Raw genomic sequence first — 261,065 nt, 5'->3', positions numbered from 1 at the left:
CTGCTAGAACCACCCTTAGCAGGAACATTGTGCCAGCTGTTTTCAGGGTGACCAGATCTATGGTGAGAAAGCATTTGTCCTCTGCTGCCGGGGGGACTGTTCATTTCACCTCAGATATCTGGAGCTCCCAACATGTGTTCGAGGAGTATCTTTCCCTGACTGCGCATTGGTGGCAACCCAGTGAGGTGCAGGGTGGGGGTGGCAGAAGTGACAGGTAGGGTCAGGGCCGCCAGGCCAGCTATCGCTGGGCCTTGCTGCACGCCGAAGCAGTCGACGCGCCGCACACGGCGGACACTCTCAAAGCCATCCTCTCACTGCAGTTAGAGGGCTGGGTAGGCAGCGGGGACGTCGCCAAGGGCTTCGTGGTGACTGATGGTGGCTCCAACATCAAGGCGGCTGTCCAGCGTCAGGGCCTCAAATGCCTTCCTTGTGTGGCCCACCTTCTCCACCTCGTGGTTAAGGACGCATTGGGCCAGACAAAAAGCCAGGATCGTCGGTATCTAGCCGCGGCCCATGAGTACCGACTTCTGCTCCAGAAGTATCGGCACATCACGGGTCACTTCTCACGCAGCAATACGGACTCGTATCTGCTGCGTGAGAAACAGACACTGACAGGCGTGCCAGGGCACCGCCTGATCGGTGACATCAGCACACGCTGGAACTCCACCTGTGCCATGCTGGAGCGCATGGTGGAGCAGAGAGCAGCCCTGGATGCCTTTGTCTCTGAGATGAGGGACTTTCGGGATGAGAACCGTCTTACCCAAGAGGATTGGGTGGTAATTTCTCAGACTGTGGAGGTTCTTGGGCCCTTCAAGACCCACACAGAAATGCTCTTGTCTGACACGGTGAGCATCGCACTGGTCGTCCCTATGGTCCACATGGCTCATGAGGACCTGGCCTCATTTCTAGTGCCAGCTCAAGGCCATGCAGACGTTCTTCCAGTGGTGCGCACCCTGGTTGTTAGGCTGCAGGAAGGGCTTGAGGCCCACTCTCAGACTTTCACCCAGGATAAGGTCTACATGATGGCGACCATGTTAGACCCGCGCCTTAAGGGCACAGTCGCCGAGCGGGCCAACAAGCTCGATCGCTGGCGAGATGAGCTCTCACAGAAGGTCGAGTGTTGCAAAGTCAGGGAGGGCCCAGTGCCAGTAAATGAGGAGGAGGGGGGTGGAAGCAGTTCATCTGCCACTTCCACTGCTGTTCATCCCCAACCTCCCCGGTTAGGCAGTGTTTCCTGCCAGACTCATGCCACGAAGAGTCCTGAGATGACACACATCGGGTGGCCCGTTGGCCCCTCTAGGAGCGGCAGTAGGCCCCTGAGAGCAGAGACGGGTGCTGCAATGGTGAGGGACTATCTTTCGGAGCCCATCAAGTCGCAGGAAACGTCTCCTTTGGACTACTGGGTCGCTAAGGAGGGGGTCTGGCCAGCCCTCTCCTCTGTAGCCAAGGCGTTCCTCTCATGCCCACCAACGAGCGTGCAGAGCAAGCACGTCTTTTTGCATATGGGCGACATTGTCTGCCCACATCGCTATCGCCTGCAACCCTGGACAGTTGAGCAGTTGGTCTTCCTGAAGGTCAACTTGCCTCTGTTCAACTCCCCGAATGTAGACTTTGAGAGTGAATGAAGTGAGCACCTACTTGTGCCTGCATCCTCTCTTGGTCCGTGCTTGGAAGCTGGTTGTAAAACGCTCCTCCACTAAAAATAGACTAGAGTCCAAAGACAGCCCAAAAACTTAACTCACAAATTGATTGGCAGTGCATCCCCCCCCTCCCCCCGCTCATCCATCTCCAAACCAAAAGTGAATGCTGGTTTAAGAACTGCAAAGCGATCCAAATTTCCCCAGTCCCCATCCACACATGCCTAATAATACTGAAAGGGCCATTGCAGCCCCCAACTGTAACCGACAGCACCCACAGGCCCAGCCCGGATAATCCAGGGTTTTTTTCAGGGGCAGGAGGAAGAAAGAGGGAGGTGCCAGTGATGATGACAGGCAGCTAGCAGCCATGCCAATACTGAGGTCCCTCTAATGGGACAGTGATGCTGGTGTGTTACTGCTGAGCCGAGAGAGAAGGAATGGTTGCCTTCCTCTCACACAATCTGAGGCCCTCCCAGTGATCTTCCTCATTTGGGGTGCAATTCTGGCTCGCCTCCTCGTGGTGCACCCTGGGTAATGCAAAAGAGCCTGGACCAGCCAACCATCTGTCACTCAAGGTAAGTCTAAATGCTTCTTGCTTTGTGTCAGATACAGAATGATGTGGAGCTAGGTGTGGCCCACCACAACTCTTGTGTTGTTTGGGGCAGGACTGGAGAGCTGGCATCTGTAGATTGTGTGTTCTGTGGCAGGGAAGCTGGCACCTGGGTGAGAGACACAGAACCAGCAGGTTTCTTGTGCTTGTCCAGCTCTCCCCGTGTTGTTTGGGGAAGGGCTGGAGAGCTGGCATCTGTAGATTGTGTGTTCTGTGGCAGGGAAGCTGGCACCTGGGTGAGAGACCCAGAACCAGCAGGCTTCTTGAGCTTGGCCAGCTCTTCCCGTGTTGTTTGGGGTAGGGCTGGAGAGCTGGCATCTGGGTTTGCTGCAGCCAGGTCTGCAGAGCAGACCTTGAGCAGATTGTGTTTTGTGTGGCAGTGATGTTGGCAACTGGGTTTGTATTGGTTCCAGGCCTGCAGGGTTCATCATAGAGTAGATAGAGGGATGTAGTGCATTTGGTTCCTATAGGGCGTTTTCGCACTCACCTTCAGCCGGCGCGACCCCCCTCTTCACCGCGCAGGATCTGCGCAGATTTCGCACTAAATGCCGCAGAGCAGCCGGAAGAGCCGGAAACTCCCGGCGCAAAAGCCGCTCAAATGGAAACCGCCAAAAAGCAGTTTCCATTTGAGCGGCTTTTGCGCCGAGAGTTTCCGGCTCTTCCGGCTGCTCCGCGGCGTTTAGTGCGAAATCCGCGCAGATCCTGCGCGGTGAAGAGGGGGGTCGCGCCGGCTGAAGGTGAGTGTGAAAACGCCCATAGAGATTCTCTGGTGTGAAGTTAGGTTTGGCTTTGGGTGCCCCAGGAATTGTACCCCCTGGTCCAATTTTTTTTTGGCCTTGTGGGTTTTGTGTGGGACAGTGCCCTGAAGCTTCACAGCAGTTTGGGGGGCTCTCCTCAAAACCTCCTGCTCCCCAGAGCCACTTTTCCCATGACAATTACAGGGAGGAAGTGGCTCTAATTGGTTTTTTCTCACCATTGAGAGCAGTGTTCCTTTTGGGGTGCCCACTGATGGGTGCAGTATTTTTGGGCCAGGGGGGTTTCATGCTGGGGAGTCCCCTGAAGCTGCCCTGCAGTTTTGGGGCCTCTCCCTCAAACCCCCCTCTGGCCAGAGCCACTTTCCCCACAGCAGTTATAGTGGAGGAAGAGGCTAATTGGGCTTTCACCATCATTGGTGGCAATGGGCCTTTTGGGGAGCCCAAAGACAGGGATCCCCTGGCCCAATCTTTTTGGGACTTGGGGTTTTATAGGGGAGAGTTCCCTGCGGGTTCCCTGCAGTTTTTTGGGCTCTCCCTCAAACCCCCTGCTCCCCAGTAGCCTCTAATTATGCCCTATGTCGCCATTGATTTCAATGGCTCTTAGGGTATAGTGGTGGGATAGGGACACCCTCTTTGGGTGCCCCTGGAATGGGACCCCCTGGCCCAATCTTTTTGGGACTTGGAGGGTTTGTAGGGGAGAGTCCCTTGAAAGTCCCCTGCAAATTTGGGGGTTTCCTCCAGGCGGCTTCCTCCAGGCGGTTTCCTCCAGGCAGCTTCCAATATACCCTATTTTGCCATTGATTTCAATGGCCATAGGGTATAATGGGGCCATATATTCGGAAATAGCCGCGCATCTACCATATATGAGGCTATTCCGAGTAAGGTAATAGGAAATACATGGTATTCCGTATCTTTTGGCCCCCTGTATTTCCGAATCCGTGTAATTCTGTTTTTTGGTGGGGGGTTTTGCACACCCCTACTAACAGGCTCCTACAGGGTTAGCAGTCAGGCTGAGGCCTGTGTGTGAGAGAAAGATTGCCTTTAAGCCTTCAGCCCACTCTACTCCCTAGCCTTAGGCCTAGGATAATAAAATGACTTGTGCTTTTTTTAAAAGAAGGGAATCGCCCAAAGTTCAGCCGGCTTTTTAAGGAGCAGATGATTGGATGTACATCTGAATACATGCAGTGGGTTTTTTTCTCCAGGTATTGCAGTATTTATACAGCACTGTGCTACCCATGATTCTCAAATAAATAAACCACAGTGGGCAGAGAATCCTGAGAGTCATATCAGCACATAACCAGAGAGTATGTTTAATGTGTATCAGGTGTGAAAGGGAAACTACTGCTAAAAATGGAGAGAAAATTGATAACCCTGGTTTGTCTAGAACAAGGGTAGCCAAACTGTGGCTCAGGAGTCACATGTGGCTCTTTTATACATATTGTGTGGCTCTCGAAGCCCTCACTGCCCCATTGGTCAGCTCGGAGAAGGCATTTGTCTCTTTAAATCACTTCACCAAGCCAGCTGGCTGCTTCAAGAAGGCATTTAAAGTTGCTTTCTTTCCACCTCCACCTCCCTCCCCTATGTATTTCCTTTCTTTCTACCTTTCCTTCCTTCCTGTCTTGTGGCTCTCAAGCACCTGTCATTCATGTCTTGTGGCTCTCAAACATCTGACATTCTGTGTGGCTCTTATGTTAAGCAAGTTTGACTACCCCTGGTCTAGAATCTCCTTTGCAAGGGTGATTTCACATAAAATTGCATCAGCAACAAAACCACCATGGGAAATCACACTTGTATAGAAGCAACCAGATGAGAACTTTTTGATTCATCACAGAAGATGCACCTGTTGCATATTGAAAAAAGTAAGGAAGCAGTAATATAAACAAAGTATGAAAAAGGGGTTTTTCCACCAATAGCTAGTAACAAATGTCCCCTATGGCTCCCACCCCTTTCTTCTTCTGGACTCTGGACTCATATTCTAAGGCAAAGGGAGAGACAGCTACTTCAGTGCTCAATAACTTATTGTATCTAATGATGTTTCTCACTGATTCCTACAATCAGGCAGAGTTTCTTACAATAATGGGACATGTCAGGGGAAGGAAAAATGGCTCTGGAAACTGCACCATGAGGAGCAAGGCATGGCAAGGCTGGATGCATCCTGCTCTGCACAGGTTGAAGTATAGCCAGGCCAGGCACATCCTGTATCACAAGGGGCAATGTAGGGTATGGCACAGCCTGCTTCACAGGACAAAATAAAACAGGTTAGTGGCAGCAATGGATTGAACCCACCCTGTTCAGGGCAAAGGCCCCCCATTGTTTGGACCAGGTGGCTCCTATGAGAGTTACAATGGAAGGTTGCCTCCCATGATCTTTCCCCAGTGGCTTTAATGGCCAATCTCCCCTGGGTGGAGTGAAGCCTGTATGTTTGACTGTAACGAACAAGGAAGAAGACTGATATTTCTAATTCACATTCATTACCCAGGATTGGGTAATGTGATAACTAGATTCAAGTTCAGTAGCACCTTAGAGACCCACAAGATTTGTGGGGTATAGATTTTCAAGAGTTAAAGATATCCCAAAGGGGGCTTTGACTCTTGAGAGCTTACACCTCCCAAATCTTGTTGGTCTCTGAAGTGCTACTAGACTTCTACTTCAGATCAACACAGCTACCCACTGAAATGATCACCTGATAACTGTGATTCAGGACAATTGAATGGCATGATATTCAAACTACCATATTCCGCACAGCAGTAAGTATTACAGTTTATACACTATCAAGGGATATGTATGATTGCATTCTCCCAAGGTCTAGCTATTGCCATAAGAGGCAGGGGAGAAATGGATATAGAACAATCAAGAGTTCACCCAGATCCCATCCAACAACTGAACTGCATGGGATTATTGTGCTAACAACATTACCTAACAAGATCATGAATTTCTAGATCTAATCTTTAGATCTAATAAGCTTCAGTACACATGATCAGAAATTGTAGTACATGTTGGTGCATACTAAAGCTTGAAAATACATGTGTTCACACAAAATGTCGATAGTGTATGTGAGGAAAATCACACATAGTTCTCTCTCTTGGTACATGGGACAGTAGTGCTCAGAAAATGACTGAGAAAGGCTATAGGGACCGACTTTGATGCTACTATGTGTGGGAGGGGAAAGAAGCCCAACTCACTCAAGCTTCCTGTTCTCCTAATGTTTTTATAATAGCCTAAGTATACAGCCTCTTATAGCAGGGACAGCTTGTTTTTTCTGATTGTGGAGAAGATAACAAAGTTGGATTCCAGTCCATTATGAAGATGTATGCAGATATGAAAGTGTGACCAGCTTGTGTTCTCAATTTCTTCTTCAATGAGTCAATTACAGGATCCACTTTTTGACAAAATAGTCAAGTTGGTCCAAATTGATGCATGCAGGGTTTTCTCCCTAGAAAACAAAGTATTTAGTTTGACTTTTAAAATAATAGGATGTAGCTATTCTCTCAAGCTTTCACATAAAGAGCAATGTACTGCCCGTGGATCAGGCTAGCTGTGTTAAATCAGAATTGTCAATGACAGTTACCAACAATTTATCTTGTGTCAATTTAGAGTTAGTATGACCAGACAGATTCCACATTATCTTTTTAAAACATAACTTTAAAATGTGTGGTATCACAAAAACACTTCAATGGTATTTTATTGCCAAAGAGAAGAAAAACTCACAGCTGAATTTGTGTGGTAGGCTGTTCTTTCAAGTGACACAAAAATGTGGAGTACCCAGGAAACTAGCTCTGTCACATCTAGTAGAACCTCATGATGCTACAAATCTCTGTAGTTCCTGGGGGATGGGGGGGGGGGATAAGCTACAAAGTGTGCACAACAGTATTTCTTTAGGGGTTTTTTTATACAAGAAGACAAAACTGGGAAAAGATCCAGGCTAATTTCCATGCACGATCTTGATCCACCATTTCATCAGAAAGGATTAGTGTTGAGTAAAAAGGTAAAAGTAGTTCTCTGTGCAAGCACCAGTCATTTCCGACTCTGGGGTGACATCACATCATGACATTTTCATGGCAGACTTTTTTACAGGGCGGTTTGCCATTGCCTTCCCCAGTCATCTACACTTTACCCCCAGCAAGCTGGGTACTCATTTTATCGACTTCGGAAGGATGGAAGGCTGAGTCAACCTTGAGCTGGATATTTGAATCCAGCTTCCGCTAACATCGAACTCACAATATTCTCTTCCCTGGAAATATGTACAAGCTTTTAACTCCACATTCACTTTTGCTACTTAGTGTTGAGTACATAGTGGCAAAATTGAATGTGGAGTTAAAAGCTTGTACATATTTCCAGGGAAGGCAGGGGAAGGGAGTGGAGAAAGCAAGTTGAAGGATGCAGATGCTAGCAGGACCATTGCTAGGCTTCATGCATGGTATTACTAGAACTTGGTAGAGCAATTTTGCCTCCCTTCAGAATTTTCTATATTCAACAGAAACATTGTTATGGCTGTGAGCACAAAAATGTATTTATTGACAGTATGATATCCAACTGAATTGTTCAGATATTTACCACAATTTCAGGCCAATAATGTTTGCTTTTTTTAACCTAAACAGTTTATCAGGACTATCAGTGAATGAAGAATGTACATGCAGCTTACGGTGACTGTGCTATAGGTAAACATTTAGATAATTAGATAGGAAAAATGCTCTTGTCAGCATTCTGAGTTTTACATGGATTCAGCTCATTGTTGCCACCTTTAACATAGCCAATCTCATGTTGGTTTATTTTATGTGTGACACATTACACTGCATTATGCTGAGTCTGACCATTACAGTGCAATCCTGTGCAAACTATCTACTTTCAAATATTAAATATGGAAATTAGACTCTAGAGCATAGATACCACAGGAAAGTGGGCAATATTCGCAAAAGAAGTCTGAACTCAATGAAAGCAATATAAAGTACTGTTGAAAGGGCTTTCTTGCAACACTCTTGGTCATTTCTGCACCAGACCAAAATATATCTCCATGTCAGAATGCCTTTTAAGTGCACTTTTTGATATGTTGCCTCTAAGCATACACAATTGTCCTTTATGGTAGGGCGCTCAGCAGGTTGAGCACTTTGTCCTGACCTCTCCAATTACAATTATATATAAGAAATATATGCTTTCCAACATTTATACAGATGAGCAGAAAAGTAGATCAACTGCAGAAAAACTGAAAGTTGAAAAAAGAAGCTAAAAGCTGGAAGATATCTAGCAAAGGAATTTAGAGCTTTGAATTTGAGAGAAGGGTCCCAAACTGGTAGTCTGCTTGATCCTAAATAACAGGTCTTGAGGCACCTTTTTTCCTTTTTCTTTTTTTTTTGGGGGGGGGGGGCGGGGCATCAAGACACAGTGACCCTGTGAGGCTTTCAAGGCAAGAGATGTTCAGAGGTGTTTTGCCATTGCCTGACTCCACATCAGGGTGGGTGTCTAAATACAACCTGGTAAACTACCCTGGTATTCCTTGGTGGTCTGACTAGGGTCAACTCCACTTAGCTTCCAAGATCTGATGAGATCAGGCTAACATGAGATATCCTTTAAGAATCTGAGATATTGTAATGATCCAGATGTGAGTTATGCATGTTGATAATTGCTTGATTTTTTGTTTTTGAGCTGATAAAGCTGGGGTGCTTTAAGAGTCATTTATACGATTATGTGTGTACTCTATTTTCATTTTAATTTAACATTGTCAGTTCACAGTACTTTGCATTATGTTATAGTCTTTTAACACAATGTATTAGCTTGCACATAATATCTATAATACTAATTTTAAATGAATTCAAAGTGAAATGCACTTAAAACATTGCTTGAGCAAGGAAAACACAAAGTGAAGGAGACCTTCATATGCTTAAGTTGCATATTATGTAACTAGGAAGGACTGACATCCAGGGTTGGTTCTAAAATGAGGTGAGATGAGGTGGTGACATCTTGCCTTCATTGCACCCCTTACCCTGCCTGTGCACATACCATCAAAGATTAGAGCTGCCAATGATTCTCCCTTCTTCTTTCCCTGAGTGTCTAAATACAACCTGGTAAGCTACACATGCCCAACAGGACTTTGAGGGGTCCTATTTGGGTGTTTCAAGATGCTGGGGGAAGGAACATGTGCTTAGGAATAAGGTCCAGGCTGGGGAAGGGGGGCAGCGATAGGCAGGGGTAGCAGCCTCAGGTGATAACCCACATAAAGCTACCATTGGCAGCATCTTTTAATTTAATTCATACCTGAGGATACTTTATTCCGTTATTTTAATTGCTTTTAGAGCCAATTTGTTGTAGTGGTTAAGAGCAGTGGACTCTAATCTGGACAATAGTGTTTGATTCCTCAGTTCCTCACTTGCAACTAGCTCGGTGACCTTAGGCAAGTCACAGCACTCTCAACCTAAAACAAAGCACAGCTCACCACTTAAGTGGTGCTAAAAAAGAGCTACAGCTTTGGCAGCCAAACTGTCCTCCCAGGGATTTCCTGGCTATTCCACACACAATGCCATATGATAATTTCAATTAATAGCACAATATGTCAAGAATACATCATTTAGATAACACCATTCCTATATACTTCATTAAAGGTAGATTTTATAGTTGAGCTTTCCATATCTTTGTTTTTTTCAGCAGCACCCCTCAGTGTCTTTACTTGAAGTCTATTGTACTTTCTCTTTAGGATTACTACTGTGCCTCTTTATAGGCCTCAAACATCAATTCATAATTATCCCAATAACTTTGACTCTACTACAAACCAAGTTTTTCATACTTTCCTGATTGATTGATTGATTGATTGATTGATTGATTGATTAGTGAAATTGCAGAAAGCCTCATTCTATTCTAGTTATTTTAATTTTTCCATGCTGAGTGGAGTTATAAACTCAGTCCCCTCCCATTAAACCCACACATACACTCTCACCTCTCTCTATATAGAAGACCAATTTAAAACATAAATAAATGTTTGTACTAAAAGTGTCTCTAACTGACCACAACAAAGCAGATGTCATTGTGAGATCCTCACACCTGCCTTTATTTTTATTCTTCTGGAATTTTTCAATCACAGCAAAATGTATTATGAAGCAGAACAGGAACCCAAATTGCTATTGTAGCTGGAAAAAGAGGGCTAGTAATAAACAGTGATCATATAAAGATGTGCTTCCTTCTCCTTGCTTCCCACAGGCACTTGTGCTGCCCTACACTCAGTTAATGGGAGAAAGAAGAAATAGAAGCCTTTCTCCTCAAATAACATGGCCTCCTGTTCTGATGAGGAAAAGCCTTTTGATAGTCTAAATACTACCAAGGTCACCCGCAAACTTTTTTCATTGACAGTGTTTCAGTTGCTGAAGGTGCAAAATTTCTGGAATCTGCAGCAAACTTAGCTCTCACATAGGTGATTATCTTAAGAACTTTTGTCATGATCAAAAAAAGAAAATTAGTAATATCTTTTAGCATTAATACAATTCTTTTACAACACAGTTACATAATACAAGAACTCTTCATAGTGAATTATTAAGGCATCATCAATCAGTGTATCTAATTTTCAGCATGGCCAAATGTATGGACACTTAGATTCAGGGATAGGAGACATGAAAAGACAAGACCTGAAAACTGCCCTGGGCTTGCAGAAAAATCTGGAATAAAAAAATACATTTGGGAAGTCTGACCTCAAAGGAAGAGGTGCCATGGTCAGACCACTTGGTATTGAAGGCCCGGCTGGACATTCATACTCCCCCCCTCCTGCCATCTAGGTGGCGAGCTGATTTTTGCTGGCCTGCGGAGACTAATGGACCCTATCGGGTTCAAGAATGCTCTGCAGGATCCACAGCCCTCCTGCATCTCTCTATATGAGCTGATAGGAGACTGGAATTCCCGTCTCACTGAAGTCATTGAGGAGATTGCACTCCGACGTCATCTCTGTTCCCATGGGAAATCATCCCCTTGGTATACAGAAGAACTCAGGGGGATGAAACAGGAACTCAGATGACTAGAGCAAGTTTGGTGGCATACTCGTGATGAGGCAACATGAACATCTCATAGGACGCTTGTGAAAGCCTATGAGATGGCGGTGAAGGCTGCGAAGAGGGAATTCTACTCAGCCTCCATCGCATCCACAGACTCACGCCAAGCTCAGTTGTTTAGGGTAATTCAGTCATCCCTCACACTAAGAGGTTCAAATAGTGGTAGAAATTCAGTTCATGATTCAGAGGTGTTTATGAGGTTTTTCGTGGATAAAGTCCTGTCGCTCTGTTACAATTTGCTTGCCAATCTTGTTAAAGTAAGTGAACTAGAGGCCCCTGAGCCGTCTTTGGGTTCAGTTTTTGATTCTTTCAATCTGCTTTCCTCTTCCGATGTTGATAGAGTTCTGAGTGCTGTTAGGCCCACCACTTGCCTACTTGACCCGTGTCCCTCATGGCTGGTTAAGGCTGGTGATGAGAGGATCCGGGGCCCTATGAAGGAAATCATCAACCTGTCCCTAGAGACAGGGGTGTTTCCAGAGGGCCTCAAGGAAGCAGTGGTCTTACCACTCTTAAAAAAGCCATCAATGGATCCTTTAGATCCAACCAATTACCTCCCAGTTTCAAACTTGCCGTTTCTGGGCAAGGTAATTGAGAAAGCAGTGGCCGAGAAGCTTCAGGGCTTTCTGGAGGACACATCGGCACTACACCCATTCCAGTCTGGTTTCTGCCCTGGCCATGGGACTGAAACTGTCCTGGTTGCTTTAACGGATGCCCTCCGTAAGCAGCTGGATCGAGGTGGGTCAGCGCTGTTATTATTGTTAGACTTTACAGCAGCGCTCAACACAGTTGACTATGCATTGTTGACTCACCGCCTCACTGAAGTGGGAATACGTGGGGTGGCCTTGCAATGACTTTCCTCCTTTCTGCACAGTCGGGGACAGAGGGTGGTGCAAGGTGAGGATGTGTCCACTAGATATCCCCTTTTGTGTGGGGTTCCACAAATGGGCACTCCTCTCCCCAATGTTATTCAATGTCTATATGCGCCCCCTTGTCCAGCTGCTACAGAGCTTTGGACTGGGATGTCATCAGTATTCAGGTGACACCCAGCTATATTTTCTGTTCGACAACTGGTCAGCTACAGTCCCACGAACTCTGGCTGAAGGTTTGGAGGCGGTGGTGAGCTGGCTAAGGAAGAGCAGGTTGAAGCTGAACCCATCAAAGACTTGAGGTTCTGTGGTTGGGAGGAGCGGGGTTGGAGCTGGAGTGTAGACTGCTGACTCTTGATGGGGCGCTACTAATATCAGCGCCTACCGTCAAGAGCTTATGAGTGACACTGAATACCAAACTTTCAGTGGAGGTCCAGATTCTCAAGGTAGCATTTTTTCATCTTCGTCAAGCCCGGCAGCTAGCTCCCCTCCTATCTTGCTCAGACCTAGCCACAATAATCCATGCAACGGTTACCTTCAGACTAGACTACTGTAACTCGCTCTATGCTGGCCTACCCTTGAGTCTGATCCAGAAGCTCCAACGGGTTCAGAATGCAGCAGCACAAGTCCTGACAAGAACACATATTCTTTTTGTGCTGCACCAGCTACACTGGTTGCCGGATGAGTACCAGGTTAGATTCAAGGTTTTGGTTATGACCTTTAAGGCTTTGAGTGGTCTGGGACTGATGTATCTATTGGACCACCTCCTCCACTATGTCCCTGGAAGGGCATTGCGCTCTAGTAGTCAAAATCTGCTGGTGCTCCCTGGCCCAAAAGAGGTCCGGATGTCCTCAACAAGGGCCAGGGCTTTTTCAGCCCTGGCCCCAACTTGGTGGAACACTCTGCCAGAAGACATCAGGGCCCTGTGGGATCTATTACAGTTTCACAGGGCCTGTAAGGCAGAGTTGTTCCGCCAAGCCTTTGTATAAGGACAGCAATGGTTGCCATGCTGGCACCTTCTTCTCTCCACCCCCTCTTGGAGGGATCCCCCCACCCCTGATGTGATGTAATAACTAAGGGCACTTTAAAGACGCCATCAGGGTCTGTAAATTTTAATGTAATTGATTTTATATATGTGTGTTTTTACTGTTGTACATCACCCTGAGCCTGGCACTAGCTGGAATAGGGTGATTAATCAAATGCAACAAATAATAATTTAAAAATCCAAAATAAATGAAACAGCCCCTGTAGTGCCATGAAAAAAATGTGTAAATGTTTCTAATAAAACTGTTTCTAATATTTTGCTTTTGAAAATAATATTTTCTGTGGTTGCTAGCATCCTGCTTTAGGTAATCATGGGTATGTTGCGATTACTTTTCTAAAGTTGATGAAGATTTTCAAATGTGGTTTCAAACATACATCATCAAGGTTATGCTTTCAGCAATTGACCAAAAATTGCAGTAATAAGTTGGCAAAGGAAGCAAAACAGGAAACAAAACAAAACAGGAAATGTTATCTTCAAAAGCAGCTGAGATTGGAAGCAGCTGTGTAGGTAGCCTTCAATTAAAAGAAGAGTACATCAATAACATCAAAACCACATGTATAGATCTAAGAAAGCAGAACCATGTATTGGTTGTGTGTGCCCTTAATCAGATATACTTCTCTCTGTCTTGATAATGGGTTGTTGAATAAAAGCACATACCGATTGAAATGTGACTTTATGAATCTCCCTTGTGATATTCCTTGAAAAATGCACTTCCTGCATGTATGCTAGTAAAGTTTTCCCCCCTTTTCTTTTCTGGAAAATTGCTTCATGTATATATGTCACCCTGTGATTATCCTTCAGCCTACCTGCAATCTGTTGATTTTTATCTAATTCTTTTCTGTTGCATATTTATATCTTTGGATGTTTCTTTTATTATTTTAACCAGATAATATATTGTTCCCAAGCACATATTTTATTAGTGAGGCTCTAATGTCAAAGCTATTAGAACAAAATTGTCAAAAGACTGTAGGCTGAGCTGCAGAAGATGTCAGGGTGGTTAGTGAACTCACAATAAACTGGCATAGCCCATTTGAAATATACTGATGGTACTATGATGTATGTCTGTAACAGGCAACATGACATCCAGGGTCTTTGCTTGGAGTATAATTAAGCTGATAGGCAATAGATTTAGGGCAAACAAAAAGGAGTGCTGGGTAATTAAATGAGTAATTAAATCATAGCATTCACTGCCAGTGATGGCCACTAGCATCAATTTATTATAAAATAGTGATTGATAGATTTATGGAGGATAGTTCCATCAGCAGCTACCAGCCATGATAACCTAAAGGGAACTCCCACATTCAGAGGCAGTAAACATCTGGATACCAGCACTATAAGATAATACCGAAAGAAGCCTTTCTCTCTATGATCTGCTTGATGTCCTTCCAGGATAGCTGGCTGGCCACTATGTGAAACAGGATACCAGACCACATGGATCTGATCAAGCAGAGCCTCTCATATTTGTTAATCAGGATGCTTAACTGCAAAGTATTTATATTTTAACTACATTTGTAGAGTCTCTTCATAGAGATTAAATATATGTTCTTCATCAGCATAAACTCCTATGTTCAGGATGTGCCCCATAGCTGGGGTTATCTCTGTTTAAAGCACAGGCAACCTGGATGGGAAAATGGCCCAAAAGAAGAAGGGAGAGGCTTGTTTGCCCCACTCTGGATCTGCCCTGCCCACCCAATGGAGGAAGAGGCAGCCTGCATTCCTAGTAGGCCACACATAAGCCTCCCCGCTACCTGGGCTGGGCCAGTCCAATGAGAAAAGAGACAACGTATGGTCTTGCAATGTGCCATCACAGCACGAGGCTTGGGCAGACCATGAATGCCCTCTCCCTATGAATGCCCTCTCCCTTGTCACACAAGGCTCAAGCTGGCTGTGCATCACCGTTACTGCCTTGGGCAGGCTAGGCTCAGGTGGGAGGAAAAGACCAGTGGGCCACCAAGAATGTGGCCACAATGGGTAGTTTGTTCCTGGCTTAAATGTGTTTTGCTTTTCTCCCATCACTTGGTTTTCCTGTAGCAATGAGAAGGCATCAGTAATTTCCTTAATATCTGAGCTTACCTCACGGCAAGCAGCAGTGTTTGCTTTAGCACTTGATAGCTGCCAATTTCCTGGGAGTAAGTTCCATTGTATAGAATTGGACTTACTTCTGAGTAGACCTGCTATGATTATTCATACTATTTTTATTTCAATGCAACAGTCAAACTCTTCCTATAGCCCCTCTGACATGTATTATCCCTGCCTTAAACCTAACCTAAGCAGGAGTCAAGTAGCACCTTTAAGACCAACCAGTTTTTATTCAGAACATAAGCTTGCATGTGTCTCTAAGCACACTTCATCAGACAAGGGGATCAGGTATTGTGCGCTGAAATACAAGCAGTTTGTTGATTAAGAGAGCAAACTATCTGATCACATGGTCACATAAAGCAGTGTAGCTTGGCCATTTGGTCTGGATAGCCATAAAAGGTAATAAAATTCCCTGCCAAATGGTGTTTCTGCAAATTTAGATGAATCTTAGTTGTAGTCCAACCTAACCTCATATAGGTGCTTATTTCTTTCAACCTGTTGGTAAACTGAAATAAAAACAAAAATCCCAAAACAGGAATACAGAAAACAAGAAGGGACCCACAAGACACACGAGTAATATACCAATCAATCCCCCTCCCCTCCCTACCCCGTTCTCTCTTGCCAGCAGTCAGTCTTTCTCTTTCTTCCTCGCCCCACCTTTTCTCTCTTGCTAAAATAGGCAATCTCTCTCACACAGAGAAACACTCTCACACAGAGAGAGAGTCAGTCACTTTCTCTCTCTTTCTCCCTTGCCAGCACAGTCTCTCTGTCTCTCACACTATGTATCATGTCCCACTGCAGTCTGCTTTGGGGATGCTGCCACTGCACAGCATTAGTTACCAGGGTTGCTAGGCAACCCCATTATGTCACAGGAGCTTTTTAAATAGTTGTATCCCCTCCCACATTTCTTTTTCATTTTCAGATTTTTCTGCAGATCTGGGAGTACCCCCAAATTTGTACAAAGATCTGTTTTCTGTCTCTATGACCTCAGCCTGTAGATTTAAGTATCCACAGACATAAAAGGATCACTTCATTTCCTATTTTATTCCCTTCCACACAAAAGATCTGAGCCTTCTTCAGCAGGGAGAGCGGGATATAAATCAAATCAAATCAAATCAATCAATCAATAAATCTTTCTTCCTTGAAGCCCCCAAATCCCCCTCTTTCCATGCTTCTATCACTCCTTCATGCTCACCAACCAATTTACTTCATTTATATCCCCCATTTCTACCCAAAGAGAACCCAGTACAGTTTATGTTGTGACAGACCCTGTTCCCTTCCCTCCCTCAGAGGCAAAATTTTCCCTCCATTTTTCTGTTCCCTTCTGAGACTGAAACACCCACATAATATGTCTTCTTCTTTAGCTAAGAAGTCTGGCTGTCCCACCCTTTGACAGTTCAGTATTTTGGCTTTTTGGCACAGCCCAGGAACTAGAGGGAAGGATCAGGAGCCCTCTTAACTTAACTACTAATTATGGCACGTGGATATTTTTAATTTTTTTTAAAAAAAAAACATAAAGGGGAAAGGCCAGGTTAATTCAGGGGTTGAAATTTCTGAGGTAAAACCAGTTTTTGCACAGACTTTAGTTCTTAATGAGAGTTTCTTAATGAGAGGTTAATTAAAGTTTCTTAAGCTTGTATGCAGTTTCTTGAATAGTTTCTTGAAATCTTATATTGAAAGGCATTTGTTTCAGTATTTTGCCTTAACACTCCAGAATACTTTCTTTAGTATCATTCAAACTTTTTTTTGTTTCCATTTTCAGTACTCAAACCCCCTTCTCTAGAAACACCAGTTTTTGACTGATTCTTTAGTTCTCTATAGGCAGTGTTTATTCATACCAGACCAGATATCTCTATATTCTCCAGAGCTATTTTCCCTGTTCAACTGAGTTGCGAATTTTCTCTCCCTAAAAGATCTTTCCCTTTTTCTTGGCTGGAATGGGAGTCTGAATTTACTTCCCAAACCTCCTAGCCACTTTCCCCCAGTTCTCCTGTCTATTTATCTGCTCTCAGCTAAGGCTGAAATTAGACCCTCTCAGTCAAGACAGAATTTGGACTTTCTCCAGTCAAGACACAAATCTGACTAACTCTCCTCAGCATCCAGCTCTCTGAAGACTGTGTCTGCTCACCTGATGCTGTTTAATCAGATTGCTCAGAGCAACCTGTCACTCAAGGAACTCTGGCTCTGTGAAGAATTAACACTTCACATACCTTTACTCTGTTTGTACAGTACTTGGAGGCTTCTAAAAAGGTGTAGTTTGTCACATCATTCTTTCCATTATTACATCAACCCTATAAGATACATTAGGTTGAGAATGATTGGCCCAAGCAAGCTTCCTTAGCAAAATAGGAATCACTGTACCACACTGGCTCTCAGTTTTCCCTCCCTTCCTCTGACAGCCTGTCCCTGGAAAAAGTAGTGCCAGCTGGCAAAAGTCATGTGGCAGCAAGTCTGTGGGTGAGTTGTGTGATGGCCACTGCCAAATCTGGCCAAGCTGCAGAAGTGGAGTGGAGGTTGCCACTAGGAAAAGTAGAGTTTTTCCGGAAGCTCCTAGAGCAGCTGGTGCATGACATCACTGGTGCAATGACATCACTTGCTAGTGACACCATTATGCCAGTGACGTCGGGAGGAGATTCCCCCAGCTGCCCGATGTGGGCCGGTGGGTTGGGGATCTCCCAAACGGGAGAACCCCCACCTGGCCTGGGAGCTTGGCATCCCTAGTTCTGCCCTCCTGGAGTCAGTCTGCATCCAGGACTGGGCTTGCAGGCAACACATGTGTGTTATTGTTGTGCAAAAGGCTCAGAGGGCAAGGCAGAAAGGAGGAATAGTGTCCAAATGGTTGGGTCTTCTCTCAAGTTAGAAAATTGGTGGAGATTTGTACCTGTTGTTTCAGAAAGGGGCTAATGGATGTGGTTATTCCTCTCAGTAAGTCCACTCTGCTGCTCCTGTCTGTTCCTTCCAACATTCCCTGAGCAATTTTCTTCTCCTTGGGGAACCTTTCCAGAATCCTGTTGGGAGAGGGGAAGCCTCTGACCTCAGCCACCCAGCTCTGCAGGGAAGTTTCTAGAGCAGAAATGTCAAGCTTATTTGTTATGAGAGCCAAATCTGACCTAAATGAGACCTTGTCAGGCTGGGCCAGGCCATGTTTTCTTATTTAAATTAGGTAGCAGAGATATAAATTTTTAAAGGACACAGATAAACACGACTAAAGATTTTTTTTTAACTTAAAATAAAGCATGCTTGAAACATTAGCACTTGTTGGTCTTAAAGTACTTTCTTTGTATTTCTTCCAGAGCATCCAGGGATCTAGGAAGGTCTGACTCTTTCCCTCCCTCCCCAGGGGATCGGGAGGGGGAGGAGCCTCAGCCAATGGAGAAAATTGAGGTTTTGCTCTGTCATTCCTGCATGATTGAGCAAGCCTAGCAAAGCAAACTGAGACGCAGAGGGAAGCAAGAGAGAGGGAGAAAGAAGCAGACAAGAGCCAGTCGCTCAGGGTCCTCATAGGAGTCCTCCAGGGGCCTGATTCAGCCCCTGGACCGCATGTTTGGCATTCCTGCTCTAGAGCTCCTGATGATGATGAGTTTTCAACCAGTTTGCAAAATTCCTGAAAATTTAACAATCGACTCTTGCAAGCTGGCATGAGCTAGCTCCAGCACACCGCTGAAGCCCTGATCCTAATGAGAAAGATTAGGATGTTAATGTGGCCTCTGTCATCTCATTTCCCTGTCTCATTGCCATTATACACTTAATTCAGAGCCCTGCAAACACTATCTCCCTGTACTTGGTCAGTGTCAATATGTGAGTTTCTTGGATGCACACAATATCCTCTGGTGACTCTTCTAAGTATTACCTTAATGCTTATGGGGAGCTCTCAGGTAACATAGAAAGACAGGCTGTGCCATTACCATATAAGAAACATCCCTCACCCTTTTCACATAAACCATTATAGTGGGTTGATCATGTATCTCATTCCAAATTTGGCTTCAGACCATGAATTTTAAAACATCACAAAATGGGCCATGTGTGGATAGAAGAAATATCTGCAAACATGGGGAAGAAAATCTGAAACGTTTTTTTTAAGCCACAATACCAGTGTTAAAAAGAAAAAAAGAATGCATTCTATGCTTGGCTTTCTGTTATGCCATAATTCATAAGGAGTTTTTTATGTGACTTTAGCTGGCAATCTGTTTTGCAAGTAAATTGCAGTCATTGCAGTTTCTCTCCAGTGCCTGTAGGGACGGCATGAGTCAATTAGCATTCACCTGACTATGTCCATCATAGACCAATTCTTGCACTCAGCACCCTTATTCTGTTCTGGTGGGGTAGGTACAATAAGTCTGTGCTAGATTCCATGTGCCCTTCATAATGCCTTCACCAACCTAGTGTGTACTTACCACCAGTGTTCCCTCTAAATTGAGTTAGTGTGAGCTAGCTCACAGTTTTTTAGCTTCTGGCTCACATACCTTTGTCTGAGCTCAGGAAAAATGGCCCTAGAGCACAATAATTTATGCAATAGCTCACAACTTTAAAGCCATAAGCTTACAAAGTAGAATTTTTGCTCACAAGACTCTGCAACTTTGAGGGAACATTGCTTACCACCATGTTCAGACTGGATGGCTTAGGGTTTCCTGTTGGACTTGTTAGAAACCATGGCATGTTTGTTAGAAACCCAGGGATGGTGGCTCAGTGGTAGAACATCTGCTTGGGAAGCAGAAGGTCCCAGGTTCAATCCCCGGCATCTCCAAAAAAGGGTCCAGGCAAATAGGTGTGAAAGACCTCAGCTTGAGACCCTGGAGAGCCGCTGCCAGTCTGAGAAGACAATACTGACTTTGATGGACCAAGTGTCTGATTCAGTATAAGGCAGCTTCATATGTTCATATGGCAATGTAGTCTCTCAGTTTTTGCTTAGTTTGTGACTTTTCCTTCAGCAAAAAAAGACAATATATCTTGAAAAATAATCAAAAGATAACAGATAAATGTTATTTCCAGTTGATGCTATTCTGATAGGTCCATGTAAGTCAGTGTGAATTAGCTAAAATGGTTGCTTAGAGTACCTCTGACTTCATTTGTGAATAGAAGGCCAAGTTGCTTTTCCATTCATACAACTTACACAGAATTTATTATCATTGACACACTCACTTATATTGATACCAGTGTTCCCTCTAAGATAAGTTAGTATGAGCTGACTCACAATTTTTAAGCCTCTGGCTCACACATTTTTGTCTTAGCGCAAGAAAAATGGCCCAAGAGCAAACTGTTTTATGCAGTCACGCACAACTTCCATGCTAGTAGCTCACAAAATAGAATTTTTGGCTCATAAAACTCTGCATCTTAGAGGGAACTTTGATTGATGCCCGTTGCCAAGTCCTTTGTTCGCTGTTTCAAGATGTCTTCTGGGTCACAATGAACAAATCTCCTGAGCCAAAGCTCCAGGGACTTCTGGTCAGCAGTTGTCTTGACTGCACAGGCCTTTGGTTACTGGCAATCTAGCTCAAAGATTCCATTTCTGAGAGCACCTGTGGAGTATAGCTCACCTTGATGCAAGTCAGTACATATGTTATTCTCAAACTGTATGGCAAATCCTTTTTCTGAGAGTGTTAGTACACTTAGCACATTTGCCTTTAAATCAGGAATGTATAAAACATCATCTGCAGTTATTTGTTCCACCATTACCTATTTGGCAATTTATTTTATTTAGTGGGTTTTTAGTGTAACTTTCCATTTACCTTATATGTCTACTTCATCTCCATTGGCTAAGCACACTTTTCCTGAAGCATTTGTGTCCAGTTCATGAATTGATATGTGATGTCATATATATGGAAGAATCACTATCAATTAGCCAAGACCTGTGATTTTCATTCATTTATGCTAAATGAGATATGCAATAATTAAATTGTTTTCTTTGAGAGAAATCCTTCTGGCTCTGAGTCTGAATGTGAGGTTGCCTGCTGGTGCTGGCATTTACACTTCTACTGATCAAGTACTCCCTCTGGAAATGACCTGGATTGTTACAGTTGAAGCAGAGAAAGAGTTGGATTTCTGTGGTCAGTTGGTTTAGTTCTTGCCCCCCTTGATGCAGCCTTTTGAACCATGTAATTTGTTTTTGTGCTGCTCATGATAGCCTTTTGTTTATAGTACTCAGCTCTTATCAGCCCCAGAACTTCATCCAACTTAGAATCTTTCCCAATAAATGTTGAAAAGAATGCAGAATAAATTTCAGATAGGGAACTTAGAAACAGTCCAAATTGTAAATCCCCATCTAGCACTTTACTAGCAATTGCAAGCTTTTTTTTCCAGTAAGATGCCCAGGTTCAGCAGCACCCAAGCTATGGACTTGCTCCTTTATGGGGGAGTGCAACTCCATCCAGGATAGGCAATATTTCAGTTCTTGGATCCATCCCTTGTCCCACCAATAGCACCTCTGTTTTGCAGAGATTAGCACTATAGTTTGTTTTGTTCATTTTTAAAACCTGGTTTGCTGCATTTCAGCATTTTCTGCACTGCTTCATTTTATAGACCATTTTTAATAGACCTGATATCGTTTGTTTCTGGGCCCCATTCAAGGTGCTGATATGAATCTTTAAAGCCCTAGATGGCATAGGAGCCGCATACCTTAAGGGGACCACTTACTGTTATATGCATTTGCTACGGTTATCTTTGGAGGCTTTGTTTTACGGGTCCCCACCATCTGAGGCTGGATGAGTGGCACCCCAGAGAAAGGGCGTTATTGGTTGTTGCACCAAAATTATTGAATTCCCTCCCCAGGAAAATTTATCCTCTTCTATAACTGTCTTCCACCAGCAGGTGAAAACTTTTTTTTGTTTGGCGTTGTATTGCTAATTCTCATGGACTGTTCTTCCTATGCACATGTTTATTGGTTTATGTGCTCTGTTTTCATTTTTATATGTGTTTTTATTCTTTTCGTATTTTCTTTGTGCTCTTGTTTACCCTAAAATGGGTGGAATGGTGGAACAAAACCGTTTTACATAAATGCTTATTCCAGATTAAACAACAGCATGGATCCATCTTTCTTTGGCCTACTGGTAAAATCAACTCCCCCCACCCCAATTTAAGAAGGTTTTTATTTTTTCAATAAATCAGACCACCTCATAGCATAGAGTGCAATGATTATATTAGCCGGTCTTTCTAAGGTGCTGGAAACAGGCATGAAAATGGGGAAGGGGGGGGGGAATAACCCGTGGAGGAAGTCAATTTCAGCGAGACCCTTCAGAAATTCAGGGCAACGTCTGTCATCGGGTGCTGAGCAGTTCGATTGCACATCTTTGCTGTGAAGATGCGCTCATCCCTAGGAGCAAAGTGCAAGGGAGGGGGGAGAAGAGAGAGAAAAACTAATGCACGCTCCCCAGCGGGCTGACCATTTTCGTTGGGGAAAGCAGGTGGAAAAGGAGAAAAGAGGCTTCGGCACCCCCAAGCATCCGAGCGTGGGAGTTTCTGGAGACCAGTAAGGTCGACCTGCCGGTGGGTTCGCGTTCGCTGCGCCCTCCCTGACTGGCTGGCCCCTTCGGAAGAACCAAGAGCAGACCGTGGGCTGGGGACACGCTTCCGGCAGTTCGGCGAAAACTTCTCTCCCGGAGGCGAGCGAGACGAATCCGAAGGAGCGGCTTGCGCAGGGCAGACCCGAGCTGCTGGGCGCTGTCTGGCGGCGGCGGCGACCTCCCAATTCAACAAGCCTCGCGTCGCGTGGCTCCCTGGTCGCCAGAGAGCGGCGCCGCCAATAAGTGGTTCCCTGGCTCTTGGCTCGACTCGTGTGTGCTGCTTTCGCTCGGCCGGCGCCTCTCTTCCACGGAGCCTGGGGAAGTTCCCCAGCCCGCCCATTGTCTCGCCGCGAGACAAACTTTCTCCTTGCGCGCTTTAACCTGCCTCGATCCTCGGCGGGTGAGTGTAACTTGAGGGGGAGGGGGCGGGACCGCTGTCCGGGGAAGGTTTAAGGTCATGTGTGATTCTGCCTCCCTGCCTTTGCGGAAACATCCCGGGGAGCGTTGCAGGAACGCAGCTCGACGGACAGGCACGGGTGGGCTGTATGTAGGGAGAAACAGCCCGGGGAAGGGAGCTCATCCCAAGCCCGCCCTTTGGCCTCAAGGTGACCCGAAGTGCCTGTCTAGCCCGCCCGGAGCAGGAGGAGCCTGACGGGGGAGGCCTGGCTGGCAGCCGGGGGAGAGATCAGAACAGGGGCGGGGTGGCCCGTGCAGGGGTCCCATCCCTCGCTGGGAGAGTCGAGGCGGGCTGGGCAGCCTTGTCTCTTTTTGCAGCGCCCGCTCCTCCTCTGGGGCGAAGGTCGCCTTGGCGTGGACGGCAGAGAACTCTCGCTCCTTCATGACTCTTCCTTGTGGTCTTAACAGCCGATCTGCCCCGGCTGATAGGAGTTTCGGAGAACCAACCAAGCCGGGATCTCTGAAGAGTTCCAGAAACACGGAAGGTGGGTTGGGTACAGCTAGCATGAACCTGAGCTCTGCTGAGAGGACGCAGTCTTGTCCTAAAGCGGTAAGCCCCGGTGGGTTTGTTCAGCAGACTGTCTTCTGCTGCGGAGGACTTTTGACAATACATGAACATCTCTTGAGTTAACTGGAAGGTGAATGTGCTGCAGCCCAGCAAGAGGGTGGAGTTGGATTTGGCAACCCTAGAGGTCCCCATCCAAGTATTCAAATCTATGGAATGTTGCTACCTTATCATCACATCCAGGTGTTGATCCAAGCTTGCTTAATTGCAGTTAGGTATTTATTTATTTTATCCCACTTTCCTCCCTAGTGGGAACCTCAAGCAATTTATCATGATTCTTCTCCCCTCCTACACCCTAGCCTCACACCAACCCTGTGAGCTTGATTTTCACCCAGCAAATTTACAGGGCACACCAGGCTTGTCTCAGGTCATGGGTTGACATTCTGACAATTATGCCATGCTGGCTCTTTCATACTGTATCATGAGCCTTCTGGCCATGTTCTGGGACATTACAAGCTTGTGGATTAACTAAACATTGAGATTTCAGGTGATATGCTTAGAATACCTCACAACAACACTGAGTTTTTGTTTTGTTTGCTACAGACAAACATAGGGATGCTTAAGAATTTTATTCCCATAACCTGTCACAAAATTATCCATTTGCCACAGAATTGCTGAGAACTTTAGAAACCTTACCCCCATTTCTTTGGATAGTGTATGCTGAGTGATACAAGCCTTAGTTATATGGCAGGCAATTTATGTTCTATAAAGTTGTTGATGAACCCTTATTCTAGTATGGTCATTGGAAGGCAGCTGTGCAAATATTTCTGTAATGGGCACTATGAATTGCAATTTAGCTTGGTATTGTCCTGCCCATTTTTAGTAAGCTGTTGCTCAAATCATTTTGTTTGAGATGTGATGATGAATAGCATTCTGTGCTCATAATATATTCAAATAGCTTGTTCATCAGAGACACACTCTAGAATCAAGGCTAATGTCAAACTGAACAAATGCCCCAGTTTTGCAAGAAATAACCTGGAGAAAGAGGATGACCATGAGAAATATTCCCTTCCTAGTCTGTGAGATCAAGCTTAAGAAATGCATTGGAGTGGACAAATAGGTGTGGAAAAATTAGATGTTTTCTGTATATACTGATTTATCACCAGACATATACCATAAGTTCTTAGATTTATTACTAATTTATAACCGCTGGCGGGTTGAAATTCTAAATCTGAACTTAAGATTTCTGTCACAGTCTAAAACCAACTTGCTTAAAAATAACAGGAAGAAGAGAAGATGATTCTGAATTGGTTGATATGTTTATTCCATGCAAAATTTTAACTTTGCAATGATAATTCAACACAGAGGAAATCATGATAATTACTTGTGAATAAGCATAATTACCCTGTGCATTTCTAAGTTAACCAAAAGCTAATTGTGTTTGTTCAGAAAATAATCAGCAACAGAAACATGTCATTGGCTGTTTCCCCAAAGAAAATGTCAGACTTGGGTCTGGACTCTGCTGGGGGAAAGCAGCTATGGGTAAGGATGAAGATTGATAGATAAAAGTAGCACTGCCACCCCTTCCACAGCATTGCCTCAGATAAAGTAGTAGCTGGGAATTTCCCAGATGTATGATAGCTGCAATATATGTTGCAGACTCTTAAAAAGCCCTTTTGTATATGCAGGTTTAATGACTTCTTAAGTCCCAGTACACATATAGAAGTTTCCACTATGGTAACCTTTTAAGTTGTCAGGATAGCTAAAGAAGATACAACCACTTATATTATACACTGGCAGGAACAGTGTATATTTTATAACAGATGAAGTTTTCCAAAAAACTTTAAACGAAACCTTAATTAGCATTATTTAGATAATATCTATGGGTTTTGTTTCCATTATGTCCTTTCTTCATGGATCCTTTTACAATGGAAGTTCACAGTGAGGCAATGACTAGCAAAATGCCCATCTTGTCCATCAAAGCGGAAAAAGAACACCTTCCTGTGAGGCCGGTGTGAACTGATCATGCAATATCAGAGATAGAGCAAATTTAGCCCTGACTGTAAGTGACTCAAGTGAAGCCTTTTACTTTCCTAATGTTAAAGAAAATGAGTTGTAACCATTCACTTTTATGGATGTACTTGGAGACATCATTGGGTTGGATACTAAATTGGCTCAATAAATGATGCAGCTACTGAGAGTCAATATTGTGCTTATCACCATAGCCCCACCCAAACCTTTATCTATATAGCTTCATTTTATATTCTGTTTCTTAGTCAATCTAGAATGTGATCAAGTGCTAGGGACTGGCTTTTAAATATGATGCAGAGATAATTAGTATTGATAAAACATATTATTCTCAGTTTAGAGGTGTAACACTGCAACATAATCACCTGACTGACTATCAAGAAGACTATAGCAGATGTGGGATTTCAGCTCAGATCTTTGGGGTTTTACTAGAATACTCAGTGCACTGTGCAACATTCACTCCTGAGCTTTCTTCAAGCATTTCAACAACAGAATATAAAAGTGTGTGTGTGTGTATACATGCACACACACACACACACATATATATAATTTGCTCCAAATTCAGCTTGGAAGATAGTTAAAATGTGAAGCAGATGTGCTAAATACTTCTAGGGCTTTATTCAAGTTAGATCCAAATCACTCTCCAAAACAAACACATTTGTACTTTCTCTTAGCTGTACTTTTTCTTTCAACTTTGGTCAGTTATTCTCTTGGTAGCCATTTAGTCCTCCTGTGACTAGCCTCAGCAATGAATTTATGTGGATGGTTTCATCTACAGTGTGTTTATCCTTTAGACAATGAATAATTATGCTGAAGAAGAATCATATGCTAACAAACTGAAACTTATGTACTGTGGACAATCCAATCGACAGCTCTGTAGTAATTGTATAATACTTTTTTTCAGTAAAAGCTCTCTGTCTTTCAAAACTTTACAGGAAGAAAGAAACTACAACACCAGTTCATATCAGCTTTCATTTATGCAGAAGCTATATTGGTACTGCAAAAGCCAATAACTACATCCAGACCAATGGGTAAAGGATTCTTTCAATTGATTTTAGGCAGGGCAGGGATATATAATATCAGAGCTGCCCAAGACTGGACGTGGGTTTGGTATGTTACAGACAGGAAGCAATTTTGGTACATCTCTTGTAGGTTATGGCTGAAATATAATGTCGCTTTCCTGTACAAAAACTGGTGCTAAATGTTAAAGAAAGATCACTTTGGCTCTATGCAGAAGTGTATACTCTTGTAATCTAGATGACAGATACCTGGGGTGCCCAAATTTATTGAGCCTGTGGATGCTTTTGGAATTACAAGAAAGTATAGTTAGTGCCACCACAGAATGGCTACCATATGGGGCAATCATAAAAGGTCAGAGGGATGGTTGTCTGAGAATGGAATGATGTGTGGGGGCAGCAGAATTTCCAAAGAGGTACTCCCTGCAAAGCTAATGTCAATTGGGACATTCTGATGCACCTCCTTCTTCAGTAAGGTGAAGGAAAGCCAGGACTGGCTCTTTGCTTTCAAGAATAAACAAGTGGGCACCAAGAAACAAATCAGCAGGCACCATGGTACCCATGAGTGCTATGCTGGGGATTAGTTATATACTTTTGCATGTAGAGAATCCAGTTTGAGTCTGCAATATTGTCAAAACCTCATACATTTCAGAGAGCTCTGGGATAGAGCAGAGAAGTGCTACAAGGGTGAGGTTTGTGGCTCAGCAGCTGGGGAAGTTGCTGAAAACTTCTGAGTTTGTGTGAAGGGCTGAAGGTGAAGGTGATTGTTGCTGATTGATTGGAAGTGGCTGTGTTCCCCACCCTCTTTGCATTATTAAGCTGTGCCTTGCCAGAGGCGCGAGCCATTGGCGCAAGCTGAAGGGCGAGAGCTAAAGGGCTCTTGGCCTGTGGCTCTTAGCTTGGGGGCTGTGTAAGGACCAAGAACCCAGATTCCTTGTGTTCCCAATAAGGTAAGTAGACTCTTCAGACGGGGAGCTACATAAACAAACAGGGTTTAAAAGGGGACTGTATATTTTTTAAAAAGCTATCATGAAGGTAGAATGCCAGCAGGGAGGTGGCTTTCCAGTGTTTTGCACTGAGTGTCACATGTATGACTAACCACAGGACAGAAGTCTTGGGTGTGTGCTCAATGCAAAGAGCTCCTGGTCCTCAGGGAATGAGTTCGTACCCTTGAGGCCGAGGTGATTGACCTGGAGAAGCAGAAACAGTCAGTTAGGCACTCAGAGAAGACTCTCGGGGACGTGCTAGATGAGCCCCGCTCTGAACGTGGCAGTCCCGCTGCTGCCAGGGAGCATGAGGGTCAAGAAGGAACAGGGCACCGGGCTGAGGATAAGGGGAATGCACCCTCAGAAGGGACCTCTTCTTCAGCTGATGAGCAGGAATCCTCTCACGCCAAGGAACCATCCCTGGGCAGGGAGAGAGGGGGGGTCTTGGTAGCTGGTGATTTGATCCTTAGGCAAGTAGACAGCTGGGTGGCAAAACCGCGTACTGACCGTATGGTGACTTGCCTGCCTGGTGCGAAGGTAGCGGACATTACGCATTAGTAGATAGACTGATAGACAGTGCTGGGGAGGAGCCAGTGGTCGTGGTGCATGTTGGCACCAATGATGTGGGGAAATGCAGTCGTGAGGTCCTGGAGGAAAAATTTAGGCTGCTAGGTGGGAGACTTAAGGCTAGGACCTTCAAGGTAGCCTTCTCAGAAGTGCTACCTGTTCCACGTGCAGGGTAGGAGAGACAGGCACAAATTAGAAGTCTCAATGTGTGGATGAGACGATGGTGTAAGGAGGAAGGGTTTAAGTTTGTTAGGCACTGGAATGCTTTCTGGAATAAGCGGGAGCTGTACATAAGAGACAGTCTCCACTTGTCCCCAGATGGAACCAGGCTGCTGGCGCTTAAAATCAAAAAGGTAGCAGAGCAGTTTTTAAACTAAATCTTGGGGGAAAGCCGACAGGAGATGAAATGTCTCTGGTACAGGAGGACTCATCTCAAAGAGATGAAGGGTTAGCTGTTACTTTTCTCCCGGGTAATGGATCAGTGTTGTCCACTGAGATGGTGACAAACAGTATGGACTGCCTGCAGAGTCTCGAGGCGGCAGGAGGAAGGTGGCAGGCCTAGCTTGCCTGGGAAATTATAGATGTTTGTACACAAATGCTAGAAGTATTCAAAGAAAAACTGGTGAGTTGGAATGCTTATTGTTGGGAGAAAACATAGACATTGTGGGAATTTCAAAAACTTGGTGGAATGAGGAGAATCAGTGGGACACGGTGATTCCTGGATATAAGTTATATCGGAAGGATAGGGAGGGAAGGGTTGGAGGTGGGGTGGCTCTATGTCAGAGAGGGCATACGGTCCAGTAAGACTGAGGTCAGACGAATTAAAAACTAATAAGTCACCAGGTCCGGATGGCATACATCTAAGAGTTCTGAAAGAACTCAAAGTTGGACTTGTGGATCTTCTGACAAAAATATGTAATCTTTCATTGAAATCTGCCTCCGTTCCTGAGGACTGGAAGGTAGCAAATGTCACCCCCATCTTTAAAAAGGGTTCCAGAGGAGATCTGGGAAACTACAGGCCAGTCAGTTTGACTTCAATACTGGGAAAGTTGGTAGAAACAGTTATCAAGGACAGAATGAGTGGGCATATTGATGAACACAAGTTATTGAGGGGGTGAACAAACATGTGGACAAAGGAGACCCGATAGATATTGTTTACCTTGACTTCCAGAAAGCTTTTGATAAAGTTCCTCATCAAAGGCTCCTTAGTAGGCTCGAGAGTTATGGAGTAAAAGGATCAAAACTGGCTGATTAATAGGAAGCAGAGTATAAATGGGCAGTCTTCGCAGTGGAGGACGGTAAGCAATGGAGTGCCGCAGGGCTCAGTACTGGGTCCCATGCTCTTTAACTTGTTCATTAATGATTTGGAGTTGAGAGTAAGCAGTGAAGTGGCCAAGTTTGCAGATGATGCTAAATTGTTCAGGATGGTGAGAACTAGAGAGGATTGTGAGGCACTCCAAAGGGATCTGTTGAGGCTGGGTGAGTGGGCGTCAACGTGGCAGATGAGGTTCAGTGTGGCCAAGTGCAAAGTAATGCACATTGGGGCCAAGAATCCCAGCTACAAATACAAGTTGATGGGGTGTGAACTGGCAGAGACTGACCAAGAGAGAGATTTTGGGGTTGTGGTCGATAACTCACTGAAAATGTCAAGACTAGGGTGACCATAATGTCTGAAGGCCAGCCAGGGACACTGGGGGTGGGGGGGTGCGCGCGTGCGAAGCGCGCGCGCGCCGCCGGAAACAGGAAGTGACGTCACTTCCGGTGACGTCACTTCCGGTGATGTCATGCCACCACCGGAAACAGGAAGTGGCATCACTTCCTGTGACATCATTTCCCCCGCGTCACCTGCCGGAAACAGGAAGTGATTTCACAGCACTTCCTGTGACGTCCCCAAAAATCCCCCAAATATCACCGCCGGAAACAATTTTGTTCTCAAATCCTGTATATACTTCATCAGTATATGGGATAAGGCACTTTCTCAACTGTGCTGCATAATGCAGCCTATTTATTTTGTCCTGTTGGCTCTGTTGGCTCTATCTGCGCCACCTTCATCACTTTCGGGGTGTGGATCCCCCAGTGGGGTGGTCTCCCGACTCCCTCCGCCGACTGTTTCTGATAGCCCTGCGCCCCCTCTTTCATTTGATATGTGTCCCGTGCGGGTGCCACCCTCCCGCCGGGAGATGCCGCAAAATGAGCCCCCTTGAGGCTTATGGCGGCAGGGCTCGGGGGAAGCGAGCTAGACTGCTGTTCTTTTGAGGGGTTATAGAGTGTTTCGAGCCCGTCCCTGTGGCATCGGTCCCATCGTTGTGGGACCAAGGGGGCCGGCGCAGCGGCACGCCGAAGCAGCCTGTCACTAATAACACCGGTCAAGATGCAGGACAGGAACCTGGAAGTGACCGACAGGCTGCTTCAGCGTGCCGCTGCGCCGGCCCCCTGGGCCCCACAATGATGGGACCGATGCCACAGGGACGGGCTCGAAACACTCTATAACCCCTCAAAAGAACAGCAGTCTAGCTCGCTTCCCCCGAGCCCTGCCGCCATAAGCCTCAAGGGGGCTCATTTTGCGGCATCTCCCGGCGGGAGGGTGGCACCCGCACGGGACACATATCAAATGAAAGAGGGGGCGCAGGGCTATCAGAAACAGCCGGCGGAGGGAGTCGGGAGACCACTCCACTGGGGGATCCACACCCCGAAAGTGATGAAGGTGGCGCAGATAGAGCCAACAGAGCCAACAGGACAAAATAAATAGGCTGCATTATGCAGCACAGTTGAGAAAGTGCCTTATCCCATATACTGATGAAGTAAATACAGGATCTGAGAACAAAATTGCACTAGAAGACACGAACGCAAAGCTCCCTTACACTGAATCAGTGCTTGGGTCCACCAAAGTCAGTATTGTCACATAAGAGAAGCCCTGTTGGATCAGGCCAGTGGCCCCTCCAGTCCAACACTCTGCGTCACATAATAACATAAGAGAAGCCCTGTTGGATCAGGCCAGTGGCCCATCCAGTCCAACACTCTGCATCACATAACAACATAAGAGAAGCCCTGTTGGATCAGGCCAGTGGCCCATCCAGTCCAACACTCTGCATCACATAACAACATAAGAGAAGCCCTGTTGGATCAGGCCAGTGGCCCATCCAGTCCAACACTCTGCGTCACATAACAACATAAGAGAAGCCCTGTTGGATCAGGCCAGTGGCCCATCCAGTCCAACACTCTGCATCACATAACAACATAAGAGAAGCCCTGTTGGATCAGGCCAGTGGCCCATCCAGTCCAACACTCTGCGTCACATAAGAACATAAGAGAAGCCCTGTTGGATCAGGCCAGTGGCCCATCCAGTCCAACACTCTGCGTCACATAAGAACATAAGAGAAGCCCTGTTGGATCAGGCCAGTGGCCCATCCAGTCCAACACTCTGCGTCACATAAGAACATAAGAGAAGCCCTGTTGGATCAGGCCAGTGGCCCATCCAGTCCAACACTCTGCATCACATAACAACATAAGGAGGGAGGGAGGGAAGGAAGGAAGGAAGGGAGAAAGGGAGGAAGGGAAGAAAGGAAGAAGGGAGGGAGGGAAGGAAGGAAGGGAGGAAGGAAGGAAGGAAGGGAGGGAAGGAAGGAAGGAAGGAAGGAAGGAAGGAAGGAAGGAAGGAAGGAAGGAAGGAAGGAAGGAAGGAAGGAAGGAAGGAAGGAAGGAAGGAAGGAAGGAAGGAAGGAGGGAAGGAAGGAAGGGGGAGGGAGGGAGGGAAGGAAGGAAGGGGGAGGGAGGGAAGGAAGGAAGGGGGGAGGGAGGGAAGGAAGGAAGGAAGAAAGGAAGGGAGGAGGGAGGGAAGGAAGGAAGGCAAGGGAGGGAGGGAAGGAAGGAAGAAAGGAAGGGAGGGAGGAGGGAGGGAAGGAAGGAAGGGAAGGGAGTGAGGGAAGGAAGGAAGAAAGGAAGAAAGGGAGGAGGGAGGGAGGGAAGGAAGGAAGGAAGGGAAGGGAGTGAGGGAAGGAAGGAAGAAAGGAAGGAAGGAAGGGAGGAGGGAGGGAGGGAAGAAAGGAAGGCCGCCCCCCGCCCCCCCCGCTTTCGGCCCCCTTACCTTAATCCAGGGCGGCGGATCCAGCGGCGGCGGCGGCGGGGAGTCCTCCGGCGGCGGCCTCGCGGCGAGGGAGGGAGGGAGCTGCCGGGGCTGGCCTCTGGAGGCCTCCAGGGACCAGCGCCGGGCCTCTCCGATACCGGCGCTGGCCTCTGGAGGCCTCCAGGGACCAGCGCCGGCTGCTCCGCGGCTTCCCCGCGGCCTCCGCTGGTCCCTGGAGGCCCTCCAGAGACTCTGGAGGGCCTCCAGGGACCAGCGGAGGCCGCGGGGAAGCCTTCGCTGGCCGGCGCTGGTCCCGGAAGGCCTTCCAGAGGCTCTGGAAGGCCTTCCGGGACCAGCGCCGGGTGCCCCGCGGCTTCCCCGCGGCCTCCGCTGGTCCCTGGAGGCCCTCCAGAGACTCTGGAGGGCCTCCAGGGACCAGCGGAGGCCGCGGGGAAGCCTTCGCTGGCCGGCGCTGGTCCCCGAAGGCCTTCCAGAGCCTCTGGAAGGCCTTCCGGGACCAGCGCCGGGTGCCCCGCGGCCTCCCCGCGGCCTCCGCTGGTCCCTGGAGGCCCTCCAGAGACTCTGGAGGGCCTCCAGGGACCAGCGGAGGCCGCGGGGAAGCCTTCGCTGGCCGGCGCTGGTCCCGGAAGGCCTTCCAGAGGCTCTGGAAGGCCTTCCGGGACCAGCGCCGGGTGCCCCGCGGCTTCCCCGCGGCCTCCGCTGGTCCCTGGAGGCCCTCCAGAGACTCTGGAGGGCCTCCAGGGACCAGCGGAGGCCGCGGGGAAGCCTTCGCTGGCCGGCGCTGGTCCCCGAAGGCCTTCCAGAGGCTCTGGAAGGCCTTCCGGGACCAGCGCCGGGTGCCCCGCGGCCTCCCCGCGGCCTCCGCTGGTCCCTGGAGGCCCTCCAGAGACTCTGGAGGGCCTCCAGGGACCAGCGGAGGCCGCGGGGAAGCCTTCGCTGGCCGGCGCTGGTCCCCGAAGGCCTTCCAGAGGCTCTGGAAGGCCTTCCGGGACCAGCGCCTGGTGCCCCGCGGCTTCCCCGCGGCCTCCGCTGGTCCCTGGAGGCCCTCCAGAGACTCTGGAGGGCCTCCAGGGACCAGCGGAGGCCGCGGGGAAGCCTTCGCTGGCCGGCGCTGGTCCCCGAAGGCCTTCCAGAGCCTCTGGAAGGCCTTCCGGGACCAGCGCCGGGTGCCCCGCGGCCTCCGCTGGTCCCTGGAGGCCCTCCAGAGACTCTGGAGGGCCTCCAGGGACCAGCGGAGGCCGCGGGGAAGCCTTCGCTGGCCGGCGCTGGTCCCCGAAGGCCTTCCAGAGGCTCTGGAAGGCCTTCCGGGACCAGCGCCGGGTGCCCCGCGGCTTCCCCGCGGCCTCCGCTGGTCCCTGGAGGCCCTCCAGAGACTCTGGAGGGCCTCCAGGGACCAGCGGAGGCCGCGGGGAAGCCTTCGCTGGCCGGCGCTGGTCCCCGAAGGCCTTCCAGAGGCTCTGGAAGGCCTTCCGGGACCAGCGCCGGGTGCCCCGCGGCCTCTCCGCGGCCTCCGCTGGTCGCTGGAGGCCCTCCAGAGTCGCTGGAGGGCTTCCAGCGACCAGCGGAGGCCACGGAGAGGCCTCCACCACTGCCGCCGGGCCCCGCGCGCGGGCGGGGAAGGCGGGGAGTGAGGGTGGGAGCGTCCCTGCGCGTGCGCAGGGGCCCTGCGCAGGCACAGGGACGCTCCCTCCCTCACTCCCCGCCTTCCCCGCCCGCGCCCGCGGCCCACCGGCTCCTGGGCTGCCTAAACCGGGACCTTTAATGGTCCCGGTATAGGCAGCCCGGGATCCGGGATTGGGTGGCCAGATCCGGGAATGTCCCGGGAGACCGGGACGGTCTGGCCACCCTAGTCAAGACAGTGTGCGATTGCAATAAAAAAGGCCAACGCCATGCTGGGAATTATTAGGAAGGGAATTGAAAACCAATCAGCCAGTATCATAATGCCCCTGTATAAATCGATGGTGCGGTCTCATTTGGAATACTGTGTGCAATTCTGGCCACCGCACCTCAAAAAGTATATTATAGCATTGGAAAAAGTGCAAAAAAGGGCAACTAGAATGATTAAAGGGTTGGAACACTTTCCCTATGAAGAAAGGTTAACACGCTTGGGGCTCTTTAGCTTGGAGAAACATCGACTGCGGGGTGACATGATAGAGGTTTACAAGATTATGCATGGGATGGAGAAGGTAGAGAAAGAAGTACTTTTCTCCCTTTCTCACAGTACAAGAACTCATGGGCATTTGATGAAATTGCTGAGCAGTCAGGTTAGAATGGATAAAAGGAAATACTTCTTCACCCAAAGGGTGATTAACATGTGGAATTCACTGCCACAGGAGGTGGTAGCAGCTACAAGGATAGCCAGCTTCAAGAGGGGGTTAGATAAAAATATGGAGCAGAGGTCCATCAGTGGCTATTAGCCACAGTGTGTGTGTGTGTGTGTATAAAAAAAAATTGACCACTGTGTGATTCAGAGTGTTGGACTGGATGGGCCATTGGCCTGATCCAACATGGCTTCTCTTATGTTCTTATAGTGTCTTCTTTGACAGATTTGAGGCAATATGTCTTTGAAAGAAGGCTTGTCCTCAGATTCTGCAATTCAGTGTTGTACATTTCTAATGAAAACTTATAATAATAACATAGAATTGCTATTCTCACTTCAGGAACAATAATTGCTAAAGCACTAAATGGTTGTGTGCACCCCACCCCCCTGGTCATTTAACTCAAAGATAAAGCCTGTTATGTTCATTTATTGACATAAACTACTATAGTTTCATTATTTAAATCATATCTCTTGTATCAGTACTAGAGGGATAGAATATTTTTCCTATTAAAAATGTCATTGAATTTAGCAATTAAAATATTGATTTGACTGTTGATAGTACATTCCAAAATGCACAATACAATAAAGGAGTTAAGTCTTGCAACTCCTCTCTCTGCACCAGTGTTTCCCTGTGGGGTTTGAACTAACAGTTCATTGGAAGAAGGCACACACAAACACATCTGTAGATGAAAGTGGTGGAAACAATGATGGAAAGCATAAGAAGATAGCATTGGCCAAGGCTATCCAGATGGAAAATGAAAATAACTTTATCCTTATCTACCAAGGCAGCTTAAGAATGGCTGCATGATAGCAGCGGCAAACTTTTAAAATCCCTTATATGTAGCTGTTTTTTTCCATTAGCTGTTAAATCTTACAATTAACTGTTAGCTGTTAAATCTTACAATATTACAACTATTCAACATTTGGTTGATATAACTGGAACTAAGCATGTTAGATCTTGGAGATTCTCTGAGGATCCTTTGTCACTGCAGAGGGGCTGCTGTAGCTATGCTAGACATATGCTAGTCCAATTACATGCAAAGGCTTCCACCCACATGTTTTATCATAATAATTACATATGATGCAAAGAGTGTACCTCGAAAGGAAACATGTGTTATTTGTATGGAATAGAAGCATGATGTCAGGACTACCATATGGACAAAAGCCACTTACTCATATTCAAACTGGTTGAGCATTTGTGCAAAGCAGACTGCCAAACTGTCTGTGTCTTCTTAGGCAATGCTTTGTTATATTTTTAGAAGTGTCTACTTGATGTGTTAAGAAAGGCCACCATTTTAGCATGGTGCTCAGCTCTAAACAGATTGTTCAGAATCTACATTACAGATAGTGTTTTGGAGAAGTGAAACCAGATTAGAGTATTGTGATCATTCAAAATTCTAAGTTTCCCCCCTAAATAAAATCTGTGTTTTCCAAATTTTAATGTGGAAGGTTTTTTTATTTTGTTAGGTGTGGTTTGTGTAACTGGTTCTGATATTTCCAGGAAACAAAACTCAGGGCTGTTGCATGTGACTCACACACACCCATTGCGGCTTTCAATTTTTTTTGCAAGTTTTTCAGTCACATATAGATTTATCAGTAATGGGGAACAAAGAAAACAATTACCATAATTTGGAATGTCTTAGTCAGATCTTAAGAAGGCATATGGCAACTGAAAATTGTCCCTAGCTCATAAGAAGAGAAGCATCTGAAAGGCGGAAAAAATCTGACAGATGCATTTGTGCATTCTCTTTTCTTCTGTTTCAGTGAGCATTAGTTGTGGAAGTGGGCAGAAGTAGACAGGTGTAGAATACCATTAGAATGTTATGGAGCTATCAGAAAAAAATGGTAATCCATTATCCTACTCATTATGGGTATTTCCAGGGTTTGGGGGGTTTTTTTGTAGAAAAAGCCCAGCAGAAACTCATCACCATATTAGGCCACACTCCCTGACATCACCAGAAGTGCAGTCATCCAGCCATGCCCACCTCATAGAGTTTCCAGTGATTGATGCTGGAAGTTATAGAGGGAGTAAAGACACTATAGTTACTGCCGCAGACAAACACCACTTGTACCTTAGCTTTAAAGCAGTTTCCAACACAGTTACCAGAGGTTCCCATGTTGCTAACAGAGGAAACAGAACACTTTGAAACTCAGGACTGTGCGTGTTTAAATGTCTGAACATGAGCTGAGGAATAAATGAAGCTGACAGATACAAAACCATAGAAGCATTTTTATATGCCTTCAAAAGGTGGGAAATTAATTATAAAGCAAAAGTACAAAAGGGAAAAACATGTTTCATTTAAAAACATAGGGCCTCCCCCCCATACTCCAGAAAACCTGGCTCTTTGGCTCAGTGATAAGGATCCTAAGAACATTCTAGCAATTATGGAATTTATCTCAGTCCTTTTAGCACTTGCATTAAAAAATGAAATGTGTTGTCTGCTGCTCAAGATTCCGGAATCAATAGCTTCTAAAGGTACAAAAGGAAAAGGAAAAGAAATCGTAGGGCACTGGTGGAAAACAGAAATGTATATTAAAAAATGAAACCTGAGGGAAGAAATTAATATTTCTAAAACACTTCTTTGACTATTTGAAACTGTTTTCAAAGGCTGAATACCAATAGGAAACTAACTCAGTAAATAAAGAGGTACCTAAAAGAGATATCTAAATTTAAAGAGAGAGAACATTCACAAGCAGACTACAAACCATCCAAATAGTTGTTCCACTCCCCCCTCCTCAAAGCAAAAGGAAGAAATGTAGAGTAATGACTGTAACAAAGGTGGAAATAACCATATTCAATTCAAATGAAGTCACCCAAGTATTAAGAACCATTTAAACCAGAGTGTAGATGACTGGGGAAGGCAATGGCAAACCACCCCGTAAAAAGTCTGCCGGGAAAACATGAAAGCAACGTCACCCCAGAGTCGCAAAAAACTGGTGCTTGCACAGGGGACTACCTTTTTTTAAAGCAGAGTGTCATGTTCTCAGGGTGCAGGCAGGCAGGAGTCCAAAGCCAGTCCAAGATCAAAGTCCAGAATGTCAAGCAGGAGCCAAGTCACCAATGCAGAATCACAAACTGGAATCAGAAGTCAATGTTCAAAAGCCAAAAGGTTAGGGTGCCAAGGAAATCAAGCAGGTCAGGATCAGGAAGGAGCGTGGATGCAAGCCAGAGAATAGACTTGTTGCTTCCACAAGGTTACCAGGTCCTGGGTGGGAACTATATGGGAGTCTCAATCAGCCTGCTCCCTGGGTGGCAGTGACTCTGCTAGAACTCAGGGCTGAGAGATCTGAAGCATCGGTGTGCCTCATGTCTTCACTCTGAAAGTTCTTTCTGGAGCCTGCTTTGAACATTTGAGATGGGAGGAGGAGAGCTTGGAGAAGATTGATCATCAACAGCTAACACTGGTGCCTGGAGAGTGATTGATGGGCCAACTGCGGTTTGTTCAGCTGAGGAACTGGCTGGCAACTCTTCCAGGTCTGTTAACCCTTCCAGCTCCTCCTTATCAGGGCTCATGACTCAGAGTGACTCAAAGGTCTGTGGAAAGAACTCTGAATAATATAAAAAAGAAATAATATAGAAGAAACTTCTGAGGATAGCTCAAGGAATTAAGACACACACACAGAGAGCAGCCCAAATAAACAAGCTGCACACACTTTTGTGATCTCACTGGGGCAATTTTCTCAGGAGAGTTGTTGAATGTAACCAAGTTTCAACCAAGTTCTTCAGACTAACACAGGGAAATGAAAGGTCCTAGCTTACTCTTTACTATCTATTTTACTGTGCAAAGAACTTCTAAAATGAATGCAAAACAAACAGAGGCTCTCTTGCTTTCTTACAGCTTCACTATTTTAGTGTGCAAATGACTTCTAAAATGAATGCAAAACAGAGACTTTCTCACAGCTTCACCACCTATTATACTGTGCAAAGGACTTCTAAATTGAATGCAAAACAACGGAGGCTCTCTTAATTTTCACAGCTTCACAGACTCTGCAGGAAGACCCACATGGCTCTGCTGACTCATCCTTCCCTCAATCAGGCTCCTACAGAAACGTAAAGGCACACACATTCCAAAAAGCAAGCCATTCCCAAGCTTCTTCTAGCCTTCCAAGGTGGAAAGGCACATGGTGGCTGTTGGGGCTGGGGCTTCCCCCCTCCGTCAGCTGGCTGGCAGAAAGGAGGAGCCTGCAAAACTGGGATCTGGGGACTGGCAAGCCTAGGAGGCAGGCACTAAGCAGTATTTCTAAGTGTCTGCTTTCTCCAACCCACACAGCTGAAGAAAGCAGGCTTGGAGAGGGGAGGCACTTCAAGAGACTGTCCCCCAAGTGCCTGCCTTCTCTCCAAACCAGCCAGAATGACGTTCCTGTGTGTCCCGGCTCAAAAAAAGTCCTGGGTATTTCCCAGTACAACCATCAGGGATTGTTTTGTATAAAAATAGGTGGTGGAGCTCGTTAGCATAACTCCTTAGCATATGCCGCCCCCCCCACCAGCCAAAAGCAACCCAACACAAGAAAGGAGAGCCCTGGGTGAGCAAGGTCTGCTTGGACTGACTAGAGATCCAGCCAGCTCAAGCAGGCCTCACTCACCTGGGGCTCTCCTTGGCCACCCCCCCCCCCACAGTCAAAAGGCCAGCAAGCCACCCACCACCGAAAATCACATAAGAAGTGGAGAAAGGGTGATGCGGGCTTCTTCAGGGGTTAATGAGGACTCCTGGGGGTGTGGCAAAGCTTCTGGTGGGTGGCTGGCTGGCTGCTCTCCTAATCCAGAGATTGTTATGCAGCTGCTCCTACTACTCAATGGACAAGGTAGATGGGGAGGGGGGGTATCAGAAAGATTCAGGAGCTGTGCTCCTGTGAGCTCCTGCTGAATTCAAGGCCTGACCACCACTGCAACAAAAACACAGCACAATTTAAAAATGTATACTTATATTTACTAATGTTTCAATCTCAAGCCTGAAAAAGACCAAGTGAAGTTCAAAATATATCAAAACTGGAAATGTTTTTATTTTCTTAACACACCCAGAAAGACGCATCTACAACCTATGCATCTTATGAAATGTTGGAAACCTTGCATGATTTTACTTTTAATTTTTGTTGTCTGCATAAGATACGTAGTTAACCTATCGCAATCTTTGTCAGAACCTATGGATTTACTTTTTAAGGATGTTACTTTTTATGGATTTCCTCAGAATTAGGTGGAAAAGCAAAGTACATCTGGGTGTCAACTGCACGTTGATGATACTGCAGCCCATACCTCCTGATGATCTCTCCCAATAGCTTCATACAAATACTAAATAGCATGGAAGATAAGATGGAGTCCTGCAGAACCTTACAGGCCAATAGCCATAGGGCAGAGCAGGATTCCCCCAGCACTACTGTTACGCAAATCACTCATACACATACAGCCTCTATAAATAGCAAAAGTGTCCTTCTGCCAACAAAGAGGAAACACGTATATTGTGAGGTATTAATTGACACAATTGTAACCTTGGTATATGGAGATACAGACCAACATTCAAAAGGAATGAAGGGGGATAAATTCTTAAACAAGAACATAAATGTATTAAATAACAAGGTCATGTTAAAGATCCTACAAACTAGGCTTCAGCAGTATGTAGATCAGGAACTACCAGAAGTTCAAGCTGGGTCTCAGAGAGGTAGAGGAACTAGAGATCAAATTGCCAACATTCGATGGATTATGGAGAAAGCACGGGAGTATCAGAAAAATGTCTATTTCTGCTTCATTGACTATGCTAAAGCCTTTGTTTGTGTGGATCACAACAAACTGTGGCAAGTCCTTAAAGAGATGGGAGTACCAGACCACCTCACATGTCTCCTGAGAAACCTCTATTAGGGTCAAGAAGCAACTGTCAGAACGGGATATGGAACAACTGATTAGTATAGAATAGGAAAAGGAGTTCGACAAGGATGTATATTGTCACCCTGCTTATTTAATTTATATGCAGAGTACATCATGCAGAATGCTGGCCTGGATGAAGCACAAGCCAGAATTAAGATTGCCGGGAAAAACATCAACAACCTCAGATGTGCAGATGACACTACTCTAATGGCAGAAACTGAGGAGGACCTAAAGAACCTCTTGTTGAGGGTGAAAGAGGAGAGCACAAAAGTAGTAGGCTTGAAACTCAACATCAAAAAAACTAAGATCATGGCATCCGGCCCCATCACACCTTGGCAAATAGAAGGGGAAGACATGGAAGTAGTGACAGACTTCACATTTCTGGGATCCAAGATCACTGCAGATGGTGACTGTAGCCATGAAATTAAAAGACGTTTGCTCCTTGGGAGGACAGCTATGGCGAACCTGGGCAGTATAATAAAAAGTAGAGACATCACTCGCCAACAAAAGTCCGTATAGTTAAAGCGATGGTATTCCCAGTAGTAATGTATGACTGTGAGAGCTAGACCATAAGGAAGGCTGAGCGCAGAAGAATAGATTCTTTTGAGATGTGATGCTGGAGAAGACTCTTGAGAGTCCCTTGGACTGCAAGAAGATCCAATCAGTCCTAAGGAAAATCAACCCTGACTGTTCCCTGGAAGGTCAGATGCCGAAGTTGAAGCTCAAATACTTTGACCACCAAATGAGAAGGGAGCACTCCCTCGGGAAGATCCTGATGCTAGGAAAGACAGAAGGCAAAAGAAGGGGACAGCAAAAGATGAGATGGCTGGACAGTGTTACTGATGTAACAAACATGAATTTGAGCAGACTTCGGAGGTTGGTGGAAGACAAGAGGGCCTGGTGTGACTTTGTCCATGGGGTCGCAAAGAGTCGGACTTGACGGTGTGACTGAACAACAACAACACTAAGGGAGAAAATAATAGGGGAGAATGAAAGACATATGAGTCTGCTTCCTGAAGACAGCTGGGCAGCTGTGGAGAAATGCAGCAGAACAGGGAGAGAAAACAGAGAAACTGACCATATAGCTGGGGTAACAGAGTGGGATTCCAAACCTGCTATGAATTGGATGGACTGAGGGATAATTTTTTTACACATTTTTGCTAAGATTGAAGAGGGCAAAGGTGTTGGCATTGGAATGTGGGAGGGATGAAAAGTCCATCTCTTCAGACATGAGCTAATTTGAAAAGGGGTTTTGTGTGAGTGTGTAAGATAGTTTTTCTTATTTTGCATTACAGGTAAAAGTATCAAGGGGAAGTGTTCTTTTAGGGAGATTGAGAGTTTAGAGAGGTATGTAGATGGATGAGTACTTCACTTGATAGAGAAGGAAGAGAAAACTTCTTCTAGCACTTAAGGAGGAAATGACTGGGGCTGGCCCATTGCTCATTGTCTTTAGTATTTGGGTCATTATTAAGGCCAGATTACCAGGAAGGGAACCCCTTAGGTCCTTGGGGCCTTTGGTTGACTCCCACCAGATATGGCTTTTAACTGGTTAATCGAGGAGTTGCTTCACATTACATTCCTTGCATGCCCACAGCATGACAGGCACCAATTTCGCACTCAGCACTTGCCTCACTTTAGCTGCATGGTTGCTTGCCATGGTTGATCTTGCCGGATTTCACATTCGAAAATTTGCTGTGCCAGTTCTCATGCTGATGGATTCACATTTATTCTGTCCCACTTCTAACTCCCCAGCATTCCATTGCTGTGGGCATATTTTCCCCCTGCTCTTTCCTCTGTCCCTTTCATCTTTTTTTTAAGGCATGTGTAGTCAGGTTACAATGCGAGCATGAACAAAAAAAATTTTGAGAACACCCTGCTCTATTCCTCCCTTCCATTGCTTCTTCTCCCCACTGCCCCTTTCACTTTTTTTTCCTAGGCATTTTCAGTCACATTACAATACACTCACACACAAAAAGAGAGAACTCTTCTCTCTCAGTCCACCAGCACACATAGTGTCATATGGCAACCTTCTGTTTCCTGATTGGGCAGTTCTTTCCCTTCCCCGTGAAATTCAAAACAAGCTGTAATTCTCACGGTGTTTGATCCGCCCACTAAATGCATGTTGTTGTGAGAATCCAACCCCACACCTACCCCTAACCCTGGCAGGCACCATTACATGTAACCCCTGAATTCCAGTCACAGAATGGAGGAGGCTTAGACCAATGTGCAAGTAGCAGGGACAGCAATAACAGCAGTGAAAAAAATCACAACTGTCCCCAGTGTAGTGGAGTGCAAACAAGAGTCAGCAGTGCAAAGCACAACACTGGCTGATCAAAATAAAAAGTGATGTTGCTAAGAATTTGGAACTGGGGGGAGAGGAATCTTTTTGTGGGAGGGGGATCTGCTGCATGGGAACACCTCATGTTATGCTTTTAAAATAATGGACATAGAGGGAGGCATAAAAAGGCATGACAGGTTAATATTGAGCTGACTTGTATTTGCATTGTTATGAGATCAGGAAATGCGTTTTTTAAAAATGGCCAGAAAAGAGATGAAGATTGGGAGCATTGGTGGCTGTTCAATTGACATGATCAGCTAGGAAGTGGGGTAATTCAGCATTGGATGAGGTGAAATTAGGAGGCAGGAGAGTGGGCATAGGTAAAGGCAAGCACAGGTGGGGACTGTAATCTGTAATCTGAATTTCACAACAAGAGATTTGAGTCCAACGACGCAAAGGGAAACTTCTGGTGAAATGAGGATTTACAAGATGAAAAGTTAAAATGAGCAAGCCACAGGTCAACCAGCCAGCCTGCAGGAACAGGTGGAAAAATTAACAAAAGGGCAAGAACAAGTAAAGCACTGGGCGCAGAACAAATGCTTGTGCGAGATCGGTCTCACTGTCATTTGAGCCAGACTCCATTTTTCATTGCTAGGCCCATGCTAAGGTGTGCAGGTATACAGGGATCCAAAATGGAAATTCCCTTTGAGGGGAGAGTCCCATGGCATCACTACTTCTGACCCCCTAGATAGGATTCTAACCTTGAGACTAGTTGTTGGAAAATTAAATACTTTTTACTAATGCTACAACCCATTTAAAACCCTGAATTTGAAGGGCACAGGCTAAGTGTATTCCATGATGATGGCAGTAAAGAAAGAATACTTTTCTGCACCATCGTGTCTGCAGAGTGTGGTCCAGTGGAGCTGGGAGGTCAAAGAACCATAAGGAGTAGACTGGTCAGTGGGCTGCTGTGACTGTTTTGTTCAACACTGCAGATAAAATCTCTTGTATCCATACCAACTTGAACTCTACACCAGTAGTGAAAGGTTGCCTGGATGCTGATTAATCCAGTTGAGTGGTATACCTTTCAGTTTATTCAGTCTGAGGATGTGGACAGGATTCTTGGAGGTTTGAGGTCTAGCACCTGCTTGTATGTCCCTTATGTTTCCTGGCTACGTAAATCTACTCAGGCAGGGTGGCTGCCTGGGTCTGAGAGATTGTTAACACCTTCTTGAGAGGTGGCTGTATTGACATACTCAAACAGGGATATTGGCTGTTTATCCCATTACACATACTGAACCCATCTCCCACTAATTTTAATGTATTTTTCTCCTGTGGCAAACTATATGTATGTTACATGTTAAAAGGTAAATTAGTTGGATGGGAAATCTTCTGAGATATAAATACCTTCCTTTTGACCCAGGCTTAATACAATATAGTCATTAACAGACACTCTCACATTATGACATATTACTGTTTTATTGCTTTTGCATGCTCATGCTACTCATAGAATCACAGAATCATAGAGTTGGGACCTCTAGGATCATCTAGTCCAACCCCCTGCACAATGCAAGAAACTCACAAACACCTCCCCCTAAATTCACAGGATCTTCATTGCTGTCAGATGACCATCTGACCTCTGTTTAAAAACTTCCAAGGAAGGAGAGCCCATCACCTCCCAAGAAAGCCTGTTCCACTGAGGAATTGCTCTAACAGTCAGGAAGTTCTTCCTAATGTTGAGCCGGAAACTCTTTTGATTTAATTTTAACCCATTGGTTCTGGTCCTACCTTTCAGGGCCACAGAAAACAATTCCACACCATCCTCTATATGACAACCCTTCAAGTACTTGAAGATGGAACTTCCAGGGGAGGAAAATGCTGAGCTGAGCTGCTCTTCACATCGGGAGCAGGCTGAAACTTCTGTTCGGGGTAGTGGAAGGCAAATTAATGCCTACTGCCTACTTTTCTCAGAGATTAGTCCAAGATATGCACAGAAAACGTTGAGGAGATTTTCCTTGGCTAAAAGGGAGTCCCGGGGGATGGGTGCTCCTTTGAGGCTTTGAGGGATCTCCGGAGAAGAGTTGCATTTTCATCATCTGCAGAAGTTCTCAGAGTCATTTATTTGACATAAGCTCGACAGAATCCTAACCTTCTTGGACATTGCTAAACATCTAAAGCTACACAAAACCGGTGTGAATCTGGATAATTGGCAGAAAAGGTACAGATTACTATCTTTCATTCTATTTACAGTTAAACTGTAAATAGACTATTTACTGTAAAACAGAATAAATTGAGAAGGTAGGAAATGGAAATCTAGAAAGCTTGGAAGAAGAAGGGAGGAAGGGATGAAATTTGGACTTTATAAATTTAAAGGACAGTGCTAAAAAGTGCAAAGGAATTTATTGTTTAGTCTACTTGCGGTTTTGAAAAAAGAGCACCATCGTCACAGACCTGCAGCCTATACAATCAACACAGGAAGTACGTCAAGTATCGTGAGATCTCTTTACCAGCGAAAACGGGATTTGGTGGCAAGTAAAGCAGGAAGTAGTGGATGAAAAGCCTACTCTAGGACTATAATACCATAGAGAAACATTGGCGGCCATTGCAAGGAGGTCAAAATTAAAATAACATTTTTAAAGTGTTCGGGACATTAAAAATAGTTGGAAATAATTGAGGTGATGATAACTTAAATACTATTGGACATGTTGTTTATATTGGACTTTAGAAGCCTTTAAAAGGAAAAAGGATTTTTTTTTAGTGAGAAGCAAAAAATTGCGACCACCATTTTGAAGGATTTAAAAAGTTTTAAAAATTAATATCTCAGTCTGGGAAGCTCTGAGGACGGCGAAATTAGGCTTGTTGTAAAAAGCAAGCTCTAATCTTTTGATCTTGATCGTTAAATTTGAATTTGGTGAGATCAAAATTTTCTGTGTTTTTAAATGTCAGAACACAAGCAAACCCGTACAAACCCGTACAAGGGCTACTTCATTGGAGAAAATGCAGGACCAATTAGGGACATTCTCGGAGGGGCCATCCTGACATGATGTCACACAAAGTGACATCATAATGTTGGGGATGCAGCACCCCATGCGCAAGTCTCCTGCTTTTTTCAACCTATTTAAAGGGTTGTTCCCTTTCAAACCCTTTAAAGAATTGGGGGTGGGGGTGGGCTGCCTGCTTGTGCCCTGCAAGCAACAAATTCACCACTTGCAGAGCAGGCATGCACAGCACCCACTTGAAAAGAGAAGGCACCCTGAGCATCTGCCCTGCAAGCCGTGAATTCGTTGCTTGCAGAGCAAGAGCAGGTGCCCGCACTTGAAATGAGCAGGCACCCCATGATTTTGTTGCTTGCAGGGCATGAGCGGGAGGCCCTCACTTGAAAAGAATGGGTGCCACATGCGCCTGCCCTCCAAGCTAAAAAAATTGTGGCTTCTGGGGCAGGTACACATGGTGCCCACTTTTTTCAAGTGGGGCCATGGACAACAGTCAGTTGTGGGCTTCCCCCCACCAGCCAGGTGGCCGGCATTTTGGAGGAGGCTGAAAAATCAGGGGATTCCCCACCCTCACCCGGGGACTGGCATCCCTAATTTCAGAGTAAGAGATGCAATTAATAAACCTCTCAAGATCCTGTATGGGAATTGGTGCTATTTAACACTAATAAATGATACATGGAGTCAAGAGTAAGAAATGAAGTAGTCAGGTCTGCAGATCACACCAGTTTGTTCACGGTAGTGAAAACCTAAACAGACTATTAAGTTTATGAAGATTATCCACAGATGGAAACAGAAAGTAGGACTACTGAAGGGCCACGGTCTGATCTAGTAAGACATTTCTTACATTTGTAGATCAAGGAATGACAGTATTTCCTGTCTGAGTATCCTATCAGCTCTTTCTCTGGCAAGAGAGGGAGGAGAGGACTGCTTTTAAGTACAGAAAATGCTCTGTTGGAAATTGTGGGACACATATAGGCTTGCCAGCCCCCAGGTCCCAGCAGGGAATCCCCAAACAGTCATGATACGCCTTTCCATTTTGGTAGGTTTAGAAACTTGCAGACTTCTTTTGTTTTGAAAGGGGGTGTGTGCCCTTAAATTTCAGAAAGACTAAGGCTGCGGGGAAGGGGGGTGAGCAGGCAGAACCATGTGGTTCTTCCCAGTGAGTGTGAACATAAGAGAAGCCATGTTGGATCAGGCCATTGGCCCATCCAGTCCAACACTCTGTATCACACAGTGGCAAAAAAAAAATTATACACACACACACACTGTGGCTATGTCATGGGTGCTGGGGACCCTGCAGAAGAAGCCGAGCCTGCAGAGCCTGCAGAAGGAACTGTGCCCCTGCCACCTGCACCAGTGCCCCTGCCTCCTGCTGAAGAAGATCCAAGCCCCCCTGCCTCGCCCTCTTGGGTGGCTCGTGTGCGTGACCGCCTTCGTCGGGACCTCAGGGATCGGAGGAGGGCGGCACGCTCACAAGCAAGACGCTCCCTGAGCCCTGAGTGTTGAAAGGATTCTGGCCCTTCTAAGTGTGAGGATGCTTAAGTTTCGGCAGGATCCTGGCTGCTGCTCTGAGACAGCAATTAGCCCAAATGAGCAACAGGCAGCAGAGGGCTATATAGCTGTGGGCTTTGGGAGGAGGCTTTGTGGAAGCAACTAGTCACATACCTGACATCCTAGCATCCACTCCGGCTCTTGACTTTGGCTTGGACCTCTGGACCCCCTGACTTCGGCTTCGGAACGTCTGACCTGTGATACCTGGATTACGATTCTGTTTTGGCGCCTTGGACCCACCTTGCTCACCAGTTGCAGGCCCTGGACCGCCCCTGGACTTTGCCTGACTCAGCCCCAGCTCGTGACAGGCTAATAGCCACTAATGGACTTCTGCTGCATATTTTTATCTAACCCCCCTTGAAGATGGCTATGCTTGTTGCTGCCACCACCTCCTGTGGCAGTGAATTCCACATGTTAATCACCCTTTGGGTGAAGAAGTACCTCCTTTTATCCGTTCTAACCCGACTGCTCAGCAATTTCATTGAATGCCCACGAGGTTTTGTACCATGAGAAAGGGAGAAAAGTACTTCTTTCTCTACTTTCTCCATCCCATGCATAATCTTGTAAACCTCTATCATGTCACCCCGCGGTCGACATTTCTCCAAGCTAAAGAGCCTCAAGCGTTTTAACCTTTCTTCATAGGGAAAGTGTTCCAAACTTTTAATCCTTCTCGTTGCCCTTTTCTGCACTTTTTCCAATGCTATAATATCCTTAGACCCAAAATCAGGAGAATATGAGAATTCAGAAAAATATCTCAATTGTGCCGCCTCCCCCCCCCCCCCTTTGATACCATGGGGCATATATATAAACACAAGATGGGGAGAGTAATGAGATATCTCTGCCTGGTGGGGGTTCAGATTTTACACTTCTTATTTCTACAATTAAAACTAAATTTGGCTATGTACCTTTTCTGGTTATGGATCTGATTCATAAAAAGACAGGTCTCTTTCTGTAAAGACACCTGGTTGCTTGTGCCTTCAAGAGGAGAGACCTGAGGTGAAAATTTTCTTTCCTTCTTAATATCTCAGGGCACTGCATTCTAAAAATTATTATTCCTTTTACCCTTTTCTGGTTCTGTTGAAGATTTCAGATTGAGAAAAGAGAAGAGGATTAACATTCCTTCCCAATGAGGGGAGGACAGGAAGGGAAAAGTCCCCTATGCAAGCACCAGCCGTTTCCGACTCTGGGGTGACATTGCTTTCACAACGTTTTTCACGGCGGACATTTTATGGGGTGGTTTGCCATTGCCTTCCCTAGTCATCTACACTTTCCCCCCACCAAGCTGGGTACTCATTTTACCGACCTTGGAAGGAAGAGAGAGGAAGAGAGAGAGCCCAGTTCCTCTGTTTTGCATTCCTTTTTGAAGTCATTTGCATAGTAAAAGGGATAGTAAAGAGTCAGCTAGAACCTGATAATGGGGTGGAGTTTTCTCCTAGACTGCATTGCTCTGTACTTTCATTTTCCTGTGTTAGTCTGAAGTAGTTGGTTGAAATACAGCAGAATGCTACATCCAGCAACTCCTGTGAGTAAATTACCCAAGAGAGATCACAAAGTGTGGACTTGCAAACTGTTTATTTTGGCTGCTTTGTGAGTGTGTGTGTGTTCACTTAGTGGAAGTGCAACTGCTGGGGAACCCTCTGAAAGCAAAAAAGAGAGGAGGAAATGAAGACTGTATTCACGGGAACAGCACTGCTGTATTTTTATTATTTATTTGGAATGGGAAATTTTCCTGACTCCACCCCCAGAATTCCCAGATATTTCCTGAATTGGACCTGGCAATCCTAGACATAAATGGATAAAAGTCATGAAGAGGCTGGTAGGATACAACACATCATTTTAATGGTGAACTCTACTATTAACAAAATGAATATTAACTTACGTTTCAGCATAGCTTTTTAGCAATTGTAGGCCTTTTCCATCCCCGCCACCCCCCAATTTCTTCACTCTTTGTTTATGGAAATAGTTACTTTTCAGTACTTTACTTGGAGATTTTACAGTTTATGCATGTCAGTGAATCAAGATAAGTCTAAGCACATTTTCCATGTGAAGATTGAAGAGGTTTCCACTTAAATAGCTTTATAATAAAAATGGAAAACCCATTTTACATTGGTTATTGAGGCTCAAAGATGATTTAAACTTAATTGTGAAAGTGCCTTAGCTGTGCTTGGCCTTCACTCATTGAAATGCATTACTTGTACAATTCTCCAATAAGACACTCTCAAGAAGCTCTCACTACATGTAAAGTATGCAGAACTGATTGAAACCACCTCTGACTGGGAAAGACAGCAGACCCACAAACTAACTATTGTAATATCCATTATAGAGTTTAATCATGGCAATGAGGCTAGGAAAAAATAAGCAAGGTCAGGTTGCCCTTCCAAAAAGACTGGTTGTTAGTAAAGCAGAGAAAGCTTTTTAGCAAGTAAGGGTTTGTTGCTCCTATGAACTTATCATGAATGCAAGTAAGGTTTTGATGCTTTAGTTGTATTGCTCATTCAGAGGAAAACAGTTCTCATGCAGTACTTTCCTGGTGAGCATCTCTCTGTGAGGACTTGATAGTTAAATGGTTTGAAAATGGATCAAATTTCTATCCTTGTAGAAGAGAACTATTTGAAAAGTTAAGGATATTATGAATAGATTGGAAAAGACATTGGAAACCATATGGGAATTCCATGCACTGCCCACATAAATTTATCTTGCTCCAAGATCTAAATAAATGAGGATTTCTGTTTGTAGATTCAACTAAAAATGGCATGGGTAAGTAATATTGTGGATGTGATAATGAGATATAAATCCTGTTCCATTTTGCTATACAATTTTGTTACTGATTGGATTCTGGTGGCTGAGACCGTAGGAGTAAATCACTGTGCTTTGAAGTAGCATTTTATATTTAGCAAGAACAGAACATTATTCTGTTATATTTATTACTTGTTACCTACATGAAATCAAATGAGTTAAATAAGCATTACACAAAATACATTTAATGTTCTAATTGCTAATTAATTATTTAGAATAATTAGTTAGAAAGAAATTATTGACAGATTTAATTAGATGCCAGCATTTATCATTATTCTGAACCAAGGAATGAATGTAAGTGGATCCTGCAGGAGTAGATAAATGCTGACATGGTCTCAACATCCCAAACCTAATATTTTGCTCTGTTGGTTTCCATTAATTATTTTTAAATACTTAAATGATACATAAATTAATTAAACTGAAAAAACAGACACAGTGGACTAGTAGATCACATGGCTCTTGGAAATCTTGTGTCATAGCTTCATCCCAAAGAATCTGATGGGGAATGTTTACAAGATCTATATTAAGTACTGTAACATGGACATGGACTTGATCAGACAAATTACTTGCATGTTTTCTAATTGTCTTTTGTGGTAGAGTTAGAGTAAATAAGAACAAAAGAACATAAGAAAAGCCATGTTGGTTCAGGTCAATGGCCCATCCAGTCCATTACTCTGTGTCACACAGTGGCCAAAAAACCCAAGTACCATCAAGAGGTCCACCAGTGGGGCTAGAAGCCCTTCCACTGTGCCCTTCCCCAAGCACAAGAATACAGAGCGTCAATGCCCCAGACAGAGAGTTCCAACGATAAGCTGTGGCTAATAGCCACTGATGGACCTCTGCTCCATATGCTTATCCATTCCCCTCTTGAAGCTGTCTATGCTTGTAGCCACCACCACCTCCTGTGGCAGTGAATTCCACAGGTTAATCACCCTTTGGGTGAAGAAGTACTTCCTTTTATCAGTTCTTACCCAACTGCTCAACATTTTCATTGATTGCCCATGAATTCTTGTATTGTGAGAAAGGGAGAAAAGTACTTCTTTCTCTACCATCTCTATCCCATGCATAATCTTGTAAACCTCTATCATGTCACCCTGCAGTCGACGTTTCTCCAAGCTAAAGAGCCCCAAGCATTTTAGTTGCCCTTTTCTGCACTTTTTCCAATGCTGTAATATCTTTTTTGAGGTGCAATGACCAGAATTGTGCACAGTACTCCAAATGAAGCCATACCATCGATTTATACAGGGGCATTACGGGGGCAATTTCTTTGCCAAACTAATTGGTTGAATACTATTTATCTGTTTCTGTAACTATAGCAGGTTCCCTCAATTTTCTAATGGTTGACGTTCTTAATTTAGTTGGATGGCTTATGAATGACCAAAGCTATGTCCTTTCTGACATATGTACAAGTATTTTAATAACTTGCACCAAGTTTAGAAGGGTTCCTGATAATCTTGCTTGTCTTTCAAGTGGTAATGCTAGACCCATTTCAGACAGTGTCCTGGTCAATGTATTTTCCATGGAATGTATAATTGTAGTAGGGTCATTGGAGTCCGTGGCATTACATCTCCCATAGATGCTGTTGTGAACATGTTTCCCAGGCATGAGGAGATATGGAAAATATTGTTCCCATGGATCCTACTAGGTTATCATAATTCATGGAGCAGTATCTCCTGTGGATCCTTGCACTTGGGATTCTGCTGTTTAATAAATACCCTGCAGGGCCAGCCCTGCCACTAGGCAAACTAGGCAATTGCTTAGGGCAGCAGCCTTCTGGGAACGCCAGATTGGGCGCCCCCCCACAATGTGACTCAGTGACATTATCAGTGCGGGGGGTACCAGACAGTCTAGGGCCAGCCCTGATACCTCACGGTGAAGTTTCCCTACCGCAGTTGCTTTGTGGGTCTGGATGGGAACAGAAGATGGACTCAAGAATAGTTGGCACTACTCAAAGCTGACTCAAGAATAGTTGGCACTACTCATTCTGAACCAGGCCTGAACATTGTTGAGGAATTGGGGAATCAGCTTTGGGTTCATTTCCAAATCTCTCCATTCTGAATTTCACTACTATCAAGTGTTGACATTTGAACTAGCCCTGTTCCTGTTTGTGTGCTTTGCTCATAGCTACATCAACAATTGGTGAACAGAAGAGTTATTTTTTAGAGTAACTTCTCCATATTTATAAAGCCTAATATGTTACATAAATAAAATCACACCAATTTCTATTTCCCCCCTCAAGTCATTGTTCTGAGCAGGGCTTTTTTTGAGCAGGAATGCAGAGGATTGCAGTTCCAGCTGGCTTGGCATCATGAGGTGTGGCCTGATATGCAAATGAGTTCCTGCTGGGCTTTTTCTACAAAAAAGCTCTGTATGAAACCATGGTGATGTCAGGGGATGTGGCCTAATATTCAAATGAGTTTCTTCTGAGCTTCCTCTACAAGAAAAGGCCCTCATTCTGAGTGATTAAGTTAGATCCCACAAAAAAGCTTACAAAAGGAATTGACAGAGTGGATTAGTCCTAGCCATTAGGGTTCCTGGAGATTTGGGAGTAGAGCCTGGGGATGGTGAAGTTTGGGGAGGGGAGGGACCTTACTGGGGTATAATGCCATAGAGTTCACCCTCCAAAACTGCCATTTTCTCCAGGATAACTGATCTTTGTGTCTGGAGCCAGTTTGTTATAGTGGTTGTGTGCCGACTCTTATCTGGGAAAACCGGGTTCGATTCCCCACTCTTCCACTTGCAGCTGCTGGAATGGCCTTGGGTCAGCCATAGCTATTGCAGGAGTTGTCCTTGAAAGTGCAGCTGCTGTCAAACCCTCTCAGCCCCACCCACCTCACAGGGTGTATGTTGTGGGGGGGGAGAAGATATAGGAGATTGTAAGCCGCTCTTAGTCTCTGATTCAGAGAGAAGGGCGGGGTGTATATCTGCAGTCTTCTTCTTCTTGGAATTCTAAGAGATCAAAAGGCCCCACTTGGAAGATGGCAACCCTACCAGTCATCTACTGTTTTTTTTCAAACTAAATGTCTTTCCTTGCCTTCCCTTGGCCTCAGACAGAGAGGGGCAGGGATCAAGCACCACCTTCTCTTCTGTAGCTCTGTTGTCTTCTGAGCAGAGAGCCAGAGCTGGTCTGTCCTCACTGACTTGCTCCTTCAAGACTTTTAAAGGTCACGGTGCCATGGCTAAACCCATGAGGAACCAATAGAGACTTCTGAGCAATTTCTGCCTTTCTCCACCCAGAGTAACTTGTAAGACACATAGCTGTTAAAGGGCCTACATGTTAGTGTCTACTTGACTTGTAACAGGCCACCTGTCATTGATCAGCTGGCTGGTGTGAGGATCTTTGCAAGATGCATCTGTGACCCCACTTGACCTGGTAGCTACTTCCCCTCCAAGACAGCATGTTGGAAAAATTATACTTGTATTTTTCTTCTGTTCTTATCCAACACAATTAAATGAACATCCCAAGAACAAGCAGGGTTTCTGAATGTCCACCAAGGAAGTGTTTTCCAGTTTCCTCTTGAGGACTTCTCATGTGGGTCACAATATATTTTTAAGAACTTGCATTTTTAGCTTTTGATCTTGTTCATAATTCATTCATAATTCAAGATACTTATAAATTGAAAAGTCATTATTTAGAACATGGCTGTGGCTGAAGATAATGTTTCAAAATTCACAGATCAAATATGAATTTGAAATCTGATTGAACCACACTTAAAATAAAACTCCCCCCAAAGAAATAAATTACCAGATGTGACTTTAATGCAGTTCATTTTTACATTTTCCCTTTTTAAAACTATAGAAACTGGTTTGTGCATGATATCACTGTACCTGCTGAAATCTGGTTTTTAGATTCGTACTTGTACCTCCATTTTCTTTCTTCTCTTTTTTTCTTCCTGATCAAATAGCCTTCCTTGCTGGTTGGTATGTTAGAGTATATCAGGCTTGATAAACTGATTGACCTGTTAAGTGTCCTGACTGAGAAAGTTCAAAGCAATCTGCAAGCATCAACCATTTCAGACACTTCTAAATTGTATCTCTTTTTTCATATAGGAAGAAAGCACTGAGTGTGAATAACAGAGATGTATTTGGTCAGAGTACTCAAAATATAATATCAGCAGTGAATTAGCAATCACTCTTGTTGCCCATATAAGCGGATTTGCGCTACAGAAGCATTCATCTTTTTTCTTGAAATATTCTTCTGTATGTATTTTAAACTCAGCTATACTTACCATATAATTTGCATCTTTTGTATTTATTTCTAAGATTTCAGTATAAATATTATCCTGAGTGGACCAACTCACTTTTCTGTACTGTGTACTGCTAAGCATGCAGTTTACTAAATGTAGGAGCATTATTATTCAACAGTTGATTATAGATAAATAATTTTGTTTTACAACCTTGCTCAGTTGCAAACAAACATCCTTGTATGAATACTTCCATGTTGACGTATCAGGAGAGTACTTACTAATGCTTTTTCTGGGTATTTTTCCAGTTCCAAGATCTACAAAAGATTACAATGTTCTGTAACAAAACAGCTAAACATCATATGAAAACACAATAAATCAGAAGGTTTTCATAAATTAATCTTCATCTCTGTTGTCATGCTTTTGTCAAGTTGTTGCACAACCTTGTGAAGACAAATATTGTCAGGATATACGTAACTGAAACATTGTATGTATTTGTGTTTCAATGAAACCTTGAGTTGTAGAGGATGGTTCAATTTTGTAATGTCCACAATTCCAATGCCTATGTTGCCTGTGATATTTGTCCATTCCTGTACTTGATATGGGTTTGCGTGGCTGAATTTATGTGATGCATGCCTTTTTCAGTCTCTGATAAAAACCAAGGTAAACAGACTCCATGTGATAGAATAGTTGCCCTCCAAGTCGGAATAAAGAGACGGACACAATTAGATTGGTGAAACTATGGGCCACTTTATTAAATAACACAGCAACGGCAAGGGCAACCGAACTGCGGCCAGGTCAGGGCCAGGGGTCTCCTCAGACCGCTCCCCTGCCTTTTTCAGCGGGCAAGAGACCCGGCCCCCCAGCCAGAGCTGTGTACCACAGTTCCCTCCAGGCAGACCCAGCAGGGAGGCTTGCACTGGAGGGCCCAAACACCAGACGCGAGTCTCAGCGAAAGGCACCCATCCAACCGAGTCTCCAGGACAGTCTGCATTCACACACCCCTGGCCACACCCAAAGGTTGATCCTGCCAAACCCCCAACTCCACAAAAGGGGGAGGCTAACCGGTCCTCCCCAGGCCGCATGGTGCCATAAACCCCGTAAAACCTGCCCTAAAAAGTGACCAATCTAACAAAGGCACCAACCTGAAGCCAATTCCTCAATCCACTGGTATGCTATGCGGGGTAGGCAAAAAACACCCCCCAGTCACCAGCCAAACAGCTGGGGAGTAAAAAATTCCTACCCGGCCCCTCAACAAAAGAAGCGACCAGCAGTTGGCCACATAACAAACAGGGCAGGTGGGAGGGCCAAGCTCGATGAGAGGACTGAGGAGACGGGGCGCGGAGACTTCAAAACAGCCGCAAAAGCCCCGCCTCCTCCAGACGCGCTTGGAAGTGCGCCGAAACGTCTGCTCTCCTCCGGGGGGGGGGCAATATTCCCCCTGCAGCCAAGCCGCGACGCAGCAGGCTGCAGGAGGCCCGGTTGTGCCATATGATGGTAATGTATGACTGAATGAGTGCAAGTTAAAGAGCGTGCTGACCATCTTCCTATAATGTCAACCCAATATGAACTTTGTTTATTTTCTGATTTCTTCACCTCAACACTGAGAACAGTTTTTTAAAATCTGAACATTAGGATTGGAAAATACCTGAAGATTTGGGGGGTGGATCCTGGGGAAGGTGGGGTTTGGGGAGGGGAAGGACCTCAGCAGGGTATAATGCCATAGAGTCTATCCTCCAAAGCAGGGGAAGTGATGTTGATCTTCCAGAGATCAATTGTAATAGCAGGAGATCTCCAGATCCCACCTGGAAGTTGGCAACCCTACAGCAGAAGATTGTATGACAGTAACAGCTCTGAGAGAACTGTGATTGACCCAAGTGGAGGAGTGGGGAATCAAACCCAGTTCTCCAGATTAGAGTCTGCCACTCTTAACCACTACACCAAACTAGCTCTCTAATATATCCAATAAGCCCTAGTATATCCCCAAAGCATAAAATTCATATTTTGTCAGCCATTTTTATTCTTTTAAGACAAAGTAGAAATTTTGTAATTTTGGGAGCCAATATGTTTCGATGCAGCACATCCAAATTGTGTAAACACTGTTCCCTGTCTTTTACTCCAAAATGCCCCTGACAACTTACCTTTTCTAGAAATGTGAGTAGTTTCACACATTGTCAGTGAGATCCTAAGTAAAGTTACACCTTTCTAAACCCAGTGGCTTCAATAGATTTAGAGTGTGTAACTCTGTTTAGGACTGCATTAATGGAGTTATGTATTACTGTAGAAGGATGATCTTCCATGGAAGGAACCATTCTATTAAAAACATAACTATTTTTAAGTCTATGTTTTGCCAGCATTGTCATATTGATTGGTAAACATACCAGACTACCTACCTTCGATGCAGCTGCTGTGGTTTCTTCAAAGTGTGACTCCATCACTGCCATCACTTAATCTGTGTAATACTGCTGGTGTAATACTCACTCTTTCACCTTCTACCCTTTATCTGTAGTTGTCCAAATGAGAAAGCTCTAAATGAAAACATCATAGTGAATCAATATTCTCACCTGCCAGTCAGTCACAGCAGTTGCATTTTGGTGTTAATTCACAAACCAGCTTTCACACCAACTGTTTTTCCTGCTGATATTTTAGGAATGAGTCATTCCATTTCTACTAACAGCAAAAAGTAATATAGGCTGTGATTTTATGGCACTTGTTTTCATTATGGGGAAGTTTTCTTGGTTACTCTCAAAATCTGGGATTATAAACTAGGGATTATGAATTGTGACTAGGGATTATGAACTAGGAAGTATGAACTGTGATAAAATCACTAGGGGGTGGCTGGAACACCCAATTTAGGCAACCAGAATGGTTCATTGTACACCATTTATGTATTGACTAAAAGAAAGCATTTGGCTATTTCACCTTTTATAATATAGTGGGTTCTTAGGCATTGCAGAGGTGAGGTGGTAATGATAACAAGCTCTTTATTCATTGGGCCTTTGGTGTCCAAGGGCAAACACTGCTAGAAATATTCTTTTTGTTAATGGGAATAGTAAAAAAAGTTTTTTCAAAGTTTTAAAATTTGTGCTTTGGATAGTAACATCTTTTTTTGTTTTATTGTATTTTCAAAAATCTACATACTATTACTGTATTCTGTATTCATAAACACCAGAGCTCACCTGTCTTTACATTTCTTAATGAAAGAAGGACAAGTGTGTGTGTGTGTGGGGGGGTGCTCATTCCACATCAACTGCCAACATTCAGGTGAGCCGAGATAAAAACTATTTATTCTAAAAGCTCCCATTTAGAAAACACAATCAGTAACAAATTCTCATTGATGGGTAAATTCATTTGTCTATAGAAGTAGCTCCTAGTCCAACCTGGACACAGATTAACAAAATCATAATTCAATGGGTTTTTTTAAAGCAGTATAACATCTTTTGTAACAATAACATTGCCCTTGTTTTGCCCTTGTTTTCCCTCACCCAGAGAAAACTAAAAGGAAATATTTTCTCATTTAGGTGGTTTCTCTGGCTCATTACTTTCTCATTTCTAACACTTTGGCAGTGCAAGACTAAGAATATTTCACTTGTTGAGATCAAACTTGAAAAAAAACCCTTCTATGTAGTCTATACCAGTATGATTCAACAACTGATATCTGTGTAGGGTTGTCTGTTCTGATCTTGCCAAATTATAGCAAATAATTTATTACCATCTCCTGAATACTTGGCTGTCTTTTGAGTCAGACCACTCTGTTTCCAAAAATATTATGAAAACAATCAGCATTTCAAATAATCACCTGAAGTCACACAGCTGTGTGAGTTATTAATTTGTAAATTATATCCCATGCTTTTGACACCATTTTTGGATCAATGAAAGTGCTTCTATATGTATTTTTGCAACAGAAATTAGAAGAATGATAACATTTTCATGTTCGGTCTAAATAACAAATAAACTATATAATAATAATAAGGGTGCTGCACCATTGTTTTTCTCAGTAATGACAACAGTTTCTTGTGAGTCAATAATGGAAATTCTAGGTTATCAGGAATAGCAAGAAAGGCAACATAAATTTAGAACATTTAATATTCTTGAATTGCTTGAATATTTAGAACTCTTGAGGTGCTGTTAGTTCTGCTACTATTCTGGTGATTGAAATGTTTAAGTGTAATTATGAGACTGAGAACTCCTCTTCACACAGTTGTCTTGTCCTTTTTTTCCTCTCTACAAATGAGAGAATGTAGAAAGGCTTCAAGCAATTCTTGAATTAAAATGGAATATTTTAAAAAAACCATATTTGACTTCCTTTGAATTACCCAAACAGTCAAGGATCAGAGTTGTCAACTTTGCAGCTTTGGTTTAAATAAAAAGCTGCTGTTTCAATTGCTTTGCTTGCTTTAAAGTTCCACTGTGATTTGTTATGAGAAAAGGCAAACATCTCAGGATGGAGCACTCAGTCAGAACATTACACTTGCAAATATTGCCATGGCTTAAAGCATTGCTTGGCAGCTAGTTTTTAGTCCCCTGAGAGCTTTTCGGAAGAAGCACATGATTGGAAGAAAAGGATTTTTTTCTGGTGAGTGCAGCAAGGAACTCCATTTCTCTTTTCTTATCCCAATCATAATATCACTCATTGCTTGCCTTTTAATAAGACTCAAAATTAATTTGTCAGAGGTTTTATTTAAAAGTCAACCTATAGTCAGCTGAAGTCTGTTTTTAAAGATTTCTGGGGATTTTTTCCTCTAGTTTAACATTTTCTGTGTTTTTATGTGTTGACACTGGGGCAGTTAGATAATTCTGCACTCTAAACTGGGTGGTTTTGTGGGGCCTTTAAGATGATAATGTATCTTTCACATACAAGACTACTGTTTGCTTGGTGTGGCATTATTGTGAGGCATTATTGCATGTTATGAAGACATTATTACTCATTCATGATTTTACTGATCCATGCTACTTTTAGCAGTTTGTATAGGTGCTATATGGGCTGTATGTTGTTATACTGTACAGTCTCTCACTATGTACTTGCCTTCTCAGGTTGTGTACATAAAATGTATAATCTAAGATCATAGGGTATCAGAGCACAGTGGATCAAGTAGAGAAAAATCTATCAGATAAGATAAATATGCATGGTGCTTTGTTAACCACTTCAGTGGCAACACTTGAAGGGGGGTGGACTTCCTGGAGCTTTTGATTATAGTCTGGGTTATTTCCTTAACAATTTTTGAGCACAGTTCAAGGTATTCATTTTGCTGGACAAAACCATAATCATCTCAGGTCAACTGCACTGGCACGAAGGTGGATTGCACAGAATAAGTGAATACAATCAACAGTGGCATGTCCAATAGACAATTGTATCTATGGGCCCTGATTGCCACCCAGAGGCCTCCTGCAACTTGGTCAGAAGCAAACACAACTGAGCCAGAAGTGACATGCCACCATCAATGGGAGGGGGAATCAGGTCAGCTCACCAGGGCATGGAGATTGGCAGGGGAGGAGAGTAGGTGCCTGGGAAGGCAGGCATGGCAGATGGGGAGGAAAGAACTGTGGCTGAGGAAGAAAGTACAGCAGCTGCAGAGGCCAGTGTGGTTGTGGGGCAAGTCTGGAAAGACCAGAGGAAGCCAAGATGACAGGTGAACCAAGGACCCACCTAAAGATGCATCAAGATGGCTGAAACACTGGCAAGATATACAGCAAGCACAAGCAACCCAGAGGCCAGGATCCTCACAGATTGTTGATACTACAAGGTAGCAGCACTAGGACCAATGGGAACCACAGGCAGAGAGATGGCTTCAGAGGGATTGGCAAGCCTGAACCCAGGGAACCAAAGGGAGGGCTTACTAGCTGGGACTGAGGACCCACAGTCAAAGGACCATGATACACTGGAGATGGATCCAGGTGATCCAGGGATTGGTGACAGACTTGGGACTAGTAGTGAGTGCAACAAAATAGACTACACACAGTGGGAAGGCATGGAGTTCTAAGGGTCAACCTGAGAGTTTGATACAATTTTCAGTTCATCAGCCATAAAAGTGTAATAGGTACAAGGGAGGTCAGTACCTGCTGGCGAATACAGCACATCCCTGCTCTAAGTCCATAGTAAGGGGTGGCAATAATGCATTATGATTTGACTTGCAGAAATCTGGAAACTAGCCAAAGGTGAAGCACAGCATAAGTATTAACATGACATTTTAAATGAAAGCAAAGATTACACAGTAGGAACCTATTTACAGCAAAAGATAGTTCAAACTATGCGCTTGTTTATGTTTAATTCCATTTATACCCCGCCTTCCCCACCAAGGCAGGCTCAGGGCAGCTTACATCAGTCATAGCATGCTATGATCACAGTCATAAAAACAATAAAACCATTTAAATATATAAGTTAAAACATAGATTAAAACAATATACAACTTGGTGTTAACACATTAGGCAGTAGTGCAGTCCCTAATCCTTTACCCCAAGTTACATAATGTTATAGTGCAGTCCTGTTTTCTATGCAGGAAGACTTCTTGAATAATTCTGACTGATTTCCCACTAGCTTTACGCCGCTCTCACACTCCTCTTCTCTGCGGGGGTTCTGTCGGATTTCACACTATCTGCCCCAGGACTGCAACTCGTTCAGCCTCTTTCGCACAGCAAACAAGATCCTCTAAAAACTCGTTTCTGTTTGCCGTGTGAAAAAGGTGAAGCTAGTTGCAGCCTCAGGAACCCCCACAGAGAAGAGGAGCGTGAGAGAGGCTTAAGGCTAGTGGGAAGTCTGTGTCAGTTTTGCACAGAATAAGGTCAGAGTCCAGAGGCACCTTTAAGATCAAAAAAGTTTTATGCAAGGTATGAGCTTTTGTGCCAAGCACACTTCTTCAGATAAAATGCAATGGAAGAAAACCATTCAGACTTATAGACAGGGTTGAAAAGCAAATTAGCATATGACATGATGTAGATATTTGATACAAAACAGGAACAACAAGCCAAGTGTACAGGGTAGGATTGCCAGGTTCAACTCATGAAAAATCTGGGGACTTTGGGAGTGGATCCAGGAGCAAGGTTGTGAGAAGCACAATTGAACTCTGAAGAGAGTTCTGGTCATCACATTTTAAGGGGCCACATTCCTTTTAAATACCTTCCTTCCACTGGAAATAATGGGGATGGGAGCACCTTCTTTGAGGGCTCAGAGAATTGGACCCTCTAGTCCAATTGTTTTGTAACTTGGGTGTTGTTGGGGTTTTTTTTAGGAGAGGCACTAGATGCTATGCTGAAAATTTGGTGCCTCTACCTTAACCCTCCCCCCCCCGAGAGCCCCAGATACCCACAGATTAATTCTTCATTATACCCTATGGGGACCAGTCTCCATGATGATGATATTGGATTTATATCCCGCCCTCCACTCCGAAGAGTCTCAGAGCGGCTCACAATCTCCTTTACCTTCCTCCCCCACAACAGACACCCTGTGAGGTAGGTGGGGCTGGAGAGGGCTCTCACAGCAGCTGCCCTTTCAAGGACAACCTCTGCCAGAGCTATGGCTGACCCAAGGCCATTCCAGCAGGTGCAAGTGGAGGAGTGGGGAATCAAACCCGGTTCTCCCAGATAAGAGTCCTCACACTTAACCACTACACCAAACTGGCTCTCCCATAAGGTATAATGGAGTGCCCAGTGGACATTCAACCCTACCCCCCCCCCAGCTTTCTGATAACCCTGAAGTGGAGGGGGGGCCTCCAAATTAGGGAATTCCTTACCCCCAACTGGGGATTGGCAACCCTAGTATAGGGTCAACAACTGTATGGATCCACTTAAGGGGGGACAACTTTTGAAGCAATAAATATGTCCAGGGCTTTTTTTTTCTGCAGGAGCAGAGCTCTGCCTGGGCTGACCAGGGCTCTGGCTGGCCCAACGCACCATGCGGCAGCCACATGCTCCCAAGCCAGGCCGTGTGGCCTAATATGCAAATAAGCCCCTGCTGGGCTTTTCTTTTTACAAAAAAAGCACGAAATACGTCAAAATTGAAGATACGTGTGAAGATACGTGTGGGAAGTTAACTGAGATACCTTTACAATCCCCTATTAATCTTCGTTTATGTGAAGGTAACAAACGTTTTTTTTCCCTTTTATTTAGGGTGGGATGAAATATATTTAAAGTTCCATTGCATTACGCAGCAATCACTATATATAATACCAATATATTGTTCTTTAGAGGTGTGTGTCAGAAAAAACCTATTCCTATATATTGCATTGCATTACAAACAGTATTCCATTATATTATTCAAAAGAGGGGGGAAATGCATAAAAATGCAGAGGATGTATAGTCCTTCTTTGTGAGAATGAGTTTAAAATGTTTACAAAAATACAATTTCAGTTCTAAAATAAAAACTTTGAAAATAAGGGCTGATCAAGATAGACCTCCTGATGATACCTGGGGGGTTTTTGGCCACTGTGTGACACAGAGTTTTGGACTGGATGGGCCACTGGCCTGATTCAACATGACTTCTGTAATGTACCAGTACTGGAGACGTAGGTCGGGCAACATACTTTATTGCAGGTACATTACACACGAGAGGGAGAACACGCGGGCCGGGTCCCGCTTATATTCATCGCCCGGAACATCCCGCCAAGACTGGCCAGCCCAATCCTGGCCAGTCAACTTCCCGCCACTGATGGTGATTGGCAGGTGCTCAGCGCGCTCCGCGGAGTCGCCTGGGTGTCCCCAGTCGCCTCCGCTGGCTGCGCGGACTTACGCTATTGCGTTATAACGAAATGGTTGCGTTATAACGAAATGGTTGCGTTATAACAAAATGGTTGCCGCAATACACTACACTCCCCCCCCTTAGTTGATGTACATAATCCTGGAGGTAGGCGGGAGGCCATCGCTCCCGTGTTGACCTCCTCGGGGCTGCTTGGGGTGTAGGGGCGGCTTCTGCGGCTGGGGTCTCTCCGGGGGGTGATGCGTCGGCTTGTTGCTGGTCTGGCTCTGCTGATCGACCGGGCTCCGCCGGTGTGGGCCGGGGCGGTGCTGGCGCGTGACCTCGGGTAGATCCCTAGCTGGCTCTTCCTCGGGCATTGCTTCTCCCGCTTCGGCGGGCCCCTCCGGTAGAGTGCGGCGGTGCATTTGGTCGATGTGCCACCTTAGGATCTGGCCCCCCTCTGTGGACACCTCATAGTGGCGGGACCCTACTGCTCACAGCACCCGCCCTGCTAGCCACCCCGGCCCCCCGGCGTAGTTGCGGGCAAACACCGAGTCCCCGGCGAAGAACCCCCTAGCCGCGTCCCTGATCTCCGGGGACCCGCGCACGTCAGGGGCTCGGTCGGGGTGCAACCTGTCTAATCTCGTGGTGAGTTTGCGCCCCATGAGGAGCTCCGCCGGGCTAACCCCCGTGACCGGGTTGGGGGTTACCCTGTTGTCAAACAAGAAGGCTGCAAGTCTGTGGTCCCAGTCGCCCTGTACTATCCGGCCCAGGGCTTCCTTGGTAGTTCGGACCATGCGCTCTGCCTGTCCGTTCGTGGCCGGGTGGAACGGGGCTGACCTTATGTGCCTGATCAGGTACCTCTGCAGGAACACCTGAAATTCCCCGGAGGTGAAAGCCGCCCCATTATCCGAGACAATGGTGTCTGGGATACTGTGGGTGCTAAGGGCCCTGCGCAATGCCCGGATGGCGGCTGCTGATGAAGTGGACGCTACTGGAATGACCTCCAGCCATTTAGTGTAGGCATCCACCATGATCAGGAAGATCTGCCCCTGGAAGGGCCCCGCGAAATCTAGGTGGAGCCTGGACCAGGGTTTCCTGGTGGTTTCCCATCATGTAACCGGGGCACTGGGTGGCTCTGGCCGCGACTCCTGACACACGCTGCACCTCCGAACCCAGTTCTCGATCTCTTCATCCATCCCCGGCCACCAGACGTAGCTCCTGGCTAACGCCTTCATCCAGACTATGTCGGGGTGGGTCTCGTGAAGCGACTCTAGAACTCACTTCTGTAGCGTGGGGGGGACCACCACCCGGCTTCCCCACAAGATGCACCCTTTGTGGACGGCTAGCTCCTCTCTCCTCGTTTTGTAGGGCCTAAATTCTTCCCCCATGTTCCCTTCTGGCCACCCCCTCACCACCCAGTCGAGAACCCTAGCCAGTGTTTTGTTCTTTCCGGTGGCCTTCGCCACCTCCGCAGCGTGGAGGGGCTGTTCAGGAAGGGACTCGACCAGCATGACCAGGTGTGCAGGGTCAGGTTCTGTGTCGGGCAATGGCAAACGGCTAAGTGCGTCCGCATGGCCCATAGCTTTGCCGGCCCGGTGGACTAGAGTGTACATATAAGAGTTGAGGAACTGATTCCACCTCAACACGCGCTGTGACAATATCTGGGGGGTTTGGCGGTCAGGGGCCAGCAGACCTAAGAGCGGCTTGTGGTCAGTGGCTATTGTGAACCTCCGCCACAATTGCCAAAGCCTCCTTATCTATTTGCGCGTAATTGCGCTCGGCTGGTGTGAGAGTACGGGAGTAGTACGCCACCGGTACCTCCCTCCCGTCCGGGAGTTGGTGCCCCAGGACTGCGCCCACCCCATATGGCGACGCATCGCAAGCCAAGATGACCGCGAGGCGCTCGTCAAAATGGTGGAGCACCGCATTGGAAACCAGAATGTCTTTTACCGCCTGAAACGCGGCGGCTTGCCGTTTGCCCCATACCCAAGGGGCTTGTTTGTCCAGCAGCCGATGTAGGGGTTCTGCAAGGGCTGCCTTGTGGGGGAGGAACGAGTGGTAAAAATTGAGCACCCCCAAGAAGCTTTGTAGCTCCGCTTTGCAAGTGGGGGCCGGGGCTTGCACGATGGCTCGTGTCTTTTCCTCCGTTGGGTGGATTCCCGCTGCGTCTAAGGCGAATCCTAGGAACTCCACCCTTGGTACCCCCAGCAAGTACTTCTCCCTCTTGACCTTGAGCCCCGCTGCTTGGAACCGGCGGAGCACTTCTCTTAGGCGGTTGCCGAATTCTTCGGGGTCCGGGGCGGCGATCAAAACATCATCGAAGAACGGCTGGACCCCGGGGATCCCTTTAAGGAGAGCATCCATTATACTCTGGAAAATCCCCGGAGCGACGCTGACCCCGAACTGTAGCCTCCGCACTCGGAAGGCCCCCCTGTGTGTCACAATGGTTTGGGCCTCTGCTGTTTTAACATCTACCAGAAGCTGTTGGTAGGCCTGTGCCAGATCCAGCTTCCCAAAGATCTTTGACCCTGCTAGGGCTGCCAGGACGTGGCTCACCACTGGCACGGGGTAGGGGTTATCCTGCAGTGCCTTATTTATTGTGCACTTATAGTCGGCACAAATCCGCACCTACCCGTTTGGCTTGATCGGGGTTACAATGGGGGTCTCCCACGTGGCGTAGTCCACCGGTTCCAAGACCCCTTGGGCAATGAGGCGGTCCAGTTCGGCCTCGATTCAAGGCGAACAGGACCCGCCTGGCCTTGAGCCGGATCGGCCTGACCGTTGGGTCGAGCAGTAGGGAAATGGCCGGCCCCTTGTAGCTCCCCAGGGAACCGTCAAACACGTTGGGGAACTCTTGGCATACCTCCCTGAACCCCCTGGGTGTTAGGGTTTGCCCCACCCCCTCCACGCGGATCCCCAAGGGTTTGAACCACGCCAGTCCTAGCAGGGTGGTAAGCTGGCGCTTCACCACCAGGATGTCCAGTGGCCCACTGAAGGACCCCCTCTCAACATGCACCCGGGCCCACCCCACGATTTGAACCGGGTTCTTCTGAAAGTCCCGCAGTATGAAGTCCGCCGGCCTTAGTTGAAGCCGCTGGCGGGGGCACAGTTTCCTCAGGGTCTCCTCTGCTGTAATGGAAATGGAGGAGCCTGAGTCCACCTCCATTTGGCATGGGGCTCCCTCAATGAGGACCGCCATTTTGATCTTGTCGGGGGTGGTAAGGGGCAAGTTCAATACCTGTAGTGTGGTGGAGGCCGTGGAGTGGAACTCCGCCGACTCGTGGTGAGTGGTCGGCCTCCGGCGATTGGACTTGGCCCGGCAAGCCCTCGCTATGTGGCCGGTCTTCCCGCAGCTCCGGCAGTCCCAGGTCCGGTACTGGCAGTCCCTTCGGTCGTGGGGGTCGCCGCAGCTGGCGCACTTTGTGGCTGGTGGTTTCTCCGCCGCTGGGGGTCGATCGGTGGCTCGGGATCGCTGTGGTGTGCGGTTGGTGGCCCCTGCTGGGCGGCGCAACTGGAACGCTTCTCCTTCGTCCTGATGGTCGGGGTCCAGCTCCTCGTGGTGGACTACGTCAGTCTTCGCCCTGGGGAAAGTCCTCAAGGTCCTCTCGAACGCCACGGCTTCGCTGAAGGCGCTCTGGAGGGTGAGCTCTTCCTTCGCAAAGAGCTTCTGCTGGAGCCTCTCGTCGTGAAGGCCCCACGTGAACCGATCGGCCAGGGTCTCTTCCAGGTGGGGAAAGTTGCAGTTGCCTGCGATCTGGCGTAGGGCCGCCAGGTAGTCGGCGGCCGATTCCCCTGAGGCCTGATCCCTCCTATGGAAGAGGAACCAGCGGGCCACTCGCGACGGTTGAGGCAAGAAGTGGCCCGTGAGGAGCCTGACGACCTCCTCGTAGGACTTCTCCGTGAGTCCTGGCCAGTCAACTTCCCACCACTGATGGTGATTGGCGGGTGCTCAGCGCGCTCCGCGGAGTCGCCTGGGTGTCCCCAGTCGCCTCCGCTGGCTGCGCGGACTTACGCTATTGCGTTATAACGAAATGGTTGCGTTATAATGAAATGGTTGCCGCAATACACTACAACTTCTCTCGTTCTTTACATACTTCACTCCATTGCTCCCCTTGTTCCTTGGCTTTCATGCTTCTGATAGGCTGACCAGACCTGTTAACCCTTCTTGTCCCAGCTGGGAGAGTTTCACGTTAACCTATCATCACTGGGAGTGAATTCCACATGCACTGCTCTGGGCCTTTTTTCAGATCAAATTAAGATACATATCCTAAAACCTTTATGGCCCAACTCAGGATATCTAAATAGCCATTTATCTTGTCCCTTCCTGTCAGTTGGGCAAATGGTCTCCATAAAGGAAACTCATCTCCTCTTAGACTGCAGTCTGAGGCGTTGTGGCTGCATTTCCCATGAAAGAATGTTTCCCCTGAAATCAAGGCCTCCCTGAGTGTTAATCAGGGCGTCCTGCATGTCATAACATGCACTACCAAAAGATTCTTTTTAAAAGGTAAAGGTAGTCCCCTGTGCAAGCACCAGTCATTTTCAACTCTGGGGTGACGTTGCTTTCACAATGTTTTCTCGGCAGACTTTTTACGGGGTGGTTTGTCATTGCCTTCCCCAGTCATCTACACTTTCCCCCCAGCAAGCTGGGTACTCATTTTACCGCCCTTGGAAGGATGGAAGGCTGAGTCAACTTGGAGCCAGCTACCTGAACCAGCTTCCACTGGGATCGAACTCAGGTCCTGAGCAGAGGACTCCGAATGCAGTACTGCAGCTTTACCACTCTGCGCCACAGGGCTCTTTTTCTATAGTTACCTACGCAAAACTGAAACAGTGGTTCCATATAGCTTTGTCTTCTTATTTTGTGACTAAACATACACACATACCTATACATAAGCAACTTTGAGAAACCTTTGCAACAAAAAGCAGGATAAAAATATCCATAGAAAGGTATAAATATATGCATAACATTTGGTAATACCCTGATTAGGGTTGCCAACTATGGGCTAGGAAATTTCTGGAAATTTGGGGGTGTAACCTGGGGAAGGTGGAACATGGGGGAAGGAGGGGCTCAGCTGGAATGTAATAGTATAAAGGCAACTCTGCAGTTTTCTCCAAGGAAGCTCATCTCTCTAGTCTACCCTGACACACACAGATACACACACACCTTAGCAATTACTTCTGTTGCTCTGTGCTTAATTGTCTCTTCATGGCATTTATTAATAGTTTCCTAATACATTCCTTTTCCTTGAGGGGCTGGGGCTGGGATTAAATTGCTGGGGGGGGTGGGGGTTTTTGACTGCAAAATGATTACTCATTAATTTTTTTATTTTTCATTATCACAATGTCATAATTGAGCAACTATAATAACAAAAATAAGAAAATTAGTTAAAAAATCACCTCCTAGCAACAGGTATGAATAGGAGATAATTAAGAAAGGGAATGCTTTACCAAGAGATAAAAAAGAAAATTTAAAAGAACAGCAGTTTTGAGAAGTATCAATACTCTGCTGCTAGTCTCCATGTCAATAACTGGCAGTGTAACTGCATTTTAAATGAAAAACAAAATAATCACTAGTCAATCTATAAAAGATGGGGAAGTAAGACAGAAAAGACATTAAAATATAATGCATCGATTACCATATTGTCTCTATTCTCTGTTAAATCTCTGTGTGGAAATAACCTTACTAATGGTACGGCTTTAGATGTTCCATTTTCTTTTGAGTTGAGATACCTGAAAATTGAAAACAAATATCTTAAAGAAAATTTCTTTAAGAAATTCTTTAAGAAAATTTCTTTAAGACACACATTGACATGCATGTTGTCAGAAGAGACGTCTTTAATCACATGAGAATATGAAGCTGCCTTTTACTGAGTCAGTAGAAAATAACATACCAGAATGCCGAGTTATATGAAGCCAGGAACACCATAATAGCCTTCCAATGCTGAATTTCTTGCCTTGTAATCTGCTGGTGTTCTGTATAAATGTACTTGTTTGAGCAAAATCTGGATACAGTTTCCATCCACTTGCAGTATGCCATAAAATGACTGGATGAGTTTTCATGTTGCTTCAGAATATAACTTTTTCTGCAACTGGGCCTTTGGTTGCACTTTGTGTTTTCTGTTCTGAGCTCCAGATAGCTTTTGTAACAGTCTGTCTGTCTGTCTGATTTATATCCCGCCCTCTGCCAACAGGCTCAGGGCAGCTAACAACAGTTTAAAAACCTTGGCAATTTAGAAACATCATATTAAAAATAAAATATATAAAAAACATTTTCATACATATTAAAAATCCAAGATGGCAAGCTTCTAATTTCCATTATATTAGTTCAGTGAGATTGTTGTTGCTGTAAGGTAATAACCACCTTCCCCTAACCATTGAAGAGTTTGAATAATTTGGTTTTACAGGCCCTGCGGAACTGTGGCAGGTCCCGCAGGGCCCTGATGTTTTGGGGGAGGGCATTCCACAAAGTGGGAACTATTACCAAGAACACTCTGGCTCTAGTGCTGGTCAATCAAGCTTCTTTCGGTCCAGGGATCTTAAGGAGATTTTGTGACCCTGAATGTAGTGCTCTCTGAAGTAAGTATGGGGAAAGGTGGTCCTGAAGGTAGACAGGTCCCAGGCCATATAGGGCTTTAAAGGTTATAACCAGCACCCTGCACAAATACAGCAGTTGGATGTGGTTATCTCGGCTTTCTATATTGGGGAAATTGTTATTTTCAGAGTTCAAAAGAAAAGCAGTAAAATATGGGCATTGAAGCAACCCAAGAGATCAGATGTAACGCACTCACACAGCAGTGGAATAAATGAAGGTAAATAAAAGGGCAGGGCTGGAACTGGAACTCTAAAATGAGACTGCAAAAGAGAGTCATTAGTGGTTTGGGACCTCAAAATATCAGGTAACTGAGGTTTGGGGGAGCTGTTTTTTGAGGTAGAGGCAACACATTTTCAGCATAGTATCTGGTGCCTCTCCTTTAAAAAAATCCCCAAGTTTTAAAAAGATTGAACCAGAGGGTCCACTTCTATGAACCTCAAAAAGAAGGTCCCCCCATCCTCCATTATTTCCAATGAAGGGAAAGCACTAAAAAGGAGTGTGGTTCTTTTAAACGTGATGGCCAGAACTCCCTTCGGAGTTCAATCGTCGTTGTCACAACCTTGCTTCTAGCTCCACCCACAAAGTTCCTATATATTTCCTGAGTCAGACCTGGCAATCCTACCTCATAAAGAGAAAATTTTGTGAAAGGAAATTCACAAAACCTGCCTCTTAAACTGAGAGAGCTTCAAACTCAGTTCTTCAGATTAGAGTCCACCACTCTTAATCCCTATACCATATTCTCCATGGGTTACCAGAACTGAAGTAAGAAGAAAGTATTGAAAGAAAAGCAGCACAGAGCAGACATTGCAGGGAATGCCTGCGAGGTGCTGTAGGTCCTGTTACACTTCTAGGTTTTGTAATCTTGCAGAAACTGCACAACTTGGTATTATTGCAAAGCTAAATTGGGGGGGGGGGGGGGCACCAAATGCACTCTTTGGCCAGGACTCCCTTTATCCTAGGGCTGGCTCTGTAGCATGGAATACTTTTCCCAGCTTCAGCTGTTGAGTCAGCTGCAGTCTTTCCTGGGGGAAAAAGATCTTGTCAGGGTGGTGCATGCTCTAGTAATATCTGTTGAAGAGTTTCTGGAAGCTGCAATTAGGAATATGCACCATATATATAATCAATGTGGAAGAGTGGGGAATCAAACCTAGTCCTGCAAATTAGAGGCCACTGCTCTTAGGCATTGCAGCATATATATATGGTATTTTTCAGGTTCATGTATACCAAACCTGAAAAATATCATTAGGTACCAACATTCCTGAATACTAATAGTGATATGATATTGGGAAATTTGGGAAATAATCTGTATTGCTGAATTTATTTGGCTACATAACTTCCTTTCCCTTCCCTCCCTGTGTCACACCACAGTGGTGGCATGGCTCAGCAAGGAAAGGGAAGGTATTTCTCTACAATGGAGTAGCAGTATGACTTGGGGAGGGAAGAGAAGGTATTTAAAGTTTAAATACCTTCCCTTCCTATGTTGAAGCATTTCACAACTTTGGTGACTCAAGGAGGGAAAGGAAGGTATTTAAAGTTTAAATACCTTCCTTTCCCTCCTTGAGTCACCCGAGTCACACTGCAACTCTACTGTAGAGAAATGTCCCCACTGTAGAGAAACATGAGGTACAAATGTTATAAATAAAATAAATATTGCTGGAGATAGGAGGCAAATAAAGAGTAGGTTGGTGAATGGCTGAGAAGGAAAGAATGAGGTTAGAAAAAGGGAGAGGAGGTTAGAAAAAGGGAGAGGATATGAGGGTTGCCAGGGGAGGGAAAGAGGAAATACTGTAGGGAGGGGGATATTGAGGACATTGAGGCCCTCCACAAGTTTTTGAGGGTTCCCTGCCATGCAAGTGGGTCTGGCCCTGTGGCTGGCATGACACAACTAGACCATGGTTTTCCTAGGTAGAGGATGCTGGATGGGGGGTGGGGAGAAGAGACAGCTTAAGACAGAAGGGCTGATAAATGAGGAGACAGGCTTGCCAACTCCATTTTAAGAAATTCCTAGAGATTTGAGGGTGGAGTCTGGGGAGAGTGGGGTTTGAGGAGGGAAGGGACCTCAGAGGGGTATAATGCTATAGACATCTTCCAATGCTATAGACAGCCATTTCCTCTGGGGGAACTAGGATTGTCATCCTCAGGGTGGGGACTGCAAATCAACTGGAATTACAACTGATCTCTAGAAGAAAAAGAACACTTGGCTTTTATATACCCACTGTGGCTTACTATCAACTTCCCTTCCTCTCCCTTGTGAGCACCTTGTGAGGTGGGTGAGGCTGAGAGATTTCTGACTGGGCCATGACTATGATTTCTGACTTTGGCCCAGCTATGACTGGGCCAAAATCACCCAGCAGGCTTCATGCGGAAGAGTGGGGAATCAAACCCATTTCTGCAGATTAGAGGCCACTGCTCTTAGGCATTACAGCATGCTGGTTGTCTGACAAAAATCAGTTCCCCTGGAGAAAATGGTTGCTTTGGAGGGTGGACTCCAAGGCTTTATACTCCGCTATGGTCACTTCCCTCCCATGGGTCTACCCCCAAATATCCAGGAATTTTCCAAGTTGGAGCTGACAGCCCTAAAGGAACTGATCACTGTAGCTGGGAGATCTATTATTATTCCAAGAGATCTCGAGGTTGGCAATCCTAGAAGGAGAGAAGGAAAAGGGGAGAGGCTATGAGGCTTTCAGGAAAAGGAAAGAGGGCATAGTAGGGAAGGGGGGAAGTGAGATGGCTCCTGCAATCCTCACATGTTCCCACTTATATTATTTAAATTTCTTAATCTTGTGAAGATAATTTCAAACTTACTTTGGGAGGGGAGTGAAGGAAGAGAGAAGTTCATTCTGGAATATTTTTCATTAGGTGCAGAAAAAACAGTGATGTTCACTTAGCATATTTTCTTTAAAGTCTATTTTAAGTCCTTGTGTTTTCTTTGATTGGGGTATTTGAAACTGACATTCAAATGCTGATATATATACATTAATCAATCAATCTCAAATATTTAATTTCAGATACCAGTCCCAAGAATATGCATATTGTTAATATAAAACGTTTCACTCAAAAAAGAAATTACTGTGTGAACTTCTTTATTATATAACGGAGCTATTCATATTTAGAGATGCTAAAGTCCAACCTATAGAAACTGCCATCAACTGATCATGAATCATTTAACAGAATATCTCATAAAAAGCCACTAGGCCAGATGTGTTCCAGTTATAAAAGCCTTCTTCTGTAGTCTAAAACCAAGTAGCACACACTTAAGACAAACTGTAGAACTTGAGAGCCAGGCAGGTTTGCAGCATTTCAGTATGAGGATTGGCTTCACATGAAAATCAGGACTGTATATAATTCTGAGCCAACCCCTAAAGAGGACAGTGTCTCTCTCCAGTTATTCTGTCTCTGGCCAAACATGTTTTGTGCTATTCTGTTATGTGATTCATGTTCAGTTGATGTACAGTTTCTATAGGTTGGACCTATCTTGTTTTTAATTGTCCAATTGTTTCACTGTGTAAGAAATACTTTGTTATTTTAAAGTTTGTTTTAGTCAGCCTTCTAAGTACCCGTACTGTTTCTGTGGTTGAGTTTCTTCCCCATGTGTTTCTTTTTTCTGCTATCCATATTTATCCACAAATTTTTGAAAGTGCAGATATTAACTTTCAAGATAGCTATAGTGACATGTCACTTAGAGAACAGGCATTTTTGAGTTACCACCACCACCTCGGTTGACTTTTTTAGTCTTTTAGTCTTTTCCCCAAGGATTTGAGGCACAAATGACAAATACCTCTCATCCTTGATAGATGCCAAGGAAGTGGTTGTCCTAGCAACAAGGAGCTCTTGAAAGCTACAAGACATGCATCTGCTAGTATGGTACCCATTCAAGAGTTTTTGATTGAACAGTTAAGGAAACCAAATAGCTATTAACCAAATAACCATCTCAAATACTTTGGGATTAAGACAAGCAAGGAAGTTTCTGACATAGTTTTGTGTAGCTTAGGTTTGTGGAAATTTAATTTCAAGTGCTAATATTCCAGACAGTCTTATACATGAACAAAGCCTCTCCAAGGAACCACAATAGTCTTTTCAACATTAAAAAAAAGATTCCCTGAAGAGAACCACAACCTTTTACTTCATCTAGAATTCTGAGTCATTGCTGATAATTGGCAAAAAAGAGCACCCAAACTATTGAGTAATATGAAAAATAATAATTTCCCATATTAATAGGATGGCAACATCCTCTCATTATTATATTGCATTAAAAGCATGGGAGGGGGTAGGCATGTGCACTCAAATGTATCTAGTCTTAATATATATCTCAAAATACCTTATTGATTTTCTTTTGTGTATCTGGATTAATATTACAGATTCTCTGCAACATCAGTATCTCAAGTTCCAAATATTTTTGGAACTATTCAGGAATACACAGGCCTAGCATTTTAGAAGAAAAAGAAGACCACAGATTTATACCTCACCCTTCTCTCTGAATCAGAGTCTCAGAGCAGCTTACAATCTCCTATATCTTTAATGAGCATAGACCTTATCAGGGGTCTTTTATACCCTGAACAGTGACAATAAAATCCCCCTCTGTTAGGGAGCTGTAGCCTGTCTTCCAGCCAAACAGGAAGTCTCTTCTCCCCCCACAACAGACACCCTTTGGGGGGGGGGGCTGAGAAGCTCTCACAGCAGCTGCCCTTTCAAGGACAACTCCTGCAATAGCTGAGACTAACCCAAGGCCATTCCGGCAGCTGCAAGTGGAGGAGAGGGGAATCAAACCCAGTTCTCCCAGATAAAAATCTGCACACTTAACCACTACACCAAACTGGTCTCCCCCACCCTGTTTAATAGGTTTCCTGGGCAGTGGGAGGGAGGGGGAATGAAAGCTTCTCTCCTAGGCAAATGAAATTGCATGTTAGGGGAAGTTTAACCATCTGGCCAGTTATAACAATTCTCTCACAGCCCATAACTTTCTGACCATGGACAAAGAAGGCCTGGCTGCAAGTTGACTCTATTTCAGCATGAGATTATTTTTTTTTTTTTTGGAGGGGGGGTTGCTGCTGTTGTCTGTGCTTATCTGTTTGAGCCTTGAATTAATTCAGCTGCATGCCTGGGAAGACTTTCTTATTTTGTGCCAGTACAGATTCACACTTTGTTTTAAAATATTATTTCAAGTTTTCTATGGGGAACTAGCTTTTTTACTAGTTGTTTTTAAAAGTTTCCTTTGGTTTTGTTTTAGGACTTAAAAGATTTGTTCTGTTTATTTGGGATATCTTGGGTTGTTTTAGAATTTTTAATTTTAGTTGGTTTGCACTTTAATTTTTAAAGAATTTGTGCTGGGACGGATTCCAGGTTGTTGCTGTTTTTAAAAGTTTATATTTTGGCATTGTTTTGTTTTTACAGTTGTTTGATAGTTGGTTTGATAGACCCGTTTTGTGGAAGACAATTTTTCCACGGACTGGGGGTGGGGGTGGGGGGATGGTTTTGGGATGATACCATTTTGCACTTTATTTCTGTTAGTTTGGTGTGGTGGTTAAGTGTGCAGACTCTTATCTGGGAGAACCAGGTTTGATTCCCCACTCCTCCACTTGCAGCTGCTGGAATGACCTTGGGTCAGCCATAGCTCTCGCAGAGGTGTCCTTGAAAGGGCAGCTGGTGTAAGAGCTCTCTCAGTCCCACCCACCTCACAGGGTGTCTGTTATGGGGAGGAAGGTAAAGGAGATTGTGAGAAACTCTGAGACTCAGGATATAAATCGAATGTCGTCTTATTATTATTACTACATTGCAATATATAATGAAATAATTATACAATTCAAGGCCTGGTTGCTAGCATGGATCGGTTAGGGTTGCCAATCCCCAGGGGGGGGCAGGGGATCCCCCGGTTTGGAGACCCTCCCCCCGCTTCAGGGTCATCAGAAAGCAGGGGGAGGGGAGGGAAATGTCTGCTGGGAACTCTATTATTCCCTATGGAGATTTATTCCCATAGAAAATAAGAGAATTGATCCGTGGGTATCTGGGGCTCTGGGGGGGCTGTTTTTTGAGGTAGAGGCACCAGATTTTCAGTGCAGCATCTAGTGCCTCTCCCCAAAATATCTCCCAAGTTTCAAAACGATTGGACCAGGGGGTCCACTTCTGTGAGCCCCCCAAAAAGGTGCCCTATCCTTCATTATTTCCTATGGAAGGAAGGCATTGAAAAGGTGTGCTGTCCCTTTAAATGTGATGGCGAGAACTCCCTTTGGAGTTCAATTATGCTTGTCACAGCCTTGATCTTGGCTCTACCCCAATGTCTCCTGGCTCCACCCCCAAAGTCTCCTGGCTCCACCCCCAAAGTCCCCAGATGTTTCTTAAATTGGACTTGGCAACCCTAGGATCGGTACTTGTCCACGGCCCAGGGGTTGGGGACCTCTGTTATAAAACACAAAGAAAATTCCACCATAGGGTTCAGGGTTCTCCAAACAGTATAATTAGGCTGCTGTTAGGTTTCCAAAATACTAAGGAACCAGATTGTTTAAAAAATATATATAATGGTAAACCTTTTTCTTCACTACAGGGAAGAAAAAGCCCAGCAGGAACTCATTTGCACCCCCTGAGGTCACCATTATTTCACACAGGGCTTTTTTTGGTAGAAAAAGCCCTGCAGGAACACATTTGCACATTAGGCCACACTAGGCTTCCCAAATCCCCCGCCCTGGCGGGGGACCCCCGGTTTCGCAGCCTCCTCTCCCGCTCTCCAAAAATCTGGAGGCGGGGGGGGGGGGGAGGGACGGCGCTTCCCCCTCACAGGGCCGCCGCAGCAACACCAGCGCCGCCGCTGCTGCCGGTCCGGGCACAGACACAGGCAGCAGCAGCCGCCGCCATTGCCGCCGCCGTTGCCGCTGGCCCGGGCCGAGCCGGCCCCGGGCACAGACACAAGCAGCAGCAGCCGCCAGTGGGCCAGTGCCGCCGCTGTTCCTGCTGACCCGGGCCGAGCCGGCCCCGGGAACAGACACAAGCAGCAGCCGCCGCCAGTGGGCCAGTCCCGCTGCCGCCGCTGTTGCCGCTGGCCCGGGCCGGCCCCGGGCACAGACACAAGCGGCAGCCGCCGCCAGTGGGCCAGTCCCGCCGCCGCTGTTGCCGCTGGCCCGGGCCGGCCCCGGGCACAGACACAAGCGGCAGCCGCCGCCAGTGTCGCCGCCGCCGCTGCTGCCGCTGGCCCGGGCCCGGCCTTGGGCACAGACACAAGCAGCAGCAGCCGCCAGTGGGCCAGTGCCGCCACCGCCGCTGTTCCTGCTGACCCGGGCCGAGCCGGCCCCGGGAACAGACACAAGCAGCAGCCGCCGCCAGTGGGCCAGTCCCGCCGCCGCCGCTGTTGCCGCTGGCCCGGGCCGGCCCCGGGCACAGACACAAGCGGCAGCCGCCGCCAGTGGGCCAGTCCCGCCGCCGCCGCTGTTGCCGCTGGCCCGGGCCGGCCCCGGGCACAGACACAAGCGGCAGCCGCCGCCAGTGGGCCAGTCCCGCCGCCGCCGCTGTTGCCGCTGGCCCGGGCTGGCCCCGGGCACAGACACAAGCGGCAGCCGCCGCCAGTGCTGCCGCCGCTGCGGCCCAAGTTACAGGCTCCGAGGAGAGCGGCAGAGGGTCTCCTCTGAGCAAGTTGTGATGGAAGCCAGCAATGAGACCTGCTGGCCAGCCTGGCCCCACACCCTGTTGTTGCTTCTCCCCCACTCAATGAGTTGCTACTAGTCTTTCCTTTTGGTCAAGGGAGGACAATTACCGTAAGTTGGCATTGATGAGAGGATATGTTTTGCCTACACTCTTCTGGAAGTGGCACCCTGGGGGTACAAAAAAAGGACACTATTTATCTTGCCTCAGGTTGTAGCTTGGAAAAGGCATCAGAGCCAGAGCCCCTGCGGATGTTCTTGATAGCAAAATGTAAGTAAATACCTGCCACTCCAGTTAAACCCCTGCAGGGACGTAGTCTGGACAAATTCTCCCCCCCCCCCCCCCCCCGGCCGGGTGAAAATGCATCGCAGAAATATGCTAAACAAATCAACTGCAGATTCCCTTTGGTCTGTGTCTTGAAAAATGGCGGCTAATGATGTTTTCGGGATTTTGGTGGGTTTCTTCATCCCCTTCCCATCTTCAAATGCTTCTTTATTCCGTAATTACATTGTTTATGGCACTGGTATTATCTTCTGGGACTTTGGTATTGCTGTTTTAATCTGCTGTTTGCGCCAGCTGGTTTTATGGCTGTGTTCTCTTTTGATCCTTCTGGTTTTGTTTTTTTTAAATACAGGTTTTATGTCTTACTAGAAGTTGTTGTTGCCAGTTGCTATTTTGAGGCCTTGGAGAGCATGTGCCCCCCCCCCCCAGTTTTTGGAAATATCCCAGTGGGGTCTTAAGTGCCATGAGCAGCCAGAAGGCAGCCCCCCAAGGCTTGCTTCTTTACTGGCTCCTTGGTATGGTTCCTGTGGGAACCTTCTTTTTCCACCAGCACAACCATTCTCCCCCCACCCCCAGCTGAAGGGAACAGCAGAGAAGCCAGTAGACCTTATTTCTTGTTTTCCTTATGATCAAAATGACTCAGGTCAGTTTGGGTGAAATCTCCAAGTTCCTTCTGATCTCTGCCAAAGTGATTTGAGTCATTCTGGTTTTGAGGGAAACAGACTTGTAAAAGCCTTCTTTGGTCAAAGCAGAACAGAGCTGGGATCCTTTGGTCTGTACCAGTGTTCTCTCTAAGTTGAGTTAGTGTGAGCTAGCTCACAGTTTTTTAACCTCCAGCTCACACATTTTTGTCTTAGCTCAAGAAAAATGGCTCCAGAGAAAACTAATTTATGCAGTAGTTCGCAACTTTAATGCCAGTAGAAAGTAGAATTTTTGCTCACAAGACCCCACAGTATTGGTCTATACCCTCAGTTTGAGCGAAGTTGCCCTCAGCTTTGCTGGGCAGCCAAAGCTTTCATTTCCAAGTAGGCGAGTTTCCAGTGTAGCATGTTTCCAAGTCAACGTGGCTCTGTATACCGGTGTGTGTGTGTGTGATGGCCAGAACTCCCTTGAAGTTCAATTATGCTTGTCACACCCTTGCTCTCGGCTCCGCCCCCAGTCTCCTGGCTCCACCCCCAAAGACTCCTGGCTCCACCCCCAAAGTCCCCAGATATTTCTTAAATTGGACTTGGCAACCCTAGGCCACACCCCCTGATGCCAAGCTAGCTGGAACTGTGTTCCTGTGTATTCCTGCTCAAAAAAGGCCCTGCCTTTTGTCTAAATGTGTATGTTATGCAATTAAAGGTCTGGATGGATAGAAAATATGATGGAAGCAGAGGTTTACTTTTTTTAAAGTATTGAGCTGATCTGGGCTTCAAGACAATTGAAGCCAGATGGTTTAAAGAAAATAAGGTTTAAATTCTTCTTTTTTTAGTCTTTCAAAAATCGATATCAAGTTTTCAGAAAAATTGTGGAAGAAGGCAGTAGCAAACTACTTCTGCTTGAACAACCTGAGTTTACTAATCTCCAGGTGGGGCCAGTAGGTCTTCCAGAATTACAACTGATCTCCAGACAACCATAGAGTTTTCCCAGAAACACCTAGAGCAGCCCCACCCAGGCGACGTCATTTCATCATGCGGCGCGCAGCACGCACACAACTGTCCCCCGCTGGGAGGTGAAGAGGACTTGGCAACCCTAACCCACCTGTGGATTGGTAACCCTAATTATGCCTCATTCAGGTCCCTCCTTTCCCAAACTTGGGTTACCAGCTCTGGGTTGGGAAATGCCTTGAGATCAGGGTTGGCACGTGGGAGTAGGCCAAATAGGTGGCCACTTGGCCTAGGGGTACCACAAGGCACCCCCTCTCCCCATGCCCTGCTCACAGAATGTGTTGGGGAGCAGAAAGCAGAACTTGGAGCCATTTAAACTACTGCTTTCTGCTCTTCACAAACTACCACAAACTGCCTCAAAATTCATAGAAGTTTGTGGCAGCTCTTCAGTACATAAACATCACTTTGTGAACTATGAACTGGCCAAAATTCATCACAGACTTTCATTCATGAGCCAGTTCATGCTCATTGTAATAGTGGGAGATTGGCAATCATAGTACACAATAATTACACACATCTGTGTATCTGGAGTTGGGGGACAGTGATTTTCAGGAAGATGTAACTTAAAAATCTTCCATTTTCATAATTAAGACACTAATTAGTTTCTCCTTCCCCATCCAACTTCCCCCAAACAATTTTGAATTCTACTCTGTAGTTTTATTCCCTGCAACATCTGGTGAAAGTAGAATATAAGAATGCTAATTAAATCAACAAAGGATTTTTGGTATGATCATAAGTAAATCACTTTGTCCTGGATAGCTAATAATGTGCATATTGTAGATATATAGCTGCTCCTTCATACCTTCACAATAGCTCATCAAAGAAGGGAACTGTAAGTATCTGGATCCAGCTAAAAGCAACTGATACTTTTTCATTACTGATGATAATGTGCTGTTTAATAGTGTGCAATATCCAGCAATGATGATTTCTCCTCCTCTTCCCCCCTTGCTAACCCACTAAGTGGAAACAGGGAAAGAAGGTTGCCAGTAGGTGGTCTCCTGCTAATCCAGGGGATCTGGCAGCCCTAGTAATAGAAGTCATAATCTACTGAATTAAATATATCAATTGTAAACACCTGAGTTCAATACAATTTTGTGTCACCAGCAGGCCTCTACAATTGATTTATGCTAGCAGAACTAAATTTCTTGCCTTCTAGATTTTTTTTCATTACTGTCTCCAGTTTTGTTTTTCAAAAGCTACATTCAAACTATATTACAACAAACCTCTACTTGTTTTGAAAGGCATGAACCTGGCTTATTTGCCGTGCTCCCTCCCTCCCACTGTCCTCTTCTCACATGCTCAGTACAATTCAAGGATTTCTGATTTGGAAGCCTTGAATCGAACTCTAATTTATATTGAAGTCTGAATAAAGGCGGCTAGGTATATTTAATTATTGTTTAGATTTGTAACTTGTCTTCCTCGCTGAGACTCAAGTCAGAATATGAAGTACAGGAAGTGAAAAAATGTAATCATACAGTGTACCGTATCACATGAAAAATGCAATAGGTCTAGGAGTACAAAACTGAATGACAATGTGAGCAACAATGTGGACATAGGGCATAAGACATACAGTAAACAATGGAATACAAAATGCCAGTACCAGTACACTAGAACTAAGAATATAAAATCAAATGACAATGTGAACAGCAGTTATCCAGGCCAGTATAGCTCAAGCAATACATATTGCAATACAGGGGTATAAGACAATGCAGGTTCAATTCCATATGAGGGTGTCCTCCCTTCTGGACTGTTCTGTCCCACTTCAGAAAAATTCCACTACAAGAATGCCTTCCTGAACATTTCTGTTTTGCACATTTTGTGGAATGTGGTTTGTTTGTTTCATTGTTACAGAACTTTTTCACTGCCCAAGTGGCCATTTGAGACAACAGATGATCAGAGAGTGGCACATGGGAGAAGTCAACAGGCATGGCTTGCCGCAGTTACTGCCTCCTAGATCAAGGTCCAGGATGGACTGCAGAACACTTTCAGACTGTAAAGAAACCGCAGCTCTATACTAAATTTCTTAGTAGTACAGTAGTCTTAGTAGTCTTTTTTAGTGCTTAGGATCCCAGCTTCTATTGGGGTGGGGGGTAAAGTTTGCTCCCTCTCACATCTTTATATGCCACCACCCAAGTCCAGGACATCATGCAGAACATGGTTGCAGCCAGTGAGGCTGGCACAGGAGGAGGTGCACCCCTTTCTTGGCCTTCTGCCACATCCATGCTGATCTAGGATGAGTTGTAGTTCTTCTGGGATCTGAAAGGAGGGGCCACAGGAAGAGGATGCTTTGAGTGGCAAAGTTGGATGTTCTGAAATACAGTAATACCACTTTGTGGGTAGAAACAAACCCCAGTGTGTCATTGCATCAATGACCATTACATGAAAAAAACCCCAAATAATTGACCACAGAATATCTGGATGTTGTTCTAAACTTCATCTGTGGATGTTTTTTGTAATCTCTCCTCTATTCACTGTATCTACTCGATCCATTAATATTGTTTACAATTTGAAATAAATACATTTTTCTGAAGCTGAATGTAGAACTGAAACATATTTCTTTTCTCTTTCAGATGCACTAAGAAAACTGGAAAGAAGCCCACCTGACCACTCAGTATATAAGCCTGAAATGATAGCACTTCATTATTACCTTTAGGCAAAAGATGTGTGTGAAGAACAGCATAACAAAAAATAATTTAACGGAGGGTTATTCAGTCCCTCTAGGAGTGATCTTGGGAGGCATCTCATTAACCACTGTTGTCATGAATATTTTGGTCCTTTATGCAGTGAAATCAGAAAAGAAACTTCACACTGTTGGCAATCTTTACATTGTCAGTCTATCCTGTGCAGACCTTGTTGTTGGTGCAGTTGTCATGCCACTGAATGTTTTATATCTTTTGAAGAATGAGTGGCTGTTAGGTAGACAAGCTTGCCTGTTTTGGCTATCCATGGATTACGTGGCCAGCACAGCCTCGATATTCAGTCTCTTCATACTCTGCATAGATCGTTACCGTTCTGTCCAGCAGCCACTGAAATATCTCAAATACCGGACAAAAACTAGAGCTTCTATCATGATTTCTGGAGCTTGGCTGCTCTCTTTTATGTGGGTAATCCCAATTTTTGGCTGGCCTACCTCTACCCATAATAATAGCACAGGAGATGAGGTTGAAGTATGTGAAACAGATTTTTGCAAAGTCACCTGGTTTAAGGTCTTGACAGCTATAGCAAACTTCTACATCCCATCATTGATGATGCTGTTTTTCTATGCAAAAATATACACGGCTGTCCGGAGGCATTGTCAGCACAGAGAGCTAATTAATGGATCATTCAGATCAGTCTCAGAAAAAACAACCCCACACAGTTGCAAGCTGCAAGAAATTCAAGAGATGTGTTCACTAAGTGAAAGTAAAAATATAGAAAGTAAAAATATAGAAATTCAAGAGATGTGTTCACTAAGTGAAAGTAAATATATAGGATTTCACAGTCATGAACATGACACTCACAAGGACAGAACGGAAGTCCCACTTCCATCAAGCAGCTTTTTTGAAATATCACAAGTACTGTATAGAGGAAGTGCCCATGAAATAGGGAAGCACAGCTGCTTTCCTCTGACTATTGCACAGAATGACATTGTGGCAAGCAAAATTGATAGGAAGTATGCCAGTGTTAATGAAAGCATTCAAAGTATAGAGAAGCCTTGCCCCCAAGAACATGAAAGAAGTGAATCATCATACGATCATACCTTTGCAGAAAGATCTTCCTACAGAAGAGATTCAGATCCCAATCTGGAGCAAAATTTTGATATCAAGAGGCACTTACCTCAGTTTAAAAACAGCAAGGATAGCACAAGTCTCCGTTCTTTGAAAAAGGTGTGGGGAAAGCTGCGTACTCATTCTCTGAGCCATAATCAAGGGCTGCGTGTGAACAGAGAAAGAAAGGCAGCTAAACAGCTAGGGTGTATAATGGCAGCCTTTATGCTGTGCTGGATTCCATACTTTGTATTATTTATGGTCATGGCATATTGTGAAAGCTGTTACAAATACCACATTCATATGTTTACAATCTGGCTTGGCTATGTGAATTCTACATTAAATCCATTTATATACCCACTTTGTAATGAAAACTTCAAGAAAACGTTCAAAAAGATTTTTCATATTAAAAGCTAATCTCTCTTGATGATAGTTGTATTCAGGGGGGAGTACTACAGTGACAAAAAGCCAGAAATATAGATTTTTCAGTATTACAAGGAATCTTTGCAAATGAAGCAGATTTTAAAAGATCATTGATGAATAAAGAAATAGGTACAAAAGTTTGAAACATGTTGTTTGCCCCTGATAAAAGTAGGCTGTGAATTCTACTTAAAGGGAAAATGATGCTCACCAAGACTTTTAAAAATAACGTTTCAGCCTCAGGATTGTTACTGTTTTGTAAATATTTTATGGTGTTTGGTTTAAAAAAAATTCAAATTCCATTATTTGGAACAGAACTGGAGAGAAAGAATGAAATATACTGGTTCTTAATTTTGTTTCTGATGCTAAAATGGATGTTTCCATATCTAGTTCAGTGCTCAGTTTCGTTACAGGCCTTTGTCCAGTTTATGTGTTCTGCTTGCATGAAGTCTACATTCAGATAACGTGACAATCAGTTTCCTTGAGAGACAGAGATGTGGATTGCTTTCTTATCCTTCAAAAGGGCAGAATGCTCTCCTAAGTCCTAATAACATACAATTCAGACTCTGTTTCTGTGACTTGTACCCTTCCTGTTCATTAAAAAATAGTACATTGTAATCAGAAGAGAGCTGAACCAATCATCTCTTGAAAATGTTTTATTTAATGTAGCTAATGTATGATGCTAAAATACTGGAAAATGAACTTGTTTATTACATTTCCTTTGATATTTTTAGAGCCAGTGTGTATTGCTTGAAATTGTAACATTTGAAGCTGCTACATAGCCTGCTTCAGGTTATATTACATTGAAATACTCTGTATATTTCTACAAATAATACAGGTTCACAAAACAGAGAAACCCTTAATGGTATATCTTGTTCCATGTATTGATTCAATTCTGATTCAATTCTGAATCAATAGCTATGAGAAAGAAATCAAGATTGCTTCCTAAAATTTCACTAAGTCATTTTATGTTAGTTTCTATATTTTAAATTACAGGAGCCCCATGGTACAGAGTGGTCAAGCTGCAGTACTGCAGTCCAAACTCTCTGCTCATGACCTGAGTTCGATCCCAGCAGAAGCTGGGTTCAGGTAGCCAGCTCAAGGTTGACTCAGCCTTCCATCCTTCCGAGGTTGGTAAAATGAATACCCAGCTTGCTGGGGGGAAAGTGTAGATGACCGGGGAAGGCAATGGCAAACCACCCCGTAAATAAGTCTGCCGTGAAAACATCATGATGCGACATCACCCCAGCGTCGGAAACAACTGGTGCTTGCACAAGGGACTACCTTTACCTTTTAATATTTTAAATGGTATTGCAGAAGTTTCCCATCCAGAAGTGTCAAGGAGTCAACAGGCTGACATTGTGGGTTGCAAAGGCAGATGTACACATGTAACCAAACTGATGGTATTAAGCTAGCTTTATCTACCTAACACTGTTAAGAAATCTTATTAGATGGCACAAAACTTACATCCAAAAGGAGGCCTCTAATCAGCATGGTGCACAGTCTCCACAACTGGGAAGCATAGCATCAGGCCTACAGTCCATGGAAGTCTTGCGCTAGCTACCAAAGTCGTTGGAGCCATATTATTGTTATACTTTTTGCCCCTCAAGTCAGGTGATGATGACATCCAATCCTAACACATCTTCAGGAGAAATCTCTATAGGATTGCATCACTGCTCCTAGTCTTTCCCCTCCCATAACTGAGGACATGTTCTCATGGGAAGCTAACTGCCCTGCTTCCACCCTGGCCTTGAAGATGATAAGGTGCCAGGCAGGCCTAAAAACTAATTAACAATACCTGTAAGGAAGACCAGGCCTGTTACTATACACATTAACCCTTGAGGAGAGGCAGAATTGGTGCTTTGCCTTACAAGAAGCTATTTATATTTGGACTAAAATTAATATATTTAATATTTATTGAATCCTCTCTAGTCCAGATCTGGCCACAGTGATCCACACAATGGTCACCTTGAACTTGGATTACTGCAACTCACTCTACTTAGGGCTACCCAAGAAGCTGATCTGGAAATTATGGCTTGTCCAGAATGTAGCAGCAAAGGTACTTGCAGGTACCCCAACGATGTTACATATTGAGCCTGTGCTTTGCCAGCTGCACTGGCTCCGAGTTGAGTACCACATCCACTTCAAGGTTTTGTTTTTGACTTTTAAAGCCCTTAATCTGGAACCAGTGTGCCTGCCTCTCCCAGTATACTCCCTGAAGAGCTTTATTCTCAGGAGATCAAAATCTACTGGTGATCCCCTGGACTGAATTAACAATTATGCTGAGTAGGCAACCAGCCTGTGGGCCCCCACGCCTTTAGGGACCCCAGGCTGGTTTGCCTCTCTCTGCCTCTCCCCCACAGCTTTATTAAAGGGGCTTTTGAGAAGGTGCCTGCAGTAGATATTAGGAGATCATTTGCGAGGGAGCCCCCAAGATTTCAAATACCTAGGAGCCTCCACAGGGTTTAATCCAGCACTGAATATGCCTGGCCCAAAAGATTTATTTATTTATTACTTTACATTTATATCCCGCCCTCTCCGCAAGCGGACTCAGGGCGGCTTACAACATCATAAAAACAATCAATTCAATAAAACATATAAAACCATAATTTACTTATCAATTTTAAAACTATTAGCGCTGTCTTAGTCCAATCTAGGCGGTATTGACTTCTGACTATGATCGCCAGCATTCTGTAGGATGTCCGGTGGCAGCCCATTTTCAATCAACCACAAAAGCCTGTTTAAACAGTTCAGTCTTACAGGCCCTGCAGAACGCCGACAAATCCCGAAGGGCCCTTATAGCTTCTGGGAGGGTGTTCCAAAGTTCTGGTGCTGCCACCGAAAAAGCCCTGGATCTCATTATGCATAACTTGGCTTCTTTTGGGCCAGGGGCAGACAGCAGATTTTTTGTCCCTGATCGCAGTGCTCTCTGGGGGATATATGGGGAAAGGCGGTCCCGTAGATAGGCAGGTCCCTGACCATAAAGGGCTTTAAAGGTTAATACCAACACCTTGAAGCGAACTCGGAACACAACAGGCAACCAGTGCAGCTCTCTCAGCACTGGCTGAATGTGCTCCCGTCGTGGTAGCCCCATTAACAGCCGTGCTGCAGCGTTCTGCACTAGCTGTAGTCTCCGGGTTAGCGTCAGGGGTAGCCCCATGTAGAGAGCATTACAGTGATCTATTCTTGAGGTGACCGTAGCATGGATTACCGTCACTAAGTCGTTGCGCTCCAGGTAAGGGGCCAGCTGCCGCGCTTGCCGAAGATGGAAAAAGGCAGATCTAACGGTGGCTGCCACCTGAGACTCCATTGTAAGGGAGGACTCAAGGAGCACACCTAAGCTCTTGACCTTAGGGACCGGTATCAGTGGCACCCCGTCAAGGGCCGGCAGCTGGATCTCTCCCCCCGGACCGCCCCGACCCAGGTAGAGAACCTCTGTCTTCGTTGGATTCAATTTCAGCCGACTCAGTCTGAGCCAAGAGGCCACGGCTTGTAATGCCAGGTCTAGATTTTCCAGGGTACAGTCAGACTGGCCACCCATCAGTAGGTAAAGCTGGGTGTCATCCGCATATTGATGGCAACCCAGTCCATACCTCCTGACAATCTGGACAAGGGGGCACATATAGATATTAAATAGTATCGGGGATAGGACCGCTCCCTGCGGCATCCCACAACTAAGAGAGTGCCTCTGGGATGCTTCCTCCCCTATCACCACCCTTTGTCCCCGATCTTGGAGAAAGGAAGTCAGCCACTGCAAGGCAGATCCCTGAATCCCCACATCGGTAAAGCGGCTGGTCAAAAGCTGATGGTCAACCGTATCAAAAGCAGCTGACAGGTCTAATAACAGCAGCACTGCAGAGCCGCCCTGATCCAGATGTCGCATAAGATCATCCATGAGAGCGACCAGAACTGTCTCTGTCCCGTGACCTGGCCGGAAGCCAGACTGGAATGGATCCAGTGTGGAAGTGTCCTCCAGGAATCCCTGCAGCTGAATCGCCACCGCCCGCTCTATGACCTTACCCAGATGTCCAGCTGTCCTCAACTAGAGCCAGGGTTTTTTCATCCCCAGTTCTGGCCTAGTGGAATTCTCTGCCTAATGACATCCACACCCTGTGGGACCTAGCTCAGTTCTGCAGGGTGTTTAAAACAGAGATGTTCCACCAGGCCTATGGTTGAGAACTGCAATGTCATTATCACCATGGACTCTTCACCCTGCCCAGTCTATGATTCTGTCACAGGCTGGGTGGAGGCAAGAGCAAAGTCCAAGTCCAGTCCAAAGTCAAGCCAGAGAGTTCAATGTGAAGCTGAGTCAGGTAGCCAAGCCAGGGGGCAGAGAGCGAGGTCATCCGGAGCAGGGAGTCAGAAAGCCAAAGAGTGCAAGCAAGAGCTCAAGAGCTGGGTTGGATGCAAGTCACCACAAAAGCGATTTGTTGCTTCCACAGAGAGCCCAGCCCTGAGCAGGGGGCTAAATGGGCCTCTGGTGATGCTTCAATTAGCAAGCAGGGAAACTCCTGCTAAAACTCATGACTCAGTGACCACTAGCTACATTTGTAGCTGGAGCAACTCTGCCAAGACTTAGTGGAGTCACTCCCTTAAGCAAGCTACCTGCGGGGGTGAGTCAGGCAGACCCCCTACTTGCAGCTGTGACTCCTTCCTCCTCCTCTTCTGCCAGGTCAGGTGCAGGGAATGCAGGCTCAGGTGGTGGCAAGCTGTCAATCTCAGAAGCGCTAGAGGGGCCAACTACGGGAGCAGCTGCCAGCTCGGGAGGGGGTCCTGCCTGGTTGTCGTTGCCCATGACAGATTCACCCTATGGAGGGAAAGAAGTCTTGCACATGCGACTATTTGAAAGATGTGTATTGTTTCTATCTGTTATTATCTATTATTTATTGTGTATTTTAACCTGTTGTATGTTCTGGAACATGATGTACATTACCCTGAGCCCTTTGGGGAGGGTGGTTTGTAAATTTAATAAATCATCATCATCATCTGCTTCATCTTGCCTTGCAAACAATCTAGCAATTCTGTCTTTGGGTTGAGTTGTCTAATATATCCAGCAACACCAGTTGTGCTTCTTATGTTCACTCTGAAATTTTGTAATTATTTCAAATGAACACCGTGACTAATATCATAATTTGGAAAATGATATATTTTACAAGGCATTAATACCATCTACATATCAATTTATAAAGCTTTTCTATCATATGTAGGTAATCTTTTCCTGATAAACCAATCCTCTTCCAATTTTTCTGTGACCATGATATCAAAGAACCACATGGTCTAGTTCCATACATCTCCAGGTGATTTGGGTTTGTGGTTTGTAAGTAGAAACAGAGAACTGCCACACAGAACTTGCTCCCCCCCTTTAAATTTAAATAATTTTTAGAAAACTTTTTTATTATGTACTAATTCCAGATGTAAGAGGCCTCATGGTTATATTGCTTACATTTGATGCAAGTGGTACTTTCTTTGCAAGTATTGATGAAATGGCCAGTTTTGCTCCACTTCTGTACATAAATTATGATAATATATAGCATCTTTTAGAGTCACACTCTGGAAAATCTATAACTAGTCCTTTGTATGAAAATACCAAACTCCCATCACCATTACAATTAAGACAAAATATTGGTATTAACCAAGGTACCTTTGGGTTTACTACATTTCAGTGATTGTGCTATACTTGGAAATATCTCCCCACCCCCCTTCCTGGTACTTCCAAAAGTAATCATCAGTTCCAAAACATGCCTTTGTAAATGATAATTTATATTAAAGTATATTAAGAGCTATTCCTGTTTATCTTTCTCTCTTTCCTGCCATTCTCATCAAAATTCTGTATGGAATTATCTTCTATTGGGAGGAAAAATATACAACTTCTTTTAACTGCCTGTATTGTACAGCACAGTCTAAAAAAGGCATATGGCCATGTCAAATGATGGAATCTGATAGGTACACATTATGGGTCTGATAATGCGTACATTAATTTACAATGTAATAAAAAATTTCAAAGATTTGCTACTGTTACATATTTTCAGTCTTTGAATACTGTGTTTGCCTTCATGGGGAAAAAACATCTTTTTTTAGTGTTCATTGCTTTGCTCTTCGTTTTTGGGCCACTCAAGTGAAGGATGAGCAACTGAGAGAAGGAAAACTGAAAGCAGGGAAGCAGATAAAATTTGGTTGGCTGGTGGGTGGGTGGGAAGGAAGCGGGAAGAGAGAAGAGGTTGTGGGGCTGCCAGGGAAGGGAAAGAGGAAATGGTGGGGAAGGGCATACAGGGCAAATAAGATGATCACCTTAAACCAAATGGAAAGGTAGGATATGAATATTTTAATTACATAATAAACTCTTTGTGGGTCCCCTTCTTGCCCACATATTTCCCACAGGAAAAATTTTCCACCTAAATATTTGAATGCTCCATTTAATAAAATTGTTCAGATACTGTACCTTCTTCTCTTCCAATCAGCCCCATATGACCTAGTGCAGGGGTGTCAAACATAAGCCAGCCAGCAAAGCAGCCTCTCCCTGCTCTTTCCCTCTTCCCCCTCCCTTTTCCCAAAGGGAAGAGGAGGGAGGAGGACCATCAGGCAATGAAGGAGCTTGACTCTATAGCTCTGCTGTGTTGATTAAGTTTGCTAGGCTCAATCAATCACCCTGCAGAGCTACTTAGCTAGGCCTCTCTTCCTTTTAGTGGTTGAAGCTCTTCCCTCTCCTTGTCCCCTGGGGAAGGAAGGAAAGAGCTCCAGCTTCCTTTGCCCAGTCTCCACCATTGGGAGAGATACTAAGAAAGCACTTTTAAGGCTAGCGGCGTTTTATTGAAGGTATGAGCTTTTTGCCTTGCCACACACACACACACAGAGTGAGGTTTTTTGGGCTTGTTATGGGTCAACTGGGCTCCCCTCTTTTTCACTGTATTCATGCTCTCTAGTCTTTCTCAATAGGAAAGCCTGTGAACTATTTAGAAGAGCAATAACAAGCCAGCATTAGGCTGAGAGTGTGTGTGCAGCCCAGGTTTATTCAGCAAATTTCCCTTGATTTTCTTTCACATTTTCCTTTGATTGGTGATCTTGAACTTAGTCTTCCCAGATAGTAAGTAGGCTGATACTGAGCACTATACATAGCTGTCTCTCTGTTCTTGCACTGTCACATAGGAGTTGTTGTTGTTTTTCTAGGGAAGACTATAGTTTTGTAGAGAAACACATAGACCTCAGTCTGTGCCATGGTGCCTTCACATGTTCTTGACTAGCACATGAAGCAGCTTCTGTACAGAAGCTCACGATGTCCAGCTGCTTCATGTTTTCCTCTGGGTCTTAGACTCAGAGCATTGACCATGAGATCTCTGTAATGAATGTCAATAAATCAAAAGTAGGTTTGCAACTTACAGATGTGCACACGTGAACAGCATATTCAAGATTGGTACAGCACAGACATTGTCTGCAGTTTTTGATGCAATAATGCATAGCGAGAGGTGACATTTATCAGAGACTGTAAAACAAAATATTGCAAGTGTGCTAATGTTTTAAGCATGTTTTATTTTAAGTAAAAAAAATCTTTAATTGTGTTTGTGCCCTTTATAAAGTTTATATGTCTGCTACCTGGCATTACATTTTATGACACACATGGCCAGGCCCGACAATGTCTGATTTATGTCACATCTGTCCCTCATAACAAATGAGTTTGACACGAGTGACCTAGTGTGATGACAATTATAAACTTCTTAGCAGCTGAAATGTTGATAAACAATATTTTAACAACAGATGTTATGAACCAATAGAAGTCCAATTCATTTCAGAGACTGAAGCCAGAGCTCTCACAGGCAATAGCAAAAGCAGGATTTTTTCTTAAAAGAACTCAGCCCTAAGAGTTATATTTGAGTTTCCCGCCTGACTTTATCTGATATGAGGGCAAAGTGGCAAAAGTAGAAATTTTGTTCTAATCAGGACAAAGACAGCTTGAAATAAGGGCATAAAAATAAAACCCAACACTCTAAAATCAATACACTTTCAATAGGGAGAAGTTTCAGCTGGGATGGAAATAAATGACATATGTTATAAGCAGATGATCAAACAACATTTGCGCATATTAGGAAGAACATAGTGGAGCCTACTTGGCACTGAAGAAAACTTGACCCACTAAAGGCCCAGTCTACAGGCAGTGGTGGAGCAGGATGTCCTGCTCCTAACAAGAATAGGAATTTTCAAATAAGAGAACAAGCTTTTCACTTCTCAGTCAGCTTGAGGAGGGCTTTCTGAAATTTACAGTATTTACCAAAGCAATTATCTCCAGAGAGGAACCTTGGGAGGGCATATGAAGGTTATAGCCTGCAGAAAAATTTCATGTTGAAACCCAAATATTCTCAGCAGAAGCCTAGGCATCACCTAATAATGCTTGGTATGAAATAATGAACAGGTGCTTGCAAGGGAATATTATCACAGAAAGCCACTGAGGCAGCAGTCCTGTGTTCTGAATGTGTAGTAAATTTTTCAGGTATGTGATATCATCATGTTTTGTATGTGTATCTTCAGATGTGCATGCTGTAAACTGAAAGCAACACTGTGTTGGCAAGGATTTCTGGCTGAAAGAAACAAATAACCAATACTCTGTAACTTCATGGTGCAATTGAAATTACTACATGCTCCCAGCATCCATAAATGGGGAGAAATTCCAGGAGTGGTACTTACCTAGATTCTCTTTGGAGGAGAGAACCTTGGAGACTTAAATTGTCCCAGTAATATTTTCCTGAAGGCAATGGGGCACTCCTACAGGGCAGCAAGTATATTACTCCTTATCAGCTCAACAAAGAGAGAAGGCACACCCAGGGCTCTTCAGCTAACTTACAGAGACATATGTCTGTCTGCTTCTCTCTCAAAATTGTTGTATCTTCACATAGGCACATATACACAGGCCCCGTTCCTATAGCTGTGTGTTTGTGAATTCCTCAAAACTTTTATGCAGGCTTCAACAGAGCCATCAGCTGTCCATTTCCTAAAAATTATACCATCCCCTTGAGGAAACATCCATAGTAGTAAGTTAATTCCTTCATCAGAATGCCCTTATGAACATTTCTGTTCTGTGAAATGACAGAGGTATGGAGGCCATTGCACATGACCACCTCAGGCAAGTTGTAGGTGGCAGCCACAACAGAGAATGTATTGACAGTTGCTGATATTACCCATTTGCGGGGTCACAGTTTCAGAAGGCTTTGCTCATATGTTTTACTGTCCTGTGAATGTTTCTCCTAGCTGGGCTATAATATTGCAATTCTTTTTCCAAAATAAGCAATTTTAAAATGGTAGGTAGTTTGTATTCTTGACATTATATATCTGGAAAGAGACTATAAATGAAGCTACAATTTTTTCCTTCCTGCCCCAAGCTTGAGATCTTTAATTTTTAGAAAGTAAGCACCTAAGAAATACATAAGAGCCAAGCAATATTGTTTATAAAGTTTCCAGTTTCACTGAGCTTTCACAGGAAATAAACGCTGTACCATGAAATCACACCTCCTGATTGCTTTCCCAGAGCACTGATTTATATTTAAAAGGAAAATTTTAAAAATAGCAAAGTAATCTGATGAAATTTCATGGAAAAAGTTGAGCCAAAGATGTGAGGACCTCTCTGGTATTTGAACTGGTTTGAAGATTTATTTGAATGGTAACAACAGCAGCTCCAATTACACTGTATGACACCAACAGATGTTAGATAATCTGTGGAACTGAAGATACTAGATAGGATGCTGCCAATGTAATGGCTTATCGTGCAAAGCAGAGCAGAAGCTGTGGTCTCTGTGCTTCACACCCTTGGGAATGATGGTGCCTGAGCCCACTCTGATGGTGATAGAAAGCTCCAGATTAAGGATTTTGCAACTCCCACTGGGTATACTTGGGAACTCCACCACACATGTCCAGGGGAGGGTGCCAGGATCCCACCAGTTTCTTTCTTATTGCATGAACAGCAGGACATCTTCCTGAGGCTCCGGTTGGTGTACTTTTTTCTTTCTCTTTAGCTCCTTAAAAAAAGAGAAAGACATATTTAATACTTAAATACTAATAGCTCGCTCTAGTTATTTAGATCATTTTTGTAGTGTTAAATAAGATAGTTTAGCATTCAAGTTTCCTTCCTGTTCCCCCCTCCCCCCAATCTGGTTAAGTCTTTGGCCTAAGTGGGGCTGTTTTAAATGTTGTTCCCACTGTGGGAGCAAGCTTACCCTCTCAAATAGATACTCCTTGTGCCTCCTTTGCTTGGGGAAAGCCCACCACACAAACACTTGCCCAAATTGTCAGAAATACGGCAAAAAGGCTTGCAAAAACCATGCTTTGAGACTTCAAACAGCCTTCCTTCCTTTGGCCTTAACTCCCCAACCATTGGCGGGAACGTCTTCAGGAGCAGATAGCTCCTCGGCGCTGGCAGTAGCTACTCCCTGCCTACAGATGCCATTGATATCAGTTCCATCAGCCTCAAAATTAACAGCCATTGATACCGGCACACCTGGTTTGAAACAACCACTCTCCACCTCACAGTCATCCTCAACCTCTCCTGCCAAAAAGAGGAAGAAGGAGAAACATAAGCTAAGTGGGGACAAATATCACATTTACATAAGAAAAAAAACCACAGGAGCCCCTCTCTCAGCTCAATGGTTATCGCAAGGGACTTCCACTCTTCCTCTGTACTTGATTTTTTTCAACATTGGTACCTCTGAAAATCTTACAGTCACTAACTCGTCAGGGGAACTCCCCGGAGCTTAGACATTTGGGTGATGTTACTGATACTGCGGTGGTTGATATAGATCACATTGATTTTACACAACGTAGCAGAGACAATTCTGACTCAGCATCTGCCAGTGAGGGCAGCACACCAAAATGTGTCCTGATCTACTTGGACCCTTCCTGATGCCCACCTGACCAATCTGCACCATCTTGACCAGATCCACCTTGACAGGATCCATATTGACCATGCCCACTGATCCCAGATGATCAGCCCAACAACTATTGGCCACTTCTGTCACCAGCGCCCCATTGGGATCAAAGGCAATGGCAATACCTCTATGGCTCATATCTTCCTGCCATTCCATGGCTCCCACCGCACCCTCCTCATGACTGGGACCAACACTCAACAATCTCCACTCACCCATGATTCCCCAAGCACCCTCCTAAACAGAAACAGGAACCCTTCTTCCAAAACCAAAACAACCTGCTCCATAAACCTCACCATTGGAATTGGGCCACTCAGAACTGGAGAACATTCCAAGCTCTTCTGACATGGACTCTGACTCAGAACCAATTGATCCTATCCCAGTTGATTCTGCACTGCTAACCAAGGACACTCCCATTTTGCCTTCTAAGGACATCAAGTCCTATAGGGACCTTATCAAATGAATGGCAGCCATGCTGGGGCTAACCATCGTACAACTGCAGCCAGAAGTCATGGACCTTGTCTTTGACATTGCTCAAAAGCATAACTCCATGGCCATGGCTCTGCCAATGACAACCATTCTTCAAGCTGCCAAGACCCCCTGGGAGAAGCTAGCATTCATGGCTGTCTCTTCCAGACATTTGGACCAGATGTATAAGGTCCAAGAACCCAGCGCTGAATTCTTGTTTTGCCACCCTAAACCCGATTCTCTGGCTGTAACATCATCTTCTAAAGGGAAACATAGCTCTTTTACATCAATAGACAGATGGCAGAAAACTAGACACCTTTGGGAGGAAATTTTATTCCACTGCAGCACTTGACATAAAAAACTATTTGGAATGCTTCAGCAGGTACCAGTATGAGCTGTGGGAACAGATCTCCGACTGCCTTCCCAACCTTCCTGAGGACATCAAAATTAAACTCAAGAAGATAAAATGAGAAGGTATGACGGTCGTGAAGCAACTGGATAACTCAACTACACATAACCTTGATACCTTTGCCACTTACCTTGGCTATTGCTCTTCAATGACACTCTTGGCTGCACTCAGCATCCCTCATTGCTGATACAAAGACTGCTGTTGAAGATCTTCCTTTTGATGATGTGGGACTATTCCACTCTGTGGTGGATATGGTGTTACAGGACATTGACAAGAGTCTAAAAGCCTCCCGGAACCTGAGTGTTTTCACATCCACCAAGCAGTACAAGTCGAAACCCTGGTCCAGTTCCTGGTCCGGACGTGGCTCCAACATAAGCTCTCTAGATGACTCTTGGAGATCCAGATTGTATTACAGCACTCAGAACTTACTTATCAACACAAGTCTAAATTTCAGGGAAGCCAACAGCAAGAGCAAACTAGCCCCAAGGCACCCAAAACTCCCAAACAGGGCCTTTGACTCACCACCAGTTGGCCCACCAGACATTATCCCCCAGTCATCCCCTATTCACCTTTGCCCCTTCTTAGTGTCATGGCAGTGTATCACCATGGACAACTGGGTGCTCTCTATTATTGCCAAGGAGAATGCGATTGAATTCGATCCCCTGCCACCGGATTCTCAGGTCACTATCACTCCACCGTCCCATGTATTCCAGGAGGAAGTATACTCTCTAATGGCCAAGGGAACAATAGAACTGGTTCCTACAGACCACTTGGATCAGGGTTCTACTCCTGCTACTTAATGGTACCCAAGAAAGATAACGGTCACAGACCCATCATGGATCTCAAAGCCCTCAATCATTTCATAATACCAACGAAATTCCACATGACAACCCTGGCTCACATACTACCGCTACTATCCAAGGGTTGCTGGATGGCCACCATTGATCTTCAAGATACATATTTCCACCTGAGCATAGAATCATAGAGTTGGAAGGGATCTCCAGGGTCATCAAGTCCAACCCCCTTCACAATGCAGAAAACTCACAAATACCTCTCCCTAAATTCACAGGATCTTCATTGCTGTCAGATAGCCATCTGGCCTCTGTTTAAAAACCTTCAAGGAAGGAACTGCTCTAATAGTCAGGAAGTTCTTCCTAATGTTGAGCTGGAAACTCTTCTGATTTAATTTCAACCCTTTGGTTCTGGTCCTAGCTTCTGGGGCCACAGAAAACAATTACACAGCAAAACAATTACACAGAAAACAATTACACAGGACAATTACACAGCATCCTATATATGACAGCCCTTCAAGTACTTGAAGATGGTGATCATATCACATCTCAGCCACCTCGTCTCCAGGCTAAACATGCCCAGCTCCTTCAGCCTTTCTTCATAGGACTTGGTCTCCAGACCTCTCACCATCTTCGTCACCATTCTCTGGACCCATTCCAGCTTGTCTATATCCTTTTTAAAATGTGGTGCCCAGATCTGAACACAATACTCCAGGTGAGGTCTTACCAGAGCAGAGTAAAGCAATACCATCACTTCACATGATCTGGACACTATACTTCTGTTGATACAGCCCAAAATTGCATTTGCCTTTTTAACTACAGAAGAGCCCCGTGGCGCAGAGTGTTAAAGCTGCAGTACTGCAATCCTAAGCTCTGCTCATGACCTGAGTTCGATCCCTGGTGGAAGCTGGGTTTTCAGGTAGCCGGCTCGAGGTTGACTCAGCCTTCCATCCTTCTGAGGTTAGTAAAATGAGTACCCTGCTTGCTGGAGGGAAAGCATGGATGACTGGGGAAGGCAATGGCAAACTATCCTGTAAAAAGTCTGCCGTGAAAACATTGTGAAAGCAACATCACCCAAGTCAGAAATGACTGGTGCTTGCACAGGGGACCTTTCCTTTTCCTCTTTTAGCTACCACATCACCCTGTTGTGTTCAGCATATGGTCCACTAAGACCCCTAGATCCTTTTCACACATACTACTGCTAAGACAAGTCTTCTCCATCCTATAGCCATGCATTAGATTTTTCCTACCTAAATGCAGAACTTTACATTTATCCCTGTTAAAATTCATTTTATTGGTTTTAGCCCAGTTTTCCAGCCTGTCAAGATAATCCTGGATCCTGCTTCTGTCTTCTACTGTATTTGCAACCCCTCCCAATTTAGTATCATCTGCAAATTTAATGAGCATTCCCTCTATTCCTTCATCCAAATCATTGATAAAGATGTTGAACAAAACAGGTCCCAGGACAGATCCTTGAGGCACTCCACTTGTCACTCCTCTCCAAGAGGATGAGGAACCATTCACAAGCACTCTTTGGGTGCAATCTGCCAACCAGTTACAGATCCACCTAACGGTAACAGGATCCAAATCACATTTTATCAACTTGTCAACAAGAATAGTATGTGGAACCTTATCAAAAGCCTTACTGAAATAAAGATAAATGATGTCTACAGCATTCCCCTGATCCAGCAAGGTAGTCACTTTCTCAAAAAAAGAGATCAGGTTAGTTTGACATGACTTGTTCTTGAGAAACCCATGCTGGGTCTTAGTAATCACAAGCATCCTTTCTAAATGTTCCAGGACTGACTGACTGATTTGTTCTAAAACTTTTCCAGGTATAGATGTCAAGCTGACGGGTAGGTAGTTACCCAAATCCTCCTGAGAGCCAGTTTGGTGTAGTGGTTAAGTGTGCGGACTCTTATCTGGGAGAACCAGGTTTGATTCCCCACTCCTCCACTTGCACCTGCTGGAATGGCCTTGGGTCAGCCATAGCTCTGGCAGAGGTTGTCCTTGAAAGGGCAGCTGCTGTGAGAGCCCTCTCCAGCCCCACCCACCTCACAGGGTGTCTGTTGTGAGGGGAGAAGACATAGGAGATTGTAAGCCGCTCTGAGTCTCTGATTCAGGGAGAAGGGCGGGATATAAATCTGCAATTCTTCTTCTCCTTCTTCTTTCCCCCCTTCTTGAAGATGGGGACAACATTTGCCCACCTCCAATCTTTCAACACCTCTCCTGTTCTCCAAGAATTCTCAAAAATAATAGCCAGACACTCAGGAATTACATCCGCAAGCTCTTTTAGAACCCTTGGATGCAATTCATCTGGCCCGAGGACTTCGTTTCATTTAAAGAAAGTAGGTGTTTATGTACTACCCTATACTGATCCTAGGTATCCAAGCTGATCACAGGCATCCAACCTGATCACAGGCGCTACCCCCAGTTCACAATAGGAAACACTCACTTCCAGTACATGGCCTTCCCCTTTGGGATCTCCACTGCCCTGAGGGAGTTTACCAGGACCATGGTAGTGGTCGCTGCACATCTCTGCCTTCTGGGCATTGCTCTGTTTTCGTACAGAGATCACTGGTTACTGGTGGCCAAGACATATGCCTAATTGACTCGAGACATTCACTCCACAGTGGATCTACTGACCCAGTTTGATCTTTGTGTAAATCTAAAAAAGTCCATGATGTCACTGACACAAAGGGTGCAATTCATCAGAGTCATACTAGACTCCACTGTATCCAGAGCATTCCTTCCACCTACTTGAGCCATGACATTTCACTGTGAAGTATGATGGGTCACATCCATACAGCAGACAACGGTTCACAATGTGCAATGCTAGATCAGCCCCATGTCTGCCACTACATTGGTCATCCATCTTGACAAGTTATAGATGAGACCTCTACAAATTTGATTTCTGAGGCACTGGTATCACCTCCTCCCTCTTATGGTGGGATCAAGATCCCAATTTCTTCGAGGGGGCCCCCATTTCACCACCCAGTGCCAATGGAAACCCTGATGACAGATGCCACCCTCATGGGCTGGGGGGCCCCACCTCTGTTGTATATCTGTGGTTGTGGTTTGGGATACTGTTCGCTGTTCCTATCACATAAATTAGCCATCAAGTTTGTCCTCTGGTCCTTCCGACCTCTAATCCATGGCAAGGTAGTAGCAGTCCTGATGGACAAAACCACTGCTCTCAGCTATATAAACAGACGGGGGAGGACAGTGTCCAGGATGCAATCTTGCCATCGATCTCTGGGACTGGTGCATTTAACATGGAGTGACATTAGTGGCATCCCACCTTGAAAGGGATCTCAACACCCAGGCAGAAGGGAGCCGTCCTCCATGAATTGAAATTGAGCAACCTTTACTTGGACCCAGTTTTCCAGTCCTGGGAGAACCCAAATATAGACATCTCTGCAACTTGACAGAACAGGAAGTGCCACCTAATCTGTTCCCACAATGGCAGGGACCCCTGCATATTGGTGACTCCTTGGTGACCTCGACAGGCATAGTTTCCAATCCTACTCCACCTAAGCAAGGGAAACTTCCATCATTTCACTCTGGTTCTGGACCTTCTAATAAAACAAGGGGTGTCATCCCTCACTTGAAGCTGGCAGCACAGGAAATCAAATAGCTGCCTTTTCCACCCAATTTCAGGTGTTACTAAATAGCAGAAAGCCCTCCACTAGATGTTCTTATGCTTGTAAATGGAAAAAATTCTGAGGAATTTTTCTGAGTCTACAGGGACACCGGCACATTCATTGCCACTTTCAATGATTTTCTTGTTTCTCCTATCCCTCTTAGATATGGGTATGTCACACTCTTCCCTTTGTGTTTACCTTTCTGCAATCTCAACATCTCAGGTTCTCACATCTGGATACTAAGCGTTTTCTTAAAGGACTTCTCCACATGTACCCCCCTGTGCAGACAACATCCATGTGGGATCTCCATTTTGTCTTGAATATGCTCACACACGGGCCCTTTGAGCCATTGGTGAAGTGTGACATGCGACTCCTTTCATGGAAGACTGCCTTTCTGGTGGCCATAACTTCAGCTCACAGAGTTAGTGAGAAAGTGGCCCTTCGCTGTGACCATCCCTTTCTTCAATTTCATGCAGATGGGGTCACATTGACTCCGGATATCAACTTCCTGCCCAAGACTGTGTCAGAGATTCATACTCTGTCCAAGTTTGTTCTTCCTGCCTTCTTTCCTAACCCTGTGTCAGATGAGGAATGCAGGTGGCATTCCCTAGATGTCAAAAGAGCCTTCCTCTTCTACTTACATAGGACTCATACTCTACGAATTACCCCACATTTATTTGTCACAAATGCAGACCACTGTAAAGACTCCAAACTGTCATCTTAATGGCTCACTAAATGGATAGTAAAAACTATCAAACTCTGTTGCATGTTGGCCAAGAAAGCTCTCCCACAACTCCTGAAGGCTCATTCTACCAGAGAAGTGGCTACTTCCATGGCCTTCCTCTAAGGTGTTCCTCTCTCTGCCATTTGTAGAGCAGCCATGTGGACCATGTCTAATACGGTTGTGAAATACTATGCTCTGGATGCCTGGGAGAAGCAGAGCTGTGGTTGGGAGTTCAGTGCTTCATTCTGTTCACAACTGATGCCTGCCAACACCCATCTCTAGGTAGGACTCAGTTTGCTAATCTCCCATGGGTGTGATGCACAGAGACTACAGCAAAATAAACAGATTGCTTACCTGAAACTGATCATCTTTAAATGGTCAGCTGTGCATTCACACCACCTGCCCACCCTTCCCCTCCACTGTCAGTCTAGTTGCTCTTTTCACTGGCTTGTTCAGCAGTTAGAAGGAAACTGGTGGGATCCTGGCACCCTCCCCTGGACATGCGTAGTGGGGTTCCTGATCATGCCCAGTGGGAGTTTGCAGAATCCCTTAATCTGGAGTTTTCTATCACCGTCAGAGTCAGCGCAGGCGCTGTCATTCCCAAGGGTGTGAACGCACAGATGACCACTTGAAGATCATCAGTTACAGGTAAGCAACTTGTTTCTTTTCCTTTGACATTTGTGTTATTTCCTCTTAGTCCTATCAACATCCCACATAGGGAACATATAATAGAAATGTCTTGTAGAGTGTTGCTTTTTTAAAAAAAAACATAGAAAGGTAAATCTTAAGAAACTTTTCTGACATTCAGGTTGATAAACTGTACAGCAACAACTAGACTAGACACTAGACTGTTTCAAGCAGTTGCATATAAGTTTCCAGTACAGCTGACACTCTTTCTTTTGAAGCTACAAGCTTCAAAAAGAAGGTTTCAGTCCCAAGATTTTAAAAAGACCCCACCATTTTTTTTAAAAAAAAAACAAAGACACACAAACTAATTGGTCACACAAATACTGAAATTAACCCATGTGGTGAAAATTGGGTGATTTGCAGAAAACATTTGGAGGGTAGTTTTAAACATGTGTAACATACATTTAACTTTGGCAATAGCATGAAGAAGAGATGTGCACTGGAAAGAGAAGAGCATGTCATCTGCAACAGATGTTTAAAATGGGGAAAAAGTTCATGATGCACTAGGGACAGTGTAGGTGACAGGATAGTATTGCTAGTGTTTGCAATTTTATTTAAAGAGCTACATACACATTCCCATGCGTGAATGGAACAAAATGAGGGGTGGCAATGTAAGCTGCTTTGAAGATGAACAGCAGTGAAAGCTGCTTTGAACATGAACAGTGGATTTCAAAAGTCAGAGGTGCCCCAGATAAACAAGAAAATGGTAGGTTACCAAGTGGTGGTCTTCTGGGGAAAAAACTGATAAACTTATGAATTAGGGAGCCACACTCAAGAAGGAATTGGGTTAGGTATATGTTTATGTTTAATTTGATTTATACCCTGCCCTCCCTGCCAAGGCGGGCTCAGGGCAGCTTACATCAAAGTCATAGCGTGCTATGATCACAGTCATAAAAACAATAAAACCACTTAAATATATGTTAGCTTAGTGCTAACACATAAGATGTACCTCATTCCTCGTCTGAAGAAGTGTGCATGCACATGAAAGCTTACGTTCTGAATAAAACTAAGTTGATCTTAAAGGTGCAGTTGACTCCTATTTTGTTCTACTACTTCAGACCAACATGGCTGTCTATTTGGATCTATCTACATTAGATGTTCTTCATAGTTCCAGGATGGCGGCTATTCCAGAATTCTCTTACGGTAGGTTGAAGGCCTGCTGGAAGAGAACAGTCTTACAGGCCTTGCAGAACTGGGCGAGGTCCCACAAGGCCCTAACCTCTTCCGGCAGTTGATTCCACCAAGACGGGGCTGCCACTGAAAAGGCCCGATCCCTGGTGGTCACTAATCTCGCCTCCCTCAGCCCGGGGATCACTAGGAGATGTTGGGATCCAGATCTTAGTACCCTCTGGGGAATGTGTGGGGACAGACGGTTCCTCAGGTAAACGGGTCCTCGGCTATACAGGGCTTTAAAAGTAATAACTAGCACCTTGTAACGAATCTGGTACTGTATTGGTAGCCAGTGCAGTTCCAGCAGCACTGGCTGTATGTGCTCCCACTTGGGCAGCCCCAATAGCAGCCTAGCAGCCGCATTATGCACTAGCTGGAGTTTCCGGGTTCGCAACAAAGGCAGCCCCAAGAAGAGGGCATTACAGTAGCCCAAACTCGAGGTGACCATTGCATGGATCACAGTTGCCAGGTTGCGATGGTCGAGGAGGGGAACCAACTGTTTAGCCCACCTCAGATGAAAAAAGGCGGATTTCCCAGTTGCTGCTATCTGGGCCTCCATTGACAGGGAAGCTTCCAACAGCACCCCTGAGCTTCTGACCTTGGGCGCCATTGACAGTGGCGCCCTGTCAAAGGCTGGTAGGGAGATTTCCCTGCCCAGGCCGCCGCGACTCAGGCAAAGGACCTCTGTCTTCATTGGATTCAGCTTCAGTCGACTCAGCTGAAGCCAACCAGCCACGGCTTTCAATGCCGTTTCATATAACGCCATTTCATATAAAGAAATGATTGAAATAAATTATTGAAGGATACGTCACTGGATATTTACTGAGATGTCCTTGCCAGACAAAAGGAATATAGCATCACCTTAACAAATAGATTAAACACATCAAAGATCTTCCATCTAATATAAATGGGGGGGAAATTTCAGTTGGGGGAAGGGTCTCAAGGCTGGAAGAAATGACCTGCCACTTATTTGTTTTGAAAGGAGACTGGATTTCAGTAAAATCTATTGAGGAAGCACACTTGTCTCTCTTTGCTCAAGACAGCTTGCAGATAATTCAATAGTACCCCCTAACTCTCCATTGAGAAACAATTCTGAATTGATGCTGGTGGGAGGTAGTATTGCTTAGGGTTTGTAGAATCTTTCGGGCTCAAGTGCCATGTTCTACTGGAGAAAGTTTTCCTTCCAGACATTTCGTTCTCAGCTGCGGAGAACATCCTCAGTGGCGTTGCAGCCGGAGCAGGCGCTCTGACCTTCTTGGCTGCTGTGCATTGAGCAGCCAAGAAGGTCAGAGCGCCTGCTCCGGCTGCAACGCCACTGAGGATGTTCTCCGCAGCTGAGAACGAAACGTCTGGAAGGAAAACTTTCTCCAGTAGAACACGGCACTTGAGCCCGAAAGATTCTACAAACCCTAATGATGTTACCAGCCGTGAAAACCTGAAATCTTTGGTAGTATTGATTGGTTGGCACATTGCAACTGTCTTAGCTGGTAGGTAGCCAAGCTATGGAAGACAGTAGCAAGATTTCTGCACTGGCAATGAGCTCAATGTGTTCCTCAGAAGTCTGTTCAAAAACTTCAAGTGGTTCAAATTAAACCAAATAGTAGAAGCCAGTTTATTGCTGACAGTGGGCATGTCCTCAGTGTTCCAAATACTCCACTGGCTACGAATGTTTGTTTCAACACACAATTAAAGCTTCCAAGCAGCCACCTTATGGGCATTATCTACAATATGTACTTTCTTGATAACTTCACTTGAGTCCTAGTAGCACCTTAAAGACTAACAAAATTGTGAGTTACTGTTCCTTTTTCAGATATCTGAAATAGTGAACAGTGACTCATGAAAGCTCACACTTATGTTAGTCTTTAAGGTGCTACTGCTCTTTCTACTGCTGCAGCCAGAATAACTATCCAACTTGATCTATCACTTGAGTCTTGTTCCTGGTTCTAACACAAGAGTTGTCATCTACCAGAAACAGGTGACTTTGTAGCCACTCCAGCTTGGTGGAACCCCCATTCATGCAGAGGCCTGACAGGAGAGTCAATATTACCTTTTTAAAAATAGGGTCTTTTATTTTCTGAGAGAATTGTAATATCCTCAAAGGGTCTTTAAAGAGAAAGAGAAAAATGGTGCAAAGGTAGAAAAAATTACAGAGGAATATCTGAGAAATAGCAGATCAAAGACTTGTGAGTGGGGAACTGGAAGAGTATAACAGGTGTGATGTGATACGGGCACATGAGAGAGTATGTTAGGCAGGGGTCATTTTGTAGAAAAATAGGTGGTGGAGCTCATTAGCAAATGCTGCCCTCCCACCAGCCAAAAGCAACTCAACACAAGGAGAGTCCCAGGTGAGCAAGGCCTGCTTGGGCTGACTAGAGATCCAGCCAGCCCAAGCAGGCCTCGCTCAGCTGGGGCTCTCCTTGGCTGCTCTCCTTCCCACAGTCAAAAGGCCAGCAAGCCACCCACCGCCCAAAATCACATAAGAAGTGGAGAAAGGGTCATGTGGGCTTCCGACAGCCAGTTTGGTGTAGTGGTTAAGTGTCTGGGAGAACTGGGTTTGATTCCCCACTCCTCCACTTGCAGCTGCTGGAATGGCCTTGGGTCAGCCATAGCTTTTATAGTTGTCCTTGAAAGGGCAGCTGCTGTAAGAGCTCTCTCAGCCCCACCTACCTCACAGGGTGTCCGTTGTGTGTGTGTGGGAGGGAGGTAAAGGAGATTGTGACCGCTTTGAGACACTGAGATTCAGAATATAGGGCAGGATATAAATCCAATATCTTCAATATCTTTTTCTCCAGGAATTAATGCAAAGCTCCTGGCGGCTGGCTGGCTTCTGCTTTCCTACGCCAGGGATTGTTGTGCAGCTGCACCTGCTATTCAATGAACAAGGTAGGTGGGGAGGAGGAGCATCAGAGAGATTCAGGAGCTGTGCTCCTGTGAGCTCCTGCTGAATTCAAGACCTGATGTTAGGGAAGCTGGAGTTGACACGGAGAAGGAGGAAATGTTAACACAGTAAATGACTCGGAGCTACCAGTGGTAATGCTTACAGAGGGTCTTGAGTATCAGCAAGAAAGACAGTCTAGAAGTGAAATAAATAAATACAGCACAGCAAATTGAAAAACTGACTGAAAAAACCTCTAGATTTCTTCCAGCTCATAATCGTCCCAATGGTGCCCTCTTGTGCTTGTAACAATACAAACATGGTTCTCAGAGCGAGAACAAAATCCATATTAATACCTTTAGTTAGGACCAACCAAATGGACAAAATTTTCGAGATCAGAACTCTTCATCAGGTGATTTACAAAACGTAAGAAAAGTGAGCCGGGAAGCATATTTTTCGGACTATGGACCTGCTCCGGCAAACATTCTAAAATAGCGGGGGTCGTCCGGGGAGTAAATATCAGACCCTGAATAGCCGTCTAAACTGCTACTCCGGGTTTTGTTGTTGCTTTAAAAAGCACCACACCGGCGCAAATTCATACACGCAGAAAATTAAATGCTAAGGGCAAGGATTGGTTGGCCTGGCAGGTTTTAGATACCAGGGTTGTGCGGCCCGGTCAGCTACAAGTCAGCGGCTGGTTCTTCAAAACAGGAATCCCGGCATCAGCTTCAACAGCCATCCTCTCCACCCAGTGCTCTTCTGCCTGTCACCTGAAGCTGTCCGGATGAGCTCACTACACTTTTCTGAAAGCTCGCCCGCGACAGAATTGGCGGCGGCGATGGCAGCGGGCCTGTGCTGCTGCGTTGCTTCTGCTGGGTTTGCTGCGGTCGCCCGGTACCTGGCGAATTCCGAACAACAAAGCTTTGGGAGAAGAAAGACGCATTGGCGGTGGCCTGAAAAGATGGAAAGCCCAAAGCTAGAAAAAACAATAAAACGATCCGATGGCATCCCTCTCCCCCCCACCCCGCGCGCCTTTCAAAAATACCTCCGCCGTGCCGGCATGCCGGCTGAAAAGGACTGCAGAGGGAAGAGCTAAGCTAAGAATGCCTGAGGTGGGAGAAGAGAGTGCACGATCTCGAGCAGCAAGGAGGCGATGCGCTGTTCCAGTACTGCATTCGCCAAACTTCGTGCAATTAGAAAGTTAGCACATCTGGGAAAGAGGCCCATGTTGTATTAGTTGTCTCTTAGATGGAGTTTTAAACGTAGGGTCTATCTGCAGTTTGGAAGCAACGCAACCCGTTCTGGTGTACGTGTAGATCCAATCTCTGGACTTGATGGCTGCAAGCCAATTTATATTTCCCTATCTCTGTTGTTTACAGAGCGCTGTAGAGCTCTGCGCATGTCAGGATCATGCGCAAAAGGTACGACGAACATGGCGGCTCTCTTAGGCTGTTTCCGGTATTACAAGTCAGTTGGGAAATGAAGCAAAGAGGGAAGTTGTCTTTGGGATATCGTGGGTGCATGTTACTACGGGCTAGACTTTTCACGAAAGCTTTAAACTGAGGGCATACTTTTAACTGGTTGGCAGCATCGCGCGCTGATTTCCAGTGACTTAAGCAAATAATGGCTCAGGGTGCAGGAAGACAGAGCCCGCCGGCGGCTGAGCTTCCCAAGCTGCAGTTTGTTCCTTTCAGTAGTGCCTTAGATGCAGGTTTTTGGCATGAGCTGACTCAGAAGAAGCTCAATGAGTACAAGTTAGATGAGACTCCAAAAACGATCAAAGGGTACTACTATAATGGTAAGTACTGAGTAAGCTTGTTGCTTTCCAGGATTTTATTCTCGTAGAAATTCTAGTATCTGCGTGCATAGCGAAGAGTTTTGAATCGCTGTAGAGTAAGGGGCGGTTTACATAATCCTGAAAGTAGTTTGAGTTTGTTTGCAGCGTGTGCTTGCTTTTGAATTCTGAGTGTAGCCTGAATTGATAGTAAGGCGCACTGAATTCGCTGGGTAATCATACACAGGTGTGCAACTAACTCAGTCTGATCTCGAAAGTCTTACTTCTGGGTAAGCATTAGCCGGCAATTTAGGGTGCTGTGTGGATTTTGTCAGTGCAAACTCAATCAATAAACATTTTTCAATCAACATTTTATTTATATCCCGCCCTCCCCGCCAATGCAGGCTCAGGGCGGCTAACAACATCAAATACAATAGGTTATACAATAAGTATTTAAAATCAATATTTAGCTTTAAAACAGTCTAATTTAAAATTTAAAATTAACATTCTGGTGTTATTTCCAATAAGCATGATGGCGAAAATCACTTAGGTGAGTCTGTCTGTCATTTAATCGGCAAAGGCCATCCCAGAAAGGATGGTCTTGCAGGCCCTGTGGAACTGTTCAAGGTTCCGCAGGGCCCGCACTTCTTTCGGGAGCTGGTTCCATAGGTGTGGAGCTACGATAGAGAAGGCCAGCATACGAGTACTCTGCAGTTTTGCCTCCTTCGGCCCGGGGATGGTCAGTTGGTTCTTCCCTGCTGACCTCAGTGCTCTCTGGGGTTCATATGGGGAAAGACGGTCCCTCAGGTAGGCAGGTCCTCGGCCATATAGACTTTAAAGGTAATAGCCAGCACTTTGTAATGAATCTGGTATGTAACTGGCAACCAGTGCAGTCCGCACAGCCCTGGCTGTATGTGCTCCCACTTTGGGAGCCCCAGTAGCAGCCTAGCCGCCACGTTCTGCACCAGCTGCAGCCTCCAGGTTCAGCACAGAGGCAGCCCCATGTAGAGGGCATTACAGTAATCAATCTCGAGGTGACCGTTGCATGAATCACTGTTGCTAGGTCCCGATGCTCTAGGAAGGGGGCCAACTGCCTTGCCTGCTTTAGAGGAAAGAATGCTGACTTGGCAGTGGCTGCTATCTGGGCCCTCATTGATAATGAAGGCTCCAGTAGAACTCCCAAGCTCCTGGCCTGGTGCGCCGCTTTCAGCGGCACCCCGTCAAAAACCGGGAGAGGTATTTCCCCAGAGCACCCCGACCCACGCAAAGGACCTCTGTCTTCGTCCCACTCAGTCTCAGCCAAGTTGCCATGGCCTGCAATGCCAGCTCCAAATTCCCTGGGATGCAGCCAGGCCGGCCGTCCATTAGCAGATAGATAGCTCCGCTCCATCAGCTTCAGGCTTTTGTTGCAATGAAAGAAAAGGCAAAACTGGAAAACATTGTATGTGTCACTCTGGTTGGTAAATTCTGTAATTGCTTAACTAGTAAAGGAAATCATGGTCCTCAGTTTGAGAAGGATAGGATGTTTTGGAGGTCATTAATTCAAGGAAAAACTGAGCCCCATGGTGCAGAGTGATAAACTGCAGTCCAAGCTCTGCTCACGACCTGAGTTCAATCCCGGCGGAAGCTGGGTCCAGATAACTGTCTCAAGGTTGATTCAGCCTTCCATCCTTCTGAGGTCAGTAAAATGAGTATCAGGCTTGCTGGGGGTAAAGTGTAGATGATTGGGGAAGGCAATGGCAAACCACCCCATAAAAAGTTTGTTAAGAAAATGTCATGATGTGACATTACCCTATGGGTTGGTAATGGCTTGGTGCTTGCACAGGGGACTACTTTTTCCTTTAATTCAAGGAAGCACCTTGATGGCACTTAGCACCGACATATGTTTCATTCTAGAGTCAGTGCTGGGTAGTCAGAAATTTAAAGAAATGTAGAGGGCTGATAGTAAGGTGTTATCAGGGTCAGTGATGCTTCTAAATGGGAAAATGTTCCTTTAGTCACAGAGCTACCACTGTTCTAAAGACCCTTTTGTTTTTTTCCAGGAGACCCTGCTGGTATGCCAGCTCGTTTAACACTGGAATTTAGTGCTTTTGATGTGTAAGTAACTTTTCAGTTCTTGTCAAACTTGTGAAAGAGTTAGACTTGCCATACATGTGTGTGTATCCACTATATCTTGATGTTGTCATATAAAAATATGTAGAGTTCTTTATAGCATTAAGAGGCTTCTAGCAGTTTCTAGCTAAAAATGAAAAGTCAAATAGATTCCTGGCTTGTCTTGCTAACAACTTCCTTTTCCAGAAAGTGAAGAAGGAAACAAGGGGATCTGCTATCTTGGATTTGATTCTCACCAACAAGGAAGAATTGATTGAAGAAGTGGAAATAGTGGGCACCCTGGGCAGTAGTGACCATGTGATTTTGGAATTTACAGTCTTAGGGAAGGGAAAAGCTATATGTAGTCAGACTATAGGTTGGATATCAGAAAGGCAAACTTTGATAAACTATGCTTTGATAAACTATGCTGGATAAAATCCCATGGTCAGAAATAACTTAGGAGGAAGGGGGTTCAGGAGGGGGTGGGAGTTTCTTAAAAGCAAAATACTGAAAGCACAATCACAGACGATTCCTATGAGAAGAAAAAATGGAAAACACCTAAAGAAGCCGAAGTGGCTCCATAAACAGCTCTCTAAAGACTTGAGAAATAAAAAAGACTCCTTTAGGAATTGGAAGGAGGGCGTTATAACCAAGGATAACTATAAACAAATCACCAGTGCTTGTAGAGAAAAAGTTAGGAAAGCTAAAGCTCAGTATGAGCTTAGGCTGGCCAAAGATGCTAAAAACAACAAAAAAGGGTTCTTTTCTTACGTTCAGAGTAAGAAAAAGAGCTAGGACATGGTAGGCCCATTGTGAGAGCAAGAAAGTGAAATTGTAACAGGTAATGAAGAGAGGCCGGAACTGCTCAATTTCTACTTTTCCTCAGTCTTCTCTTCTGAGGGGAACGGTGCTCAACATGGCAAAAACAGAACATATAAGGAGGGTATGAAGTTCCAACCTAGGATCAGTGTAGGGGTAGTACATAAACACCTAGTTTCTTTAAATGAAACTAAGTCCTCAGGGCCAGATGAATTGCATCCAAGCATTCTAAAAGAGCTTGCAGATGTAATTTCTGAGCCTCTGGCTATTACTTTTGAAAATTCTTGGAGAACAGGAGAGGTGCCAGAAGATTGGAGGCGGGCAAATGTTGTCCCCATCTTCAAGAAGGGGGAAAAAGACGATCCAGGTAACTACTGACCCGTCAGCTTGACGTCTATACCTGGAAAAGTTTTAGAGCAAATCATCAAACAGTCGGTCCTGGAAAATTTAGAAAGGATGGATGTGATTACTAAGAGCCAGTATGGTTTTCTCAAGAACAAGTCAAGTCAGACTAACATGATCTCTTTTTTTGAGAACGTGACTACCTTGCTGGATCAGGGGAATGCTGTAGACATCATTTATCTTGGTTTCAGTAAGGCTTTTGATAAGGTTCCACATACTATCCTTGTTGACAAGTTGGTAAAATGCGGTTTGGATCCTGTTACCGTTAGGTGGATCTGAAACTGGTTGGCAGATCGCACCCAAAGAGTGCTTGTGAATGGTTCCTCATCCTCTTGGAGAGGAGTGACAAGTGGAGTGCCTCAGGGATCTGTCCTGGGACCTGTTTTGTTCAACATCTTTATCAATGATTTGGATGAAGGAATAGAGGGAATTCTTATTAAATTTGCAGATGATACTAAATTGGGAGATGTTACAAACACAGAAGAAGACAGAAACAGGATACAGGATGACCTTGACAGGCTGGAAAACTGGGCTACAACCAATAAAATGAATTTTAACAGGGATAAATGTAAAGTTCTGCATTTAGGTAGGAAAAATCCAATGTATGGTTATAGAATGGGGGATACTTGTCTTAGCAGTAGTATGTGCGAAAAGGATCTAGGGGTCTTAGTGGATCATACGCTGAACATGAGTCAACAGTGTGATGCGGTGGCTAAAAAGGCAAATGCATTTTGGGCTGTATCAACAGGCGTATAGTGTCCAGATCACGTGATGTGATGGTATTGCTTTACTCTACTCTGGTAAGACTTCATCTGAAGTATTGTGTTCAGTTTTGGGCACCACATTTTAAGAAGGATATAGACAAGCTGGAATGGGTCTAGAGGAGGGTGACGAAAATGGTGAGGCATCTGGAGACCAAGTCCTATGAAGAAAGGTTGAAGGAGCTGGGGATGTTTAGCCTGGAGAGGAGGTGGCTGAGAGGTGATATGATCACCATCTTCAAGGACTTGAAGGGCTGTCATATAGAGCAGGGGTGGCCAATGGTAGCTCTCCAGATGTTTTTTGCCTACAACTCCCATCAGCCCCAGCCATTGGCCATGCTGGCTGGGGCTGATGGGCGTTGTAGGCAAAAAACATCTGGAGAGCTACCTTTGGCCACCCCTGATATAGAGGATGGTGTGGAATTGTTTTCTGTGGCCCTGGAAGGTAGGACCAGAACCAATGGGTTGAAATTAAATCAAAAGAGTTTCCGGCTCAGCATTAGGAAGAACTTCCTGACCGTTAGAGTGATTTTTCAGTGGAACAGGCTTTCTCATGGAGGTGGTGGACTCTCCTTCCTTGGAGGTTTTTAAACAGAGGTTAGATGGCCATCTGATAGCAATGAAGATCCTGTGAATTTAGGGGGAGGTGTTTGTGAGTTTCCTGCATTGTGCAGGGGGTTGGACTGGATGACCCTAGATGTCCTTTCTAACTCTGTGATTCTATGATTCAATTTGGGAGTTAAAATGTTCATGTACCAACCCTGCTATCAACATAGCAAAAGCCTGCTGATGCGATCTTGGGTCAGCCACAAGTTCTCTCAAGGCTGTTCTGCTAAAGAGCAGTTCTGGGAGAGCTCCCTCAGCCCCACCTACCTCACAGGGTGTCTGTTGAGGGGAGGGAAAGGAAAAGGAGATTTGTCAGCCACTCTGAGATTCCTTTGGCTAGCGAAGAGTGGGGTATAAATCCAATCTCTTCTTCATTATGCTACTTTGTATGTAGACATATCACCACAACATATGCAAGTCTTGAGTTTGCTCAAGTTTGTTTGTGCCAGGCATACAGATGTAATGCAGGTTGCAAGTCTTCTTATAGGGTTAGAGACAGACAAAGTGATAGATATTAAATACTGAAGTTAGACTTGGATGATTATCACTGTGGCTACACCTTTAATATTGATGAGAAAAGATTTTTGCCATGAGATTAATTTAATTTTCTTCATTTGTACCCCACATTTATCCCCAATGGGGACCCAAAGCAGCTTCTCCTCTCCTCCATTTTATCCTCACAACAATTCTGTGAGGTAGGCTCAAATGAGAATGCATGACTTGCCCTAAGCCAGCAAGCTTCCATGGCAGAGCAGGAATTCAAACTTTGAATTCCTAGATATAGCCTGACACTTTAACCACTGAGTGACTCTGATATGTTTCAGTGATGAAATTGGTCATCTATGAATCACTGGTATAAAGTTTACAACTTTGTACAGGAATACCACCATACGGCATCTGCTTTAAAACAATTGCATTGATTTTCCACCTCTTCTTCCCTCCCTTCCCATCTATTTGCTTTCTGTCAAGTGGCTTTCAAACATCTGATGCTCATATTTTGCAGCTCTTAGACATCTGACGTTCATTCTATGTGGCTCTTATGGTAAGGAAATTTGGCCACCCCTGAGATCTTGGCTGACACTTGGCTGATACTTGGAATTGGCTGTAAATTGGCTGGAGTAAATTGGCTGACACTTGGAATGTATGTTTGAACTTTCACACCTTGAATTAAACTTTGCTGGTCTTAAAGGTGCTACTGGACTCTAACTTTGTTTTAAAAATTGTAAGTTTGTAACAAGTCTTTGGAGCTCAAGATACAAAAATTAAAAAATTCTACTCAGTCTACATAGTTTACCCTTATAGTATTGCCTCATCGTTCAGGAACTGAAGTTTATAAGTTCTTATGAGAGAATTTAAAAATCACGTTGTCTAGTGAAACAGAGAGGTTGAAGATCTTCAAGACCTAGAAAGACAGGCCTGGGTCTGTAAAATTTAAGTGGAAAGAGGTCCCAGGTCAGAGAGCTTTTAACATTTATTTTATGTATTTCATTTATGCCCTCCTTTACTCACCAGTGGGGGACCTGCAGTAGTTAACATTGTTAGCTCTTCCATTGTGTGGCCGGACCTGCCTGTCCCACATTGGTCTTGTCAGCCACCAGCGAGCCTGCAGCAAACGTGGACTATTGCACCCTTCTTAAATCTTCGTTCGCGAAGCCAAGCCGAGAGAGAGAGAGAGACAGAGAGTATGGTACAATTTGTATCCTTTCCATTATTTTGTTAGGTTGAGAGTGTGTAACTGCGCAAGATCACCCAGCAGCTTGAAGGCATGGTACAGGATTGTGCTACTTGGGGAACAGAAGATCTGAGGAGAATGGCTAATACAAAGAGTTGAGGAAGGGCAGGGCTTTTTTTGGTAGAAAATGCCCAGGAGGGACTCATTTGCATATTAGGCCACACCCCCTGACATCACTATAATCTCACACAGAGGGTTTTTTGTAGAAAAAGCCTAGCATGAATTCATTTGCATGTTAGGCCACATCCCTGATGCCGAGCTAGCCAGAACTGTGTTCCTGTGCATTCCTGCGCAAAAAAAAAGCCCTGAGGAAGGGTGATAAGAAAAGGAAACTACAAGAAAGAGTTCTGTATGGTTCACAGGAAAAGAGCATAGGGAGACAATGAGTGATAAACATCATACTGTAGTGAAAATAGGGTTATAGTGCTATTGAAGTTCTTGGATTTTCTGAGCACATTAACGTTTGTTTTTTTGTTTGGCATGTTGTTTTTATTATTTGATACCTTTGCGGGGATTAAAAAGGGAGCTGTGGGTCTATTCCTCTCTGTATGGTATTTTGACAAGACAAAGAAAAATAGTTGGCTCTGCTTTTGTTTAGGGCAGGGGTGGCCAACGGTAGCTCTCCAGATGTTTTTTGCCTACAACTCCCATCAGCTCCAGCCAGCATGGCCAATGGCTGGGGCTGATGGGAGTTGTAGGCAAAAAGCACCTGGAGAGTATGGCCTTATTCTCTTTCCTTTTTTTTTAACATAGGCCTTATTCTCTTTCCTGCCCCTTCCCCACCAACCATAATTTTACAGCCAGTCCTTTGCCTTCTGCAATCCAGGTTTGTGAAAGGAATTTCTAGATGAGTGGAAACGAACTACTTTTAAAATGGAATTATGCAAAGTAAAACACAATTTTCAGAACTGAGTCAAATTCTAGTATTTCATAACCTATTTTCAGCTTTGTTGTGTATGTGTCTAGAGCACCAAAAGCACCAGTTTATCAGTAACATTGATAAAATGGTGACAAATATTGTCCTGTAGTTCCAAGAGTATTTTCTGTTCCCCAGGAATGCCCCAACCCCAGCACATTGCTGCCCTGCAGTTGGAACACTGTATAATACCAATACCTTGGAGGCATTCAAATCATGTGATAAGAAGTTTCTTCTTGAGCAAGCAGCAAATGAGGTGAGCTAACAGTGCCACACTCCAGAATTTCCCAGAGTTAAGAATTTCAAATGGTTTTGAAAAATAGTTTGAGACTATGGCAGTAAAGAGACTGACTGTCCCTGCTATGTGGTTCTTTTTTGGAAAGTGATTTTGTTTTTTCAGGTTTACTTCAAGTGATGAGCATATAGAATGTCTGACTTCAAACACATTATGTTGCTATATATAATTTTAATCCCCTAATATCATTTTACTGTCCTATGATTTTGCTTTGGATGGACCATTTATAAAAAAACAAGCATGGTATAATGAGTAGCATGAAGTGGATAGTTTGGTTTTGGGTTTTTTGGCCTTCTTTCTTAGTTTGTTGCCTCAAGTCAAAGATTGTATGTTCCATGCTAATAAGTATATTTGTAATGATTTAGTCTTGTCTTCATGTGAGAAGACCTATAGCACCTTCATGCCTTTTAAAAATAAGAAAAATCTTGTATTTAAGTTTTCTGTTAATAAAATTGATATTGGCATAGTGTCCATTGCTTTAACTGGTTTTAACCGTCGATGTTCTCAGAAGCAATATTGATGCATGTACCATTGAAAGAAATTTGGGAATGAAGCCTTAATGATTAAAAACTGTAGTTTCTACTGTAGATGTGCCTTTTATGTTAACTTTCTACTGTAGACATGCCTTTTATGTTAACTTATGAGATAATTGAAACCAGTATTTTAACATACCACATGTATTTCGAACACGCAGTGCAGGCTTTGTATGTATACTGGGCTCATAGGAACAATTCAGGATTTGTTTGATGTAGCCCAGATTGATAATTTTCTACATTTTTGAAACTAAGGTCAGTTTAGATACACAAACAGTATAGACTTAAGCAGAGTTAAACCCTTCTAAGTCTGCAATAGGGATGGGCACAAACTAGGGAAATGCAATTTGGTTCATGATTTGTGGTTTGCCTGGTTCGCGAACCATGAACTGTTGTAAACTTTTGGCAGCTAAACAAACTGGCTTGGTTTATGAGGTTCATGACTCAGTAGAATGGATCCCGTGCCAAACTCACAGGGGGTCTTCAGCTTACTCTCCACTATCTATTCTCTAAGTTTGGGGAGGTTTGGATGTATGGGGTCCGAGTTATAGCCTCGCTAAGAATGTGCCGCTAAGAAAGTGCTTTCTGAGAAAATGAAGGCTCTTGTGCAAGCTAGAGATATCAGAGTTGCAGGGGACCACCCTCAGATGCCCTCCAAGTTCTGCCCCCTGTTGCCTTGAAGTTTTATAAACATTTAGACTGAGCGGAGACAGTCTGTCTGGCTACGTATCTGTTCATTAATTGACACAAACCTCCATGAATATCTAGAGAGTTCATGGAAAGTTCGTGATCGTTGACCTGTCACAAACTTCACTTTGCAAGCCACAAACCAGCCAAAATATGTCATGAATTTTGTTTTGTGAGCCGGTTTATGTCCACCCCTAGTCTGCAGTCAGTGGGCTTAGAAGGGTGCTTGTCATTAGCAAAATATATAAGGCTGCCTTATTCAAAGCCATAGGTCCATCTACTGTCTACTCTGATTGGCAGCAGGTAGGAAAAGTCTGTTATACTTTTTGAGGTCTTTTAATTGGGTACTTAAGAAAGGAGCAATGGCTTAGTGGTAGAAATTGGTTTGCATGCAAGAAGATCTTAGGTTAAATCCCCAACATCTCCATTTTTTTAAGGATAAGGTACTAATAGGTGATGTGAAAGATCCCTGTAGAAAACCCCAGAGAACTGCTGCCAGTTAGGCTAGACAATATTGACCTTGACTGATCAATGGTCTGAGTTGGCATAAAGCAACTTCCTGTGCTTATGTACAGGGATTTAACAACATCTTACATGCAAACCTGTTATGTTCTGCTTGGTTATGGGTATTCCCTTATTATACCCACTCCCCATTTTTATAGGATCCATTCTAGGACAGTAAGCTGCGTGATATGAGTGATACAGGCAGGTACTGAAGGATACTGGAATTTTCCTAATGTAGTTATTTTAATGTTTTGGGAACCCAGAGATAAGATGATAGTATCTGACATTGATTTCTGTTTCTCACTATTAGATATGGGATTCAATAAAATCAGGTGAGGCTGTTGAAAATCCTGCCTTGCTAAACAAATTTCTGCTACTGACTTTTGCAGTGAGTATATTATATTTAAAAAATAAACAATTCTAACTGTTTCATGCTTGTATTTAAAATTTGTTGTTATAATCTTTGTAATCTTGATAGTCAGCTAATGGATCATGAATCTTACAGGATTAGGCTCAAAACTCATTTGGGCTTTGGAATCTTCTGTATTGTGTAGTAAGTTACTTCCCTCAACATCATCCTGTAAATGACTGTTCTGCAGACTAGTTTTAATACCATTTTTGCATACTAAAATAATTTTCAGACATTTTATATCTGTTGTAACTTATCTAGAACTCTAAAGGTTTAGAGGACAAAAACTAACGTGGAAGTTCTTTGGATAAAATTAGGAACTGCACTTCAGTGAGGTTTATGTGTGCTCTAATTTTTCTTTGAATCAAGCCTAGGAGGTATCCCAAACTGATTTAAAGTTCAAAAATTCTAAAATCAGCTTGGGAATTTTGCACAGAATCTTTCAACACAGAAAACAGTGCTAGTGTATGTGTGCAGTATTCTTCCCTCCTTGGGGAGTACTTTCAGGAAAATTCTGATGTGCACAAATGTCTATATGCATCAAGGAAAAAAAGCTATGGAGTTAAAACTTCTAATGCATTTGTCATCTTATCTATGTGCAAGTTTATTCTACCATAAGGGATAGATACATGGACATTTTCTCTTGAATGTCTCCTGTTAATTTATTGAATTAGTCTTTACTCAAATGCAAGACTAGGTTTTTTCTCAGGTGTGTCATAAAAAGAGGAGGGGGAGTCATCTTACATTTGTATACAAATTACAGTGATGTGCAATAATATGTGTGTGTATATTCAGAATTTTAAAGGGTATCATTGTACATTCAGGGTTGTCTTACTTATAACTAAATATGGGCATAATCCTCTTTGATCATAATGTCCTCAAAGTGGTATACTCTGTTCTCAAAAGGCAATACTGTTTTTCTCTTCCACTACTCATTTCTAATATACTAACTCCATCCTGCCCTTCCTGAGATGTTCTGACGATGATTTCAGAATGGATGGTACTTGTTGGTGGGGTGTTTAGCCTTTTCTTCCCAAGACTGGAGGGCTTCAGTATCCTGGGAAAAGGCAGGGAAGAGCCTCTGGCAAGGTGCAGCTTAATAATGCAGAGAGGGTGGGGAACACAGCCACTCCTAATCAATCAGCAACAATCACCTTCAGCCCACTCAAATCAAACAAACAGCAGTTCCCCAGCAACCACAAACTCAGAATTTTCAGCAATCACACAAACTCAGAAATTCTCAGCAACTTCCCCAGCTGCTTAGAAAGCCAAACTTCACCCTTGTAGCACTTCTTCTCTGCTTTCTCTCAGAGCTCTCTGAAATGTGCTCAGCCTCTGGCAAGGTGCAGCTTAATAATGCAAAGAGGGTGGGGAACACAGCCACTCCTAGTCAATCAGCAACAATCACCTTCAGCCCACTCAACCAAACAAACAGCTGTTCCCCAGCAACCACAAACTCAGAATTTTCAGCAATCACACAAACTCAGAAATTCTCAGCAACTTCCCCAGCTGCTTACCCTTATATCAGTTATTCTCTGCTCTATTTTAGAACTCTCTGAAATGTGCTCAGCCTCTGGCAAGGCGCAGCTTAACAATGCAAAGAGGGTGGGGAACACAGCCTCTCTTAATCAATCAGCAACAATCACCTGAAAAGCTGAAGACTACTGAGTAAAGTAGCTTTGGATCATGGCTCAGGTCCTTATTGGCTTCATTGTTGTAGAGAGAAAATTTGAAACATACCATATGATGTTTGTGTCAGTATCCTATATCTTTAAGGCATATTGGAACTGCCAAAGGATTGTGTAACCCTTGCATACAGGTGTTTAAGTGTTAGCATGTGAATGTCATTAACCAATGAGAAATGGGATTGGTTAAGGGGAATACAAATACAGTAGCCTAATGTCTGTTCAGTGTGGAGTAGGAAAAGACGGATAGAGCGTGGCATACTGATGGACTGATAAGGGAATTGATGATTGTGGACTGTGACTTGACTATTCTGTTGGACTGGGTATCTGTACCTTTGCCTGGCTGGACTGATTGTAAGTGTATGATTATTGGACCGATTCTTGACTGTGATATCTGCCTGACCCTAATACAACTTTGTTGAACCAGCTGTCTTTGGGTACCTGACTTTGTTGCTTCTTAAGTTTGGGATTTCCCCCTTCTTTTTCAGTGTGCATCCCAGCTACTGCCCTTTCCATCCTATCTTGATTCATATATGTAAATATGTCAGTAGTAGGATGTGTATGGCAAAGTCCAATTGTGTCAATAAGTGTCATGGTGCATCTAGTAGTTCTACATTTTGAACATATTCTCTTCTTGCATTGTAAAATAATTTTTCTAACACATACACAATTTCCTCCCCTAGGATTTAAAGAGATATCGTTTCTATTACTGGTTCTGTTTCCCTGCACTTTGTCTCCCGGAAGGCATCCCTTTGGTTCAGCAGCCAGTGTGCCTTGCTAAAAGGTTCTCTCCAATTCAGGTACATAAATACCAAGGTAACATTTTGCTTGTGCATATCATTGTCGTTAGTTATAAAATGAAAGAATTTCTTATTTGTGTAACAAAATCTTAAGTAAAAGATAGATAGATAGATAGATAGATAGATAGATGAATTTATTGTCATTGTTCTCAACAAAAAGAGAGCAACGAAATGAGGTGCTCTTCCACAAACATACCAACACATCAAACACACATATTCATAAACCATTTAAATACATCTGAAACCATTAAACCATTTAAACCATTAAAACCATTTAAATACATCTAAAACGGATAACCATTCATAAAACCATTAAAACCATTTAAACCATTAAATAAACATTCATAAAACCATTAAACATTCATAAAACCATTAAAACCATTTAAACCATTAAATACATCTAAAACAGATAAAAGTACTGGTTCCTGTCCCCAGGGAGTATCCAATCTGAATTCAGTTGGTCCCTGATATTTAGAAATGCTTCAATCCAGCAAACCTATTTCAATATTAGAGTATTTATGCATGTAGAAGACTCTCAAATGCACAAGAGCATCTCCTCACTTTCCCATCCAGTTGGTGGGTGGCTGATGGGCAGCTGTATATGTGTATTCTAGCTATGTGTAGTTGTTCCTGGCATTTGAAGAAGTATAGAGTTGCACTCATGGGAGTCCTATGTATCATTGGATTGGAGTACTTGTTTCAGCTAAGCTTAAACCTCTTTGTAAATGTTTTATTTTGACCTTTAGAAAGTTCTGCCTTGTCCCATAGCAACTGTGTGAATCAGTATAATAAAATCACAAGGGTAATGACATTTTGGATAGTTCATTTTTAGTGGGTACTAAATACACAGAAGGTTTCTAAGTATTTTCTTTCTGTGGAAGATAGGATTATCACCATGATAGCAAATCCAAATAAAGACAATCTTGACAAATTACAACCCACATTTCAAATGAACCAGCTTTCTTCCTGTCAGCTTTCTTCATTGTTTTGGTGGTGGAGCTTCCATAAGGCAACTAGTTCAATTTGAATTCCAGAGCAAGTTTGTGCTCTGCATCGTTTTGAAACACTCAAAGTACATATAATATGTTTGATAATTTGAAGCTGAATTTTAATCCTGTTGGTCAGCTAATAAAGTGCAGGTACTTGAAGTGCCCCTCCTGCGCAAGTCTCCTTGCTCCTCCCCCAAGGATGAAGCCTAACCATTTCTTTAGCACAGTAGCTTATTATGTGCATATTTTTCCCTTGAGTATATCATCATGTTTGATGAGAAAGATTTGAAGGAGTATAGCTGAGATGTAGACTTTCCACCTTCTAGTATCTCTGATTCCAGACAATCCCCCAAGTATTGGAATTCAGTCCTTCCCAATTTGCCTGTGGAACTTGCACAAATTGCACAAAGCTTGTATGCCTCTTCTTGGCTTTTGTGTGTGTGCATGCACAGGTTTTTTGAGGTATCCATTATTTGTTCTTTGATGTCTACCAAGATGAGTCACCCCAGGCTAGAAGTCCCAGAAATAATATTGGGAAACTAATCATACTATTTGGGAACAGCATTGATTTGAAATGTTTAAATTGGACAAGCTTTCATGTAATTTGAAATCAATTACAATAATAACTACATAGTTATATGTGGAATCAGGAAACTTGTTTTCCCATTTGTTACGTTCTTCTTCTAAAAGCAACACAATTCTGAAAAATTTCTAAGAACTAATTATGTTTTAATTTTTAGAAGTATGTCCTTATTGAGCACAATCCAGCTAGTTCAGTGTAGTTGGAGTCTTTCTGGAGACTGAGCTTGGAAGTCACAAAATTTTGACCTGTAAATTTTGTGCAGAGAACTTTATTGGATTCTAAATCTTAGCCATCCTTCAACACTGTACCATATTTTTCAGACTCCCCTTAAAAGTATTATTCTGTTGAAATCAATGGGATTCATTTCTGCATAAATATGGCCAGGATCAGGGAACTTTCAACATGATCTTCCAATTAAGTTCTATGAATACCAATGTGGTGAATGAGTTACATTCAGGAAACTAGATTCCTGCCTTGTATGCATATCAGCCCAGCCCAGTTTCATTTTGTAAAATAAGCAAAATGGTGTGTTATGTTTTAAAATAGGGTTACCAATCCCCAGTTGGGGGCAGGGGATCTCCTGGTTTTGAGGCCTCCCCCCCCCCCGCTTCAGGGTTATCAGAAAGTGGGAGGGGAGAAATGTCCACTGGGAACTCCATTATACCCTATGGAGACCAATCCCATAAAGTATAATGGAGAATTGTTCTGTGGCTCTAGGGGGCTGTGTTTTGAGGTACAGGCACCAAATTTTCAGCATAGCATCTGGTACCTCTCCTCAACCCCCTCCCCAAGTTTCAAAAAGATTGGACCAGGTGGTCAAATTCTATGAGCCTCCAAAGAAGGTGCCCCTATCCTCCATTATTTCCAATGAAGGGAAATCATTTAAAAGGCACTCAGTCCCTTTAAATGTGATGGCCAGAACTCTGTACGGAGTTCAGTCATGTTTGTGAACCTTGCTCCTGGCCTCACCCCCAAAGTCCCCAGATATTTCTTGAGTTGGACCTGACAAACCCCAGTTGTAAAATAACATTCTTTCTGAATCAGTGGGACAGAAAAATTAATGCTTTTCCCCCTTTAAAAGTAGAGTTGAAACTTCAGTCGTATTTTAAACTAGTCGTAAAAGCAAACCTATTATACAAAACCATATAGTGATTTATGATGTTAATAATGTATATAGACAATTGCAGTGTTTTCATTTTAGCTCTCTAGAATTTTCATGCAACTACTGTTAAAATGACTAAGGACTTAGTATTAAGTAAACAAAATTTCAGGTTTTTTAAGCTACTATAAATTGATCTGTGTTTTTTTCAGATTCAGTCTCTTCAACATGCATATGATGAACTTTGCCAGAAAGAAGGTCATACAGCCTTGTCTTATTTTTTAGTCAAGTACCATGATGATTCAGTTCTTGTGTCCTTGCTTAAAAACTGGGATGATTTCTTCCCTGATGCAAAACAAAAAGTAAGCAGTGGTACTAATATAAGATTCTGTGGCTGATATTTGTTGGAATAATACTTCATGCATTTGATTCCATTTATTTGTGCTGGCTTATGTTATGTGCAGACCTTGGAAAATAAATTACAGAATTCAGGCTAGTTGGCTATCTGAAAAGAGACCTTTAAAAAGAGATCAAGGTATATTTGGGATTCAGATTACAATCTGTGTTTCCCTGTTAAAAAACGAATTGTTTTAACTAACAAATGAGTCAAGCTAACACATTATGACTTTGTCTAGAATAGTTGTAGCTATATCTTTATCACAGCTTGGGGAAGGTCTCCCATCTTGCTGCATCACACAGTAGGTTTTAGCTCTTTCCTACAAAGTGATCCTTCAGTCCAAGAACGGGTTTGTAGAACTAATAGTGCCGTTTTTTTGGAATTTTGCAAATTGGTAAATTCATTAATCTGTAAGCTCCAGGGCTCCGTATATGTTATGATATAGCAATTGTATACTTCTAAGTATGTTTCTCCTGCTTGTTTAAACAATGTAGACATTAGTGTGGAATAAGTTTACAATAAATATAATAAATGCTAACTTTCTTATTACATTGTGTTAATGTGAGTGATTTCTTTTCAGGTGACACTTGCTGTTTATGACCCTTGTAACTTTGCCCAGTATCCAGGATGGCCGCTAAGAAATTTACTGGTCCTGGCAACATGGCAATGGTATTTATTTTTTAAATGTGCAAGTCATTGGGACTTCCTTAAATGCTTCATCTGTAGGTACATTTATTAGGAATTGAGATCCATTGAGCCTGGTGAAACTTCCTTCTGAGTAAATGTGCAAAATTATGATGATGTTCTTTATTTTTTTCATATAAGCTGGAACTTCTTTCTTGAGCTGCGCTCCCCCCACTAACTATGGAATGCATAGTTAGCTGCTAATACTTTAAGCTGTATAGAAAACACCAACATCCATTTGTCAACAATGCCCGTCTATAAATATGCACTCCCAGTATTACACTTAATGTTGCTTATATCAGTTTACTGTAACATTGTATTTTTTATTGATCACAGTCAGTTTCCACACAATACAATTTGTACAGATTAGTTCACAATATGCACAGTTCCAGGGCATGCAGCACCATAAATCACACTTTCCACTCTCTCAAGCCCATTCTGTGGGAAAATATAAATGTCCTTTATATTCCCAGTTGGTTCAGCTGCAGCCTGGAAAGTCAGCAAATTGATGTACTTTTTCCAGACTGTAAATACGTTTTTATAGCCTTCATCATGAAGTCTCACCTTTAAAAACCTCTTCATTTATCTGGAACTAGCAAACATTAATACATTCAGTTTCCCATTAATATATTTTACCCACACTTCTTACTTCTGCACTGGGGGGTTTTTGTAGAAAAAGCCCAGCAGGAACTCATTTGCATATTATGCCACACACCCCTGATGTCACCATTGTTTCACACAGGGCCCAACAGGAACTCATTAGGCCACACCAACCTAGCCGGAACTGTGTTCCTGTGTGTTCCTGCTCATAAAAAGTCCTGCTTCTGCAACACTCCATAACTCCATAGAAAGCTTACCCGCTGCTTTGGAAGTTTCTACATGCAGACCAACACCCACTCTTCATACAGTTTCTGTCAGCGTGTCGTCTGTCTATCAGTTTCAGTTAGCTCTGATTCTCAGGTTACTGGAGAAACCTTAACATATTTAAATACATCTCCAACAAGCTTTCCTTACTATTTAAAGATACACCCTTCTATCTCATATGTAATCCTACCTGCATTTTACTGTGGTGTTTACATCTGTTTAACAAGCAGTAAGCACCTTATTTATTCATCACCTCATAAACAGTTTTCTTAAATTAAGTTACAGTCCATTTACAATGACAGGATTCTTTATAATCTGTATAAATTGTATTGTGTGAAATTCTATATTATGTGTTTACATTGTATTGTGTGGAAATAGACTGTGATTGACTGGGTTCATCTCTTGCTTTGAAGACCCCATGGAATGAAAATTCTTGGGGTCACCATGAGTGGGTTGCAATTCAATGGCATAACCTTTTAAATTACCAAAGTGCCTCTGCATATGTAGAATTGTCTCTTCCCACTGTTGTTGAAACTTGGTATTTGGAGTGAGGGGAGAGCTCTGTCTGCCGTTTTGCACTCTCCTCAGCATGAGGCACAGCAGGCCAAATGAGAGAGTGAGACTGCCAAGGTCTAACTTTTCTGCCTGTGGAGAAAAGAGAATAATATCACCACTATGCCACTGTGGCCAGCTTACTACATTCCTGGGTAGTTACCATGGTGATTATATTCTCTGTGGCCAGCTTGCCGTCTCCTCAACTGTTAGGTATTTGGATAAGAGAGCAGAGCTAAGGAGAAGGGCTGGGGGCTGATGGAGAGGATAGGCCTTCTACTTCCATTCCTAGCATGATGCCTTCAGCTCAAGGTACGGTTTGTCATATACCCATTGCCCAGTCCCTCTTGAGTGGCAATTTCAAGATGTGAACCACCTGATTCCCACAAGGCTTACCAGGCAATGGCCTTGCCCACCTGGAACATAGGGTGTGGTGCCACATTTAGGAATATTGTGGTGCCAGAAGGGCCACAGTTGGCATGTTGGCATGTTGCTCCCAAGCCACTAAGTGAACATCACTGGATTAGGCAAATTTATGGTGAACAGGTGCAGCAGTGGCTATTATCCATGATGACCTAAATAAAGCCTCCATTTTCAGAGACAGTAACACTGTGGTTTACCAGTGTTTGGGAGGCATAATGGGGAAAGTTGACCTCTGTGCCCTGCTTGTATACCTTCTGGAAATGTGTGGTCAGCCACTGTGTGAAACAGAATCCTGGAGAAAATAGACTACTGATCTGGTCCAGGATGACTGCTATTACATTCTTCTTTGGGGAATTTTTTAGAAAAGTATCATCGTAATAAACACAGCACAAACTAAGATAGCATCTTGTTTTGCTGATGTAGAAGGGTTGAACTATGTTGGCAGTATGTGGATGACTAAATTTTAAAAACTTACATTAACTTGTGGGCCAAGGAGCAAGGGAGGAAGCAAGAGTGACAGGAAGAATAAACTCATTCTACATTAGCTTGGAGAGAAAGCAGCCATGGCCTATATCGAGCATGACCATAGCAGCATGAGTGCAGCATAGGGCAGGATCCAGAATCAGGATCCTGCCTAACATAACCCTTCACCTCAGTCCACCAGCAAGGCAGTACGGTGGGATGGCAAGTGCAACATAGGCATACAGCCCTTACAACCTGAGGCTGGAGCCAGGTGTCAGCTCCTGGGTTGGGCATAATATGGAATGACCCCACCCTCAAGAACCCTTATGGGGTCCCTAGATTAGGGGAGGCAGAAACGCCCCAATCTCCTTTCCCATTTTCTTTCTTCCCATTCACCAGCCAGCCTTTTATTTGTTTAGAAAATGTTCATGCTGCCTCTCCAGGAACCTGCCAAAGGGGGAAAGTAATAAAAACAAGATACTAAAAGATATTAATTAAAATCCAGCATTAAAAACCAGCCTATTATGAAAACATAGACCACAAAAACCATCTTAAAATAATGATTTCCCAACTAAAATAGTGTTAAAAGATCAATCTCTGAATTAAATCCTGGGTGAATAGATATGCTTTGGCATGGTGTCTAAAAAAAGAAACATAGGTGCCAGGGGAGTCTCAGGGAGAAAGGCATTCCACAAGTGAATGCCACTATTGAAACAGCCCCATCTTTGGTTGCTACCTGCTTCACCTTGAAGGTGGGGGCACAGAGAGTAGGGGTGAACAGTATGGGTGGAGGTGACTCTTCAAGTACCATGGCCTCAAACTATTTAGGGATTTAAAGGTAAGAACCAGTGCTCTGAATTGTGCCCAGAAATAAGTGGGCAGCCAGTGCAGCTCTTTCAGCATTGAGTTGATACTGTCCCTGAATCCCATCCCTGACAAAAGCCTGGCTGCTGCATTTTGGACAAGCTGCAGTTTCCAGACCATTTTCAAAGACAGTCTGAAGCAATTTGTGTTACAGTAATCTAACTTGAATGTAATCAGAGCATGGATCACTGGCAAGATCATGCCTTTTCAGGAATGGCCATAGCTGACATATAAGCCAAAGGCATTGTGTGCCATAAAGGAGGGCCTCCACTTGTAGGCCAAGAAGCAGCAGTATCCCCAGGCTGCAAATCTCTTCTTTCAAGGGGTATGTAATCCTCTCCAGGACAGGATGGCTCCTCAGTCTTTGAGCAGTTTTGTCAATAACCAGCAGCAACTCTTGTCTAGGCTGAGCTTCAGTTTACTGGCCCTCACTTATCCACTCCAGGCACCTATGCAGTGCTTCCATGAAGCCATGTGACTCATCTGTTAAGGAGAGGTAGAATGGGTTGTCCACATATTGGTGGCACCTTGCTCCAGCTCTCAGGATGATTTCTCCAAACAATTACATGTAGATATTAATCAGCCAAGGGAACAAGGTGGAACTCCATGGAATCCTCACAACAACCCTGATAGATTAGGCTGAGAAAACAACTGGCCCGAAGTCACCCAGCAGACTTCCATGGCAGAGTGGCAAGATCCTAATCTATCACCTTACCAATACACCAAACTGTGTGTCAGTTTTTTGTGCTTCCCTCCCCCTGGCTGCCTTTCCCTAGTAAATAATCTGACCAAGTTGCAAAAGTCTTGCAGTAGCAGGTTGCTCAGATGAGTTGTGGTGATTTCTGCCAGATCCAGCCAAGTCAAGCAGCTAGTGTAGGGACTGCCACTGGCTCAGGTGAAATGTGAGGCATCAAATCATAGCCACTGCTGCACCTGGGTGAGCTGTGCTGATTACATGGGAGCAATTTGCCTGGTGGTTTCTGGCTGGGCTTGTCTCCAATATGTCCTCCCTCTAGACATGAGGGGCACCAGTAGACCGTGAGGCTCCAGTAGCCTTGGAAAAGGCCTTCCCTCTGCCTTCCTCTGACAGAAAAAAAGGTTTGAAGGCTGGCAATAATATGGTGGTTGCCTGGCAACCCTCACAATAGCTGCTGCAATCTCCTATCTTAAAAGTACGAGTGCTACTTTTATTGTTTGGGGTTTAACACACATGCGCACACAGTAAGCAGTTGGTTTCAGGCTTTGGATTTTTCTGCGAATCTGGGGCTTTTCTCAAGTTTGTAGAAAGATCTGTCTTATCTCTTCAAGGCTCCAGTCTTAGGATTTAGATATCCGCAGATGAGACCATATCGAAAATTAGATATATTTACTAATTTCATTTCTAACAAATGCTTTTGATATATTAGGCTTCCATCTTTTTCAAAGACTTACCTGTTAGACTGAAATTCCTAATTAAGCACCATTTAATCTTTTGCTCTGCTTTTGCTAACACCAAGGTCTGTTTATCGACAGGGGCATACATCTCCGTGCAGTAGAAGTGATCTGCTTCAGAGACAGGACCATGCAAGGAGCAAGAGACATTTCTCACAGCACAATTTTTGAAATAGAGCTTCCACAAGTGACACTTGGTTTAGGTAACTCATATTTTGAAATGTGGGACTAAATGTTCAGAGTACTGAAGTTAATACGCTATTGCATTAGGGGGAGCTATCTTTCCATAAAGCCCGTGAAAGAAGTTCAGTTCTATTCTTTATGTATATCATAAATGTATATATGTATATCAGTTGTTCATCAGTTCAGGATTATTCAGCAAAACAACCATATCAAAAATGTGTATGAATTTTGGTAGACTGATTGCAAGCACAAAAGAGAATATCTTCTGTAATTTCTTTCTTGTGTTTTGTCTGGTGCGAATGCTGCTTTTCTCAGTAAGTCGGTAATGAAGGATGAGGTAACCTCATTTCAATAGAATTTATTGCCAGATAATATTGGCAGAGAGCAGCCACTAGAATTTTTAATTCATTGTGGACTTGAATTTTTGACCTAGCAGTTAAGCCCCCTCGTTAGACTGTATTCTCTAAAACATAATTTCCCATTAAGTCACAACCCCTTGAACCCATCCGTGATACTCTGGGGGCCTTACTGTTACTGGTTTCTGAAATGTGAGTGAATCATTATTAATCATTTTTAATGTACATAGTACCTTATCTCTATTTAATTCTCTAATGATAGAATTATTTTTGCCTACTCAAGCAGTTTAGTGACAGAGCACAGATTCAGATATAATGCATACCTTAACTCATTCCACATGGGCAACATTAGCAGACTGAGAAATTAAGGTAATAGAATGTTTAAAGTTCCTGTGTTACAAGCAGTAATAATAGTTGCTACATAATAAAATACATTTAGCAGAGTATAGCCTATATTTCTGCATGAATATAAGAACATTCTAAAAATTATATAGACCACATATTTGTGCAGTAAAATCACAAAACTGCACAGGAACTGTACCTTCCTTTCTCCTCTACCTTTTCAGTGTTTTTGCTACAGTGAATTCTAGTGAATGGGTTGGATCCAGCATAGTGATTCCTTGAGAGTATGAACTTCATTCCCACAGAGCACAGCTTCATGCTTCCGCCCTCCAGCAACAGCCCAAATGTCCCCCTCCCCACATCAAATCCTGGTCCTAGGAGTCTTCTTTCTCCAGGGAGAAGGGTTTCAGGGAGCATTCTGGATTGCTGTGAAGGTTGTATTCTATGGACATAAATCCTGGCACCATCTTGAAAGGTTGTGCTTGTTTCCACCCAATGTAGTATTTGTCAAATGCTTTGAGTTCAGGGCCAGCTGTTATTAACTGACTTATTCAACGTATTCTAAGTTTGTATACAAGAGTCTTTAAAAATTCCATGGTAAATGTGGATTGCAATAATTCTGTAATGTTTCTGTTATTAACCTAAAATCAGCGTCTCCTAAATTGTTTGTGTCTACAAGGTAAATTCATATTCTGTAATGAAATATGCTGCTTTTTCTTTTGCCTGGTAATGCAGATTGCCCAAAAGCTGTTGGATGGGAGAAAAATCAAAAAGGAAGTATGGGCCCTAGAATGGTCAACCTAAGTGAGTGTATGGATCCCAAAAGGTATGCATTGTTAGAAGTCTTCATGATTTAATTCTAGTAGATACTAGTATGTATGTATCTACCTATTAGAAGTTGTTGCCTCAGGCAAGTGCGTGTATTTAGAATATTCAGCCTTATTTGAGAAATTTTGGAACAAACAGCAGGCTACTGAAGGAAGGTAGCAGGATCTTCTCCACCAACCCCTCTTGCAGTCTTTTCTGCAGAATCCAAATCAGTGGAGACAGAAGACTTTTTTCATTTTAATAGGCAGTTTTTTAGAAGCATGATGTGTCTTTGCAAACCAGGATGGTGCCAGAGGAATTGCATGGTGTCCATCCCTGCTCTGGAGTGAAACTTAGACTTTAATTTTTTTAGCCTATAAAACCTTTCAAAAGACTAAGATAGTGCAACCTTTAGATTGCATAATTTGTGGTTTTCTTTGTACTCGGTGCTTTGGCTGGCACCTGAATTTTGTACTTTGGAAGTTGGTTTTCCTGAGATTATTTTCATTGTTTGAAATACCGGGTAACAAAAAAGGGGTGGTGGTGCAGAAATTAAAAATGAATGAAATACAGGCTTTATTTTTTAAAAAGAACGCATGAAGCTATCTGATACTGAATCAGACCCTTGGTCCATCATAGTCAATATTGTCTACTCAGACTGGCAGTGGCTCTCTAGGGTCTCAGGTCTTTGATATCACCTCCTATCTTTTAACTTGTGTTGCTGAGGACTGAACCTGGGACTGTCTGTATGCCAAGCATGCAGAAATTGTAAAAATATAAGACACTCATAAAAAAGTGATTACAAGCATCTTTTATCTACTCAATTTGTTTCTGCAAAGGAATAAAATACTTAGGTATGTTTAATATATTTCTTATTTATTGCATAGGTTAGCAGAATCATCAGTGGATCTTAATCTTAAATTGATGTGCTGGCGGCTAGTACCCACTCTTGACCTGGAGAAAGTTGTGTCTGCAAAGTGTCTTCTTCTAGGAGCTGGTACGCTGGGTTGTAGTGTAGCCAGAACGTTGATGGCAAGTACTGATTCTATTCCCCCCAAATTCTAATGTAGCTCCATTATTTTGCACTGGAGAATCAGTAAAGCTAATCTGATGATTGAATAGTTCTTCCAAATTTTTGGTGGACGATTGTCTCCCTTGCTGTTCCTTCTTCCTCCTGTGTGCAGTGTATGGATCTCCTCTTGGGCACCCTTCCTGCTGGCTTCCTTGTATGCATACTACAGATACATTGGGATAATATTGGGTTATAGCATTCACATTTTGATGCTCAGGTATAAACAATACAGTATAAAATAATTAAAATTACAACTAGTTTCAAACTGAGATTAATAATCTTTTGGAGGGAAAAAGGTTTCTACAAGTACTGAGGTTTCTGTGATGTGTCATGTCTAAAATAAAACTTTGGCTTGACAAAGAAAACATCAATGTATGTTTTGAATAAAGTGTTGAAGTAAGAAGAGAATTATCTACTATTACTGCCCATAGTTTCATTTTACTTGTTACTAGTGGGCAGTGTTTAGTATGGTGGTTCTTATAGCATAAGTGTTAAGTGGCGCAGAGTGTTAAAGCTGTAGTACTGCAGTCCTAAGCTCTGCTCATGACCTGAGTTCGATCCCTGGTGGAAGCTGGGTTTTCAGGTAGCCGGCTCAGGTTGACTCAGCCTTCCATCCTTCTGAGGTCAGTAAAATGAGTACCCAGCTTGCTGGGGGGAAAGAGTAGATGACTGGGGAAGGCAATGGCAAACCACCTCGTAAAAAATCTGCCATGAAAACGTTGTTAAAGCAACGTCACCCCAGAGTCAGAAATGACTGGTGCTTGTACAGGGGACCTTTCCTTTCTTATAGCATTAAGTGGACTTCCACGATTATAAGGAATGATCCTGACCTCTTTTAGTGTACCTCTGTTCAGTGGCCTCGTTCAGAAGTGATGTGGTTATTTCTTACCCAAGAATGTGTCCCATGCTGCACTTGTGACATTTGAAGGGTGGAATGAAGTCAGAAGGGCAATGTGAGTATTATGGACCCATGTGTCAACAGACCAAGCTAGTGAACCTGTCTGACCCATCACACCCACATGACTCCCTCAAAGATTACCAGAGCAGCATGGAGTCCAGCAATGAACATGTAGAATGATACTGAATTGATTTTATCAGATGACGGGGCAGCATGTCAATGTATCTTTCTTTCTTGTCAATGTGAAATATGTACCTTCTCTGATCTCTTGTTCTGAGCATTAGTATAAGGGATAGAATGAATGCAAGAGCTCACATGCTGCTTTGATTTTTTCACTCAGGGATGGGGAGTCAGGAAGATCACATTTGTGGATAATGCAAAGATCTCTTATTCAAACCCTGTACGGCAGCCCCTTTATGAGTTTGAAGACTGTCTTGGGGGTGGGAAGTCCAAGGCACTTGCAGCAGCAGACAGGCTTCAAAAAATATTCCCAGGAGTGGTAAGTAAAATATTTTAACCTTATTTAATCTTCAAACTACTTAAGAGTTTAAGAAGCTCAGTTGGTTACCCAATAGCACTTAAAGCTCCAGTGGGAGGAAATGGGGGAGAATGATGTCAGTGTGCCTGTGCCCACCCTTTAAGTAAAAACCAGAAGTGATGTTATGGGATTCCTTAGGATTTGCAAAATAACTCTTAAGATTTTACCATGAAGTTTTTGCAAATTCTGGAACATCCCATGATGTCACTTCCAGTCTTCACTGGAACTAGTGTCTATGTGCTGGTGTGATGTTGCTGTCCCATGCCCCCCAGTTGCCAGCTGTGGCCTGGTAGTCCTGTGAACAATTTACATGCTGGTTGCCTCTTCAGTTAGTACACGGAGTCTTGATGAAAGGAAGTTAAAACCAGGAGTGCAGGCTCTTTTTTGTAAGATCGAGGACCAATCTTAGAAGGAGAGATTGGATACCTGAATGCGGTAGTGGTTGGAGAGATCATTTTCTCACCAGTGCATTGTAATTTCTCCCATCACCAACTATCCAAGTATTGCATAATTAAGTGGTGTAAGAGCTTAGGCAGTCCAAAATCATAGCCTCAAGAGCCTTTCCTTCAGTGAACTGGGATTAATCAGAAATACATTTTTCATATGCTCACAGTACTGCTTCCTATTTTTCTGTGCTGAGTCCTAGCATTTAAAGAAGCTGTAGTTCAATTTGTGAACCTAAATCATTTACCATTCCTGGTTTTAGCTTGCTGCTATCTGGGATAGTATGTTTGATTAGGCATTGAGTCTTAAATGGTTATCTGCCACTCAAAAGCCACTTGCTGATTGCTAATTCCTCATATGAATAAGAAAAATAGGGTTACTGAGGAGCATTGCTCATTAGTATTAAAAGCTGTTTCTGGCTGTGAAATAAAAATTTAACACTTTTTATATCACTTGCTCTGAGAAAAAGAAACTCTGGAAAAATTCAACTTGAAAAACTCAAAATACTCAAGTTTTGTCAAAGAAACTCAAATGATCTAATTGTTGTCCTGATAGTACTGATTGCGAATGCTTGTGACTGGTCCATTTGCAAGGGTTTCATTGTATTACTAAGGTGCCATTGCTGACTCGCATTTTTAAAAAGTCTCATTTGCAAATGCAAAAGAAGATGTGAATTAACCTTAGCTCAAAATCAAAAGTGTACTATTTTTAATGTCAAATGCATTTGCTTGCAACTGGTAAGATCCTCAAGTGTCATGGATAATTCCATATTAACACAAACTGAATTTTCAGTGGAAAATACGTTGTGTCATCTGCTGACCAATACATTCAATTACACTGTGCATTTGGTACTTACCTGTGAGGTAGGTTAAGCTGAGGGTGTTTGACTGGCCCAAGGGCACCAATGGAGCTTCCATGGCAGAGTGGGGATCCATTCTTGAGTTTCCCAGATCATAGTCCAGTGCTCTAACCACTACACCCTACTGGCTTTTTATGTTGTAGTTTTACAATACTAGCCTTTCCATACAAATATTTATTTATTTAGTAGGCTTATATTCCACCCTTTCCCATAAACTGGCTCAGGGCGGATCATAGTGATGTTTTTATGTGGGACATGGTGGTTTTAAAAATGCAGTCATTTTTGAATGACAAATTAGACTATTTTGTATATCTGAAACGGTAAGTTTGCTTAAGCTTAAAAAAAAAATCTGGTTCTTTCCTGGAACTCCAGTTCCATTGTAGGCATTATTTTCACTTACATTAATTAATATCTGTAAGAGACTCCTTACAGATTCCTCCTCCTGTAGAAGACAGGAGGGTCTGGTGTGACTTTGTCCATGGGGTCGCGAAGAGTCGGACTCGACTGTGCGACTGAACAACAACAAAAAAGAGACTCCTTAATGATATACATAGTTGATATGTATATGATATACATGATATACATACATGGGGTCAATATGACAATATCCAATTACACATTACATTAAATATGGACTCAAATGCTGTTGTCTCTTCCCTAATCCACACAAGATGGAGGTTATGTTGATCAGAAAGGCTGCTGTTGTAGATGGGGATGGTTCTTCGTCCTGTTGATGGAGTTCAGCATTCTTAGAAGAACTCTATGAAGTGCTTAGGAGGCCTTCTGGATCCATCTCTCCTGTGGAAGAAGCAGGTCAAGAATGGCACAGAAGAATGTTTGCTTTTGGCTGCATGTGGTATAAGGTGGACTGGGGGTTTTTTTGGTCAACCGCTGACCTGTTGATCCATGTTGCAGTAACCTCCAGGCTCTATTATTGCAATGTTCTCTGTATTGGGCTACCCTTGAAGATTGTTTGAAAACTTCAGCTCGTGCAAAGTTCAGCAGTCCATTTGTTATCTGGGATGAGCTACTGAGAGTGTGATATCTTCCTTTTTTTTCCTGGGCCAATTCAAGGTGCTGGTGCTTACCATTAAGCCCTTTTATGACCTGTGACCTGCATGACTGAAGGACCGCCTCTCCTTGTATATACCCTTCCAGCATCTCTGCTTGAAATAGCAATGTCGTCTTTTCCACCGCCCTGAGCCCGCTTCGGTGGGGTAGGGCAGGATATAAATCGAATGAAATAAACAAGTAGATTGTATTGTCTGGATGTGGGTGTTTTCAGTCACTGCCTCCTTTCTTTAGAACAGCTTCCTGGAAGAAGAAGAAGAAGACTGCTGATTTATATCCTGCCCTTCTCTCTGAATCAGAGATTCAGAGCAGCTTACAGTCTCCTATATCTTCTCCCCTACAACATACACCCTGTGAGGTGGGTGGGGCTGAGAGGGCTCTCACAGCAACTGCCCTTTCAAGGACAACTCCTGCGATAGCTATGGCTAACCCAAGGCCATTCCAGCAGGTGCAAGTGGAGGAGTGGGGAATCAAACCCGGTTCTCCCAGATAAGAGTGTGCACACTTAGCCATTACACCAAACTGATAAGAGGTGTTCCACCTTGCAGACCTCCCAGACAGGCTGTGAAACTGGAGGGCTTTTGAGACCCATTAAGGATGATAGGTGGACCATGGGCATGTTAACTGTTTCTCTACATTATTATAAAGGCAGTAATTATCTGACTGTGTGTTTTTAATTCAATGATGTCATATCACTGTATCTTTTTAACCTATTTGTATATTTATGTGGTTGTCCTTGGTCCCAACTATATTGGACAAAAAACAGGCTTAAAAGTAATATTAATAAAATACATTTTTTTAAAAAGTACTGTAATTTCCACCTTGGCTCAATCCAGTGTCTCAGCAGTTATGCTTGTTTGTGCAAGGATCTCAGTTTCCTAGCAGCTGGTTCACATATTGACTGCTCTGAAACAATGATACCCTGAAAACAGTAGTGATTAGTGGGTCAGCATTGTCTGGGCAGATTAGTGACAGCTGCCCCATCTGTCAGGAAAAACGGTAGTGTCTGGGAAGGCTTTTGGTGTTCTTTGCTAGCATATATAGTTCATATGTGAGGGCTCGGCCACCTGTACATATTGCTGTTTTCTAATGCAGCTGTCCAGTAGCAAGGATATTTATGAAACGGTCTCTTTAAATGTGCTTTATTTTTGTGAGCCTTATACATTACTTGCCTGTTTGCTCTTCCGATGGGCTGACACCTGTTCTGTTTGATACTTTGTCTGCTTGCTTGTTTAAGTGGTTTTGCCATTCTTTAAGTACTTGATTGCATATGGAACATAGAGTCACTGGAACCGGCATGATCACCTTATCATTTCTACTAAATAAAATAATGCACTTTCTAAATATTTCCAACTGGACACAGTTTAGGATAGTGTTTAATTACTTAGTTTGGCATGTGGATTTTCATAAATCATAGATAGGATTGTATACCAGTATTCCTTTCTAATAAACAAAGAGCCCTTGCATCCATCCCATCTTTTTTTTTGCTACTGTCTTGAAAAGTCATATGTCTTAAATAACATATTATGTGGAAGCATTAAAAGGTAAAGGTAGTCCTCTGTGCAATTGTGTTTAAGTACCCTTTTTCTATATGCTTCCCTTTTAGAATGCTGAAGGTTTCAACATGAGCATCCCAATGCCGGGTCACCCAGTGAATTTTTCTGAAGTCACCATGGAGCAGGCTCGCAGGGATGTGGCACAGCTGGAAAATCTCATTGAAATGCATGATATCATATTTTTATTAATGGACACTCGTGAAAGCAGATGGCTTCCAGCTGTCATTGCAGCTAGCAAGAGGAAGGTACTGCATAGAGATGTTGCTAGTACCCCAGAGGCATACCATAAGCAGCACACCACAGTTCGCTTAGGCTGTTTGAAATAATCTGAATGTTGTTGCTTAGGCTGTTTGAAAGCATTTATGGTTGTTGATAAAACCATGGAACAGACTTTTCAATTGCATTTTTTAAGCTACTGGTTGCTTGAAATAGTTCTGATATATATGGGGGGTTGGACTAGATGACCCTGGAGGTCCCTTACAACTCTATGATTCTATGAACATTTTGGTGAATGTATAACTTAGTACATCACAGTTGTGTTAGTGTTATTTGAAAGAGATTGCAGTCAATTCAGCAGCATTAATGTATCTGATGCTTAGAAGCTGTTTTGAAAAGCATTTCTGGCTTTGCTTGTGTTTACTTCAGGTGCAGTGCCCTACTTTTGTTTGGTGCTGTGTGAATGCGGTTCAAAGGACTTCTGGGCTTGCTTTTGTGATTCATCTCCATGTGCTTCTGTGCCATAGTCTGATTAGTTTGCTGCAAAACCACAGATTGCAATTACATCAGATTAATCAAACTATAGCTTGTGCTTGCGTTGCAAATAAGAATTGCAAACGGAAGCAAACTGAGTCTTGCAGTCTGATTTGTAAGGCCTGTACAAGCTATAGTTTGCCTTATGGGATTTATTGCCAACTTATGGCTAGCATTAAAAAGGAAGTAACAAATTCACTCATGATGTCTGAGGGGAGGAGAGGCTGTTGGGAGGATGCAACATCTGAATCGATTCTCCAGGAGCATATCTCTTCATTCTTTTTTGACAATGTATAAAATAGATAAGATTGTGTAAAATAGTACTTTGTGTATAGTCTGGGAGTCTTTGTAGCCTGTTGAGCACTAGTGGCATTGTATGGAATCCAAAAGTATATAAATATACCTGCTGTGCTCCTAGTCTCCTGTTACATTGGAATGGTTTCTCCTACTTCAGTCCACAAACTGCTCTTTAAATGGTGACAGAAAAATGAACTGTGTGGTTATTGTTGGAATTGATGCATTGTTGCATGCAATTTGGGTGGGGGGGGAGTCTCTATGCAGTCTATTGAATAAGCCATTCAGTTCACTAAGAATGAAAGAATTATAGGAAACCATTTTTTTTTGCCCAAAGATTTGTTAATACCAAAAGAGTTGGGAAAGAGTGCGAAATATGTGGTTGAACATTCATATTTGCTGTATATGATGAATATTTAAGGTCTTTCCACAAATTCATATTTAAACAGAAGCACTGATAGATTCATTAATGTAACTTGGAGCCAAAAATGATTTAAAAAAAAAAATTGATTGAATCCAAACCACTGCAAATTGAGTGAAGCTTGCAGAATGGGAACTTCCTCCTTCCAGTTATGTGCTGCAAGCAGCTGAACCCCCTAACATTCTGCTGCCATGGAGGAAACCAAGGATAACAGATGCAGTTTGCAGTGGGATGAAGAAGTTAACCAAAAAAAGTCCCTTCTACCATCAGAAATGCCATTCTTCATTGGCATCTTTGGGCCTAATTTAATACTTATAAATAGTTTCACTTTTGTCTGCATTTGAACTGAATTTCAATTTTGCTTTCTTTTGAATATTTTTATGAAGCTGGTCATCAATGCTGCATTGGGATTTGACACCTTTGTGGTGATGAGACATGGGCTGAAGAAACCTAAGCATCAGGAAGTGGGCGATTCTCCCTGCAATAACCCTGCTGGATCAGCAGATCTTTTAGGATCATCACTGTTTTCAAATATTCCTGGCTATAAACTTGGTTGCTATTTTTGCAATGATGTTGTAGCACCAGGAGATGTAAGTAGACTTTATATTAACTGATGCCCTCTGGGTTGTTTAAGACCCTTTTTTAATACAGTGTTCTTATGAAACTTTCTGTTGAATCAGTGCTGTCCTGGTGTATTTTTTAAAGAATTTTAAACAATTTGTGCAGTGGGGCAGATTAAAGGTATAACACTGAAAACTGCATTTCTTTGTAGTCCACCAGGGATCGGACATTAGATCAGCAGTGCACAGTCAGTCGACCAGGGCTAGCCATGATAGCAGGAGCCCTTGCGGTGGAGTTAATGGTATCAATTCTACAACATCCAGAAGGGTAAGTTGCAATTGTGGGAAAGGGGTAATTTTTTGAAGTTTTTATTAAATCATTCTCCACACTCAGCTTTGCATGCATCCTACTCAGAACACATTTTCTAAAAAATGCTGAACTGAATGCTGAAAGGGAAGAAAATGATTTAAATGAAGAGGTACTGACTTAACTGTATCTAACTGGACAGAAGGTAATCTAGCAATTCTCATGTTACAAAACGATAGATAGGACAAATAATGATTTGGTACCATATAGTCTGAAAAATGCAACACTGCCTGAAAGCAATATTGGAAATTCTTAATTTCATTAATTACACTGCTAAATGTGCTGTGCCAATATGCTCTGGGTATCTTAGGGCAAGAGAGATTCCTTTTTCATATTTAAATACTGAAGCAATGATTACAACAGTGATATGATATAAGAATGAGATTTCAGGAAGTTCCCAATTAAAGTTTTGCTGCTGCCACAGTTCTTTAAGAAAGTGCTATTTCTTTCCCAGTCTGCCATCTGTAATACATGCATAAAACTGACACACTTTTCAGGACTATTCTGTATTTAAAAGATGTGTTTGAATTACTTTGAATGTAAAAAATTATATAAAAGTTAAGTAGTACTGCTAAAATATTCTAAAATCAAGAATTAAGTTAAAAATTAGAGTACTGTTGTACTAATAGTCAAACACATCAAAATCCATACTAGTTGTTTCATGTGCACCCAACTTGTGTGAGAGCATTAGTTGACTCTACAAAGAAAAATGTGACAGATACCCCTTGGCAAGGTGCATGAAGTGTACCGGTTGCACCAAAGTCAAATGAAACCCCTCCACTATTTGCCAGTTATGGAACAGCATGCTGCTGATGTCCCTGTGACAGACAGATGGAGACTGCCAACCAATGCAAGCCAGTCTGGTCAGAGTCCCCCAGATGTCAGGCAGCCACTGTGTGTATGTGGAATACATCAAGAGAGGAGATAAAAGGAAGACAGCCCCTTTGCTGGATAGGGACACTGGTGCATCTGACAGGAACCTTGGAGTGAACTCTGCAGACAAGGGTAGATAAATTCCCCTATCCACTACTAGTTGTCCCAGCAACAGCTGTACTCTGTGCATCTGCAGTCCACTACATGGTTTATTAAACGCCAGGAGTGACATGGGTGAGAATAGTATTTAGGGACCTTCCCTCTCACAAGGACATGCTAGTGAGTCCATAGGAGTGTCTCCTCTCAGTGCATGCTGAAGACAGTTGAGGTTGGTAATGACCAAGGAGTGGGAACAAAGCCTAATCTGCCAAACTCTAATAAAATGGATACATCTGTATAGCACTTCACAGGTGTATTCAGTAGCCTCAGGACTAAACATAAATCAGATGAATTGAGCTGCCAGCATAGTGTGTGGTTGGACTAGGATCTAGAAAACGCAGGTTCAGTTCCTCACTCTGACATGAAAGCTTGCTGGGTAACCTTGGGCCAATCACACACTGTGACTGTGAAGATAAAATAGAGAGGAGAGTGATGTAAGCTGCTTGGGCTCCCCATTGGAGAAAAAGGCAGGGTATAAATAAAGTAAATAAATAAACTTCTCTTTTCTCAGCAAGCTTCTTTTGCCTTTCCATCTACACCAGTGTACTGTAGAGTCACAGGTGGCACAGTCCTGCTCACTGTGTTTATGAGAGGGGCAACTGTGTCAGTCCAAAAACAGTTGCTGCTGGCATAGTCACTACACTAAGACATTTCAGGATGGGGTTGTTAAAAGCAGGGTGAGATGTTTTTCCCTTGCATTTGGAGAAGCATCAATGCCATTGTATTTCAATTTGCTTTTCTACAAAGAGGTGGAGGGAGGCCTGTAATAAGTTGCAGTTCAATGAGAGGGTCATTCTAAGGGTTTTTTTTAATTGGGACTTCAGACTCTTTGTGAAAAATAGTAATCTTTATCCTTTTTTAAAAAGAGGCTATGCTGTTGCTAGCAGTAGTGATGACAGAATGAATGAACCTCCCACCTCTCTTGGACTTGTGCCTCACCAGGTTAGTAAACCAAGAATGAGTAAATATATGTTGCTATACTGTTGTGTAGGAACTAAAGTGAATGTAAATAAATTGAATGCATTTCAGTATTTTTTAAAAGAGATCTCTTATACCTTGTAGCTAATTTTTGTTTTGTTCAATTCAGGAGGAAATGAATTACAATTCTATTGCAAGAAGCAATAGGTTTACACCAGGGGTGTCAAAGAAACGTCCCACAGGCCAATCAGGGCTGTGGGGCTCTCTTCTCCCTCCTCCTCCTTTCTGTCCTCACCCTTTGAAGCGCCGAGGCTGCTGACATTCCCAGCTCCTTCTTTCTTCTCTTTGCAGAAGCTAAAGCAGAAAGCAAAACTGCAAAGAAAATGTGGAATGAATTTGTCACTCAGGCCTCTGGGCAGAGCAGACCTGAATGGAAAATATACTCTATGTTTTCCTTGCAACTTTGTTGATGTGTTTCAATGGGGTGAAGCTCCATTTAACTTCCCAGCATTCCTATGGCCAGCTGAAGCTTCCTGGAGTTGTGTCCATTCAAATCAAGCGTTGATGATTTGAACCAGCTTTGTCTCGTCTCAGTGGATATGAGAGCTAACTTGGGAACCCACAGCCAAAGAGGGAGAGCCATTGTGAATCTGAGTAGACCTGGGGAGGGGGAGGGGGAATCTTGCAATGCCTTGCCATTTCATGTTTTCCTAGGCTGAGAGCATTTTATATTTTTAGTTTTCTGCTGTGACCCTTGTACTTTTTCTTGGTTTTATTTTTAAAATTGCATTGCAAAATCCCACTATTCCCCCACCTTTCCATTTTAAACAAAATATTGCAAGAGTTTTGTGTGTATTTTAAGTTTAAAAATAATATCTTTAATTGTGTTTATCTGTGTCCTTTATAAAGTCAATATCTCCGCTATTTGGCATTACATTTTAGGACACACATGGCTCGGCCCCACAAAGTCCCATTTATGTCAGATCTGGCCCTCATAACAAATGAGTTTGACACTCCTATTTTGCACTATAGTGATGCAGGCATGAGTTACCTGAATTACTCTAACTTGATTCAAGTGACAAGAGACCTGGATGTCACATAGGTTCAGATGTGAGAGAAACTCAGATCTGTGTGCTATTTCACTTTTTCGTTATCAGCAAGTCATAGTTTGCCTCTTTGCCCAGATTGGCAAACCATGGATTGCAGTTTTTCTGCAAACCAGAATTGCAAACTACAATCAAATAATGGTTTTGTAGTACTGCAATCTGTGGTTTGCTGATCTGGGTAAAACTATGATATGCCAATATTTAGGAAGTGTGAGAGGTTTGTAAGTGGTTTTGAGGAGGTTTGGACAAATTTGTGAATTAGTTTGCGTGTAACCAACCAGTACGCAAAGAGAGGAGCGAGGGAGGAGGACATGCATGAGCCTAAGGCTTGCTCATAAATTTTAGGCTGCAAACATATGTAATGACAAACCCTTGATGATGAGCAGGACTATCACTTGTTTGCTGTGCTTTCAAGCTGCATCAGTGCCTCCCCTCCACCCTTGCTTTCCACTATGCATAGTACAATTCCATTTCCTAGTTCGGAAAGCTTTTAGTCAACCCCCAATTTAGTGTGATGTGTGAGTGCAGGCTCTTGGGCAAATCTGAGTCTGAATTTGCTGAAACTGAAATTCTACATGTAATTTAATCCAAATTTAGAATAATGTTTTCCATGAAAAAAGAGGAGAGAAATGGCAGGGAAATTATATAGGATGACTAGCCATGTTTATCATTTTCATAGACAAATTTGTTGTAATATTCAGATTTGTTTGTACTTACTTACTGTGCTCTTAAAATGAATTGGCAAAACACTTCCATTTGTTTACCTCTTGCATGTAATTTGACAGGCTCCCCAGCATGGCAGATCTTTGTTTCAGAATATAGAATTAGACTTGAGACTTCTCCAAACAAATTATCCAAAACCTGAACTTGGCCCTTTTTTTGTTCTATAACACATTTATGGGAAAATCCATTGTTATGAATCAATTTGCTTGGTATTTCATCATTCAGTTTAACTAGAAGTATAGCTTAGCTGTTCCTTGATTATGTTTGTGGGATGGGATTACGGACAGCCAATGCAAATGTGGCGGGCAGCACTGGGCAGACACAAAACTGGGATGGTTAACAGCAATAAAGGAAGGCCTAGGAGAGTTTTACCTCATTCAAAGGGCCATCTTCTGGTTTGAGGCCACAGGCACCTTTATAACAACTGATTCATTCCAAAAGTAAGCACAGCTTGGTGTAGTGGTTAAGTGTATGGACTCTGGGGTTTGATTCCCCAGTCCTCCACTTGAAGCTGCTGAAATGGCCTTGGGTCAACCATAGCTCTTGCAAGAGTTGTCCTTGAAAGGGCAGCTTCTGGGGGAGCTCTCTCAGCCCCACCTACTTCACAGGGTGTCTGCTATGGGGAAAGACAATAAAGGAGATTGTAAGACACTCTGAGACTCTGATTCCGTGAGAAGGGTGAGGTATTAATCTACGGTCTTGTTCGAATGCAGTATTGCACAACTCTGCTCAGTTATAGAGAAATAGGGTTAAAATGAGGTTCCCCTTTCAGGGATGAAATAATATCTTATTTGGTAGGTAAGTTCACTTCCTAAGTTATCAAGTGTTTGGTCATTTGTGAAAACGTAATGTACAGTTATGCTATACTCCCTTTTTAATGAATTTTATGTAGGGCTTCATAGCTGTACTTTGATGTTTCTACTTAATAAGCCTTGCCATTTACCTGCTGGTTTTTACAAATTAATAATATTGCAACCTTTTTGCTCTTTTACACAAAGAAGTGGATTGTGCTTAGCTAAGGTGTTTTCCCTGTTATGAAAACTAGATAGCACAAAGTGATCAACAGTTGCATTGGCCTGGGTTACCAGAAAATTAATCACACACTAATATTTAGCTGTGTTACAAAATGTCATCCTATAGGTGGGTCAGTATTTTCTTCTCTGCTTTTTCTCAAGTAGCAACAAATGGCTTTCTCCTGGCTAAGGAGGTATAATAGGATCTAGGTTCTTTTTGTGTTTAGTATAAAATTAGAGGAAGTGGTGTACAGTTTAGAATTAGAGGAAGAGCTTTTTTCAGTACAGAACATTTAGTTTTTATTGCTTGTCTGAATTAGAAAGGCATTGATGGGTTTACCATAATATAATTAACTCCCTTTCCCTCCTCACCTTTTATTGTCCTTTATGGCTCTCTTGCTGTGGATCATTATTTTATCACATTTACTGCTCAACATGTCTACAAACTACACAGTACTATAGAGCTAATATTAAAATGTGGTAAAAAGTAGCTTATTTTCTTTCTGTGGGTCAGATACAATGGTTTTTGTAGAACAAAGCAGTAGACAAGTTGGTCTTAAAGGTGCACTTGTCCACTGCTTTGTGTCAAGCATGCGGGTTCAATGACGAGTCAGAATTAATACAAAGACTATATTTATTGACAGACCGATACTTTGGCTCAAGCCGTTGCTTGAGAAGAATGAAACCAATAGATTGATACACAACTATTAAGATAGGGATTCCTACGGGGAGGGGAAGCAGGGGAGTGTTCACACATAGAATATAAAAACTACATGCATTCCCAGGGCGTTATCAGGCATTCGGCCTTGCATTGCCCAGATGGCCCGTCCTCCCTTAGAAGGAGTCATGGGAAGGTACTGATTGCTTTGTTCCCTCTAATTAACAGTCATAAAGCAAAGGGGAGCCAGGAAAGAAAGAAAGAATAACAAACTAGCAACATTTGGTTCTCTGGAATCTTACCAGGCCTGCTGTTGTCAGACCATAAACCCATCAGTTATTGATCAGAATTAGCCATGCTTGACATACTGCCCCCCTAAACTTAACCCCTCGGTCTTTGAGGGAATTTTCTGTGAAACTTACTGACCAAATCCGGGGCTAATACATCCTTTTGTGCCACCCATTCATTTTCGCTAGGAGGAAAGTGTTTCTATTTGATCAAGTAATATAATGTCCCCTGTTTCATTTTTGAGTCCAGAATCTCCTGGACTTCATGGTGACTCTGATCCCCAATCTGGATAGGATGCGGAGCTGTTGGTCGAGGGTGCCAAAGAGTAGCACCGGGGTCTCTTCGGAGCAGACTGCAATGAAAGACAGGGTGTACTTTACTAAACATCTTAGGGAGTTCCAGTTCAACAGTTACCTTGTTAATCACCCTTTTGATCTTAAAGGGGCCTAGATACCGGTAAGCCAATTTTTTGGAAGGCTGATTTAGGGGCAAGTTCTTGGTTGACATGAACACCGAATCCCCCATCTTGAAGTCCCAAGCGGGCACATGGGACTTGTCATACTGTTTTTTATACACCTCTTTGGCGGACTCCAGATTCTCTTGAATCCCCTTCCAACCCTCACTCAGTTTTCCCCACCATTGCTCAAATGAGCTGGGCTTCTTTACTTGCTCTCCCCCTGGCAACACTGGGATAGGTCTTCCTTCGTACCCGTTTACTGTTTGAAAAGGAGAAGTTTTGGTAGAGCTGTGCACACTGTTATTGTAACCGTATTCAGCGAAGGGGAGTAGGTCCACCCAATTTGACTGCTGATGATTTACGTAGCATCGCAGGTATTGTTCTATCAAAGTGTTCATGCGTTCCGTCTGCCCGTCAGTTTGAGGGTGGTTGGCGGAACTCAAGCCTTGCTCCATTCCTAATAATTTACAAAACTCCCACCAGAAGTTGGCAACGAATTGTGGGCCCCTGTTACTAATTACCTTGTCCAGGAATGAGTGGAGCTTAACAATGTGATTGAAAAATAGATAGGCTAGCTTTTTAGCCGATGGTAATTGTGCACAAGGGATGAAATGGGCTTGTTTGGAGGTGTCTACTACCACCAGAATTACTGTCTTGCCATGTGATAGCGGTAGCTCCACGATAAAATCCATTGAGACTACCGACCAGGGTCGAGTAGCTGTCTTCAGCGGCTTTAGCAGTCCAGGTGGCTTCCCCCCCTCATTTTCACCATTATGCAGATGAGGCAGAAGGACACAAACTCGGACACATCTTTCTTTAGGGAGGGCCACCAGAACTGCCTACTGATTAGATGGAGCGTCTTCACATACCCAAAGTGCCCTGCCAGTTTGTTTGAGTGGCAAAATTGTAGGACTTCCGCTCTCATGGTTTTGGGTACGTATAGCTTCTCCCCCCTGTACCACAACCCATCATCTTTTTTCTGTATCTCCCCTGGTCGGTTGTCACCTTCCTTTTCGGTTTCCAAAGCCATTCTTTCATTTCCCCACCCTTCCAGCTTCGATCCCAAGTAGTCCACTCAACTAAATTCATCAGGGAACGTGTTCCCCCAGTAATGCATGTAGCTGTTAGCCTGGATCGTGAAGTATTCCACTTCCTCTGGGTCCCCATCAAACGTAGCATCCAGCTCCCGCCCACGGCCCCCTTCCCTGGACGCTGGGGGTGCTGCTGGTCTCAGTGCTGGCCCCGCATGTGGCGAAGCAGCCGGTGCCAACGGGGCAGCCGGCTGCCTAGCCGGAGGGGGAGGCTGAACCCTCCGGGGTCTGGGTAGTCCCAGGGATCAGGTGATCTCCCTGGTGATCTTCCCCGCCATCTGTGTGGTCATCGCCTGCATCTCATCCCGTAGTCCCTTGGCCACGGTCTCCACCTCTTTGTGGACCATCGCATGGAACTCACGGGCCACCTCGTCTTCCTCCTTCTTCGGGGCTGGGGCCTCTGGATCCCTCTCCCCTGGATCGGGATCGCTGTCTGGCAGGGGAATGACCACTATGGTATCGATCTCCTCCAGTTCTATCGGTCCCGGGTTACCGCTCTCTTCATTGGCCATTTTCACCCGGCGCATGTGTCGGGTTAGGATGGCCTCTCTCCGCACTGGTGCCTCGTCCATCATGGTGGTGGAGGTCTGCGGCTGCCACTGCCAAGGGGTGACCAGGAGCTGTTGGATCTGGAGAGGCGAACCTGTTCCTTTCCGGGCGTCCAGCACATGCCACGGTACAGGTGCCCCATCTTCAGGATCGGGAAGCTCACCGCCTCCTGGAATCTTTTCAGCCATTCGGTTACAAAGTAGCCAGGGCGGTTAAGCTTCAAAAAGGATTCTTCTCAAAATGTCAAGCATGTGGGTTCAATGACGAGTCAGTATTAATACAAAGACTACGTTGATTGACAGACCGATACTTTGGCTCAAGCCGTTGCTTGAGAAGAATGAAACCAATAGATTGATACACAACTTTTAAGATACACTTCAAAGGGATTCCTACGGGGAGGGGAAGCAGGGGAGCGTTCACACATAGAATATCAAAACTACATACATTCCCAGGGCGTTATCAGGCATTCGGCCTTGCATTGCCCAAATGGCCCATCCTCCCTTAGAAGGAGTCATGGGAAAGTGCTGATTGCTTTGTTCCCTCTAATTAACAGTCATAAAGCAAAGGGGAGCCAGGAAAGAAAGAAAGAAAGAAAGAAAGAAGGAAAGAAGGAAGGAAGGAAAAACTAGTAGCATTTGGTTCTCTGGAATCTTACCAGGCCTGCTGTTGTCAGACCATAAACCCATCAGTTATTGATCAGAATTAGCCATGCTTGACACTTTGTTCTATTGCTTCAGACCAGCATGGCTGCCCACTTGGATCTATGTCTAAATGGTTTTTGTGAGGGTGGAACCTTTTAACCAGCTCAGGGAATCTTAGTTTGATTGAACAGATGTGTTCTGATAGAAGGCTTTCTTTTGTCTGTAGAAAGGAGCAGGAAAAGGATGCCATGGCTGTTTCCTTCTGTGCATAGTTACTCATGGTTTTCTGCTACATGAACACTGAAGAAACTTCAGATGTGTTTTTGCAATCCCTATTCTTTTTGTGCACAGCAAAACATTTAATTAGGTTTTTGGCAAACCATAGTTACATCAACAGCAATGATGATTAGTGTTGTTAAAGTTTAACTTCTGACCAGTGTTTGAATAGATTTGTAAGCCTTAGTGTATTCTGAACCATGGTTAGCCCACAGTAAATACTGGAAAGAGCAAATGTGAAAGGAATGTACAAGTCTTCAGTATTCCCCTGATCTCTTAGATATGGCTAAGAGATCAACATTATTATGCTTGCTGTAGGGCTTTCCTATAGATCAGAGCTGTCAAACTCCAAGCTTGCAGGACACACTTGACCTGCCCAGGGCTTCAGTCAGGCTCAAAGCAGTTTCTCCCCCTCTTGTCTTCACCTATTGAAGCTCTGAGGCTGCCGATGATATTCCCAGCTCCTTCTGCCTTGTCTTTGCTGGTTTCAGGACTTGTAAAAACTGCAAGGAAAACATGGGATGGATTTTCCATTAAGGTCTTTGTACCCAGAGACCTTAATGAAAAACCCATTCTATGTTTTCCTTTCAACTTTGTGCCTCAGTATATTTCAATGTAGTGGAGCTAAGGCAGTTTCACTTTTTGAAGTTTTTATGGCCAGTTGAAACTCCTTGTAAATAAAGGGTTGATGCTTTGAGCCAGCTTGTTTCTGCTGAATGCACCTGAGAATTGGTGCCCAGTGAGTACTCTAACCTGGGAACCCACAACCAAAGGGGGATATTTCTGCTGTGTTTAGTTTCTGCTGTGATTCTTGTGCTTTTTCTTCACGTTATAATTATAAATGTATTGTGGAATGTATAATAATGATAAACTTGGGGTGGTGGTTAATGGTTAACATTAGGTTCTCTATTACTGTGTCAGTAACTTAATTGATAAGGATATTTCCTAAATGGGCTTGATTTGGTACTAGGCTTCTTGTCTAGAACTTACTGTAAAAATTTTAAAGTTCAGTTTGGTTAATTATTCCTTGACGTGTTTGCTTTAGAATGACATTACTATTTTGAACACTGGGAATAAAAGACAAACCAAGGAAGGTGATTCTTTTTGTGGATCTGTAGTATCATATTATCTATTTTGCCTCTCCCAAAGTGCTTATTAAAGCTGATGGTTGGACATATTCTAGTCTCAAACACTTCTGTAATAGACAGAAATTTAGCTTTAGCTGGAAAATAAGCACTATGTATCCTTTCATCTTGACAACTGGTGTATGGTAAAACCCCAGGCAGTACATTTAATAGTGTTTTTCCTGCCATTCTGTTTGTCCTCATGTTTTTTCCCCCTTCAATGAGTTGTCAGTTGATGTAGTGAGGGAGTTTAAACTCAAGGTGGAGCAGGGTGTCTGTTGATAGTACCACCTGCATAACAAAAACATATAACATGCCAAATCATTTAGCAGAAAGACTCTTTCTTGTTCAGAACCATACATGTTAGCTGGGTTTTCTTTTCTTAAAAAGGGTGCTTATATAACTCTGATCACACTATTATTATCATGTGATGGTGGTGTTCATCTGTTTTTCCCCCCCAGATTCGAGGTTTTTTGTCAAGATTTGATAATGTCCTTCCTGTCAGTCTGGCTTTTGACAAGTGTACTGCATGTTCTCCAAAAGTAAGTTTGATTTAAGGTAACTTTGGCTACATAGAATCAGAACGTTTCTTCCGTACGTATTGTTTTGCATACAGTTATAGTGTTTGAAGCTTGGTTTATTACAATAATTTTTTAATATACATACTCACTTCCTTTAAACATTGGCTGCCAAGTCAGTTGTCTTAAGATTGCTTTTGAGAGAATATCAGTTGGCAAGATAACAAAGTACAAGATGATTATGTACAGTACACAGAACACAATGTTCAGTAATATATTTGAGTTAGTTTTCTTTTTTGGGTCTCCAGCACTTAATGTTAAGAATATTAAGTATATTGTTTGCCTGACATTCCCAGAATAGAGAGCTAGTTGCGTTTTAGAGGTATAAGCAGTTGCTCAGCAGGGACAGGTGGTCTTCCTTCCACTGCATCCTGAGCTGTGCTGAGGGTTCCTCTCACATAGAATGATAGAATCATAGAGTTGGAAGGGACCTCCGGGGTCATCTAGTCCAACCCCCTGCACAATGCAAGAAACTCATAAATACCTCCCCATGAATTCACAGGATCTTCATTGCTTCTACATGAACTTGAGTTTATTTTATCTCTTTTTTGGTATTTTTGTATTTTTATGTGCATGTGTGTGTGCACACCTGGAAGTCATGGTAACCTCTGGTGACTGACCCCTTCTGAGTGTCTGGAGGATATTCAGAGAGATAGTTGAATAAAGCCTGCCCCTGCTTCCTGGCTCTGGTATTCCTTGGAGGTCTCCCATACAAGTACTTGCCAGAGTCAGCCCTGCTTAGCATCGGAGAGCTAATGAGATCAGACTTGCCTGGGCTATCCAGGTCAAGGCATGAGCTTGAGTTTCTGATGTTGGAGAGGCATGAGGAATAATAATAATATTGGAACAGAAGAATTTGTTCATTACTTGTGTGACAGAGTCAAAGTGTCCAAACTATGGTTAAGAATGGTATCTTCCTGCTGATTGCCTTCATTTTGTGTTATATCAGGGCAGCTACAATTTTTAAAAAATTCATTGAGCTTTTACCATAATAGCAAAATTTCTACTACATTCTTAGGAAACGTCAGTTAACTCTTGGTAAAAGAATCTCTGAATGTGTGACCTTTTGCAGATTTAGACATTTGCATCCTGTTTGGAATGTGGGGCCAATCTGGGCTATCACCAGATATGATGTGACAGAACCTTGTTCATCTCTTCTGGTATAATGACTTGGGGCCCTATTAGGGAGTTAATTTTCAGGTAAGGTCTGAGAAAATAAGGCTTGAAGTTTTGAATGTCTTTGAGAAGCAGTCTCAGTTTAAATGGAATTTGGAGAGAAGCTGTCTTCTAGTTTTTCCTGATCTCTTCTTGTCTAAGTTATCAATCTGAGACAGCTGGCATCCCACAGCCTTGACTTTGCCTTCTATTCTTCCTGGCTCCTTGTACTAATCCCTCTCAAGCTCCTTCTTCTTTGCTGTTTTAACTTCCCCGTCCCTGTTACAGCTGTCCATCTTTTATAGCCCTGTTACACCAATTAATCAGTAGGATTGACATCCGGTGAATTTAGTGGCCATATCTCTAGACTGGGCACCACACATTTAATTTCTAAAAGTAAAGGAGCACTTAAACATTTACTTTACTGCTTGGGGAATAGTTTTGATGTTCTTCCTAGTCCTTCCTTACAACTACCATTCTTCATTCTTTTGATCGATCACTCCCTCATCTCCGCAAGCCTATTCTTTCTCTTGTCCCTTGCTTCTTATCAGACCTTAGCAAAAAACTAAACTACAAAAATAACTTAAAAAAAAAAAAAAGCAACTTTCCAACCTGTATTATTGTCTGAATTGATGCACGTTTGAAAAATTATTGTCAGGGAATGATTTGTGTTCTCACCAGAAATTTGTTTAGCACAAAATACAGCTACCTTCACTCTTGCTCTGTCTAATAAAAGCTTTTTCACAGATAACATAGGTTACAATGCTGGGATTTCTTTTATCTGAAAAACTTATTGGCAAGTACTGTATTTAGTGGCTTAAACTTCATTCACACACGTACACATACACAGGCTCTATACCACACACACAGTTTCACAGCTTATATATGTCTTGAGTTCTTGGGTTCTTCAGTTTTTCCTCAGTTGTATCGGTCCATGTTCAAGCAATCATTTTGACTGAGAGCTCTTGCTGTGAATGCCAAGTGGTCCTGACTCATAATTTGGCTTGTGTGTAAGTGCTATTAATTCAGTAGTGTCAGGGATTCATTGCAGGCATTTTCTGTTCACTTTCTGTACAATATATATCCTTCATACTCTAACAGAGCTGCACTGACAATGCAGTCCTATGAAAAATTTCCTCAGTCTAAGCCTGCTGAATTAGGCTAGAGTAATTTGGTATAGGTTTGTACTATAAATATATATTAAAGAGATTCCAAGATCACTGGAAGTGAGGACAAGAACAAAGAATGAGGAGGCCCTTATGAGAACGAGAATCCTTCTAGAAAATTTCCTGCTGTAATAAAATGCCAGTTTTGTTGGTGTAACTGGTACTTTTCATTAGGACTGCAAGAATCTTCACATTTTATTTGAGAACTTACAAGGCATGTAACAAAGTGTGTTGTGTTGGGAAGAGAAACAGTCTTTAGTTAAAGTCAGGTGCGTATCCGTGTTTGTCTGAAACAAAAGAGCAAAATCTGAGCACAGTTAAACCTTTAAGACTGCCAATGGTTAATTCTGGGTTTAAGTTTCTATGAGCATGCACACACAAGCAGAATTTTTTGTTGGTCTTAAAGGTGCCACTGGACTTAAACTTTTCTTTAGTTAAGACATGTAAAGTTCAAGTAATGAAGCAATATTTGTACCCACTTATTTGTACCCATGAACCTCCTAAGTGACTTTTTTGTATCTTGTTAGGTGTTAAGTGCTAAAAACACTGGGGCTTGAGATGGGGCTGTAGGATGATAGCTTGACATATGTTTAAATTCTTTGCACTGTAATGCTAAGAATATAAGCAGTGAGCCAGAAAGTACCTCTCCCCACCTTGCTCAATCAAGTCTCGTCTATTTTCATGAACACTAGGAGCTCTTAAATGAAGCCATTATTTGTTGCAGCAGCTTTAGCTTTTTCCTTTTATTGATTCATCTAACCTGTCTTGATATTGGATTCACAGACATAGCAATGTAGTATGTGGACTACATTAAATGTGCTATGATGGGAAAGGCCTCCAATTTCTGCTCAGTTTTAATGCCCCCTATGCATCACATGCTATTCCACAGAGTGTCAGTTCTCAAGAGCAGCTTTTCAGGGAACCCTAGGGGCTCTGGTGAAAAGGAGGAAAAGAAGGAAGCCCACTTTGAAAGCAGATCTCTGCCCAGAGACATTGATAGAAGCTCTCTGTAACAGAGAGATTTAAATTAATTTCTATGCAGTTGGCAAATGAATGTGCCTGTCCCCCTAGTCAGCTTTGGAGTTTGGGTACCCCTGTGGTCTAAGGCTAAACTGATGGCAGCCTAAGAAAGGGCCTTCTCAGTCATGAGGCTGAAACTTTGGAACAGCCTCTCCAAGGAGATTCATCCGTCTCCCTCTGTCGTCTTCAGCCAGCAGATGAGGACTTTTGTTTGATTTGGTGTGCCCCCAGTAAACGCTTGCTGGTTCTCCTATCTGATTGTATGTCTGTGTCTTTTGTGTGTTTTTATGTCTTGACTGTATTGTTAAACATTTTATATACATTTTAAATTTTACTTTAATATTTAAATGTTATATCTGATATTTGTCACCTTGGGGAACTTATTTTAGTGGCAGAGTGGCAAATAAATATTTTAAATAAACAGAATAAATATGTATATTTAGAATGAATTTTCTGTGATGTTTTGTACAGCCTAAGACCTAAAGCAGTGGCTTTCAAAATTTATGCCCCCAGGGAATTTTCTCTCCACAGTGACTTATTTGCAAAAGAACTGTGCGCTGTAGAGGATTTGGAGGCATAATGTTTGCTTATGGTGCTGACCAAGTTATGCTTTTCCCATGAAAACTGTCAGTGTTTCTTCAATAGCATCCAACAGTCCGTTGTGGCTGTGCATTGTAGGGGAAAATTAGAAATGGCAGACAATTTGTGGTTCAGGCAACTTTTCCTCTGTTCCTTTTCTCTCGATAAGTTTCCAAGGAAGGCACTGCCCCATATTTTGGGAGGGGCCATGGCTCAGTTGTAGAGCATCTGTTTTGCATGCAGAAGTCCAAAGTGTGGTCCCCAGCTTCTCTGGTTGAAAGGATCACATAGTAGGTGGTGTGAAAAACCTCTGCCTAGTAACCTGCAGAGCTGCTGTCGGTCTGAGCAGACAATACTGATCTTGATGGACCAGTAAGGCATGTTCATGTGCAGTGTTCCCTCTAAGCTGAGTTAGTGTGAGCTAGCTCACAGATTTTTAGCCTCCAGCTCATACATTTTTGTCTTAGCTCAGGAAGGATGACCCCAGAACATGCTAATTTCTGCAGTAGCTCTTACAACTTGAATGCCAGTAGCTCACAAAGTAGAATTTTTGCTCATAGGACTCTGCAGCTTAGAGGGAACATTGTTCATGTGTTCATTATGTCAAACAGTTTTTTCGCTTTTGGTGTTAGCCTCTTTCATACTGACTAGTATTAATCTCCTCAACATTTTTGGAGGGTATCTTTTAAAGTTATCATTTAAACCTTTTGATAGCCAAACAGTATCCTAACTATATATATATATCTACTCACTGACTGTCAGTGAGTAGATATATATAGGGCTGGAGTACATATATATAGGGCTGCCTAGAAAGCAGTTACTTACTGTTCCAGACACAACCTGTGTATAGCTAATAAGGATGGAGGTTATGGAAGGTATATTTAAGCCAAAAGTTGATTTCTTATAGTAGCCACCCCCGAATTTCTCAATAGCTCCCTCAAGAAGCTTAAAATCTATAAGGCATGCAGCTGGTATGGAATAGTTCTACCTGAAGACTGATTTGTAATGTCTGGATCTCTTTTTGAGTAGAACAGAGTTTTTCTCTGACACACACAAAATCAGAAATAAGAATAATTCAGAAGAAGCATGTAATTAACTAAATATTTAGATGTGTATGCATGTTTTCCTGCACCACTTATATTATATTGCTATATTTTAAAAATGGAAGTGAGGTATTTGATAATTACAATATCAAGATTTTTAAAAAACATTCAGACACAGATATTTAGGTTAGAGTGTGGGGAATGAAATTATTACTTAATGTACTAAAAAAGAAAACCCAATCAAGGTAAACATGTAATTGGATTTGCCATTGGGATTAGATTTCTAGATATGACGAGGCAACGTATTCTAACACTGAAATGGAGCTGGGCATGTAAATGTTAGATTTCCAGTGCAAGACCCATAAAGCAACCTTTTCAGTACAAAAGTAATTTAATATTCTCACCACATGAAACAAGATCACTATGGGAATAGCGCAGCTGTTAAAACCCAAGTCAGATTTTATTAAATCATCAAATCTGTTTATGTTAAACAGGGCTCTTTTAAAATGACCACAAGGAGGAAATGCTTTCTGAACATATATATCTCCTCATTCACAGGTTTTTAAATATCTGAAATGCAGAAGGTATTCCATTGATATTTTACTTCCTTTTCTATTGCATTCAAGCAAATTTCAGGACATACTTGTATAAATCAACATATGGCTCCTGTGTTGTTCATTAAGTGGTGCACACACATATAGCAACCACAAGGAATATTAGAACCTCTTAGCAATGGATTTCTGGTTTCCCCCCCATAACAATGCTAACCATCTAGTGAGAGAAGCCCTCACAGCTCCCTTGGCTTCAGTTCCTATTTAGTTCTCCAGTCCTTGGCTTCCATCTAAAACAACTGATGTCACTTCAAGTCAGGCTGGTAGAAGAGGATGGTTTTCGTAGATAGATTATTCAGAGGCAACAGCCAGCCTATGGTTTGTTTGCATTTAATCCAAATAATTTGATTTTTTTTAAAAAAAATGTTCTTAAATGAGTGTCTGTAAGGGTTCACCTGAAAATTCTGTTGATTTCTAGATCAACAGTATTTGTCCTACAGCACACTAACATACAAATCTGAGTTTATCATTCTCATAGCTCATGTGCTTTTGTTAACCATAAACTGTTACATTATGCCTTCAAAAAAATAAAACAAATAAATTGTAATTTGTTGCACATTCTAGTTGGTTTACTAAACATAAAAGACCCCAGCTACTCTGCCGCCTGCTTCCTTTCCTTCCTCCAGGCAGAATTCCAGGATGTCACAATTTTTGATTTTTTTTTTCATTTTATTTATAGTCCATCTTTCTCACCGAAACTCAAGGCAAATTGCAGGATATAAACAGTACAACTAATAGGACAATACGATAGGACCAGGATTACAAAATTTGACAATGTGAATAACATCATATTAGAAGAGCCCTGCTGGATCAGACCTAGTTGTTCATCTAGTCCAGCATCCTGTCTCACATAGTATCCAGCCAGTTCTTATAACAAATTAAGGCAAACTCTTTTATTGTTGCTAGCCAAGCATCATATATGTAGCCCACTCACGGTTGGTTGGCCACAATAAACAGGAAAGTGAAAGAGTAAAGGAATCCTAGGCTGAGTTTCCCTGTTCTTGGCTACAGTTGGTCATTTTCCTTTCCTGCTTTTGGTCTAGCTAACTGGTTGCATTCGCTAAACTTATTTATTTTGAAACAAACATGTTACAGCTTTCATCCCTCCATATCTTTCTTGACATTAAACTACTAATTTTGTTTGATTTTAGAGCATAAGCTTGGGAAGAAGCATATGATTGTGGTTGAGACACTTTCTGATGTTGTAAGGTGGAATATGTTGTATGGGGAGGAGAGTTATGGCAGGTGGGATGTGAACTGCTTCTAAAGATATTTTGTATAGTAATTTCTGTTTTGTATTGTTGGCAAACTGATCAAAAGTTTGATTTGAGTCCAGTAGCACCATAGAGACCAACATGATTTTTGGGGTGTGCACTTTCGAGAACCAAAGCTGTCTTCGTCAGATACGAATGATATGGGCCTTCCAAAGTGCACACCTATATCTGAATCAGACCTGACCAGAGCAATCTAGAACAGTCTGAAGAGGTGAGCTTTTCAGTGTTGCTTTGAAAGAGGCAAATCTTCATTTATTTTATACCCAGATTAGCACAAGAAATAGAAACATATGGCTTCCGGTCTGAGATTCCAGCTGAGCTGACGTCTCCTGAATAAGGGGAAAACTTAATTCTTTGTTCAGGGTAGTAAGAAGCCTTTTGGGGCTTCCTGCCTACATTTCTCAGATAGAGATTTGTCCAGGATTACGTACAGAAAAACTTTAAGTCGGTTAACCTCGGCTAATGATTGATCTCGGAGGGGGTCTTTCTGAGGCTTTGAGGACCGGCGGAGAAAAGTGGCGTTGTTCAACATTTACAAAGGATTAAAGAGCCATTTAATTGGCATAAGCCTGGCTGGATCTCATTCTCTTTTGGGACTGATAACATCTGAGAAGTGACAAGACCGAAGTTTAAGAGGCATAGTCGTTAAAGGTACTTTGATTACAATCTCTCGTTCCGGGACTTTTCTAAGCTAATCTAAATAACATTGAAAGGTGGGAAAAATCGAATAACAAAGAAAGAGAGGGGAGGAAGAGGAAACTTGAAATTTGGACTCTGTTAAACTAAAGACTTCGATAGAATCTGGGAAAAAAGAGAGTTGTTTTGAATACCTGAGGTCACTGACGTATGCTTCGGTGTTATGGCTCTACACTTGCAATCAACACAACAAGCATTCTAAAGACCGCGATATTTAGAGAACGTGAGCTGGGCTTAGTGAACCAGGAAGTAAAAGCTGAATGTGAGAGGAGCAAGAAGAAGGCCTTTGCTAGGAATTTCAACCATAGAGAAATTACGATCGCCATTTTGAAGAAGGGAAAATTGCCCAAAACTGTTAAAAATCAATATCTCAGCCCAGGAAGGTCGGAGAGGGGCGAAATTAGTCTTATTTTAAAGAGCAAGTTCTAAGCTACTAGACTTGGTGTTGGATTTAGAATTGGAGTCTTTGGATTTTTTGAAGGTTTTTTTTTATGTCAGAAGAAAGACAAACTCGTGCAAGAACCCACTCTTTGGATAAAATGCAAAGTCAGCTTGATACCATGGAGGCCAGCATTATGAAGGGTGTGGAGAAGATGTTAACAGCTTGTAAAAAAGAGCTTAAAAAGGATATTGGAGACCTTAAAAAAGAAGTTGAAGATTTTAAAAATGAATTGGGTATAGTTACAAACAGAGTCAAGGATGTTGAAGAGAAAGTTGATATACATGCTTCCACCTTATTAAAGCTTCAAGAGAAGTTAACAGTACACGACTGCAGATTAATGGAAACTCAAGTGCGTCTGAGAGGAATACCTGAAGGGAAGGGAACTGATTTAATGGAGTATATGGTGAAAATAATTGCTGACTATTTAGAGGAAGATCCTGAAAGGTCCAGAAACATGTTTGACAGTATCTATAGAGTTAATTCATCATATGCAAAAGATAAAGGCTTACCAAGAGATATAGTTATAAAACTAAGGGCAAAAGACATGGCAGGGAAAATTCTGAATAAAAATTTTCAAAAGGCTGTGATAGTGGAAGAGAGCAGAGTCAAAATAATGAAAGAGCTGCCAAGACAAGTGATAAATGACAGGAAGAAATACAAGAGGTTAACAGAGAAGCTATGTGCAGAGAGAACGAGATATAGATGGATAATACCCGAAGGTTTGGGCTTTGAGCAACGTGGAAGAAGGATTACAATAAGGAACGAGCAAGAGATGCGTAGTTTTTTTGAAGAGAATAAAGACTTTGCATCATAATGGATTACAAGTTATTATCTTGGAATATAAATGGACTAAATTCACCACAAAAACGAAAAGCAACATTTCATTGGATTAAAAAAAAAAAATGTAATATAACTTGTTTACAGGAAGTTCATATACAACAAAAGGATTACAATTTTTTGTGGAACAAACAATTGGGGTTGGAATTTTTTTCATTGGTGGATGAAAAGAAAAGGGGTGTGGTTTTTTACATTAAAGAACAATTAGAACCAAAATTGATATTTAAAGATAAAGATGGAAGATATATAGCAGTGGAAGTGATGATGGATGCAAAGAAAACATTGTTACTAGGACTATATGCACCTAATGGAGCAAAAGATGTTTTTTTTAAAAAGACATTAATCAACAGTTGGATGAAGTGTCCTATGACCAGATCTTGATGATGGGTGATTTCAATGGAACAATACAAAACAATATAGATAGGTCTGGCCAAAAGAGTAATAATAAAGAAGGGAGACTGCCCAAATCATTTATTGAGTTGGTTAAACAAGAAAGTTTGGAGGATATTTAACCCTGAAGTAAGAGACTATACTTTCTTTTCAGCAAGACATAATACTTTTTCTAGAATTGATATGCTATGGGGCTCTAAAAGTTTGGGCATCATAACCAGAAAAGTAGAGATTCTACCAAAGATATGTGCAGATCATAATCCAATATTTTGGGCTACTAAATTGCAAAAGAAAACAAGAAGATGGAGAATAAATAAGGATTTGTTACAAGATAAAGATATTGTGACATTTCTAGAAAAAGAAACTATAGCTTTTTTCCAAATAAATGATACTGATGATATAGAATTCCAGACGGTTTGGGATACTTACAAAGCAGTAATGAGAGGACTATTGATTACATTGAATAATAAAGATAAGAGGGCAAAAGAAAAGCAGATGTTGGACATTCAAAATGAAATAAAGAAAAAAGAAGGGGAACTAAGAAAAAGACCAGGGAAAAAGAAATTAATAAGGGAAATTACTATATTACAAGCTCAAGTAAGACATTTGTTGAATAAAGAATTAGAATGGAATTTAAAAAGTTTGCAACAAAAATCGTTTGAAGGTGCGAATAAACCTGGGAAGTATTTAGCTTGGCAACTGAAGGAAAAGAAAGAAAATAAAATTATTAATAAAATCGTGGCTAGCGGAAAAGAGATAGTAGACCAAGAAGGAATTGACAGTGTGCGTGGGAAGTTCTTCGGTTTGAGTACTCTGATAAGTGCAGCTCCAGCTGCTGTGCTAAAAAGACAAACTCCAAACAAGCCGTTTAAACAGATATATTTGGGTAAAGGCGGTAGAGGCAGTTATAGGCAGTCCAAAGGTTTATACACAGATAATCAGTCCAGTCAAGGCAACAGCACAGAATCAGTATCCAGTAGAGTAGTCAACATACCAGTCCATACATCAATCCTTATCCAGTCTTTATCCAATCCTTCAGAGTAACAGTCTGAGTTCAAGATATTGCTCCTCTCTCACACACCGTCCTCCTCTCCTCGTATCACCCACAGTGGCTAAGAGTTAGACCTCTGCTATTATAGTACAGCTAGCCAATCACAATCATTGATTAGTAAACTAGCTGTACATGCTACTCTCGTGACATGCATTATCCTGTATAGCTGGAGTTACATAACTATTACTCAGCATTTTGCTCTCTTAAAGAACCCAATGCTGTCATCCTCCCCCTATGTAACTACATAGTCTATACAGCAACATATGCAGTTTAGCATACATAGTTAAATCACACAGTATTACAGTATTGCCATCCCATTACTTAAGTCCTAACTTCAGACAACTTTCCTTATGTTTAACATGAGTCTGAGCTTTGGTAAACAAGTCAGCAACATTCTCATTTGTAGCACAATATTCTAGTACAATCAACTTGTCTTCTAAGCTTTGTTTGACATTATGGAACCGGACATCAGTGTGTTTCGATCTTCCCTTAACACCAAGAGTCGTTGCAAGTTGAATAGCTGCTTGGTTATCTTCCAACACAGTTATTGGATCAACATGATGTATTCCAAAATCAGTTAACAATTGTTTGTACCATATGAGCTCTGTACAAACGGTACTAAGAGCGGAATATTCTGCTTCGCAGGTTGACAAGGCTACATGCTTCTGCTTAAGTGACCTCCATCCCACCAGGACTCCCACCAGGAAAATAGCTAATCCAGTGGTAGATTGCCTGGTATCTTGGTCATTAGCAAAGCTAGCGTCGGCATAGGCATACATTCTTCGTTCTCCAGTAGGAGTAACAAACAAACTTAAATCTAAGATCTGTTTAAGATATCTAAGAATATGCTTAGCTGCCAACCAGTGACATTGTCTGGGTTGTTTCACTGCTCTTGCTAAACGGTTAGTAGCCATAGCAATGTCTGGTCTAGACCAGTTAGCAAGGTATTGTAAGCTTCCAACCAGAGATTGGTAGATTCCCTGATCGAATAAAGGACTTTGCTCATTGTCAGCATCATTGCATTGAAACATGGGACTCTGAACCCCTTTGCACTGATCCATTTTGTATTGTTTCAGTAACTGGGCAATTTTAGCTCTCTGAGAAACTCTATAACCTCCAGGTATGTTTTCAATCTCTAGGCCAACATATTGCTTAATGTTGCCAAAATCTCTGCCAGTAAATCTGGCTTTAAGAGTATCAACAGTAGCATTCATAACTTTGACATTTTTACATATGATTGCCAAATCATCCACAAACACCAGGATGGTACATTGTTGCTCCCCCTTCCCCTTAGTAGATATGCAGGGATCTGCAACACCTTGTTTAAATCCTAAATTCTTTAGGCTATCAGTCAAATACTGGTTCCATTCGTGACCAGCTTGCTTCAAACCATACAGGGATTTTTTCAATGACCAACATGTATTGACATTCTCACCAGAGGCACCTGGTGGTATTCTCATGTACACAGAGTGTTTCAGTGGAGCATGCAAATAAGCAGTTTTTACATCTAGATGTTTAACTAAACAGTTTTGTTTGGCTACCATAGTCAAAGCGCAATATAGAGAAGTGGTTTTGAGTGTAGGAGCGAATGTCTCATCATAATCTTGCTCACTTTGCAAGAAACCTTGGGCAACAAGTCTGGCTTTATATTGTATATTACCATCTGCACCAGTCTTGAGTTTGTATACCCATCTGCAGCCTATGAGTCTCTGATTAGTTGGTAGAGCAGATTCCTCATAGACATTCAGGTTCTTTAGGGACTCAAGTTCAGCTCTCATAGCAGCTGTCCATCCTGCTTGTTCATCTTGCGACAAATGCCGTATACCCTCATAACAAGAGGGCTCTGCAAGTATGGCAAGTATGGCACATGCCTGCCCCGGGCTGTAACGATCCGCGCCTCTCGAGTAGACCGTCTGAGCACCGGCTCTGCAGCCTCTTCCGACACCGTCTGCTGTACTGCCGTCTGCTGCTGCTGGGAAACTCCAACTCCTGAAGACTCAGGGGTTAAAGGCTCTTTCTTGACTCTTCCGTTACTAGGTGACGGGCTCCGCCTCTCGCTTCTGGATACGAGCTGTGTATCAGGTTTCGCTGCTGTTGGCAGGATCACAGTGGAAGACGTCCTCTGCCAGCCAACAGAATTCTCCAAGAAATTAGCTGAGCAGCTTGTTGTGATTTTCTTTTCTCCAACTTGGGAAAACCTATAAGCTTGATGGTTATTAGCATATCCCATAAACAATAACTTTATGGCTTTATTCTTTCCCTTCCTCCGAAGCTCTTTTGGGATATGAACGTAGGCAGGGATCCCAAAAATCTTAATATGCTTAATGGAGGCTTGCCTGCCATACCAAACTTCCGCTGGGATTTTCCCTATAGCAGATGACCAGGTTAAGTTCAAGACATGTGAAGCACACATAATGCTCTCACCCCAATAGCTCATGGGTAAATCACTATCTCTCAACGTACACATAGCCATGTTGTATAGAGATTGATTCCTTCTCTCACAGAAGGCGTTATGTTGAGGCCTGTAAGGAGCTGTACATTGATGGTGAATACCATATCTCTTAAACAAAGAAAACATTTTCTCATTACAAAATTCACTTCCATTGTCTGAAATAAGGGATTTAGGAACCTTGTCAGTCTTCCTCTTCACAAAACGAAGCCAGTTGTGGAATGCCTGGTACGTCTCTGCTTTGGATCTGAGAAGAAAACAGAAACCGTACCGGGAATGATGGTCTTCGATGCACAAGCAGTGTTTAGCCCCGCCTAGACTCCTCGTAGGAAAAGGGCCAATCAGGTCGACAAACACTAGATCCAATATTCCATTCGTCTGGAACTTTGTAGGAGATATAGTTGGAGTGGCTTTGGACTTCGTAGCTTTGCATATTTCACACTCTACGAAACATCCACAGGGCTTGGGGGTGATTCCAGCTGCTTGCAGGGGTTTTTTCACAGCCTGAAAGTTAATGTGCCCCAACCTACGATGCCACAAATGTATGCACTCATCATGTGGTGGCTTATTCATACTCACATGATGTACAGTACTCTCCTTCTCTAGGAAATAAAGATCATCTTTCCTCATAGCCTTAACAGATATGCCATCTGCACATATAAAGCAGTTTGAAGCTGAAAAAGAAACTTTGAAACGTTGTTCAGTCAGAGCTGAAACAGAAAGCATGTTGTAGTTTAAACTAGGAACATGAAGCATATGTAATTTTCTCCTGAGGCTTGGAATGTTAACAAGACCGCTGCCAGCAACATTGGCACAAATCCCATCAGCCAGCTTCACACACTGACCTGAAGTGGGGGTATATGATTCAAAGAGTCTTTTGTCTCTCACAATATTGACAGTTGCATCGCTGTCTATCAGGAACTGCTGGTTGCTGCAGGAGGAATTGCTAGTAACAACATTAACACACTCCCCTCCTTTAGGAGTAGCAAGAGACTGTTTCCGTTTAACAAGGCCGCACTGTCGTTTGAGATGTTTGGTGCTTCCACACACATAACACTTACGCACAGAGTATGGCTTGGCAGCTACTGCTTTAATGTCTGCCCCTTTAAGGACCTCCCGGGCAGGAGCATTTGCTGAATGGGCTGGAGACTCCTGGAAAAGGGCGGCGTCACTCCTCCTCATTGCCTCATTCAGTAGCCAGTGAGCGATATTGGACACAGTTATCTCAGTCCTTGGCAGCACGTCAACGTTAGCCACGAACTGGTCATAACTCTCGTCCAGAGAACAGAGGATAATATAAGCTTGCTGCTGTGGAGAAAAAGTTACTTCTTTCTCTTGCAGCTGGTGCAAAGTGCGCTGCATTTACTCCAGGTGGTTAATCATATCTCCACCTGCCTCATAACGTGCACTTAGGAGCTTTTTCATCAGATAGATGTGGGACCCAACACTCTTCCGCACATATAAAGCTTTAAGAGCGTCCCAACACGACTTGGCACTGCTGGATTCTTTAATATGGATAAGCTGCGAGTCTTCCAAGGTAAGACCAATTAAGGAGTAGGCTTTATCATCATTACTCCGGTGCTTAGCAATTACATCTGCATCATTAACAGCATGTAAAGCAGTTAAGTCCAGTGGATTCGCCACAGTCTCCCACAAGCCTTGAAATTTTAATAGCATGGTGACCTTCTCTGACCACGTACTGTAGTTTTCTCCGTTGAGCCTCTTAATTAGGAAGCCGGAGACATGCATGCTGGACTCCATTGTTCTGACCTATACAGACACAGCTGCCACACCCAAAAAACGGTTTGTCTTACTCATGAGGAGACCACAAGAACTGTTGGCACAGACAGAGCTTACTCTCCTGTAGACCACGCTGGGCCCATAACCGATGACAGTGTGCGTGGGAAGTTCTTCGGTTTGAGTACTCTGATAAGTGCAGCTCCAGCTGCTATGCTAAAAAGACAAACTCCAAACAAGCCATTTAAACAGATATATTTGGGTAAAGGCGGTAAAGGCAGTTATAGGCAGTCCAAAGGTTTATACACAGATAATCAGTCCAGTCAAGGCAACAGCACAGAATCAGTATCCAGTAGAGTAGACAACATACCAGTCCATACATCAGTCCTTATCCAGTCTTTATCCAATCCTTCAGAGTAACAGTCTGAGTTCAAGATATTGCTCCTCTCTCACACACCGTCCTCCTCTCCTCGTATCACCCACAGTGGCTAAGAGTTAGACCTCTGCTATTATAGTACAGCTAGCCAATCACAATAATTGATTAGTAAACTAGCTGTACATGCTACTCTCGTGACATGCATTATCCTGTATAGCTGGAGTATTTTTATACTTCTTCGTGGCCCACTAAAATTTGGGGGTGGAGCCAAGAGACTTTGGGGGTGGAGCCAGAAGACAGGAATTATATCATTTCCTGTGGTGTCAAGGGCCAAGTGATGTCACTTCTGGGGCACACTGAACCAAAACTCCACCTTTTCCTGTGATGTCACTTCCAGGGCACTCCCCCAAACCTGCCTCTTCTTCTGAAGTAACTTCATTTTCAGAAAAATCTCTGAAACTCATGCTGAGCCAAAATGGGGGTGGAAAGTGGGCAGTCTTCTCTTTTCTCCCCCACACCTGCATGCACCTATCTGTTTGTGCGTTCTTCTCCAGCTTGCAAGCACTCCTAATGCCCGTTTTCAATTGCCTGCACCACCTACACACCCCTTCCTCAACAGCACCGGCCAGTGTATGCAGTTGGGAGTGCTGTTGCCATTGCCATCAGTAATGACAGCACTGTGTATCACCCACACTGGGCCCTGGCAGCTGCTCTACCTCAAAATATGCCAAAACATTTAGTAGGCCCTTCCTTCAGCTGCTACCACTGGAACCCTGACTCAAGCTATAACCAAGCTTGCTTGGTTTCAAGAATATCTTTCGACAGGTATTTTTCATACTTTTCTTTGGCTGAAACACTGGGAAATTGCTGTGAAAGGTAGCAGAGAATTGTACTGCAATTAATGAATTAATTTCCAGTTATATGAAGTTCATACAAGCTTTTCTGTAGTTATCCCAAAAAGGATATTTATGAGGGGCCTGGAGCTTTTTACTGGCTGTGTTTCCCATGCCTTTAAAAGCAACCTGTTTTGCAGATATTTAGCCAGTGAACTTCTTTTATCCTTTTTAATGTATACAGGAGGAGTTTAATTTTGGTGCCAGGTAGCTGTTAAAAGCAGGACCAGTAAAATGGTGTCAAGTTCATAGTACCATCACTTCCAGTGCTGTTGAGATATACTGCAGTAATCTCCAATAATCTCTTTCTGTCCCACACCTCTCACTCACACAGAAATCTCATAGCAAGGCTACAACTGGGGGTGCCAACTTTTCATTGGCAGAGCTCCTATGTCTGCAACAACAGTATGATGAACAGAAAAGTTTCATCCAGTAAAAATAGAAGGAAAGAAAGGGAAAGAATGAAATGGAAGGAGAGGAAAAGAGGACATGGAAAGAAAGAACATAACATAAGAGGAGCTATGTTGGATCAGGCCAGTGGACTATCCAGTCCAAAATTCTCTCATACAATGCCCAAAAAGCATCAGAATGTCCACCAGTGGGGTCAGGGCACTAGAAGCCCTCCCACTGTTGCTTGACTAATAAGTCACTAATAAGTCACCGGGTCCGGATGGCATACATCCGAGAGTTCTGAAAGAACTCAAAGTTGAACTTGTGGATCTTCTAACAAAAATCTGTAATCTTTCATTGAAATCTGCCTCTGTTCCTGAGGACTGGAAGGTAGCAAATGTCACCCCCATCTTTAAAAAGGGTTCCAGAGGAGATCCGGGAAATTACAGGCCAGTCAGTCTGACTTCAATACCGGGAAAGTTGGTAGAAACCATTATCAAGGACAGAATGAGTAGGTACATTGATGAACACGGGTTATTGAGGAAGACTCAGCATGGGTTCTGCAAGGGAAGATCTTGCCTCACTAACCTGTTACATTTCTTTGAGGGGGTGAACAAACATGTGGACAAAGGAGACCCGATAGATGTTGTTTACCTTGACTTCCAGAAAGCTTTTGATAAAGTTCCTCATCAAAGGCTCCTTAGAAAGCTTGAGAGTCATGGAGTAAAAGGACAGGTCCTCTTGTGGATCAAAAACTGGCTGAGTAATAGGAAGCAGAGAGTGAGTATAAATGAAGAGTCTTCGCAGTGGAGGACGGTAAGCAGTGGGGTGCCGCAGGGCTCGGTACTGGGTCCCATCCTCTTTAACTTGTTCATAAATGATTTAGAGTTGGGAGTGAGCAGTGAAGTGGCCAAATTTGCGGATGACACTAAATTGTTCAAGGTGGTGAGAACCAGAGAGGATTGTGAGGAACTCCAAAGGGATCTGTTGAGGCTGGGTGAGTGGGCGTCAACGTGGCAGATGCGGTTCAATGTGGCCAAGTGCAAAGTAATGCACATTGGGGCCAAGAATCCCAGCTACAAATACAAGTTGATGGGGTGTGAACTGGCAGAGACAGACCAAGAGACAGATCTTGGGGTCATGGTAAATAATTCACTGAAAATGTCAAGACAGTGTGCGTTTGCAATAAAAAAGGCCAACGCCATGCTGGGAATTATTAGGAAGGGAATTGAAAACAAATCAGCCAGTATCATAATGCCTCTGTATAAATCGATGGTGCGGTCTCATTTGGAGTACTGTGTGCAGTTCTGGTCGCCGCATCTCAAAAAGGATATTATAGCATTGGAGAAAGTTCAGAAAAGGGCAACTAAAATGATTAAAGGGCTGGAACACCTTCCCTATGAAGAAAGGTTGAAACGCTTAGGGCTCTTTAGCTTGGAGAAACGTCGACTGAGGGGTGACATGATAGAAGTTTACAAGATAATGCATGGGATGGAGAAGGTAGAGAAAGAAGTACTTTTCTCCCTTTCTCACAATACAAGAACTCGTGGGCATTCGATGAAATTGCTGAGCAGACAGGTTTAAACGGATAAAAGGAAGTACTTCTTCACCCAACGGGTGATTAACATGTGGAATTCACTGCCACAGGAGGTGGTGGCGTCCACAAGCATAGCCACCTTCAAGAAGGGGTTAGATAAAAATATGGAGCAGAGGACCAGCATCGAGGCACTGCTGTTGAAGACGCAGCTGCGCTGGGCAGGGCATATTTCTAGGATGGAAAACCACCGCCTTCCCAAGATTGCCCTGTGTGGCGAACTCTCCACCGGCCATCGAAATAGAGGGGCACCAAAGAAGAGGTACAAGGACTCCTTGAAGAAATCCCTTAGCACCTGTCACATCAACCATCACCAGTGGTCTGACCTAGCCTCAGATCGCAAAGCATGGAGGCACACCATCCACCAGGCTGTCTCTTCCTTTGAGAACACACGCATAGCTGGTCTTGAGGACAAAAGGAGATTGAGGAAGAATCGCACTGCTACAGGACCAACCCTAAATCAGACTTTTCCCTGCAGCCGCTGTGGCCGGACCTGCCTGTCCCACATTGGTCTTGTCAGCCACCAGCGAGCCTGCAGCAAACGTGGACTATTGCACCCTTCTTAAATCTTCGTTCGCGAAGCCAAGCCGAGAGATATATTTGGCCACTGTGTGACACAGAATGTTGGACTGGATGGGCCATTGGCCTGATCTAACATGGCTTCTCTTATGTTCTTATGTTCCCTCCCTCCCAGCACCAAGAATACAGACAGAGCATCACTTGCGGGGAAAGAAAGAAAGAATGAGGGGTGGGGGAGGGGAAAAAAACTTTCTCACCATCAGATGACCCCAGCCAGCAACAATTCTGCCCAAGGGTCGTTTGGTAAAAAAAAAATAGCTACTGGAATGCCCACTCCCCACCCCTCCTGGCTGGAAAAAACACGCGCACCCTTCTTTGCCCCCCAGGCCTCCCGGGGAAATCTCCCCAAAAGAGCATACTGCAAGGCACATGAAAGCTCATACCTTGAAGAACATTTTATGGGTCTAAAGTGCCGGTGGACTCCAGCTTTTCTCTCAAACACTGGGGAGGGAGGGGGAAGGAAGGAGAGGCAGCCCAGCTCCTCTCTCCACAACGCAGAGATGGGGGAAAGAAGGAAGCCAAACAGAGCTCAGGCTTTGCAGCCTGTGTCAGTCTTCAAGGCTAGCTTTTTTCTGCACAACAGAGAGATGGGGGAAGGAAGGAAGCCAAATGGAGTGCAGGCTTTGCAGCCTGTGTCAGTCTTCAAGGCTAGCTTTTCTCTACACAACACAGAGACGGAAGGAAGGAAGCAGAGCAGAGGTCATGCTTTGCTGGGGGGTGGGGCTAGCTTTAACAACACAAAAAAATGCAATATAAATGACAATTAAAACAGTCAAGTTAAAATTTTAAAGAACATTAGATGGTGCCAACTAAATACAGTATATATTACTGTCCCACATGTGAGAGAGAGCAAAATGGAGAAGGGAAGAAGGGAGGGAGTGCCAGATAAGGTGGTACCTGTTGCTGCCCTCAACCAAAAGCCTGGTGGAACATCTCTGCCTTACATGTTCGGCAGAATTGCATATGGTCTTGCAGGGCACAGATGTTATTTGGCAGAGAGTTCCACCAGGTAGGAGCCAGGGCTGAAAAAGTCCTGGCTCTGGTCAAGGGTCAAGACATTTTTTGGGCTAAGGATCACCAGTAGATTTTTCCAGTAAAGTGTAAAGCTATCAAAGATTCCAGGTTTTCACGGCTGGTAACATCATTAGGGTTTGTAGAATCTTTCGGGCTCAAGTGCCGTGTTCTACTGGAGACAGTTTTCCTTCCAGACGTTTTGTTCTCAGCTGCGGAGAACACCCTCTGTGTAAAGTGTAAAGCTCTTTGGGGGACATACCAGAGGAGGCAATCCTGAAGATATGTAGGTCCCCACAGTTTATACACAGGATAATGGTAGTCCCTCATTGCATCTCAGATGTATTGCTCAGAGCTGCCTAAAGACACTGGAAGCTAGAGCATGGCTCAGCACTTTCAAGGTAAGGCTAAGGATTATTTTTGCTTTGAAGTGAGCCATCACAAACAGTTTTCATAGCAGTCTGGGAAAGCATTAAACTGAGTTGCTTTAGGTTTATTATAAAGTTTTCAACACTGAATATGAATGTCACCACTATTGAAAAGTGAATACCCTGTTATTCCTTTGTGAGTGTCCAAATGGCTTATGTGAGAGTTCTCATGCACTGACAAAGTTAATCTTACTTAAGTTTTAATTACACAGTGGTGTTATGTGTCTTTTATATTCTCCTCAAACAGTTCAGCCCTGATCCAGAGATCCAGTTAAGTCCCACTGAAATGTACTTACTCTTACATCTTTATTCTGGGGATTCAAGGCACTTTTCACTTGTGCCCCCATAAAGGAATGGATCAAATCTAGAGCTGCTTAATTTCAAACCATGTCCTGCTACTAACTTGGCCTATCGATTTTAATGCTGCTAGCATGGTTAACATCCTCTGGATTGGGGTTTCTGGGAACATGTTTGAGCATCTCAGAAATTAATGGGATGGGCATATCTGTCATGTCTGCATTACACTGTCAACTACCTTTCTCTAGCAGCAATAGAGAAGAACAAACCTGACTGCTATCTGCTGCTCCAAGGGACTGCAGTGACAATAGATGGGAGTCTGGACAAATGGCAGTTACCTTTCCTTTGAGCCTGAAACAGCTTTCCTCACCTGACTTGTGCCTGGAATCCAAAAGACTCTTCCCTTCATAAACCTGGAGGCGGGCCCAGAAGGAGGAGTTGTTGGCTATCAGAGAGGCAGCTGAGATTTACTTTGCTTGCCCTCCAGTGATTTATAGGTAATGGTAATTATAATAGTTCATTAGCAGCATCTTTCCAGTTGCTTCCTTGGACTTGGATCTTGTCAGAGGATTCATTTCAGACATCCAAAGATACCCACTAAATCAATCTCTTTTTTTTGCTTTTTTTAAAAGTTTAATTTCAAAAATGGGAAGGAGTCTGTGCCACCCCTAGGTCTTTTTGTGATGTCTATGTGCCATGGTACAGACTATAGACTATTAGATTTTTAAAAAAACCCTAGAAAATGTCAGTATTTAGGTTTTTGTTTTTTGTGTTTAGAATGTGTTTCTGTACAAAATTACAGGGTATTTAAAATCCATTATTCCCTACCCCCACCCGAAATTATTCTGGGGAAGAAGAGAATCTTAGGCTTTACAGACCATGTTAAAAATGTGTCACTACTGTGAAATTTGCTAAAGATATAGGAAATATACTGAAACAATAATACTTGGCTTAAGAGTGGTGGAGTTGTATACTCAGGGCTTTTTTTCTGGGGGAGAGCAGTGAAATGAAGTTCTGGAACCTCTTTATGGAAACAGAATTCTCAAAAAATGTTTAAAGTTCAGAGAGGCACCCATGTGTTTCTCCTTCATTTCCCTCTTGAGAGTTCTGGTACCTCTTTTTCCAGAAAAAAAGCCCTGAGTATACTTACAGAAAAATCCTAAGCAGGTCTACTCAGAATTCTAAAAAGTCTGTTCAGTGGGGCTTACTCCCAAGAAAGTGTTCTTGGGATTGCAGAATTAATTGTAGAACAGAATAATTTTTGGTGTGAAATCCATGCCCCCCTCATGCTGTATTGAAGTCTTACACTAAAAAGTTGGCCAAACACTGTATAGTCCTTTATATTAGAGTCAGAGCACAGCATGTTTGTAAAGATTCTTTGGATTGCTAGAAGGCTAGCTCCCTACTTTGTCGTTTCTCTGAAGAGAATTTTACAAATGCAGAAACTTTTGAGACCTTGCTTTTTACTAACATAAAAATAACTGGATCCAAAGCCCTTTGAAACACAGGCATAACATGAGGAGACAGAAATTACGGGAGAGCTTTGTGATGACACTAATGATTTTTATCTGTTTTACTAAAATTTTCCTATCCTTTTCAAACAGTCTTCAGTGCCAAAGACAAACTTAAACAGGAAGGTCTTTCCAAACAGTATATTTGGACATTGGTAAATGCCAGTGTTTATGCAACATTTTAGGGTTTTCTTGTCTAAACAAAACCTGTATTTAATTCCTAACTGGAGAACTTAGTTGCTCTCCTGTGGCTGTTGTCTCCTGATGAATAGGTGGTTGGCAACATAACGCCCATGAAAGCTGTTGCTGTTTTCTAGTATCTTAAAGCCCTGCAGTGGAATCTTTCCATCTTGGCATCCTTTCATTCCTTTCAGTTACTGTGCCCCTTCTTCTCCCTGCCAAGCTGTTCCCTATTTGCTAAGCTGTGTCTCTTATTTGATCGCCTTCCTAAAATGCATTTTGAGACCAGCAAATTATCTCTTCTTTGTAGGCTTCTCTGGTAGGTTTGGAGGCAGGTAAATAGAATAAAGTAACACAATTCTAATATTGGTGTGTGTGTGCCTCTGCTTCCTCCATACTTGACAGAAGTTATATGCATATCATGGTAAAATATAATTGGTAATAGGTTCTTTCTTGTCTACATCTTATTGTATACTTCTGGAGATGCTTCACCTTACAGAATATATATTGAGCTGAAGTTGAAATCCTTCAGATGTTTTTAGATACCCATTGAGCATATCCATTATGATTTTACACTCCTGTTTTAATTCTGTCATCTGTTATTTGATGGTACCATCGTCTCCCTGTTTTTTGTGTGTACTCTATTATATAGTTATATATGTAGTTATCTCTCTCTTTTAAGATTATAAATTCTACTGGAGTAGCTGTTCTGTAACAAAGTTTCAAAAGCTTAATTCTTGGGAAGAAGACAGTGTTGTTGGGCACAGTCTACTGGAAATTTCCCTTGCATGAGATTAATGGGCCTTGGCCACCTTATTACGTGCGGTGACCTGCAACTAAAATGCAGCTTGGCATTGTATAACAACCTCTGAGGCATGAAACAGGCCTGTTGCAGGATGTTCTGGAGGCATTTCGACCTGGAATGGGCTCATAAAGATGTTTGAGTTCCAGTTTTTCTTTCTGGAATCTTGTTCTTCAGTGGTGCATCCCAGTGTTTTTTATGGCAACCCAGGTTGTTTGACGCCGGTTCCAGCCAGATCTTCTTCGTGGTCTCTGTGCAGTCACACATATGGGTTTATCCGCCAGGATCGGGCCCATCTTGGAGAATTCAAAGCAATCCTTAAGCGTTAATTTTGGCGCGCCTTTCCCCTCGTCCCGGGGAGAGGGCAGCGTCTGCGCATGCCCAGACGAGGGGGAGGCGCCGAACCCACCCAGTTTCTTCTTTACCGCCGTCCGGAAAACACCTATCTCGCTGATCTCCTGCTTTCGTTGCAGTCCCTTGAAATCTTTATCTCTCCGTTTTTTCATCGTCCTTCGCTCCTCTTCACTCTTCATTCTGGTATCATATATAAAAAAAAATCTTTCTCTATACTTCGTTTTTCGTCCTCTTCTCCCCCCCCCCTTCTTTCCGGGCGGATGGAAGGGAAGGAAAAAATAACTTTTAAAAGGTGCGTTCGCTGTGCTGCGAAAATCCCATCTACTGACGGACGTTCTCTTTGCCTCTTCTGCCTCGGCGAGGCACACCGAACAGACTCCTGCGTGCACTGCAGCCAGTTCGGCAAACAGGCGAAGAAAAACCGCGCGGCAAGACTCAAAAGCCATTTGCTAGAGTCATCGCTGCGCCCAGTAATGTCGCACGCATCGGGTTCACAGACCTCTCCGTCTTCCCTGCTCCATAAGGGAACGAATCAGCCGGTAGCTTCCGTGGCACAGGTTCCCAGCAAGCATAAATCCGGCAAACACCTAAAGAAGTCTGACGAATCCAAGAAGCGGCACCGTACCGAGTCGACTTCGAGAGACCCCTCAGACCCGAAGTCTCCCAAAAAGTCAAAGTCTAGCCATAAGGTCCTCGACCCCATCGCCGTGACTCAACCTCCAACACCTCGTCCAGCCACGACTGTTACTGCTTTGATACAGACCACACCAGCATCGAAGTCCACCGTGACTCCGGCCATCATGCCACTGGAAATTGTCCGCATCAGCTCTAGATCACCTTCGGTGCACGAGTCGCTGCCGGAGCAAATCCTCGGTACCGAGTCTCCGACTTAGACAAAGAGCCAACACCTCAACATTCTAGATGACCGCTCATTCCGAGAAGTCCCGAATCTTCGACAACCAATCACGGCCCCGTCACTAATCAGAGCTCCCTCGACTCCAAGAGAACCTCTACGTCTCCGAGAAAAAAGATGCAGAAGTGGCCACAGAGACCGCTACTACTATTACACTCCTTCGAGGTCCAGATCACCATCTCCTCGCAGATACCGCAGATACCGAAGGTCACCCTCTCCCGGCTTCTACAGACACCGCACCCGTGAGCATTCTCGGTCCCGTGACGACTCTAGACGCCTAGAAAGGGCCTACTACAGGGATCACTCTTGCGAGGATATCCGCCCTCGATACCGAGACATCTCTCCGCATCGAGAGCACCCTTACCAGTCTCGATGACTCAGAAGCAGAGCAATCTGTGTCCTCTCATTCTTCAGCTTCCGGTCTCCACTCCCCGGACTCGGACATAGCCAAACCCGCCGACCTATTTCCATCTGAGGGGTCTAAGTCTTATTTAGACCTACTATCTAACATGGCTAACTCCCTCAATGTAAAGCTGACAACAGATGTTCCAAGAGTCTCCGATGTGGTCTATGACCTAGTACACGCAGACCCTGCGGGCTCTTCATTTCCCATGCTCCCAGTCCATCTGGAGACGTTGAAGGAAGCCTGGGACAAACCAGCCTCTGTACCACCAATGTCTAAGAGGGTTGAGGCACTTTACAAAGTACATGCGCCTGAGTTGAAGTTCCTCTTCAACCCCCCGGCTCCTAACTCGATGATAGTCCACTCCTCATCGAAGTCTAAACAGACCAGACATCCTGTCCCCCCCGAAAGAGAGGGCAAGAAACTTGACACCATCGGGAGGAAAATCTACTCCCTCACCACTGCCACTACCAAGATCCATAACTATATGGCATACTTCTCTGCGTATGCTTACAATCTTACCACCCAGCTGAGTTCCTTGGTCACAGCCCTTCCTGAGGCTACTCAAAAGCAAGCCACTCACGCGCTGCAGGAACTTTCTAGAGTCAGCAAGCAGCAGATAAACACCGCTCACCATGCAGCCCAATGCTCATCCAGGATCCTAGCTTCAGCTATCACCCTGCGCAGACACGCCTGGCTCAGGTCTTCTTCCCTGCAGCCAGACATCAAATTTAAAATTGAGGATTTGCCGTTTGACGGCCAAGGCCTATTTAATGCCACGACAGATGATATCCTCACCAATGTTGATGACAGCAGAAAGAGGGCAAAAAGACTAGGAGTCACCCAGCCTCAGTCAACCATAAAACAAAGATCCTGGAAGCCTAACTACTTCAAACGCTCCAGATCTCCTCGCCAAACCGAACCTTGGAGACGCAAGCCTCCTCAAACTAAACAGCCGTTCCAACAGAGGGCACGCCCTCAGACCACAAAGAAGACAACGCCAATCAACAAACAGTCTCTTTGACTCCCCTGCTCCACTCCCACTGCATCACCGCCCAGACATCAGACTGCAGCCGTTCTACCACAACTGGGAAGCCATAACATCGGACTCTTGGGTACTGTCTATCATCCAAAATGGATATTCAATAGAGTTCAGTTCGACCCCAAAACACCACAGGTTCATATCTACCCCTCTGCTCCTAGAAGTAGCAACCTTGCTGGACAAGGGAGCTATAGAACCAGTTCCTCCTCAATACCACCACACCGGATTCTACTCCCGCTACTTCCTGGTGCCGAAGAGAGACGGGGGCCTACGCCCCATATTAGATCTCAGGAAGCTCAACCTCCATATCCATCACAAAAAATTTCGGATGGTTACACTTCAATCCGTCCTTCCACTGATCCCAAAACAAGCTTGGATGGCATCAATAGATCTCCAAGATGCCTACTTTCACCTCACCATCAACCACCATCACAGGAGGTTCCTCAGATTTGCCATAGGGAATCAACACTATCAATTCCGCGCCCTTCCCTTTGGCCTCTCAACGGCTCCGAGAGTATTTACGAAGTGCATGGTGGTGGTAGTAGCAATTCTGAGACAACAACGCATCTCCATCTACCCGTACATAGACGACTGGCTAGTCGTCTCCCAATCCAAGGAACAGCTCCAGTCCGATGTCTCCGTGACCCTCTCCCTTTTGGCCACCCTGGGCCTCCAGGTCAACACTACAAAATCAAATCTAACCCCTACTCAATCCATACAGTTTATAGGGGCACATCTCTCAACTGTGACATGCAAAGCTTACCTGCCAGCAGACAGAGTACAGCACATCAAATCTCTGGCCAAAGACATCATTCTACATCGCTCTCAGACAGCTTTCACCTTTCAAAGGATGTTGGGACTGATGGCTGCCACCACTTCCGTCCTTCTATTTGCCAAACTTCACATGCGCCCTCTTCAGTTGTGGTTCGTGAGGACGTTTCATCCACAACGTCAACATCAACTCGCTATACTCACCATTCCAGCTCACATCATTCCCTCTCTGAAATGGTGGACTTTAGACCATCACCTCCTCAAGGGAATCTCTTTCACTCAGACTCCTCCCTCGGTGATTGTCACTACAGATGCCTCCAAGTGGGGATGGGGAGCCCACTTAGGACAGCTCACTGTACAAGGCCAGTGGACAGAATACGAAAGGTCTCTCCACATAAATTGCCTGGAGTTGCTGGCAGTCCACAGGGCACTGCGATCCTTCCTTCCGTCGCTTCACAACAAACATGTCCAAGTTACATCGGATAACATAGCCACAGTCTTCTACATAAATCGACAGGGAGGTACTGCCTCCATCAGATTGTGCAAGACAGCCTTAACCCTATGGCACTGGAGCATTGCCCACGGCATTTTCCTATCTGCAGTGCATCTACCCAGAGTTCAGAACATTCAAGCGGATGCTCTGAGTCGACAATCCATCAACGACCACGAGTGGTCCATCAACACTCATTATCTTCTCCCTCTGTTTCAGAGGTTCGGTACCCCGGAGATAGATGCATTTGCAGCACCGGACAATGCACAATGTCCTCGCTTCTACACGCGCGGCCAGTCGTCTCCACTATCTGCAGGAGCCGCTTTCCTACAGTCTTGGAGCGGACCAATGCTTTACATGTTTCCTCCAATACCACTCATTACGAGAGTACTGCAGAAAATTATGTCGGACAATGCCAACTGCATCCTAGTGACCCCATGGTGGCCCCGTCAACCGTGGTTCACCACCCTCCTCCTACTGTCGCACGGTGTATTTCACCGCTTCCCTCAAGACCAGGACATACTCTCTCAACAGAACGGCAAGGTTCTCCATCACAACCCTGCTCTCCTCCGCCTTACAGCATGGAGGATCAATTCATGACCTTCACTCCGGAGGTCCGACACATCTTGCTCAATGCCAGGAAACCTGCCACTAGAAAATCGTATGCCTTCAAATGGAAACGCTTCTCCAAATACGCTGATCTACATAACTTTCGACCTGAATCAGCCAATATCAATCAAATTTTGACTTACACTCTAACTCTCTCCAATACTGGACTGTCCTACTCTTCTCTGAAGGTTCATCTAGCAGCTATCTCTGCATTCTATCCACGTATTGACGGCTCCACTGTATTCTCACATTCTGCCACTAAGGCCTTCCTGAAGGGGATCCTTCACCTCCACCCTCCAATCCACAAAATACAACCTGCTTGGAGCCTGTCTCTGGTCCTCAGTCAGTTAATGAAGCCACCCTTTGAACCCATGGCTTCTATTTCTTTACATCTTCTGACATGGAAAACAGCCCTCCTAGTAGCCCTTACTACCGGCAGACGAGCCAGCGACATCTGCGCTTTCAGAGAAGACCCTCCGTACACAGTTTTCCACCACAACAAGGTGGTGCTACGCCCTGACCCTACATTCTTACCTAAGGTGGTGTCACCTTTCCATCTAGGAAAGCCTTCCGTCTTGCCTGCATTCTTTCAACACCCTACAGATTCGGGTCAACGCACCCTACATAACTTAGATGTACGAAGAGCTCTGGCTTTCTACATCGAGATTACTAAGCAGTTCCGTAAGGACAATAGACTCTTTGTGTCTTATGCTACCCACAATCAGGGTGCTAGAATCTCTACCCAGAGATTCTCAAAGTGGATTACTACCACTATTTCACTATGCTATGAACTGGCAAAGCAGCCCATACCCGAGCACTTGCGGGCTCATTCAACGAGAGCCGCCGCAACCTCAACAGCCTTCTGCAAGGGCATTCCGATGGAGGACATCTGCGCTGCTGCGGTTTGGTCGTCCCCATCTACATTCGCCTCGCACTACGCTCTGGACGTCCGTGCCCGGCATGACACCTCCTTTGGGCAGGCTGTGCTGAGATCAATCTTCGACTGATGCCTTCTGCTGCCTATTCGTGAGTACAAGTTTATTCTCTTTAATAACTTACAGTGCTTCTATTACAGATCCAGCACCCGCCTCCTGACAAATAGCTTGCCAGTCACCCATATGTGGGACTGCACAGAGACCACGAAGAAGATGGACAGGTTTCTTACCTGTAACTGATGATCTTCGAGTGGTCATCTGTGCAGTCACACATACCCACCCAGCCTTCCCCGCTGCTGGACTATCATATCAATGCATTTACTACACCTCTCCGGCGGCGGGAAGAAACTGAGTGGGTTGGGCGCCTCCCCCTCGTCTGGGCATGCGCAGACACTGCCCCCTCCCCAGGATGAGGAGAAAGGCGCGCCAAAATTAACGCTTAAGGATTGCTTTGAATTCTCCGAGATGGGCCCGATCCTGGCGGATAAACCCATATGTGTGACTGCACAGATGACCACTCGAAGATCATCAGTTACAGGTAAGAAACCTGTCCTTCCAGGGTGTTCTGGAGGCATTTTGACCCGGAACAGGGTAATAAGGACGTGTGAGTTCTACTTTTTCTGTTCTAGAATATTGTGTTTTTTTGTGGGAGCCCAGGTTGTTTGATGCCCATTCCGGCCCATTCCGGAGGCATTTTGACCTGGAATGGGGTAGTAAGGATGTGTGAGTTCTGCTTTTGTTGTTCTAGAATATTGTTCTCAAGTGTCTGTGATGCATGCCAGTGTTTTTTGTGGCAGCCCAGGTGGTTTGATGCCAGTTCCGGCCAGTTCAAGGCTGTTCTGGAGGCATTTTGGCCCAGAACAGGGTAATAAGGACATGTGAGTTCCGTTTTTTCTGTTCTAGAATATTGTTTTCAAGTGTCTGTGATGCATCCCAGTGTTTTTTGTGGCAGCTAACATTGTTTGATGCCTGTTCCAGGCTGTTCTGGCCCATTCCGGCTTTTACCCTGTCCCTCATCTGACAGGCAATTTCTTTGCAAAGGTCCCATTGAAGGAACTGCCTTGCCCAAACAGAAGAATACTCCGTCTAAGCTGTGGAGTCTTATGATCAAAAATTCTACTTTGTGAACTACTAGCAATAAAGTGGTGAGCTACTGCATAAATTAGTTTGCTCTGGGGCCATTTTTCCTGAGCTAGCACAAAAATGTGTGAGCCGGAGGTTAAAAAATTGAACTAGCTCACACGAACTCAGCTTGGAGGGAACTGAAGCAAAGAATGAGCTTTTCTACAGCTTTTTCTACAGTGGTATAATTACATGGTCCGGTGCATACTTACAAGAATAAGTAACACTACATTAATTTATTGGTTGGTTGATTGATTGATTCAACTTAATGAATCACCCTATCCCAGCTAGTGCCGGGCTCTGGGCAATGTACAACAATAGATAACAAATATATACATTTAGAATTGATACAGTTATTCCATCGTCACTGAAAAAGCCAAAGGACAAATAATTCAATAGTTTGTTGTTTCATTTCCTCTGGAGTTGCTTATTATATATCTATATTTAAAAAATTATTATATATCTATTTTAAAAATTGATCATATATGTATATACAAAGAAAAAATATAAGGGGCACCATTTTTTACTTTTGCACCCCCTCAAAAAACATGTAGATCCGGCCCTGGAAATGCTAAACCATTTATTCTCACAGCCACACTGTGAAATAGTCGCAAATGAAAGATCACACTATCTCAGATTCATATACATTGAATAAAGAGATGTGTACATGTGTATTCTGTGTGCATGTGTGTATTGTATTAAATTGTTTATGCTATTGGGAGAATTGTACAATCATAGAACTTTTGATGAATTGGAAATGTGTTTCCATGCCATTAGCAGTCTGTCTTCTTTAATAGGACATTGTGTAAGAGTGATTTAGTGTTGGCCTTGTGTGTACAAAATGGGTTTATATTTAATCAGGGAATCTTTATTTGGAACTATGCTTTGTGTTTTGAGTGGCATTAATACTTACTACTGGCAGAAAATGCTTGTGTGGTCTCCTGATGTGGGAGTTTGTGATGAGCCATTTAAAAAAATCTGTTCTCCATCTCTGTATTCTGCAATTATAATAGAAATATTTTACATTCACTGACCTTAGGATATGAATGCTATGATGATAATTTATTATCATTGTTTCTCATAGTACTATGCATGAAGCATCTTGGTATTCTGTAATGTGTTAATCATTGTTAATTATTGTCATTTAAACTTATATTCTGAGTTTTGATTTCACCATCAAAAACAGAGCCTGCTGCAACATTGCTGTGAAAGTAAATTTGTGGGTTAGATTCAAGTCAGTTCAGCCAGAAACCAAGTTATATTATTACTTATTTACTTGTTAGGATATTTGTACCTGACCTTTCTCCCCACTGGTGGCCCAGTTTACAGTATTACTCTCCCCTCTTTCATGTTATCCTTACAACAACTGGTGTGACTGGCCCAAGGTCACCCTGGGAGGTTCTATGGAAGAGTGAGAATTCAACTCAGTCCTCCTGGATCCTGGTTTTAATGTTCTAACTTATACACCATGGTGACTTTAGATGAGCTGTAATTATTCTTTGCACAAGGGCTTTTTTTGTAGCAGGAACTCATTTGCATATTAGGCCGTATACCCCTGATGTACCAATCCTCCAAGAGGCTACAGGACTCTTAGTACAGACCCTACTGTAAGCTCCAGGAGGATTGGCTACATCAGGAGTGTGTGGCCTAATATGCAAAGGAGTTGGTGCTACAAAAGAAGCCCTGCTTTGCACAAAATACCTTTGCTCTGAATCTCTCGTAATATGCTGGTGGCACTCATTGGTTTTTCAAGTTGTAGTATGAAGCCTGGTTGTGAGAAGTAGTAGACTGGACATTACTAGAGGGAGATGGGTTGGTGCACAGCACAAAAATGTGCAATTATCACCAAACAGAGACTAGTTGCAGCACTAGCCAGTACTTAAAGTTTTTAAAAAGAATGTTGTGAAGCTTATTGAGCAAGAACTAGATTCTGTTTGTAAGACAGCCTGAGATTTCGACATGACAAACCATTCAGTCTTGAGGTTGGACTCTCAAGAGAAGCAGGAGCTCTTTCTGTGACCCTGAGCTGTATTTCACATTGTAGATGAAGATACAAACACCAAGAGCCGAGGAGGCAATTGAAGTGCATAAAACAAACATTTTGGGTTATGAACATTGATTCAGATTAACAGACATCTCTGAGAGAATGCAACATTTCAGCATGCACAATCGGGCACGGCTAGGTATTGTATAGAGAGAATCATAGAGGTATATCTGTGAAATAAAGCAGTGCACTTTAACTGTACAATTGTAACCAGTGAAGGCAGAATATGGGGCCCAGTGGGTATGAAAGAGCTGGAAAGCTTCAGATAATTGTAGTTGTTGAAATCTAAGAGACTAGATGTATGGCTAGATGCCAATGTTCTTTGGCTCAGAAAGAGAACATAACCTGAGGAATGGAAATTCATTTTCTCTAGGGATAAACCCGGAAGCATAATGGAGCAGTGGTAATACCAGTGATCTCTGGAGCATAACCATTTAAGATTTTAAGGGATTTATACTTCAACATAAGGAAAAAGTAACTTAGTCTGTTTTTGACACTGTTCCGTTCCCTCTTTTTTTTTTTTGCCACAGTATTTGAATCTCTGAAACATCTTTTGCACATTAACAAAAGGGTGGGGAACAATGGCCTGGATCCCAAGATCCCCTATAGAAGCAGAAGGCAATTACCTTACACTCAAGGAGTCACCGATTCTCACCACCACCTCCCAAATTGCAGCCTTCCATGCCAAATGGCATGCTGATCTCCCCCCCTCGCCCCCGGAGTAATACAGGTATTTATGAAATACCAGGTTCTCAATGATTCTTCCTAGAATCTGACTTAAATTGTTGTGTCCTCTATGTGGTGCTTCCAATTTAAATTAATAGTAACATCTTTGATGATGATAACTGAGAAAGATGGATACAGTCACATTACTGAACACAGTCCAAGTTTATAAATTGACTTCCATATACAGTGTGTCATAAAGAGACAGCTGCAAGAAATTGCTACACATCTGGTAGGGTTGTTAAATAATTTCTTGGAATACAGTAAGAATGTTAAAATTGTCTTCACTCCCCAAGAGCAGGATTCATTTGTTTTGTTGTGTATACCAAAATAATGTTAAGAAAAGCAAATCAGAAATGCATGTCTAAAATAGCCAGTGCCTGTACATTAAGGACATCTCTTACTAGACCATTATTTTCTCTCCTTGTGGCTGCACTTGTGATCCTTCTGATTTTGCTCACCTATGAGAGTATGGCAAGGAAATAGCAAGAAATTTTTTTACATGAACTTCCTGTAACTAATCCAAAAAGCATTACCAGTTTCCCAGGCCTTGTATTTGGGGTGTACATTCAGATCTATCTGATAAAAAAAAAACCTGAAAAATACCTTATCAGTATTCTGGGGTATATTTTGGTTTCCCAAATGTATCTGGGTTTTCTTGGGACTCCCCTGCCCCAAAAAATCCAGAGAAAATCCTGGATATATTCAGGAATTATTAGTAGATCCAAAAACCATGGAGAGGCAGCAGCAAATTGCTCCCACCTCTCAGCTGTTTGTCAGGCTTCTCATTTAGTCCCTTTAAAGTTTAAAGGGACTGCAGAAGACAACCTGAGGATCAGGTGTGCTGTGGGAAGCAGACTTCCTGCTGGCTTGACTTGGGGCTGGCTTCTCATGCAGCCTGATTTAAATCAGGGTGCAAGAGAAACCAGCTCCAGAAGCTGCTGTGTCACAGGGAGCAAACTGCCAGCCACAGCACAGCAGATCCCAGGGCAGGATAAGTCACCCCAGCTTCTTTCACATTTTAATGTAAATATATTTTCTCCCTTTAAGTTTATTTGAAGGAGAGGTTTGGGGAGTTTTTTGGTGGCAGTGCAGCTCAAACTCATGTTTTGTGCTGCAGAAAAACCATTCCAGCCAGGGTCTCTGTGTGGCAGGGAAAGATCCAGGGGTCAGCTGCAGGAGTTTAACCTGTGCTGAAGGAGAAGCCAACCAGCCCCAGGATTGGACTGGCTTTTTTTTAACTGATATTTTTTCATCTTGGGTCTATTGGACCCCCCAAATTCAGGATTTCTGAAAAGTCCCAGATACATACTGTTATTGGGATCCAGGATTTTTTTTGGAAATACCGAATTTTTGGGGATCCAATAGACCTGAACTGAAAATACTAGGGATGAGGCTAACCTGAACACAGAACCAAAGTCTGGCCTGGACATTGCCCAGTTTGGGGTGCTTTCCCCAGACACTCACCCTGCACTTTCTGGGTGGGCTGGGGATTGTGTTTGGCATTGTGCCCATCTGTAGAAAACACCGATTTTAAAAAATTGCACACCCCTTTTTAAAAAACAGCTCTTATTTTACTTTACTTTACTTTATTCGATTTATATCCCGCCCTACCCCACCGAGGTATTAGTATTAATAGCTGCTCTGGGCATTTACTCTTTTCTTCAAGCTTTCATTCTTTTCTGCACACTGAAGCTGACTGTTGCTGTGGTATGGTTGAAGGCCCTTTGTGTTCCTACGTTTCAGTCCCTTCTTAAGACCATCTTCCTTAGAGAAGCTTTTCCTAAGACCCCATTTACACCATCTTTTCTTCACCTTCCTTTTGCATGGACCCCAATTTTTCTATTTTTAGTTCCTGCTTTGTCCATCTTTATCTTTTGTCTGTGCAAGGATAGTATCAATATTGTGTTTGGAATAGCACCTGTTGACACTATACTGATATTAGCTATTGATGGTATGTTTTAACAATGTATCTTTATATTTTATAAGCTGCTTTGGACACTGTGGATAGACAGGACATAGATAAATAAACAGTAGCGATATTAACCATTCACAGTGACTTCTTCTTTCTGATCAGTTTATATATGATACTTTTTTTTTTTGCATAAATACCATCCTGTTCCAACCAGATTCAGAATGGCTTTATGTCTGGTCAGCTTGCAAAGCCAGGTCTGCTTAGACTCAGTGATAGAACTGATGATACCAAACATTTTAATGCAAATATCAATGTTTTCTCCCTTTAGATTTATTTTAAGGAGAGGTTTTTTTGGTGGCAGTACAGCTCTCAAACTCATGTTTTGCGCTGCTCAAAATATTTTTCAATCAGCATTACCTAATTCTTTGAATTTGGTTATATTTGTCTGCCTGTCACTCTTTCTTTAAATGTGTGTTTACTTGGTAGTTGAATGTGCAGTAGCTAGTAGTGTTGCAAAATGGATACCTGGCATTAGGTTTGACTCAAGATCTCAGAATAATCAGCTATTCAGTACTATCAGCTAAAAACTATTAACATTCTTCAGATGATGCACTTGAAGTTCATGGAACTGCACATGGAAGATCGGTTTTCCTACAGATCTGCAAATATACAAGTGTGGTTTAGTAAACCTTACTAAGCGGTTAGTGATCCAAGAAGACTGAATAAGCAAAAGTGTGATTGCCAGTACCAAACTACATGTACATCACATTGGAGAAATCTTGCATCTAATATGATGAAGACTCTCATGTAATACTTATTTTATATAAATAACAGTAATGGGTGAAGAACATGGTTTACTTTTTCCTCCAGTGTTCTTTGTCTAATATAAATCAGACCCCTGGATGTAGTTTCTCCATACAGATAAAAAAATGCAAATGTTACCTCAAAGGCATTTTGCATCTGGAAGAGGACATAGGGAACAAAGAAGGATTGCACCCAGGGCTTTTTTTTCAGCAGGAACACGGTTCTGACTGGTTTGGCATCAGGGGGTGTGGCTTGATATGCAAATGAGTTCCTGCTGGGATTTTTTTTTTTAACAAAAAAGCCCTGGTTACACCTCTGCCCCAATCCAGCCCCACAGTCTTGATCCAAACAGAATCTCATCTTGGCTGTTTATAGAAGTTTAGAGATAAGAGATCTGATTGCGCATCTTCATTTTTTCATTCACGTTGGTCATAGCACTGATTGTTGTGCAGATTAAGTCTGTACCCTAACCCTGTATATTAATTCCTTTATGTTGCTGAACCTTCTTTTTAACTGTACACACTACAAGAATATTGGATATTTCGATCTTGCTTTAAATGAATCTTGTAATCAAGGATTTATTGAGATAGATTCATGCAGAGATTAACTGAGATTATGCTTGTAACAAACCACTGTTATCTGGGAGAATAAATTGCATTGGTTGGATTTCACAGGTGGCTGTGGTTAAATTAGTTAGCAGCTCACATACTAGCACTTGCTTCTGAAAGGCTGTGCTGTGGAAAGATGTCTTGAGAATCTTACTCTCATACTTCTCTTTCATTGTTAGCAAAATATAACCATATTTCCCACAAGTGTAAATTGGGAGGATATAATATACAAGTTTGTTGTATTTTTTTTAAAATAACTAGCTTCTCTGTCTTGTGATAGGAACCATTTGTTAGATTGATTTGATTCTAGAACAACAAAGAAGTATTGACACTATTTCTTCTTTTTTTATGTGTAGGTCCTTGACCAGTATGAAAGAGAAGACTTTACTTTCCTAGCAAAGGTTTTTAATTCATCACACTCTTTCTTGGAAGATCTCACAGGTTTGACTTTGTTGCATCAGGAAACCCAAGCAGCTGAGGTAATGTGAATTAAACACTAAAGGCTAAACAAATTATGGGGAAATAAAAGCTTGTATTACTCTTTAACTTCATTTAACTGATGCTTAACAACAACAAAACATTTTTTAGCAATTTGCCCAATTATATGAATATATAATAGATATAATATATAATATAATATAATCAGAATATATGTAGTAACAGGATATTTTCCTTAGTGTCTAGGTTATTAAAAATGCAAGTTGTACAGAGATGATGACAGTTATTGCTAAAAAGCAAACCAGGTTGCTTTTATTTGTATGTGAGAGGCACATGATAGTGATTGTTTCTGCAAAGCTGAATTGTCTGATAATTAAGTGCTATATGAAGAAGTACTTTAAATTCTGGAACTCATTACAACATGATATAGGGTGACTAGTATTGGTGGTTTTAAACAAGAATTAAACAAATCAGTGGACCAGTCTGCCATATGGTATGCCATAGAATTCCAGCTGCTGGTATATAAATGCACGGGGGAAGGTTTGGTTTTGTGCTTTTGCTTGTGCGTCTTTTGGAGAGTACTACTGTTGCAAGTAGTAGCCCTGCCAGTTCAGACCGGTGGTGCTCCTAGCATTTTGTTGTGTTTTGATGATCTAATGTTTACGATAAATTCAGAAGAATGACATCAACAACCATGCTGTCATTATTATGAGCAACATACAACATTTTCCTAAGTAGTTTATATTTAAAATTTTCCTAGATTACTCATTGAATAGCAAGCCATTTTTATTTTTGGTATTTGAATTTGAAGAATTGTTTGACTTGAATATTTTTCTTTTATAAAAAAAACAGCAAAGGAATATTCTGCATTAACTGTAGAGAACACTTTTTATTACTCCATGTTACTGAAACAGTGACTTGGCAAATGGTCTTGGGTAACACAGTGGTAACATTATCAACAAGTATTGGATTACACTTTATACTATTACTGCAACACTTGTAGTGTCTTATCCAATGCATATTATAGTTAATATAGTGTTTTCCTTCTGCATGAACAGCGCATTCCAAGGTGTTTAGTCATGTGTTGTTTCTGACTAGGTTTGATGAATTCTTAGGTCAAATGTTTTTCTCTGTGCCATGTTACTTAAGCATTGTTATATAAAAGGCTACTGTTTTATCTTTCTGGTCTTTGCAGACTATCACATATTTTTGTCAAGCAGTCCCTTGCAGTTCCTCCTCCTCCTCTCAAACATTAGCTTTAAAGTTATATGGTGGAGGTGTTTACCATAGTTTGTTGTTATATCTGAACAGACAAACTATGGTTTGCATTCTTCCTGGAAACCAAGATTCATGTTTCAAACAATTTTTATTAGTAACATATGGCAATATATTCAATTTCTTATATCATTAATAACTACTTTTTTTTAATCCCATATATTACTTTCTACCTCCCCCTCCCCCCTTTACTTGACTCCCACCGGTGTACTAAATTCAAAACATCATTTTAAAAGGTACCCCTAATTAATAAGAACCAAAGTTCATATCTTCCCCCCACTTATACTTAATCATTATCAAAGATTGTCCAATGTCCTTTTATTTTCCATTCTTTTTCTACGTATCTTCTGAACTTCTTCCACTCCATCTTAACCTGGAAACCAAGATTCCGAACTTTGAATACATTTGTATCTGGAATGGCAGCTTTGAATTAAGTCCTTTTCTTTTTCAAATAAAGTGGACCTTAAATGCAGTTTATCATATAGAACAATGAATGGTTGTTTTTATTGTTCCTTCTGAGAGAACTTAGTATTTTATTGTTACTAGTATAAATAACATAGCTGTTTTTCCAGCTGGAAGAGGTTCACAGGATTCCTTTAGATTAGAAGAAACTGTAATGCTGTCATAGAAATTCTGAAGTCAGATGTATCTGGCACAAAGCCATGTGTTACTCCTTTTTTGAGTCTTAAAACAACCTAGAAACACCCAAAAAACCCCAAATGGGTAAAATGCAAAAAAAAAAAATTCAGGTGTATCTTACAAGCTTATATTGTTATGTTTCTTACAACCTTATATTGTTACTTAATTGGTGACATACCATGTTGCCACTTAGTAGAACCAATAGATTTGGTCTTGCAGTGTCAACAGTAGACTTGACAGTTTTGAGAGTTTATTTATGGACTGGAGACATTATTTAGTCAGGTGAATGGAGGAAAAAAACTAACTGCATCACTAACAAGGGCATCATCTGTATGGGCACATATCAGCATATCACATGGTCAGTTTTGCTGGCATAACATTATGCCAGTGCTGGGGGCATTCCTAGGTAGCTTAAGGAGTTGGTAAATTCCTGCCACACCTCTTGGCTTGCCTTTTCTCTGCCTACACAGAGGGTTGCACCAGCAGTGTTCTGGTGGGGGTCTATGGTGGTAAATTGCCAGCATGCAGCTGGAGCTCAGCAACTGTGGGCTGCTACTCTGGTGTTTCTCCAGGATACTCTGACCTAATGGCTGGTTGGCTTCCTGAGTACTCCCCCCCCCCCTCGTTGATCTGTAGGTTGAGTGGAAAAGCAGCTTATCATGACTCGTAATTGCCTCTGGACTAACCCCACCTTCTGCTATTTTAACAACAAGCTCAATGGGAAGCTCCTAGGTCTCAGAATAGGAGGGGAGGGATTTTGGTCCACCCTTTTTCTCCTCCTCCTCATGGCCAGTTTCTACTCCTCCATGGCCTATTACCAGGAGCTTCCTTTTATATTTCTCTCCTTCCTGCCTCTCCCACTCTAAGAGCTCCCATTGGTTTCCCTTCTGTGTACCTGGCTGGGAGTGTTTCCAGAGACCAGTTACCGAAACCTGTCCCCAGGCATCTTCCTCCCCCAGGTTGGCCAAGCGCTCCCTGCTGCGAGACACAGCTGTGGCTGATGTGGACACAGGGAGTCCTGACTCCCATTCACCTAGACTTTATCCACCTCTTCCTGTGACTGGGGACCACCTTTGGAGTCTGTTGCAGCAGGCTCATAAGAGAACGGCCTTCTATTCCAGGGGCCTGCCTGTGTGATTGCTACTTCAGGAGCCAGTGGGGACCCTGAAAGTGTCTTTGCTGCTTCCATTCTGGGCTCCTTTGACCTTTGTGCCGACTGCTACTACCCCCTACTATTGTGGCCAATTGCTGCTCCCTGCGGCTCTTCTGATATCAGCGCTAACCACTGATGCCTTCCTGCCATTGCCATCATTCACTGCTCCTTCAGATTCAGGGCTAAGCTTCACCGTGTCCTGCCAAGCACTGTGATCTTTGCAGTTGCTGTGGTTCCTGTCCATGCTCCTGCAGGGTCTCTCCCGTGGCTGGGTAAGTTGAGCTCAACCTAGCTGAGTCCAGATGTTGGAGTCTCACTCAGGCAGAGGTCGGGGTCAGCCAGAGACCTTCTCCCTCAGTGAAGAGGCATCTCTGACCCTAGACAAGCTTTAAAATGTTTTAAATAAATAAGGAGGCAGATAAATCTGTGGACCACAGCCTTATTTGTCCAGTGGGCCAGCTTCCCCAGTATTATATTCATCTTTCTCCCCTCTTCTGTGAAAGCTTTTCACAAGTGTAAGAAAAAATGCCAAATTGCCATTCCTTTTCACATTTCTTCATTCCAGTGGTCCCCACCCCAACCATCATGAGTGCCCCCCCCCCCCCGGACTTGCAGTAGGAAGGGGGAATTGGCAGAAATTCGCTCAACTGGTAGTTCTTTGGCTCTAGTCTTTTCCATCATCAACAGGATAGCTGAGAACTGCTGCCAGACAATATTATAAGAAAAAGCCCACAACATGTGAAGTTTGAGTTCCCAGGTATTATAAATACTTTCTGCATTAGGGCTGGTCACTGTCTTTAAAAACCAGATTTGTGGCTATAGCGAGTTTGTTCTTGTTTGTAGAAAAGAGGCAAACAAAATTTAAAAGCAAACCTTATCCATGGCTGTTTGACTCCCACTCCACCCCTCTAAACTCTGTAGAGTCCATTGAGTTAAGAAAATGGAAACCTAACCATAATAGATTTTGAGAATCTCAAAACTGAGAAGGGGAGAATGTTGTAAGGGGAGGGACGGTGGCTCAGTGGTAGAGCATCTGCTTGGTAAGCAGAAGGCCCCAGGTTCAATCCCTGGCATCTCCAAAAAAGGGCCCAGGCAAATAGGCATGAAAAACCTCAGCTTGAGACCCTGGAGAGCCGCTGCCAGTCTGAGAAGGCAATACTGACTGATGGACCAAGGGTCCATAAGACAGCTTCGTATGTTCATATGTTCACTTTGATTCCCCATTGGGGAGTAAAATAGGGTATAAATAAAGTAAAGAAAGTTGTATCTGATAAATATTCACACCATTGGTACAGAACTTCATTGGAGACAATGTAATAAAGTATTTTGGACTAATCTCAGCTCTGCTCAGTGAGTTACTAAACTATATTACTGCCTTTTAGCTGAATACGGTTTCTGAGTTGCTAAGATGAAGTACATCCTTCTGTTTTTAATGGATTCCTTTAAACTGGATGAATGGACAAAATCCTAATAATTGATGGAGCATAAATTGATTTTGACTGTCCTGGTATTATGATGGCCAATGCACTGAATGTCTGCTTAGTAAAAATAGCAGTGATATGTGTAGGAAATATCAGAAAAGGGACTGGGGTGTGCATGGAACCCCTGGTCGTGGTCTAGTGCATTATATAAATTCTTTGTTCCAGCCTAATTTAAAATACTGGGGACCCAGTTCTGATGATCTTATATTAAAAAGGATAATCTAGTTCCAGGAAAGGTACCAAAATGAATAAACAGTTTTGCTGTAGTGTTAGTACCTGTTCCCTGAGGGAAATACCAATGCATTTGGGACTTTTTAATTTTGAAAAATATGAAAATATGGGACTATGTTAGTACAACAGTTTTGAATATTTGTTTAATTATAACATTTTTATTCTGCCTTTCTGCCCAGTTAGGGCCCTCAAGGTGCAATTCACCAATTAGGACCCTCAAGATGAAATTTCTAAGACCTGGTTCTGGGAAGAGTGGTCTTCCCAACCCAACTGTGAGGGTTTTGGAGGCATCTCATAACCACAGTTGTAAGCAGGATTCTAGACTAGATGAATCTTTCAAGTAATTAAGTTGGACTCTTTGTTTATCACTATGAACTCATTGGAGGATTGCGGTGTAATAAATTAAAATTATGAATGTAGTCCTTTATTTACCATTCTGATGTGAGTACTGTTGTTTCTATAGCAGTTACCCACCTTCTTGCTGAAGACATCATCTGCATGGTTTGTTCAGATGCAAAACAAACAAAGGTGTAGTACTGCATAAACAAGGTTTTGTGTGCTCCCAGATTCAGAGAATGGTTTGTAATCCTGAATAGAGAATAAGCACAGGTTGTAGAATGATGACTAGGTATAATGATAAGTTACAAGGAAGGGGTAGGGAGCAAACAACTGCAAGATTCTTTCAGTGCTATAGCCTGCTTTGATGCGGCATCTGTACTAACCTGTTACATGTGACCTTTCCTAAGGAATTTTGTAGGTTTATGATATTTATTTACAACTAAAAGGTCTTTCTAGGCACTAATAAAAATTAATAGTATAGAAGTCATTATGATTGCCTTTGTGGAATTATTTACAACAGTGGTACTAAAAGATAAACAATAGGGGGGTGGAGTCCTAAATGTGTGTCAAGTCTCAATTCATTATCAGGAGAACAATTCTAAAAAGGTTGATTTGCTCTCTGGATGTGTAAAGTCTCAATTTGTTCTACTCCTTCCCTCCCAAAGCCCTTATGTAATATGAGAGCAATAAAAAGCTTAAATTTCAGGTGCAAAACTCTGAGCTTTGGTAGCTTGTTTAAACTTTTATAGCAGATACAGCATTGACGGATTGCAAGATAATAGTGGGTTTGTATGGTGAAAAGTAAACTGACCTGGAAAACCATGTATTCCACGCTCTTCTTTTTTGGTATCATTTATCTTTTCATTTAGTACAATAAAGGATGCTGGAGTTGCAGCAAAGCTTAAGCTTAATCCAAGCTTAAGCCAGAAACCAAGCTTAAGCCAGAAACAATTTTAGTTTCTCCAAGGTACTGTAATAGTTTTGAGTTCTGTATACTACAATATTGTTTACTTGTACAGTAAATGATATACTTCACTGCAAAGCATGGGTTAGGGCCAAATATCTCTTCTGCTCATCGGCTGTGAGAGGGGTGTCCAGGTTTCTCTCTACCAGTCACACTCACATACAGATCTTCAGAGCTCCATATGATACAGCTTTTCAGTAAGCATGGAAGAATTTGGCAGTCTTCCCTCCACCCCACCATGTGCAAGCAAAATACCTTGAGCTTACATCCTGGGATATTAGAATCTGCCCTGTAGCTTGCAGTGAAGCATTTCACTTGTTATACAAGTAAACAATGAAGACAGAGCAAACTCAAGATTATGACAAGCATCTTGGAGGGAATAAAATGTAGCTTCAAAATGGAGGGACATCTAGCAACATTTATTATGTATTTCTGAACACAGTGAACCAATTAAAATTTTAACAATATCTATGCCTTTGTGCTTGCCCATAGGAATGTTTGGATCCAAGCCTTTGCTGTCATATCCAGAGTAAGATTTTAAGAGTTATCGCAGGTCAGAAAGTAAAGTTTTCCAAACCCTCCCCCCTATTCAAATGCAGCGTGTTCAAGCAAGCAATATTCAAAATCTTAACACTTTTTCCAGTAGTTACACCAAGTCTGGTGCTACATTGTGCATTTGTATTGCTCTAATTCTGGGTTGCCATCATCTTTCTTATTATATCTGTATGCCAGTGTGGTGTAGGACCAAGAGAACCTTGGGCTAGGACCAAGAGAACCTAGGTTCAGATCCCTGCTTGCCATGAAATTTCCTGAGTGAACTTGGGGCATTCCTTTTCGTTCAGCATATTTCACAGGCTTGTTAAGAGAGTGATGCATGTTGGCCTGAACTCCTTGTAGGGAATGGTGGTATGAAACTGAATGGTGGTATGAAACTATTGTAAAACTATTGTTTTTAAAATCTTAAATTGTGATTATGTTTTATTGGTTTTTACTGGTTTTAACTTGTGAATATGAGTGTTGTCAGCCACCCTGAGTCTGCTTGCGGAGAGGGCGGGATAGAAATTTAAAGTAATAAATAAATGTACATAAATATTTTTTGTCTGTCTGCCATTTCATATAGTAGAGTTCTATTGCTAATACTTGGGAGTTTTCATAAATTGAAAGGGCGGCTGGTTGAGTAGCAAAACTTAGATGTACTTGTGGATCTTCTAACTTAGATGAACTTGTGGATCTTCTAACAAAAATCTGTAATCTTTCATTGAAATCTGCCTCCGTTCCTGAGGACTGGAAGGTAGCAAATGTCACCCCCATCTTTAAAAAGGGTTCCAGAAGAGATCCGGGAAATTACAGGCTAGTCAGTTTGACTTCAATACCGGGAAAGTTGGTAGAAAGCATTATCAAGGACAGGATGAGTAGGCACATTGATGGACATGGGTTATTGAGGAAGACTCAGCATGGATTCTGTAAGGAAAGATCTTGCCTCACTAGCCTGTTACATTTATTTGAGAGGATGAACAAACATGTGGACAAAGGAGACCCGATAGATGTTGTTTACCTTGACTTCCAGAAAGTTTTTGATAAAAGCTCCTTAGAAAGCTTGAGAGTCATGGAGTAAAAGGACAGGTCCTCTTGTGGATCAAAAACTGGCTGAGTAATAGGAAGCAGAGAGTGAGTATAAATGGGCAGTCTTCGCAGTGGAGGACGGTAAGCAGTGGGGTGCCGCAGGGCATGGGTCCCATGCTCTTTAACATGGGTCCCATGCTCTTTAACTTGTTCATAAATGATTTAGAGTTGGGAGTGAGCAGTGAAGTGGCCAAGTTTGCGGCTGACATTAAATTGTTCAGGGTGGTGAGAATCAGAAAGGATTGTGAGGAACTCCAAAGGGATCTGTTGAGGCTGGTTGAGTGGGCATCAATGTGGCAGATGCGGTTCATTGTGGCCAAGTGCAAAGCAATGCACATTGGGGCCAAGAATCCCAGCTACAAATACAAGTTGATGGGGTGTGAACTGGCAGAGACTGACCAAGAGAGAGATCTTGGGGTCGTGGTAGATAACTCACTGAAAATGTCAAGACAGTGTGTGTTTGCAATAAAAAAGGCCAACGCCATGCTGGGAATTATTAGGAAGGGAATTGAAAACAAATCAGCCAGTATCATAATGCCCCTGTATAAATCGATGGTGCGGTCTCATTTGGAGTACTGTGTGCAGTTCTGATCGCCGCACCTCAAAAAGGATATTATAGCATTGGAGAAAGTCCAGAAAAGGGAATCTAGAATGATTAAAGGGCTGGAACACTTTCCCTATGAAGAAAGGTTGAAACGCTTGGGACTCTTTAGCTTGGAGAAATGTTGACTGCGGGGTGACATGATAGCGGTTTACAAGATAATGCATGGGATGGAGAAAGCAGAGAAAGAAGTACTTTTCTCCCTTTCTCACAATACAAGAACTCGTGGGCATTCGATGAAATTGCTGAGCAGACAGGTTAAAACGGATAAAAGGAAGTACTTCTTCACCCAAAGGGTGATTAACATGTGGAATTCACTGCCACAGGAGGTGGTGGCGGCCACAAGCATAGCCACCTTCAAGAGGGGTTTAGATAAAAATATGGAACAGAGGTCCATCAGTGGCTATTAGCCACAGTGTGTGTGTGTTTATATATATATATAATTATTTTTTTGCCACTGTGTAACACTGAGTGTTGGACTGGATGGGCCATTGGCCTGATCTAACATGGCTTCTCTTATGTTCTTATGATTGATTATTTCCTTTACATGGAAAAATTATGGGTTAAATCCCACACATCTGTGAATAGATTCAGAACCTCAGGTAGCTGTTTTATTGCAAAGGAACTTTAGGAACAGACTGCAAAAAGGAAATTCCTGAATTGTAAGGTATTACAGCACTTGGAACAAAAAATCCCTGGACTTAACAGGGATATTGGTTTCTCGTATCTCACTACATATGCTAACCTTATTCAGCCCTTATATCTGCATTTTCACCAAGAAGCGCTATACATCCTCTTTATTTTAGTGTATTTCTTATTTGGAATAGTAGATTAGAATAGTGATTGTTGTGTAATGAATATTAGAATAACATATTGGAATGCATTTCTCTGGAATGCATTTCTCTGGTCTGGTGACAGGAGAAATAACACTGGACTACAAATCAACCCACCTCAAAGAAAAAGATGCTATTAGTTAACTCCATGCTTGAGAGGAGACAGATGGAGTGTAACAAAAAGGTCTCAGTTAATTGCTCTTAATAGTCCAATTAAGAAGGATACATTTACATATCTGTCTCCAATTCTCACATTTGCTTCACTGTTTTTCCCTGGAATTAAATCCAAATAATGGTGACCTTATAAACTTTGCTTGTTATTCCTGTTTTCATCTGTTAAAACATCTACATTGTGTTGTATGCTACTTTGCTGTTCAACCTCTGCCTAATATGTATGGACTGGTAAATTCCATTTCATAGTATCTGAGGAAGTGTGCATGCACATGAAATCTCATGCCTTGAATCAAATTTTGTTGGTCATAAAGATGCCACTGAACTCAAATTTTGTTCTTTGTCTGTGAATAGAAAGTTTACAGAAGGGAATGTTATCACTTTCTTTGTCTCAGTGCAGATGCCAGTTTGAAGCTCTGAAGCCACCCTTGAGCAGACTGTAGTCAAGGGGAAGTTGTCAAAATTTTGCACCTTCATTCTTGCAGAACTTCTTACTTTCACAAAATATTAGTTGGGTTTCAGCTGATTCTTCTTTCTTCCTGCAGCTACCTTTGCCACATGCCCCACTGTTGCTGAGATTTTCTGTCCTTCACAAGTAGATTTTGGTGAGCGAAGGGGTCTGGGTGATGACAAAGATCTCTTCTTCTTCCCATATATTCTTTAGTCTAAGAGTGTGTGCCTACCAGGACTGTCCCAGCACTGTGCATGGTGTGTGCATGGGAAGGGGGGATTAGATTTTGGCTTCCTGAAAAGCCAAGACTATAGTCATCTTTGCAGCTATTCATGGACAACCTAAAAACAACCTGCAGTATTTTCTTGTGGATCCCCCACCTATAGAACAATACAGCTTAATTTGTTCCCACTGTGGTTGACCTAAGAGCCACTCAAATTTATTTTTAATTATATATTTATTTTACAACATTTATATCCTGCCTTTCTACTCTCTCAAAGGCCACCAGAATGGCTAACTAAACCTGCATAATCAAACATTTAACAACTATTAAAACTAACCCTCACAGAACACACACATTGTAAAACAATTAAAAACATAGCTAATATACATATAATGATATTTAAACAATCAACATTACTAATCTCTGAAAAAATGCCAAGCAAAAAAAAAGTCTTCACACATTGGTGGAACACAACAACAGACAGGCACAGACATATCTAACAGAGTTCCAAAGCTTTGGTGCAACATTCAAGAAGAACCTCTCCAGGGTGCCACTTGTCTAATCTCAGATGGAAAGGACACCCAAAGCAAGGCCTTTGAAGATAACAGTAGTGGATTCATAAAGGAGTAGGTGGTCCTTCAGGTGTGCTGGTCCCAAACCATATGGGGCTTTGAAAGTCAACACTAGCACCTTGAATTGGGCCCAGAAGCAAACTGGGGAACTGTGTAGATGGGCCAAGACTGGAGTAATATGCCCTATGACCCACTCCAGTCAACATCCTGCCTGTAGCATTCTGTACCAAGAACACATTGTAGAATACACTGCAGTAATCTAATCTAGATGTAACCAGGGCATATACCACAGTGGCCAGGTAGGGCTGCAGGTGTCTAACCAGTTGAAGCTCATAAAAGGCACTCTTGGCCACAGCTGCCACCTGCTTATTTAGCTAAAGTCCTGGGTCCAAGAGCTCCTCCAGACTATGGACTTGTTCATTCAAGGGGAGTACAACACCATCCAGAATGGGTGAGACCTTCCACCCACCAGTAGCACTTCTGTCTGGTCAGGATTAATCTTCAGTTGATTAGCCCATGTTTATTCCAGAACTCCAGGCCATATATATTCCTAAACTGAACCAGTGTTCAGGGTTTCTGCAGCCTCACTGACATCAGTTAAAAGCTGTAACTGAGTGTCATCTGCATATTTGCATATTGGTTGTGGCAACAAAGCTCTGGAACTCTCTCCCCAGAAAAATTTCTCTGTCCTCTTCTGTTGCCATCTTCTACCAGTTGATGACTATTTTGTTTGAAATTACCTAAGTGATCCCTCCTTCCTGACAATATTTTAATTGCTGCTTTTATTTGTTTGTACATATTTTAACTGTTCCGTTTTGTTTTAATGATGGGGGGTTGGTTTTAATGTTTTTAAAATGTGATTTTTGTGTGTGTTTTCAATCATTACCTGCTTTGGTGGCCCTTATGAGGGCAGAAAGGCAGATTATAAACATTTACCCAGCCCAAGTCTCCAGGTGACCTCATCCAGTGGTTTCAGTTAGATGTTAGAGCATGGGGAACAAGATAGACCTTTGCAGACCACAAAGGCCTGAGGAGCTGAACAGCAGTCTCCCAGCACCACCTTCTGAAACCTAGCCTCCAAATAGGTTGAGTGGAGATTGGTGCCTCCCAAAAACGCAGTCCAGAAGGATACCATGATTGATGGTACTGAAAGCTGCTGATAAGTCCAGGAGAATCAACAGTCTCACTCACTCTCCATACATCTCCCAGCATGAGTAATCTACCAGGGTGTGCTTTGAGGCTGGGGCAACCACCCACTCTCTTAAGGAAGCTTTAACTTCCTCTCTGTCCCAGTTAGCCAGCCTTCACAGGCAGATCAAGTAACCAGGAAGAGCAAGGGTCCTACAAGTAGTAGGTAGGCCTCAAATCTCCAAGGATCCTGTCCATATCCTCAGACTAAATAAACTCAGAAGTATTCCAAACAACTGGACAAGTTGACTCTACAGCACCATTTGACCCTGTTACTTCTTCCTGCCAAGAAGAATCTTTGGAAGAAGAACCTGTAGTTTTAAAAAGTGAAGTGAAAGCTGGACTCAAAACAGTTGGGACAAACAAATCACCAGGAGTAGATGGGATATCAATAGAGTTATTTAAAGTCACAGAAATAGAGCCTGTCAAAATCTTAACAAGAATATGTCAACAAATGTGGAAATCAAAGTAATGGCCTGCAGACTGGAAGTTTTAACACAGATTTATGTTAACACAGTGATGCTCTGTATTCTTGGTGCTTAGGAGGGCACAGTGGGAGGGCTTCTAGTGTCCTGGCCCCACTGATGGACCTCCTGATGGCACCTGTTTTTTTTGGCCACTGTGTCACACAGTGTTGGACTGGATGGGCCATTGGACTGATCCAAGATGGCTTCTCTTATGTTCTTATTTTTAATTGGAGCAGATATTTTATCTGCAAAGTGCTGAGCAATGTGGTTACGGTGGCCCACTAAGCAGTCTACCATCTCCTGTGACAGATCTCAGTAGGCCTCTGACCACCCAGAACAGATCTGCTGGCTTACAATGTGTAGATTCTATAGTGATATTGGGGGAGGGGGAGGGATTTGCTGCAACTTGAAATGAACTTTCACCTGTGTCTTATCAGATTCATGCTGAGTCCATGGTCACTCCAGTCCATTAGAGGAAGTAAATATCCATCATAATTAGTAGCCATTGATAGCTCAGTCCTTTGTGAATTTGTAACCTTTAAAGCAAATGTGATTCATTGTTCCTCTTAATTATAACATACAATGCTGTATACCATCACAATTAAAATATGAAATGCCTGATAGAGTTCTAGTACTATGGACAATGAAATACAATATATGAAGAGTTTTGAACATTCAGGAAAAGTGCCACATAAATATAAAGTTCTTTTAAATTATTACTGCCATCGGTGCTACTGCTACTTTCCAGCCTTTATAACAACAACAAAATTACACAGAGCAATTGTCTTAAACAAAGTTGCAAAAACCTGGATAAAACCAATACACAAGAAGTATCTTGTGGCCAACAGTAGCTCTCCAGATGTTTTTTGCCTACAACTCACATCAGCCCCAGCCATTGGCCATGCTGGCTGGGGTTGATGGGAGTTGTAGGCAAAAAGCATCTGGAGAGCTACCATTGGCCACCCCAGATTTAGGCCATTTATGCTAGCTAAGTGCTGAGTTTTTATACAGCATTCACAGCATGCACAATTTACATTATATAACATACAGATGTTATATGGGACACCTCATATAAACTGAGACGCATTGAGTACATTTGCCAGTTGAGGTATACAATGCTGCATATAAAAAGTGATGCAGTACTAAATGTTACATTTAAGATCTGTAAAATTCCTTGCAATTTTGTTCTTGTTTTACAGGAACATAATTTTAACCCCTACCAATGTTTTGGCCTCTGGGAAAGCAACTTACAATCATACTAACAAAAGATTGGTTAACTATATGCCAGGGCCTGTCCAAATTTCTAAGTCTTGGAAAGCCTAGGTTCTCATTTCATGGTGACATAAAATGCGCAGTACTGATTACCACCTGCCCTTCCTATCCAAACAGGCTTCTACAAAATTCTTACTGCCACTTTTCTCTCCAATAATAACACAGCCTCCCATGTCACCTCTCATTTGCTCTGTTCAGTCCTAAGTTTTCCATCTTGAGCCCCAAAATTTTATACTATTTATTTATTTTATTTTATTTATATCCTGCCCTCCCCGTTAGAGCAGGCTCAGGATAGCTGTTGCGTCCCTGCTGATGGTAGGTGTCTCTTGTAAAACAGACACCTACCATCAGCAGGGACGCAACAGCTATCCTGAGCCCGCAACAGCTATCTAAACTAGGCGGTTCTTCTCATGGTGTCTGCATTTCTTTTGTTCCACTGTTGTTTCTCACCAAACAGGTTTTGCAGATATTTGAAGACATTTTAGCTGTATACTAGAGGCAAATATGAGATGAGTTCCATAAGCAGCAGGTTTAATATTCTGGAGTAGAGGAAGGGATTACCTCCAATCATATTCTCCTAATCCACCTACCTAAACCATCTAAGAGTCCAATGTGGCTCATGATTGTTATCTTGCCTACTATACACTTTTGGTACTTTCCTTTCAGGACAGTTGGACACATGTGCACTCTCATTTTTCATTTAGAAAACATTCTGAATCAGTTCTTCCACAAAATTATAAAAACTGCATCTTGTCCATGTCACAGGAATTGGTGGTGAAAAGGCTGTACTCTGACAAGCAGGTTTTTGCAGGATTGTCTTCAAGTGTATAAAAATTTGAGACTAAGGTTATGGGAACTTCATATGTACTGTGGTTGAGAAGTAACAAAATACATTTTAAAACTGTTTTTAAACTTCCATAGGAATGATGTATGTTGTGGGTTCATTCCCAAGAAATTGGCCCTTGTGGAATAAACAAACTATGGACATGGAGAATATGAAACTCCTTTGTACAGTCCCAAACCACCATGCAATGCTGTTAATTGTATTTCCTGTCTGCCTTCCTCCCAGGTCACTTGTATACCAGACATATAACCACACGTCTGAGATATGAAACAGCTAACTAATCACAAGGGGGCAATTGGTCGGAGCAATAATCTTGTAAGCAGAATGTAATATAAGCTTTAACAATAATATTCCAGCTAATGTAGCTATGGCTTGTCATTGTAGAACTAAATTGCAACATTCAGTGATATGATACCATAGGAAGCATGTAGCAATAATAATGCTATTCCTTTACATTTTAATATGGAAATGAAATAGAAATTGATTATTTTCTTTTTGTAGAATGGGGTTCATTAAACTTTTTATTGTTAGAGAAAGTAAACAGTGCCTTCCATTATAATTCAAGCCAGTATTTTCAAGCCAGCTTGTAGTAATAGTACTGTAAAACAGTACAGTCCTGTATAGCAGTGGCCCCCAACCTTTTTGGCACCAGGGACCAGTTTTGTGGAAGACAATTTTTCTACGGACCAGTGGGGGTGCTGGGGTTTTTGCTGACCCAGGCTGCCGCCATGCCCACACCCTGTCCCATCATGCAGGTCTTTAAATGAGGAGTAGGTGAAAGTTTCTGCCTCACTCTGCGGCCCAGTTGCTAACAGGCCACGGAGCAGTATTGGTCCACAGACTGGGGGTTGGGGACCCCTGCTGTATAGTAATAAAATACTATACAATATTTAAAATTGATAAAATATTGGATTTGTATTCTCTTGCATAGCTTCTTTAGGTGATTATATCATACCTTAATCAGGCACTTTACCAAAGTATCTGATATTGTCAATGACTACTTGGTTGAAAGAGTGAGTGCAGCAGAACCTTATCGTCGCCAAACGTTGCCATTATTTTCTCACTCCACTACAAGAAAAATGCTGGGTGTACCTATTTGTACTAATGCATGTTATGCAGAATAGCCCTAGGTTATAATGTGGGCTGTTATGTGCAAGTTTTTGAAGATATCCCATTCAAGCCCATATTATTTGCTTTGGAGCCCAAAAGGAAACTGACTACTGGGAGAATGGCCAGGGGTAACTCTGTAGTCAACATCATATGCAGTTTTTTCTTCCTATTTCTTGTGGCCCTCAGAACATGTGAAATGGGGGTCTGTGTGCAGTGTGAGCTGAAGGACTTTTATGGGGAGTTCTGAAATGGAAGTGTCCAGGTATTTTGGCTCCTGAGAGCTCTTGGGAGGTTGTGATGGGGGGGCGGGGAAACTGTGCAGTCTTGGATTCAGATAGGGTCATATTTCCCCCTGTATCTTTCCTACATTCATTCCTACCCCACTGCTATTCCACATATCATCTCCCTCTTTTCTTATTTCCTTCCCACCCATTCACAAACCTGCCTTTTATCTGTCCCGGTTTTCATCTTTTTTTTCTTGTGGGGACCCAAAGCAGCTTAGAGCATAAGAACAAATGAGGAGTCTTGTTGGATCAGACCAGTGGTCCATCTAGTACAGCACTCTATGTCACAGAGTGGCCAAAACCCAGGTGCCATCAGGAGGTCCACTAGCAGGGCCAGAACTCCAGAAGCTCTCCCACTGTTGCTCCTCAAACACCAAGAATACAGAGCATCAGTGTCCCAGACATACTGTTTCCTTTATACCTCATGGCTAATAGCCAATTTGTGTAGTGGTTGAGTGCACAGACTCTTATCTGGGAGAACTGGGTTTGATTCTCTGGTCCTTCACATCCACCTGCTGATGTACAAGGTCACAAGTTCTTGCAGAGCTGTTCCTCTCAAGAGCAGTTTCTGGGAGAGCTCTGTCAGCTCCACCTGCCTCACAGGGTGTCTGTTGTGGGGAGGGAAAGGGAAAGGAGATGTAAGCCACTCTGGGACTCCTTTGGTTAGTTAAGGGCAGGGTATAAATCCAATCTCCCTCTTCCCCACTGATGAACCTCTGTTCCATATGTTTATCCAATCCCCTCTTGAATCTGTCTGTCCTTGTAGCCTCCACCACTTCCTGCAGCAGTGAATTCCGTGTGTTAATTACTCTTTGTGTGAAGAAGTACTTCCTTTTATCTGTTCTAAATCTACTGATTGTTATTGTCATTGACTGCCCATGAGTTCTTGTATTGTGAGAAAGGAAGAAAAGTACTTCTTTCTCTACCTTCTCTATCCCATGCATAATTTTATAAACCTGTTGAGTCACCCCTTGATCATTGTTTCTCCAAGCTAAATAGCCATAACCTCATTAATTTTTCTACATACGGAAGGTATTCCATCCCCTTAATCATTTTAGTTGCTCCTTTCTGCACATTTTCCAATGCTATAATATCTTTTTTGAGGTGCAGTGACCAGAACTGTACAAAGTATTCCAAATGAGGAAGCACCATAGATTTATAAAGGGGCATTATGATACTGGCTGATTTATTTTCAGTTCTCTTCATATTAATCTCCAGCATAGCCTTTGCCTTTTTTATTGTAGTCACATACTGAGTCAACATTTTCAGTGAGTTATCTACCATGACTCCAGAAGTTCTTTCCTGGCTACTTACCAACAGTTTGAACTCTGTCAAAATATGTTTGTAGTTAGGATTTTTGGCGGTAATGTGCCTCACTTTGCAGTTGCCCATGTTGAACTTCATTTGCCACGATGCCACCCACTCACCTCAGCAAATCCTGCTGGAGCTCTTCACAGTTCTCCCTGGTTCTCACTGCCCTGAACAACTTAGTGTTATCTGCAGACTTAGCCACTTCACTGCTTACTCCAATCTCCAAATAACTGAAGAAGTTTAAAAGCACCAGTCCTAGAACTGACCCCATGGTACCCCACTGCACACCACCTTCCATTTTGATTTGAATTTTGTCGGTCTCTCTCTCTCTCTGAAATTGCCCCTACTGAGTTGACCCCAGGAACCAATAAGACTCATCCATATGCACCCAGAGAAGGTTAAATTGAAATGATCTTCTGAGAAAGTTAGGAATCTTGGAGATTAGGGCACTCATAGTCCCAGGCCTCTTTCCTTTTTTTCCAAGGTCAGTTCTGCCTAGCCAGCTGCATTGTTAAACCATAGATTTAAAAATAGTCTTAGTCCAGATTTTTAATGTAGCTTCAATGAGAGGATTGTTATTGTTTGAATATGAATTATTATCATGTGTAACCCACAAGATTTCTTGAAAGGATCTGGATTTTCAATACATTTCCAATCAATTTTGTATGACTCTCTGTACTGTTTAACTAGATTTGCTAAAAGCATTGCCTGATAATATATTAAATCTAGTACTGTTGGACCACCTGCATTGGTAGGTCTTTTCATTGTGTTAAAATTGATTCTTGGACATTTAAATTGCCTGATAAAGGAGGTAAACATAGTTTGCGAGCTTCTTAATTTATTTTATTTTATTGAATTTATATCCTGCCCTCCCCGCTTGTCCAGCATGTAAAGAGGCAGTGCTCAGAGGTAGAATAAGAGCTTTTGACTAGTGGAAGAATGTGGCCCTCTAATTAGCTGTTTGTAAAGTTTCCCAGGGAAAATCAAATTAGATTTATTATCACTTTCGCATGATTCTTTAAAGCATAATATTTTATTTCTGCATTGGTCAGATTGAGATATATAAGCTAATAATCACTTGAAATGCATTTGGGTAACTGGTTTCAATATGTAAAGAAGATATTTAATTTCTCTGCAGCCGAATCTATAAAATATAGCGCTGTTTCACAAAATCTCTACTTTCTAGGGGTCTGCATTTGGCATAAACCGAGCTGAAACCAGGCATATTTTTTAAGTTGATTACCAGATGGGGCTTTATTTCAGCTATCTCAAATGGCTAAGTCCTGAAAAACCTGAAAATATTTGGTATTTTTCAGGGCCACCAAATAACTGAATTTAAAGTGCATTTAAAGGGTTCATGATCCCTTTAAATGCCTTCTCCAATCCATGCAACTCCATGGTAAGTTCACCTGGAAGGCGTTTAAAGACCTTGCAGTCCCTTTAAATGCCTTCCAGGTTAACTCACTGCTTAGAGAAGACATTTTAAAGGACCGCGAGCCCTTTAAATGTCTTCAGAGTTCAGCCATGACTTGCAAATCAGTGGAACAATGGAGGATAGGGCACTTTCCTTTGAGGCCCATAAAATTAGACCCCTGGTCCAAACTTTATTAAACTTGGGAGGAGTGGGGGGTTTTGAGGAGAAGCATCAGCATCTGTACTACAAATTTGGTGTATCTACCTAAAAAAAACCCCCTCAGAGCCCCAGATAGCCCTGGTTTAATTCTCCATTATAGCCTATGAGGACTATTGTAGTCAATAGTCCCCGTAAAAAAGTTGGCTTTTCCAAATATTTGCCATATCCGAATTGAGATTGGAGAATATAATGAAAAACCTATATTTTTAAAGTTCAAAAACCCAAACCCAAAGAATACAGGAATTTTTTTGCACACCCCTGCTACTTTCCTTTAGAAAATGGCACCCCACCTACTATTTCTTTAAGCAGTCAGATCGGAAAATTTTATCTTAAAACCTTAGCTGGATTTAAGGCAGAGTTGCTTTCAAAAATAACAGTTCACTACAAGAGATTGCTTAAATATTTTGCTGTGTGAAGAGTTTGAGCTTTTCAAAGCAACTATTTCACTCTAGTCTGTCACAGTATATTATGTTATTTAAGGTACTCCTGTTGGTCTCATATCAAGAAAAAAGCATTGCAACATATTAAACATTTTGCTGTAATTAAGAACATGAATTATAACATGGTATGGCTGCACACAAACGAGTGCTTGCCTAGTATATAGCCCCCTGTAGGTCTTTGGACTTTGGTTGTGGTTGTGCATATTACTTCCAGATGTAGATTTCAATAAACACATAGCGTTGTTGCTTTTCCAAAAGGTGCTGTGAATTTCTTGAGGCAAGTCTGCATCTAGTAAACCGTTGAGTATTTGACTGCCAATGAAATTACTGTATTCTGCATGAATGCCACCTCCTAGCATTTTAAATACTTGGACATTTTTAGGACTTTTTTTTCTCCATATAAATCCTTAAAGACAACATTTTAGAGAAGTTTAATTGTTAACATCTTTGTTTGCATTTTTAGTACCACAGTGTGTGCATTTATTTTGTTCAAAAGTTCCTTTGGGAGTTCATGTTAAGAGTAAACTATGTGAGGGCAGTTCCATTTTTAGAAGTGGGTGAACTACCCTTTAGGGCTAGCCAACAGTTACCAGGTGAAATGCTCTAGTCTAGGCTATGCATTACTTGTTTGCAAGTAAGGAAGGAGAGAGCATGATTCTGATGGCTCATGCTGCATATACAAAATTTTCAACTGTCATTTATGTGGACCAGTTTATAGATTAGTTTAAACCAATTTAAGAAATGTTGAGTTTAGCTTTAAACTCAATAGCACTCCATTGCTGACTGACATACAGTCTTTAGTGATACTTTAATGATGTGACTAAGCTAGAAACAACACATTAGTCATGACATGGATCTGCTGCTAAAACAGCTTCCTTTTGTGAAGTTCCTTTTCTGTAACTTGCATTTTGCTATGCCGTAGTGCTCATTCCCATCCCTAATACAGGCAGTTGGTGATGTAGATCAGGAGCAGAATGCATAGTATGATAATGTCATTGTCACATCAGAGAATACATGATCATATACAACATGGACCACACAACACAGAAGTGGCCTTTTTGGCTCCATATCATAAAATATAATTTTCGTCTGATTTACAGTAGGAAACTACAGCATTATTTATGTCACTTTATGTTGTTTATACCCCACATTTTACCCCTGTGGGGACCCAAAGCTGCTTACTCTGTTCTCTTCCATTTTATCCTCACAGCAGCCCTGTGAGGTTGGTTTGGTTGAAAGTGTGTGCCTGGCCCAAAATTACCCAGCAAGCTTCCATGGCAGAGTGGGGGTTCCAAACTGGGGTACTCTGACACTGTAACCAGTACAGCATACAGGCAGTCATATCCCCACTTTAGTTAAGCCATACATTTTCGAATCTCATAAGTGTATAAAATAGTTGTGTCATGATTTAAATGAGATCTGTAAAAATATATATTTTAATGAAAATACGTAAGACTTAGTAATTAGAGATGTATTTGATCATTGCATATAATATTGAGAATAAACTTTTCATTGGAATCAGGTATTGCAAATCAATTACAGCTAGAAAATGACTGCACAATTAATACTAATAATACAACCATGTTCTTGAAATGTTAGAACTCAAGCTCTTGGCTACAGAAACACAAATTCCTGACGATATTAAACAAGGCCAAAACTAGATGTCAAAAGGTAACATAACTGTTGCCAAGAGGACCATGTCTCCTGGATCATGCCCCATTATTCCCAGACGTTTAATTAATGATGATGTATGACATGTCATGCTTAGATTCCCTTTCCTGTGCAAGCAGAAGCCTGTGAAGTGGTGCAGGGGCAAGCTGGTGGAAACCAAATGTTTCTCATGTGGTATTTTTCACCTGAGGCTGGAATGATGGGAATGACCACCAGAAAGCAGAATAGAATCATACAGTTGGAAGGGGGCATTCAGGCCATCTATCTCCTGCTCAATGCATAATCAGCCTACAGCATCTCTGAGAAGTGTTTGTCCAGCCGCTGCTTAAAGGTTGCCAGTGAGAGGGAGCTCACCACCTCCCTCAGTATCTGATTCCACTGTTGAACAACTCTTACTGTAAAAAAGTTTTTCCTAATATCCTGTCAATACCTTCCCACCCTTTTTTAAGACTCCATTTCTCTGCTGCCAACAGTAGGGTGGCCAGACCGTCCCGGTCTCCCGGGACTTTCCCGAATCTGGCCCCCAATTCCCGGCTCCCGGGCTGGGTATACCGGGACCATTAGAGGTCCCGGTTTAGCCAGCCAGAGAGCCGGGGGCCGCGCGCGCGGGCAGAGAAGGCGGCGAGTGAGGGAGGGAGCGACCCTGCGCGTGCGCAGATCGCCCTGCGCACGCGCAGGGACGCTCCCTCCCTCACTCGCTGCCTTCCCCGCCCGCGCACGGGGCCTGGTGGTGGCGGCGGAGGCCCGGGAGGGCGTCGGAAAGGCCCGCGGTGGCCGCTGGAGGCCCTCCAGCGACCACCGCGGGCTTTTCCGAGGCTTCCCCGGCCTCTAAACCCCCCCCCTTTGTCCTCCGCCCGGGAGGGCGTCGGAAAGGCCCGCGGTGGCCGCTGGAGGCCCTCCAGCGGCCACCGCGGGCCTTTCCGACGCCCTCCCGAGCCTCTAAACCCCCACCCCCCTTTGTCCTCCGCCCGGGAGGGCGTCGGAAAGGCCCGCGGTGGCCGCTGGAGGCCCTCCAGCGGCCACCGCGGGCCTTTCCGACGCCCTCCCGAGCCTCTAAACCCCCACCCCTGTTGTCCTCCGCCCGGGAGGGCGTCGGAAAGGCCCGCGGTGGCCGCTGGAGGCCCTCCAGCGGCCACCGCGGGCCTTTCCGACGCCCTCCCGAGCCTCTAAACCCCCACCCCCCGTTGTCCTCCGCCCGGGAGGGCGTCGGAAAGGCCCGCGGTGGCCGCTGGAGGCCCTCCAGCGACCACCCTGGGCCTTTCCGACGCTTCCCGGGCCTCTACCACCCCCCCCCCCCCATGCTCCTCCGCCCGGGAGGGCGTCGGAAAAGCCTCTCCGCCGCCGCCGCCGGACTCGCCGCAGGTAAGGGGGCCGAAAATGGGGGGGGCTGGCGGGAGGGGGTGGCCTTCCTTCCTTCCCTCCCTCCTTTCTTCCTTCCTTCCCTCCTTCCTTTCTTCCTTTCTTCCTTCCTTCCCTCCCTCCTTTCTTCCTTCCCTCCTCCCTTCCTCCCTTCCTCCCTTCCTTCCTTCCTCCCTTCCCTCCCTTCCCTTCCTTCCCTTCCTTCCTTCCTTCCTTCCCTTCCTTCCCTCCCTCCTTTCTTCCTTCCTTCCCTCCCTCCTTTCTTCCTTTCTTCCTTCCTTCCTTCCCTCCTTTCTTCCTTTCTTCCTTCCTTCCTTCCCTCCTTCCTTCCTCCCTTCCTCCCTTCCCTTCCTTCCTCCCTTCCCTCCCTTCCCTCCCTTCCTTCCTTCCCTTCCTTCCTTCCCTCCCTCCCTCCCTTTCTCCCTTCCTTCCTTCCCTCCCTCCCTCCTTATGTTCTTATGTGACACAGAGTGTTGGACTGGATGGGCCACTGGCCTGATCCAACAGGGCTTCTCTTATGTTGTTATGTGACGCAGAGTGTTGGACTGGATGGGCCACTGGCCTGATCCAACAGGGCTTCTCTTATGTTCTTATGTGACCCAGAGTGTTGGACTGGATGGGCCACTGGCCTGATCCAACAGGGCTTCTCTTATGTTCTTATGTGACCCAGAGTGTTGGACTGGATGGGCCACTGGCCTGATCCAACAGGGCTTCTCTTATGTTCTTATGTGACGCAGAGTGTTGGACTGGATGGGCCACTGGCCTGATCCAACAGGGCTTCTCTTATGTTCTTACGTGACGCAGAGTGTTGGACTGGATGGGCCACTGGCCTGATCCAACAGGGCTTCTCTTATGTTCTTATGTGACGCAGAGTGTTGGACTGGATGGGCCACTGGCCTGATCCAACAGGGCTTCTCTTATGTTCTTATGTGACGCAGAGTGTTGGACTGGATGGGCCACTGGCCTGATCCAACAGGGCTTCTCTTATGTTCTTATGTGACACAGAGTGTTGGACTGGATGGGCCACTGGCCTGATCCAACAGGGCTTCTCTTATGTGACAATACTGACTTTGGTGGACCCAAGCACTGATTCAGTGTAAGGGAGCTTTGTGTTTGTGTCTTCTAGTGCAATTTTGTTCTCAGATCCTGTATTTACTTCATCAGTATATGGGATAAGGCACTTTCTCAACTGTGCTGCATAATGCAGCCTATTTATTTTGTCCTGTTGGCTCTGTTGGCTCTATCTGCGCCACCTTCATCACTTTCGGGGTGTGGATCCCCCAGTGGAATGGTCTCCCAACTCCCTCCGCCGGCTGTTTCTGATAGCCGTGCGCCCCCTCTTTCATTTGATATGTGTCCCGTGCGGGTGCCACCCTCCCGCCGGGAGATGCCGCAAAATGAGCCCCCTTGAGGCTTATGGCGGCAGGGCTCGGGGGAAGCGACCTAGACTGCTGTTCTTTTGAGGGGTTATAGAGTGTTTCGAGCCCATCCCTGTGGCATCGGTCCCATCATTGTGGGGCCCAGGGGGCCGGCGCAGCGGCACGCCGAAGCAGCCTGTCACTAATAACACAGGTCGAGATGCAGGACAGGAACCCAGAAGTGACCGACAGGCTGCTTCAGCGTGCCGCTGCGCCGGCCCCCTGGGCCCCACAACGATGGGACCGATGCCACAGGGACGGGCTCGAAACACTCTATGACCCCTCAAAAGAACAGCAGTCTAGCTCGCTTCCCCCGAGCCCTGCCGCCATAAGCCTCGAGGGGGCTCATTTTGCGGCATCTCCCGGCGGGAGGGTGGCATCCGCACGGGACACATATCAAATGAAAGAGGGGGCGCACGGCTATCAGAAACAGCCGGCGGAGGGAGTCGCGAGACCACCCCACTGGGGGATCCACACCCCGAAAGTGATGAAGGTGGCGCAGATAGAGCCAACAGAGCAAACAGGACAAAATAAATAGGCTGCATTATGCAGCACAGTTGAGAAAGTGCCTTATCCCATATACTGATGAAGTATATACAGGATTTGAGAACAAAATTGTTTCCGGCGGTGATATTTGGGGGATTTTTGGGGACGTCACAGGAAGTGCTGTGAAGTCACTTCCTGTTTCCGGCAGTGGCATTTGGGGGAAATGATGTCATTTGGGGGAAGTAATGTCACAGGAAGTGATGTCACTTCCCGCTTCCGGCAGGTGACGCGGGGAAATGATGTCACAGGAAGTGGTGTCACTTCCTGTTTCCGGCGGTGGCATGACGTCACCGGAAGTGACGTCACTTCCTGTTTCCGGCGGCGCGCTGTCAGGCTGCAGTGTGGAACACAGAAATCTCATGAGCAATGAGATTACTTCCTTTTGTTGTTGTTGTATAAATGCAGCCTATGTTTTAATAGAAAGATATGAAGAAGATAATCTAAATCAGGGCAGAAGTGTGATAAATGCATTAAATGGGTTTCCAATGGAGAGTTATTCTCTCCTGGCCTCTAGCATTTGCAAGAATTCGGTATATCACTTGCTTGATTCATGTAGTTGTTCTCTACCCCTCCGCCCCAGTCCCCCATGGCTTCTGTAGTTCAGTGTTCACATTTGTACATTATCTCATTGGATGGCAGCCAGGATATATGTTTTTATTTTCCTTCCTCTGATTGGTTACTAAAGGAAGTGAAGTACGGCAATATTAATACAGCTTCCAAATCTGAGGGTCCATGTGACCCCATGGACCAAGTCACACTAGGCCCTCCTGTCTTCCACCATCCTCCGAAGTCCACTTAAATTCATGTTAATTAAATCAGTAATGCTGTCCAGCCGTCCCCTTCTTCTTTTGCCTTCTGTGATCATGTTTTGTCTGAGTTCTCCACTGAGACCTGTCCGTCCTCGGCAGCCCTCCACAGTATAACCCACCCCTCATCAACCCCACAAAAGTCCCATCGCCATGTCAAGGCAGCAATCCATGAGGGACATTAGCAAGATATATTTTTGAGTGCCGTATAAGCCATGACTGCTCACTCCACCCCCAGTAGAACACAGCATGGCCCTGCTTTAGGGGAGCTTCTACATGACATGACATGTGTCCTTGCTGAGTACCAGGGGCTTTTCCCTTTAAGCAGGAGCAAGGGAAAGCCCTTCTTTGCTCTGACTTAGTGGGGACATGTCAGGGTACCTCCATTTGAAAACTCTGCCCTCAGCTAATCTGGACAGAGGGCAGGGCTAATCCCCATGCCCCCCTGCCCAGGCATTTTATGAACTTTTAGTCTGCAACTGCGAGCCTCGCTCATCTGTGAAGGCAGTGTTACTGGACCATACAAGGAAGGACAATGTGTGCTGATATGGCAGAAGGGGACAGGTGGGGACAGGATAGCTTGTTGGCTGCTGCTTTAGCTTTTTCTACTCCTGTGTGAGAATAGCCATCTTCCAGAGATTCCTGTAATTGTCTGATAGCTTTAGTGACAACAGAGATGGCAATGTTGCCTACTGGCTCCCTTTTCTCATAATCTTTTTTAATAATAGAAAGTTGAATGTAAAGTCCAGCTGCTTATTTTGACAACTGTAAATGGTGCATCAGTTTCTTGACTTTGTGCCAATTTTTATTTACATAGCCACAGGTGGTTTTTCTTATTCTATTGTATCCACATTGTATAACTGAATTGTTTTTGCAAGCATGAAAGTGGGCAAGCCTGCAGTCTCATTTTTTTAGATGTCACATGTAGAATTTTAAATGCTGAAGGAAAACAAGTATCTGGAAGATTCATCTAAAAATAAGATTAATATAAGCCTGCTCTCTTCCTAAATGAACAGGAACCCTTTAGGGACCAAGTCTGAAAGCCTGTTAGCTTAGTGCTATTTCTGAGCCATCTCCCCATTTTTACTTATCCAGGTTAGAAAAAAATACTGTTTGGGTATCACAGCCACCTTTCCTAGACCCCCATTGCCCTTCCTGGCTGAGAGAAGCTGGAAAGAAAAGAGGATCAGGTACTTCCCTTTGAAATCTGCTAGAAGTAGAAGTTAATATAGTCATTGATATTGTTGCATGCTGGACCTTACTGTGGTTACATTAAGAAAAAAAACCATGCATGCTTTCACATATAGGAGGCTTTCTTCTGAATATAAAAGCCCACAGCAAGTTGCAGCATTCAATGATAATTGCTCCATTAAGATCAATAATTGTTTGCTTGAAAGTTAAGCATATTCACTGACCAGAAATGCTGTTGCTTACGTATAAATTCTCAGATTAATTCTCATTTTATTGACTGGAAACCATTAAAATGGCATTCCCATTTTCCTAGCGTATGAAGCAAGATAATGATTCGTGATGCAACGCTTCCAAATTAAGCCAAATAACCACATGTATCTCATATAATGCTAATATCCTTTATTTTAAAAAGATGCTAATCATAGCAATGGGGTAAGTTGCAGTAATGGTAATCCCCACTTCCCTTGTTGCTTGAATTGTTTTGAATTTTGTTTTTATAGAAAACACAACAGTTTAGTGAAATAATATTAACAGTTCACATTCTGTGGGGAAAAAACCTGTTATCTTAAGAAATATCTGTATGCCCAAGGATTTGGTGTGGTGAAGTGTTTTAAAGCAGCTTGAGAATTTTATCCTAGGGTTTATGCACCTGATGTGTAACGGCATTAACATTATTGATCTTCAGCATAACTGATGGAGATATGCCCATGTAATTCACAAGCATCTCTTTTGATACCTTCAGTTTCAAACTGTTTGCATAAGGGATTATATGCTCTTTCAGATACATTGGTCCCAAATGATATAGGGCTTTGAAGGTCCCTTTGAATTATGTCTGAAAACCAGTTGGAAGCCAGTGTAAGGCCAAGATTGGGGTGATATGGTCCATATGACTCACTCCAGTCAACATCCTGGCTGCAGCGTTCTGTACCAATTAAAGTTTCTGAACCCTTTTCAAGGGCAGCTCTACATAGAGTGCATTGCAGTTATATAATCTAGATGTAAGCAGGGCATGCACCACAGTGTCCAGATATTTTCAGTCTAGGAAAGGCTGCAGCTGGCTAACCAGTTGGTTGGTAAAAGACACTCTTAGTCACAATTAGGGAAGATTCAGGGGCAAGCTAATCTCCCAAACTCCTGGTTTGTGCTTCAGAAACCGCCCTGATTCATGCTGAACTGGGGTTTGTAAGTTGGTTAATGCCCTTCCCTAGCCACTATATAAGAACTTTTCAACATCTTGTTAATATGGAAATTGAATCAATTATTAAAATATAATATGGCAAATATTTTCTGTGTTCAGAGATTAATATTCAAGGTTCTGGAAGATTAAGAGACATCTTGGTTGCCCAGATTTCCTTGTATGAATAGTGACAGAACAGTAGCAGCCAGTTGAGCTGTTCTTTTTATGTGGTGTTTCTCAAATGAAAATTACTATTCCTCTAAGCTGTGCTCGTCAGAAAGTACAATTACTGTTTATGATTCAATTTATTTGGTGTTTCCAGAGACAGGTCACAGTTTTATGAGTTATGCTGGTAAACGAAATTGACCTATGTAAATGTGATCCTAGGTGAACTTCTTTGAGGGAGAAAAAAGGAAGTGTTGAACTTGAGTTCATTTTGCAGTACCTATGAAATTTTACTCCAATATATTAATTATTTTGACAAATTCCAGCTCTAAATGAAAAGCAGATGTTCCACATGAAGAAAGGGTTTCTATCATCACTTTGGTGTTCTTTTTTAAGACAAGCTTATTTCTGTAGTAATATATGGCAAAACTCTTTACATAAAAAAGCGTTTTGCCAAATGTTTCTGAAATTGGGCTGCATCCCAGTTCATCAGGTAGTCTCCAGAATGATGTTTATCTTTCTAGTCAAAAAAGTATGACTTAAAGGCAGGTCACTGTGTAGACATTAATAAAACTGTGCTTTAGTTCATATGACATGACATGATGACATGAAGTTCAGTTTTGCCAAAACACAAATGTAGGAGAGTTTTGGATGTCGGGTCCAGTAAAGTACAATAGCAACTAGTGTGTGAATCAGTTCTTTCCTTTTACTTTGCAGGATCATGGAAAGGACTTTTCTTCTTTAATATACTAAAATAAAAGAAAGGACAAGGCTCAAACATGGTGGAGGGAACACTTTACCAGGCCCATGGAAGGTGTTCTAAGCTTCAATTCTATTAGAAGAAAAAGATGATGATGATATGATGATGATTTATATCCCTCCCTCCACTCTGAATTTCAGAGTCTCAGAGTGGCTCACAATCTCCTTTATCTTCCTCCCCCACAATAGACACCCTGTGAGGTGGGTGGGGCTGAGAGGGCTCTCACAGAAGCTGCCCTTTCAAGGACAACCTCTGACAGAGCTATGACTGACCCAAGGCCATTCCAGCAGGTGCAAGTGGAGGAGTGGGGAATCAAACCCAGTTCTCCCAGATAAGAGTCCGCACACTTAAGCACTACACCAAACTGGCTCAGTCTATTTGTCATTTCAGAAATAAAATGGAAATGTTTGGTGTAGTGGTTAAGTGTGCGGTTTGGTGTTGTGGTTAAATGTGTGGACTCTTATCTTGGAGAACCAGGTTTGATTCCCCACTCCTCCACTTGTAGCTGCTGGAATGGCCTTGGGTCAGCCTTGGCTCTCGCAGAGCTGTTCTTGAAAAGGCAGCTTCTGTGAGAGCTTTCTCAGCCCCACCCACCTCACAGGGTGTCTGTTGCGGGGGAAGAAGATAAAGGAGATTGTAAGCCGCTTTGAGACTTTGATTCAGAAAGAAGGGCAGGGTATCTACAGTCTTCTTCTTTTAAGCTGGTATTATGAGACAGGAGGGAGATGTAAAGGAATGCATTACAAATTTGTGGATCCTTGTTAAAGGATATGGTTGATAGCGTCATTTAGGGCTTCTAAAGGAACTTCCTACAATACAGTTTCAATTACTAGTGGTGAAAGTAGGAATAAGGGAGCAGAAAAATGACAAGGGGAACTCCATTTTGCCTAGACAGTTGCTTTGTGGGCTCAACCTGCCTCCTTGTTTGCAGCTTCCTATGTATTTCCTCTTTCCAGCTTTCTTTGTAATACCAACCTTCACCTCCACTTGTATTCATTCAAACATTAGTCCTTTAGCCCAGCAGTGGCAAATTTGGTATCAGATTTACAAGTGAAAAAGCCAGCATCTTCAATAAATTTTTACTTTAAGGCCATCTATGTTCTATCTGTTAAAGTTACGGTTGCCAGGTCCAATTCAAGAAAATATCTGGGAACTTTGGGGGTGGAGCCAAGAACAAGGTTGTGACAAGCATAATTGAATGCCAAAGGGAGTTCTGGCCATCACATTTAAAGGAGCTGCACACCTTTTGAATGCCTTCCCTCCGCTGGAAGTAATGAAGGATAGGGGCACCTTCTTTTGGGGCTCAAAAAATTGGACCCCCTGGTCCAATCCTCTTGAAACTTGGAGAGTGTTTTGAGGAGAGGCATCAGATGTTATGCTGCAAATTTGGTGCCTCTACCTAAAAAAGAAACCAGCCCCCCGCCTGCACCAGATACCCATGGATCAATTCTCCATTATCCCCTATGGGAATCAGTCTCCATAGGAAATAATGGAGTGTTCAGCAGACATTCCTCCCACTTTCTGATGACCCTGAATCAGGGGGAGGGGCTGCAACCCGGGGGATCCCCTGCCCCCACCTGGGATTGGCAACTCTAGTTAAAGTTCAACAGATTATAGAATCCATGAGTATAAACAAGGCAGAGGTGGGATGCCCATTCTGACTTGGGATGGGAGTTAAGTTTGAATTGACCCCCTATAGAGTCCTACTCTGCTAGTTCCCACCACTCCCTAACTTTAATTTTTCAGAGTTCTGATCTTTCTGCACTCAGTATGAAAACTTAGGTCATTTTTTCCTGATGGAACATCCTGGTACCTTTATTAGCACATACTATAGTTCTTCAGTTTTCCAGGATTACCTTAGAGCAGTGTTCAGCAAAATCTTTTTTTACTTCTTGAAGATTTCAAGTCACTGAATTTTTAGCAGTATCTAAATACCTATAGGTTATTGCTGGTTCACACATCACACTTGTTTGTTGATATCTGAAGATGGTCAGGAGGAGCTGTGGAGAGAAAAAGTAAGATTAATGGCTTCTCCCAACTCTTGAAGACATTATTTTAAGGTGGTCCATTGAGGCCACACTTTTTTGTTTCAGCAGTCGTATGCTGAGTGAAGCAAATTCAATGAAGCGAACCGTGGCTTGTAAAGCAAGTAAAGCAACAAAAAACAATATGCATAAGAGTGGACATTTAATACATATTTAGGATAAAAGTAGGCCTGTTCTTACTAGTTTTCATATGATTTGCCTTTTAAAGATATTTTAAAATTCAAACTCAGAAAATTGTAGTTGAACTGTTTTGCATTTTATGGCTGGTGCCGAAATGGCAGTGCAGAATGGAAACCTCTACCTGATGATATACCAGAAACTTTAAAAGTCAATGAAAACAACATGCAAATGAAGAATAAGTAAAATACACAAGTCTGTGCAAGCATTATTGCGTTGATAGCCATAACAAAAAGTAACTGCTGAACTACTTACCTGTGTGTAGTGTGAACTGTTGTTCATCATTCTACAGTTAGAGGTAATTTTATTGTTGCTTCTTTTAGTAAGAATCTTATGCTGTATTGCATGTTATGATTTCCTTATGAACAGTGGTAATACCTTTCTTTCACTGCCAGCATACATTTCTTTAGCCCCCTTATTTTCAGACTATTGCATATAAAACCTCATAATGATGAGAGGACAAGGAAAAAGTGGAAAGACAGAAGGCAAGTACTTCCCATTTTCCTCACCTGTTGATGTTACATTTTCAGATCTACAATTAGCAGTAATATGTATTTTTAACATTTGACCAGTAGTGCAAATGTATTTCACCCTATGTTAGGAAACCAATGCATGCGGTAGTTTCTTAGTAAACAGCACTAGGATAGCAATATCCTAATGCTGCCCTAAACATATAATTAATTGTTGTGTTAAATAAAGAAGAATACAAAGTGGGACAAATTCACTGTACTTTTCTTGAACAGGTCTCTAAGAGATTCAGCATTAAAGGAGAAATGTCTAGGTTTTCAATTCTGTTCCATTAAAACTAAAAATATCTTCTGGCCAGCTCCATCTAACTGGAGAATGAACTCCAGCTCCCCTGACATTCTCGGTGAGAAAGGCGGACTATACATAATAATAATGAAAATAATAATAAATAATAACAAAAGAAGAGCATAATGTGAATGGTAAAACACAATGCCTTACTCAGCAGGTCTATTCAAAGTTCTCCTCAGTGCAACCAGTATTCCCAGAAAGTGTTCTTTAGCTTTCACTGTCAGAAAACCTTCCTAAAGGCAATGGTTCTAGCTTGGGCCCCTGCTGGTCAAAAGCCAGTGGTTTCCATGCACATGTAGTCATGGATTGGCCTTACAAAAACTATGTTTAGAAACCTTTACAATGTATAATATAATTGGAAGTGGTAATGGCATGTTGTGAATTACTGTTTTTACTGACAAATGGGAAAGGCAACTTTCCATCTGCAGACATCATACAAGTAAGAGCAATGCTCTTATGATTTCCCATTTCTGTATTTAAGTTGGCGCAGTGTCTTTTGCAACTTGATGTTTAGAGTCTAGTTAAGCGCAAGGGGCTTTCAGGGTGATTTACATAACTTTGCAACAGAGCATTACCTGAAAAAAAAACCTCTTCCTTTTTTTGGGTAAGTTCTTGATTTTGGGAAAAGTAAACGGCATCTCTCCCAAATCCAATCTTTGAAATGGCATGTGATTATATTTTCCCTGCCAAGAGTTTATTTCACATGTGATCATTGCCAATTTTCTTCTCACATATGTGAAATGAATTTGGCCCATGCTAAATAAAAAGAACCATAGTAGGTTTTGAAACTATTTTTGCAAAAGATTTGGCAGTTTAAACAAAAAAAAATCTTTTTCCTTCAGTAAACAATTAAGATTTTTAAAAATTATTAGAGACTGCCAAGTAACTTACTTTTAAGATACAAGTGTTTCTCCCCCTTCATTTTATTAAGTTATTCTTGGAAGAGTAAAGCATCATGTGATAATGCAACACAGCATGTGTGTATGCACACCCCTTGAAAGTAGAAAAAAACAACAACCCATTAACCACAGAATCATTTCCAAATACTAGATGTTTATCAGTTCCCTCTCCTGGAAAAAAACCAAAAAAGTTCTTGTTCAAAGCTCATCTACTAGAACTCCTCAGGTACCCCTTTGCAGCAGGGTTACCTTACAGAATGACTGCTATAGTCATACTTCATAATACACAATTGGCTTCCTGTGTGTAATTAAAAATAACAATGGATACTTGCATAATCTCTACAAAATGTAGAAATACATTAAGTGAGTTGCAAACTATAGTGTGGTTTCTAGCCCAATGATAGTTTATATTAATACATTCTCTGGCACGTTTTGGTTAAACTATATTTTTCTTGAACACAAAAGGAAATAACATAAAAAATAACTATCCATAGAACATTCGCCAGCCTTCTAGTTCCAACCCAAAGAATTAATATAGCTGCACTGATTTTATTGCTAAAGTACACCTTCTGTATTTTGTTCCACTAGGGCAGTTAAATATGGTGACATACAGTGCAGAGAAGCCTAGTTCAGGCCACCAGAATGTTCTCAAATATAGTGTATGTATCTTCTCCATAACAAAACAACACACCAGATTTAGTTAGCAGCCAATAGGATTACAGCAGAGGGAGCACCCACTAAGTGTGTGTATGACTTTACTATACTGGTCATGTGTAGATGACTCATATGCGCGTTGACTCATTTCACAGGGAAGGAGAGAGCCCTGTCAAGTCATCTGTATGATGTGAATATTTGGAGGAAGTGCCCTTGTGTACAGCCCTTCACTGTGACTGGCAACACTAGGCCCAGGGCCAAACATTGCTGATCACAGGAAGGGGACTTGTGCAGGGGTGCTTGACTCCATGCATTTGCAAATGGGCTGGAAATCACATGGAAGCAGAGAGTGGGACAGGGCCGGTGTGCTTTTGCCCTTTCTCCTTCCCAGCACAGTAAGTCACTATGCAGATGGGTCATTTGAACAGCTGCTAGTATCTTGGATCCTGTTTAACGTAAGAGCCACATAGAATAAACATCTGATGTTTGAGAGCTGTGAGACATGAACATCAGATGTTTGAGGAAAGGAAGGAAAGCAGGCAGGCAAATAGATTGGGGAGGGGAGGTGGAAAGAAAGCAACTTTAACTTTAAATGCATTCTCCAAACTGGCCAACGGTGTGGTGGGGACTTCGAGAGCCACACAATATGTGTGAAAGAGCTACACGTGGCTTCTGAGCCACAGTTTGGCCAGCCCTGGTCTAGCTTTTGTTACAAGCCATGACAACTATTGTATTTTATTGGTTTGCGGTTACATAATACTCTATGTTAAATGTGATAATTTTTACCTCTCACAACTGTTCTGAAAAACAGCGTGTGGCGGGGAGCGGGGAATCCTTGCCTTTTCATATCCTTGTAAGAATCAGCATGTAGGCCTTGCCATGTATGCTTTCACTCAAGTGATACATGAATGTTCAGAGTACCACAGAATGACACTTTATTTAATTTATATACCACCCTCCCTCCCTCCAGCAGAGCAGACTCAGGGCGACTTACAAGGCCAACTGACAGCTATTACAATAAAACATTATAAAGTGCTATCCATAATGGCAGGATGCAGCTGACAATCCTCCAAATAAGATGAAATCTAAGGTCCTGGCTCCAAGGTAGCAATCCAGTGCAATTCAGGCAGCAATCTCTAAATATAATAGTCAAAGTCTTGATAGAAGAGCTCCATTACAGGCCCTGTGAAAGTGCACAGCCCTGATGAAAGTGCAGAGCCCTGTGAAAGGAGCCCTGTGAAAAGAGTACAGGCCCTGTGAAAGTGCAGAGCCCTGATGTCCTCAGGAAGCTCATTTCACTATCATGGAGCTGTGACCGAAAAGGTCCTTGCTCTGGTTGTGGCCAACCTGACATCTCTAGGGCCAGGGATTGAAAGAAGATTTTGAAACCCTGACCGTAGTACTCTCTGGGGAATGTATGGGAAAAGGTGGTCCTGAAGGTATGCAGATCTCTGGCCATATAGGGCTTTAAAGGTAAGAAACAGCACCTTGAAATGAATTCAGTATGCAATAGATAACCAGTGCAGTGCTTTCAGTGCAAGCTGAATGTGTTCCTGCAAGGAAAGTCCCAATAACAGCCTAGCTGCAGTGTTCTGCACCAGTTGAAACTTCCTGATTTGGGACAAGGGCAGCCCCATGTAGAGGGCACTGCAGTAGTCTAGTCTCAAGGTGACCATAATGTGAATCACTGTTGCTAAGTTGCTGCATTCGAGGAAGGTAACCAACTGCCTGATTAGTCGAAGATGGTAAAAGGTTGATTTAAGTAAGTACACCTTTGAATTTTCTGTGTTTGTATGGTACCTAGAACAATGTGGCAAATCAAAATAGACATAGAAGCAAAATGGAAACGGCGTTTCACCTTGGGAACATAGGGTTGAATCACCATGTTTATATCTAGTTTCGTTTGCAAACTGCTTTTGCTAGAAGAATCTATGCAATCATGAACAATCAAAAGAAATCTTTATTTTAAAGATGGTTTATCTAGTCAGCCATTAATGGAGAAGGAGGTGAACATATTTAGTTACCATGTGGCATAATGGTTAAAGTGTTTAATTAGGACCAGTGAGCCTGAGGTTCAAATCAGTGTTTCCCATTAAACTTACTAGTGGGCCAGTATTCTCTCTCATCCAGAATGGTTGTAAAGATAGAATTATGTATGCCACGCTGCACTCCTTGGAGGAAGAGTGTGATGAAAAATATATGAAATAAGTATAATAGGTTCTGCACAGGAGAACTAAAAAGACCAATAGATCACAAGTCTGTCTGCATAGCGGGTTGTTTATGCATTTCCTTATGAAAATCATCCCAAGTAACCATTACTTACATTCTTATTTTCATTTTGAAGTTTTATTGCAAACCTCTATTCTGGATTAAGCCTCACTTAGCTAGCTTTCCATCCAAGCCCCTGATGTCGATGATGAGTTTTTCAGCTGCACTGTCAGATCAGAGGAAATGGAAATATATAGTTGGATGTCTTCCATGTGCTGAAGATGGAGTAATTGATACTGCTTCAAACATTACTGCATAGTTAACTGTACTGAGTCATCACCTCCATCTATTCATGTTTCTGGGTTATTGTTTATTTTATCTTCTGTTATTGTCATGTTTTCATTTCTATTTCACATGTGGCTTGATGTCTGTAATCACTGCTGATTCCTCAATTCCATCTATTATGAATTTATGAGGCTTTTCCATCAAATCAGTGGGACATAACTGAAAATGGAACAAGCTTTTAGCGATAATAGAGATATGCTTTATTTATTATTTCATAAAGAAGACTGCAGATTTATACCCTGCCCTTCTCTCTGAATCAAAGACTCAGAGTGTCTTACAATCTCCTATATCTTCTCCCCCCACAGCAGACACCCTGTGAGGTGGGTGGGGCTGAGAGGGCTCTCACAGAAGCTGCCCTTTCAAGGACAACTCTTGCAAGAGCTATGGCTAACCCAAGGCCATTCCAGCAGCTGTAAGTGGAGGAGTGGGGAATCAAACCTGGTTCTCCCGGAGAAGAGTCTGCACACTTAACCACTATACCAAACTGGCTCTAACTAGATCTAACCAGAGCTTTTTGTATTTGAAAAACATATATAGTGGTTTTATTTTGTAATTACATATTTTCCTGCATGTCACATACCCAGAAATTTCCCTTATGGTTGCCGCTTACCCTGTCATACTGCTTTTGCTATCCACATTGGCCAGGTCACTGTTAGAAGGTCACATAATTTTTAAGGCTTTTGTATAACAAATCAGGCTATTTAACATTGTCAGAGGTGGTAGATGCTGGCTAGAGACCTTTTTCCTTCCTGGAACCTGATCCACCTGTCTTGACTCTCTTTTTTCCGCTGGAGAATGGCAACATAGGAAACCCTTATCAATGGGACTATAAGGTTGAGGATGCATTTCTATAATACTTTCTTCCCTAAGCTCCTATATTTCAGCCCATCTCCTGAATGATTTAGGCCAATGAGGCTAAACTAGAATGATCCTGAAGCCATTGCACTGACTATTAGCTTCAGCTTATTATTAATCATCCACAAGCTTACTTGCCTTGGAGAATGTCTTTGGAAGTATATCATACTTGGCTCCAGCAGAATCAGCAGATCTGTCCTTTAAACTGGGTGGATGGGAGGCTGCTTTCAAGTCATAAGCTTGAAGGTATAATTTTAAAAATTTAGTATACATATTTGCTTTCCATTCTTAGAAGAAACTGAGAACCAATTTGATGTAGTAATTAAAGCGTTGGACTAACATCTGGCAGACCCTCAGTTTGAATTCCATCTCTGCCAAGGATATTTGCTGGGTGACCTTGAGCCAGTGACATACTCTCAGCGTAGCCTACCTCACAGGATCACTATGAGGATAAAATGGACAGAGGAACAATGTAAGCCACTTTCGGTTCCCACTGGGAAGAAAAGAAGTATAAATGAGCTAAATAAAGATATAAATATGCTCTGCCTCAGTTTATATCTTTTTGGCATGTTAGAAGCCCTGGGGCAGGATTGCTTTACTCATGGTCTGTGTCTTCATGTTTAATGTTACTTTTTTGCTTATTTTTTTAATATAGATAATTGCATCATATCAGTTAGCCAGGAACAAAATGACAAGCTTGAAGATTAAATAAGGCATTCGGTGGGATGGGAGCAGGACAAGGCAGCTGTTAAGTGGAATCTACAAAGCAAAAAGCAATGTAAAGAAAGATCATAAGAACACATAACATAACTAAACCCAAGCTTCCAGACAGATATTTACTATAGCAAAGATAGTTGTGGGACAAAAAGCAAATAAATAGATGATGATAAGAATGAAGCGTCATACCTTATGCCCTCAATCATACATCTTTACTTAATAGCCATGAGTGCTATATGCTTTGTGTACGTAATGTACAAATATGTAAGGTATAACTATTGGTGTATAAGCTAGGAGATTGTAAGGAATCCTAGAAGAGTTTGGCACATCCATCTATCCTCCTGCTCTTGGATTCTCTAAGATCTTTTAGAGGTTTAAACTGGCTGGTTTCTTCTTCCCCCACCCTTTCCCCGTCAACTTGAGGTGCCTTTAAAATTCTGCCTTCTTGGGAGAGGATAGTATTGACTTTAAACCCTACTCATTGATGCAGTTGCAAAGAAGCATGATTCTCAGAAGGTTAAATCACTTTCAGCCAGCGATTAGGCAAATACCTCTCATCCCCTGCATCAAAACTTGATTTCAGTCAGTAGCTGGAAATGATGATCACCAGCTGAATAGACTGAGACACATAGGCTTTAGCATTACTACTATCATTACTGCCTCTATAGAGCAGGGTTGTCAAACTCATTTGTTATAAGGGCCGGATCTGAAATAAATGAATCTTGTCTGGTCAGGTCACATGTGTCATAAAATGTAATGTTGGGTAGTGGAGATATAAATTTTATAAACACAGACAAACACAATTAAAGATTTTTTTTTAAAAAAAACTTAAAATAAAACGTGCTTAAAACATTAGCACTCTTGCAATATTTTGGTTATTTAACTGATAACCTGAGTATTCTGTTCAGGTGTTGTTCGAGTGTGTATCTATAAGTTGCAAACCTACTTTTGATTTATTTACATTCATTACAGAAATCTCATGGTCAGTGCTTTTAGCCTAAGACCCAAAGGAAAACATGAAATGGCTGGGCATTGTGAGCTTTTGTACATAACTTGCTTCGTGTGCTGGTCAGCCAGTGGAGAAAATAGAGGCTTTGCTTTGTAGCTCCTGTGCAATTGAGCAAGCATGGCAAACCAAGAAGGAGGCAAGGGAGGGAGAAGGAAGCAGATGACAGTGAGTTGCTTGCAGGCCTGATAGGAGCCCTCTAGTGGCCTGATCCATCCCTCGAGCTGCAGGTTTGACACCCCTTCCATAGAGCTTGGGATGAGGTGCTCTTTTGTAGAAAAGCTCCAGGACAGAAGATGTTGTAAATTGTTGGCATAATACCTTTTATGGCCACATAATAGAAATGTGCAAGGAGACTCACCCTACACAAATGTGCATGTAAGCATTCCCAAAACAGACCGACCCCATGTCTCCATTGTAAGGACAATAAATGATGGAATTTTCCTGATTCTTATAAGATTTCTTCTTTTCATTTTAGCTCCTTGCATCAGCAGAGACTGCAGTAAAGATGTTTTGTTACAAGATAATTGAATATAGGTTCTCAGCTAATCCTGTTTTCAGGCTTTGGGCAGAGCACACAATAGGAGTTTAATTTGTCTAAAATAGAAGAAGAGCTAAGACTCAAGAGTTTTCTTTTGTATGCAGTTTTCTAATTAGATGTTGTTGATATTTGGACCAGAAATTCACATTTCTCTTGGCTTTGAAAACATTTTCTTTCCCCCTGCTTAAAGAAAAACCTTTTACTGTTAAATTTACAAGTTGATATTCACACTGTTTGGCCTTCATTGTAATTAAATAACCTTTCAGGCCATGGCTGTGATTTAATTTTTTTTGCAAACAAGAAACAGTTTATACCTGTTCATTATTTCTCTCTTTATTACAGTGTCACCCTTCTTATTCTAGTTACAGATTAAACAAATCTTGGAGTGGTTGTACTGGGATAAAAAGGTAAAAAAAGGGTAAAGGTAGTCTCCTATACAAGCACCAGTCATTTTCAACTCTGGGGTGACATTGCTTTCACAACGTTTTCACGACAGACTTTTTATGGGGTGGTTTGCCATTGCCTTCCCCAGTCATGTATATTCCCCCCCCCCCCCCCAGCAAGCTGGGTACTCATTTTACCGACCTTGGAAGGATGGAAGGCTGAGTCAACCTGGAGTAGGCTGCCTGAACCCAGCTTCCGCTGGAATTGAACTCAGGTCATGAGCAGAGGGCTCTGACTGCAGTACTGCAGCTTTACCACTCTGTGCCACAGGGCTGTGATACAACTTCTAATTAGAATCAAGGTCAGCTAAGAGTAACTTCCAAGCATACTCTTTAAATTCTTGAATGACATCTCCAACATCATTGGCAGAAAATGTGTAATGAATTGGAGTGTGCTATAGAGCTCATTGCAGGACCTGTGAGATGGCAGTGATGACACAAAGAAATCCCACTTGGGTGCTACCATTACGGCATCTAGTTCATGCCCGGTGAAGTAACCCACCATTTGTTGGCTCAAAAGTCTGAGTCTTTAAATCCCCACGAATTGATAATTAGTTGTGGTATTTTTGCAAAACTTTTTTGCTGAGGAAACCTGTTGAATACATTCTGGTTTGAATATTGACAGTAAGACAGCTGAGACACTAGAAGCTTCAAAACACCATCTAGTCCCTTTAGGGATCACATTGATCTTCTTTGTGGTCTCTGTGCATCACATCCTTGGGTTCTAGGAGCCTGCACCGACCTCGATCAGTAACCTTCAAAGCTTTAAAGGATTTTTGTGCCCTCTTCTGTGACATGCACAGAATCCCCACCATGCATGCTCACTGGAGTGGGCGTGGACATCTTGCCAGTTTTCTTCTGACCACCACACAGATTGGATGATCTCTTGCGTCAGTCAGTGAACTTCTGCTTCTTGTTTCCAGCTTTCTTCGATGTGACTACTTGTCCCTAAAGATAAAGAACATAAAGGAATGGGGTTAGGGGTGAAATTTTCGGGGCTATCACCTTCCTGAAGGGGGATAGCCCTCCTTCCATCCCATCTCCCGCTTTCTCTTGCCTTACATTTAAAAATGCTGGGGAGTTTTCAAGTGTTGTGCTAAGTGTAGCCAGTAGCAATATCACACCACCTGACTGCCATTCCCTCTGCCTCTTGTACCTAGGGGAAGTGCACTGCTCAGACGCCTGTCCACACTGTGCAAAATTTTCCAAACAAGCAAAAATAAATAAATAAATAAATAAATAAATAGAGCAGCCCGTTTATCGGCAGCATTCTTAGTGGATGCACCTTGCAATTCACTTACTGCAGTGAATGCCAACAGGATCCTGTAGATGATCTTCTGTACTTTAGATCCTTGTGCATCCTAGATAAGAGCAACTAAATAAGACCCCTTTCAGTTTGTCAGGCTATGGATGAGAGATTGCACTGGTAGCCTTAGCTGATGACTCCATGTAAAGATAGACAAGGAATATGCCTCTTTGCTCTTATTAGACTTATATAAGCAGCCTTTGATATGGCGGACCTTTGCATCCCATTGAGACATTTGGAGCTAAAAGCAAGGATTAAGGGGTGTGCTTTGGATTGATTTAAATTGTTCCTCATGGATAGAAGTTTTATGTTGGGAGCCAGTTGCCTCAGGTGCAGAAACTGCCTTGAAGCGCACACAAGGTTCACGCTTACTCCCTTATGGCCCTTAAAGAGAACTCTGAAACTCCACTTGGTATTGAACACCGTGGTCTGGCTACTGTTGAGCAATAAGCAGCAGGTGTATATCACTTCCAGTCCGCAATCTGGTTACCAATCAGTTATCAGGTTCAATTCAAATTTCTGGCTACCACCTACAAAGCCCATAATGGTATTGGACCTATGCAGCTTAAAAAACCCCACCTCTCCTGCTATGTTGTGGTCCGCTCATCTGAGCAGAGCCATCTGATGGTGCCATCCTGCAAAGTGATAAAATCAGCAGCAGTATCTACATATTCATTTTTTGTGGTGGCTCCTGTTTTATGGAAAGGTGAGCCTGAGGCTGTCAGGAAGGCTCTCATGCTTCTCCTTTTTTGCAAAATGGGCAAAACAGAAATGTTCAGGAGGGCAGTCTTATAAAAGGATCAGAAGCATAGCGTAATGAATCAGCTCAGGAGATTTCTTCTGTAAGGGATAATATTACGGCATATTGCAGTGTTTATCGTATGCATCTCCCCTTTTCTTGCTGCAGCTCAATGACTTATGTATTTATTAACCTCTCTTCAGAATAGTATGTCAACCTTTTAAAAGTTTTGTTTATTAAGACAGTTTTCTTTTTTGCTTGTGTTGATTTCAAATTCCTCAACCCTAGACCCACTGCATTGTCTTGTTCCTTTGAGATGTTTGCTGTTTGACTGAATTTTTTGTCATATTTTGTAACCCACCTTGAGTCTCAGTGAGAAAGATGGGCTATAAATGTTGATAACAAATAAAGTGCCCTAGTTATGAGAGACATGTACCTGCTTCCAATTGAGGCCCTGATAATTCTTTAAATACATAAGAACATAAGAAAAGCCATGTTGGATCAGGCCGATGGCCCATCCAGTCCAACACTCTGTGTCACATAGTGGCCACAAAAAACCCCAAAAAACAAGTGCCATCAGGAGGTCCACAAGTGGGGCTAGAAGCCCTTCCACTGTGCCCCCTTAAGCACCAAGAATAAGAACATAAGAACATAAGAGAAGCCATGTTAGATCAGGCCAATGGCCCATCCAGTCCAACATTCTGTGTCACACAGCGGCCAAATATATATATATATATATATATATATATACACACACACACACACACACACACACTGTGGCTAATAGCCACTGATGGACCTCTGCTCCATATTTTTATCTAACCCCTTCTTGAAGGTGGCTATGCTTGTGGACGCCACCACCTCCTGTGGCAGTGAATTCCACATGTTAATCACCCTTTGGGTGAAGAAGTACTTCCTTTTATCCGTTTTAACCTGTCTGCTCAGCAATTTCATCGAATGCCCACGAGTTCTTGTATTGTGAGAAAGGGAGAAAAGTACTTCTTTCTCTACTTTCTCCATTCCATGCATTGTCTTGTAAACTTCTATCATGTCACCCCTCAGTCGACGTTTCTCCAAGCTAAAGAGCCCTAAGCGTTTCAACCTTTCTTCATAGGGAAAGTGTTCCAGCCCTTTAATCATTTTAGTTGCCCTTTAATCATTTAGTTTAGAATATAGAGCATCACTGCCCCAGACAGAGAGTTCCAACAATACACTGTGGCTAATAGCCACTGATGGACCTCTGCTCCATATGTTTATCCAATCCCCTCTTGAAGCTGGCTAAGCTTGTAACCGCAACCATCTCCTGTGGCAGTGAATTCCACATGTTAATCACCCTTTGGGTGAAGTACTTCCTTTTATCTGTTTTAACCCGACTGCTCAGCAATTTCATTGAATGTCCACAAGTTTTTGTATTGTGAGAAAGGGAGAAAAGGACTTCTTTCTCCACCTTCTCCATCCCATGCATAATCTTGTAAACCTCTATCATGTCACCCTGCAGTCGACGTTTCTCCAAGCTCCACCCCACGAGAGAGATCTTGGGGTTGACATTTCTCCAAGCAAAAGAGCCCCACGAGAGAGATCTTGGTATTGTGGTAGATAACTCACTGAAAATGTCAAGACAGTGTGCGATTGCAATAAAAAAGGCCATCGCCATGCTGGGAATTCGTAGGAAGGGAACTGAAAACAAATCAGCCAGTATCATAATGCCCCTGTATAAATCGATGGTGCGGTCTCATTTGGAGTACTGTGTGCAGTTCTGATCCCCGCACCTCAAAAAGGATCTTATAGCATTGGGAAAAGTGCAGAAAAGGGCAACTAGAATGATTAAAGGGTTGGAACACTTTCCCTATGAAGAAAGGTTAACACGCTTGGGGCTCTTTAGCTTGGAGAAACGTCGACTGCGGGGTGACATGATAGAGGTTTACAAGATAATGCATGGTATGGAGAAAGTGGAGAAAGAAGTACTTTTCTCCCTTTCTCACAATACAAGAACTTGTGGGCATTCGATTAAATTGCTGAGCAGTCAGGTAAAACGGATAAAAGGAAGTACTTCTTCACCCAAAGGGTGATTAACATGTGGAATTCACTGCCACAGGAGGTGGTGGCGGCTACAAACATAGACAGCTTCAAGAGGGGGTTAGATAAAAATATGGAGCAGAGGTCCATCAATGGCTATTAGCCACAGTGTGTGTATATGTGTGTGTGTGTGTGTGTGTGTGTGTGTTTGGCCACTGTGTGAGACAGAGTGTTAGACTGGATGGGCCATTGGCCTGATCCAACATGGCTTCTCTTATGTTCTTATGGTCTCTGCTTCTCCAGGTCAGCCACCTTGGCCTCAAGGGCACGAACTTGTTCCCTGAGGGCCAGGAGCTCCATGCATCGAGCATACACCCAAGACTTCTGTCCAGTGGGCAGATAGTTGTACATGTGACACTCAATGCAATATACTGGATAGCCCCCAGCCCCCTGCTGGCATTCTGCTTTCATAATTGCTTTTTAAATATACAATCGCCCCTTCAATACCCTTTGTGTTTTTGTGGATTTCCTTATGGAAAGTCTGTTTACCTTATTGGAAACACAAGGAGACTAGGACCCCTGCTTCCTGGTCATTCTGACTACTTACACAGCCCCCAGGCTAAGAGCCACAGGCCAAGAGCCCTTTAGCTCTCACCCAGCTTACACCCCTGGGAAGGTGCAGCCGCATATATGCAAGGAGGGTGGGGCCAGCAGTCAGCCCTAGGCAACACAGATACTCCCGATCAGCAACAATCACCTACAGCCCACTAAAAACAAACAGCAGTTCCCCAGCAACCACACAAACTCAGACTCTCTCCTCCCACAGAGTAGCACCCAGCTGATCCCCCCAGCTGCTGAGAAAAGGCAGAAAGAAAAGGAAACACTCACCTTTTCAGCAGCACAACTTTCCCACTCTCTCCCAGAGTTTAACTTTGCCAAAAATATTTTTTGTACTTTCTTAAAAATGCAACATGAAAGCAGGGACACAGTGGTAAATACCCTTAACAGTGAAAGTTGTTGGAAGCTTACCCTTACAGTGAAAGTTGTTGAAAAGTTAAATCCATGGACAAGTTCACAAACCTTTCCCTTATTCTGTCTCCCCCACCCCCACCTCTGGCCAGCAGTTCCTTCTGATCTCACTAACTTTTTGGGACCGTTGGCTTCCAGAAATAAGAGAAACATTGACTCATGAGCTGTCATTGAAAAAATGCAATATGGCACTTACATCTAGAGGAAAAATCTCTGTACTTTCTAAAGTTTTCAGGTAAAGAAAGTTTGTTCCAACTATCACTGAAGTTCTGCTTCTTCTTTTCTCCAGCCTATCTGTTGCCATTCAAAATGCTTAGCTACTTTTCCTGTTCGGGCATTTTAAAGTATGTTTTGTATTGAGAGATAGATAGACAGATAACACTAACTGGATGCCATTTAAAAAAAATAAAATAAATAAATCTTTATTAAAAATAAAGATCTTTGACTTACAAATGCATATGAAGAGCATAAAATTATACCAGTCAATAGAATTGCAAAAAATAGTCAAAAGAAATACTGCATAAAATAGCATGAACAGAGAAATAACTAAATACAAGCCAACCAAATAATACACCCAGAAATGCGCCACTCAGACCTTAAACAACTAAAAATGAAGCCAAGAATAATAAGTGCAGTTGGAAGGAAGAATACATTGTTCTGACATAAAATTTAAAATCGGGGCCCAGATAGATCTAAATTTGATATGAGTACTTTCTGAATTTGAAAAATTGTGGCTCCCAAAGGTCGCAATTTTATGCATGTTAAATTGATCCCAAACTTTATCATACCAAACTCTTAATGAAGGAGGCGAGGAAGATTTCCATACTGAAGCAATAGTAATTCTTGCTGCCACTATGAGTGTGATGGTCAACTCTTTGTGCAAGACTGTATATGGACATATGAAGCTGCCTTATACTGAATCAGACCCTTGGTCCATCAAGGTCAGTATTGTCTACTCAGACTGGCAGTGGGTCTCCAGGGTCTCAAGCTGAGGTTTTTCACACCTATTTGCCTGGACCCTTTTTTTGGAGATGCCAGGGATTGAACCTGGGACCTTCTGCTTACCAAGCAGATGCTCTACCACTGAGCCACTGTCCCTCCCCATGAGAAGAATCATCTCATTGAAAATGACTGTGAAGTGATTTTGGAGATTTGTTGAATGATATCATTCCAGAACTGAGAAATAACTGGACACTCCCATCAGCAATGCAGAAATGTTCCCAGAGACCCACAGTTTTTCCAAAAAAGTGGACAAATATACCGGTTTATTTGATATAGCTGTCTGGGGAAAGGTACCATCTTGACATAGTTTTAAAGAACTGAAGTTGAATGTTAGAGATAGAAGTGGAATTAGCATAAGAACTCCAGATTTTCAATCATGAAGAAGAAGGGATGTCTTTAAGGAGGTCTTCATTCCAGGCTAATTGAAAGCCAAGAGGCTGCCCACAGTCTGACATAATTAAGATTTTATATAATTTAGAGAGAAGACCTTTTATACAGGAGGAAGGCAGAGCTAATAGTTGTTCAAAAGTAGATCGCGATCTGGCCAAAACACCGATTTCTGAGAGATTTTCAATCAAATTTTTAAGTTGTAAGTATCTAAACTTAAGAACTGAAATACCCATAAGGTCTTCAAAAAAACCTCTTATCTCTTACTGATCAGTTATATAATAGATCTATTGGGCATGAAATACCTACTTTTATCCAGTTGTCAAATACTCCTGGAACATTTCCTAGACCAAACCAGGGTTGATTAGTATATGTTGCACACAGAGAGATTTCAAGGACAAGAAGCCTTTTATTTCTATACCAGGTCTGAAGCATTGCACGCAAGAAAATATTATTTTGTGCAAGCTTAGGTCTAAACTTCGAAGTTAACAAAAAAGATTCTTTTAAGCAAAGGGGAGCAACCAAAGACTGCTCTAAACTGGATGCCATTTTGATGGCCTTTAGTAACTATGGCAGATTTCTTTAATGCATAATTTTTCATTAATTTTTCAAAAATATACAACACAATTACAACAACTGTCTTCTTCACAGTTATTTGTCACAGTGGTAATAAACATTTTTATAATAAAATAAATAAAAATATAAACTAACTCACAAAGCACTACCATATCTTAATTTTATCATTGTTTACCATACACAGAAATGAAACACATATCAATGCCATAGAAGGCAATGTCAGTAAAATGAAAAATTGAAATATTTTTTAGGGATAGAAGATTTTAATTCCGTACTGGCGTTAATATATTCAAAAAAAGGGGGACCATTTTCCTACAAACTTATTATTTTTAGTAGGGGTTTCTGTTACATAAATCTGTGTTATTTTGAACATGGCCACAATTTTCCAAACCTTTGCCTGCCATTGCTGTATTGTGGGATATGACATTGTTTTCCATTGTTTGGCTATTATAATTTTGGCCGCCATTAGTAATAGGGCTGCTAAGTAGGCTTCCCAATCCCCAGGTCCCAGCAGGGGATCCCCCGGTTTTACAGGCTTCCCCCCTCCCCCAGCCAGCTGGCCGGCGGGGGAAGCCCCTCCCTCACAGCCATTATGCACCTCCATGAACAATTCCCATAGGGAATGATGGGGAATTAATCTGCAGGTATTGGAGGCTCTGGGGGGGGCTGTTTTTTGAGGTAGAGGCGCCAAATTTTCAGTATAGCATCTAGTGTCTCTCCCCAAAATACCCCCCAAGTTTCAAAAGGATTGGACCAGGGGATCCAATTCTACGAGCCCCAAAAGAAGGTGCCCCTATCTTTCATTATTTTCTATGGAAGGAAGGCATTTTAAAAGGTGTGCTGTCCCTTTAAATGTGATGGCCAGAGCTCCCTTGGAGTTCAGTTCTGCTTATCACACCCTTGCGCCTGGCTCCGCCCCAATGTCTCCTGGCTCCACCCCCAAAATCTCCTGGCTCCACCCCCAAGTCCCCAGATATTTCTTGAATTGGACTTGGCAACCCTACTGCTAGGTCTTTTTTGGGGGTGGGGGGTGTAAGCTTCAGCTTTGGCCAGTAATTCAAGAGAATTGCCTCTGGGGCACAAGGTATTTCACAATTTAACATATTATTTATTATTTTTATTATTGTGTTCCAGAAGACATTGATTCCAGGGCAAAGCCACCAGCAATGGAGAAAAGAGCCTTGTTGTTTACAACCTTTCCAGCAGTCATGTGAGGGTTTCATTCTAGAGAGAAACATTTTCCTAGGGGTTAAGTACCATCTGGAGAAGAGCTTGTAATTTTGGAGTCTTATGTTCAATGAGTATGTTGTAAAGGGTGAAGAGAACTTGTTTTCCATTGGTCCTGAATAAGATTGATGCCACAATCCTTATGCTAAGCTTTCTGTTGTGCAGTAACTTCGTTCCAGCTTTTTTTGGTTTATATATATAATATTTATGTATATAATGGAAATCTGTCCTCTGGATTGCTTGGGATTTTTATATATTAGCATTTCAAATGGGGTTAATGGTCTATCTATAATATCTACAATCTTGGGATTATGTAGAACATAATGAAGCTGTTGGGACTGAAACCAAGGGATACTAAAATTATATTTACCTTCCAATTGCATTTTAGTTAACATTTTCTTATTCTCTATTATGTCTAACTCCACTCACCTCACCTATGTCATGCTTCCTGGGGCAATACTGGTTCAGCCCAGGTAGGCAGCATAATGCCTTTGTAAAATGGAGGGAGGTCGGTTTGTGGAGGCTATGGCAGATTTCTAACAATTAATAATGTGTCTTTATAGTGATTAAATTATAACTAATTCTGATCAAGTCAAAATGAATATAGTCAAAATTGTTTGTTATTGACCATTCCTTCACTAGAAAATGTACATATAAACCTTTATTGAACTGTGAGAGCATAATATAAAAGCCAAGCTTACAGTCCGCTTCCTAATTTTAAAAAGCTTATAATGGATTTTACATGTATGTAATAAGGCTTACACAGCCCTAAAGCTGAACTTCTTTCACCGCCATATTCCCTGAGCCATTGAAGCTTGTTGTCTGTGATGTGAACTATAGTTTTCCAGTATTTTAAATGTGAATGAGTCATACTTGACACTGGTTTTCAAAGCAGCAGCATGCATGCATGTAAGGGAAGCATGCTCCAGCCATGGGAGATTGGAAAGCCTCATAATTTCCCTGCTGGATGTTTATAATGGCCACATTCAATCATGTCTAATTAGTGTTCTTGTTGCAATCTCTGTTGTAAGGTGTCTGCTGTGATTCTAAATTGTGACTTCTCTTATGTCTGCAGTTTATTGGCTGTCAGTGTTAGGCCAGTAACAAAACGACACTCATTTCCAGGCTATGCACACAAGGTCGTCTCTCTCTTTTGTGTAACATGATGCTAGTTATGACTAGCTTTTATATTAACACATATCCTTTGCTGATTTGTACAATTATAAATTGAGACAGAAATCATATTGAGAAGTTTAAGTGGTACAGTTGTGCCACTAATCCTTCTCTCAGGAGGCTTCCTTAAGAATGCAGGCCTTAAAATAATACAGCTGGGATACAAATAACTGCTTCATCTGAAATGTCATATTTTTATTCCAACCTTCCTCCCAGGAGTTTGGAGCAGCTTACAGGTTGTCACTTTTTATATTTTATCATCACAACAATCTTATGAAATAGGAGAGGCTGAGGGAGAATGAGGGCTCGAAATAAGAGCAATCCTATGCGAAGTCACTTCAGTCTAAGCTCATAATAAATGAAATGGACTGAAGTAACTCTATAGGATGGTAGTGAAGGGCATACAAAGATTCATGGATGAGTGGGGATTTGAACTTGGGTATTTCAAATCCTGGTTCAACACTCTAACCAGGACAGTATACTGAGGCTTACTTTTTTGCTTTTTCTTTCTTTTAGTGATTATATTTAATAATATATTTGGGTCCATCAGACCCTATGGGGCCATTATAGTCGATGGGAAAAGTTTTCTTTCTTTTTTCTTTTTTAAAAGTAGCACATAAAGGCCCAGAACTAGAGATGTAAAATTTCTGGAAATTTTGAAGCGTGGAAAAAAACGGGTTTTTTCCTGTGTTTTTTCAGAAAAATTGAAAAAAATGCTACGTTAGCACTTTTTTTTTTCCAGATTGAAAGTCATTCTGTTACTTTAGAAACATAAAATATGATTATGAACAATTTTACTTGGCATGAAATTATCACAACTAGTATATTAAAATATAGTGTATCCAAACAATTATTACAATCAATTTACTTTTAAAATAATATTTATTTGTAATTGTAACAAATGGAGCAACAATCTCCTGAACTGTTTATTAGTTTATGTGGAACAGACAAAAAACCCTCCACAAAACAATTTTTAAAAATCCAGAAGTAACGATTCATATTTCCTCTCCACAATATTAAAAAAAAATTAAAAACTCATTCTCATTTAAAAGAATCGAAAAGGGGGGAAGTGTATAGAAGGGAGTATAGGACTAAGTTTCAATGAACGGGCATGACCTAGGACTTGCTTGTCCTCAGTGCACAGAAATTAGAATAATCTGATACCATACATATTTTTTAGAAATTATTTGGAAAATATTTGAACACCTTGTCTTAAAATACTTTATTCATCATGTTAAAATAAAATGTTCCCTAACCAATTTCTTTTCTTTTTTTTTCAATTTTTCCAATTTGTAAAAAACAAAACAAAAAAGGCTTCAGGAAAAAAACGGGGGGAAACGTTTCCCCCCTAAATTTTTCTGGTTTTTTTCCGGGCTTTCACATTTCTATCCAGGACCATCCAGGTGGATCATTGTTTTACTGTTGTTATCTTCCATAACATATTACAAGCTGCTTTTGGACTTCTCTTAGTTTCAAAAGCAGATTGCTGTGCAAAATGCAAGCACAATCAACTATCAGGGTCATGCTAACACACATACACTTATACATACACGGGTTAGGAGTGAGCAAGAAAAAAAAATCTTTTTCCAGATTCAGGTGCATTGGACCCCAAAAATATTGATCCATGGGGTCCCAATTCTATTGACACCAAAAGAGGGTGCCCTCATTCTCCATTGTTTCAAATGGGGGAGGGGAATAGCAAACCATACAGCAAGCCCAGCAGATTGTCCCAGAGAAGCTCTGCAGTGGACATTGGGAAGAGGGTATGTTTGCAAGGAGGAGGAGATGCCTCAACTCCAAGCACAGCATCCAAAAAGGGATGTTCTGCAGAACTCAGCCCAAAGAAACCATGAGGAGAAGGTGGGCCACACTAAAATAAATGTGCTTGAGGCCCAGTGTCCCAGCCACTGCCTTCACGTTCATTCCACCATCAGTCACATGAAGCCCATGGTGAAGTCCCTGCCTACCTGTGCTGCTGTATTTCGAAGGTGGCTGTAGTATTGGCTGATGTGTGGCCCATCAAATGGCTCAGCATGCAGCAGAGCCTGGCAATAGCTTTCCTGGTGGCCCTGACACTAATGGTTTCCCAACCCCCACCCAAAATGCCTCTAGCTTGCCACCAGTGCGTGGTCAGTGAGATATATGCATCGTGCACCTGTCCAGATGTGGGATGTGAAGTGCACAAGTCTCCTGAAAGCATGGGGCAGCTGTACCTTCATGTGGTCCCTGGCAGCCCTGTACAGTGAGGGCAACTTGGCCTTGCTCAAAGGGGTGCAAGCCAGAGGGAGTGTAACCAGGGATAGGTGGCACGCGGGAGCATCCTGTGGAAAGCACTGATTTCGACCATGGAGAAGGAGAGGCCATCTACAGTGACCAGCTTGACAGTGAAGCAGCCTTACTAAGCTATTGCCCCTGCCCCCAGGCATCCCAGTACCATCCTCACTTAGTGCTTAGCATCTCTTTTCTACTGCAGAATGCTCAGGAACAGCACTGGAGATGGCTGCAGAATGACTCACTTCCAAGCTGACTGTTGGTGGCCATTTGGGAACTTTAGCAGCAGCCTCTCCCCCCCCTCCCCCCCGTATGCTGGTAGTCATGAGATGACTGAGGTCTCTCCCATGAGCGCCCTACACATGAGAGTCTTCTCCCATGAGGGCCCTACACAACTGGCACTGTGCAAAGCAGGTATCCTCCATCAGCTGGAAGTGCTTTCAGACATTGGAGGTGTAGGGGCACTCATGCCTACCAGCAGCTGCAGGCATCCCTGGAGCACCCCATCTCTTCGTCTTGTGCCATCTCCAGCCTCCTCTCCTGACCCTCCTCAGAAGGCCTGCTAGACTCCAGAGGTACTGGAGCAGTGGGTGGGGGCATTCAGCTTCATTTCTAGCTCCTCCAGAAACATCTCAGTGCCTGGTGTGAGCTCAAGATTCAGAACACTCTTGTCCCCAAAGCCTCCCTCCAAAAGACAGCTCTGTCTGCTCCTCCTGCTGCTGAGCCTCATCAACAGCAGCTGGAGGAGGGGCTGCCTGAGCAGGATACCCCTGCCCAGTGCCAGCACGTATGGGCACCCTGAGCTGCTTTTTTCTTTTTTTAGAAAAAGCCCAGCAGGAACTCAGTTGCATATTAGGCCACACCCCTGACATCACCATTGTTTCATACAGCTTTTTGTAGAAAAAGCTCAGCAGGAATTCATTTGCATATTAGGCCACACCCCCAGTGCCAAGCCAGCAGGAACTATGTTTCTGCTCAAAAAAAGCCCTGTGGGCATCTCTTCAGGGGGAACCCCAGCAGCAGTTGCAATGAAGAGGGCCATGTGTGGCTTCTTCATTGCACCACTACGACCAGAGGTTGGAGTGATGAAAGGCGGCTGTGGAGCAATGGCCAGACCCAATGCAATACACTTCCTTATTTATTTTATTTAGGCCACAGCAACAATGTATATAGCATGATTTTCTATCATTGTGGAACTCACTATTCTGTTGTAGTTTTCCATTGTTTTTAAATTGTAGATTTCAGAGATTGGGAAATTAAGGTCAGCTCACATCAGTGAATCTTAAATATTAAACACTGATTAGAGCTCTTGTGATACCTGAATGCTATCTGCTTTAATTTTCAGTTGAAAATCTGTATCTGGAGAATTTCAGGGAATAAATCACATACCTGATTTGTTGTTAAATCCCAATCTGTAGATAGCCCAATGGCATTCTTGAACCAGTTGCAGCTTTAATTTCTGTAAGATCAAGACTTGGTGCTCATGCTAGTTCCAAAAGTTTAGACTTATACAGCAGCATAATCTGTGATGCATCATATTTTAGATACATTGATATACAACATAATCTTGAGTTCTTGGTTAGAAGCATTAGACTATATTGAAAAATAATAATTCTCTGTGACTAATTTAATATAGTAAAAAAAAAAAAAAATCCTGAAGTTGCCTAGTCTCTACAATATTATTTGGGCTTCAAAATGAACTTTCCATTCTTCATTGACATGGTTCTCATGAGAACATAGTTATTGTTTTTATTGAAGGTTATTCTCTGAGTATTGAGTTGTGTAATTTAACTTTACCATGGGATGGAGTCCATACGGTCTTGATGATCCTAGTGTGTCAAACAACAACTTGTTCTAGGAAATGTTGCTCATTATTGTTTCTAAGCCCTTGCACACATTAACTAATTTAATTGGAAACATTTTGCTGCAACCCAAATTTTTGTCCTCTGTTTGAAAGGATATAGTGAAGTGTTTTGTAGATTCAGAAACCATGTACTTGAGAAAATTTTAATATTTATAATTTGAACTAGACATTATCCACACTATGCTGATAATCAAATATTACATTGTTTCATCAGTCAGGAATGGCAGCTTTGGTTTTGAATCAGTGCCTGGAGGTTGTGTCCAGAGGAGTGTTGGCTACCAAACTAAAGTTGTACTTAAACAAGATGGAAGTGATACTAGTTGGTAGTTCTGAGATCTGGGACAGGGGGCGGGGAGCGGTGGGGGGGGAATTTACCTGTATAGATGGTATGCAGGTAACATTTTTGCAACAGATAGGATGTGTGCATGTATGACTTTTTATGGATAAGGAAGAGGCAGTTATAGTAAATTCCATTATTTTGGTTATATTTGATATGCTGTCTGTACCCATTCTAAGAGGTAATGAGCTTGGCAACAGTTATAAATGCATTTGTAATCCCAAGGGTTACTAGTATAATATTCCCTGCAGGGGGCTGACTATACAGGAACTACCGCTAATACAGAATGCTACAGCCCAATTGTTACTTGCCACAGCAAAGCGGGAGTGTATACCGCTTGTTCTATGTGAAGTGCTCTTGTTGCCAGTTATCTGTTCAGTCCAAAGCATCAGGATCATCATAATTATTGTCTTTACCATGTATTTATTTATCTTATTTATAGCCCACCTTACTCATTTTATGGAATCACCAGGTGATTCGATTACAGATACAGAGCTGGATGTCACCAGTATATGGATGAAAGCCTACTCCAAAACTGTGAATGATTTCTCCTAAAGGATTTAGATGGGGATTGAATAAAATGGGTAATAAGGCTGAGCCTTGTGGAAAGTAGTGATCGTTAGTCTGAGTCCTACCTCTAAGGAACGATTTAAGCTAGTCCAAGATGCATCCCTTCAGTTTCAGCTTCATTTTCCAAGTACCTCTCTAAAATGTGAGCCCAGTGAAAGACTGAGTGGAACAGCCTTTGTTTGCATTCAAGCAGAGATCATCAGCTAATGCCACCAACACGGTCTTCATTCCATAGCACGGTCTGAAACCAGACTGAAAGGAGTCTGGGGCAGATTATTCAGCTATTCAGCTACTGTTTTCTTGTTCATCTTGCCCAGAAAAGGGAATTTACCAAGCAGTAATTGGCCACATCATTCTTCTGTAATGATAGTCTTTTTCAGAAGGGGGCAAATGACTGCCTGTTTTAACGATCTGGGAATGATCTTTGGGTAAGTGATTGATTTCTGATGCATTCATTCCAGGGTTTCAGTGATATAGTCCTTACATGCTTTTAGAAACCAAGGAAGGTTGTATACAAGTAGTGCTCTTCTTTTCTTTAAAATTCCTTCATGGTATTGGACCTTTGTATATCAGAAATTGCTTCTCTCTGTATGACCTCACCCTAAAATAATTATTAAGGGTTCTGGACAGCCAGTAGGAAGGATGTTGTGGTTGAAGTGTTGGTCTGGGATCTAAGAGACCTGGGTTCAGTTCCCACTCTGCTATGGAAGCTTGCTTGGTGAGCTTGGACCATTTAGAGGGCACTTGGGCAGTGCCTGGCAACCAGAGGGAGGGTGTGGGCAGGGCCAAGGTATCCTCACTTCTAGTAAAAAGAATGTAAGTGACAAAGGGTAGCTCTAGGAATTCTTGGAAACTCTATACTAAAACCACAGAGTTTCCAGTGATTCCTAGAACTACACTTTGCAACTTCTAGTAAGAACTTCCAGTGCTGCATGTTCGGGGGGGGGGGGGATGGGACCTGGGAGCAGGGATCCTTCCACCAGGACCTTTGCAGTCCTAGCCAGTCACACATACTCAGCCTAACTTCCCTTAGGTTGTGATTGTGAGGATAAAATGGAGAAGAGAAAAATGTAAGCTACTCTGAGTCATAAGTACATAAGAGAAGCCATGTTGGATCAGGCCAGTGGCCCACCCAGTCCAACACTTTATCACACAATGGCCAAAAAACCAAGTGCCATCAGGAGGTCCACCAGTGGGTCCCCCACTGGAGAAAAAAGTAGGATGTAAATAAAATAAATAACAGTTCCAGGTTCCTTTTCTGTAGCAGATGAAATTTTCTGGGACACAGAAAATAACATTTTCAAAGCTCTCCTGGTTCTGGGGCAACAACAAGCTGGAATTAAACCTGGATGTGCATGAGCCCAGCTTGTTGCCATACTCAAGTCTTGCCCATCTCTTCTTATGCAAAGAATCATGGTTAATAACTGGCTATCAGTAATAAGCACAGCATGGATTAATTGCAGTTGCAGTTGTTTTTCTTCCCCATTAACTAAAATTCTAAACCAGTATTCAATCCAGACTTAGAACCAGGGTGAGGGGGAGTGCTACTTCCTGTTATCCAGTGCATCTACACTTGTCTTTCACAGGTAAAAGCACTAGCAGAAATTAATTTCTAATGAGATTCTGCATGTAAGAAGGGAGGAGGAGCAGCAAGGCACACATTAGCCTGGCAACAAGCTAGGTTTGGGTGCATCCAATTTAATGTCAGTTTAAAATTATGTCTAAATGGAACCTTTGAGTTAAATTGTTCATTCTGCCTTTTTCAAAAGGGCCTTTTTGTAGGGAGGAGACTACTCTAAATATAAGGTGCTGTGGTTTATACCAATGTTTTGATAATGTTGTTATTTAATGATAGTTGCTTTGATCAAATTTGACAGGACTGGATAAAAATACTTTGACTAATTTAAAAATTTAAATGTAGATTTAGAAACTGGAGCACCTTAAAGGTGTGATCTGTGAGCCTGGAGATTCTAGTGTCAAATCTCGTTGCAGACTGAAATTCAGTAGGTTAACCTTATACAAACCCATTTTCTTCCACCACCCTCCTCAGTCTGCAAGTTTTAAATATTACCAAGAAAATTCAAAGGGTTGCTTAAGCAGAGTGTCCAAGCCATCATTTTCAATACTTAGCCTGGCATTTCACAGAAGGATTTGGCTTCTGTTGCACTCATTGGTATTCAAAATAGTTTAGATTGGGCATTTCTCAGGTGGAGACCGTAGATGTCCATGTTATTTTCATTTTATCAACTTTGTTTTAAATACTTTGTGATCTCTTTCACTGGTCAGCTTCTTAGCTTTGTACTTCAGAAACCTTTTTCAAACATTCATATGAAATGTAGCAAGGAGCAAAATAGCATGTCAACTGAAACTTCTCTTTCAAAGGCAGCATTTATTATCTGTGTAACTACAGCAGTACACATTGGCAGGTTCCTCCCCACTTTCTCAAACAAGTAGAGCTATGCTTAGTTAGAATGCTGTGATCTCATCTAAGACGATGAAAATCAAAAGCTTGGCAAATTAAATTACACAAATCATTCAGTCATTGAGATCTGAGAGAGAGAGAGAGAGAGAGAGAGAGATTATGACTATAATTCCATACAAACCTGTTCCAACAAGACTTTTAAGAACACTAAACATTGCAGACTGACCTACACCCACCAAAACATCTGCCATGAATACATGAAAGCTAGAGTGCATGTAACATGACCATGGCCTTGTTGCTATTCATGAGCCACTTTTACATTATCTCTGTTTATCTTTAAGTTACAAACTGGTTGCTGGTAAGTAGAGAATGTTATAAAATATAATACATTTTAATATCTCATAACAGAAGTATTAAGGATGAAAAACTGCTTAGTAACATTTAGCTTTGCAAAATATAGCAGTTACTTTACCAGTGGCACTGGGAACAAAAATGATGGTAACAGATTAAGTATCTTTAAGTATAAAGATCTTTGAGTTTTCCTTGAAATTCTTGTTCATGTAATTAGGGTACCCGCAAGGACTTACAGGGGGCATCTTATTTCCCCCTGAACCTCTCCACCACTACTCCCTCACCAGGCTCAACAGTTAGCCCCTTTCCTGTCCCTTGGCCTAGCCACTGTAATCCATTCAGTAGTCACATTCAGGCTAGAGTACTGTAACTTGTTTTATGCTATCTTGCCCTTTGAGACTTCACCTGATCTAGAATGGGGCAGTGCGAGTCCTGATGAGAATGCCACAGACAGCACATATACAACCTGTGCTGTGCCATCTACACTGAGTCCTGGTGGAATACCAAGTCAGGTTCAAGGTTCTGGTGTTGATCTTTAAAGCAGTGAGTGGTCTGGGACCTGCATATCTTTAGGACTGCCTCCCCTGGTATGTCCCTGGGAGACCATTATGCTCTGTTGAGAATAACCTAGAGGTGGTCCCTGGCCCTAAAGATATCTGGCTGTTCTTGACCAGAGCTTTTTCAGTCCTGGCTCTGACCTGGACATTTTTTTCCCAGCCAGTGCAATTAGCACTTCACTTTCATAATTTCTTTTTCCAATTTGCTACCTGTATTACAGTCAGTAGCATCTTCTTCGTGGTCTCTGTGCTTCACACTCATGGGATAGAGCACCTGCGCCGATCCCCGAATTGGTACCTAAAAAGCGCTCGGCACCAACGGGCATGTGCAGGCATCCCAGTGTGCATGCTCACCGGCGCCAGCGCGAGGATCCTGCCAGTTCCTTTCTGACCGCTGCGCTGAGAGGATCTCCTTTCATGTCCCTGGTCGGTAAAGTAATCTTGGATTGCTTTTTTGTCTTTGTATATTTTCTTTGTTATTTTTGTTATATTGCCTTTGTTATTTTCTTAGTGTAGTTAGTTAGTTAGTTGTTAGATAGTTAGTGTTGGTAAACAAAAAAAAAGTTTGTTGGACTTGCCCTTTGGGGCTCGGTTTTCCGCCCGTTTTTCCCCCTCAGAGACTTTCCTGGGCGGGGTTTTTTCCTCGGCGTCTATGGAAAGACTTTTTTTTTAAGAGGTGCCGTTCCTGTGGGAAGAAGATTCCCCCCCTCCCCCCCGATGGCCATTCCCTCTGTCTCCTCTGTCTGGGCGAGGGACATCGAGTTGATTCTTGCACTCACTGTTTAAGTTTCTCGAAACAAACTCGTAAGAATTGAGCGGCAAAGCTTTCGGCTGCTTTGGTCGAGTCGGCATTTCATCCGCAGAAAATGGCATTGGGCCCATCAGTAGCGATGGGTGAGGCCACAGCCCCAACGGTCACATCGGCTGAGACTTCGCCGATCAGGACCGAGATGCCGGTCGAGCGTGGGTGTTCCATGAAACGGCCTTCTGAAGGGGTCAGTGGACACCCCAGCTAAGAGGCATCGGGATGATTCGGGGACCCGATCATCCGTGCCGAAGAAGGGGAAATCGAAGGAGAAGCGGAAGAAGAGACCATCCCGCACTCCTTCACCTTTGCATGACACTTCAGCATCGACAGCCCCACTGAGGAAGATCTCGGCATCCTCATGTCGTAGCCCTTCGATGTCGAGAGGCAGTGCTTCGCAGCTGTGCCTATTGGCATCGGAGCACAAGATCGACCTGACTCAGCGCTCCCACTCTTCAGGGTCCAGGCGTCACAGTGAAAGCGACTCGGTCTCGGAGGTGGAGGTGCCGATGGAGCCTTCAGCGCTGATGGATCAGGTGAGAGGCCGGAGAGAGCCGGAACCGACTGAAGTAGCTTGTCGCTTCCCACTGCTTCCGCCATGGGAGCAGCGCCAATGGCCTCCTTACCCTTATCCTTACCCACTGTACCAATGGTACTCTCCTCGCGAGTTCGCAGACTGGGACCAGCAGTCCGAGGCATCCCACATGTCCAGGCTGCCTCAACATTCTAGATGGCATCCTTCGCTGTCCTGCCTGATAGACGCGGCGTGGTGGTGGAGGAAGTCCAACCTCAGTCGTCGGGGTCGATCTGGTTGCCCGTCAGAGATTCTACTCTGGTGCTCTCAGAATGGTCTCTACACAGAGAGTCTTCATCATCGGACACCGAGGTCGGTACCAACGATCCAGACCGGGCTTTGGAACCTTTCCCGGTGTCTCATACAGGTCTGTGAAGCATAACGGTTTCTGTTGTTCCCCCTGTATGGAGACCTACTCTCACATTGAGCAGAACAAGGTCTCCACTGCTGTTCCGGGGAGAACTTTTGGTACAGCTTCTTTGCCCAAGGCTTGTGCCACTGTTTCTGTTTCACAGCTCTGGATGATGCCGGTACGCTCAGGTTCCTGGAAGTTTTTATACTTTTGTCCATTTCCTGGACCACATTGTCGGTGGTAGAGCTGAACAGGCCTTTGCCCTCAAAGGGCAGATCTTCAACGAAGGCCCTGGTGTCCTGCTGAAGAGCCGTAGATCTGAGCCAGGAGTGGCGGCGGAGACAGATGGCAGAAGTGATGGTCCTTGCTGAGACGTTGACCATGTGCTTGGCTACAGCCAGTTGTTGTTTGGCTACAGCAAAGCCTTCCTTCTGCAACTTCTTTGCAGCCGACCTCTTCTCCTCACTCAGGGAAGACAGGAGGGGGGTTAGCTGTTCCCATACTGAGTATTGGTATCTAGCCATGCACGCGGCATAGTTAGATACCTTTACTCCCAGCGCCCCAGCAGAATAGAACGTCCTCCTGACGTTATGCAGCTTCTTTCCCTCCTTGTCTGGTGGAGAGGAGTGCATCTTGTGGGCCTTCGATGAGGAGGAAATGACCACCGAATTTGGCTTCAGGTGTGTGAAAAGGAACTCAGCCCCGGATTCTTGGACACGGTACATATGGTCCAACCTTTGCGATGACACGGGTGTAGAAGCAGGCTTCGCCCAAGGCTCCTTCACCGCCTGTAGGATGACCTTCGTCACCAGCAGGGCAACCGCTGTAGACGTATCCCGTTGCATGATGTCAAACATGTTATTATCTACAACGGGTTGCAGCTGTGACACCGGAAGCGAGAGGGAGAGTGCCATCCTCTTCACCAGGTCCCTGTACGACTTCATCAGTTTCATAAAAGTACTGTGTAAATTCCATTAATGGAAATTAAAATATGCTCATGAGTGTTCTGACTCCTTCTGAACAAACTGCTTGCCCTGATCTAATGCAGCCTCTTCACCCTGAGGAAGAAAATGTATTCTGATGGATCCTTCTGCAGCATTGTTATGTAGAATTATTTCATTGCCTGCCTTTTTAATAGAGCAAGGAGGTCTATCTTAATCCTCAGTTCTTAAAATTAATTTCAGATTATTTCAACAGGAAAATACAGCACCGTTATTTTTACTCACAATAAAACAAAATGTTTCATTTTCCTACCCTAAGTTGGTGTTCCCTTGTTGCGTAACTTCCTTTCACATACTACACAGGAAGTGCCTTGGTTACTCTGGCAAGGAGTAGATGGGTGGAGGAGGGCCTTGAAAACAGAATGTGACCTTCTGATGAAAGGATAATTGTCCTGAACTTGTTCTGTAATTACCACCAAAGAAGCAGTTACTAAACGCAACTGAAATATGAAAAGGTAAAAAACATTGTGCAGTGAGATAAGGCTGTGCTTTGATTGACTTAGGGAAGTTTCTGTTCACGCTTGTCTGGTACGTACCACAGCGCTCTCTCTCTCTTTCTCTTTAGCCAAAAGCATTTTCTCATGTTGATACTGGCAATGTAACTGTTCTGATTTTAAAACGCGGTATGAAAGAACTTTTATCATTTCTAATATGCAGCCTAAGGCTAAAACATACAGAGCAATATTAAAGGGCTAAGTTCAGAAGTAGACTGGAATTTCCACTACACAGCCTTTGGGAATATGACTTCAGTAACGAACTCTGAAGCAACTCTTTATCATAATGACAACTGTTGGTCTTCCTGTAATTGTTCAGCTCCCTCAGCCTGTCATATGATTAGCCATCTGCTCAACCATGCTTCCATTGTGTGTGTGCGTGCCTTTAAATGGTGGGTTATTAACAGTTATTAACATCAGCAACATCGGGGAAATGTACATAATATACATAAATAGTCAACGTTCCAAAAGATTGAAGTTGTGTTATACTTGCATCTGCAAACATTTATGAAGTGATAGTGAGTCACTGGAGAAATGTTTAGGGGGTAAGTCTCAAGTTTTTAATTACTTAACTTTACACCTGTGTCTTGTTCTCCTGCTTGAAGAGGAAGAGCTGTAGCCGTAGGAAATGTTGCTGAAGAAGATACTGGAATGTAGCAGTTATCATTGCCCAGCTGATTCTTTTATCCTTCACATACTTCTCAAAATTATTTTTTCACACTGTCCACTAGAAATCAAATTGAAGACCACAAAGAATGTTCATATTTGCTTGAGGATAGTGTAGTGATACTGTCCTTCTTCAGTTATGTTATCATAATGGGATGCTATTTGCAATATGGTAACACCTGTTTGCTTACAAATTCTATTCACTGTTGTGTGCTGAATACAAAATCTATGTTGGAATGAATGGTAGCTGTACAACCTCAGTGCTCAGTGAACTGTGCCCTAAAAATACTTTTCAACTAATTACAATGGCAAGGACCAAATCAAATGTCTGTTTGAATCTCTGGGTGAAAGTAAAATGTTGTGTCTTTGGAATCTCAGGAGACCAGTTTATGTGTGTTCTGTCATAGCTAGTAAGTACAGCCAAACTCTCAAAATCCTACTATGACTGAAATTGTGTATTCTTACGTTCTATACATCAGAAATCCATCAGCCCCCCACCAAAAAAAAGACTTTAAGCTTTAAAACGAAAATATAGATAAAAATGGCATCATTCTCACACAGTGTACTTTGAGTAATATGTTCATAATCTACATTATTTATTACTCCAATTTGGGGTATCTCAAATCCTTTGTGAAAAGTTAGTTTTTTCCATATAGCTTGTACTCAGTTCTTTATGATGTTCAGTGTTTAGCACCTGTTCTATTTAATAGGTTACTTTCCTTTTTAATCGGGGCATTTTTCTTCATCAATGTGTATTTTGCATTAGAACTTTTATTTCCTAGGTTCCAGTAGGATTGTGGGGTGAGTACCATGGTTGCCTTTAAAATATGGTTTCTGTTTTTGCTGCAAAAATGTATACAGATATAACACATAACAATAAATCAGAAATGTCATTAAAGTTTCATAAGGAGGCTGACTCATATTACAGTGCAGTAGATGATTGCGCAGAACTAATTTTTCGGTACTTGAAGCAGAGTAACAGGCATACTCTATTTTTGACAGTGGGCCTCTACAGGTCATTGGATGCTCTCATAAAAATTTGCTCAGAAATTGATTTCTATTCTACCATATGGCAACTGTATTTTCTCACTGGGTATATGCAGCTAATATCCCTCAAACCTTGGGCTAAAAGCTCTTTACAAAAGTTGTCGTGCCAAATACTGTAGATCTTAGCTATTTGCAGGGCATCTATTCCCATGATCACACAAACTATACAAATACTGGGAAGGTGGGTTCTGATGCCTCCCAGCACCAAACACCCCCCTCCCCCCCAAAAAAAATATTGCAAAGTTTAAGAATGCAGGGATTACAATGATGGTGCAGTAGAAGTAAAAGTAGGCTGGAAACCACATCACTTGATTCGACTGCAAATAAGTGAAATTTGAAATCATGACGGCACAATTCCAAAGGTCTACTATAGATCTTTATAGCAGTTTCAGCTCTGATCATTAAAAGGGCATCATTTTTAAAATAAAAAATAAAAGCTCTGGGCTGAGTAAGTTTTTATGCTGATATTTGAATCAACAATGTTATTTTAGTCCACTGTCTCCTGTCTTTTAGTGTTTTAGGCATCGCCAACAGAAATGTCTATTTCATAATATTCTGGAGAAAATGGATACTGTCAGGGGGTGACATGTTGTTTTGTTTCTTGACTCACATTAGGCAAAAATTTTGGGAGTTCTGCTTCCTAACATGTTAGACAGCAGATAATCTGGATTTTATTTTTGAGCTTTTTTGGCATGCTTACATAATACATAAATCCATTTAATTGATTAGAGCAGTAGTCAACTAGTAAACAGAATCTGCCCTGTGGCGCAGAGTGGTAAACTGCAGTACTGTAGTCCAAGCTCTGCTCACAACCTGAGTTTGATCCCAGCAGAAGCTGGGTTCAGGTAGCCAGCTCAAGGTTGACTCAGTTTGTCATCCTTCTGAAGTCAGTAAAATTAGTATCCAGCTTGCTGGGGGGAAAGTGTAGATGACTGGGGAAGGCAATGGCAAACTACCCTGTAAAAAGCCTGCCGTGAAAATGTCATGAAAGCGACATCACCCCAGAATCAGAAACAACTGGTACTTGCACAGGGGACTATCTTTACATTTAAACAGAATCAGTATCTTTGGCAGAAATTAAATTTTTCCAATAAGTAATTGCAAGTACTGTGAAATACAACAGGAAGAGGAGACATCCTCCTCGGCCTTAAGTAGCACCCCTTTTGTCCTTTATTTTGTTGTTTGTGGCCTCTTTATTCTTGTACTACTGTTGTGCTGAGATCTCCAGAACAGCAGAGCAGTGAAGAAGGATAAGAGCCACAAGGTTCTAATAAAAATAGAGCAAAGCAAAGTAGAGTAAGGGGCAATGATGTGAACAGAGCTCAAAATGACTTTTGCAATCTTAAGGAAGTCATTTTGTCACATACTCATGGTATATGTTGAGTTTATATGAAATAAGTTTTTTTTCCACATGGTCTTGCATGTGTAATTAAAGTTTCCATTTCTAAATACTTATATAAGGGCTATGTGAGTAAAGGATACCTGCATAAATGTATATATTTAGGCTGGAGGGTAGGTATTTAAAATCCCTCCCATGCCATTGATCTGTGTGGAAAGGCAGTATATGGATATCTTGCAACATCTTTCCCATGTTAACAGACATGACTCAACACATTTTGTCTGCCCTGAACAATTAAGACAGTTGCAAAACTTGCTTCATTATGAGTAGAACCCTGTGCGAGCCAGAGCATGTTCTGAACTTCTCTTTTCCCTGTATTTGTGTAAAATTTGTGTGGTCTGTCTGTACTAACGTGTATAGTTCATGGCGCCTGTTGCTGTAAGTAGAACCCTACTATTTCTTTCATCATTTAACACATAATGTTAATACGCTTTGCTTCTGTTCTGGTTAGTTCCAGACTTCTGTAATAGAAATCATATTGCGTTGTTTGTCCAATGTCCCATCGTGTCCCAGATTATTGTCTGTATAATCTGGTTTGTGTCCCAGTGAGAGGGGTAGACTATAAATAATGCAAATAAACAAACAAAACTTTATACTTTTAGGATGCACTTAATTGGTATAACTAATGATCACAGAAACTGCTTTTCATAAAGAAACTTCTCATTTAAAGTCAATTGAGTTTGTTACCAAAACAAACAGCTGTATTTTGAAGCAGAAATCAGATACTTTGTTAACATCAGAACAGACCATTATGACAATCATCCTTAAAAGCCCCACCTCTCCTTAAGGGCTCTGAAGCAATAATTGTGATTTAGGCATCATGCAAATACAAGTGATTGTCAGCCAATCAGAGCCCATAAAACCCCCACTAGATGGGAGAGGGTGAACCAATAGTTTAAGAAGGGTAAAGAACTCCCCCCCCCCCTTAAGAAGGGATTTTGTGGCTCTGGAAAGGAGGTCTCTTCCTCCTGCACGCAGACCTGGCTGGGATGGCTTCTCGTGCAGTGCAGTTTAAATCACATTGCAGGAGAAGACAGACAGCCCCAGGATCTGCTGTGCCATGGATAACAGATCATTTCCTGCAGCACAGCAGCTTCTGGGTATGGCTTTTCCTGCAGTCGGTTTAAACCTGCCTTCACAAGAAGCCAGCTGCAAGCAGAGCCAGTGAGAATAGTCTGTTCCCTCCTGCACAGCTGATCCTCAGACTGTCTTCTGCAGTGCATTTAAACTTTAAAGGGACTGCAGTCAAAACTCATAGGCTTGTGCACCCAGAGTTCTTTGTTTAGGTTTTTTTTTTTTTTAATCATCCAAAATGAAGAGGCAAAGGCGCATCTGAACTTCTAGGCTCTAAGAGAAGTGTCAGCCTAAAAGGCAATAGCTGGGTTAAGTTGGCATTAACTACAAAAATCCATCTGCTTGCTATAAATATCACCAATTTATCTCTTGATTCTGAACACACCAGGTACCAGGGAGTGAGCTTCCAGCGGACCACACTGCTGAGGAAAAAGTGTTAGGCCCAGTTGTTGTTGGAACTGAAGACGACTAATCACTAGGAGAAACATCAATCAGAGACAGATGAGTGAAGGTCTGCTCTATCACTCACATATCTGGGCCTGTGTACATGTTTCTCTGCATGTTTTTGTAGTTACAGTCTCACTGCCACTGGAACTGACCCTTGGAGTGAACCAGGTGATCATCCCCATCTGGACAACACCAAATGTTCTTTTCTTTTCTGAAGGTCAGATCTAAGGCTTCTCACAGGATATTCTCCAGCTACTTTGCCTTGACACAGCACCAGTGGTGTTACTTAGGGACAGATCCCCATCTCTGGCTTTTCCAGGCATTCATCACAAGACTCTTGCAATTAGCATTGATCATCCTCTTATTGTATAACCCATAACTTCAGAGGTATGATCCATAGCTGAACTAAAAGGTTGGACTAAACCTCCCCTCTGAATCTTTATAACTACAAGACAGGATTAAACATCCTCTTGCTGTTACTTTTGGAGCAAAATGAAAGTTACCAAAGAGACTGGGATGAGTACTGACAGCCACTTAACAGACATCATTAGTCACATGCCCCAATGAGTTTTTGACAGCAGAGTTTCTCTTGGGTCTCAACGCATGACTGTTAACACCAGCTGTCAATCCTAATGGTTACACTATTTTGACTACTGCTCTCTATTCTTGCTTCTCTATCAGGATCAATGTATACTTTACCCCTAATGGAAGCACATGCTACTCCCCATGTGTCTGTACCTGCTATAACAGTGTCCATACTGGCATTAATTGAACCAGTCCAGAGACTCCAGATGCTTGAAGAGTTACCAAAGGCTCATCTACACCCCCAGCCACCCCCAGGTCTTAACAAGACATGTTTGCTTTGTCTTATTATTCCAAGGAGGAAACTGATTATCCCTCAGATTCTGATTAGTCCATTTTCATTTTATGGGATCCAACCTATAACATGTTATCTCAGTATAAAGGCAGCATTGCATTTATATTTTTCCCTATTTTTTATTTTAAAAATCCATTCTGAAACTTTTTAAAAGCTTGCTTTTAAAACTTTAGTAGAGATAAAATTATTGATCCATTACATAAATGATTGGTGCTTCACTGAGAAGGGTTAAGAATCAGATGAGCATATATGGAATTGAACACCAGAATATGGTTTTTGGACACTGCAGCAAGAACAAGCCAATTTACACAAAACAAGACCTATATTTAGGGAGCTGAATTAAATGTTGCCAAAGTAAAGAGAGATGATCAGTGCTGTTCTTGAAACCTGTTTACTTTGGACTGAAGCTTCTGCCAGCCCAAGGCCTTGCATTATAACTATTCAGTACAATGTTGTGCCTTCCTGACTTAAACCCAACACATTCATATTTCCTTCTTTAAAACTGCTTTTTGTTGGACTAGGTAGAGCACTGGTCTGATCCAGCAGGGCTGCTTTGATGTTATTTCCTTTTGAGTCTAGTAAGCAAGAAATATCACAATACTGTCCTGTCCAAAAGATATTACATTTTAATTGTTTTTATATTTAATCTTATCACATAACTCTGAGTTACCAGATTGTCTAAGAGCAAATAAAACAGTATCACATCCAGTGCAAATGAAACTCATTAAAACACAAAATACTTTCTACATAAACATATTAATCCCTAACCATTAAAAACAATCCAAACTGCTACTAATAAAAGGAATACATGGAAATGCATCTTTCTTGACTTAGTAAGACCCACCCTCCGAGCCATCCATTTGCTGCTGAATGTTAGGAGACCCTGATGAATGATGGCTGATCCCTTCTTCTTTTCCTAAGTTTATATGTGAGGACAGGATATTTCTGTGATTTTGCACTCTGCATCAGAGACCCTTGCTTCCAAAGATGAGCATAACATCAGAGATCAGATCCTACCTCACCAGGATATGGGCAGGGTGATCACAGATTTTGATTGCTTAACCAAGGCCAACACAAACTTGTGTATAGAAGCCCCAGAGTTATGCAACATTGTGCTGTTTCAATAGTAAATTGTAATAGTATTTACAAAGTTATAGAATGTGACTTCAAAAACTTCAGCTATGCAGACTTCCAGTTTTCAGTATTATGAGATGTTTACAGTTGCTTTCCAACGGGTTAGCTTTCCAAAGGGTGGCTCCATACATAAATCAGACATTGTATTGTGCAAGATGTGTTGAACTTCTATCAACTGTGCTGGATGAATTAGCTTCTGTTTTCTTGCTTTTGTGGTCAGATAAGTAAATAATCAACTCAGCTCTTAGAAAATATCTGCTTTTCAGGTGATATTAATATGCTAAACAATCATGAAGTAATAAATTACTGTTATGGACACAGGTTCCTTCTTTTTGTAACAGTTCCTGGTAAATTAAGAAAAAGTTCCATGAGCCAGGAATCTTACTTCTGCTTTTTATCTGCTGGATGTATTGAAATGTTTTATAATGAAAATTCATTTTGCAGCTTTGCTGCATGGCCACGTGTTAAGAACACACTAAAGATATTTGCAGCCCTATATTCAAATTACAAAAAGTAGCTTCTCACACCATCACTCACACTGGGATTAGTGTGCTCTTTCTCTAGTCCCTGTTGATCCCATAAAATGAATGTAATTGTGTTTATATAATAGCTTAAAAAGATCAAAGTAGGTCCCATATGGGAAGAGGAGAGAGCCAAAACAAGCTGTTTGGCTTGTAAGCAACTGGAAGCCTTTAAGGTACTGACTCATATCTGTAGCATTTTCTGCATTGCTGACTGCTCTGTAAAGTATGTTCTAATACTGCAATATCTTTACACTGTAGTAATAAAGAAATCAAATGTGTTCATCTGCTTTAGTGAATATCAGTGAGAAAATTTCAAATTATTTCAATTCAAGATTGTTTACCATATTTGTTGAGTTCTTTCAGTCTATTAAGGTTTTATTCCAGCTTTCTTCCAAGGAGCTCATATTGGCATACCTGGGCCTTTCCTCCCCTATTTTATCCTCACAATACCATATCAGATACATTGGGATACTCAAGGACTACAAAGGGATACTCAAGGACATTCTCTGAATATGATAGCTGAACAAGGTTTTGAACTGAAATCTTTCCAATTCCGTATTGAATCTAACCACTGTGCTACATGGGTTTTCAGTCTTTTGGGTTGTCTTGTTTTTGTATTCATCTTTAAATTGAAATTTTTGTAGCCTGAAATTACAAACAGCAGCATTCTTGCACTTGGCTCATTTCTGTAGTTCATTTAGAAATCCTTCCCTCTAACTTCAAATTAATTGTGAATAAAATTTCAACTTCAGGCCTGGTTCACACATGTAAGAGTGGGGAGTAAGAGCCCTGAGATGGAAGAATGGACTGGTCTACATGAGACTGCAGTTGGGGGATTTCTTTGGACCTCTGACATTTTATTTTCATTTCATTCCCTTGTATATGTAAATCAGGCTGCTGAGTAGTAATGTGCTGGCAAACTTGCAACATAAAGCTTTGTAGGCTTTGCTGATTTTGGTGTAATCATACAAGCACATGTGTATAGGATTTCAGCCATAGTTATGTTAAACCACTGTGGATGTAAAGGCAGAAAAAAGGACAGAGTCTTCAAAAGACAGCACAACTGAGGCAAAGCTAAGTCCTAGTAAGTTTGAAAGGCAGAATAACGAACTGCATATGGAATGTGGAATTCAAGATAACATAACATCATGGAATAATAAAGATAACTACAAAGAGTACAAGTACGGGATTGTATTTGCAAACGTGCAAATACCAGTTTCTCAAAGCTGCCATTTTCTCAGGGGCTTCCTTTGGTTCTGGACCAACCAAATAGTCAGGTGGGGGTCCGCCTGTGTGCCAGTGATTGGCCTTTCTTGATCTATATCTTCCCTATCTGTGAGGATTGGCAGCCAAGGCAATTCACATGCTTTTGAAAAAGAGTTGCAGTTAAAAAAAATTCCTTCTAGTTATTATTTCATCCTTTTACTTTGCATATAATTAGATTATTGTAACATGTTTTATACCCCCTGTGGCCATCACCCTCTTCATTTGCACAGTATCTCCTAGATGGCAAGCTGCCGTATCAGGAACTTGTCTTTTACTCAACAGTTTTATGCGGCGCTTACTACAAGTTTAAGGGTTTTGTTTTTGCTTTTGCTTGAAGTGTTGCTCATGACAATTTAGCTTGTCAGCTACACACAAACAGGAATGAAACCACATGTTCTTTTCCCTTCATTCCTTGTCTTGTTCAGAAAAGAAAAGAAAGTTGGAAGGAAGAAGTTTAGTATTTCATATAGCTTGAATGCTTTCTATATGACTGAGTCTCAGATTTAAAAATGCCTCTTTAACATGTGAAAAATTTGCATAACCTTTCAGTACATTAATTTAAACAGTAATAGTCTTATTGAGACTTAGCACAGAAACAAACCCTTACTGATTCACTTACCGTACTTCCAGAAAAGATTCATATGAATTCATAGTTTCATTTTATATTGATGCTGTTGTCACATGTATTGCTATTGTAATAACAATTGCTATTAGGCCTTAGTTTTCTCCCAGAATTACAAATGATCTCCAGACATCAGTTTCCTTAGAGAAAAAAAGTAGCTTTATATGGTGGACTGTATGGTATCACATCCATGTTCAAGTTCTGTCCCCACCCCAAACTCGACACTTCCAAGGCTCTGCCTCAAATCCCCAGGGATTTCCCATCCCGGAGCTCGCAACCCTCATTGCTTGTTGCCATAAATGCAGTGATTACAGAAGGGGGGAAATATGCAATTAACTATAAGAACCTGCTGGCCAGGAATGGGGAGCAGGTAGAACAACATGGAAGATTAAATTTGGGGTGTGGAGTAGGATGGGGGAGAAAAAACCTCTTAAAGAGGAGTCCAGTGATTTTGTGCTTATGGTGCTAGAAAAAGTTTCTGGAGGGGAACAGTTATAAGACTTTATTCCAACCAAGGGGACCCACCCACCCTCTTATGATTTTGGGGGACCATGTTTGTTTTAAACTATCAGCCTTCCCCTCAGTTTACAAGACGTGATAAGGATTTGGGTTTGCTGCCATAAGGTAAGTTCTGTGGTAAGAAAGAACATGAAGATCACTGAGGCAGGAGTTGTCTACAAGCAACAGGAAGATTGATTTATTTACTGGTTGGTTTTAAAAACAGATCAGCAGCAGAGGTCTCCGGATCATCAAAGGAGAGGCCTGGCTGAGGAACATACATTTAAGCTAGTTATGGCTTCAGAAGGGGGGGGGGGGGGCGGCTTAATACCATCCCAATATTTAACTAACCAGGAAGGACACGGGTCGAAGAGGGAAGTGGTCGGCCTCACAACTGCCAGAACCCTGTCAACATCTTCCTGAGAAAGTCAGTTGAAGTGGTCCAAACATTGGATCAGAAGATGGATAAGGGGCTTCCAGTTTCCTTACTGTATCAACTGTGGTCAGGAGGTCCTGGCAAAGTTATAAGACTTTATCTGTGAAATAAGTCACAAATGCCTCACAGCCAATATCCAGTTCCCTACCATTTTGTTTGCCTTAAGGTAATGAAGTTAATAATTGAATCAATCTAAACAACTGGGCCGACTTCGCAGATGCAATGGAGGTCGCATAGAATTCTCTCTTAGCAGCTTTCAACATCATCTCATAGACCTTCATAAATGTCCTATAAGATGTTCTCGCCACTCAGTCATGAGTATGCTGCTGCACTCATTCAAACTGACTCAGCTATTGTTTCATCCTCTGCAGCTCTGGGGTATAACATGGGCTGCTTTGACATGAGGGTGGAAAGGCCTCCAGTGGAGAATATTGTCAGTGGCTTCAGAGGGTCAGGAATACCGGTCCTCCACCAGCTCATCCAACGATTTTCCAGGAGCACTGGATCCCACACAGCGACCTGAAGCTGCTCAGGGTCCATTTGGCTCCACTGGTGAGCATAAATGTGCTCACTACCTAAGCAGGGAGGATTCTGTGAGCCCAGCTGGACCTTCAGGGCAAAGTGGTCTGACCATGGGACTGCATCAACAGCCATCAGATCCACATTTATCCCCATCCCAAAAATCAGATCCAGCATGTGGCCTGCTTGATGCAAATTGGGAGACTCCAAGGGCCTCCATGGATGACACTAGGTCCTTGGCCTGGGAAAACGCTGAACATCAACATAGACATTGAAATCCTGCAGGACTAGTAGGCTAGGGGACACCATTGCCCAGCCAGATACAGCATCTAGCATCTGATGTGAATATATTCTTGGGTTTTTGAGGATCATCACCTGCAAGTTGGATCTTTTCCCATCCTGTTAAAATCATGCAAGACAAGTTAATGATGGCTCATGCCAGAATTATTTATTTTTCATTTTTTTAAAATTGAATTTATATCCTGCCCTCTCTGCAAGCTGGCTCAGGGCGGATCACAACATAGTCAGAACAATGAAAAACCAGTTACACAAGAATGAATAAAACAATTTAAAAATAATTAACTAGATAAAAGATGACAAATTTCAAACAAGTCTATAGCTGAACAATAAAATGGTATAAATACAATGTCTGTGTTCTAGATGGGTAGCATCAAAATGGGCAGCATCGAATGAAGAGCATTGGCAGGGAGGCAAGATGTTCAAAATGTCCACTGCCTCAACAGAAAGCATGGTGGAGCAGCTCCATTTTGCAGGCCCTGCAGAATTGCAACAAATACCACAGGGCCCTGATCCTCCAGTGGGAGCATGTTCCACCAGGTTGGGGCCAGCACAGGCAAAGCCCTGGCCCTAGCTGAGGCTAAGTGGAGATCTTTTGGGCCAGAGATAACCAGAAGATGTTGCTCAGCAGACAGTAGAGCTCTCTGTCGGGTATATGGGGAGAGATGGTCCCTTAAATATGCTGGTCCCAGGCCATTAAAGGCTTTAAAGATTAAAACCATCATCTTGGATGTGGTTTCAGTACTCATGTGGTAGCTAGTGCAACTGGTGTAGCACCGGCTGGATATGCTCCCATATAGGTGTTGCAGCAAAGTGCGCTGCATTTTGCACCAGCTGGAGTTTTCGGGTCATGTTCAAGGGCAAGCCTGCATAGAGTAAATTGCAGTAATCTTACCTGGAAGTGACCGTTGCATGGATCACTGGCGAGATCCTGGGCAGAGAATTATAAATTCACCATTGGTGGAAGGAAAGTTCCTTATCTTTGTTATATACTTGTAGAAGTACATTATTATCCATCACTTCAAACACATCTTGTCAAAAATCAAGATAGATAGTCATGTTAGTCTGTCATAGCAGTAGAAAAGATCAGGAGTCCAGTAGCACCTGAAACAGTGAGCAGTGACTCACAAAAGCTCATACTCTGCCACAAATTTTGTTGTTTAAAGTATGACTGCATTCTTGCTCATTTCTACTTGTTGTAAATGTTCAGGAGATTGGTAAACATCCTTATAGATAATATTAAACTGAAGAATTCTTGCATCTTTTCTTGCTCATTTCACTAAAATCTTTTCAAGCTCTGGTTTTACATCATTGTGAAACCAGTTAGGCTGATAGTGTTCTGATCAGGCTGCAAGATTGACTAGATAAATTTCATTCAGATGACTATGAAGTTCTTTTGTAACTGGCTTTAAGTTGTTATTTAGTATCAAACCTTGGAAGTTAAAGATCTTATTTTTGCTACAAACATTAGTTGTCTTATCTTTAGATTATCAGGGTATATTATTTACCAAATTTCAGAAGCATAATTGATATCTATGATTTTAATCAGTTTTCCTCAAATAAAATTGCATACATTTTAAAGCCATTAAAATCCACACAATTGCAAGTACTAATTCTGGCGATATACTTGCAGTGGTGTAACAGTAATGTGATGTAATGGCATATTAAGTATCAATAATGCTAAAGTCCAATCACCCCTTTGTTCTTGTAGGAAATATAAAGATTAAGTGGTGAATATGTTCCAGATGTTTGACATGTAATTCTCTTAACTTTACTGTATTGGAATGAATGCGAGTGGTTTTTTTAAAATAGGGATATAGTACAAAAATATTTTATGAAAATATTGAGAGATCAAAATTGCTATCAACAACATCTGTCTCCTCCACTAGTCTGTTACAATATTTCTGTATTTATATTACTGCTCAGAACATAGCTGTGTATACAAACTGACCACACTTCATGTATCTGACTATAGCTTACAAAAGCTTAGAGGTGAAGTAGTAAGCATGACAAATGATTTATCTTCTTTTACCATTTTCCTTCTGACTTCCATAGTTTTTCCAGCCCTCTGTTCCTTGAGGAGAAGTAGAATGAAGTTTACCATGAGATAGTTCATCATTTAGTCTGATTTCATCTAAGAACAGGGTGGCAACTTGATGCTTTCACCCAGGCATGTGCCTGGAAGATCAGATGAAACAAGTTGTAATTCTCTCTATTGACAAAATTCCCCTCCTTTCCCCAACAACACAATTTCCAGTCCAGCAGACATAATTGTTAAATGACTGCCCAAACTAAAGATGCATTCATGCGTCAGCTTTTCAGAAAAATGAATTCATGCTGCCTAAACACTATGGGGAATCTGTTCCTACTTGACACGTCTGTGCTGTAGATAAGAAATATCTAATTTGTAGAGTCCTGAGTCTAGCATCTTTATTTAAATGCTTTCTTGAAATAACATGGCAAGTCCATACGCCTTTGTGCTATATTTACCATACCATGGAGAAAAGAGGACAAGTTTCAAATTCAGTCTCTCTAAGAAGAGTTTGTAGTAAAATAAACACACCCAAAAGAGGCCTCTTCCCTCAGGTTCTATTTACAGATAATGTCTTTACATTTGTTTCCACATCCTTGATCCTGATTTGGCCACTTGTATTTGCACTGGCTAGCCTTGCATCTTTGGAATGATGCCCCTTTTCAACAGACTTCTTTCAGACTTTTCATCACTGGCTTGCTTTGAATGTAGAAAACTCTCATGTTTAAGCATTGTATGTTCATAGTATCTTATGTGCATTTGTACTGAGGAGGTTTGATTGTTTAAATTGTTTGGTTCTGTGTCAGTAAACACTTGAATAGGATATTTTACAGGAAAAAATGTCCCCCTCCTTCAGAACTATCATTTTTGAGCTTCTGCTGCTGTTTGATTCAGGAGGACCAGAATGCATTCAATATTTAATATTAAACCATCAGCTGTGTAAGCACAACCAAAGTATGTCTGAGATAATGAATGACATTTTTCCTCCTTTTTCATTACAGATCTGGGACATGAGTGATGACGAAACACTCTGAAGGTCCACTTAATGAAGTGAATGACAGCCGACTTTAGGTTATATTGATGTCTTTTATCAGTCATTTGATGAGTTAATGATTGCTTACTTACTCTGACCGTTGCAAATATAAAGAAATATGTTAACTCACATCTCTGGTCAGGATGGGACAGTATCTCGGTTTCAATGAGCAGTTCTACTGTGAGTGTAACTCTTTATTTTTATTGTGTGTTTATACATCTTATCTGTGACAATTAAAATTATTTGTATATTTTCAGTTTCTAAATACATATATTTAAAATATCTCTTATGTAAGCTTTGTTGTTTTCCAGTTTGAATTTTCTTTTTTAAGTATATCTTCTGAACTATTTGTAACTTTTGAAATTCCACGTTAGGAAAGATGTTTGGTTATTACTGATTTGGACAGTCAGAACTTAGCCACATTAGGGGCAAAAATAAATTTAAGAGGCCTGTATATTTAGGACATCAAAGAGATAAAATAATCTAGCGCTTTTGTAATCCACCTTGATTTTGTATTGTGTTGCCAGCTGTACAGAGATTTTTCAGATTTTTGAGACGAGTAGGAATGGAGGTGAAATTATCCCTCTGCTGGAGTCATGATGTAGTCTGGGGCCATGCTGATAGAATGGGGATCTCATTTGAATATTGGTATGTTTCATACTGTGCCTGTAATAAGGAGGCCATGACAGCCGATCATCCTTTCATTCCCATACATATTTCCAAAACCGATTCCCATCTGAAGGCTTTCCAGCTCTAAAACTGATGGGTAACAAATCTGAAATCATGTCTGTGATCAACACAGCAAATTTATAATTCATAAGACAAAATGTGTTCATGGAACTGGATCCAAAGAACACAGTTTGGTCCACATGCCCTAAGGAATTTTGGATATATATCTCAAACAGGTACACTCTCCCTTCCACCTAATGCCACATGGGAAGCTTTCTTTGAAACTACAGCAATTTGAAAAGCGGTTTTGGATATGGCGGGTTCTATCACTTAGAGGTAAAAGGTTTTTGAGAGCACATCCAAGCCCTGAGTATATTTATTGTAGGTCTTTGGATACCAGCTAAATAATGCCCAGATTCTGTTTTGTTAAATAATTTTATTGATTACCAAATGATTCCTACTTTAAAATTTTAAATATGATACTTGTATACATTGTAAGGAAATATGCTTTATTTTCTATTTATTTACTATTTTAGTAGCACTCTTCCTACAACCTCTCACTTCTTCATCTAAACAATAAGAAGCTGAGCAAAACATTCAGGCTCTCCTACTAAAGCTTTCTCGAATCATTTATGAATTGTAAAAAAAAACTGAAGAGGAGCTACAATTAGCATATCATTTTGTCATTTTTTAATAATTTCAATTAGGGATGGGCACAGACCCGAATGCTGAGCTGAAGTACAGACATTCATCTCGAACTTTTCGGGTGGGCTCAGAATCATGTTGGGTGTGACACATGCATGCCAATTCCAGGTGGCATCCAGAAGTGATGCAAGCATGTCACTGATGCACTTGTGTCACTTCCAGAAAATGTGGGCATGCTGGGGGTGGGGCCCAGCACTACCAAGAACTAGCAGGCACACGTTGTAGGACAGCCAGTTTGGTGTGGTGGTTAAGTGTTCGGACTCTTATCTGGGAGAACTGGGTTTGATTCTCCACTCCTCCACATACACCTGCTGGTGTGACCTTGGGTCAGCCACAAGTTCTCTCAAGGCTGTTCTGCTCAAGAGCAGTTCTGGGAGAGCTCTCAGCCCCACCTACCCCACAGAGTGTCTGTTGTGGGGAGAAGAAGGGTAAGGAGATTTGTAAGCCACTCTGAGACTCTTTCGGCTAGTAAAGGGCGGGATATAAATCCCATCTCTTCTTCTTTTGGGTAATATGGCCATGCCAGAGGCAGGGCATGATGCAGCCCAAACTGGTTCTGTTCAGGTGGGGGTTTGATCCAGAGCTGCTTGAGTCATGAGCCCTGGGCTACACCAAAATTTTCTCTGTCCATCCCTAATTCTGTTTATGCATATTGTGTGCATGAAGCTGCCTTGTATTGAATTGGACCCTACATTCATCAAGGTCAGTATTGTCTAATCATATGAGGAGTGGCTTCCCAGGGTTTCAGGCAGGGGTTATTCACATCACCTACTATCTGAAGCTTTTTACTGGAGATGTCAGGGATTAAACCTGGGATCTTCTGGATACCAAGCAGATGCTCTGCCACTACCCATGGCCATATTCCCATGCTTGCTGATCTATGTTCTTGATTTGTTTGCTTCTTAATACTCTGGGAAAGCTTGCTTATTGAATCTTACGTTTGCTACCAAGTAACTGTAGAATACTTAACCTGTCTCAAAAACTATATTTCAGTAGGTGGATTAGCCACATTATCTGTCATTAAATAAATATAGATTTCAGGAATGACAAACATGGAGTAAACACCAAAACTGAAATGAGAAGTCCAGTTCTCCTTTGTATGCAAAAGAACTATTTTAGTTTAAACTAATGAAATAAATTGCATAATGACTTTCAGACTTCCTTTGCTGAGGGAGTTCCTCTGATGACAGACTGGAAGTCACACTGGGAAAAATTAGTACTCTGCTGCTTACTCTGAGTCACCAACGTAAGACGTCATTTGTAGATAGTGAAACAGGAAACTCCGTTTTAAAGTTCTACAGCCTTGATTAGCTGAGGGTCGCAAACATCTTGGTATCTCCCAGGGAGAATATCTACCTTGACAGATGAAGTATCAAGATGGAATTTGTCAACTTTGATTTTTGTCATTGACCTGTAGCCATATATGACATTGTAAGTACAGGGTAATACAATGTTTCCTTGCTTAGCAATTCCAGTAACCTAGGATTGTGTAAGTTTGAGCTTGCTTCCTGTACATATGCTTCCCAGATGTCTGTGTTGTGCAGAAGTGGCTCCAGTGTGATTTGGAAAACCTTCTGTTGTTTAACTTTTATTGTTTTTTCCTCTTTCCTTACAAACCAGAATGGCACTCTTGCTTGCTTGCTTGCTTCTAAAATAAATTTCTTTTTGTAAAATGTTTTAAGCATGTATTGAAAGGGACAGAATGAAAGCTTTTATTCAAATGAATGAAAAGTATATTAAAAGAACTTTCGAGCATTATTGCCCACTGCCTTGTATATGCAGACAGCAGGCTTCTGGCAATTAGCCTTTTATCTGCTGTTGTAGCTGTATAAGGGAGGTAGTTGAATTCTGAGCTTTGGGAATGAGGGAGTGTGGGTTGAATTTGGGTATTTTTGCTGACATGACTTCTTGAGATTAAAGAGAGCACAAAACTCATATAGAAAACCAACCACAGCCATGATACTTAGGGCATCTCTCTACTGAAAGTTAAAGGGTGGCATATCTAGCTTCAGCTGGGGCTATTTTAATAGTTTGAGAATGTGGTATTTTTAAAGATAGT

At 42.9% G+C, this 261,065-nt stretch overlaps 2 protein-coding genes across 2 annotated transcripts; both read left to right on the top strand.

Annotated features, from left to right (window-relative positions):
- The first annotated feature begins 81,430 nt into the window (after positions 1-81,430).
- On the top strand, positions 81,431-83,165 carry HRH1 (histamine receptor H1). The gene has a single exon (XM_060238298.1). The coding sequence runs from the start codon at positions 81,614-81,616 to the stop codon at positions 83,114-83,116; it is 1,503 nt and encodes a 500-aa protein (XP_060094281.1). The 5' UTR covers positions 81,431-81,613; the 3' UTR covers positions 83,117-83,165.
- Positions 83,166-106,202: 23,037 nt separating this feature from the next.
- ATG7 (autophagy related 7) lies at positions 106,203-257,914 on the top strand. Its single transcript, XM_060239876.1, has 18 exons — positions 106,203-106,586; positions 108,605-108,659; positions 114,028-114,145; positions 116,219-116,296; positions 118,686-118,802; positions 121,686-121,835; positions 122,451-122,539; positions 127,232-127,353; positions 128,767-128,857; positions 129,726-129,870; positions 131,149-131,307; positions 135,327-135,521; positions 137,128-137,331; positions 137,514-137,629; positions 139,567-139,642; positions 148,006-148,086; positions 183,723-183,845; positions 257,601-257,914. Exons 1-18 carry the CDS (start codon positions 106,412-106,414, stop codon positions 257,631-257,633), a joined length of 2,127 nt encoding a protein of 708 aa, XP_060095859.1. The 5' UTR covers positions 106,203-106,411; the 3' UTR covers positions 257,634-257,914.
- Positions 257,915-261,065: the final 3,151 nt, after the last annotated feature.

The sequence above is a fragment of the Heteronotia binoei genome, chromosome 5 (genome assembly GCF_032191835.1).
Source record: "Heteronotia binoei isolate CCM8104 ecotype False Entrance Well chromosome 5, APGP_CSIRO_Hbin_v1, whole genome shotgun sequence".
In the NCBI taxonomy this organism is placed as follows: domain Eukaryota; kingdom Metazoa; phylum Chordata; class Lepidosauria; order Squamata; family Gekkonidae; genus Heteronotia; species Heteronotia binoei.
Note: the sequence above shows the minus strand (reverse complement) of the source record. Positions and strands in the feature narration are given on the sequence as shown.

Bases quoted from the DNA above. Each gene is read 5' to 3' on its own strand.
- ATG7 (XM_060239876.1), top strand. From the start codon at position 106,412: ATGGCTCAGGGTGCAGGAAGACAGAGCCCGCCGGCGGCTGAGCTTCCC. The intron at 118,803-121,685 runs GTACATAAATAC...TGTTTTTTTCAG, and splicing joins AAAGGTTCTCTCCAATTCAG to ATTCAGTCTCTTCAACATGC. The intron at 137,332-137,513 runs GTAAGTAGACTT...ATTTCTTTGTAG, and splicing joins ATGTTGTAGCACCAGGAGAT to TCCACCAGGGATCGGACATT.
- HRH1 (XM_060238298.1), top strand. From the start codon at position 81,614: ATGTGTGTGAAGAACAGCATAACAAAAAATAATTTAACGGAGGGTTAT.